Source organism: Aquarana catesbeiana, linkage group LG08, assembly GCF_042186555.1.
Source record: "Aquarana catesbeiana isolate 2022-GZ linkage group LG08, ASM4218655v1, whole genome shotgun sequence".
Lineage (NCBI taxonomy): Eukaryota > Metazoa > Chordata > Amphibia > Anura > Ranidae > Aquarana > Aquarana catesbeiana.
In genome coordinates, this window is record NC_133331.1 from 99,787,195 (window position 1) to 100,075,552 (window position 288,358).

Consider the following 288,358-nt stretch of genomic DNA (forward strand, 5'->3'; position numbering starts at 1 on the left):
CACCGCTCCAGTGTGAAAGCCTTTGGCTTTCACACTGGAGTGTGAGGAGCGACTCTTTCAGGGCGCTTTGCAGGCGCTATTTTTAGCGCTGTAGCACCTGCAAAGCGCCCCAGTGTGAAAGGGGTCTTACTGTAAATATGGGCTAATTGGCTCTTTACATTTTTTAAATAAAGTGCAGCTGATAATGCATAATACTTTTGTTTTGTTTATACTGGTTGTACAGAAGATGACCTAGAGATCGACATCTGTCCAACCAGCTTGCCCATAGATGGATCAAAAATTCAGCAGGACTCTACTGAACCGACCAAATTTCGATCCATCTATGACTGACTTTAGGCAGAGTTGCTGTAATGGTTAATCCACTGTGCTTCTAGCGGCTAACAAACAGTTCTCCACATTTAACACATAATAAAGTATTCTGAGTCTGAATAAATATGGGAGAATAAGAATGTCAACATTCAAAGTTTACAGTCACGCATTGCAAGGTACATTTTGCAATAACAACTTAAAATATATCTTCCCTTCCCCTCTCCACCATAAGATTGATCGATCTTACCATGATGTCTTATTTCATTAACACATGGCTTTGTAGGTGACAACTTCAACCCCTCTATGCTGCACATGAAAGCCTAAAATCATTTCAATGGGTTTTCTTATTACACTTAATATTAGATTGATCCGACTTTCAGTGCGATTCTGTGATGCTACATGGATATGGTTTGCATATTCTACGGGGCCAGAATCATGCTGGAATCACACCAAAATAGCACAGGACCCTTTTCCAAAATTGCGCCACGTTGATGTGAACAGGCACTATTGAAAACAATGTGATTTCCATTGTCGTGCGATCCTGTCCTACTCAAGTCACTTCTGAAATCGCAGCAGTGTGAACCAGGCCTTAGGCCCAGTTCACATCTCGCCTATTGTGGACTTGTGTTCCTGCCCGCCAGTTTTGTAGAGTAATGCACGTTTCCGCGTGTCACATATAGGGCAGCCCGTTCACTTGAATGGACAGCCTTGTGCGCATTTGTCGTAGCGAAGCAGCTCAGGGACAAAATGGTGGCCCTGAGCCAGGAAAGTTCTTACATGTGTGGTGAAATCGCACTGTGCTTGAGGTGCTATTAAGAATGAATAGCACCTAAAAAACCCATTGTTTGTTGTGATTTGGAATGTGGGCAGAATTGTGCCAATTCTGTCCGTGATTCCAAATCATTAAGTGTGAATGGGGCCTATATTTCAGGTAGGGTTGCCACCTGTCCGGGATACACCCGGACATTCCGGGTTTTGAATCCTGTGTCCGCGTTTCAGGCAGACTGGAACCCAGACACATTATTCTGACCGGCCTGTAGCTCCCCAAGTAACCAAGATAGTCATATACAAATCTGTTGCTGTCTGGGTTCAGGTTCGGTGTCACGGTGGGGGCTGGGCGATTATGTCAGCAAGAACAATTTGGCCACAGCCACTGTTGGCTGCATCACATTACTACACTGCTTCGGGTACCCAAGGGTCCCAGGCCACTAAAGTGTTCGGGTTTGGTTTGAAAAAAGGTGGCAACCCTATTTCCAGGCTATACTTTGTTTCAGTGCAAACAATTTGGTGATTTGGATGGAGTTCTTCACCTTGCAGGTGCATCAAGAACTATATGTAGTACCAGCGGGAGCCGCAGTGCTGCGTGGTGGCAGTAGAGAGCTCTCTGTCATATGATATGAAGACTTCGATCCCGATGGGCGGCTTGTTTACGGCACAGCTTCACTTATAGAAGCAAGCCGCTGCAAGTATGTATTCCATAATGGAGTACAAGGGACTGAGAAATGAGGCGAGGTGCGGCTACTGCCGCTCCCTCCATGGCAAAGCATCTCACGGTAGGTTTCTGCATTGCTGTCTATAAACAGGCCAGCTATAGGAGTCAGTACGAGCGAGGTCTCACTAAGAGCACAGCTTTGCCCTCACTCAACATGGCGCCTGCAAACTTGTGTTCCTGGTTAGGAGGAGCAATGATGGCGGGCCAGACTTCAGCAAGGAGCAATAGGGCGCATGCGTGTAGCCGGCTCGGCTGACGGACGGGGCAGGGAGCAAGATGGCGTCCGCCGGCGGTGGAGCCTTGAGTATCCTGGAGTACTTTGGTGGAGAGTCTGGGAACCGGTGCGGCTATTGTAAGAGTGAAGCCGGGAACGTGTCCCACGGTGAGGAAGCCTACGTCACTCCGCTCCCAGCATGCCTTGCAAGCCCTGGAGCTAGGGGGGCATCCTGGGACTTGTAGTTCACTGAAGGTGAAATGTTGCAGCCAGTGGCTTATGTGCCTGTGTGTTCTCCCTGATTGGGGTGTGACCTCTAATAATACCTTCATTATAATGGATCATACTAACCAAACTACTGTCTACTAACATCTCTTCCTTCTTTATATCAGAATCAGGAGAAGGCAAAGCTAGTCTTCTTTTCATTTTGGATAGAGTAAGGGAGGGATTTTACCCCCTCAGTGTGTGTGATTTTTTTTTTTTTTTTCATTTGTGCCCCATTGGGGAGATTGCCCTTCACTTCCTGTTCCATAACCAAAACAGGAAGTGAGGAAACCTTGGTTGTCCCCATTGTAAGCATTCTCCTCAATTGTTCTAATGGCAATCCAAAATTTGAGCTTTTCTTTCCCTTTGATGATAACGATAAACAGGATACATGTAGAACTCTCTTAACTCTCCCCTACTCCATCCAAAATATTTTATTTATTTTTTTATAAAGGAGAAGTGCACTGATCATTTTCACCCTAACCTAAACCACCCTCCCTCCCTCACTCTTCTACAGATGTATACATTATATTACCAAAAGTATTGGGACGTCTGCCTTTACACAGACAGGAACTTTAATGACATCCCAGTCTTAGTCCGTAGGGTTCAATATTGAGTTGGCCCACCCTTTGCAGCTTTAACAGCTTCAGCTCTTTTGGGAAGACTGTCCACAAAGTTTAGGAGTGTGTCTATGGGAATGTTTGATCATTCTTCCAGAAGAGTTGAAGCTGTTATAGCTGCAAAGGGTGGGCCAACTCCATATTGAACCCTACGGACTAAGACTGGGATGCCATTAAAGTTCCTGTCTGTGTAAAGGCAGATGTCCCAATACTTTTGGTAATATAGTGTACTTCCCAAGATCCACCGCCTGCAGCTTCTGGTGACTGTTTACATCCAGTGCTACTTTTTCTCCTTGATTTCCGTGTGTTAGGTGGCTGATTCCTGGGACCAAAACGGGAGCCATTTATTCTTTAAATTTGGTATTTTAATGTGATATCCAGTTTGAAACATTCAGAAAGTACGTTTTTATTCCTCTCCCCTAGAGGGTGCATTGTCAGACACTTGTGGTGCCTAAATTGGAGGGATTGTATTCTTTCCTCTGCAATGTAATATCTTGTGTGTCTTATTCATTTTTCACCACAAGATGGCATTCTGTGCAATATTCTTTGTCGGTTACCATTCTGTGTTTTTCATTGGCTTCTGGGGTTTCTCCCCGCCCTCAACAATCGTGGAGTATATAAGACGTAATGACTTATGGCCATTCTGTGCCCCAAATGTCGGTTCTGACGAAACGTGTGGGGACATCACCACACATTCATGGGGCCGCTGACAGAATTCTAGGAATTGTTTATTTGGCATTGATTACTGCTTATCCTTATAAAACCACAAATAAAGTGAAGCACTGTAAGTAAATAAAAATATCATATATATATATATATATATATATATATATATATATATATATATATATATATATATATATATATATGATATTTTTATTTACTTACAGTATATTTACTTATATATATATATACACTAGTGATACAAATGAATAGTGTAAAAATATATATGCCTTGTGATCTCATAACCTGTATAAAATCAAATGGGTAAACAAAGAAATACAATAAGTCCAAGTGTCATTATTAGTGCAGCAATAGTAAAAAAAAAAGTGTCCACCCTTTAAGCCAAATCCCATATGCTGCTAAAAATAAGCAATCCAAATCTTCCTTGTTTTTAACACACTTCTCCGTCAGTGCCCCCCCTCACCGGAACCCCCTGTGGGTGTCCTCTCACCTTATTGTACGGACTCTAATGATAACATAAGGGTCAGAAGTAGTTTGCACAAAAATAGATGCCAGCAAGGTTCCCGAGTCTTTAGACTGATCTCCTCCGCTCCTCCAGCGGGTATAATCCTGTAGGGGGAAAAAGAACAAATAGTGTCGACCGCTAAAATCATATTTACAGGTATTTATAAAAGAGATTCACTCACATATGAATCGGTAGAAATCGCATAAAATGATATTGGGTATTCCATGCACCAAACTCCATCAAAATGGCATCCTTGTCCCGCCCAGCATGATGACCTCACCACCTAACTGACACGTTGCACCAATCCTGGCTTTTTCAAAGGCTTCTTGGGGATTTTACGCTATTGGAGCTCTTTTTTATTTCTTCCCTTGAGACTGGTCTGCTGAGTACAACAGGATTGGAGGAGTGGCAGATTCTCTATCCTTGTAGTTCCCGCAGAGCAGTGTTTACATCTAGCTGACTTTTCATACTTGGGGGGGGGGGGGGGGGGGTCACAATATTTTGGGTAAGCCTTTTGTGTGTACCAAGGAGGAGTGGACACGTGGAGATTTATCTCTAAGTACTGACAGCCGCAATTTGCTTGATTTGCTTTCACATGTGCACTTATACTTTTTGTATGTCTTTTAACCCCTTCCCGCCGATTGTACGCACATCTGCGTACTCGGCTTTCGGGAGTTATACCGCGATGATGCCCGCTGCTGCAGGCATCATCCCGGTACCGTTGTTTCGAGCAGGCGATCGGCTATCCTTATATAACAACCGATGCGGCTAAAAGCCGCTCGGCTGTTATACCGGAGGAGCGGGAGGGGACGCCCCCCCTCCCGCCGCTCTTACCGGGCCTCCCGTGCGATCGGGAGGCCCGGTGTCCAATCGGCTGCCTCCGGCGGCTGTGGGCGGGCTGGAATGAAGCTGTGGGCGGCCTTGTTCCAGCCTTCTCAACGTAAACGCGGAAGCGTCGTCATGACGTCACTTTCCATTTACTCGGCTGCCAATGGCGTCGAATTTTAAAAAATACACAATATTCAGAATCGCCGTTTTCGGCGATCTGAATACTTTGAAGTGCAGAGGAGGGATCGGGGGTCTTTTAGACCCCCAATCCCTCCATAAAGAGTACCTGTCACCACCTATTACTGTCACAAGGGATGTTTACATTCCTTGTGACAGCAATAAAACTAAAAAAAAAACATTTTTTTTAAAACACAATTTATAAGTTATAAAAATTAAATAAAATAAATAATAAAAAAAAAAAATTTAAAGCGCCCCCGTCCCCGCGAGCTCACACAGCGAAGAAAACGCATACGGAAGTCGCGCCCGCATATGTAAACGGTGTTCAAATCACACATGTGAGGTATCACCGCGATCGTCAGAGCAAGTGCAATAATTCTAGCCCTAGACCTCCTCTGTAACTCTAACCTGGTAACCGTAAAAAAAATTTAAAGCGTCGCCTATGGAAATTCATAGCTACCATAGTTTGTCGCCATTCCACGAGTGCGTGCAATTATAAAGCATGACATGTTTGGTATCTATTTACTCGGCGTAACATCATCTTTCACATTATACAAAAAAATTGGGGTAACTTTACTGTTTGGATTTTTTAAAATTTGTGGAAGTGTCCCTTTTCCAAAAATTTGCATTTAAAACACCGCTGCACAAATACCGTGTGATGTAAAATATTGCAACAATCTCCATTTTATTCTCTAGATTCTCTGCTAAAAAATACATATATATAATGTTTGGGGGTTCTAAGTAGTTTTCTAGCAAAAAATATGGATTTTAACTTGTAAACACCAATTTTCAAAAATAGGCTTAGTCATGAAAGGGTTAAATGTCACAGTTTTGGCACATTTCAAATTTATTCTCTGTTTATTTTTGGACTTATTGTTATTGATTATGTTAGCATTTTCTTGCACATTGATGTGATCAGAGTAATTCTCAAGGCATGTTTTCATCCAGTGCTGTGCCTGCATATTGCAGCCCTATAGACTTCTATGAGACCAGAGTAATGCACAGGCACAGCGCTGGATGTAAACAATCATCAGAGACTGCAGGCATCAGTACTCAGTAAGTATATATATCTGGGGGAGGATGGTTTAGGATCAGTGCACTTCTCCTTAAATTATAAATTACCTACAAGTGACACTAAATTCTGTTTTTTTTTTTTTTTTTTTTTTTTTTTTTTTTTTTTTAAAACCAGTACAATTGAATATTATATTGTGTTTATGGGCACTCAAATTCATTAAAGTGTATTTTTTTCCCAAAAGTATTGCGTTTGAAAAACTGTTGCCCAAATAAAGTGATAATTTTGGTGGTTATTTGTCTTGGCCAAAATTTACTTTAGGTCTTGCTCCACCCCAACCCCTCCCCAGAACATCAGAGGAAGTCTTGCTCTCTGTGGAAGCAGTGGTCTCTCTCTGCAGAGGTTAGACATACCCCATTTGAGTCAAAGCTAGAACTCTCCAATCAGCAGGGAGCATGAACTGACTGCTAAGGTATAGGAATGACAGGGTAGGGGGGAGTGTTGGGCGCCTTCTATATAGAATGCTGGCAGGGGACACTTGTGCTTCCACAGTAAAAACAAACTTTAAGACTTTCCACACCTTTTTGTTTAGATGCTCCTGGAATGTATTTGGCGATTTAAGGGCTCATTAACACTATCAAGCTGCGCTAAATGCATAGCCGTTGGTGTGAGCTGGAAGGAACAGTGCCAATTAATCGATCCTGAGGCACTCCACACTTTACTTTTCTTCTTCTTTTTTTTTTTTTTGTTTAGAATTTTATTGAAATGTCACAAGTGACATTTTATTTAATTCCGTTCTTTGCAGCGGTAGTTTGTGCACAACATGCTGTGCTAAAAAATAGTGCATGCCTGTAATTTTTTCAGTGCACATTACCGCATTGCAGTGGTTTGAACTGACTTCATAGAAAACAAATGACCTTGTCTTTGCACTGGGACAACCCAACACAAATGGTGTGGAAAGGCACATAAACTTTAATAGGAGCTGTTACGTTCTTACTTTCTACCCAGAGCGATCTCTCCTTGGGTCCAGCTGAGCTGCTCATTTCCTGCTATTTTTTGGATTCTATATGAGGCCTTGCGGAGATCTCAACTTTGCCTGGCCCATATCCTAAAATAGAAGGAATCAATAGGCCAGTTTAACCCTATGGATAACAGTATGTAGCATCTCGTATAACATATACCTGTTAGGAAAATGTGGCAGATTTTAAGTTTAGTTCCACTCTGAGAACTTCTGTTAAGTTTGTTGTATTTTATAATTTGGGTGCATACAGTGCCTTGAATAAGTATTCATATCCCTTGAAATTTTCCACATTTTGCAATGTTACAACCAAAAATGTAAATGTATTTTATGTGATAGACCAACACAAAGTGGCACATAATTGTGAAGTGGAAGGAAAATGATAAATGGTTTTCAACATTTTTTTACAAATAAAATCTAAAAAGTGTGGCGTGCATTTGTATTCAACCCCCGTGAGTCAATACTTTGTAGAACTACCTTTCCCTGTAATTACAGCTGCAAGTCTTTTTCTGGGGATGTCTCTATCAGCTTTGCACATCTAGAGAGTGACCTTTTCTCTCATTCTTCTTTGCAAAATAGCTCAAGCTCTGTCAGATTGGATGGAGAGCGTCTGCGAACAGCAATTTTCAAGTCTTGCCACAGATTCTCAATTGGATTCGGGTCTGCACTTTGACTGGGCCATTCTAACTCATTATTATGCTTTGATCTAAACTATTTGATTGTAGCTCTGGCTGTATGTTTAGGGTAGTTGTCCTGTTGGAAGGTGAACCTCCGCCCCAGTCTCAAGTCTTTTGCAGACTCTTTAACAGGTTTTCTTCTAAGATTGTCCTGTATTTGGCTCCATCCATCTTCCCATCAACTCTTACCAGCTTCCCTGTCCCTGCTGAAGAAAAACATCACCACATGATGCTACCACCACCATGGTTCAGGGTGATGTGCAGTGTTAAAGTTTTTTCTTTTTTTTGGTCTCATCTGACCAGAGCACCTCCCTCCACATGTTTGCTGTGTCCCCCACATGGCTTCTCACAAACTGCAAATGGGACTTCTTATGGCTTTCTTTCAACAATGACTTTCTTCTTTCCACTGTTCTATAAAGGCCAGATTTGTGGAGTGCACGACTAATAGTTGTCCTGTGGACAGATTCTCCCACCTGAGCTGTGGATCTCTGCAGCCTCTCCAGAGTTACCATGGGCCTCTTGTCTGCTTCTCTGATTAATGCTCTCCTTGACCGGCCTGTCCGTTTAGGTGGATGACCATGTCTTGGTAGGTTTGCAGTTGTGCCATACTCTTTACATTTTCAGATGATGGATTGAACAGTGCTCCATGAGATGTTCAAAGCTTGGGATATTTTTTTATAACCTGACCCTGCTTTAAACTTCTCAACAACTTTATCCCTGACCTGTCTGGTGTGTTCCTTGGCCTTCATGATTCTGTTTGTTCACTAAGGTTCTCTAACAAACCTCCTGAGGTCTTCACAGAACAGCTGTATATATACTAAGCCCCGCTTCACACGGGCGACTTGTCAGGCAACTTAGCCGCCTGACAAGTCGTGTCCCGTTCTGTACTACGGAACCATCCTAATAGGTGTGACGCAAGTCGCTCTGACTTAGAAAAAGGTTCCTGTACTATTTTTGGGGTGACTTGCATTGACTTCTATACAGAAGTCGTTTTGCAAGTCGCCGCTGAAGTTGTGTGCAGGTCGCCTCTGTGAGTCAGCCTGCAAGTCGTGTTGCCCCTGTGTGAACCGGCAGTGAGAGCAATTGCACACAGGTGGACTATTTACTAATTAGGTGACTTCTGAAGGCAATTGGTTCCACTAGACTTTAGTTAGGGGTATCGGAGTAAAGGGGGCTGAATACAAATGCACACCACACTTTTCACATATTTGTTTGTAAAAATTTTTAAAAACCGTTTATCATTTTCCTTCCACTTCACAAACTATATGACACTTTGTGTTGGTCTATCACATAAAATCCCAATAAAATACATTTACGTTTTTGGTTGTAACATGACAAAATGTGGAAAACTTCAGTGCCTTGAAAAGGTATTCATACCCTTTGAAGTATAAGGCCTCATACACACGGACCTTTAGCTGCTCCTGCGTAAAAAAAATCTGCTTGGGGAACCGCGCACATGTGCCGCGTACAGCCGCCAGTACAAGCGAATGGCGGTACACAGCTGTTCTGGTAAACGCAGATTGCTCCTGCATCATTTACCAGCATGTCACTTTCTCATTTGTGGGCAAACGCTTATATAGAAGCAATTGGCATTTACCTGAGCAAGGCCACATGTAGCTAATTACTTGAATTGACAGCTGTATGCAGTGCATGCGGCTGCTCAGGGTCATGAAAGAGAGTATTTTACACTTCAGGACACAGGAGCTGGTAAATGTCCGTGTGAATGAAGGTTGATATCATTTATTTTTGGTGCTGGTTTCTCGGATTTTTAGCACTGTGCATTGCTTCAATGCTTTTTTTATCTATTTTACTGGAAGTATTGCAATGTTTTCCTTTATTTTGAAAGCTGCATCACTGATTGTCTTTTTATATAAAAATATTTATGTCTTGTCTGGACAAAAAAAAGAGAAGAATCTGAAACAAAGCCTCCCACAGAGCTCCGCAGGAGGATTTTGCCAGAAGGGGGCAAACTCTGCATAGTTAGGAATTCGCTCTCTATTATGGAAATCCATGTTTCTTGTGAATCAAGAGAACGAAGAACTGTCTGGGAAAAAAAGTTTCCCCGTCTTTAAACTGATATTTGCTTTCCAAGAAAATTCATTTGGCATATTGATTTAAATTTGTGTCAATAGACATAAGAAAGTAGTCTGAGGCTCGGTTCACACTGCTGTGACTTGGATCCGACTTCTGCACTACTTTGATCTGACTTTGACATGACTTCAATGCCACAGAGTGGAAAAGTCCTATCAAAGTCTGACTCCAAAGTTGTACTAAAAATTGCACGACTTTGGAGTCTGCTTAGTGTGAACCGAGCCTTAATCATGATTGGGTTGCTGGAAATTTTCTTTATAAATATACACAGTCATGGCCGAAATTGTTGGCACCCCAGAAATTTTTCCAGAAAATCAAGTATCTCTCTCAGAAAAGTATTGCAGTAACACATGTTTATTCCCTTTTGTGTGTATTGGAACAAAACAAAAAAAGGAGGAAAAAAAGCAAATTGGACATAATGTCACACAAAATTCCAAAAATGGGGTGGTCAAAATTCTTGGCACCCTTTCAAAACTGTGACTAAATAAGATTGTTTCAAGCATGTGATACTCCTTTAACCGGTTCAATACAGGGCATATTCACCCCCTTCCTTCCCTGGCCAATTTTTAGTTTTCAGCGCTTTCGCACTTTAAACGACAATTGTGCGGTCGTGCAACGTTGTACCCAAAAAAAAATTGACGTCCTTTTTTCCCCACAAATAGAGCTTTCTTTTGGTGGTATTTGATCGCCTCTGCGGTTTTTATTTTTTGCGCTATAAACAAAAGAAGAGCGACAATTTTGAAAAAAACACAATATTTTTTACTTTTTGCTATAATAAATATCCCAATTTTTTTTTTTTTTTTTTAATTTTTTTCCTCAGTTTCGGCCGATACGTATTCCTCTACATATTTTTGGTAAAAAAAAATTGCAATAAGCATATATTGATTGGTTTGCGCAAAAGTTATAGCGTCTACAAAATACGGGATAGATTTATGGCATTTTTTTAAAAAAAAAATTATTTATTTTTTTAGCGGCGATCGCGATTTTTTTTCTCGTGACTGCGACATTATGGCGGACACTTTTGACACATTTTTGGGACCATTCACATTTATACAGCGATCAATGCTATAAAATTGCATTGATTACTGTGTAAATGTGACAGGCAGTGAAGGGGTTAACCACTAGGGGGCGGGGAGGGGTTAATATGTTTCCTAGGGAATGCTTCTAACTGTAGGGGGAGGGGACGTACAAGGGGAGGAGACCGATCAGTGTTCCTCTGTTCTGGGAACACAGATCGCTCTCCTCTCACCTGACAGGCTGTGGATCTGTGTGTTTACACACACAGATCCACGGTCCGGCCCGGTTAACGGGCAATCGCGTGTGCCCGGCGGACATCGCGGCCGCCGGGCACACGCACCGGGTCCCGAGCAACGCGGCGGGCGCGCGCGCGCCCCCTAGACGGCCGGGAATCCAAGGACGTCATATGACGTCCACCCAGGATGGGAGATCCCATCCCAGGACGTCGTATGAATATATGTGGGTAGGGAAGTGGTTAAACTCACTTGGGACAAGTAACAGGTGTGGGCAATATGACAATCACAACTGAAAGCAGATAAAAAGGAGAGAAGTTCACTTACCCCCGGTTCACACAGGGGCAACTTGTCAGGCGACCTAGTCGCCTGACAAGTAGCGTCCCGTTCTGTGCAATGGAACCGTTCTAATCGGAGCAACGCAAGTCGCTCCGACTTAGAAAAAGGTTCCTATACAACTTTGGGGGCGACTTGCATTGACTTCTATACAGAAGTCGTTTTGCAAGTCGCCACTGATTTGTGTCCTGGGTCGCCTGAGGCAGTCGCGCTGTAAGTCGTGCTGCCTCAGTGTGAACCGACCTTTAGTCTTTGCATTGTGTGTGCCACATTAAGCATGGACAACAGAAAGAGGAGAAGAGAACTATCTGAGGACTTGAGAACCAAAATTGTGGAAAAATATCAACAATCTCAAGATTACAAGTCCATCTCCAGAGATCTAGATTTGCCTTTGTCCACAGTGCACAACATTATCAGGAAGTTTGCAACCCATGGCACTGTAGCTAATCTCTCTGGGCGTGGATGGAAGAGAAAAATTGATGAAAGGTTGCAACGCAGGATAGTCCCGATGGTGGATTAGCAGCCCCAAACAAGTTCCAAAGAAATTCAAGCTGTCCTGCAGGCTCAAGGAGCATCAGTGTCAGTGCGAACTATCCATCAACATTTAAATTAAATGAAACGCTATGGCAGGAGACCCAGGAGGACCCCACTGCTGACACAGAGACATAAAAAAAGCAAGAGTACAGTTTGCCAAAATCCTTCTGGGAAAACGTCTTTTGGATAGATGAGACCAAGATACAGCTTTTTGGTAAAGCACATCATTCTACTGTTTACCGAAAACGGAATCAGGCCTACAAAGAAAAGAACACAGTACCTACAGTGAAATGTGGTGGAGGTTCAATGATGTTTTGGGGTTGTTTTGCTGCCTCTGGGTGCCTTGAATGTGTGCAAGGCATCATGAAATCTGAGGATTACCAAAGGATTTTGGGTCGCACTGTAGAGTCCAGTGTCAGAAAGCTGGGTTTGCATCTGAGATCTTAGGTCTTCCAGCAGGACAATGACCCCAAACATACGTCAAAATGCACTCAGAAATGGATGGCAACAAAGCGCTGGAGAGTTCTAAAGTGGCCATCAATGAGTCCAGATCTAAATCCCATTGAACACCTGTGGAGAGATCTTAAAATTGCTGTTGGGAAAAGGCGCCCTTCCAGTAAGAGAGACCTGGAGCAGTTTGCAATGAAAGAGTGGTCCAAAATTCCGGGTGAGAGGTGTAAGAAGCTTATTGATGGCTATAGGAAGCGACTGATTTCAGTTATTTTTTCCAAAGAGTGTGCAACCAAATATTAAGTTAAGGGTGCCAAGAATTTTGACCAGCCCATTTTTGGAGTTTTGTGTGACATTATGTCCAATTTGCTTTTTTTCCTCCATTTTTTTGTTTCGTTCCAATACACACAAAGGGAATAAACATGTGTATAGCAAAACATGTGTTACTGCAATACTTTTCTGTGAGAAATACTTGATTTTCTGGGAAAATTTCTGGGGTGTCAACAATTTCGGCCATGACTGTATATGTATGTATGTTATATATATGTATGATATATATATATATATATATATATATATATATATATATATATATATATATATATATATATATATATATATATTTTTTTACTTAAACGCATGTTTGGATTGTCTGTGTATGCATGTTTTATGATTGCGGAAGTGATGGGAAGAGCAGCTGAGCAACTCTCTCTGGCCGTCTAAGGCTGGTTATAGACAGAATCTTGGCTGGTTCAGCAGGTATACAATGGCTCGGTGGGAGTGATTCCCCCGTCAACGCTGTATATCAGGCCTTAGGTTCGTTACATACCTATGCATTTTTTTTGTGCTTTTTGAAATCACTGCAGTTCATTTATATGGTTTCCTATGGGACACGTTCACATCTATGCTTTTTTTCAGCCGCTGTGTTTTTGGAAAGGGTCAGGGACTTTTTAAAATGGAAAATGGTGCTTTTTTGCTATTTTGGTTCCATAGACTCCAATGTTTTTATCTCTGTTTTACAGAGTTTTTTACATTTTTAATCTGCCCAACAACAAATTGGCCAAAAAACATAAGTGCAAATCGCGGTACTATCACGCATGCAAAAACGCACAGCAAAAATAACTGCAGAAACGATCAAAAGCAAACTGCATAGGTGTAAACCGAGCCCAAGACCTGGTTCACACCTATGCACTTTGCTTTTGATTTGTTTTGATTTGATTTGTTTGATTTGTTTTTGCACGTGTTTTTCATGCATTTTTTTTTTTATTTTTTTTTTTTTGGCCAATTTGTTGGGCACATTAAAAAATGCTAAATTGTGGCAAAAACGCACTACATGCTTTTCTGTAGCTTCTCCATCAAAGTCTATTGAACCAAAAAATGCACCTTTCCAAAAATGCAGTGGCTGAAAAAAGCATAGTCCAATAGGAAACCTTATTTAACTGTAGTGGGTTTCTGTTTCTGCTTCACTAAAAAAACGCATAGGTGTGAACCAGGCCTAAAAGCTAGTAGTGTCTGTATATCAAGCGCCACATCCTCAGTAGATAGATTAAAGAAAAGAAAAAAGCACTGTGGACTTTAGGGCCTCATGCACACTGGACGTTTTTGGATGTTTTTTTACAGCAGCTGTTTTTGGCTTCAGACATTTTTTTTTTCTACAGTCGATAAACTCTCCATCATTTTATCCTATGTGTCCATGCACACATAGGCTGTTTTCAGCAGTTTTTGGCTGGGGTGTTTTTGTGGCTTTAAAAAACCCCCAAAACTAGTGGGTTCTGAGAGGAGTTTTTCAGCTGTTTTCAAAATGCTGATAAACGCTCAAACATGGCTTGCTATCGTTTTTTGACGTTTTTGATCCATTGAAAAAAAAAAAAAACGCTAAAAACCGCTATTACAAAAACGTTAAAAGACGTTGAAAAACTCACTGCAAAGCTACTGATGTTTTTATAACGTTATTTTAACATCCAGTGTGCATGAGGCCTTAGCCTCGGTTCACACCAGAGGCGGCACGACTTGCAGGTCGCCTCACCGTGGCGACCTGCACACGACTGCCCGGGCGACTTGCAAAACGACTTCTGTATAGAAGTCTATGCAAGTCGCCCCCAAAGTCGTACAGGAACCTTTTTATAAGTCGGAGCGACTTGCGTCGCTCCCCTTAGAATGGTTCCATAGCACAGAACGGGAGGCGACTTGTCAGGCGACTAGGTCGCCTGACAAGTTGTCCCTGTGTGAACCGAGCCTTAAGGTGAAAAACTTTATTTCACAAACTTTATTAACATACTATGTACCTCATACTCTTTCACGTTTGGGAGGTGGGACTGGGATCTGGACCCACGTCATCTGAATTTACATTAGTGTTAACCAGGCCTAAATGTCTTCTTTTCAGGAAACATGTTAACTTTTTTTTTAATAAAGGGGGAGGGGGTGGGGCCACCTGCAGTTTAGAGATACAATTGCTATTTCCATGTAAATTCAGCTACCTAAACCCCTGACTCTACTGAGCACTGTACATGTGGTTTTCACTAAAGGTGATTTCTACCAGTAGCGGCTGGTGCTCAAAAATTTTTTTTGGGGGTGCAAACAAACTGAAAAATTCTGAAAAAAACCCATCAATTGCAGCCTCACTGTGCCCCATCAAACGCCGCCACTGTGCCCCATCAAACGCCGCCACTGTGCCCCATCAAACGCCGCCACTGTGCCCCATCAAACGCCGCCACTGTGCCCCCCGCTGTCTGCCCGGCACTTGCCCTGTCTCGGTGGGGCAGCGGGTGGAGGCGGTGGCCGGCGAGCTATGTCCTCAATGTCTTCTTCTCCCGTCCTTCTATGATTGGACGCCTGAGAAGCATCCAATCACAGCACCTGTCATTTCAGCCAATCAGGTGATGGGTAACAGACCCGAGCACCTGATTGGCGGAGAGGTGGTTCAGTGTTAGGAAAGCGAATATTCATTAGCTTTTCTAACACTGCTGGGTGAACTCTGCTGTTTACCTTTTTTTACACCTATTAGAGCCTATGGCCTATGGCTCTAATCAGGTGCTTCAAAAACACCCCCCGCCGCTGTAATTCAGGCACCCAGTGCCCAAAAGGGGGCCGAGTGCCTAAATAGGGGGTGACAGCGGCAGCCATGGATAGATTCATGCAATGCCCGCCCAAGACCAATGTGAAAAAGGTACCTGCACTATTTTGGCGATTTCATGTGTGACTTGCATTGACATCTGTGCATGAAATTGCACAGATGACAACAAGATGCAGATGAAATTGCACAGATGACAAGCTGCAGATGAAATTGCACTGTTCTGCAGTATTGAAATCGTGCTGAAGTAGCACGTTTTTAAAGCCGCATTCAGCGTGAACAGGGGCTAAAAGACAACTTTAAAACACTGGTGCGAACACACCCCATTTGACAAAAGCCAATTTATAAAGTAGCTCACCGTTTTAATGCCACACACACACACACACACACACACACACATATTAAAGCATCTGGTATGAACGAGGTCTTGGATGCAGAATATGTTACACCTCTTTCTCCTTCATTGTATGGGGGCTGTTTAAAAGTATTCATTTGTCAGTCTCAGATTCTGAGATAGCTTCTGTGGATGGATTTATGACTTCAGTACAAATAATGAATTTTCTTTCTCCTCCTTGTGCTTGCAGGCATGTGGGCTCACTCCCTCACTGTTCAAGATTACCAGGATCTTATAGACCGAGGATGGAGAAGGTACATTGAATGAATGATGTCTTCTTCATCAATCTTTGCTCGATTCCTTTAAAGTTGTATTCAATATTCTTCCTGCATAATTACATCTTCCGGTGTTCTGCTTTTTATGTAGGTATCTGTACATCAGGGTCTGCACTTCCTACCCATCCCACTTCCTGTCTGAGCATACTCCCTAATCTTGTGTTTATGACAAGATATACTTGGCAGCTTCTCTGTGGTGATACATGACCGCCTGATGGCTCCCCGTATCTCAGGGGATAATTAAAGCAGGCCTGCGTTCTTCATTTTCTGGCCATGTGTTGAACATGTTACACAAACATTGACGGGTTTCTTTTTCGCATTGAGGTCAGGGAGGATGTGTGCGCTTATTTCTACAACGTGACCATGAAACAAGCAGAAGAGTAAGAACTACTCCAATGTCAATTTCAGAAAGGGTTTTTCACAATAAATCGCTTTGCACAGTATCAGTGACAATGGGTCAAAGCTTCCAGGGAGATGAGTCCTAAATGGCCTGATAGTTTAAGCTTCCAATTAGAGAACTATTTTGAAAAGTGGGTATCACATTAGAATTTAGTTTTGGCAAGGAAAAAAAATGGAAATGAGACTGTTGGGTGCAATTTTGTTTTTTTTTTCAAATCCCTAATACTTTGGATGTGGTACCCTTTCCTTACTGACAGCCCCTAGCCTTTTGGTATACGATGTACATTTTGTAAACACAAATCTTACATGTGTATGGACAATGTTTTTATGCAGGAACTTGCTGGCAGCAAGGTCCTGTGTAATTGCGATGCCCATTTGAATGCTCTTTCAGTTTTTGTTCTTTAGAAAGCAGCCACAGCCTGAGTAGATAAGCCTGTCCCCTACCAGAATGCTGCAGAGTGGGACATTTGCGTTGGTTTCTCTGTAGAGGTCCAACCCCCTTCCCCTCTTGAGTCAGAGCTTTCTAATCGGCATGGAGCAAGAGCTTTTTAAATAGCAGAGATCTAGCTCAGACTCACAATGATTGAGTCAGAAATACCACTCATTCTATACAGCGCAAGGGTCCTTCTCTAAAGCTTTCCTAAGGTTTTCCCAGGGATCTGCTTTAACAGGGTGACAATCCTGTTAATTGTGCAGTGAAGTTGTATAACAGCCTTGTCACTCTGCGCACAGAGTAGTTTTACATGGACAGCTTGTTTTAAATGGACTTTATAACTAAAGGCAAAACCTTTTTTTTATTTTCGGATAGAGTGGAGAGGGATGGGGACATCTGCCCCTGTTAGTAAGGTTCACCCTCTCAACATGTTATCTTTACTGTTATTAAAAGTCAAAATCACAAATTTTGGGTTCTCCCCAGAACAGGAATACAGGGGTGTAATGAAATCTCCCACACTCCGCTTGAGTGCTTTCGTCATATACCGCTTCTTCCAGTCTGAATATTGAAAAACGAGGACAACCAATAACTAGGCAGTACTCGCTTTGGTTGCTCAACATGAACTGTTTATTGAAACACAGGTACACAGAGATATTGAAACTTCTCATTAGTAGACTGTCCAATCAGCAGGGAGAACTGTTAGAGGAATTCTCCCCTCTCACAGCTAATCTAAATACACATCCCATAACACTCAAGGCAGACAGACACAATAGAACAGTGAAATACAGCCACACCCCAAACAACCTAGCAAGGATTTCCCAAAAATGAGACAAAAAAAAAAAACTATATATAAAAAATGTGTGTCAAACGCAGCCACTGTGCCCACTATGCAGCCACTTGTGGCAATCAAATGTAGCCATCACTTCACTGCCAGTTCCCTGGCAATCCTGTTTGCACCTTCCAGCACACTAGGAGTCAACACAGTGGAATGTGCAAAGGGGGAAGCCAGGGAACTGTCAGCACGGAGTGTGTACTAGGTGTAAGTAGCGTACAAACACATTTGTACTGTTACTGTTGGTAAAATTACTGTGTTTTAATAAAGCCCATGTTACAATCAATGAAGTGCCACGCTGTATGGGCTTTTTAAAAAAAATATGAAACTTCATACCGAATTTCACAGTACAATACATCCTGCTCATGTGCCTGCCCTGCCCGGCCCGACCTGCCTCTCTCCTCTCTCCTCTCATGTCTCTTGTCTCTCCTGACGTCAGCGGGGAATTCTCAGCCCTGCTTGCCCCTACAGTCAGCGGGTGGGGCTGAGAATTCCCTGCTGACATCAGGAGAGACAAGAGACATGGGAGGAGAGAGGCGGGCTGGACAGGGCAGTCACATGAGCGGGATGTATTGTACTGTGAATTTCGGTATGAAGTTCCATATTTATTTTAAAAAGCACATACAGCGGGGCACTTCATTGATTGTAACACGGGATTTATTAAAACACAGTAATTTTACTAATACGCTTGGAGCAGAAGGGGCGGGGCAAGTCGGGATGACGTCACCCGACAATCGATTTTCTGGTCGTATGTGTCGATGCCACATCGGGGACACCCGAATCGCGATGCAGTGGTTAATTTCAGCACCCCTAGTGGGGATATGAATGAAAGTTAAGCATTGTAAGCACCCGTGGCAGTTTTTTTTTTACCTAACCCCTGTAATTGTCACGTTTGCTGGCCAGCTTGGTCTGCATGCAAATTTGGAGAACGATAAATGCAAATGTGTATAAATGAGGAATTCGTATATATCGAATACTGTCATTTCAGATATGTAAGTGTTACTAAACCCACAACAGTAAAATCAGTCTTTATATGCATAATAGCATGCTTGTTATACTCGCTGTGGAACCTAAGGGGTTAATCCTGTACATTGTGTAAAAAGGCTGTTTGATCCTGTCTTCTCTGATCCTCCCTTGGAGTGTTTTTTTTCTTGGGTGGGTGCATGTGATCACAGGGCCAGTCAGCACTGTCTAGACCTAGGGTCAGGGTCCTGCAGCCTCATAGTACAGTCAGAGTAGAAAGAAAACTCCTCCTACAAGCTTTAACCTGGACACTAATAGAAGACACAAGACTATATACTGCTGATGAGAAAAGGTATTTAGCAGTTTATATTTACTAAAATAATTGCATTTCCATGTTGTGTACTGTGGGAGACCAGATATAGTACATGCAGGGTCCTGGGTTTAGTAACATTTTAACACCTTAAGGACGAATTCACACTATACAGCCCACAAATTGCAGAGCAGCTAGAGTAATTCACTGCTCCGGCAGGGGGCAGTGTGATGTGCAATTTTGCCTGGTGCACTGTGGTAAAATGCAGCATGTCTAAGCTTCATTGCAGTGTGAATGCGACACAGAGGAAACAATTGTTTCCTGTCTCCCTGCGGTAACAGATTTTTTATAATGCATGAGACATCTGTCACCACATATATTATGAATTGGCCCTTACAGTTACCAGAATACAACACTTTTCTTTATAACGGTCCTTTAAAATGGAGAGCAGGCCTGTTACAGTTGGAAAATGTTGTACCTGTGTCCATTACCCAAAAAAGGGGGGTGAATCGTCATTCTCCTTTAAGAGGTGATCCTATGATTGAACCACAATGCAAAAAAATACTTGCCGGATAGACCGCAAAAGACAGTCACTACTAAGGATCACAGAGCATACCATAATATAAAAATAGAAACTTTATTCAAAAATAAAATGCATCAAAGTCATAAATATACAAAAATGTATCATCATAATGAAAACTAGAACCATCACCTTTTCCCTTGTATTAAAATACAAATGATGTTGAGGTTCCTATCGTGGACGTCCAAAGGGGGAGGGCAGCAGTGCAGTGGATTTCCCACAGCATATTTCCGTTTTCCAAGGGGCACTCAGTGATGATAGAATGTCCACGTCATGGTTTCCAAATAAGTATTGTATTCCCGTCACTAAATATAGTTGTTTGTCAGCCTTATCTTCTGCCCACATTTACTTTATTGTTTACTTTGGTTGTTTATGGAATGTTTTTGTTAACAAATAAAGGAAATGGATTTGTTTAGCAGCATTCTTTTGTATCTGGTCACAGAGCTTTGTATAACTTTTATTTTAGGAGTGGAAAGTATGTGTACAAGCCTTTGATGAATGAGACCTGCTGTCCTCAGTACACCATCAGGTATTTTTTTTTAACCAATTCCCTTCCATTTGAATGTCATTACAGCCATTATACGTAGAATATTTGTAGATTTTAGGATTTACGCAGAGAATTTGAGCAAGGCATGCACACAAGCTATTGTTGGGTCACCTTAAATATATATTTCCTGTGTTCTGGCTCAACTTAGTGAGAAACTCCCAAAGGGAGCCAAACTAGAGAGCGTGTATAACCCCAATTCCAAAAAAGTCGGGATGCTGTGTAAAATCTACATAAAAACAGAAATGATTTGCAAATCTTAGAAACCCACATTTTATTAAGAAGAGAAAATATATCAAATGATTAAACTGAGAAAATGTACCATTTAAAAAAAAAAAAAAAGTAATTTTGAAATTGATGTCAGCAACACGTTTCAAAATCGTTTGGGCAGGGCAACAAACAGCTGGCAAAGTAAGTGATCGTAACAAGGAAGAGCTGGAAGAATATTTTACAACTAATTAGGTCCATCAGCGACATGAGTGGGTATAAAAGACCATTTTGGAGAGTCTCGGAAGTAAGGGTGGGCAGAGGTTCTGTAAAAAGCTGCGTCTAAAAATTGTTGAATGATTTTCAGAATAATGTTTATATCCTTGTCTACAGTACAAAATATTGTGAAAATATTCTGAGAATCTGGAGAAATCTCTCTGTGTAAGGGATAAGGCCAAAATGCATTATTGGATGCCTGTAATCTTCAGGTCCTCAGACAGCACTGCATTAAAAACGGGCATGGCTGTGATGGACCTCAGTGCCTGGGCTCAGGAATGCTTCCAAAAATTACTGTCTGTGAACACAGTTTGCCTTGCCATCTAAAAATGCAAGTTAAACCTCTATCATGCAAAGGCTAAGCCATATGTGAACATGATCCAGAAATGCCGCCATCTTCTCTGAGCCAAAAATCATTAAAAATGGTCTGTTGCAAAGTGGAAAACTTTTTTGTGGTCAGACAAATCATAAGTTGACATTCTTTTTGGCATCCATGGGTGCGGAGTCTTCCGGACTAAAGAGAAGGGGAACCTTCCGGTTTGTTATCAGTACTCAGTTCAAAAGCCTGCATCTCTGATGATATTGGGATGCATTAGTGCATATGGAATGATTAGCTTTCATATCTGGAAAGACCCCATCAATGCTGAAAGATGTATCCAGGTTTTAGAGCACCATATGCTTCCGTCCAGACAACGTCTTTTTCAGGGATGGCCTTGCATACTTGAGCAGGACAATGCTAAACCGCACACTGCATCTATGACCACAGCATGGCTTCATAGTAGAAGTCTGGGTTCTTAACTAGCCTGTCTGCAGTCCAGACCTTTCACAAACTGAACATATTTGGTGCATCTTTAAATGAGAAATACGACAAGGACTATTGCGCAATTAGAATCCTATATCAGCCAAAAATGGGACAACATTCCTCTCTCAAAACTCCAGCAACTGGTCTCCTCAGTTCCCAGATGTTTACAGGGTGCTGTTAAAAGAAGAGGGGATGCTACACCGTGGTGAACATGACTCTGTGCCAACTTTTTTGAGATGTGTTGCTGCCATTAATTTCAAAATTACCTTATTTTTTTCATAAAATGGTATGGTAATTTTCTCAGTTGAAATATTTCATATGTTTTCTATTGTAAATAAAATATGGATTTATGAGATTTTCAGATCATTTAATCCTGTTTTTATGTAGATTTTACGGTGTCCCAACTTATTTGGAATTGGGGTTGTATACAAATATCTATACAATCTTAGCTGGATTGTACAAAAGCTTTAAAAAAAAAATGTGTTTTTTTTTTTTTTTTTTTGACATGTAGCATCATAGACTTTAGGTATGTTTTGTGGAGTGTATCCTATTACTTGCAGGTGCCTTTTTCTGCTCAAAGTCCCCCAGTGTTGTCCCCTTCACAGCTGGTGGACACGGCCCTTATACAATCTTCTTGTACAATTTTTCTTTAGCTTTACCAAAACCATATAATATGGGGTTAAACTTAAACACTTTTAATTTGAATGCAATTAGGCAGATCCTTGCACTACATAGTTGAAGGTAAATCTAAAGGAGAAAGAAAGTTGTATATTGTATGGCCAGCTTAACAGCAGCTGCTCTTAATCAGGAAATTGACATTATTTGCCCACCACCTCCTGTTACCTCCATCATCATTCATAGAACTCTTCTTCAAACACTCCCTTGGTGCATTGAAGTCTGTAAATTAAGGAGGAGATGGGAGATGAATGATATTATCTTCTCCGCCCATTCAGAGATCACATTGTTTACATCACTCCTGATGTCTTTTACATGTATTATAATATTTAGGAAGTTATACATTCGCTTTAACCACTTTACAAGACTTATCTTTTATGAGTAGTGGATGAACAAGCTAGAGGAGAAAAGTGTTACAAATATGAAATCTGTAGAAGATGTAGCAAAAACAAAGGTAGTAAATGCATTTTTGTTGTGCTAAGAAGAGTTGACAACGACTTTTATAATAGGCGATTCATTATTATTTCTGAATATTAGAGGAGGTGACGTACAAGTAACAAAGTATAACCACTTGCCGACCAGCTCACGCAGATATACTGCAGCAGGTTGGCTCTCCTGCACGAACTGACGTACTCCTCCCTGCACTCGGTTTGTGCAAGGAGGATAGCGGGCGCATGCGCCCACCGTGTGCCGTGGGAGCATGCCCACGGGTCCCGCGGACTTGATGTCCACCGATGACCCGCGATCGCTGTGTACAGAGGCAGAACGGGGAACTGCCTATGTCATGTCAATGACATGCCTAATGACATGTCAGTGATCTTCTGTTCCCAGTGATCGGGAACAGTGATCTCTGTCATGTCCCAGGGAACACACCCAGGGAACACACTTAACCGCTTGATCGCCCCCTAGTGTTAACCCCTTTCCTGTCAGTGTCATTTTTCCATTGATCAGTGCATTTTTATAGCACTGATCAATGTAATAATGTCACTGGACACCAAAAAGTGTCATTTGGGGTCAGATTTGTCCGCCGCAATGTTGCAGTCCTGCTAAAAATCGCAGATCACTGCCATTACCAGTAAAAACAATAGAAAAAAAAAGTCCCTAAAACTATCCGGTAGTGTGTAGATTTGATAATCTTTGTGCAAACCAATCAATATACGCCTATTGCGATTTTTATTTTATTGTTACCAAACATGTAGGAAAATATATATCGGCCTAAACTGATGAATCCATTTTTGTGTGTGTGTACATGTATGTGTGTGTGTGTGTATGTATGTGTGTGTGTGTGTGTGTGTGTGTATATATATATGTATGTATATATATATATATATATATATATATGTATTATAGAAGAAAGGGTGTGTGTGTGTGTTTTTTTAAATTTTTTTTATTTATTTATTTTTTTTTATAGCGCAAACAATAAAAACCACAGAGTTGATCAAATACCACCAAAAGAAAGCCCTATTTGTGGGTAAAAAAGGATGTCAATTTTGTTTGGGCACAGCGTCGCATGACTGCGCTATTGTGAGTTAAAATGACGCAGTGCCGTATCGCAAAAAATGGCCTGGTCATTAAGGAGGCAAATCCTTCCGGGGCTCAAGTGGTTAAAGGACAAGTACAGCCAAGGCTTGTTTGGCTGCCCTTCTGTGGATCACAGGAGTGCAGTTTGTTCTGTACTCCTGTGACCCATGGGCTGAAGCCTGCTGTCAGCTGATGTCACATAGCTGGACCAGGCTGGGGAAAGATTGTGACCATATGATCGGGATTCATCCAGAAGCCTAGAGGCAGCTGCTCTTGTCCCCTTCACAGCTCAGCGCTCCAGTGAGCGTGGGTCAGGGGCAGAACAGAGAGCCGGTGATTGACGGTCACCAGCTCTCTGCTCACAGAGCACTGAGAACCGAGCAATCAGCGGTGTTTGATCGCTCAGTTCTCCATCTTAGAAGCGGCAGGGGACAGATTCAGTGGACTGATGCTGCATCCACCAAGGCCAGTATGATTGCTAAAAAAAAAAAAAAAGCCAAACTTCTCCTCTTTTAATATATGTAAAGTAGGTGATCCAGATGGTTTTCTGTCACTGTGTGCTAAATAAAGAGGTCAGTTAAATTTTGGTCCCAGAATTATCCCCATTAGGAGTATAAAAGTTAGCATAATCAAGCCAAGTGGTTCTGGTGAGTGAGAACAGTAGAAGGTCTGTGACCCCTTAGTATGTGATAATTTTCTGTACTGTCAATAACTGACCCAGAACAAGTATATAGATCAGAAATGTTAGTCTTTATCTGCATACTTGTTCCAGGTCAGTGAATTATAATATTGGAATAACAGGGTCAGTGAGAAAGCCAGAAAGCTAGGATGTTAAGGAGAGGTCAGCAACAGCAGACTCTGTATGGCTCATGACAGGTTTACTTTCAAGTGTATATACAGTGCCTTGGAAAAGTATTTCTACCCCTTGAAATTTTCCACATTTTGTCATGTTGCAACCAAAAACTTAAATGTATTTTATTGGGATTTTATGAGATAGACCCAAAAGACACAAAGTGGCACATAATTGTGAATTGGAATGATAAATGGTTTTCCAATTTTTTTTTTTCCAAATAAATATCTGAAAAAAAGTGTGGCGTGCATTTGTATTCAGCTCCCTTTACTCTGGGATGATATAAAAAAAATGTAGCGCTAAAACAAAGTGTGACCAAAAAACATGTAAAAAACCAATGTAGTTCAGTGACTTGTGGATAATAACCCAATATAATATGGATATAAACAATATATGAATGTAATAAAGTCCCACAGTGCAATAAGTGTGAAATCCAATAAAAGTGAGAAAGTCTTCCGACGTGTAATTCATCAACTGAAGAATCTTGGAGTGAAAAGAGGTTAAATACTCTTACCGGAGCTGATGGTTTCGGATGCCGGTGACACCGAATCAAACAAGCTTAGAAATCCAGATAGGTGGCTCTCCCAGGTGAAGGTGGGGGTCCCGGATCTCAGAAGACATCTCCTCTTGGCTGGAACAGCTTCAATGGTGTCCACCAAACGGAGGAAACGATACATCCAATAGGGACATCCAAATCTCGTATCCAATCAAAGAAATTAAGGGAAGAAAAGAATGGAGTGCTCCAATGGTGCAGATCAAAAGGGTAGGTTTATTGGAACCAACCAATATACAATAATAAAAACGTGATCACATAAAGTAAAAGCAATGTAGGGAACAATGAGCCTTGCCCGGCTCGTTTCGTCCTAATTGGACTTCTACAGGGGCATCAAACTGTTTTCCCACACTGCATAAATATATATAAATGATCTAAAAATTACACAACCAATCAAAATCAGTCAATGGAGCCTGGGAGTGACATAACTGGTAATTGGACGAGGAGTGGTCAGAAGTCTCAGTTTGGGCATCCAATGAGAAAGTAGCATGTAAACTTTAGCCAGTGGCCCAGTTTCTCATTGAATCTATGTTGTAATGAGCCACCTTGCGTGCGGTACAAACCACATTAGAAAAGCCAGTGAAAATGGAATACATCCTCTTGTGGCTGTCCACTCCCCGCCAATCAGGAGTCTGAGTCATGTACGTGCATGGCGCAATGACGCACCATGCACAAACCAAAACAAAGGGCACATGACCACGCCTTAGGCTCCGATCATGTGACCTAAAGAACACCAGTGACGTGGCCCAGCAGGATGACGCAGCACGTACAACGCGCCATGAATGTCTGCCCAGAGGGTACGTGACTGCGCTAGAGGCTCAGATTAGGTGACACGGAAGATATCAACTAATCGTCACATCTTGATGCCAGCACACAGGTATCACCCAAGCAAAGCCTATCCATACAACTGCACATCACCCGCAGGGAGAGCACAGCACAACGTCCACAGTGGGACAAGGTCCAAAATGACCTAATGTGCTACGCGATTCGAGCGAAGAATCCACAGTGGGTCCCTTTTACTCTGATGCCCCTAACTAAAATTTGGTGGAACCAATTGCCTTCAGAAGTCACCTAATTAGTAAATAGAGTCCACCTGTGTGTGATTTAATCTCTATAAATACAGCTGTTTTGTGAAGCCCTCAGAGGTTTGTTAGAGAACCTTAGTGAACAAACAGCATCATGAAGACCAAGGAACACACCAGACAGGTCAGAGATAAAGTTGTGGAGAAGTTTAAAGCAAGGTTAGGTTATATAAAAATATCCCAAGCTTTGAACATCTCACGGAGCACTGTGTTCAATCCATCATCTGAAAATGGAAAGAGTATGGCACAACTGCAAACCTACCAAGACATGGCTGTCCACCTAAACTGACAGGCCAGGCAAGAATTTGTCCACAGGACAAATTAGTCGTGCACTCCACAAATCTGGCCTTTATGGAAGAGTGGTAAGAATAAAGTCATTGTTGAAAAAATGGCATAAGAAGTCCCGTTTGGAGTTTGTGAGAAGCCATGTGGGGGACACAGCAAACATGTGGAAGAAGGTGCTCTGGTCAGATGAGACCAAAATTCTACTGTTTGGCTAAAAGCAAAACGCTATGTGTGGCAGAAAACTAACACTGCACATCACCCTGAACAGACCATCCCCACCGTGAAACATGTTGGTGGCAGCATCATGTTGTGGGGATGCTTTTCTTTAGCAGGGACAGGGAAGCTGGTCAGAGTTGATGGGAAGATGGATGGAGCCAAATACAGGGCAATCTTCGAAGAAAACCTGTTAGAGTAGGCAAAAGACTCGAGACTGGGGTGGAGATTCACCTTCCAGCAGGACAATGACCCTAAACCAGGGGTCTTAAACAGGCGCCCCTCCAGCTGTTTTAAAACTACAAGTCCCATGAGGCCTTGCAAGGCTGACAGTTACAAGCATGACTCCCACAGGCAGAGGCATGATGGGACTTGTAGTTTTGCAGCAGCTGGAGGGCCGCCAGTTTGAGACCTCTGCTCTAAACATACAGCCAGAACTTCAATGGAATGGTTTAGAGCAAAGCATATTCATATGTTAGAATGGCCCAGTCAAAGTCCAGACCTAAATTCAATTGAGAATCTGTGGCAAGAGTTGCTGTTCAGACGCTCTCCATCCACTCTGACAGAGTTTGAGCTATTTTGCAAAGAAGAATGGGCAGAAATGTCACTCTCTAGATGTGCAAAGTTGGTAGAGACATCCCCAAAAAGACTTGCAGCTGTAATTTCAGTGAAAGGTGGTTCTATAAAGTATTGACTCAGGGGGGCTGAATACTAATGCACGTCACACTTTTTTCAGATATTTATTTGTAAAAAATGTTGAAAACCATTTATCATTTTCCTTCCACTTCAGAATTATGTACCACTTTGTATTGGTCTATCACATAAAATCCCAATAAAATACATTTATGCTTTTGGTTGTAACATGACAAAATGTGGAAAATTTCAAGGTGTGTGAATACTTTTTCAAGGCACTGTAACCCAAAATATATATATATTTTTGATAAGGGTTGGACTAGAACATAGTCTGTTTTTTATTGCTCTCTGTGCCCCTGCTGTGGAAATGTACCCACTCTTTGGTTGTTTGTATTCTTGGTGCCAATTTAAAAGTCCCAGGCCACAAGTTCACCTTGAATTTACCCACTCTATTTAGCATGGTGACCATTGTCAACAAGACAGAAAGTGATGGAAAATCCCAAATTTTGAGTTGTCGCCAGAACATTGAGGGGGAAGATTTCCACTAAGGGCGCTTGTTTCAGTGGTACTCAGAGCGGCTTCACCTTAGTTTCAAAACTTTTATTCTCTTTTCCTGTTGTGTTTATGGGACAGAAAGTAAAGCTGGATCTCCTCAGTGGGACAAAGATGGACAAAAAAGACCTTTACAGGGGTTTATTCATTTCCTAGTCTACAAAACAAACAAAAAAATTGGCTTTACATTTACTTTAGGATACAGTACAATCTATTAGCAGGAACCTAGAGGGCATGTCAGATAATACCCTTTTTTTTATTTTTTTCTTCGAGAAATTAAAAATTTATCTTTAGCGCTTTCTTTCTAGATTATGTGCTACAGATTTCCATCCCAATAAATCGCACAAGAAAGTCCTCAAAAAAATGCAGAAGTTTCTTCAGACTGGGGAAGTATCTCGCTCCACAAATGATGGTGAGAACATAAGAGTGTCGCTGCATTTATTGGAAGCTTTAAATTAAATTGATGTAAAGTTTAAGTATTTCAAAATAGCAGTGCAGAACAAAAGTTCACACCATACGTGCATGAAAACTGATGGGGAAAACCGCACAGAGTTTACAACAGTTTTCATGCGCATATAAGTGAGTTTTTATGCACGTTGACATCAGTTTTCATGTGCATCAGTTATATGCCCTGTTTACACCAATGTTGAGTTCATGTCATTTTTTTTTTTCCGTGCAGAAAACTGCATACATGTTACAGATTCCTGTGCAGAGAAAAATCACCACATTGCATTGTGGTGTGAACAGGGTACATGGAGAACCATTGTTTTCTTTAAAGCCTGGTTTACACCTATGCATTTTTTAGTATGTTTTCAGTTTTGCAGAAACGGACTACAGTCCATTTCACATGGTTTCCTATGAATGTAGTTCACATCTGTTGATTTTATGGAAAGGCCAAGGTTTTTTTCTGTTTTTTTGCTCCATAGACTTCAATGGTTTAAAGATGTGTACAGAAAAACTGACGTCTCTGCACCATGGTGTGAACGAGGCCTTAGATGTACTAAACTATCTATTCATTGTTTAGGTACTGGTTTAAACACGTTAATTCAATTGGGTATCAAACTGTATTCTGATGAGAAGGTATTCAGGAGTAGCTGCAAACAAAGGCTCTTAGGCCCCATTCACGCCATGTGCAGAGACTTCAGTTTCTGCATGCGTTCTGCAAGGGTACGTTCTGCCCTGTTCCCACCACAACACTGGTATCCCGTGCAGATTTCTTTCTGTGCAGGAATCTGCAACGTGTAATGTGAACAGGGCACATAAAAGATGCACATGAAGATTGATGTCAATGTGCATAAAAACTGATGTAAACTTGTGTCTCTGCAAGTGAAATCTACACAGTTTTTATGCACATGTGGTGTGAACAAGGTCTTGAGATTTTTTTTTTGTAGTGGCATGCCGCATGACTAGTTCAGTGGGCTACTAGAACTGTGTTAAACTGAAAAATCCATAACATTAACCCCCCACCAGAAAAGTGCCCTTTACTGTGCAGGGTAAAGTTAATTGGTCACTTAATTCTTTGCCTGCACAGTAGTACTTTTCCTGCTTCTGCACTGCTTTGTTTGGCTACCAGGACCAGGGAAAGGGAGCCCTGTGCAAGTGCATCAGAGCTCATTGTCATTTCTGAACAGAAGACTAGAAGACATAGGAGTGTAAAGCCAGCGTATAGTTAGTTATCAGGAGGTGTCTGGTAGATACTTTAGAGCAGTGGTTCTCAACCTTTCTAGTGCTGTGACCCCTTGAAAAATTTCCCAAGTTATGGGGACCCCTAACAGTAAAATTATTTTCGTAGCGTGGGTTGTCAGCACCCAAGGCAAGACAAGTAATTTGCGCCCCTAATGGACATTTAGCGCTCTCTGAGTCCCTTCCACTCGTACAGTATTGAAACCCCTTAAGGTACATTTTAGGATGTACCACTCTTTTTCTTTGTTCTCCTTTCTTTCTCTATGCTAATTTATTTTTCCCCACCCCTCTCTCTAGCCGTCTTTCTTGTTCTTTCTCTTATTCTGTCTCTCCCTTTTGTTCCTCCCCCTCCTTTTCCTCTCCCTTTCATGTATTCTCTATTTTTATTCCTTCTCTTACTCCTTGGTGGGGGGAATGGGATAAGTGGCAGTACTGGCGGGGAGTTGGGATGTTTGGCAATGCAAGGGGGAGTTCTGATCAGCCAACTTAGGTGCTCTTGATTAAGGTCATCTGCTGATCTGAGAACTGTAGTGGGGACTTTTAATGGCAACTATAATCACAGGTAGTGTTAACTCACTGTGTCTCCGACTTTGTGGTGTCTGGTAACAGTGACACCTATGCCGAAATCAGGAGATAGGGTCTCCTCCAGCCCCTCCCACTTCACATTCCTCACCAGTCAGCTGACCTCCAGTCTCTGTCCCCCAGCCATGCCGTGAACTGAATGGACGGTTGTGAAGAGGCTGAGTGGGCGGCTGTGGGCTCCAGGAACAACCCTGCTGAGCGGCCACAGGATCCAGGGACAGCCCTGCTGGGCGGCCGCAAAAAGACCGGGAAAGTGATGCAAGCTTCAGGAACAGCCCAGGATTCAGTGACCCCTGGCAAATCATCATTCGATCCACGAGGGGGTCCCGACCCCCAGGTTGAGAACCACTGCTTTAGAGCCTAACTTCATATTCTTGTGAACGTTAAATGGTTTGTTTGGGTCAAGTTGGTCCAAACAAATTATTTCCTTCATTAACAACATGCGGCGGCTGTCAGCACTGTATGAACTGTATGTATCTTCAGCTACACACATAGACTTGTGTTTTGGCAGTGGGACTGGGACTTTCCTCCCAGAACAAATGTGTCAGGCTGAGTGCTGCTCAGCCATTCCCAAAAAGCTTTGTCATTTCTGAATGAATACAAAGCTTCCTCTGGCTGAAGTAAAGATTGTGACATCATCCTTCCACCTCAGCCAATCAGGGGAAGCCTTGTATTCATTCAGAAATGAAAAATTGTGAATGGCTGAGCAGCACTCAGCCTGACTTGATTTTGTTCCAGGGAGCAGGATGGGAAGTCCCTGCTGGCAGAACACAGCACTGTATACTGTATGTAGTTGAATGCTGGCAGCTGTGTGCTTAGTCCAAGCAAACTATTTAAAGTTCACCAAAACATGGAGTTATGTGTTATTATTTCAAGGGGAAGGCACAGATTCATTTTAAATCTGAAGTTTAATCTGCTTCTTTTTTGCCCTCCTTGGATCCGCCCATTCCTGTTCCTATTAGAATGCTAGTGAAATGGTTGATCCAGACCTTTCTGTTTTTATTACATATCTTATTTTAGACCCAGTGACCTCAGCACTGGGTCTCTTTTTGTTTCTTTATGCAATGCGGGCAGATCTTGGCTGATGGGAGGGACCAGCAAGGTGTACATTACTTCCTGAAAACAGGAGGCTGTGGTAATGCCCACATCTGATGCTGAGCTTCCACGATTAAAAAACTGAAATTTCTAACAGGGACTGGCCAGGCAGCCTGATTGTACCCAACTCAATCCATCAATCAACTTGGGTACAACCAGCCTGTCAGATTTTTAACATGCGATTATTGCCAGCGGCTAGAGCTGCTAGCAGCAATCATTGTACTCTAGGGCGAAGTGTGAAGTGAAATTAGAATAAGAAATTTCAGTACAGTAGGGGAGACTGGACAGCTGTTCAAGATGTAAGTTAAGGCTGCAGTATCTAAGGATTTTGCCTTTCCTCTCCCAGCTGATTTTTTTTTTTCTTTTTTTTTTTTTTTTTTTTAACTAGAAACTTCTGGCGAGCCAATGGATTCACAGACTGGCAGTCCTATTTCCTTCAAAGTCTGTATCCAGGACACGGCTGATGTTGCTGCAGAAGACTTGAAACCGTTAAGTACAGAGCTAGAGGAGACCGAAGAAGAAAATGACAAGGAATTGCACTTGAGCACTGATGTGAACCTTAATGAAAAACCAGTGGGATCAGAACAAGCTGCTGAACCTAAGACCGCTTTTCATCCAACTCCGAAGCCTGGTACGGTTTTTCTTTTTGTTTGTTTTTTTGCAGTCAGTAAGCTGTTATCAAGGGTGACTGTTTGTTTTAGACGAACATACACAAAGTAATTACAGTAATTGTCATTTATACAATAGGATTAAAGCAGAACTCCAGGATTTTCAAAAAAAAAAAAAAAAAAAAAAACACTAAACAGTTATTACATTTGTGAAATTTCTTACCGTTTAAGAGGTATGACTGATTGAATTTTCTGGAAGTCAGTTTTGTGTTTCAAAAAATGCATCATCTTTTCTGGCAGGGAGGATCTCTTAGAACAATGATTGCATCATATCCTCTTCTCTCTCTCTAACTGTAATCGGACTACATTTCCCATGAATCCTTGGGATTGGAGTGAATGTGGGAGGTACACTAGGCTTGTACATGTAAATGTGAACTCGCCCACTTCAACATAAATCACACCTCTTATTCTGTAGCCAGCAAGTCATATATAGCACACGGTATGATAGGTTACAGCCTTATAAATACAAAGCATTTTCATTTAAATGCATATTAATATAATATTAATGCATTTAATAAATACATTTAAATTAAATTAATTTAATATAAATGCAAACCAGTGCCGCTTGTCGGGGACCACCATGTCGGGGACCACCAGTGCCGCTTGTCAGGGATCACCATGTCGGGGACCACCAGTGCCAAATGTCAGGGACCACCATGTCGGACCATCCTGGAGTGGAGAGGTGGATTGCTGGCAGGAGCAGAGGAGGAGGAGGAGGAGAGAGGAGGACACCTCCTCCATGGGCGGCACAGACCGGGGGCTGTGAGACCCCTTCCACCCACAACATGTCTGCTTCCTCCCTGCTCGTTTTCAGAGGACTACAACGGGGCGTGTCAGACCGCTGGCTGAGCTTAGGAGAGGGATAGAAGCCAGAGGTCTTACAAACAGGAAGTCAGCAGGCAATAATGGTTTTTCAGCAAATTCAGCAGCCTATAACAAAGGAACTACAGAGCTCAGAAGAACATGGATGGCAAAGTTGGTGAATGTAGATCAGCAACAAGGACATGGAAAAAAGTTTTTGGCCGGAGTTCTGCTTTAACTTACAAAGTGAAAACAATAATATAAGAATCTTTATTTTCAGAAATTTTAGCTAAGTCTAATGGAATTTGAAAATTAGTCACGTGGTTTAAATACAAATCCTTGTCCTGGGGTAAAGCTTTGTAAATTTAACCATTTCACTGCCACTAATATATATCATGCATCGGCAGCAGTGGGAAGTGTTGGATAAAGTGGTGAGACTTTAGGACCCCTGTTGGATTTTCACTGTGTTCTCCTTTCACCATTTTTATTTTTTTAACCTCAAGTAGTTTTTGGAAACCTTAGGATTGTTTTTCTGTAGGAGAGATACTATACAGTGCAAGTGTATGATTATGTGTGACTCACACATGCTGTGTTTAGCTATAGATTTATTGACCTAAAAGCAAATGGTATAACAAGCAAAGACGCTTTTCCTGTTGTCTCTTGAAAATTCTTGCAGCTTGCTTGAGTCCCACGCACATATGGCTTCTTTTTATTTTGCTGTTTGTACAAGAAGTACCGATGGGTGGGAGGGTTGTGTGGTGTGCACTAGATTTAGAGCAATGTGTGTGGTTCTGGGGTTGTTATATCCTCTCATGCACCTATACTGCTGTGATGGATGTGCTCAGCAATTGAAATGTTATATAAATGCTATGAAAATTAGTTAGAAAGTGGATATTTCACCCTAAAATTTAATTTGTTTGCAGTCTAATTAGGGCTCTCTGGCAAATGTGATTTATGTAGCAATAGTGATCAATCTTGTAAATGTCGCTACCTAAAATAGAGCACAAGCCTTTCTTTCACTTTTTTTTTTTTTTTTTGGACAGTGTGGAAAGGTTCCATTACTATTCTATATTATTGATCTATCAAGAGGCCCCTATATAATACCCTCATAAACATCAACTGCTCAAAATATTATAAATATATTATCACAATATTATATTAATAAAATATTATTAATATATTAATTTAAAATGTGGACTGAGGTTGAATGTTTGGTCTCTGACACGGCATTGTCACCCTCAGACGTTTATTAGGAGGAAGCAATGTACTCTGCTACAATTACAAGAGAAGAATGAACTACCACGCAGTTTCTTTTATAGGTTTCTGCAACTGCTACATGGCTTGGAGACACAATTCAAAGTGTATCTATGGTCAAAATGTAAAAGCATATATTCATTTCCACATTGCATTTCAATTATTTCTAGCGTACTCCTATTATTCTGAACAATATTGAAGTTTGTAAACTTACAAAATGTGAAGCATCCCCACACATTTGCTTCCTTGAATTCTGTGATATTTAGTATGCCTTGTGCGTAGTGTCACTCATTTCACACAACCTGCATTCTGAATAACAGCGGTAAACCCTGCTGTCAGCTGATGTCATAGAGCCACTCTAGGTTCTGGAAGGATCTCAACTATATTGTGATCCACCCAGATCACTGATTTACAGCTCTCTTTGGCTCTCAGCGTGCATCTGACAACCAAAGCGAGCTGCGCCTGCCTCCTTTCTAGACTGAAGCTCCAGTGAGTGTTGAGGGAGCAGAACAGAGAGTGGTGACTGACAGTTACTGCTCTCAGCTTTGAGAAGACAGAGCTGAGCGATCGGCGTACATGTGATTGCTAAAGTCTTGGGCTTAGAGCCGGCGGGGACTGAGCTTTGCTGGGAACAGTCTATTTTTACTAGCTTTTTTATTTCCTTGTGTCTTCAAGATTTCACACTACATCACTGCTAGAGCTGGTCTCTACAGTGAAGCTAGGCGGATTTCCTCATTCTTTTATTAAACTGCTCGGGCAGAGCACCAGGAGCTACCATGTTGTTTGCTCTGCTGGGCACCTTTTTGAGTTTCCTGCTTTATGCCACTTTTATTGCAAAAGGGGTCAATGCTGAGAGACTGAGCACTGACATTTGTTGGGTAGAGTGCTGAGCGCCATTCAGCACAAGCTTCTCCTGGGTTGGAAAGTGTCATATTGAACTCCGATCTCTGGCCTGTTTCTTCTGCCTGTCTGCAATGACTTTGGTCACATCAAGCCATCCAATCTATATTTTGTGAGTTCCTGAGGCATTGCCTCGTACCCTGAGCCTAGCTGCATCACCACCACCCAGTTGCGATATGTTTTTATCTAGACACAGGGAGGACTGTCCTCCTGTGAGTAATGTAAATACCTTAATGGGTCCTGGATCAAACATCACCCCTCCTCCCTATCTTCGCTGAGAGCTTCCTGGTTCTATTCCCATTTGGAAAGGAATTTCAGTGGTCTATGCCCACTGAAGATCTGCCAGTGATCCACTTTAACAAGGAAACCACTAGGCCAGTAAAGGGTGTTCATACCTTTTTAAAGGATTTCTCTTTTAAAGCTTAGTTTTTGCTGGCTGAGCCTGTGTTTTGCTACATTCTGGTTGTGATCTTAATCTATAAAACTGTGGTGAAAAAGGTTCATTGCCATAACGGGAATCTCTGCACTGTAGCAGTGGAACCTTTTCCTGATGGAGCATGTAAAACAGCTTCAGCTGTAATGACCTGCTGGAAGCATCTAAGCTCTCGTGTGGGTCTGTCCATATAAATGTGCTGAGCATTTTAAGGTGCTGGCTCTTGTTTGGTCTTTTGAGAGATGACATCTCTTTGGTCCTACCCTTGACATTATCATTAAGGATGTTGCTGGAGATCAGAACATTTGTCTGCCTCAGTCTAAGGAGCCTAAGTAAAAGTCAGTCCCATCCCTCTCCTTTACCTACTCCTGGAGCAGGTATGACCAGATCCTCTAAACCTGGTTCTCCAGTCATCTGCAAGGTTGGAAACTAGGAACTTGCTAAACCTTCAGAGAGACTTCATCTGAAACCTACACCCCCACTTTTTAATGTGGAGGGGCAGTTGTTAACACGTTTGGGCCCTCGAGTAGTTGCCCATCAGGCATTCAGGTTTAGAGACTACCCACGTTGGTTTTGCAAACTAATCTGTCACCTCTAACCTACCTCTGCTCCTTTGAGGGTCTCCTGAACCCAGAAATTTCTGATTGGCCACAGGAACCTTGTCCCATCCTGGCAACTGTCCTCTTCTTCAGAGCAATCTTTTTGTTTCCCTTGGTGCGCCTGAGGGCCATCTGTTGGGCCTGGTAGCTTTTGGCTCCAATACCCCTTTCTCTCCTCAGAGGTACCTCCTGACCTATATGGCCAGATGGGTCATGCACAGTGTTAATTTTGTCAGAAAATTTTGATTTAGTCTTAGGACTAAAATGGCATTTTAGTTTTAGCCCCATTTTAGTTTTCTGCAATTGTTTGTCGTATTTAGTCGACTAAATCTCCAGTACATTTTAGTCGACTAAAATGTCCTACGTTTTAGTTGACTAAAATCTCCAGTACATTTCAGTCGACTAAAACTCATTTTAGTCGTCTAAAATCCAATGTGTGTAATTAAATTGTAATGCATTAGTTAACATTTCTCTACAATTTCCAAACTCTTTATATACTGCTGGAGTGAAAAATCTAATATGTCATTTATTATGGTATTGAACATGACTACAGATCAGTGCTAATTTTGAAGTCAAATTTTAATTTAGTTTTAGTCTTTTGACTAAACTGCCATTTTAGTTTTAGTCGTATTTTAGTCATCTTAGTTGTTTTAGTTGTATTTTAGTCGACTAAAATGTTTTCATTGTTTTAGTCGACTAAATTAACACTGGTCGTGCACTTGCAGATCACTGTCCCCTGCACACCTAGTGTTCCTCATGTTGGCTTCAGTGTCTTCTCATGGCATCCATTTTATCTGGTTCTTTAGTTAAGTAGTCTACAGCATGGTTTCCCTTATGTTAATCCCCTCATTTGGTCAAGGAGTTACCCTTTTTTTCAACCTTTTTCAGGAGAGTCAGGTGAGGGGGGGCTTCCTCTTTGAGGCACCTCATATTTCTTATTTGAACAACCTAAGCTCTCTCATCTCGCCACATTGGGAAGATCTTGTCATTGGAGAGTTCTTATCTCCTAGACAGGTTGTTTTAGGTGGGAAAGTAGCCCCCCCTGCTCGATCAGATCTGTTCCCCTCACTATTTGTTGAGATCTACATGCTATCTCCTGCTTACTCTTTGTGTAGTTCCATTATACCTTCTAATTGATCATGCTGCCTTCAGGTGATTAAATATGGTCTACGTTCACACTTTAAAGTTACTTCTAAATTAGTCATTCTTAGCCATAATTTCTGGATGGTGCTCTCTCTGGCGAGGTGGATATCTGTCCTGGCAGTTTCTCCAAACATGTACTGAATTTCTGTTGTGGACCTTGTGAACAGTTTAACTAAGGCTTTGAGCCTTCTCTAGCCTGTAGAGATTCTGATCTTTCCTTACCAGGACATCCTTCTGTTCATTGGTTTGATCCCAGTCCTTGGAGTGGTGTTTCTTCTCCGTGTTACTCACGCTTAGTCTGTGAGTCCTTTCCTTTTGAGAAATTTTTGTTTTGTTCCACCTCTTGGTTGGATCAGATTGACCAGTTCCATGTTTTCAATTTTAAGAGGTTACCCCCATTATGTATCTTCCTTACTAGTGTGCAAGTACCCTTGTCGTCTGGCATTGGGCTTGGTTCCCATGCTGTTACCACCTGGTCTTGTCCTCATCCAGTGACCGTTTCAGGTGTTTAATCTCGGACAGCTCTTGAGATGCATGTATTCCCCTGTTTTGTTCACATTTGGACTGTTAATAGTCTTGCCCATCCCTCAGTTGGACTGCTTTTGGACTTCTCAGAAGTATATGACTTCCTGTATCCTTAGATCGATGAAAGAGAAAATATGATTTTTGTACTCTCCTTATTAGAACGGCAAGTTGAATATCATCCTGGCTTCTTAAATCTTGGAGTATACCTAGTTCATAAAACTACTGCAACAATTACAAAGCTAAATAATGTTTAATGCTAACCTAATAGAATTTCCACAGTGTAGTACTGAATTGCAAGCAAGCTCTACCTAGAGAAATGCTATTAATTCAGTGTTGCCCATATATAAGTTGACCTACGAGAGTAGAAACTGTCCCCCAAAAATTCAACAAATTCTGGTTGGTTTAGATAGATGCTGAGGGACAAGACGCACCTGGAGGAGTCTGATTAGACTCCCCCTCCAACCCTTTCTTTCCCCTCTGACCTGTTATACTGCCAATATCTGACTTTGCAACCTGAGGTTTTCTCAATGCTCGGAATGGTTGCCTTGATTTGGGTTATGTTATCTTTTCTCTCCTGGGTACACACAGTGACTACTGCTGTTTTAATGAATGTGTCCTACTGCACAATTATACCATGCCTTACTTATTTCATACTTCCACTGAGTGATATCACTGTTCCTTTATGATATAATGTATTACAATATACTAACTACATTGCTATTGACTGCTGCATTGTTGGATGTTACTTGGAAATCCTAATCAACTTCATTTCTGTTAAAAAATAAAAAAATTGCAAGTGAGTACTTTTAGTTAGGGCTTTGAGATGGAGAAGGTGAAAACACTGGCCACTGCAGGAAAATCTCTCAATTAGAGTCTATAGCAAACATGTGCGTAGATGATATTAGTGTGTCCCAGAACCCAAGAACTCTGTTGTACAAATGCTGCCCAGGTCCTGTGGTTGATTACTGTCCCATACCTTACTTTGGGGCTGAAACTGTGAATGACAGTAGTCGTTAACCAGTAGTGAGATTCTGGAGGGAATGGGCTGCAGTTCTGAACTATGGAGGCCCACTGCACGGCAGCCATGCTAATTTAATAGGTTCACTGCTCACTGAATCACTGTCGTGCAATGAATATGCAGCTAATGAAAATAATCAAATGTATTTAGCTTAGGGGCAGTAATTGGCAAAGTACTAAGCCATTTGATCAATATGTAAATCAGGCAACTAGCCTTTTCAGAATTAGAGATCAACCATGGCAGCCTTCAGGAGATTTTTTTGCGTTGTTTGTATGTACCGCATCTTAGTGGGCTTTATTTTGACACATAACAGGTATAGGTGCCGATGCCAGTAAGCCACCTTGCAGGAAAGCCAAAGACATTCGTAAGGACCGTCGCTTGAAAAAACTTCAGCTTCAAAATTCTGATCATGCCACGTCCTCGGGCGAAACTGTCACCATTCCAAATGCATCAAAGCCAAATACAAATGGTAGCAAGTCACTGGAGGAATTTCTTATTGTGGCGGATCCAGAGAAAGCATCACATCGGCTTGAGGTACGGTGTTCTGTGCAATGATTTTGTAAATAGTTGCTATATTGTGTGAACATGTAGTGCTGTAGCCCTCATAAAGCTTATTTCATTGACCAGGGCAATGTTCAATAAAGCACTGCAGAAATTAAATTTTATTACAGTGCATTCGGGTAGTATTTGAGAAATTGTGATCACTTGGTGTGGTTTACTGCACATTGCCGTTTATGTTATCAAAGAATTCTCTTAATGCAAAGAAAACGTGGATTTTTTTTTTTTTTTTTTTCAATTCTGTCCAAGATAAGGCATCGAAAAGCTATACAATTGTCAAGAGTCCAAAATGGCTTGGCTATAGGTGCCCACCCAGCTCTGAGTGTGATCGTTAACTTCCTTAGACAAGTTGAAATGTTTTTGTTCGGTTTCGTTTTGACCCCAGCCACACGGGGCGGACTCTATTGGAGACTGCCTGCTTAGTGGGGATCAGGCGGATGGCTGATCTGTGTCCACTCCACTTATGCAGAGCAGACACAGACACAGGCCGCTCTCCTCTATTAGTGGTCGGATGTGAACAGGGACCACCAGTCTGTTTACACCTGACTGCCATGCGATCTGCCAGACTGATGGGGAAAGGGGGCATGCAAAAAATGTATATTGTGCTTTACTTGCTCTGGGTCAGTGATTCTAAATGTATTAGATTAGCATGATGGCCAGGATACTATCAATTTTAGGAGGGGAGGTCAGTAAAGACAGTCCTCAAGTGCAACTTTCTAATGCTTTGTGATGTATTCCCTGTGTTTGCCACCAGGGGGCAATATAGGATCACATTAGACTACTAGAGCATCTAACAGTGTCAACTAACTTTTCTACATTTGTTCAATTTTTTTTCTGGATTATAGTCAATACTTTAACTGTTTGATTTGATAATTTTACTACCCTTGTTTTGCATGCTTCTTGATTGTAAAATTATATCCCAAATGTTTCAAAATATACAGTGTGTTATAATATTGTGTGGGAAGAACTACTATACAGTAAAACCTTGGATTGCGAGCGTAATTCGTTCCGGAAACATGCTTGTAATCCAAAGCGCTTGTATATCAATGCGAATTTCCCCATAAGAAATTAATGGAAACACAAATGATTCGTTCCACAACAATTTATTCATAAATCCTTCAGTTTATAGTCCATTTAAAAAGATTATAGCAGTGTGATAGGTTGTGTAACCATAAAATGTTCATTCACAAATGGAAGCCTCCACAAGAGGATTGGAAGCAAAAACCAGCAGGGGCTACAGAGTATAAAAGAGAAGAGAGGCACCTCTAAGTGTAGCAATATGGTTACATTTAATGAAGGTACACCTCACATGGTTGATGATAAAAGGGGCACATTTAAGTATGCAGGCATCGGGGGTAAAGCTGTCTGCAATCGGAAAGACCACCCTGCAGTAGACCGATCTAAAAGCGAGGCTTGAACCAATCGTGGAGTGCAGCCTGGAAGGGACGACATCAATGGTGGTGAGAAGGATGGTCTATGTGGAAATCTTTACCCCACATGCCTGCATACTTAGATGTGCTTGTTTTAATCATCAACCATGTGAGTTTCTAAATGTTGTACATTCATTAAATGTAACTGTATTGCTACACTTAGAAGCGCCTCTCTTCTCTTTTTTACTCAGTTGTGACATAATGCTACTTGTATATCTTGCATATCAAGTCAAAATGTATTTAAAAATTTTGCTTGTCTTGCAAAATGCTCTCAAACCAAGGTATTACTGTACTTCTTCAGTAAGGAAGAGCGTAAGGTGTAGTTACTCATCATCACACACACACAAAAACTGGCTGCTCTTAGGCCCCTTTCACACTGGGGCGGTAGGGGGCGTCGGCGGTAAAACAGCGCTATTTTTAGCGCTGTTTTACCGCGGTATTCGGCTGCTAGCTGTGCGGTTTTAACCCCCCGCTGGCGGCCGAAAAAGGTTTAAAACCACTCGTACAGCGCGGCTATAGCCACGGTATTGCCGCGGTATAGCCGCGCTGTCCCATTGATTTCAATGGGTAGGAACGATGAATACACCACTCCTTCACCGCTCCAAAGATGCGGCTGACAGGAGATTTTTTTCTTCTCCTGCCAGCGCACCGCTTCAGTGTGAAAGCCCTTGGGCTTTCACACTGAACAAACAGCGGAGGCTGTTTTGGGGCGGTTTGCAGGCGGTATTTTTAGCGCAATAACGCCTGCAAACCGCCCCAGTGTGAAAGGGGCCTTAGTTAATGTAGATTGCATTAGAGAGACCCTGTTACCAGGTTTTTGATAAATTGCAGGGAAAAGCATTAATGCTTATCTGCAGTGTTCCTTTCCATAAACATTTATTCACTTGCACTGTGCATCTGAACTTGCTAGAAAATTTGTCTACGTGAAGAGTCAATGCCCTAGCACAGCCCCCCCTCCCCCCTTCTTGCATGTCATAGCCCTCTTCTCTTCTGGGAGTGTCTAATTACTGTCTGTGCTGGCCCCCACTCCTCCACCCCTTACTTTCCTACATAATCCAGAAGGTGATACTTAAGGCTTTGTTTGGTTAAAATAAAAAATTGGTTATGCTTTTTTTGCTCTGTAATATTCTTGCACAGAAAGATCCCTTGCCTCCTCCTCTGGCAGTGCCCCACTGGCCTTATCCACTCTTCCAGGTTCTTTAGCAAGCAGGGTGATAAGGAGATACCCATGCGTATGCTCCGGAGTCAGGCTGTGTACGTTCATAGACGCACACGGAGCTGGTAAACTACGCCCCTGCTCCCTCTTCACAGGAGATTGACTGACAGCAACAGGAGCCTATGGCTTCGCTGCCCTCAGTGTCTCCTGTAAAAATCAGGAAGAGCACGGCTGGAGCTGAGACAGCTGGAGCATTGACGGGAGTCGGGTAAATGTTTATGGACAGGGGTGATTAGGACAAGTTTGGGCACAACATCGCACGACCGCGCAATTGTCAGTTAAAGCGATGCAGTGCCGTATCGCAAAAAATAGCCTGGTCAGGAAGGGGACAAATCCTTCCGGGGCTGAAGTGGTTAAAGACCCATTTCAGGATCCATACTTTCTTGTTTCCCACCCTTCCTCTGTCTGTCTGTGTACAATGTTCTGTGCACTCTAATTCTCCTCTACCCTGCTCCAAAACAGAATATTCCTTAACTTGTATGGTCCGTGACATCATCAGTTGAAATGCTCCATGTTAAGGCCGTCTGGAGGAGGATTCTGGACTGTTCCCTTTGTCGCACACTTTCAGAATGTAATGTTAAAAGGAAGTGCAATGGTCACCTTTGCACTTATAAGAGACATTCCCTCCATGTTCCCTGATGTATCTGGCTGTTTGTGTACCTCCCAGGTGCTTATGTTGCATACAAAGGCTGCCCCAACCTTTCTTTATATGTTCATGCTCCTTGCTTTGTGAAGATTACAAAATCAGAAAGCTGAAGATCTGTAAAGTAAGGCTCAATTCACACTGGCACGACTATGCCAGGCGACTTTGACGCAACTTTGTCACAACTTTAAAGCAACTTCAGGGAATGCCTGTGTAATCCTCTTGTAATGTCAGATCCAAATCACATCAATTAAGATGAGGATCTGACTTGGATGCGACTTCTATTCAATTCTGTGGGCTGAAATCGGACAGAAGTCGGTCCAAGGTAGTGCAGGTACCTTTTCTAAAGTCGGACCAGTTAAGACGGCTCTCATAAGGAAACATTTATTTTTACATGTTATGCGACATGAGCTCTCAAAGTCAGAGCACACGTCGCACCAGTGTGAACTGGGCCTAAGAACACAGATTGAAAGGTAAAAGATAAAAAAAAACAATAACAATGTTTACTTGGAGTGGGGCTTTAATGTAGCAGCTTGGAGGTAAGGTTGATGAGGGAATACTATGGACTGTCACTTGGAGTCTGTTGGGGCTGCTGACATCACATCCAAGATGGTGGTGCCCAGAAGCAGTCTCTGGGCTTTTGAATGTTTACAGGTAAATTTTACAGGTAAATAACATTGTTAAAATACGTAAATGCTTATTTAATTTTATAAGAAGATATTTGTTGACATTTTATTGTCTAGTCTCTTTAAAGTTGACATTTTCTGCATTCCCTTTTTTACTATATTTTGTATATTTATGCTTTGTTCACCTGAGGAAGACAGACAATATAGATATTAGCAGGAATGTTTGTATCATACAGAGATATGAAGCTAATTATAATCTTTGCACTTGTATTACTGTTGATGTGAATCTGCTAAACTCTTCAGGTAGTCATTAGTAAATGCATGCTGGCTAGTAATTGCATCTGTACCATGCTCCACTGTTATATTACGTGGCCACAAATCTTCCTATTTAGCTGTGCATGGCCATTTTTTAGCACTTTCCAGCAGCTTATTAATATTCTGCATACAGTGAATTGTTAATATATTTTATTACTAATAGGAATCTGGTAATCCAAACTTTTCTTTCTTATGGTAGTGACTCTTGGCTTCAGTAAATTGAATAAATATGAAACAAGTTATAGCACCTTGAAATACTTGTGAATACTAAAAATCGCAATATTAAAGTGACACTAAACAATATTCTTATTCTTCAAATCCTTTGTTGTTGTGTTTTTTGTCCTTGTAAGGTCCTCTGTGAGCTCCCAAATCTTTTTTTCCCCCTCACCTCTGTTTGGAGCGAGCAGTGCACGTTAGCTGCGGTCATGAGCACTGCTCTCTGCACATCCCATAGTCTATCTTGGGAGCGAGCAAGAGCCAATGGCTATGTTCCTACATACAGTGGGACCATAGAAAATGAATGTAGCCATTCTCTAATGGAACCTTGGATCACAGTAAAAAAACAAAACAAAAACCTAGGTTTAGATGAGACAGAGTAATAGAAGGTACTTTTTTTTTTTTTGCGTTAGGAATGCATACTTTGATATAATTTTTAATTTTCTTAAACCAGAGTTTAGTGTCACTTTAATGTTTGATAAACACCTGCAAGATATATTTCTCCTAGCTAAATGTTTTAGGTAGTTGTCCCTGCATAGAGTAGCTAGAGTGTCATTGCATATCATCTATTATTGCCCGTATTTCATCTGTTATGTGATTCCCAGTCATACCTGTCCAGGTCTACATAGCCAAAGAGAGAGTCAACTATTTCACTCAAAGGTGTTGCTGCCATTGAGATGTCATACTTTAATTTCCAATGAGTTCAGGTGTTACAGGTGTTTCAATAGAATCATCTTTCTACAATATTTAACTAATATTTTGTATTTATCGATTTAGCAAAGCTAAAATAAGATTATAGGCAAAGCTTAACAAATCGGGACAGAAGAGCCTTCTAAGTAGGTGTCCTAAGTCTATCTGACAGTTTATTCAAGCTCAGCATTTTTAATGCTTAGGGTCCTAACCAGCTGCCTGTAGGGTTCGTTGAACCCCATTTACTGTTTACATAGGGTCTTTAGAGCAGAGGCTGACAACAGGAAATTGGACTTAAATTGAATTTTAGTTTGTCTTTCCCTGATTTAAAGACTAAGGATAGGTGTTTTTTTGAATATAAAATATTTGTTCACAACTTTGGCTATGATTGTACTGGTGCTATAATCCCATTGTCTTCTCTTTTTTTTCCACTCCTTTTGAAGGTAAGACTTGTAAGGTCTTCTCCTCCTAGCCCCCAGTTCAAAGCTTCGTTTCAGGAGTCTTACCAGGTGTATAAACGCTATCAGATGACTATTCACAAGGACCCACCTGACAAGCCCTGCATAAGCCAGGTCAGACAGCAAAAGGATTTTCCAGATCTTGCAGAAAGAAGCACTCACAACACTATAACTCATACTTGGGCTTTTAGCAACCTAACATTTTCATGTTTTAGTTAAAGTGTAGCAAAAGTACAGCATAGTAGAACCTTGCTTTTGTACATTTAACTTGTTATCAAAAATTGGTTACCATTTATACAGCACCGCCAGCACTTAAATCCATTCACAAAACCTTGCTAGAGAAGCCAGTGTCTTAACTGGCTCCAGAGACTTGGGTACATCATGTGATTTGCCTGCAGCCACTCGGGCCACTGTATCATGTATCTCAACTGTACACATACTTGCTTTTGCTGGATCTTGTACTTAGCCATGTGTTAGCAGGAATCTGCAATGTTCAGGCTGAAAGGCCAAGAAATCTAAACAGGATCTTGGTGTTCAGCTCAAATAGACCTTGCCATTCTATGTTTCTTTACACTGGGCATTGACCCAGCCGTATTAATAGCTGCTTACCTGCAACAAGAGAATGTGTGCTTGATTCCACTGGCTTTTTTTATTGACAATGTGCTGATGCTGAGTTTTTGTGTGAGTCTAAGATGGCACTTCAGGGTTCACGAAAGTGCATAATAGACTAGAGAAAGTTCCTGGTGCAATTTTGATCAAGTTTAGTTTTATTGTGTTGTGTTGGAAGAGGTGGAATTTTAATTTGAGTAGATTTTATTAGATAAAGGTTGAGCAGATGTATTAAAAGCACACAAAATGTTTTGGACTTATTAGCGAAACCGAGAAAAAACAAGAGCCGTTGCTTATAATAAGCAATCTTTTTGTGTATTGTTATTGTGGACAAGTTAGAAATTGGAAGGTAAAATTCAGGTACTTTGGATATCATTCTTATCTGATCCATTTTTCCTAATTCATCCTCTTTTTTTGTTTTATTCATCTCTATATCACGAATTTGCTTTCGTTTTGTGTGATGTTCACTAGAACTCAAGCAGCTTGAATCTGGTTGCTGTGGAAAATGGTTGAAATTGTGTTCCTACTTTTCAGCTTTCTTTTAGAATGAACTAGACTATGGTTTCTCAGCCAGAGTTCTGTGGAACCCTAGGGTTTCTCCAGATTTTGCTAGGGGTTCCATGAGCAATTTCTGACTCTCAGATAAGTTCCCACTGATTTATGTATTTTTAGCAGGGGTTCTGTGAAACAGGAAAGGTTCCTCTGTGTTGGAAAGGTTGAGAGAGGCTGAATGAGCCTTTTAGGTGTTATATTGGCCATATACATAGACACTTTTCTATCAATTTTGCCAGCTTTTTAACACCCAAACAATTGAATGGGTTAAGGCAACTTTCCAACATTTCTGCAATGTAAATACAGTACATTTTGTACAGTACAATGTACAGTTTACATTTTTTATTAACTTTTATCAAGAAAGGAACATGAGCCATCAAAACTCCAAAGTGGGCCCGGAACAGAACCTGTGGCACTGAGATCTTGATGCAAAACTCCTAGAAATATAAGAAGCCAGTGAATGATTTGGTATGCCAGATTCCAACAATAACATATTTCTTTTGGTTGATCTGATCCCTTAAAGCAGGGGTCTCCAAACTTTCTAAACAAAGGGCCAGTTTATGGTCTTTCAGACTTTAGGGGCCTGAAATAGGGCCAGTGGGAGTAGAAAAGTGTGGGTTTACAATGCCCTATTTTTTGTGTCAGTGGAAGGAATTGCCACCTTGCTGGTGTCAGTTGGAGGACTAGTGTCCCATCGTTGGTATCAATTAAAGAAATTCTGCCCCATTGTTGGTGACAGTGGGAGGAATTGTGCCCTTTTTTGTGTCAGTGGGAGGATTAGTGCCCCATTGTTGGTGTCAGTGGAAGGAGTAGTGCCCCATTGGTGTCAGTGGGAGGAATAATGCCCCATTGTTGGTGTCTGTAGATTGAATAGTACCCCAAGGGCCAGATAAAAGCAAGCAAAGGGCCACATCTGGCCCCTGGGCCGCAGTTGGGAGACCACTGCCTTAAAGCAGCTTTTTCCTTATAAGCTGTTTGGCTTATAACCATCTCACTGAGCGGTGAGCAAAAATTGCTTTACTCTACATCACCCCCAGTTATTCCTCCATTGGGTGCAACCATCTTGTGTCTCACAAAGCACAGACAGGGTTAAGCATAGCTGTGTCAATCATAGCCTGCCATAGCAAGAACACCTATGCCCTTCCTATGACCGTAACATGTCACTGCTCAGGGCATACAACAGCAGCAGGGGGTGGGGGCTCAGTGGATATGTACGACGATAAGGGATTAGCTGTTGTAGTTTGCTTAGGTTGTGTGTTGTGGGGAAAGAAGACTATGTTTGGAACAACTGATGAAGTGGCTTTTGAAGTTATCACTATGTTTAAATGCTTTGCGAATGCAAATATTCACTTTAAATAAGGCAGACTACAAAGGGTATATGTCTGTTTTCAACTTGATGATCAAATGTATAACTAACGGACAGTGTGATACCTATACTTTGTGTATGGATTTCGTATTCCTAAATTTTTGCTTCTAACCTCATTTTGAGGTAAACAATTGTAGGAAAAACAACTTTTGGCGCTCTTCTTCCTTGAACTCATCTAGGAAATAAACTTAAAGTGGTTCTAAAGCTAAAGCATTTTTTATCTTAATGCATTCTCTGTATTAAGGTAAAAAAGTTTTTAGGACTTGTGGTGCCCCTCCCCCTTTTAAACACTTGCCTCACTCCTGGATCAGTCCTGTGTCTCTCTCTCTCTCTCTCTCTCTCTCTCTCTCTCTCTCTCTCTCTCTCTCTCTCTCTCTCTCTCTCTCTCTCTCTCTCTCTCTCTCTCTCTCTCTCTCTCTCTCTCTCTCTCTCTCTCTCTCTCTCTCTCTCTCTCTCTCTCTCTCTCTCTCCAGGTAGCGGCCGGAGCCATTGTCTCCTGTTACCCTCAGTCAAATTCAGTGAGGAGTGGGCGGGCTGAGCCACATTGTGTGTGTCAGTAGACACACACGGCCCGGGATCGAGCCCATACATCTGCCCCCATAGCAAACGACTTGTTTTGGGAGCAGACAGCGCCGGTGAGGCAACCCAGAGGGAGAGGCTCCTGAATGCTCTGTGCAATACAATTGCACAGAGCAGGTAATTAAGAACATTTGGTGTTTTTGGTTAAAAAAAAAGAAAGTTCAGAACCACTAATTGTAGATATTGGAGGGAAAAACCTACAACATTGAGTTGCTCCAACAGATACCCCAGAAGTGGCGTACCAAGCTAGAAGATATAAAGGTGTCTATTTTAGTCATGAACCATGTGACAGCATTCATTTGGAAATATTCATATACAGTGGGGAAAATTATTATTTCATCCCCTGCAGATTTTGTAAGATTTTTTTTATCATAGGTGTATTTTAAAAGATAGAGACAGAATATCAAACAAAACTCCAGTAAAAAATACAAATACTGTAGCTGCTGACTTTTAATATAAGGACACTTACCTGTCGAGGGAGCCCACGATGTTTGTACCCCTAGTCCATCGGCTCTGGGTGCAGGCATCACATCCTTACTAAGGGAAACAGGAAGTGAAGTCTTGTGGCTTCACAGCCTGTTTCCTACTGTGCATGCCGGAGTCGCGCTGTGCTCTCTGAATGGTCCCACTGTCTTCTGGGACCTGTGTGTCTTCCAGAAGGCAATGGGGGGAGAAGGAGGAGGGGCCAGACATTTGCGTAGATCACCGCAAAGGATTACGACGATCTTATGAGGAAGTGGATACCTGGTTTTGACGGGTATCCACTCCCCCCTAAAGGTGCTAAATGTGGCAGCAGAGGGGGGAGGAAGCAAACAAGCTAAGCTTCCCCTTTTGGGTGGAGCTCTGCTTTAAGGTTTCTTGTCTATCGCTTGCCAACTCGAAGTTTCAGCTCCCTCCATAAATTTTCTATAGGATTGTAAAGGTGTTCCAAATTCACATTTAGCCTCTGAAAAAGTTCATAACCAGTTCAAGCATGAGCACTGGTTAAAACAATTGGGCATTGTTGAGAACTGGAGACTTAGCAAAAAATATGTTGGGAAAATTGGTGCCACTGATTGGTGATTCTGTCCTGTTTTTCCACATAAATGATTTGTATATTGCAAATGTTGCAGCTTTCTGACTTTGCCCATGTCATGGAGATTTTGTGGTGCTCAGAACATTTTAGCTGCCTGTGCTGTTTTCATACACCTACCTCCTCTCTGCATAGCTCTTATGTGAGTGCTTTGCTTATGAAAGGTAAGCTGAGATACATACATACTGGACGGGGGTCAGATTGAGCCTGCATGTTTTGAACACGCTGACTGTGGCTGGCCTAGATGGTTAAAGCAACATAACAGCATAACCTTGTCTCTATCGTTGTTTCACAGTCAGTAGCAATTTAAAAAAAATTACTGTAAAGTGCAAACCAGAAATTCAGCAGACCTGTGCAGCCAAGCTTTTAGTGAACTAAAAAAAGATTTTTTATTGCAATATTTAATTACTGCATGAGTAAGATTAGTTTATGCATTTGACTGCCTACATAAGAAAGGTTTGTAAAGTTCCAGAAAAGCACCGCTTCTAACCACCACTGCCTCCTCCTCAGTCTATGGGTGTTCTAGGTTCTGGCCTAGGAAACCTGTCTATGCTCCATGCTCTGTTTCTAAGTCGAACAGACAATTGCATGTCACTCGTCATGAAAAACTTACTTGGCACACACCATCATGCTCAGAGTCCCCATATAGGATCGGCTCCTTCTGACAGGCTTCACCCTCATGGGCTTAGTCATGGAGATTACAACTAAGACTGTGAGGGTTATTTGTGTCAGCAGGGGCAGATCTTAAGCTGGAACTTGTGTGATGTTGATGTGTGCCGAGTAAAGTTTTTTCATGGGAAGTGACATCACAGCATGAACTGTCTGTTTAACTCAGTGATGATACATAGGAAAAGGTTGTACTTCTTACAGCTTAAAATTCTAAAAGTTGCTTATAATATTTTAACTGTGTAGTGTAGGGCTGGACAATTTCCAGGGACCAGACATTCAGGGTGTCCTAAGTGCTCATTCAGATAGCAGATTAGTACCATCCTCCATGCAGACCTGCTGGCAGATGTATGTGCATCCACCTGGGAGCTGCATGCAAGTAGGCCATAGTAGGGAGCCCTAAAACATTTACTAGAACTAGATGGATTTGTGTCTTTATTCAACATGGCTAACTCTGTAACTATGTAAGATGGCTCCTAACCTTTTTGTCTTTACAATCCCTGGTGTCTTGAATTTGTCCGCTGGCCTCTAGAATAAACTGATTAGCTCCACTATTCCCCACCCCTAGTAGAGTGTTTTCATCCTTTTTTTTTTTTTTTTTTTTTTTTTTGGGCTTCTGACAAAACACTAATTTGGAACATGTGACATTGCGATGCATGTTGGGATTATTGATGTTTTTTTTTTTCCTCCTTCCATAGCAGATGACAATACTGTATACAACAAACCTGCAGTACCCATTACTGCACATCCTCTTCATGTTCATGCATTATATTAGTCCTGTAGCTTATCCCTTGTCTGCTTGACTTTCCCTTGCCCCTAAAGGTCAAGTTAGTTCCAGCCTCCATGGAGGACCCAGAATTCGTGTCAACCTTCGAATCTTCTGCAGCTCTCTATGCCAAGTACCAGATGAGCGTGCACAAGGATCTCCCTTACGAATGTGGCCCAGATGAGGTACTGCCTGTCTGCTCCTCCTCTTAAGTGTTGTACTGTGTCCTATTCTATAATATTTCCTTCTTCAGTCTTTCCATGCCTTGTCACAAAACTTTATAGTGACATGATTGAACTTTCCCTCACACATCGCAGCAGTCGTCACTTCACCACCAGAGTAAAATAGCTGATGAGTCACTTTTTTTTTTTTCCCTGTAAGGTGTGTTTTACAAGACTCTGTGGCCTTGCCTTTCCAGTGGATTTTATGGTCAGGTTTTTTTATTTTATTTTTCTGCTGAAAATGTCCAGACCAAATTTTACACACTGCTGGTTATGACTCATACTTACTTGTTTTAAAAAAAAAAAAAAAAAGTCCCATAATTTCACGGCGCTGAGTATAAGATAGTCACCCCTTATACCAGCTGCTGTGCAAGGTTATAAAGAATGCTTTAGGGAAAACCTTTAATGTATCAGGAAATGGGTGACACGGTCTCCTCAAGCTTGATGTTTTAGCTTATGTCCAAGTAAAGAGAACATTAGTGCCTAAGATGAAACAAACTCTAATCGTAGTTTGGTCTGTAAGTTCATTACAGTGTAGCTGTAAATGGGGGGGGGGAAAGAAGGTGGTTTTGTGTCATTTGTTGGCAGGTGGCAAAAGGCTTGCCTGTAGATTTGAAGTCTGCGAGGCAACAGTTCTTGTATGCAGAGCTATTGACTCTAGCTGGGTGGACAGTAAAGGCAGCAGATATCTCCCCTTACATTGCAGTTACCTAAGGGCTAGTTCCAAATACAACATACTGGTACTTAAATTTGGAAAACAATTTAACCACACAAGAAGGAGCCAATAAGGTTTTTCAAAAATTATATTTCCACATAGTTTTTTTTTTTACTGGAAGCACTGTATTGTGTAGGCAAGCAGAAATGCTTTCCTGGTCAAAAAACTTTGTTTTTTTTACATTTGCAGTTAGCGTAACTCAATCAACTCCTTATCCATGGTCTTGTACACACCCATGAAAATGCTGTTCATACAAATGCTCCTTTATACATGTAGCCATTTTCCTACATGAGTGTTAAGTCTGTTGCACAAATGTATTTGGGTCTGCCCCACAAGTCTTGTTGCACTGAATGGTCTGTATATGTGGGATATTGGTAGTAATGCTAAATTAAACGTTTTTCTGCTGTGTATTTGGTGTCATTCGTTTTGAGAGGCACCACATCAAACTTGGGGTTTAGAGCACAACACACCATACAGATCTGACCATCTGTGCATTGCAGCACTCAGGAAAATAAAAAAAATAGTTCATGTACATCTCATGTACACATACACATTTAAAATAACTCAACGTGCATACAGTAAAGCAATCCAGACAATGGGAATCCAGCCTTTTAAAGTAGAAGTTCAGCCTAAAACTAACCATCTCTAACTCTAATTCTACTGGGAGCCACGTTCTAATCTAATCTATCTAACCCTGTAAAGCAAAAATTTTATATTTATACCTTTTCTGCAGCTGATCTGGTCCGGCCTCTGGTCTGTGTGGAAGAGACAGCCGACAATGGCTGGGAAGTGACGTCACCCATAGACTTACTATGGGGCTTCCATTGTCGGCTGCCTCTCCTGCTGCACAAGCCTACACATAGAAACTCCACTGACAGCTCAGCGTGGGACCGGACCAGCTGCAGAAAAGGTATGTATAGGAATTTTTCATTTACAGGGTTAGATAGATTAGGCTTAGAATGTGGCTTCTAGTAGATTTAGAGTTAGTTTTAGGCCAAACTTCTAATTTGACAACTTGTCCTTTAAATTAAAGTGATACTAAAGTCTCTGTTATTTTTAACAAAAAAAAAAAAAAAAAAAAAACACGTTATACTTACCTGCTTTGTGTAGTGGTTTTGCACAAAGCAGCCCAGATCCTCCTCTTCTCGGGTCCCTCTTGGGCACTCCTGGCCCCTCCCTCCTGTTGAGTGCCCCCACAGCAAGAAGCTTGCTATAGTGGCACCCGAGCCGGGTCACAGCTCCCTGTGTCCATTCAGACACGGAGACGTGGCCCGGCCCCACCCCCTCTCTCTTCTTGTTGGCTCACGGACTTTGACAGCAGTGGGAGCCAATGGCGCTTCACTGCTGTCTCAGCAAATGAGGAGGGAGAGTCCCGGACAGCCGAGTCTCTTGTGCAACATCGCTGGATAGAGATTGGGCTCAGGTAAGTATTGGGGGGGCTGCTGCACACAGAAGGCTTTTTATCTTAAAGCATAGAATGCATTAAGATAAAAAAACCTTCTGCCTTTACAACCACTTTAAAGGTGGACTTCTGTTTGAGCCCTCTCTGCATTCTTTCAGGCTGGGTTCACACTAGTGGGAATTGGAATGCGGATTTCCTCGCATCCAATTCGCATGTCAGAGATTGTGACCGGCTCTCTATGGAGCCGGTTTACACAGCTCCGGAGTGGCTCCGGTACCAATTTGCACAGGGCATCCTGTGCGTCTTTTGTTCCAAAATTTGGGCTGAGATCAGACCCCTGCTGTTAACCCCTCCAGCGTGCAGTATGAACCCAGCCTTAGTCTCTTTAAAAACCAAAGCTGCAATATCAGTTTAAATACAGCTGTTTAGGTTAAAAAAAAAAAAGTTTTGAAAAATGTGCTTCAACCTTCATGTGAATATGACCAGTGCCAAGATGAGATTTATGGGCTGGATTTACACTGTTTTGTGTGCATGGAGTGCAAATGGTAATGCACATGTGTAAGTGTGAATGGGCCCATAGTTTTCCTTCATCTTTCACATTAAACTGCAGTGCATAGATATGAACCAGCCACAAAGGAAAGGATGGGAGTTCTACAAAATGCAAGAGTTTTACTGCTTTAAAACAAACAAATGTGAATAGGCTCTTAATGTTAGGGGGTGGAAACCCCTTTGCAATCACGGATGTGAAGTAGACTACTTACAGTACACATATACCCAATATTTTTTTCTGATAATATTATTACAAGTGATATATGATGCACATTTCTTAGCTTGCTAGTTGTATGACATTTTAAATAACTCACAGGAAGCACTTCAGAATTATCACACTACCTTCCCAGTACAGAAATACAGACATACCTTATCCCTACACCAAGCAATCATCAGACAGTACCTGGAGGCTTCATCCTGTCTGATCTCTGTAACCACATAAGTACAGAGCCTGGCTGTGCAGTCCCTGCAAGAAAACACTTTGACTGCACTAAAGTACTTGTGGCTGGGGAACTAAGTGCCAACAGCTGCTTACTCACACAGAGCACTTCTTGTTGGCATCTGAATATCCTAATCCCAGCGGTGTCTAAAAATGTACTGCAGGTAACATTTGATTACACTTTCTATATGTATATTCCAAAACACATCCTACTTTCCTCTTTTTAACTTTCCTGTGACTTCTGCATTCAATGATTGCTGTGTTTTGCAATTCTTTTGAATTTTCTGTTTCTATTTTTTATAATTGCATTTGTTTTTGTAATCTTCTGATTTTGGGTATAAGGAGGTAGATTTAAAAAAAAAAAAAAAAAGCATTAACTGGTTTCTCTGCATTATTTTAAATCTATGTCTACTTCCAGGTAAGTTGACTCTTGAAACATGAGCAAGTTTTTCCTCAGCATCAATTTCTTATGTTTCCTCCAAAGAATTCTGCATGTTTTCTGCATTTTATTTGTGTATTCGCTGCCTGTCACTAAGCAGCGGGAGTAGACTGTTGCACCGTGGAAATGTTAAGGGATCACATAGGCTTATGTTTCATTCAAAAGTATAGCTACCGTGTTTCCCCAAAAATAAGCCAGGTCTTATATTAATTTTGTCAGCTAAAAACACACTAGGGCTTATTTTTGGGGTAGGGCTTGCCATGCAATGTGCTATCTTCCCAGTGGTTGCAAAATGACAGAATCTCCTCTATCACAGGATCATATAATGCAAAAGGTGTAGATTTCTGCCATGCAACAGTGCAAATATCTTCTTCCATAGCCTGCCCGCTCCGATCACTGCTGAGGGAGGGGGGGCGAGATCCCCCACTGACACCGGCTTCAACGGCTACGATTGGTACAGAGGGAGGGGGGCCGAGATCACCCGCTGACACCCAAGAGAAGAGGAGATCAGCTGAGCCCTGCTCGGAGCTTCCATGGTCCACCCTGAGCTGTCTTCCCCGCTCTGAGCAATGCAGGGGGGGGGCAGATTCCCCGCTGAGAGAAGAGGAAATCAGTGCTAAGTGGCGTTGCACAGAACTAGGGCTAATTTTCGGGGTAGGGCTTATATTGCAGCCCTCCTGGAAAATAGCACTAGGTCTTATCATCGGGGTAGGTCTTATTTTTGGGGAAACACGGTAGGAGCAATAGAAGCCAGGGGACCTTTTACAACTAGTCTGGAGGATCTTTATTACTGCCCGTGGCCTCATTGGAAAGAAATTTCTTGTTCTGTAGACCCCATGAAAAAAAGTGAATGCAAATATTCACAAGACAAACATACAAGGACCATATATACAGTGTTCATATACAGTACATATTTACAACATTTAGGAGGGTGGACAGCACCAGCAGGCAAAAACTGTTATCTTTGCACGTAACCAGGTGTCGTCCCAAACCCCCCCCCCCCCCAAAAAAAAAAAAACCCAATCCAAAATAGACAAAATACAAGGGGGTTAGAGGAGCACAGTGAACATAAACGTATTACTCCATCAAAGAATAATCCAGCAACTCCGAGCATCCATGCCCTTTTTTAATTACTAACCTGCACTATGCAGTGAGAAAGAAAATGTGTGTTCAGGTCCTAAATAGCTTCCATATATACAACCTGGGATACTAAGATACAATGTATATACACACACTTTATATACATGTGGCTTTAAGACCCAGGACTGTAAATAAAGCTTGACAAGTGAATCCAATCTTTCAAATAATTTAAGGTGTAAAAAATGTTGCGTTGGTCAATAAAGGTAATGCCTCAGAACTATAGGCAAATCTAAAAGACACAATCTAATTCAACACTGTAATCATTAATACATCATAAAATGTAAGCGGTGTAAGTACCCAAATTTGACATAACATCAGCCTGCTAATACTGTAGTCCTTGTAAAGCAGACCTGGAGTGTGAGAGAACCTGCAGTACAAGTAGCTTATTGGGCTGGCTGTCAGACTGAGGACATATAGTCAATATAACCAAGAGCAGAGTCGCACATAGCATTTAACAGTACGCGGACGACGTGCTGACATGCTGTGCTGACAGGGGCGGGCGACGTGCTGGCGTCATCACGACATACGAGGTCCCGGAAGTGCGGGCGTTTTGATTTTAGTACCAGCCGGTATATTATTCTTTTAATGGAGATGTTCTTCTCCTTTTTAAATAAGTGTATTACTTTGAAATAAAAAAGCGTTGAATCTTATGCTATGTGAAGCATCCTCCTTTTTTTCTGAGCATGACATCCGTGAATACCCGCAAGTGAGGACAAGAGAGAGAGTGATTACTGGATCCTGGTGTCCCGAGCAGAATTGCAGCCTAAAGGCCCTGGCAGGGTAATCAGCCACAGGCGTTTTGACCTTTTCACAGGTCGAATCTATCCGATAAGCAGGCATTTTTCTCTGGTGACATGCGGTGTGGATAACATATTGAATATCTGGAATGGATCTATGAACTGTGATTGGGAATTCAGGAGTGTGACGCCTTTATCTTTTCACGACCTGAAGCTCTGCACCTGCTTTTTTTCTATCACATAAGACTGTGTGACATTGGGTGTATTTTTCTATTCTTTTATTTTATTGTTTTTCCTGGAATAAGGACTTTTTACTGTATCAATATTTTTGACATTCTTATGATTAGCATGTCCTAGTAAATGCTATGCACGACTCTGCTCTTGGTTATATAGATTTTTTTTGTGATATTGCACATAAGAGTTGCTGTTTCTTTCTGAATTTTCAATTATAGTGTTTTTACTAATAAGTGCGTTTTTTTTCCCCCCTGACATAAGAGGACATATAGTGGCGGAAAAAGTACAGCAGGGACAAAATCTGGATTAATGATGAATATCGCAGCAAAAGCTGATTTTATTATTTTATCTTTCAAATGGGATATTCATCTGGTTATATTTGTCGAGAGTTCTGCTTTAAACCCAAGTTTTTCATGAAAGGAAATCGGAAGACAACTTGTCTGTTTCTGTGCAAAATTCAAAGTGCTTCCACTGTCCTTTTTTTTTTGTTTTTTTCCCCCCTCTTGCAGACGCTTTAATCAGAATCACAGCCATCAATTATTTTGTATTTAGGCAGGGAATACCGTAGAATAAAATGGTTGTGTCTAGAAGCGTTGCTGCTTTTCCTAAACAAAATAGTCTTCTAGTTTTGTTAATGTAAATCTTGCCTTAATTAATGTGTTTGTGTATTTAAGAGCTTTCTAGCCCTAATGTGATGTCCCAGTTATTAGGCCTGCAGTTTTGTATCTTCACTTAGTCCTGATGGCTGTATAATTAGAGCAGTGCTGAAGTCTGAACACAATGTTTTGTCATGAGAAACAGCTTATCACTTCACTCCAATCAGTGTCAGGACTAGCTTCCTCTTTGCATTGGGAGAAAGTGATTAGAGGAGAGTGGTGAGCTAATCCTTAAAGGAAAACATTAGTGTGTTTTCAAGAAGTATTTTAAATGTTAACTGAAAGTAATTTTTAAAGCGGTAGTAAACTGCATAAATAAATAAATCAGGCCCCTGGCAGTTTGTCATTATGTGCTAGTATGCATCATATACTAGCAAATTATGACAGACTTACCTGAAAACGAAGCACTCCAGCGGCGCGGTCAGCGCTGAAGGTGCTTCCTTCTTCACACGGTCTTCTTTCCTGGTTTGCGAGCATCGGCTATCTGATTGGATGTGCCAGCGACGACGTCGCTCTCTCGCGCATGCGCACGGGAGTTGCTGTTTATGGCACGACTCTAAAGGAACGGCACAGGTATGCCATTCCTTCAGAGCGCATGCACTGGTGACTTCACCGGCTGCATCTAAAGTAAATATCTCCTAAAACATTGTACTTTTAAGAGATATTTACTGTACCTATAAGTAAGCCTTATGCAGCGTACACACGGTTGGACTTTTCGACCGGACTGGTCCGATGGACCGAGTCCGGCGGACAATCCGATCGTGTGTGGGCTTCATCGAACCTGCAGCGGACTTTTCCAGTCGAAAATCTGACGGACTTTACGCCGGACCCAGAAATCCGCTCGTCTGTATGCTGGTCCGACGGACAAAAACCGAAACTAGGGCAGCTATTGGCTACTGGCTATAAACTTCCTTATTTTAGTCCGGTCGTACGTCATCACGTACGAATCCATCGGACTTTGGTGTGATCGTGTGTAGGCAAGTCCGGTCATTAGAAAGTCCGTCGAAAGTCTGTTGGACAGGCCGTCAGACTTTTGTTTGTCTGAAAAGTCTGAGCGTGTGTACACGGCATTATTATAGGCTTACCTATAGGAAAAAATCATACATGGGAGTTTACTCCCACTTTAATTGATGTTCATGCTTGCTAGTTCTTTTCTTTCTTTCCTTAAGATGGCCATATGCATGGCCATTTTCACTCCATTTCATCCATCAGGAATCGCATATGCAATTGCAAGTATTCGTCAGAAACTAAGCAGTTGACCACCAGAATTTGGTCATGAGCAATGCATTGACCGGTTTAAGGTACCTTTTTATTGGAAGATTAAATCAAGTGGGGAAAAAAACTACAGCAATTTAATCGACAGTGGTCTTTGCAACACAAATTTAAATTGTAATTTTGATATTTCTAACAAATTGCTATATGTAAGGCCAGCTTAAAGTCTAGACGAAAAAAAAACAAACAAACTGACAGATCGATATACTAGCACAAGTAATGTTAGTACAGCGATTTCTTCCGCTGTTCTATTGTGTTCTGATAGGGGGGGACACACTGATCAGCGCTGGCAGCCATTGGCTGCCAGCGCTGATCAGATGCTGGTTTTCCAGCATGCCCCCTTGACAGAAGCCAGTTGTGAGACCATCTTCTGTCGAACGGAGAGCTGTACACATGGGCCGAAGGTCGGCATGTTCTTGCTGAACTAATTGTTTCCGGTCAATTTTCAGCCTGTGTGTACCCAACATTAGGTGAGTTTTTTAGTTTTGTAGATTTTAAGTGCAGTTATCCTTGTTGAATGGCTACTGATATTGCCTACAGGTTGCTTCATTTAAAGTAGTTTGATAGCCATCTACTGAAAGAGAGGAGCAGTAATGGAAGCAAACCAATCTGCTTTTAAATTTTCATTTTCAAGCTGTGTGGAATATTAAATGATAGAAGCTCATTAGTTATTATGGGCACTAGTTGAGAGAACTTTTTAGACCCTTTTTATGATCCCCCCCCCCCCCCCCCAATTGTGTCATATTTCTATGGGTTACCTTACTGGGTTTATAAAAAACATATATTTTTACAGTATTGGGCCTCTTGCACACTGATGTAAATACAGCCCAATGTTTTAGTGTGCCAACATGAGCTGCTTATAGATCAGTAATAAAAAATAAATACAAAAATCCATGTTGCTGGACAGCATTTTACGTGCAAATATGCATGGTATAGCACATCCAAAGAAAAAACTTATGAATATGTATGTGCATTTACTCTACTGGCCAATCCTCACATTTTTATGCAGGAATTTCTTTACCAGAAATCTGATGTTCATACATCAGTACCGTGTACTTAAACTGTAGTTTTAGCAGCTTGGATACAATGCTCAGCATATTGTTCTGCATTTTACAAGTTATGGGGATACAAAACACGTGTATTGTAACATTTTTTTCTATTCCCATTTTTTAAAATCTCTCTTTGCTCATCTGCTTTCCTTTTAATTTTATAGAAGATCTGTCAAAGGTTGAATGGTCTGAAGTCAGTAGAGCTTGGTCAAGGGTACATTACAAGACAGGGATTTTTTTTTTTTTTTAAAGCTGTGCATCTTCTGGCCATGCATACAGCACAGATTTGAGAGGGGGAAATCCTTTAATTTCCTTTTTCATTTTTACTGTGTCTGCTCTTAGACATAATTGCCCCACAATAGTATTTTTGATAGAACTATATAGGTAAGCTTTCTTTCTAACTCCTTACTGTAAGCAGTGTACTGCACATTCAGGCTGCCTCCCTTAAACCTCATTTTGCAATAAATTTGTATCTAGTTATTTTTACCTCCGTTACTGACAAAACAAGCATTATTTTTCATATGCCTAGCCCAAGCCATTCCGGGACACACTTAAATCCTGCTCTTGTCTTCCATAGTAGATCTGTGGACAGGAGAGGCCAGTAAATATAGACTGGTTCCTCTACTTTGATTTAGAGCAATATGCAGCTTGCTGGGGAGAAGGTGAACAAGCACTCCTCTGTTCTGCACTACATTAGCTCAGCCCTCCCTTCTTCCTCCAGAACAAGTAGAGGAGGGGGGTACTCTCTGCGTGCCTTCTAAACCGCAGCCACCCGCCAGTGAAACGGAAATGCAGGAGGCAAACACACCGGGCCCAGCTAGTTCCAGCTCCAAGGGACAATCACAGCTTTGACATTGTGCAGTAACAGCATGTGCAAGGAAGCAGGCCAGCATATTGATGGAATGCCTTCTTTCCATCCTTCCCCCGCCTTCATATACACACACATTTAACCCTTCACTGACCACACTGCGCGCCTAAAGCAAACCATTCTTTTGCTCTTGTCCTTATAAGCACAAATAAATACTACATACATATTTCTCACCAATATAGGTATTTTTCTTTGTTCTTTTTCATCTCATCAATCTATAATACATTTCCACGTATTCACATTTTTGGCTGTAAAAGAAAGCATCCTCATTTTCAGTTTTCCTTGAGTTGTGTTTTTTTTTTTGTATATAAAAAACAGTTTTCACCAGTGTTCCTGTGGTCATTCCATCATGGTCATGCTTCAGTGACCACCTATTCTGATATGGCAAGATTTTTCTTATGCCCAGTAGGCCTTTAAATTAAAGCATTTCCTTGATCAACTGCAAGGCTGCATGCCTTGCAGTTGATCAAGGAAATGCTTTAATTTAAAGGCCTACTCCAGTAGGAACAGAAAATTAAGTCTCAATATGCTTTCTTTTAAAAACATTTGCATATTTTTTCAGATTAACTGACCCAAGGCTTTGTTTTTTCCTTTTGTTTTTTTTTTTTTCTAACGTAACCAGGGTGATAGACTGGTGTCATAATTGCTTTCATGACTATATTCTGGCATCCTTAAAACATTTGGTTACTAAAATTGGAGCAGACCGACTCAGGAGCAGCTGTGGATAGTAACTAATTAGCTTCTAACTTCAACTTTTTCAGTTAAAGTAGGTGAGATGAAGTCACAATGTTCATTCAACCAATCGGGAGAGGTCTTGTATTTATTTATTACAGTTATATAGTGCCGTCGGTTTACGCACCACTTTACATATACTGATAAAAATGCAAGGTTTCTCCTAAACAGCAGCCAGACTCTGTGTTGTTTACTGTATGTAACTAATGTCACTACAATCCATTACAGCACACACACAGCGGCTGCATCTTTCTATAATGGAAATAGTTTGCTTGGCCCAATCTGAATCGGTGCCATAGGCAGGCCAGTTCTTTGAGTATTTTTCATCATGATGTCATCTATGATGAGGGATGCCAAAAACATGGACAACAGGTTTATTATTGTTTTTAATACTTTTTTTTTTTTCTTATTGCAACCCATTTTAGGGACCTTTTTCATAACCAAAAAATCTAGTTCCAAACATTCCAAGGGCTTAGATCTGGTTATAATTCAAAGGAGAACTGATTGTAAGAACTAAAAGCATTGATTAGCAAATGCAGCCACCACATCTAAGAACTGGTAAGCAGCAAAATTTTGGATTTTTTATCATGGATTTATATACCCATGTGCATCATCAGAAAATAGCTGAAAATGTCGCACCAGTCTGAGTTTAACTTGTACTGTAAAGTTCAGAAGACCTTGTCCGTCCAAAGTTTTGTCTGGATGTGGAGATTCATTGGATGATATTGAGTGGGTTGCTAGCAAAAAACATATTACTTGGGTCTTTTAGGCCTCATGAACACTGGATGTTTTTACAGCTGCTGTTTTTGGCTTCAGACGTTTTTTTCTAGAGCCAATAAACTCTCCAGCAGGTTATCCTATGTGTCCATGCATACATAGGCTGTTATCAACTGTTTTTGGCTGTAAAAACCCAAAACTAGTGGGTTCTGAGATGATTTTTTCAGCTGTAAAAACGCTCTAAAGTTACTGCCGTTTTTATAACGTTATTATAACATCCAGTGTGCATGAGGCCGTATACTTCTATTATAGGTATTTGATTGAAAGCTCAGATCTGATTAGTATATCGGGGTTATCAGTTTAATTTCATAACTTTGTGTATGTTTATTCAGCACAGTGAATTTCTATAAAACTTTGTCCTGTAACTTTACGGCACAGGGCTTATATTCCTACTGTCATACTGCCGGTAGTTACTGAACATGAACGTTACAAGAACGGAGATTTTAGTGAAAAGCCCTGAACTTTTAACTTTCAATTTTTTTTTTTTTATTTATCGGAACATAAAATAACAAATAAAGACATTAAGAAAAGTATAACAGGATTCACACTATTACAGTTACATAGTATAACGAATGCATTTTTGATAAATACATTAAGTCAGTATAATAATTGTGAATAATCCTTCAAATTCATATCTTTAATTCAGTTTCTAGATAGTAAACCTCCAAGAATAAACCTATTCACCCCTAGGGGAGCAAACTGTGAACAGGTCTATTCTAACTTGAATAAACAAAAGAGAGAACAGGATGTCATCTAGTAAATCAATGTATTCTAGCGAGTCAAACCAATCAGGAAATGAAAGCAGCATAAGTCTCTACAAGGAATAAGTGATACCAACAGGCTACCTAGTGGTAGTTAAGACTGAGCGTGCAAGTCTTTTAGTACTGTAGATACTTTAGGATGTATGATCCATACATACCAGTGCTTCTTAAAGTGAATTACTTTATAATTTTTAAGTGCTAACAGTAATTCATAGTACGCCTGGGTGTTGACTCTAAGAATGACATCACACAGGTTAGGGGCCTCAATTGATTTCCACATTTTCGTTATGGTAAGTCTAGCCCATATAAGAATATTCCCCACTAATATTCTGTATTAAAATGGGAAAGTGTCAAGGTTGATACCTAAAAGGGCCATAGCAGGTGATAGTTTTATCAAGTTGCCTGTGAGAGAGGCAATAAAGGTGGATATCTAGTTCCAGAAACTGGTCAGATTTTTACAACTCCATAAAATGTGGAATAAGGAACCAACTTGTTCCGTACAACGCCAGCATAGTGGTGATGTAGATGGGTATATTTTAGCTAATTTGTAAGTGGTTAGGTACCATCTATTCAATATTTTCTGAGAGTTGTCCCAATGCTCTAAGCAGGATGTTGCAGTTTGGTTTATTCTCATAGCATTGTACCAACATTCAGCCCTGAACTACTTCTGACTGCTCCAGGTTGTAACCCTCTTTCACAGATGTCTTTTAAACAGCAAAGGATCCGTCACTCTGTTTCCATTTTGTGAAGGACTAAATTCCACAACTGTAAGAGTGTAGTATTAGAATTCAGCAACAGATGGTGTTAAGGCTCATTTAAACCACAATCCCTGTGTTCAGTATGTACTTCCTTATGTGCATATACATGCATTTTTAATGTATTTGCAGTGCGTTTTTTTTTTTTTTTTGCGCTTTGTCTATTTTTTGATGGAGTTGTTTGTTCATGCTTTGTGTGTACGTGAATTACAGTATAATACTGTGTACATTATTTTATCACGGTCACGTGATAGTATACCTTTTTGGGATTGTATTCGAGATGTGCGAAGAGAGATCACACAAACACTTGTAGGTATAACATTTAATTGGGTAATGACAGTTACAGATAACAAATGGTAATAATGTTAGAAACTATAACAAGAATACCTAAAAAATAAAGATGCTGTTTCTGCCACGAGTCCCTCTATTTTATATGGTGTGGCACAGATGACCAGATCAGATGCATGCCTGATGGCAGCTCTTATTCCAAGTTTAAGCTGTAGTATTTAAGACTTGTGTGTAAGGAATGGCCAACCCCAGCCAACTCCCCTGGAGCAACATGACCTTTTAAGGACTTGGTCAGTTTGTAATGACATTCCTTTGGTATGAAGTCAGCTAAGGTAACCAGGATAGTAGAGGCTTTCTTAGATATTGTGAGACCACTTTAATAAGGAAATATGAACTATGCAATTTCCCCATCAGTGCATACAATTCATATTTCTTTACAGAATTTACATGCAAAAATTGCAGCATGCTCTACTTTTTAAAAATGCATGTGAAAGCAACAGTGTAAACTGCCTTCTTTGAAATATGTGTAATTTTTCTTAACCACTAGCCGACCAGCCGCCGCAGTTATACTGCGCCAGGTTGGCTCGGCTGGGCAAATCGCCGTAGCTGTACGTTGCTCCTTGAAGACGACACAGCAGGCGCCCGCCGCGTGTCCCCGGAGTCGATGAGCGTGCCCGTTGGGCGCAATGACTTTCAGGCTTCGATCGCTCGTGACAGAGCGAAAACCGGGATCTGTGTGTGTAAACACACAAATCCAGATTCTGTCAGGGGAGAGGAGACAGGTTGTGTGTTCATATACACACCAATCTCTCTCTCCTCCCCTAGTCAGACCCATCCCCACTACAGTTAGAACACACCTAGGGAACATAGTTAACCCCTTGATCGCCCCCTAGTGTTAACCCCTTCCCTGCCAGTGTCATTTATAGTGTAATCAATGGATATTTTTAGCATTGATCGCTGTATAAATAAATATAATGTTGTACTTCAAAGGATATATATTAGGCCTAATGGCCTTGTGCTTTATTGCATTACAGTGAATGTGATTAGTAAATGTAGCAAGGAGCTTCAGATTCATTCCTTTCCCTAGATTTCCTCAGTAGACATTTTACAGGAAGCGTTCCTTGATTGTATGAGGTGAAGATTGTGATGTCGCTGCCCCATCTCTCCGCCTCCTCCAATCAGAGAATGCTTTGCATTCATTGAGAAAATGCAGAGTGTTTTCTGAATGGCGCCTGTCCCAAGAAAGCGATTCCCTGTGCCCACTATGAAGCAGGGGACCCAAAAGATGAGAGCGAACACTGAGTAGGGTGCCTACTATAGTGATTTCCAGCTTCCACAGGGATTGGCCAGGTATGGCAAATGTATACTTAGATTGGTCTGAGCTGGACCAATGTAACTTTGCAAAAAAAAAAAAAAAAAAAGCGTTACCTAAACTTCAGCTTCAGCTTTACTAAACGGCATTGCATACAGCTTACATGGCTTTCATAGTATGATTTCTGTAACTTTTTAATCACTGTTTAAGCATACAGTTTTAGAAGATTATCACAAAGAAATTTGAAGCTGTGGAACATACAGGTATGCAGATCAGGTGCTCTGACTTGACTTTCTTCATGCTTGTTTTGGGTCAGTGACTGAAAGTGTTGAAGCTGTAAAGAGCCAAGCAACTAGCATTTCCAGAAACAGGTCAGCAAAGACAGTCTCTGTGTTGCTTCTGGTGCAGGTTGCCTTTAAGCACGTGGTTATTGGAGGCACAGCAAAATATGCAATTTGTTAGTGAGAAAATCTCTTCTTGCACTTAAGGGGATAATTTTCTTAAAGAGGAACTGCAGTCTGCTCACATAATTTGTATTAAAAACGTCTTTGCCATTCTGAAGCTTCCCTCCAACCACTTTGCATATTTCATATATACTGTGATTCCGTTCTTTCCAAATATGCTGCAGAAATCTCCCTACACTGAGTCTGACTGTAACCATTTTAACTGTGGGCCACTAAAGCTGCTTGCTGTTCACTTCCTGGATTTACAGACACACAGAGGCACACCTCCAGCTCTGCAGCTCTTATTGGCCCTTTTAAGACTCATCCCCCCCTCCCTTCCTGGCAAACTCTCATGAGAGAGAGCTGTGCATGATGTCATAAGCCTAGGCTATTTATCAGACAAGAAACAGGAAGTGGACTGTATAAGGTATTTACTGGCAGAAAAAAATGTTTTACTATCCAAAGTTAAAACAACAAGGGCAGAAGATTTACCAGATGGAGAGATGAAAAAATGACTGAAGTTCCACTTTAAGAACATTGTTTTGCCTCCAGTACAGAACCCTTAGAAACTTCCATCTGTGTGTCTATGCATTAACGCTTCTGAACTTGTAACCTCTGCACAGCAGCTGCCTCTGGTTGGCATCTGCTAGACACTGTTCTCATTACCATCCACTCATTTCACTAGCCCGCCACACCTATAATAAAGATGTACATATCTTTTCTGCTGCAGAGTATTGGAGAATATTTTCTGGCATCATCAAACGCCATTTGTCTATAATGCATAAACCATACTGATTGATAGCATGGGTATTTGTTTCCATAGTCCATTCCTCTGGCAATCCCACTAATTGCCATCTCTTGTCTCTAGGACCCCCGTCATTTTATATATATGGCCCTTCCCTGTATTTTTTTTTTTTGCACGTGTTGTAAATATTTATTGTGCTTTCCAGTTTTGACTGCACATCATTCTGCATATAGCTCACTTTTATAAACAATTACCCACAATTTCCTACTGAGCCACTTTTATTGTCTCATTCCTGCAGCGCAGAACTGCAGGTTCTGTAATAGTCGTTGCGCTCCATTTCGAGCAAAGCCCGCTTTGTTTCATAAGGTAACAAGTTTATTAAGTTTTAAAACCATAAAAATGGCAGAGTAGGTGTGAGTGAGTTTTCTGACTTTATTGCAGTTCCAGCTTGTACTGCCAAGTGGCACTGGTCTTTATAAGAAGAAAAAGTATGCATTTGTTAAATGGAAAACACGTCTAGATTTTTGGTGTCTCGATGTTTCATTCCATCTCAAAGCTTATTGAGGGGTTAGGAACTTTTTATAAAATTGAAAAAAAAATGCTACAAAATTCAGTTGCAGTATGGCTAGTGCTGCCCTTAGATATTTAGAATTAAGTTAGCAAAAGACAGTAGGAAGTAACAGCCGCAATATAATTGTGTAAACATTTTTTCCATTAACATTGCAATCTGTTTTAGGGGGTGGAGATGAGGTTAGTGGGTATTAGCAAAAGACTAGGCTGATACCCTGATCTGGCTAAAATTTTTAAGCTTAGTTAAGCTTTGGAATTTCTTGTTCAATAGTTTTTATTGAGATTTCAGAAAGCCTACATAGTAACAGCAGAGGTGCACAGTGGTGTAAAGTAGTGTAAAACGTAAGCATGAACATGGAAAGAAAATCTAGTAAGATACATACGTGGTGGGGAACGCACAGGTTTGTGAAATAGAAGGTTCAGCCATAGAAGCTAATATTAAAGTGGAGTGGTACAAAAACATAGGCATCTTAAATGTGTGCAATATATGCAGTTTGAGCAATCAATTGAGAAAGAAAGAGATCGTTAGGGAATTTAAGAAGATAAAAGAAACAAGAGAAAAAGGGAAAAAAAAGACAGGAATACTAAGCTTTGGACTTTTTTTTTTTTTTTTTTTTTAATAGGGAAAGGTGTGTGTATGTATATATGTATGTGTGTGTGTGTGTATATATATATATATATATATATATATATATATATATATATATATATATATATATATATAATATATTAAAATACATTTTTTTTATCACTGTGTCCTTGTTGGAATGGAAGCTCTCCCTACTTGTTTGTGTTCTTTAGAGTGTACTTATGAGAATGGGTTCTGTAGGCTTCACAGGGACGTGAATAATGCTGTGATAAATATAGTTTAAATAGGATGTTTTTCTGTGGGCTAAAGTCTAGTATTAGTCAAGATGCTGCTATTGCTGATAAGACCATCAGTGATGATGTTTGTATTGATAATTGGACCAGAGGTGAAGCCACTGGTATGACTGAAAGTGTTACTAAACCCAGGACCCTGCAGTCACTTTATCTGTTCTCCCACAGTACACAGAACTTGAAAATGCAATTATTTTAGTAAATATAAACGGCTAAATACCTTTTCTCATCAGCAGTATATAGCAGTCTTGTGAATTCTATCAGCATCTGGTTAAAGCTTGTAGGGGGAGTTTTCTGACTGTCCTATGAGACTGCAAGACCCCTGATCCTCTGTCTGGACAGTGCTGATTGGCCCTGTGTTGATCACATGCATCCTCTAAAGAAAAGAAAAACCTCTCTAGCAATACAGACCAAACAGCATGTGCAGTCTGACTCCATGGACTCCGTGTTATCAGGAAATTATTAGGGGACAGTGAAAGAAGCTTTAGAGAAGACAGGATCAAACATCCTTTTTTACACAGTGCGAAGGATTAACCCCTTAGGTTCCACATATACATATACAGACTGATTTTACGGTTGTGGGTTTAGTAACACTTGAAGAGATTGAGAGTAAAGACAGCGGTATTGGTGAAGGGAGCAGCAGTGAAGACACTGGTAATGGTGGTCAGATTGGCAGTGAAGAAACTGGTATTGGTGTTGAGACCAGCATAAAAGACACTAGTATTAGTATTGATAAGACACTATTAGTACCCTCTGATGAAGTCCCCTCCCAGGAACATAAGTGCAGAGCCTATCGTCTGACGTCATCATGCTTGTGAGTACATGGAAGTCTTTTTATTTATGAGTGCATTTAGAAGCTTCTTTCTCTTTTAATAAATATGTTAAAATGGAGAGCACTATATGTGTGTTTTATTGTTCTGAGGGAGCTGTGAATATGGATTAGTACCCTTGGATGTTAGCGATTTAAGACCTATATAGTTACATAGTTAGTCAGGTTGAAAAAAGACACACGTTCAACCAAAAAAAAAAATACTCATGTACACAAACCTACACCCACACTTGATCCAGAGGAAGGCAAAAACACTCAGCAGAGCATGCTCCAATTTGCTACTGCAGGGGAAAAAAATTCCTTCCTGATCCCCCGAGAGGCAATCGGATTTTCCCTGGATCAACTTTACCTGTAGATGTTAGTACCCAGTTATATTGTGTACATTTAGGTAAGAATCCAGGCCTTTTTTTAAAGCAATCGACTGTGCTTGCCAGAACCACCTCTGGAGGGAGTCTATTCCACATTTTCACAGCTCTTACTGTAAAGAAACCTTTCCGTATTTGGAGATGAAATCTTTTTTTTTCCTCTAAACGTAAAGAGTGTCCTCTGTGATGACCTTAAAGTGAATAATTACACCAAGTTCACAATATGGACCACTTATGTATTTGTACATGTTGATCATATCCCCCGTTAATCTCCTCTTCTCAAGAGGGAATAGATTCAGTTCCTCCTAAGCTTTCCTCATAGCTGAGCTCCTCCATGCCTCTTATCAGTTTGGTTGCCCTTCTCTGCACTTTGTCCAGTTCCCCGATATCCTTTTTAAGAACTGGTGCCCAAAACTGAACTGCATATTCCAGATGAGGTCTTACTAATGAGACCTTACCTTTTGGAGTTGCTGTTTGAAGCTGGAATCGATCACCACCATCATTATACTTACTTTGTGCCTATTTAGCCCTTTTATAATCTGGGGGTAAATAGTAAGGTAAGCTGATTCATATACACACTTGGTGTGAAGGTGTTGTCACTATTTTACTAGCAGAAGTGTTGCAGTATAATATTATTACACATGTGTTTGTTCACAGAACTTTTTTTATTTTATGAAGACACATATGAACTTTTTTCACCATTTATCAGTTTATGTAGCAATTTATTATGTATATGTTTGCACTTTATCATTTTTTTTTTGTCTTCCATCTTACATATATTTTACAGTGTGAAGCTGTTTATATATGAGTACTAATATTTATGAATAATCAATGGGGTTTACAGATGAAATTCATGATTGATTTATAGCACCTTGCACTTTATTTATTTTTTATTTTTTGGGGGGGGGGTTCTTGAGTGAGTGCTGCACAAATTTTAATGTTTATGATACTAGTATTGGTGAAGGGACAAGCAATAAAGATGCTGCTATTAGTAGAGACTGTGAAGACACTGCTGTTGGTGCAGAAGCCACCAGTGAAGACCCATGTATTTGATGAATAGCTGTGAAAACACTAGTATTGGTGGTGAGCCTCGCTGTGAAGGCACTGGTATTGGAAATCAGTACGGCGGTGAAGACATTCATATTAGTGATGAGCCCAGCCGAGAAAACACTGGGATTGGTGGTTAGATGACAATAAAGATATTGTTGGTAAGGCCTGCAGTGATGACCAAGCTTTTGGTGAAGGAACCAGCAGTGAAGACACTGGTATCAGTGGTGAGATGAGCAATGAAGACACTAGTATTGGTGATGAGACCAGCAGTGAAGATGCTAGTATTGGTGGTTAGACAACACTAGATACTGGTATAGTTGAAGAGACCAGCAGTGAAGACACTGCTATTAATGAAGGGACTGGCAAGGAGGATACTGGTATTAATGAAAAGACTATATGTAAAAATACTGGTATTGGTGTAAAGACTGGCAGTAAAGACACTGATCTCTTTGAAGGGGCCATCCAGTTGAGAATGCCTCCAGGACTGCAGTTTGAAGAAACATCTTTTGCATTTTTGTTAGAATGGCTGGCTACAGCCAGATTGAAATGGAAAGGTAGCAATTTAACAACATTTAAAGAAAAGCTTGTGTAGCAATTATACTTTTATATTAAAATGATTTCCTTTTACCACCTTTTAGAGTTTATAAGCGCAAATTATTTTCCTGAAGTAGACTTCCAAATTCTGCTAAAACCTAAATGCATGTTTTGGTTGACTTCAGTTACCATCTGGACAAAATTGAAGTTTGTATAAATTATTACTTTGAATTCCTATGGAGTATTTCTATACACTGCCACCTCTTTAGATGAACTAACCGTGAACACAAATTTCTGTAATGTAAGAATGCTCCATTTTCTTTGGCTGCTGTAAATAGACCACAAAGCACAGGTTAGGGGAACGTTTTCTTTGGCTCTCACACAAGTTGTAAAGTCTTTATGGCATTATTGGTTATTGGGCAAGGTGGACATTGCAGATGAAGGAAGTGAGGGGGCGCAGAATGTACAATGCCCTTTTCTACACATAAGTTTGTGCCTCATATATGAAAGGTGTCTTAAATATAAAATAAGCGTTTTATTTTTTTTTCCTTCATAGTGAGATTCTTCCTTTTTATTCTGAGACCTGCCTTGAAAAAAATGATAGCTGCTGTTATTGGGCAGCACAGGAACACAGATGTTAGACATTTTATATTAAAAAAAGTTCTGTCTCCATCTTCCAAAAGACAGATAAAGATGTCTAGTAAATTGGACCCATCATTTAGGTCTATAGTGGTCAAAATGGCAAATACAGAAAGCCTCACGTGTGGCCTGTGACATATTCATAGTGGTGCACAATAAAATTCACACCAAAGTGCTTGTGGTAATGTTTGCATACTACATACACCCTGGTGTGCACTGTGATAGTGTTAAAAGAGAAGTAAAGGTTTTTTTGTTTTCTGCCCATCATACTTGCCTAGGTGGATGCAGCATTGATGCTGTATCTGTCCGCTGCCGTCTCTGCACTGAGAACCAAGCTGTGGAGGGGCGGGCCATCTCAGGCTCTCAGCGGCTCACTGACAGGCTGCAGTCCAGGCACGTGGCGGATCCAGACTTTATTATCGTGATGACGCGGTGCCTGACATGGACTGGAGAGCAGACTTCAGATCGCTCTCTGCTGAAAAAGGGTCACAAGAGTGCATAACGAATTGCACTCCTGTGACCCAGGAGAAGCCCAGCCAAACAAGCTCAGGCTGGACTTCTCCTTTAATACTCATTGTAGTAGTTGTTTTTTTATTTATTTATTTTTACAACTTATATGTCATTATGTGCTGCAGCGCATTGCGAAGGGTTACTGCGAAGTGGAACATGCTGTGCAAAAATCTCCTACTTTTTTCAACTCACACCAAAACATAACGTCGGTGTGATCTGAAGCCATAGGACACACAGCAGCTTACCTTGTTTTTGCAATTCAATGCAGCTGCTGTGAACAAGCCCTGTAGGTGATTTTAATGCAATTTTTTCCTTTACAGCTATTCATATGACAATTATTTTACATAAACTCACCTCTACAATTTTCATGTTTTCCAGCAGTTGGGGGGAGGGGGGTTGACAGCCTCTGCCTCCTGCCCATGTTACCAGGGCTGTTCAGTAGGCCAACTCCATCTACAGCTAGGAGCAGGGACCCACTTAAAAAGCAAACCCTGTATTTAGCTGCAATATCTATTAATATAGCCAAAGCCAGCCAGGGAATCCAAACTGCAAATCTCTGAAGTGCTAAAATAGCTGATTAAATCTCTTGGTCATTTCACATGTAGCTTTAGGCAGTCTCATTCATTTAGCAAAGAAAGCTTTCTGCTTTTCATCATGAAGCAAAATCACTGTAAACCTGCAAAAATGAACTGCATACTTATATCACATGGGTGTTTATAGCCACTAAAATTAGCATGATGCTTACATGAAGCATTCTTCATCTAGGTTTGCTTCGCCTTATTCAATATCCTTTTCAGTTTTTATAGGCCAGGAGTTAGGATAGCATTTTAGGACAGCCATGTGGGTTGACTTACTAAAGGTAAATCCACTGTGCACTAAAATTGCACTTGGAAGTATAGTCATTGTAGATCTGAGGGGGACATGCAAGGAAAATGAAAAACTGCATTTTTGCTTGCACATGATTGGTTGATAGAAATCAGCAGAGCTTCCCCTCAGATCTAGAGCAACTGCACTTCCCAATACGCTTTATAGTGCACAGTATGTTTGCCTTTAGTAAATCAACCTCATTGGCAGTCAAGATTATGATCCTCTCTTATGCTGCCACAGAAACTATCCATTTGATCTCAGAGCTTCAGGGAAAGTGTAATCTATTTTCAGCAAAACAAATCATCTAAGTTATTAATGAATTTTATGTTAGTAATTTTTGAGGTGATCTTTAAATTTTCTTCCATATTTTTGTTGTGTTAACCGTTTGCTGACCAGCCCCTGCAGTTATACTGTGGCAGGTTGGCTCGGATGCGCGCATCGCCGTAGCTGTACGTCAGCTCGTACATGGTGATCTGTGGGCACACGCGCACCGATTAGCCAGCGGGGGGAGCCATTCAGCGTGTCTGACAGACTCTATGTCCACCAGCCGCTCACAAACTTTCCCCGCAGAGACAGAAACGTAGTAAACAAGGCAGCTCTCCGTTCTGACGGGATCACACAGAGATCCAGTCTTTCTGCTATGCAGGAAGACAGATCTGTGTGTTGTCCCAGGCAGCCCATCCCCCTACACAGTTAGAAACACACGGAGGGAACACAGTTAACCTCCTTGATCGCCCCTGATGTTATCCCCTTCCATGCCTGTGCCATTAGTACAATGTCAGTGCATATTTTTAGCACTGATCACTGTAATAATGTCACTGGTTGCCAAAAAAGTGTAAAAAAACGTCAGGTGTCCAATCTGTCCGCCACAATGTCGCAGTCTCGCTAAAAATCACTGATCACCGCCATTACTAGTAAGAAAATAAATATGCCATAAATCTATCCCCTATTTTGTAGACGCTATAACTTTTGCGCAAACTAAACGCTTTTTGGGAAGTTTTTTTACCAAAAATATGTAGCAGAATACAAATTGGCCTAAATTGATGAAGAAATTCAATTTTTTTTTTTTTATTTATTTATTTTTTATTTTTTTTTTCAAATTGAATGGGCTGTGTTTTATAGCAGAAAGTAAAATATATTTATATTTTTTTCAAAATTGTTGGTCTTTTTTTGTTTATAGCGCAAAAAATAAAAACCGCAGAGGTGATCAAATACCACCAAAAGAAAGCTCTATTTGTGGGAAAAAAAAGGACGTAAATTTTATTTGGGTACAGCGTCACATGACCGCACAATTGTCAGTTAAAGTAACGCAGTGCCGTATCGCAAAAAAAAAATAGCCTGGTCACTAAGGGGGCAAATCCTTCCGGGGCTGAAGTGGTTAAATATAGAAATTTGAGGATTGGCCTCTAGAGGGAGCTCTGTAGTTTGCTCCAGAAGACCTGTCTGTGCTATTATAAAAAGGGGTCCCAGACAGACTGGTAACTACTCCTTTAATTCTGTCATCCAAAATCACTTTACAACTACATTTCCTTTTTCATATGGAGCATTATTATTTGGACAGTTTTACCAGACTAGTTTATATTAGACAGCTGTCTTCCTTGTACTGGTAAATTAAACAAAAGATAGCGCAAGAACATTTTCTCCATGATGAAAGCGAGATTAAGGTTTTTAATGTTTCTCTGTAGTAATGTGTGTCCAACTTTACCTTTAGTTGAACTGGTATATTGGTTTTTAAAAAGTTGTCGCACATGCAGTTTATAAACCACATCAAAACCTTTTGTGATGAAGTTAGTGATTTGGCAGTGACAGCAGAGGATAGAAGCAGGGAGCTGTGAAATGCTGTGTCAGCCTCATGCTGAGCCCCTTGCTCTGTAATTTGCCAAAAACCTGTTACTGGACTCGCTCTTTCTCTGCTACATCCCTTTGATGTTTAGTGCTACAGTGATTATCGACGAGAACTGTGCTTTTTATATTGGGTAATGGTTTTTGGGTTATTAGTTTATGTAAGCTAATTTTAGTAATCTGGAAAACATTTCACTTTTGCTTTTTACAAAAGCATCTCTCAAGCTCAGTTGAAAACATTATATTGGCATTACTGCTGACGCAGCTTAATTTCACAGTATGTTAGGAAGGGCTTGTAAACGTTTTTTTCTTTAGTACATTTATGGAAGTATGTTAAATTAAAGATAACGTTGTGCTGTGAGGAGGAAGAAAACATCTGTGCAACACTCCAGACTAGAGCCTTCTATTAAGCATAGCTCCCAACTGTCCCTGATTTCGAGGGACTGTCCCTGATTTGGAGCACTGTCCCTCTTTCCTCCTCATTTGTCCCTCATTTTGGTCTAATCTAGATAGTTTTATATAAAATGCACTTTTTATCTTTCAAAAAGTGTTTCCCAGTGTTAAAACTTTCATCTAATTTCTAAATTGCTGCATTTGTAAATTTTAAAAGCCAATATAAAGGACTATTAGTGCTAAGAAAAACAGCCCTTGTGGGTTTGTTTAACCTTTTTTTTTTGGTTAATTCTCCTTTAGCCACTTCCATACAGGGCATTTTCACCCCCTTCCTGCCCAAGCCAATTTTCAGCTTTCAGCGCTGTCGCACTTTGAATAACAATTGCGCGGTCATACAACACTGTACCCAAATGAAATTTTTATCATTTTTTCCCCAATAGAGCTTTCTTTTGGTGATATTTGATCACCTCTGCGGTTTTTATTTCTTGTGCTATAAACAAAACAAGAGTGACAAGTTTGAAAAAAACACAATATTTTTTACTTTTTGCTATAATAAATATCCAAATTTTTTTTTTTTTATACAAATTTTTTCCTCAATTTAGGCCGATACGTATTCTTCTACATATTTTTGGTAAAAAATATCGCAATAAGCATATATTTATTGGTTTGCGCAAAAGTTATAGCGTCTACAAAATAAGGGGATAGATTTATAGCATTTTTATTATTATTTTTTTTTTACTAGTAATGGCGGCGATCTGCGATTTTTATCGTGACTGCAATATTGTGGCGGACACATTGGACAATTTTGACACATTTTTGGGACCATTCACATTTATACAGCGATCCGTGCTATAAAAATGCATTGATTACTGTATAAATGTGACTGGCAATGAAGAGGTTAACCAGGAGGGGGCGCTATAGGGTTAATCGTGTTGCTAGGGAGTGACTCTAACTGTGGGGGGAGGGGACTCACAAGGGGAGGAGACCGATCGGTGTTCCTCTGTACAAGGAGCACACCATCGGTCTCCTCCCATCTGACAGGACGTGGATCCCAGTGCGTGGCCGCCGGGCACACGCGCCGGGCACACGCACCGGGCCCGGAGCGATGCGGCGCACATGCGCGCGCCCCCTGGGCTGCCTGGAAGGCTGCACCGTCATATGACGGCGGCCCAGAACAACAGCTGCACCGTCCCGCCGTCATATGACGGTGGGCGGGCAGCAAGTGGTTAAGGGGGTGTGGCAGGGGGGCGTGTCCTTTGCCTACATACATTTGTTAGGTGTCCCTCATTCCCATCTCAAAATGTTGGGAGGTACGTATTAACCCCTTCCCACTGCCGTCCCCCAGCTCTTTAGGGGAATCTAAATGCAGAGAGGCGGGCATTTCAATCATGTAATTGCTGTGATTGGCTGTGACGGCGGTCACATGATCTGAAGCTCCCGATCGCAAGTATGCATCAGGAGCTTCCGGTGACAATTTAGTTACTGTATTGGGAGCACACAGTGAGCTGGGCTCTCAGCACAGTAAACCGTTCTCTATGGATGCATATGTGTACAGCTGGCAGTAATGAGTTGGGTTCTTTTTTTAGGCATTTTCTGTTATATGGGGTGACCACTATCTCCCAGTTTCCCAGTGCTCCTGCATCATCGTTCTTTCACATGTGCTCCAGATGGAGACCACAAGTGGCCAGCCAATGCACATTGCACATGCATGTTCGGTGACTGTCAGCCATCACTGGAGCAGTTACATATAAGGAGAAAGTGGCTGCAAAGTGTTTAGAGCAGATCAGCATTGCCCTTTTAAAAAAAAAAATTAAAAGGTTAAAACTGTGTGCACCAAAAGCACAACTAGTTGTTTTATAATTGGAGGACACACCTATCTATCCACTTACTTGGTATCCAATCGGGCAGGCCTTTGCACTACATAGTTGAGGCTAGACCTAAAGGAGATTGTACAATCGGATTGTATATGTATAGTTTATGGTGAGCTTTACAGACGTCTAGGGACACACTGCTCCTGTTTTCAGTACTAGAGCTTTGGTCCACATAGGCTGTTATGTGATTGCTTTACTCCTGCACACACTGCCAAATGAACAATCCATGCAAGAAAGTACAAAATCGATCATTAGAGGAAGGCACTTGCTGTTTATTCAGGGAGAACAGTGCTCACTGGCATTGATTGCATGCGAGTACAGAGGTGGGCAGGAGCAATCTCCTGGATGGGGGGAGGGCAGGTGAATGTTCATGAAGTCAGCTGCTGAACTGCTTCCTTAGTTTACAGTAACCGTTTTCCCGTCCCAAATACCAAGACGCATACCAGAAAGTAATGGAGTTCTTTTCTATAGAATGACCTGGAGGCTCAAGTAAGGCCTTTCCTACAGTATAAAGAGTTTTTGTTTTGTTTTTTTTTTTGTGTTTTTTTTCTTTTCAGCAACAGAGGTACATTAATGGTATATTGGTACATAGAGAAGCTGGAATTTAGAAAAAAAAAAAAAAGTGAACTTAGCCTTTAAGTGATAAACCTAAGGTTTAAAGTGATTTGCATGTATAGTGGTATGGAATATTGGCTAAAGGGTTAAAATTCTTAGGAGGAGCTGGAACGTGTGACGCGATCACCTGCTGGGATGCAGCGGCCATCTTTTGGGTTGGAAATGCCGGTTGTTTCTACAGGCTCTTTTTAAACCATGGAAATGTGAGTTTTATTTTTTCAATCTGCAATAAACTTTTTACTGGGATGTCTGCACTATAAGGAGCATTTTTTTATATTCATTTGAGAGTTCTGTTGCTGTGGTGGGCACACCAGAGGATATCCTTGAGGTGGACCGCTTCTTAACCCCTTGATTGACATCCATTGCCTACTGATTTCTGGTTATTAAGTTTTGTTGTGGTGGAGGCGCTAGGTGACACCCCTAAAGGGGTTTTCTGCTGAGATTGCCAGTGAATGACATTCATTGCTTAATAATCCTTGCCTGAGGGTAAGAGTCAGTGTGTTCAGGTGTTCTAGTTAATCCACTTTCCTCTCAAAATCTTAAAGCTTGTTTTGCAACAGTTCAAGTGTGGGCTTTCAGATTGTTAGATGGCCACTGGAAACTGGTTTACTTTAAGACTAAACCTTGTAATCAGCCTCTGCCTCCCAGAAACTGTGTTAATTTCAATGGGAGAAAACCTTCAATTCACATTCTACTACAAGACAAATGTAGAGATGGAGGCATGTGGTTGGCACAGGAAGCTGAAAATGTAAATCATAACCTCAACTCCGAACCAAGACTATTTAATACGATTTATGTTTTTGTGCTTTTGGCATTGTCTATTGTCATTGATGCCTACTGCGAGTCCATTATTATTTTTTTCTTTGATCTAAAGAAATTAAACTAGCCTGCAGTAGATTGCAGTGAACGTTGATGCCTTTCTACTTGTTATTTAAAACCTTAAAGTGTTTTGTGGGTTTTTTTTTTTTCTTTAGTGAAGATCTCATCCTTCCCTACTCTGTCAAGTTGTAATTGCTGTCTCTGCCTCCGTAGGGGGTGTTTCTTTGATTCGTGTAGCATGACTGTATTGTCACTGGTGAGGGGAAATATCCAATGAGGGGACCAGACAGCACTGAGAATCAGATGGAGGTTTCAACATCCACTGTGCCCACACCAACATGGAAAAAAAAAGTTTTGGCTGGAGTTTCCCATAGACCTTTAACAATCATATCACGTTTATTATGCCATCTTAACACTTAATGGGTTCAGTATGAGCTCAGAGATGGGGTCCCCATTAACGTGCTGTGTTTATGCATCTAATACTGTGGAGATTATCTGAGCTGGAGAAGGATTAGCAGCCTAGTGGGAATGACTGGAGGCTGTGTTGAACGGCATATAGAGGGGTTAACAAGAGTATCCAGTTGCATGTGATTTCCTAATTATAATCACCAGATTTCACAGCCACTTAAAGAGAATGGCTACTCGAATAACCTCCAATTCTTTCTGTGTTTAAAATTGTCAGCGCTGTAACTCTGTAGTTACACTGACTATTATGTAAAGGAAGAAGAGCATTGTTGAGTAACTTACTTGACATAATGGGTGAAATGAGATCAGGGTGTTTTTGGTATTGAGTTCTATTTTCTTTGCTGTCTGCTCATTAGAATAACGTGTGATTCTTTCAACTACAACTAAGATGGGAAATCTGTAACAGGAACTAGAGAGAAATTATCCTTTTCAAATTTGGTCCATGGAGTTTACAATCTAATGTCATACTATTGTCTTATAGTCCTGTAAATGTTAAGGCCATTTTGGGTGAACATCAATAATTTCACTAGTATGTTTATAGTTTGTGGGAGGAAACAAGATCACCCAGAGGCAACATGCAGACACACAGGAAAAAATATATTTTTTATTGTCTTTATGTTAACGAGCTAATGTTCATGACCACCTTACATATCAACCGACAGTCTGGAAGCCCTATAATATAAGCCCTATAATAAGTGTTTTGGGGATGTATGAGAACACTACATGCACAAAACTCCTTACAGATAAGGACCTGGTTGGGTTTAACGTATATGTTAGGATAAATTCAGTATACCTCTGCAACACATTTCCCCATGTTTTATCCCTTTTAAAAATGATGCAAGTACAGAAAAGTATCTGTTGATCTACCAGGAATCTAGCTCCTCAGTTTCTGTTTGGGTTGATAACACAGTGCCTTTACTCCAATGAAATCATAACTGGCATTGTCCGCCCTGCCTGCTCGACTACAGAACTCCAGCCTGTTCCCCACCCCTCTCTGGCCAACTCCCCTTGTAGTCCAGCAGGCTTAGCCTTGCCTGTTGCACTACACAACTCCAGTCTATCACACGCCCCTCCCTGTCCCGCTCCACCACTGTATACATTGATTTTTCTCATTAAAGCATAAGTTCATCTTTGGGAACATGTTTTACGCGTTTTTAGGGAGGAACGCAGCCTTTCTCAAACTTGACATGAAGAAACCCTTGAAATAACTTTCTGATCTCAGGGAACTCCCGAAAAATGACTATATCTAAAACTCATGAGACATTAGTGTGATGGTCAGTGGGAAGAATGGTCCTTATACTTTTGGGATATAATTCCCCTTACAGATGGCTTAAAAGATCAATGGTGACAGTGGGAACTTATCTGAGCAGCAGAAATTGTTCATTGCTAGAGGAAATCCTAGCAAACTCTGGAGGAACTTTAGAGTTCCATGGAACTCTGGTTGAGAAACCCTGATGTAACATGTTTCCACTGCAGCAGCCTCTCCCAGACCAGCCACCTCTAGTGACAATGAGCCAGAGATCTTCTCCCCAAACTCGCTTTCATAAAAAAAAAGTCACCATGCGAGACTTTGTCCACCTGGCCACATCAGTCACACAAAGGGGAAAACTAAATGTACCGACCACTGCTTGTAGTTCACAATGAGCTACCAGGGTGTTGTTCAGGGCACTGCCTGCTCATACAAGATTTAAGCAGACAGCTTTCACTGACAGTCTGCAGGAGTCCTGCATTGCACCAATGATATGCTGATCACAGGTGCAATGCTTTGCAGGCTCCTAGTAAAAAAAAAAAAAAATGCAAAAAAATGTGCATTTGTTATTATTATTTTGTTTCCTTTAAAACAATCCTTCTGCCTTGACTCCTAATAGTTTGCCCACACAACTGTGTGTGGAAAAAGGGCTCTTGGAAGATGTTGTTCTGGGGAGAGAATGTGCCTAAGGCCAATAGAAACTCACCACCTAAAAGCTACTCTTTCAAGAACTGTACAGGTCTGGTGATGTCACAGGGAGGAACAAGCTAAAAGGAAAAATAATGCTTGGGCATGCTGGAAAAGGGGGAAGCTTTGGGGGCAGGTATGGGTCTTATCTGGAAACGAACTTTAAATTCATTGTTTGTTCTGTGAGACAGCATTGTTAACCACTGTGCTGCTTCTCCTGCCTTAAATCATTTAGAAACATTATTGGGTTTTCTCTGTGATAGTCTCATGCAGCATCTTCTGTCCTGTTAGTTGTTTACTGAAGCTGATGTGCTCTGTATGGGAATAAGTAATCAGGTGGTTGCGATGAACAGCAGTGTACTGCTTAATTAGCGTAAATACAATACAAGCGTTTGGTCTGAGTTTGTGGATTGGGCACTCCTGCTTACACTAAATTGCACTGTTTTATTCCAAACAGAACATGTTTCTCTTTGTTCAGTCGTACATTTGGTAATGATCATAGTAAAGATGTTTGTATTCTGTGGGTAGTGGTAAGGTTATCCAGATCTCTTGGGGATGCACTGCTATGAACATTTTGCCCTGTGCTGAAAGGTTTACCGACATCAAAGTTCAGTCTTCTCTGCACTGGTGTGAATCAGGCTGTGCCCTTTGCTTTTTTTCGACAGACCTGGAAAATGTAGGGCAGCAGGATATGCCTGATTTAAGCAGGTCCATCCCTTATGCTTTAGGGGGCTGCTCATGCAGCTGCAGATTTAAAGATGTCTTTCCTGGAACTGTAAAGGAGCAAGCTGTATCTGTGCAGTGCCAGGATTGGAAGAGCACAAAGTGCCAGGCTTGGAAGAGCCCGCACACTTGTCACAAAACCGTCTGTGTGACTGTTTAGTCAGGAGTCTGTTTTCGGTGAATGAATGGCAAAAGTCCAGTAATATGTGTTTTTCCATGATTCCTCTGAAAGTTCACATATAGGGCAGGTGATTTATGTTACCCTTAATGCATGTTGGACCCTGGTATTTTTCTTTCCAGAGGCACAGCTTCTTTTTTGGAAAATATTAACTAGATTTTACCATAATTTTAAGTATCTGAATAACGTCTTGGCACGGGGATCTGTATGTTGCTTTATGACACTGAGGTACTTGAATCCGATCCCACCTTATTCTGTGATGGCCCACCTGATGAATATTATATTTACTTTATGCTTATTTTTAAGGCTCCAAGAAACATGCAGATAAGTTAGTGATACTAAAAAGCGATAAATTTTTTGGGTTTGAAAAAAAAAAAAGGTAATACCTGCTTTGTACAATGATATTGCACAGATAGGTACCTTATCTCCTCTTCTGGCAGTCCCCTGCAGGCGCTGCCAGCTTTTCTCCCCACTTCAGGTGCCTCCTTAGCACCCGGCTTGCTAAGAAGGCACCCAAAGCGTGTGCCCCCGAGCTGTGTGTGTCCATAGACCACAGTCCAGCGCCAATAAGACACTCCCTCCCTCTCCACAGGGGTTTGGCAGCAACTGGGGCCTATAGCTACACTGAAAATGCATTAACCACTTCCCACTGCCATCTCCCAGCCCTTTAAGTGAATCAGAATGTCGGAAAGAGGACATTCTGATCATGCGACCTCTGTGACTGGCTGTCACATCGGTGACATGATCGAAAAGCTCCCGATTGCAAGTATTCATCAGGAGCTTTCCGTGACACTTCAGTTACTGTGCTGGAAGTGCACCCTCAGCACAGTAAACGGTATACATATAGCCACATATATGTGACTGCTCGGCTTTGAAACCCACCCACCAAGAGGCCACATATATGCGTGTGGCTGCCCGCCGGAGGCTGAGGCTACAAATGTTTTTTGACTTTAGAACCACTTTTAGAGTTCTCCCAAAGCTCCACATTGGCACATGCAATCTCTAATGCACTATGTGTAATATATTAGTTCTATATAAATGCCGAAAAAAAAAAAAAAGGAAGTAGTTTCCAGTCTGAATTAAACTTTGATCTCTGCTCAAATCCATTCAAAAACCACCCCTCCTCCACCCTGAGAAAAGCAGCAGTGGTGTTCAAATCCCAACTAGATCCCATTTATCCCAGGTGAAGGTTATACAACAACGCCTCCTGACTGCTGACAAAAGCCTAGATTAAAGCACCATCATGAGTCTTTTCTACTTCTAGCAAATGGTAGATTTTGGCAATCTAAAATACTACATTTATTTTCATTATCTCTCATTTATAAATTGGCCTCTTATTAAAAAATATGTGTTTTTAAATATGTGAAAAAAATGTGCTTCACATAAAGGTCTTGTGTATTAGAGAATTTATGGCTGGTGCTGTATAAATCAAAAACCATTCAAGTGATCTTTTGAACTTATCAAAAGGTCGTTGATCAGATGTGATGAAAGTGATGGGGGGACACATGGAGTTAATTATCTTGCTGGTACACAGTGGAATGTAAAGCAGTAACACTCTGAACTGTTCTATGGAAAAAAAAAGATGCCATTTTCACAGAGCTTCCAAGTTGAACTTAGTTTATACATGTCCATTCAGCACACTGGTGGAGTGGAGGTGTTGTTCATAGCAGCCAATCCTATACTTTTGAAAATGTGATTGTTTGCTACAAATACCTCCACTTCTTTCATTCACATTTATAGAATAACACTCTTGGGGTTCTATTGATAAAACATTTGTTGGACGAATGTCACACACATGGAGGCTGCACAAATTTTGACAATAACTTCTTTAAATCGTTTAACCCCCAGGGGCAGGGCGTGGTTTCTGATCATGTGACCACCATGATTGGCTATCACAGTGGTCACATTGGTCGAAAAGCTCCCGATCGCAAGTAGACATCAGGAGCTTTCCATTCCGTTTTCTGAAACAGGCCACATATTTGCATACAGCCACCGCAAAGAGGTTAATTTTATATGATTGTCAGCTCCATCTAGTGGCCAAAATGCAGTATCGTTTTCTGAAATACCTTAATGAGAAATTATTCTGCATTTAAGCCACTAGATGGAGCTCACAATCTTCAGCGTTAATCTATTACAGAAATTTTGGCTGAAATTCGTGCAGCCTGCACAAATGTGTGCGACATACCTCCAACAAATGCTTATAAACATTTAACATTTATGAGTGTGATTCCCACTTAGTGATTCTCACTTATCAGCCTTTATTGACACTGGAGTAATGATGAATTATATTTACAGTTACCCTTGGTGACCCCATGGCAAGCATTGAAAATAGCAGCACACTGGTGTGTTAGGAAACACTTCCTTTCTGTCAGTGCACTTGCTCCTAATAAACCCGTAAGGCACAAAAGTAAGTTAGGATTTGTTAGTTTGACCACATGTATGTACACATCCTAAGGCTCCATGCACAAAAGTGTTTTTTTAAGCTCCTAGAAGCTATTCTGAGCATTTTTTTTTTTTCTTCTCCTAGAAGCTAATAGTGTTATCCCGTGTGTCCATGCTCACTATTTTATGCTAGAAGCATTTTTCAAGCTTTAGCTTTTAGGAACAGAAAAAAAAATTGTTTTTGTAGTGTTATTGGGAGCGTTTTCCTGGCAGAAAAAAACACTAGATGCCGCTAACAGCTTTTTTTGATATTGTACTGTAAAAACTCTAATACAGTGGAACCTCGGATTACGAGCATAATCCGTTCCAGGAGTATGCTTGTAATCCAAAGTACTCGCATATCAAAGCAAGTTTTCCCATTGAAGTCAATGGAAACTAAAATAATTAGTTCTGCATTGACTTCAATGGGATGCAATACCGCATGCGGCCAGAGGTGGGGGGGGGGGGCACTGGAGAGCCTCGGAAATGGCCAAAAAGGCCCAAGGACACTTCGGCTGACCTCGGCAAACCTCGGAAAGACGAAAGGCCTTTCTGTGTATTTCCGAAGTGACGTTCAGCTCTGCTCGGCTCCAGTGCCCCCCCACCTCAGGCCAAAAGTGGTACTGCACACCACTTTGGCCTGAATCGTGCTCGTTTTGCGAGACAACACTCGCAAACCGAGTTACGATTTTTAAAAATACAGTGCTCGTATTGTGAAACGCTTGTTAACCACGTTACTCGCAATCCGAGGTTGCACTGTAAAAGCTTTTTTCTTCATGTACTGAAAAAACCTTGAATAAAACGCTAATGCTCCTAAAACGCTACGACAAGCTGGCACAAAAATGCTATTATCAGGATTTTTCATCCAGTATTGTTTCCTAGCATTTTTTTTTAGCTTATAAAAGGATAGTTTGCATGTTGCCTAATTATGAATTATGCTGCAGGAGACTAAGGACTACACTGTATGTGTGATAATGCAAGTAAAAATATGGGATTGCCTGTGGCAATGCTCAGAAATGATCACATGCCGTAGAACTGTTGAGCAATATCCGGTAGAATACATTAGATTTGCTCAGTTTCTCTTACCTGCCATATATCTGGTATAATTGCCACAAATGAGCATAAATACAAATTGTAAAAAAACAAATATGTTAGTCTTTCACATTCAGTTGTTCTTTAGTATGTGATCATTCTGAGATAAGTCTAGAAGATTTTCCTATACAAACCTAGAAACTGCTTGTTCCATTTGAACTTAGCCCCTGTTGCCTGAGTTCAGATTTTTAGATGACAACTAATACTTCAGTCTTTTATGTCTTCATCATACTTTAACCAAATTTCCAAAGGCTAATATTTTATAGTGTAGAAGCTACACATTCCGCTCCCATAGTGGGTAAATTTACATCTGAGCTGTCTAGAAATAAACATACACGGACACAAAACAGAAGCCGACTGTGAAACTTGGTATAAACCATACACTTACCATATATAGGCTGTGAGTGTGAACGCTCTGTATCAGAACGTGACTAATCTTTTTCTTACTGGAGTTCTTGAAACTTTGCGCTAGATTCCTGCACATAATCAGCCACCCAGGTCATTCTCAAGTGAGTGAGAAAAGTTTATAGCATTAATTGCAAATTAGATAAACCACAGACAGGATCATTTGAAGGTTTCTGAGGGGGGGGGGACAAGAATATTGTACATTTCCTGATTAAACTCATAAACGCTGAGAGATGAACAATGGAAGAGAGTTGTATGGCAATTCCTGATTTGTCTATCGTAGAACATTTTAAAAGTAGATGTTGCTGCATTCACAAGTTATAACAATGTCTCTGGTAATGTCTTTTTTTTGGAGTGTAGTTAGCCTGAAAGACATCATAGACATTCAAGAGCGTTTATGTTGGCAGGCTGGCCCCTAAACATAAACGGTTCTACTGTTCAGTGGGAGACTCGCACTCACCCGTTTTATATATTTCCATATTTACACATGTCAGATACCCTTTCATGTTAAATTTGAATATACATAGACATACATACATGAATGTACATTCTGAGCAGGCCATATTTTCAGCCTATATTTCCAGATGCAGAACTGCAGTGTAGGCAGACGAGCACTAGTCTTACATACTGATAACTATTGTACATGTTACTTTGAACTGAGATTTCTAACATTTAATTTCTTTTTGTTTCCTTTGCTTAATGTCACCCTTTTCTGGGTCTTACAGTTCACCAGATTCCTCTGCGATTCTCCTCTAGAGGTAAGTTTCTCATTAGCCATATAAAAACTATTTGGATTGCAACATAAAGTGTAATGCTAGAAGCCATACTGAATCAAATTGTTGCTTGATCTTAGATGTCTTTCATTTTAATCTTATTTTATTAAGGTTTTTTTATCTAAAAAAAACAGGGCTTACATTTAGAAAAAACAAACAAATTCCATTGTAACAAACAAATACATACATTTATAGTACAATGTAAATCTATTTAGTACCAACAGTGTACCTTCCCAAGAGAAAAAGGAAAAAAAGAGAAATTTTGCCTCAATGTTTAATAAGATAAGGTAATATCATCAAAAATTGGATAATCATATATTCCGCAATTGCGTTAGGGGACACAACTATGTACACGTTATTCACATTATATTTACTTACTGGAACGTTAGAAAAAGGGGGAAAAAAAAACACAAATAAATTACAAACATGTCTTAAGTATTTTTAATTTTTTTCTTTAATGTTGCCAATATGTTTAGGGATAATTGTACTGGTCGCAGACAGTCATTTTAATACTTTAGTAAAAAGACAAAGGTCAGTTATTGTTCTGTTGAAATTAAATCTGTAAATAAAGTGTAAAGGCAGCAGTTTTTTTTCATCTTAATGCATTCTATGCATTAAGATAAAAAGCCTTCTGTGTGCAGCAGCCCCCATAATACCTACCTGAGCCTCATCTGTCCAGCAATATCCACGAGTGCCTCAGCCCTATGATACTCTCCCTCCTGATTGGCTGAGACACAGCTGCAGCACCATTGGCTCCCGCTGCTGTTAATCAAAATCAGTTAGCCAATCAGGAGAGAGAGGGAGCGGGGCCGGGCTGTGCCACAGCTCCGTGTCTCAATGGACACGGGGAGCTGTGACTCTGCTCGGGTGCCCCCATAGCAAGCTGCTTGCTGTGGGGGCACTGAATGGGAGGGAGGGGCCAGGAGCACGTAAGAGGGACTCGAGAAAAAGGAGGATCTGGGCTGCTTTGTGCAAGTACACTGCTCAGAGCAGGTAAGTATAACATGCTTGTTATTTTTATAGAAGAAAAAACAAGACTTTGCAATCAGTTTAAGTAAATTTCCCATGAATTTCAAACTGGTACCCTAGGGCTTATGTTAATGCAATATATATGTTGTGCTGTGGCAAATTGTGTGTGGAACACTCTCACCCCATGTGGATATTGAACATTTTTGTGGTTCTTGTGTTAAGCAGAAGGGTTATCCCCTTGTATGACAAACTTTAAACTAGCAGTACACATTGTAACATGATTTTTTGTTTGTTTTGGCTAGAGTATGGAAGGGTAATAGCAGCCCTAGTATTTGTCCTTGTGACCATTGTCATCAGGACTAAAAATAATAGGAAATCCAACATTTTTGAAGTGCTTCTAAAGGCAGAAGGTTTTTTTTATCTTGTGCATTCTATGCATTAAGATAAAAAAACCTTCTGGGTGCATCAGCCCCCTCTAATTCTCTCATGAGCCCCATCTCTATCCAGCGATATTGCAGGAGAGACTCAGCTGTGTGGCACTCTTCCTCCTGATTGGCTGTCAATCAAAGTCAGTGAGCCAATGAGGAGTGAGGGGGCAGGGCCAAGCTGCGGCTCCGTGTCTGAATGGACACACACAGCATCTGCTCGGGTGCCTCTATAGCAAGCTGCTTGCTGTGGGGGCACTCAGGGGGGACCCAAAAAGAGGAGGCTCTGGGCTGCTCTGTGCAAAACCACTGCACAAAGCATGCAAGTATGACATGACATGTTTATTTTTCAACAAAAATAAAAAAAACAAGACTTTAGTATCGCTTTAAGGGGTACTTGTTCTAGTGACAACTGTCTTAAGAGGTAATTTCCCTCACTTTATTGATTTTTTTTCTAGCCTGGGCTAGATTTACACTCCTGCAATCTGATTTTGATCCAACTTTAAGTTCAATTACATAGTGCAACTTGGATTTAAGTTGGATGCTACTTTGAAGTGGTTTGTATATTCTTTGGGGCCAAAATCGGGCTGGAATCGCACCTAAGTAGTACAGGAACCTTTTTCCATTAACACGCTGTTAGGAGTTGCAAACAGTGAACAGACACCATTAAAAACAATGTGATTTCCATTGTCATGTGATTCTGTGTGACTCGAGCCACATCTAAAAACTGCACTAAGGTGAACGGAGGCTTACTGTGGTGTCTGAGGGGGAAGGCAGTTAAGTGGACATACAGTAGGTTCTTAAAAGAACTTGAAAGGTACATAACTATTGCTCCTTCCAAAATTAAAACAAAAAAAAATTTGCTTATATATAAATTTTTAATCTACAGGAGTTTGTACAATAAGATTGTAATGTGTCTGGCTACCTTAGAATAAGCTGTAAATGGCCTACAAGATTTTTAGCATCACACTAATACAATGTGCATGTTGACAGACAAAATGCAACCACAAAATGCCAAAGATGCTATCATTATTTGCATTGGTAATATTTGGGTCATGCAGTGGTCAACTGAAGTTCGTAAACTATCATATAGCAACAGTTCCAATGTGATTCAATTTGCAATTCATCTGTAGATCACAATACAATGGATCCCTGACACACTTTATAGCACTTTTTGGCAAAAAAATTTAACTGTTTTGGTTAATGTTAAAAACATTTGCAAGTTTGGAGTCCACCCTACCACATCAAGTGTGTTCCTAACTTTAAACTACCTGAATTTCAAGCTTTATGACATTTATAGAAATGCACAAACAGAGAGCAGGCTCACTTGGAGCCAACCCTTTCCTTCTTAAAATTACAGCAACTCACCAGACATCACCTTTGCAAGATAGCTGAAGACCTCCAGTAAGTCTGAACGTAGAATTGCTGCAGGTCCTAGTGGTGTGTCCTGCACATTCTCATTGATATTTGTCTATGTATGACCAGCCTCTGATTGCTCTTGACTAACCAGATCTACTAGTAGCCCCAGTCACTGCCCCAGTGTTTGGCTTCTGCTTTTTTTCTTTACACCCAGGTTTTTTTCCTCTGTATATAAATTCAAAAATTATATTCTAAATTGATAAATATTTAGTGTATACCTATAGATTGCATACATTGCATACTTTTATACAGATACATTTTATAGGTTTTCCACTTTACTTTGTTTTAAGATATACAGCACTTAAAATTAATATTGAAAATTCTCATACATTTAAAAGAAGAGTTTTGCTGTGTATATTTTGTATGTCCAGGGCTAAAATCCAGAGCTAAAATTCTATATTTTTTATTCTTATTATCCAGGTGAATATGAAATAATATATCTAGATATATATATAGATATATATAGATAGATATAGATCTATCTATATATATATATATATATATATATATATATATATATATATATATATATATATATATATATATCTCAATATTTTATATTTACCAACTACAGCACAGGGCACCCATTTTCCAGACTGTAATGTCTATAAACCTGCTGTTTATGCTAAATTACACAGCTGAATGTCCAAGAGGCGTGACAAGTGCAGGGAACCCAGTATGCTCTGCAAGTTTAATGCATACACCATATACTAAATGTTAACCAAAAAAAAAAAGTCAATGAAAATATATAAAACTCCAGCCCATAAACTTGAAAACGTAATCATTTCAAAATCATTCTAGTCTCCCCTAAAAAGCCTTGATGTTTTAATTGGCTTCCTTTTGCTAAGGAATCAGTCCATGTTAAACAGTGAACCTATATGTTGAAGTCATGTTGTCCTGACTAATTTGTATAAGAGATTTTTAGGGTGGTAGAAAAATGTAATCATGCTTGGGTTAGCTACGTTGCCTAGTAAAGCAGATTGTATATACTCAAGTCCAGCCCAGCCAGACAAAATACATTTTTAACAGAGATGTGCTCTGTGGACACAGATCATTTCACATGAAGCAATGCAATAAATTGATCTCAAACTGAGTGCAAGATTGCAGACAAGAGCATGGCACTGAGGATTTGTGTTTTATTTATACAGAAACTTAGTTAAGCAGAACCCCAGAGGAGTTGGATATGGTTCATGGAAACACTTCTGTATATAGCAGCCAGGAGTAGTCCAGCCCACAGTCATTTATTACGGAGAGCGCAACATCCTGAAGGAAAATGGGAAGAATGTGCAACATGCAAGACATTGTGAATGACTACTGGACCCTTAAATAGATCTCTTTAGTCTGGTTTAAAGTGCAGCCATGTGCAATAAGTCATAGCAGGTCAGTAGAAAATATTTGCACATGTTTTATCAGGAAGACCATGCTATATAGGAGACAGGGTTGTATTTAGAAACCGTTTCCTTAAAAATCCTTAAATGTGAACACTCCAGTGCAAATAAGGAGGACAACCTCCACAGCTTCCTCAGCATTTTAGTTTTTCACATGCTGGTAATACTAGTGAGGCATTTCCAGTCATACCCACTCCAGTCATATGTTGTGTGCCACTTTACCCATTCAGGGCAAAGTGACCATGTCAGTGAAAAAATCCACCCTCCACCACTTTGTACTTCCTCCCCAGCCAATCCTTCCCTTATTGGAGGGACCAACCTGATGTTGGGGCTCAGAGTGAGCGCTGATGTTGCTCCCTCCGTCATGTGACAGTGCTTTGCTCAGCAATTGGCACTGCATCATGAGAAGAGGGCTCCGAATCACTGGGTATTTTGCAGTGATAGCCATAGAATGAGCGCTGCAAAGTTAAGTATAAAGTGGTCAGTGGAAGGGCTATGGACAATAATAGGCAAAGTGATGGTGTATCTTTAAGATAAAACTCTGTTGAGAGGATGCAGACTGCCATTAATGGTCACCAAAATGGTCACCTTCTGAAGGTACTAGTTATCTGGCTGTCTCTGGCTTCATGCAGCAGGGGAAGCTAAAACATCTGATCTGTATTGTTGCCCCATGTCTTTAAGAAAGGATTAGCATAGTAGCCAGGAAACTAGTATTTTTTTTTTAGAAAGAAAGGTCAACAGTTGCAGCTCATCAATCCCTTGCAGCACAAGCTTCCTTTGAACAATTCCTATGAAAATTTAGGTGTACTTCTTTGAAACGTCCAGCTTCTGAGTTTTCTATTTCAAGCTCATGGTACGACCATGCATGTTCATATCAGGAAAACATTCAAACATATGTCTGTGGGGAAGAGAAACACCTTGTAGACATACCTAGGGGAGGCATTTTAGAGACAGATCTAGTTCTAGCCCTCCCCCCTTGACAGCAGATGTTTAACGCATGCCACTAGGACCTACAAACCTATTAAAGTTCCCTGACCTTAACAAGCAGAGAGATGCATGCAGTGCAACATCACAACATTTCACTCTAAATCTCATGAAACTAATAGTCCTGGGCAACAGTGCTTTAGATCTCTTACTGCATATATATCGCTATGAGACTATATGATTAAAGTCTAGGCACACTCAAATACCAGGAAGTGCACCTCCTATTTTTCAGGAGGAAACGGTAGATTTTTCAGGGCACTGCTTAAGAAAAAATAAAATTTCTTGGTGTTAACTAAAACATAGTGAATTTTTGCTTTCTGAGTTCATCCGAGCATTTTATTGAACATAGTGCTTTTTTTGTAGGCCATACTTGACCAGTATTATTGGTGTTTCTTATTGGAGCTGAAAAATGTATTCCTCATGCCCTCTGCTCTCTTGCTTTCTACGGCTACAGAAAGCCATTTAATATATGTTTGAAATGGCAAATTCTCTGCTAATCCTCTCCACGTGCACATCTTTCATTTCCCTGTATAGTGCATTTCGTGCTGTTTCACATTCTGTGCCTGTAAATCACATCACCATGTGTAGCTGCAAATTTCTGCTCGGGCTTCCCTCCTGCTGTCTTTGCTAGGCTCCTTCTCCTCAACAGTTTATTATGGTGTCGGCTTTCCCCCTCTGCCCTGCCATATCCATGTGAGGTGAAGGTTGCTAAACCTTTTTTGACCAGAGTAAAGTTTATAGCTGAGTTGAGCACAAAAAAAATTTATTTGCCGTGAAATGGGAACAGTCCAGAGTAAAGCTGGCTATAGGTGGGCAGATTTTATATTATTTCTTCAGTCAGCAGGCTGGATGGTCAAAAAACAAGGTGTATGGAGGAATCTCCCCTGCTGGGACATTGTATTCTGAGAGCGGGATCCAGCACTCAAGAATACACTAACGGCTAATCAACAAGCTTAGAGTGGCACTGCAAGTTTCATTCGGATCCCAAATCATTATATTTGTATTCTTTTTGGACAATTCCACCAAAATTGCTTGTGTGGTTATTTCACAGCTATCTTAAAGATGAACTCCAAGGAAACAGCTGAATACACAGATGAAATACACATATGGGAACTGTTTTACCCACCAAAGGGAACTGTATTTGTGTTCATCCAGTCCTAAGAATTACACAGCTCTGTCACACAGCAGTCCCAGCCGGTGACTGTATTGTGATAGGGGAAGCAGCTGACTGCTGAGCTCATCTTTCTCACTCTTTTCTCACTCATCTTATCAGCATGCATCTTGCACTGAAGTACAACTGCTTAGCTCCTTAAACTACCTCTCCATCCCCCAGTCAGTGTTCTGCTGTTTACAAACTGCAGGCAGTACCGCATTACCGAATAAGCAGAGTAGGTACTGGCTTATGGGCTCCATGCCGTTTAAAGGCCCAGCAACAATGGATCAAAATAATATTTGACCTTGAAAGAAAATTACAGTGACATTTTCTTAAATTGTTTACTAAAGATAGAAAAAAATAATCAACTCAAAGAAATTTTACATTAATGCAGTATTTTCTCTATAGAGTCTTTAATGTAATGTACCCAATTACAACTTAAAGTACATAAACCATAGACATTAGGTTCACATTAAAGTTTGTCTCTTAAAAGCTCATCTTCTGTCAGCTTTCAGTTTGTAAAACATTTTGGTGTAACCTACGTTTGTGCTATGTACAGTGGTGATGGTCATCTCTATCTAGCAGCCAGCATGCACACTACTTAGTTTAACCACTTGCCTACAGGGCACTTACACCCCCTTCCTGCCCAGGCCATTTTTCAGCTTTCAGCGCTCAGATCGTTGCCCCACAATAGTATTGCAGCAAAAGACCATTTCAACTGGCGACACAGGTCGCACTAGCTGCTCCACTATTTCTCTTATGGGGGGGGCGTGGCTGATGATGGACGGCCGAAGACATGTACCCCTGAGCTCTGTGCTCTCCCGGCGACTGCAGGCTGTGTTCCCAGCTAATCACAACCGACCTGCTGATGGCGGCTTTCAGCTCTAACCCTGCTGACTTTGCTGATCTACCGCAAGGCACTATCCAGTGCTACCTGCTACGTACAGCCTCACAGGACTCCCGGACGGGGCAGACAAACTGGCAGCCATCCGAACTCGAGGTTAACCCAAGCCGCCTCCCCCGAATGCTTCCTCTACAAGCGGGGATAACTCAGGTGAACGCGGACACTGTTCCAGCAGAGCTGCTTCCCCCAACCTCAGGTGGGGCTCCGGGCTCCACAACCACCCCCCTTCTCTCTGCCTTCCGGGCTGACTTTGAGTCCTTGGCGTCCACAATGGAAACTTCTCTCCACAGTGAACTGAATGCCCTCAGCATCAGGTTTCAGCATCGGAGACCGCATTGTCTGCCCTAGCTACCACCCAAGTAGACCGTACAGCCCGTATAGTAGTGCTTGAAACTGCATCCACGGCTCATCTGTACCGTTTATGGCAACACCATCTCCGAATAGAGTATAGTGAAAACCAGAGCCGCAGAAACAACATCAGGCTGCAAGGTGCTGATCTCAAACCCACTATCATCTCTATCCTCAATTAGGTCCTGGGCAGTGAAGCTACATGACATATTGAACTGAACAGAGTGCATAGAGTGGGGGGCAAGGGGGGTGACCGAAGAGACCACCCTCGCAATGTTCTTTGCCGGGTACACTACTATACCCTGAAGGAAGAGATCTTGGGCAAGGCCTGGCGCTTGAGCCCACTGAACTTTGACGGATCCTCAATGCACCTATATCCAGATCTTTCCCGCAACTTGCTGTGCATGTGGCGAGTGGTCCGTCCACTGCTGGATTTGATTTGGCAAGTAGGTGCAACCTACACTTGGGGCCACCCCCTTCAGTATCAAAGTAACCCGGGATGATAACCGCAAATTTGTCCTGTCAGATCTGGACCAACTTCCTGCCGCCTTCCTCTTCCTGGACCAAGACCCTATCACCGCCCCGAACTGGTTGGACCCTCCAGATGACCGCCAGAGCCTGCTGGACCTGGGCCCTCCCCCGCAACGCTGTAGACACCCAAGGTCTAGATTGGTATCCTCCGGTCCTAGAGTACAGCGACCCATGTCACCGGAAGACTGACCCAAACTCTTTCAAATATGACCTGAACTGATTCCTTTTTCCATGTCTTCTGCTCTACAAGGAGGTTATAGTTCTTGTCCTGGACTTCGGCCAGGTTTGCCTTAACTATGTTTTTTTTTTTACCCATGTTTCCCTCGACAGTCGACCTACATGTGTGGAAATTTTTTTATGAATGTATGTTGTCAGATGTCCCCCAGTGTCAGTTTTTCATTAACGCTCCTAGCAAACAGATCTGCGTACATGGGAACCATAGCATAACCATAAAAAAAAATTATGGCCCACTGAGCCATGATGGAGTACGGCTTCCGTCATTGGTAGTGGTGGGAATGTGCACACGATCATGTTCAGAGCCCTGTAAGTTGTGTTCACATTGTGAGACACTTTGTGTCTCAACAGGAAGCTAGCTGCATGGCTCTGCACACGTCACTACTGGAATTCTGTTTGAATATATACATGTGTGTGATTTCTTTTGAAGAAATACAAGTATCTGGCTGATTCTGACCTTCCTTCGGTTATTCATGCTTACAGTATGGATTAAAAGAGCAGGTGCTGCTAGGGAGGATTTGGCTAAGCGCAACGGGATACCAGCCTCTGTCTGTGTTACTTGGAGATATACAAGCGCGCTTTCCAGGCATTATACAAGAAAGTTATGACTGTGCTTATTAGCGCACAGAATTATTTGCTTATAAACAGAAGCTTATAAAATTTCCATTACACTACAAAGACTCTCGACCAATTTCTCTTTCAAAACCGGTTCCACTTCCATCAGGTACCTTGGAATTCAAATACTGGCTGATGCATCGCAGCCCTTTTCCCAGAACTTCACTCCCTTACTCCTTAGAACCCAAGCGGATTTATCTACATATGCGTCCAAACGGCTCTCATGGCTGGGTAGAGTAAACGCCCTGAAAATGGATGTTCTCCCTCGGTTCCTGTATTTGTTCCAAACCATTCCTATACACATATCTAATTCGTACTTCCGGAAACTACGCCAGCTGTTCTCCAAATTCATTTGGAATGCTGCCCATCCCAGAATATGATATGAAACATTATCTCTTCCAAAGGTTCGGGGGGGGGGGGGGGGGGGGCAGGAGCCTCGGACGCCTCCTTGTACCATAAAGCAGCAGTGCTCACTCGCATATTAGATTGGTTTCACCACTCTTTGACTGAGCTTTGGGTTCATTTGGAAAGCCATATGAACCCAATTGAACTCTCGGCTCTCCCATGGACCTTGCCCATGATCCAGGGGGGCTCGGGCCCCCTCAATGACTTTACCCGTCAAACAATTCAGATCTGGGATTGCATGCTGTCCAGAAGGGGCCTATCAAATCACATGGGGCCTATAACTCCCTTCTTTGGGACCCCGGCCTTCCCGCCAGCTATGTATGTAACGGGATTCGGACCATGGCGAAAAGAAGATCATAGGAGACTTGCCTGGGTCCTTCGAGCAGACCCCACTTTAAGGACAGATACCCCTCCTGTTTGGCTTTCCCAACACCCCATGCAGTGGCTTCAGAGACAACAGACTACTTCTTACATCCGGACTTTCCCGTCCATTTCAGATGTCCTAGCTGATCCAACAGGATGTGGGCAGAACCTCCAACACATGTGGTATCTCAACTTTACTCCCTCTTGCTCAGTATTTCTTATCCTGACCTTCCATCGTTGATGGTGAATGTTACTTTAACCTGTAGTGTTTTCAGGGGTTGCTAACACAGATGGTCTCCTGATGTGCAAAAAATGTTTTCACTCCATTTTTATGTAACCTGGATATGCATTTGTTCCGACGTATGTGATACTTATTGTGGGTGTACCTTACCAATGTTTGTAATGTTTATATATTCTTCTATTTATCTTGATCTCTATATAAATAAAATAAGATTGAATTAAATATAATTTCAGAGACTTTTATTCCCTCCTACACAAATGGAAAAACCACACTATCTGCTTTTTTGGATGCATTTTCCCGATTTAAAATGTTCATTTTTGCCTAAGTTCATATACCTTTTTGAGACTCTGCTAGGGTCTGTCCCAACCAAAAGACCTTAAACTCCAAGCAGCTACAGTAAATTTCGTATGGAGATACAAACTTTGCAGGCTCTTCTTCCTTGAAGACTTGGGGTGGCTTAGGAGCAACTGATATCTAAATACTTCTACTCAGCCCACCTGAGACGTTTAGCATTGTGGGCCACACAACCATCCTATAGAGGTTGGACAGAATTTTAGAAACTATGGATAGCCCCAACACATCCAAACTCCTTGCTGTGGAGCTCGTCCTATACAACCCAGATGTTGGTTTGTCAGCCCTGATGCAATTTATTAAAACCATATAACACACATCTCAAGCTAAATATCACCTGACCACTTCACAATACATGATGGCATCATTCTTTTTCACAGTCCAGATCCTGGACAACTTCACCTGATAGATGGTTCAACCCTGGCAAAAGCATGTCAAATTTAGATTTGGACATCTGGTCAGTCACCCACTAAAAGCTACTCCCTTTCTCCAACATGCAGGAAAAATGTTAATTCCCTCATACAGCACTAAATAGCTACTTGTAAATTTGGCCTTTCATCCATTCTTTCCCCAATAGCTAACGTTTCCAGATCTTCCTCCCTTTGAACGAGCCTGTGTTAATGGCCCTTCTCGGAATAATCTAATTTCAGACAAATATTCTGAGCCACCACTCAGAAAACCCATTCCCAAAACACCTTTACTTGAAATGGTGGGAAACGATACTGGAAAGAGAACTTCTGCTAGAGATGTGAAAGAGATCCTCAAAAGCTCATTTTGCACAGTGTACAGTGAAAATATCTGTAAAACAATGTATTGGTACACACCAGAAACACTTCATGAGATTCGCCCTAGTGCTAGCACTAGCTCTCTTCTGCAAATGCAATTCTCAAGTGGCTTCTTTATCTATTCTTGTGGACCTGTACGGACATCATCTCATTCTGGTGAGAAGTTAACCTCCCCCCTAAGTTTTCAGACCATTCAATATAACAGCACCCGCTAAACCCATCAATTAGGTCTATTGATTGCAGAACTATCTAAACAATTAAAAAAAACTTACTACACGCATCCTTACAGCAGCCCACTTTTTACTTCTAAATGGAAACACCTACACCCCCTGACCCCTGGTGATTTACTCAAATGAATTAAGCAAATAAATCTTATGGAACAGCTTACAGATGGAATACACAATAACCTAGAAACATTTTCAGGAAGTATAAATTCAATAGGATCTATACATTTCCCAAGTAAGTTTTTTTTAGATAATTGAAACCTGCACGCTGAGGCACACCCGGGCTCACTCCTGAATGGCACTCCCAGTTTGTTAAACCCATAGGACTAATTGCAACACCCACTTCCTCTCCTACCTAATACTGTACCTTCCCGCTTTCTTCCAATCTCTAGTTAAATACTATTATAAGTTATAGAGGATATTTTCTTCCTGTTCCTTGGTTGTTGATATTGTGCCTATGCCACAGAAGCTGAATACCACCAAAATCGCTACCGATAAACAACCTCTTGTTAACAGGATCATGGACTTCTTATTTCTTTCTTTATTCTCTCATGTATGCAGAAGGCAACCCCCCCCTAAGATTTAGTCTTAGAGACATTTTTCCCAGACATTGTGGAGACTTGGTTTGGGCCCCTGTGTTACATCATGTATGCATTTTATTGTCTTTTTAATAAGTATACATTAAAAATACTTTTTGTCATGTATTAATGAAATCTGAAAAAGTGCATGAATCTGTGTATTTTATATATACTCAGGGTTTTTTTTTTTCTCAAAGAATAGTTGCAGATACCCCCCCTCCCCCCTGAGCCACCCCTTTTTTCCACCCCCTACAAACACTGTCCCTTGGTTCTACCCTTATCCACGTCCCAGTACTGCTCATTTTAGGAAATATAGAACCAAGTATCATTTTGTGGTGCTAAGTAATTTGTATGGAATGAGTCAATGATAACAAGAAAAGCAGTAAAATAGATCCTCTGCAGCCAGCAACAGTAGACTCCCACAGCAGCAATATATCCCCCCAGCAACATTACACCCCCACTAGCAACCGTAGATCTCCCAGTAGCCAGCAACAGTAGGCACCTTCCAGCAATAATTGATCCCCAAATGCATAAGTCCACCCAGAAACAATAGATCCTCCACCAGCAACAACAGACCCCCCCCCCCCCCCCCAGTGACAATAGATCCTTCAATAGCCAGCATCAATAGACCCTACAGCATGTCCCTGCACCCCTTGCCATTACATACATTCAGTGCTGGAGGTGCCGTAACTGCATTCCCCTTTGTTCTCCCTGAAAAAAAGCCCTGTATATACCCGTCGCTTAACTAGAAGAGTGGCATTTGGAACGCATCTTGTCAGTGACTTTATGGTGGAATGTAGAATTTTCCATCATGCAAGTAGACTTTTGTGACTGATGAAAATGATAACAAGCAAATGCATGTGTGTTATCCCATTTATCACCCAATTTCCATAGAAGCGAATAGGCAAACGCTGTATGCTAAATGGGAATAAATACATGTTCAGCCGCTACGGAATACAGTGGTTCTTGGGAGGTGGATACAGTAAGTCTTAAAACTATAACTAAAGTTTGGTGTGCCCTTTAGCACTGGTCTTTATGTGAGGGGATTGCCTTGATAACAATCTCTCCCTGCCCTAACAGTGTGTAGTTTATTGGGTATAGAATGCTCTCCTGAAAGTTTACATTCTTTCGAATGGTATGTGGCATTAAAAGGAATGCATTGTAATGGTATGTATCCTGTAATAATGGTCTCAGGAAGCAGTAAGCCATTGTGTGCTGTACTGTTTTCTGATATTTACATCCAATGCATTAACTAGTGGAAGGGAAAAGAATGGTGGGTGCTAAAGGATCTGCTGTCATCCTTTAAGTAGTACACTGGGAAAAATCTCTGGATTAGCTTACAGAGCCATGTAGCATTGTTGGGAGTTCTAGTTTATCTAGTATGTACTTATCTTCTATGTGCCTAGCTTTAAATATCACTTGCACCTCAGCCTATATATGGCCAACTTTTACCATTGTTGTATAAGGGATGTCAGTTATGTCAGATATTATTAGATAGTTAATCGTATCATTTAAGTGCACCTGTCCCTAGACTATGGACAATAAATGATTTACGTATTTTGTGAAAGCAGTAAAAGTTCTAAAACAAGCCACCCCTGACTTCTCTAGCTGCATTGTACTGTGAAGTAATTCATCCTCAAAGATTACAACAAAGACGGGTGCGTTTCTAACATCTGAAACGTCTCCGGTTTGTTTACAATAGAAGGCTGGAAGGCTTCCAAAATTCTGTTGAAATAGAAAGTGCCCCTATTGTAGTCTTTGAGGACAAACTTCTCCACAATACCTATAGCTAGAGAGATAATTGAGGGCTTATTTAAGGCCTCAAGCACACAGATGTTTATTAGCTCCGAAATCTTCTGGTGGTATGTTCAGCCTGCCATACAAGTGAATAGCTGTACACGCCTCTATTCTTGTGAACACTGCTGCCCCTGTGCATCAGCGTTTACCCACACATATGCATACAGTGGGTTTTGCCCAAATGGGAGGCTGACACGGTCAGGAAATGAGCTATATGCTCATGCGCTGGTAAACAGTGATGCACAGGAGCATCTGCGTTCACAAAAGTACGGGCTTGTACAGCCATTCACCTATGCAGCAGGCTGTACATGCCACCTCTGGCTGCCCGGGCACAGGAAAGCGGTGTGGATTTTACACTTGAGGACTTTATTCATTTAATTTTTTTTTTTACTTTTATGTTTTTTACCTGGTGAACTTTTTTTTTTTTTTTTTTTTTTTGTAATTTGTCATAAAATGTTCAAACTGCCACATCCCACTTTAGTTTATAGGAAAACGTAGTTCTGTGTTGCATAGCAAGTACCACCTAACTCCATTTAGTAATGTACTTTGTCATTTCAAACTACTACTTGATATAAATTTAAAAACATGCATCTTTGTCATTTTCTGGCATAATTAAGGCAGACCATGGCAAATTATTTAGAGAGTTTGTAAATGAAATAAAAAAACAAAACAAACATGTCATACTTACCTGCTCTGTGCAGTGGTTTTGCACAGAGCAGCCCTGATCCTCCAATTTTTGGGTCCCCCGCCAGCGCTCTGCCCCCCCTTGCTGAGTGTCCCCATAACAAGCCTTTTGCTATGGGGCACTGGTGTGTGCTCGTTCCTGAGCTGCTCTGTGTTCAGAAGACACATAGCGCTGGTCAGCCCTGCCCCCTCCCCAGGGTCCCTTCTCACCGGCAGTAATTATCAGCCAATGGCTCCCAATGCTGCATCTCAACCAATTAGGAGGGAGAGACCCGGGAAAGCTGCTGCTCTTGTGCACATCACTGGATTGAGATCAGACTTAGATGAGTAATGGGAGGAGCTGCACACTAAAGGTTTTTTACCTTCATTTGTATAGAATACGTGAAGGTAAAAAAAACCTTCAGCCTTTAGAACCACTACCGGACCGCCGCACACTGATATATGTCCTAATTTTGAAGAGGGATATCTTTGTTATGGCAGCAGGTAGTTGCTATAACCCTGGTATTCTCTTCTTCGGAGGGCGGTCTGGTTTCCAATAATAGTGGTCTCTGCGGCAGATTCGCCACAACATCACTTTTATCGGCGGCGGGAGAGGGGGCCCTCCGACACTTACCAGAATGGTCGGGAGCAGTGGAGGCGATCGGGTGCGTGTCCTTCCTGGGTATGGAGATGAGTGAGGGGAAGATGGCCCCCACCCGTCTCCATACCATTGTATTGCATTTTTATTGCATTTTCGTGTAAAAATGAGATCTCATATTTAAGAGGTCCTGTCATGCTTTTTTCTATTACAAGGGATGTTTACATTCCTTGTAATGGGAATAAAAGTGACACTTTTTTTTTTTTTTTAAAGAACAGTGTAATAATAAAAAAAAAAGGTAAAATAAAAATCAATAAGGAAAAAAAAAATTTTTTTTAAATGCGCACCGTCGAGCTTGCGTGCAGAAGCGAACGCATACGTGAGTAGCGCCCTCATATGAAAACGGTGTTCAAACCACACATGTGAGGTATCACTGCAATTGGTAGAGCAAGTGCAATAATTCTAGCCCTAGACCCCCTCTGTAACTCAAAACATGCAATCTGTAGAATTTTTTAAACGTCGCCTATGGAGATTTTTAAGGGTAAAAGTTTGTCGCCATTCCACGAGCGAGTGCAATTTTGAAGCGTGACATGTTGGGTATCAATTTACTTGGCATAACATTATCTTTCACAATTTAAAATAAAATGGTGCTAACTTTACTGTTGTCTTATTTAATTAAAAAATAAATTTATTTAAAAAAAAAAAAAAGTGCGCTTGTAAGACCACTGCACAAATACAGTGTGACGGAAAGTATTGCAACGACCGCCATTTTATCCTCTAGGGTGTTCGAAAAAAACTGTATAATGTTTGGGGGTTCTAAGTAATTTTCTAGCCAAAAAAAAAACTGATTTTAACTTGTAAACAACAAATCTCAGAAAGAGGCTTGGTCCTTAAGGCCTCTTTCACACGGGGCAGATCAGTCATGATCCGCCCCGTGAACACACGCTGGCTCAGCGGGGATCGCTCCACCGATCCCCGCTGAGCAGGAAGATGACAGGTGCATCGCTGCACGCTGTGCAGCGACGGACCTGTCAGAGCGCCGCTCTCCCCTATGGGGGGATCGGATGATGACGGTCCGTAGTGTCCGTCGTCATCCGATCCGATCCGAAAACGGAGGGAAAAGTAGGTTTTTCCTCCGTTACACTTTTCGGATCGGAGCGGGGTCGGATGTCAGCGGACATGTCACCGCTGACATCCGACGCTCCATAGGGATGACTGTATGTCCGTTTTTCATCCGAAAACGGATGGATGAAAAACGGACATACGGATCATCCGTGTGAAAGAGGCCTAAGTTATTAAATAGTTTTAAAAAGCAAAGGCAACATAATAATGGAGATGTCTAAATAAGACTGTGGCTGGACACAATTTTATGGTTCAAATGATTATTCTTCTAAAACGGGGATCTCCAAAGTTTACTGGCCTTGAGACTTGAGGAGGCCAGACTGTGGTCAGTGGGAGACAAACATACCCCGGTGTCAGTGGGAGTAAAAAGATTGCATATTGCCTGTGGTATGTAGGAGGAGGATTAGCACCCTATCATTGGCACCAGTGGGAGGAATAGTACCCCATCATTGGTGTATGTGGGAGGAATAGTGCTCCATTGCTGGTGTCTGTGGGAGGAATACATGTATATAGAAATGCAGAGAAGTGTGACTTTGCATATATTATCTAAGTGATAATTCACTTACAGTATGTGTATTGTTACAGCACTTTCATATTGAGAGCCGAGGTCCTGATGAAGCGGGGGTTTCCCGCTAAACGCGTCAACCTTCACAAGTTGATCTCAAGGCCATGTGAATCTCGGATGGCTAACTTGTACACATGCAATATGCTAAATAAAGTGCTTTGTTTATATTTCTGTTGTCGGTTTATATCATACCTTTGGAGGTATACACAAAGTCCCACTTTTCTGCATTTCTATATATGTATATTACGCAAAGGATGATGCCTCCTAAGGTTGAAATAATCCTAACATCCCGCCCCCACACATAATATATTTTCTGTCGGAGGAATAGTGCCCAATCATTGGTTTCAGTAGGAGGAATAGTGCCTCATCATTGGTATCAGTAGGAGGAATAGTGCCTCTTCGTTGATGTCAGTTAGAGAAATCATGCCCCATCATTGGTTTCAATGTGAGGTATTGTGCCCCATCATTGGTTTCAATGGGAGGAATCCCATTGGCGTAAGTGGAAAAAATAATGCCCTGTTGGCATCAGTGGAAAGAATAGTGCCCTATCATTGGTATCCGTGGGAAGATATAAGGCCCTGTCCTTAGCGCAATTGAAGAAATGGTGCCCCATCGTTGGTGTCAGTGGGAAGGATAGTGCATCATATCAGTGGAAGGAAAAGTGCCCCAGGGGCTGCATAAAGGAAAGAAAAAAAGCCTCATTTGGTCCACGAGACACCATTTGGAGACCACTGTTCTAAAAGATAGGGGTATATAAATATATGCTTGTGAGCTACAATGGGGTTAATTGTGCAGACAAACATTTTCAGAGATTAAGTCCTGTGTTCTGTCAGTTACTATACTCATACCCTCAACAGCATGTACATTCTGTCCTCAATGTCCTTTTTTGGTGTCTTAATGTGACCACATAGTAAAAAAGTCTGACATAGATGGAACATGTTTTTGTTATGTGCATATTTAGTACTGAACGGATATCCTTGTGTAGCAAGTTAATGAATAATGTATATTATAACTTCGTAAAGTATCAGTCTTGATTCTTGTCCTTAATTTATATAAAGTTGTTTGTTTGTTACTATATAAACCATTTAAAAAGTAACCATTTTCAAATTATTATAGGTTTATATGTACATTTTTTCTTCTTCTCTCAATAGTCAGAAACCCGGCCAGATGGTCTTGCTTGTGGTTATGGCTCCTTTCACCAGCAGTACTTATTGGATGGGAAGATAATTGCAGTGGGTGTCATTGACATCCTTCCTTTTTGTGTATCTTCAGTGTACCTCTACTATGACCCTGATTACTCATTCCTTTCCCTTGGGGTTTACTCTGCTCTAAGGTAAGAAAGAAGGGAATATCTTTCTGATTGGGAATTTCAGTTACCCAATGCAAGGTCATATATTGGCTCCTGTCTAAAATGGCCTTAGTATGTGTATCTATAAACATGAAGTTAAGGACCTTAGATTGTAAGCTCCTTGAGGACAGGGACTGATAGGATTGTACAATATATGTAAAGTGTTGCGTAAATTGACGGTGCTATATAAGGACACAGTGTTGTAAAGGTGTTTTAACCAATTGCCGACCACAATACGTAGTAAATATACTTTGCGGTTTGCAAGTGGTTTACCGGGAATATGGCTGAAGATATCAGCCATAACCCCAGTATTGTTCTTTTCAGCAGGGGCTGGCTCTCTTAAAAGTGTTCCAAGTGGCTCATGAGGCGCTGGAATTTCAGAAGCCACTTGCCAGTGTCTCTCGGGCTTATAGTCTTCGCCGGCTCGACTGAGAAACAATCCGACGGTGCTGCCGGCTGATCACACAGGTGATCAAAGAGTAGATCCGCTTGGCCTTGGAGGACCGGAACGATGTCATGACGTCGCTTCCGGTCCAGCGTGGAAGTAAGCAATTTTTTTTTAATCTTTTGCTTTTAAATGTAAAGAAGAAATTTGGGTTCTTTTTGACCCCCAGATCGCTTCATAAAGAGGACCTGTCATCCTTATTTCTATTACAAGGGATGTTTACATTTCTTGTAATTGGAATAAAAGCGATCGAAAAACAAATTAAAGGGACAGTGTAAAAATAAAATAAGAAAAGTGAACGCATACGTAAGTCGCGCACGCATATGTAAACGGTGTTCCACCACACGTGAGGTATCGCCGTGAACGTTAGAGTTCACTAGACCTGTTCTGTAACTAAACCGGTAACCTGTAAAAGGTGTTTAAAACCTTGCCTATGGAGCTTTTTAAGTACTGTAGTTTGTCGCCATTCCATGAGCATTGGTCAATTTTAAAGTGTGACATGTTGGGTATCTATTTATTCTTCATAATAGCCTCCTTCATATTATACAAAAAAAGTGGTATATGTGTGTGGGTTTTTTTCCCTTATCGTCTTTCAGGACAGCACTTGAGAGAGTGACTCCTCCCCTTGCAAACAGGAAACACCTCTTCCACCAAACTTTAAAAGGAGGCTCCTCGGTGCTTAAGCTCATTCAGAATCTCACGGATATCTCCCTTCAGGATAATCCAGCTGCAGTTCTTCTTAACCTTACTCCCCTGTCAAAGAAAGTTACCACAAATCCCTCCTCAAGCATCTCCTTAACGCGGCCCGGGCTAGCATTCCACCTCTTTGGAAGCAACAGTCTGTGCCAACGGTGGCCCAATGGTTTGCGAGGGTGAAGGACATTGAGCAGATGGAGGATCTGACCTCTGCGTTGCGGGACAGGTCAGAGGAACATAAGTCCAGATGGTTTCATTGGAACCTTTTTCGCTTCTCCGACGAGTTCCACCAATACCTGTCAGGGTCCATTGTCTAGGATTCCCATGGACAGTTCAGCATTACCGAATTTGGCTCCCCGGGGGCAAACGTCTCTTCCCTCCCAACCCCCCCACCCCCCCCCCCCTCCCAGGAGTGTGTTTAATTTTTAATTATTTATCTTTTATCTCTCTTTCTTCTTCTCTTTCCTCAGTCTTCTCTCTCTAACTTTACTATTTCTCTCTCTATAAAAAAAAGATATAAAAAGTGATGGGCACAGATGTTTAAGTTTACATTATATTAGACTTCGGCGAGTGGTATCTTAGTCTAACTGAATAATGACCCTCACTCACATTTAACTGTTAAGTTTCTGACTGTTATACTTGACGAGTTCATTACAGTTTAAATGCAATGCGAACCTACCGTTATATTTGTATCTGTGTCATATCTTTAAATAAAAAATTAAAAAAAAAAAAAGGAGGCTCCTTTCCACACATTGTCGGTTTTTGTGTTTCCTCCGGAGGGAAAACTTCGTGGGGAAGTCAGGGCACTCAGGTGCTGTCCTGGCAGCTCAGGTTTCCTGTGTTTTCACCAAATGCTTTTTACCTCATGAGAGCTGTCCCTCCCATTCCACAGCTGATGTTAGTGCTGCTGGCTGGGCTCCCTCTCCCTCTTCATCTGGGCTCAGGGTGAGTCTGACTGTCGTGGGCATCGCTCCTAGGCGGCGGCAAGACAGGCGGTGGCCGTTTACTGTGTTTTTTTTCTCAGGTCCACCGCCTGTTGCTTATTGCACCGCCGCCATCTTGGGGATGGCAGCGGGGCTCCATCCGCCGGAAGTGAGGCATCCGGAAAGGGGGCGGTGCCCACGGAACAGGCGTACGGCTAAATAAGCACCAGCCCCATTCCTCCCCTTTCCCTCTGCGGAAACCGCAGAGGGAAAGGGGAGGAATGGGGCTGGTGCTTATTTAGCAGTTCCGGTCCGGTGCACTGGCGCTATTGGAGTCCGGAAACCGGCGTTTTAGCCACACAACACAGCAAGCGCTCCTCGATGGAATCGATGGTGGCAGCGAGTGGGACAGGCACCAGCAAGGCCCAGGTAAGGGGCAGTTGTATACTGTCCTCCTTGTACTCTGGGGTCTCTCTCTCTATCTCTCCCCCCCCCCCCCGGTGGCAGGGGCCTGTCTGGGCACATAAGGCAGTTTAGTTCTTACTGTGCAACTGTGGTGAGCATCCTTGGGAAAAGGAAAGGTTGTCTCACTGGGATGGTTTCGTCTTTTTGTCTCATGGCAGGCCAAGAGCTCTGATCCAGTGGCAAAACGGAAATGCCCTTCATGTAAGTCCAAGCTACCTGAAGGATGGAAGAAGACGTTATGTCAAGCCTGTATTGATTTGCTAGTTAAAGAAGAAGCTTCTTCTGCTTGCAGCGACTTGATTGCATCAGTTAAAAAAGAACTTGATGCGACTATCCAATCATTTCGCTCTTCGCTAGCAAACCCATCCCTGAGTCAGCCTACTACCTCACAGTCCTCTCAAGGCTCACTTATAGTCCTGGTGGTGGAGACTGAGACATCTCTTACTCCAGAGGGACATTTCCCCTCTGTCTGAGGATTCTGATGAGGGGGAGGAAGGAGAAAATTTACCTTCAAAATTTTAATTGTCTTTAGAACAGGTAAATGGCCTGTTAAAAGCAATCTATACCACACTGGGTCTGGAGAAGGAAAGATAAAAATGTATGCAGGGCTTAGCGAACACAAAAATCGCAATTTCCCAGTACACTCTGTTATTTCTGAAGCTATTAAGAAAGAGTGGACAGAGCCAGAGAAAGCCTTTCTTTCCCAAAGCCTTAAAAAGGCGTTTTTCTTTTGATGAAGATCCAGCGGCGGTTTGGAACAAAAGCCCCAAACTAAATGCCGCGTTTTCCCAAGTCTCGAGGTCAACAGATTTGGCATTCGAGGACATGGGGGTGTTGAGAGATCCCATGGATAAAAGGATGGAACAGCTACTAAAAAGGGCTTGGCAATCCATCATGGGAAATCTTAAACCTGCTATGGCAACTACGGTGGTATCCAGGAATATGGAGTTCTGGTTAGATCAACTTAAGGCCAATATCTCAGCAGACTCACCAAAACAAGAAATTTTGGATTCATTCTCGACTCTGTCTGCCGCTGTCGCATTTATATCTGATGCATCAGCGGAATCAATTAAAATGACAGCTAGATCTGCTGCCTTAGCCAACTCGGCCAGAAGGGCTCTGTGGTTGAAAACTTGGCCGGGGAACGCGGCATCTAAAAACAAGCCGTGTGGGATACCGTTCCTGGGTGACTTGCTTTTTGGACCTGACTTAGATGCGGTTCTAGATAGAACAGCTGATAAAAAGAAGTCTTTTCCCATCAAAAAGAAAAAACAGCCAGTTAAACGTTTTTTTTTCGTTCTCAAAGGTCTCAAGAACAAACCAAACCCCAGGAGAAAAGAAAAAATTGGGCATCGCAGAAGGGTAAAGGAAAAGGAAATGTCCTTTTCCATCCTCCTGCAGCCTCCGGTAAAACGCAATGACTTGTGCGTACCTGTCAGAGTCCTGGATGTGAGGCCGAATTGCAGAGGGGGCGCCCCTTGCGGCTAAGTGCAGCGTAACCCTGGGAGTGAGACAGGGAGTACGGTGCCCAAAGGTGCACGGGTTGCCAGATCGCTGTTGCTGAGTAGCAGATAGCAGGGAGCTGCTGGGGTGCGCTGGTAAGGTTGAAGGGCAACCGTGCAAGGAGGGATTCCAGGTATGGAGCCGTGGAGCAACCAGGAGCGGAGTCAGAGCCAGGCCAATGGTCATTCAGCACAGGAATCAGTCCAAGGTGAGGTACAGCAGGATAATCAGGAACAGAGAAGGTAGCCGAGCCGGGGGTCAAACACAGGAGGACGATCAAGGTACAAATGCGGAGCCGAAGAATAGTCAGGTACAAGCCGGGGTCAATGCAGGCGGAATACTGGAGCAGTCAGGCAAGCCGAGTAGTAACAGGAAGCAGATATCACAACAGGAACCAGGAACACAGGAACAAGGAAAACAGGAAGCTGATGATAATCCAGCAACCAGCATGAACCAACAGCAGGCTTATATAGGCAGAAGGGCGCCACCATGAGGAATACTGGCAGAATTACCCGTCCTACGGTTATCACCCTGACAGTGCCCCCCCCCTAGGGGCAGCCTCCGGATGCCCAATCTGGCCCATTTTTCAGGGTATCGGGCCTGAAACCTCTGCAACAGTCTAGGGGCATGAACGTTATCTGCTGGTTCCCAAGAATTATTTTCTACAGAGTAACCTTTCCATTTAACAAGAAATTGAACAGTCCTACCTCTCCGACGGCAGTCCAGAATGGCTTCTACTTCGTATTCTGTTTCATTGTCCACCAAGATTGGAGGGGGCGGAGCTTCTTCTCTCCCTGGAAAAGGACTGGAGACAACAGATTTTAATAAAGAAACATGGAATACTGGGTGGATTTTATAGGAACTTGGTAAAGACAATTCAAATGCCACTGGGTTAATTTCCTTCTTAATTGTGAATGGACCGATAAACCTTGGTCCTAACTTCCGGGAGGGGCAAGGAAGCTTAAGATTTGTTGAGGAAAGCCACACTCTATCTCCAACCTTAAAGACGGGATCTCTCCTCCCCTTGTCATAGTGTTTCTTATAATTCTCTTGGGCTTTCTGCATAGTTGCCTGGAGAGTTAGGTAATTAGCCTGAATGGCGTTTATCCTGTCCTGGACTGCGGGGACTGAGGTCTCTGGTATAACATTAGGCAAGAATGAGGGATGGAAACCGTAGTTGGCCCAGAAAGGTGACTGATTGGTGGAAGCATGGATTGAGTTGTTGTATGCAAACTCCGCACACGGGAGTAGCAAGGACCAGTCGTCCTGGGAGAAGGAGCAGAAGCAACGTAAGTACTGTTCTAAAGTTTGATTAGTTCTTTCGGTTTGGCCGTTGCTCTGAGGATGGTAAGCTGAAGATAGGCACACTCTGATGGAAAGCGTTTTGCAGAGCTCCTTCCAGAACTTAGAGGTGAATTGCACCCCTCTGTCGGACACAATGTTGCTCGGTAGGCCGTGAAGTCTGACTATCTCCTTTATGAAGATCTTCGCCGTGTCAGCAGCAGATGGTGTACCCATCATGGGCAAGAAATGCGCCATCTTGGACAGGCGGTCAACGACTACCAAGATGGTTGTAAATTTCTCCGAGGGTGGTAATTCTACTATGAAATCCATAGATATTTCTTTCCATGGTTGCTCCGGCACAGGCAATGGGCGTAGTAGACCCCAAGATCTGACGTTAGACCCCTTGTTACGTTGACAAATGGTGCAGGAACTGACATATTCCCTGCAGTCAGGCTTTAGAGTGGGCCACCAAAAAGATCGTTGAACAAGCTCCAAAGTCTTTCGTACCCCGAAGTGACCAGCAAGTTGGTGGTCATGTAAAGTCTTTAGGACCTGGGCTCTGGCTTGCTGCGGAACAAAAATTTTGTTCTGATACCAAAGAAAACCTTCCTGATTTCTTAGAGACAGTGCTTCTGGTTCAGAGCATTGGGAGGAAGCTTGTTTCAGTGAGGAACTCAGGTCGGTCTGAATCATGAGAAAATTCTGTGGAGACAATATAGTGCTAGGAGTAATTTCTTCGGGAGTGTCAGGAAACATCCGGGACAAGGCATCGGCCTTCCCGTTCTTAGACCCCGGGCGGAAGGATATATGAAAATTGAATCTGGCAAAAAACAAGGCCCATCGAGCTTGTCGGGGTCTTAATCGTTTAGCCGTGCGAAGATACTCCAGGTTTCTGTGATCCGTGAATATCATGATGGGATGCTGAGCACCTTCAAGGAGGTACCGCCATTCCTCCAGGGCAGTTTTAATAGCCAAGAGCTCTCGATCTCCCACATCATAATTCCTTTCAGACGGACTCATCTTCCGCGAGGAGAAGGCCACAGGATGGAGTAACGACTTAGAACCCTGACGTTGGGATAAGACTGCTCCTGTGGCAACTTCAGAGGCGTCAACCTCTAAGATGTAAGGGAGGGCCGGATCGGGATGTTGCAGGATAGGTGCGGAAGTAAAGAGGGATTTGAGCTTATCAAAAGCTGATTGGGCTTCTGAAGACCACAGGAACCGAGTATGTAAACGGGTAACTTGGGTGATGGGTGAGATGATGGAGGAAAAGTTCTTTATAAACCTCCTATAAAAGTTTGCAAACCCCACAAATCTTTGTACTCCCTTTTTATCCGATGGAGTTGGCCAGTCCAAGATTGCCTGTACCTTTTGCGGGTCCATGGCAACACCACCAGTTGAGATAATTAGCCCCAGGAATTGTATTGACTCTTTTTCGAAATCACACTTCTCTGCTTTTACATAGAGTTTGTGCTTACGTAGAGTGTGCAGAACTGTCCTTACATGTGTACGATGGAGCTCCAGGGTGGTTGAAAATATCAGGATATCATCCAGGTAGATGATGACGAAGTAATCCAGAAATTCTCGAAAGATATCGTTTACAAAATGTTGGAATGTGGCCGGGGCGTTGCACAATCCAAATGGCATCACTAAGTACTCGAAATGTCCAAAGCGAGTTCTAAATGCTGTCTTCCATTCGTCACCCTCTCGGATGCGAACGAGATTGTAGGCTCCTCGAAGGTCAAGCTTAGTAAATATTCGGGCAGTACGGAGTCTCTGGAAAAGTTCCGGAACTAGAGGAAGAGGGTAACGGTTTTTTATAGTGATTTTATTGAGCTCCCTGTAATCCACACATGGTCTTAGGGATTTGTCCCTTTTTTCGACAAAAAAGATTCCGGCTCCAGCAGGAGAAGAGGAGGAACGGATGAAGCCTTTCTCCAGGTTTTCATCAATGTATTGTCGCAATGTTCCTAGTTCCACCTCCGAGAGTGGGAATATGCGACCGAATGGGATTTCGGCTCCTGGGAGTAACTCAATTGGACAATCGTATGACCGGTGTGGTGGCAGGACATCAGCCTTTTTCTTGTCAAAGACATCTGCAAACTCCTGGTAGGCCGGTGGAATACTCTGGTTGTTGACAGGTACAGGTTGAACTGACAGGCAACTGGCTACATTACTGGTTTCAGGGGCAAGACAGTGCTGTAGGCAATAAGGTGAAGTGAATGAAATTTCTTTCCTGATCCAATTGATCTGGGGGTTGTGGGCTTGGAGCCATGGGGTACCCAAGATGACGGGGAACATAGGTGAGCTTAGAATGTCGAAACGTATGAATTCCTGATGGCCATCAGGAGTAGTAACCAAAAGAGGAGTGGTCTCTTGTGTCACAGGACCGGAACTAGGCAGGGTGCCATCAGCCAGGAGAACTTCCAATCTACGGTTCTTGGGAAGTAGGGCCAGACCGAGCTTTAGTGCTAAGTCCAAGTCCAAGAAACAACTGCATGCCCCAGAGTCGACTATGGCCTGAAGCTGAACCCCCTTGTCGGCCAACTGTAGCGTGATGGAAAGGATAAGGTGAGAAGTGGAAGTTCCGGACATCTGGAAGTACACTGGAGAGTTCTTGGGTACCTTGCTGGGCCTTATGGGGCAGTTGCTCAGGAAATGTCCGTTTCGGCCACAATAGAGACAGAGATTGGCTTGACGCCGACGCTGCTTTTCCTCAGGAGTCAGTGTGGATCGCACCAAACCAACAGGCATAGCGCCGATCTCTGATACCTGCACCTTGGGAGTCAGAACGTTCAGCCTGGCGCTCCCGAAGGCGTCTATCCAACTGGATGGATAGTTGAATGAGCTCCTCGAGGGTAGCAGGGATGCCGACCCTGGCCAACTCGTCCTTAAGGGATTCAGAAATCCCCAGGCGAAACTGGTATTTCAACGCAGCCTCATTCCAGTCTGTATCGGCAGACCACCGGCGGAAGTCCACAGCATAGTCTTCCACCGGGCGCCATTTCTGTTGAAGAGAATGCAGAGCGGCCTCAGCGGTGGCTGTACGCTGGGGGTCATCATACAATTGTGACAGGGCCGTAAAGAACGTTTCCACTGAACTAGTAGCTGGGTCCTCCTGTTCCCATAACCTGTGGGCCCATGCCTGGGGTTCATTGGTCAGCAGGGAGATAAGAAAGCCGACTTTGACAGTCTCAGTGGAAAAGGTACGGGGTTGCAGAGCCAGATATAACAGGCAGGCATTCTTGAAGGATCTGAATTTCTGCCGGTCTCCAGAGAAACGTTCAGGGGTAGGTACCCGCGGTTCTGGGGGCAAAGTCAGTACCGAAGAGGCCGTAGCAGGGAGATTGGTGGAGGAGGAACCAGGATCCAAAAAGGCAGATGGTAGCATAAAATGTTGGAGTTTTCCTTCTAATTGAAGGTATCTTTCCTGAAGAACTTGGACCTCTCGTGTAAGGGTAGCAGCCTGTTGGCATAAAGTCTCTATTGGGGACGCACCTCTGCCGGCCTCAGTCATGGCTGGATTATACTGTCAGAGTCCTGGATGTGAGGCCGAATTGCAGAGGGGGCGCCCCTTGCGGCTAAGTGCAGCGTAACCCTGGGAGTGAGACAGGGAGTACGGTGCCCAAAGGTGCACGGGTTGCCAGATCGCTGTTGCTGAGTAGCAGATAGCAGGGAGCTGCTGGGGTGCGCTGGTAAGGTTGAAGGGCAACCGTGCAAGGAGGGATTCCAGGTATGGAGCCGTGGAGCAACCAGGAGCGGAGTCAGAGCCAGGCCAATGGTCATTCAGCACAGGAATCAGTCCAAGGTGAGGTACAGCAGGATAATCAGGAACAGAGAAGGTAGCCGAGCCGGGGGTCAAACACAGGAGGACGATCAAGGTACAAATGCGGAGCCGAAGAATAGTCAGGTACAAGCCGGGGTCAATGCAGGCGGAATACTGGAGCAGTCAGGCAAGCCGAGTAGTAACAGGAAGCAGATATCACAACAGGAACCAGGAACACAGGAACAAGGAAAACAGGAAGCTGATGATAATCCAGCAACCAGCATGAACCAACAGCAGGCTTATATAGGCAGAAGGGCGCCACCATGAGGAATACTGGCAGAATTACCCGTCCTACGGTTATCACCCTGACAGTACCATTGGGGGGAAGGCTTCAAAGTTTCCTCCCCCTTTGGGCCAGCATGACAAAAAGTCTATATATTTTTGACATGCTGTCCCAAGGTTACAGGATAGAGTTTTCGGATCGCCCGCCAGAAAGATTCTTTGTAACAAACCTACCAGGGGATCTAACAAAGGCTCTGGCCATGAAGAACCTTTTACAGGATCTGAGGCACCAGAGGGTAGTGATACCAGTATCCCCAGAAGAACAGGGTCAGGGTTTCTATTCACACATCTTTCTGATAAGAAAACCATCCGGAAACTTCCGTCTTATCCTCAACCTAAAACCCCTGAACAAGTCAGTCCTATACAAAAAATTTTGTATGGACTCAATTTTCACAGTCGGGAACATTCTGACAAAAGATTGTTTTATGGCATCAATCAATCTGAGAGATGCTTATCTTCATATTCCTGTAGCACCTCAGTCCCAGAAGTTCCTGAGGTTTGCGGTGAATATGGGCAAAGAGCTTATACATCTTCAGTTCAGGGCCCTTCCCTTCGGCCTGTCGTCAGCTCCTCGTATTTTTACGAAGATAATGGCGGAAGCTCTCGCCCCTCTTCGACTCCAGGGGATTGCGGTAATTCCATATCTGGACGACCTCTTTTTTGCCCCATCCAGGGAAAAGTTGCAGGAGGATTTGAACAAAACCCACAGTCATTTGGAGTCACTAGGGTGGATAGTGAATGTTCAAAAATCAAATTTCATCCCAGCTCAGCAAGTACTGTTTCTGGGTTACTTGATAGATTCGGTGGAGCAAAAGATTTTTCTCCCAGAAGAGAAAAAGATCAAGGTTCAAAGGGTAATAACGACACTACAAACAAATCAACTGATTTCAGTCCGAAAGGTTATGTCGGCTCTGGGGACATTAACCTCTTCCATGCCAGCCATCCAATGGGCAAGGCTGCATTTCAGGGCTCTCCAGAGGTTCCTTCTAAGGACATGGAACCACAGGACAGAGAGTTTGGATACAAAAATAAAGATCCCCACCAGAGTCAAACGTTCACGTTGGTGGTGGAAAAGTCAGATGGTGCTGCAAAGAGGTCTTCTTTGGTCTTTTCCGACCGGAAAAGTGGTCACAACAGACGCCAGTTTGCAGGGATGGGGGGCCCACATGTGTCATGTCCTTAGCGCAGGGAACATGGTCCCAGTTAGAGGCCCAAAAATCCTCAAATTGAAGAGAGCTGAAAGCGGTTGCCCTGCATTAGCTTTCTTCTTTCAAAACCTCATAGGTTCCCATGTCCAGATTTTGTCGGACAATGCCACTACCATAGCCTACCTGAACAAACAGGGAGGCACAAGAAGCAGGGCTCTTCACTTACTGTCAGTAGAGATTCTGGAGTGGGCGGAGAACCACTTACTATCTCTATCCGCAGTCCATCTAAAAGGCACATTAAACAAAGTAGTGGATTATCTGAGCCGACAGTTCAGGAATCAGAGTGGAGTCTGAACAGGAAGGTGTTTGCATTAATCACCAGTGCTTGGGGCCTTCCACAGGTAGACCTGTTTGCTTCAAAACAAAACACGCAGCTCCCGAATTTTTTCTCCCTTCAGAGAGACGATTGCTCTCAGGGGATAGATGCTCTGGCACATCCGTGGGATTTTCACCTAGGGTATGCTTTTCCTCCATTCAGGTTAATCCCTCTAGTGTTGAGAAAAATTCTGAGAGAAAAAGTATCAATAATTTTGATTACTCCATATTGGCCAAAGAGAGCTTGGTTTTCCACGATTCTTCAGTTGGCAATCAAAACGTGTTGGCATCTTCCGCTCAGTCAGGATCTGTTGATTCAGGGGCCAGTACATCATCCAGATGTAGGCAGGTTAAAGCTCACTGCCTGGTATCTGAGGAGCAGTTAATGAGAAGCAAAAGCTTTTCAGAACGTTTAACTGCTACGTTGCTTTCCAGTAGGAAAAAGGTGACCAGGGATATTTACGCCAAAGTACGGAAAGTCTATGTTTCTTTCTGTCATTCTGAACATAGGGAGGTTAAAGACCTAGTTTCAGTGCTGGAGTTTTTGCAAAAAGGTGCAGATAAGAATCTGGCGGTCAGCACTCTTAAGGTGCAGGTGGCCGCCTTGGGAGTTTATCTGGAGAGATCCTTATCTTCAGAAACTCTGATCATGAGATTTTTCAAAGCACTTTCCAGGTCTAGACTGGTCCCGGTGAGGCATTTCCCAAATTGGGATCTCTTGGTGGTTCTGCAAGCTCTGGCAAAAGAACAATTTGAGCCTTTACAGGCCATATCCATAAAGAATTTAACTTTGAAGACTATTTTTCTGGTCGCAATTACTTCAGCAAGAAGGATTAGTGAACTGCACGCCCTATCAGTAAAAGAGCCTTTTTTTGTCAGTTTTTCCTGATAGAGTTGTCCTTAAAGTAGATCCAGGTTTTTTGCCAAAAGTGGCAAGCTTTAGTAACAGGTCTCAGGAGATTACTCTACCAACCTTTTGTGCTAACCCTTAGGGTGCAAAGAAAGAGCAGTTTCACAGCTTGGACGTTAGACGTATCCTATTATATTATTTGAAAGTAACAGGAAGATTTAGAACTTCAGATTCATTATTTATTCTTTTTTCTGCAAACAAAAAAGGCCAACAAGCATCGAAAGGATCATTGGCTAGATGGCTTAAGACAGCTATTTCTGTAGCCTATTCTCAAATGGGTTTATCTTCCCCGCTGGGAATTACGGCTCATTCAACGAGCGCCCAGGCCACTACATGGGCAGAAAGAGCTGGTGCCACCCCAGATCAGATTTGTAAGTCGGCTACGTGGTCAAGCTACTTAACGTTTGTCCGTCATTACAAACTGGATCTCCTGTCAGCAGGGGATCAGGCTTTTGGCATAAAGGTTCTGCAGGCTGTGGTCCCTCCCTAGAGGGGTAAGTCTCTATTATCCTCTCAAGTGCTGTCCTGAAAGACGATAAGGGAAAATTCAAGTTAGACTTACCGGAAACTTGTTTTCCATGAGTCTTTCAGGACAGCAGCATCCCGCCCTATTGTTTTATATATATATATATATATATATATATATATATATATATATATATATATATATATATATATGTATGTATGTATGTATGTATGTATGTATGTATGTATGTATGTATGTATGTATGTATGTATGTGTGTGTGTGTGTGTATGTATGTATGTATGTGTGTGTGTGTGTGTGTGTGTGTGTGTGTATGTATATATATATACTGTGACTAATCATATCTTGATTATGTGTTCCAGTTTGGGGCCGGAGGTTCTCTACTACTACTGACAATGTGTGGAAAGGAGCCTCCTTTTAAAGTTTGGTGGAATAGGTGTTTCCTGTTTGCAAGGGGAGGAGTCACTCTCTCAAGTGCTGTCCTGAAAGACACATGGAAAACAAGTTACCGGTAAGTCTAACTTGAATTTTTTTTTTTTTTAATTCATAAAAATTTATTTTTTCCCAAAAAATTGCTCTTGAAAAACCACTGCACAAATACCATGTAACACAAAAAATTGTAATAATCACCATTTTATTACCTAGTGTCTGTGCTAAAAAAAAAAATATATATATATGTGTGTGTAAATATACTTAAAGTAAATTTCTAGCAAAAAATACTGATTTATACTTATGAACAAAGTGCCATAAAAAGCTTCACATTATTAAACAATGTAGAAATTCTTTATTTTTTATATTACAATTATAGGCTAGTGGACAATTAGTTTTTTTTTTTTCTAAAGTAGCGAAGTAGCTCCTGTAGTCTATCACAACTTTTTGAAGCTGCATAGGAATGCTTATTTTCAAAGCTAAATTGTGCATTTAGTTTATATCAAGAGTGTATGTCACGCCAAAAACATTGGTCCTCATTTTTAACAGCGGGGAAGGATTGGAATTCTTGTTGGGTTTTTCATCTAGCTTGACCTCCTGTCCTCCTTTCAAAAGGGGTTTGAATACTTTTTCAAGGCACTGTATTTCTTGGGAGATCAGTCACAGACTATTGTGCAAAAGTATAGAGATGCTGAAACAACATTGCTGCTTTTTCTGCCTTCTTTCCCAGAACACCCTGCAAACAAGGAGCTGGCACTACTATATGAATTGTTCAAGGCTTGTTGCTTCACAGGCCACAAACATCCAGGCCTTAAAGGAGTTGTAAAAGCAGAAGGTTTTTTTTATCTTAATGCATAATATACATTAAGATAAAAAGCCTTCTGTGTGCAGCAACCTCCCCAGCACCTCCTAATACTAACCGGAGCCCCATCTCTGTCCAGCAATGTCCATGAGTCCCTCGGCCGTCCCTGACTCTCCCGCCTGATTGGCTGAGACACAGCAGCGGCACCATTGGCTCCTGCGGCTGTCAAAGTCAGCCAATCGGGAGAGAGAGGGGGCGGGGCCGAGCGGCAGCTCCGTGTCTGAATGGACACACAAAGCTGCAGCTCGGGTGCCCCCATAGTAAGCTGCTTGCTGTGGGGGCACTCGATAGAAGGGAGGAGGGGTCAGGAGCAGTGAACAAGGACCCGAGAAGAGGAGAATCCAGACTGCCCTGTGCAAAACCACTGCAACAGAGCAGGTACGTATAACATGTTTCTCGTTTTTTTTCTTAAAAAATACTTTACAATCACTTTAAAGGAGAACTATAGGCACAACTTTTATTTTCATTTTGGATAGAGTAAGGGAGGCTTATAACCCCTGTCAGTTTTTTGCCATCTGTCCCATTGGGGAGATTTACCTTTGTTTCCTGTCCCATGGCCAAAAAAGGAAGTGAGAGGAAATTCCTGCAAATTTAAGGGAATCCCTCGGTTCTTATGAATGTTTGTTGTTCTGTTCAGGGCTGGTGCAAGGATTTTTGACACCCTAGGCAAAACCTAGTTTTGCCGACCCCTTTTGGCTCCACCCCTGACTCCACCCCCTTTGCCCTGCCCATGTATACCCCACCTTTTTAATGAAGCACCCATTAAATGCAGCCTACCATCGCCCCCCAAATGCAGCCTACCAGCGCCCATCAATTTAGCCTTCCAGTGCCCAACAAATGCAGCCCACCAGCGCCCATCAAATGCAGCCTCATCCAATGTCCATCAATGCATCCTACCAGTGCCCATCAATGAATGTTTGCTTGCTTCCATTCATTCGGGAGTCATGACCCAGACACAGTCCTCCGCCGCCGCTGCACCTCTGACACTGTGCGAACGGAGCGGTGGCTGCCTGCTGATACTGAGACTTAGTTGTTTGCTGCAGAGAGTAGGAACACTAGTGGCTGGGTGCCCTAGGCAGCAGTGCACCCTAGGCAGCTGCCTAGTTTGCCTAGTGGTAGCACCGGCTCTGGTTCTGTTGGGTTAAAGTGACTAGTCAACTTTAGCTATTGGGAAAGTATCTAGGTTATTTGCAGCAATGTGCTGTGAAATGGGAGTTTATTGCAGGCCCTAGGAAATATGAAAGAATCTACAATTTTCATAGATATTTTAGGCTGTGTTTTACTCCAATGTGCAACTGTATTGAATTGGCTGTCCTATATGGTTTTTATTCTGCCAACAGAGAAATATCATTCACCCGGGAATTACATGGGAAAGCTGCTGATCTGTGCTACTACTACCTGGGTTTCTTTATCTACTCTTGTCCTAAAATGAGGTACAAGGTAAGCAGATTGCATGTAACGTGGTTTACTGAATATATAATTCAAACAATAAATGCCATAATGTAAGGGATATAATCAACCATGTTGCAACTAATGAACAGGATAATTAGCCTAGAACAGTTATAATTCAAATTGTAACATAAACTATAAATCTTTTTTTATTTATACGGCCCATCTTGGTAGGAAGCACCATTTTACCCATAAGTGCCATTGTGAATGTTGGTTTTTATGTTTTCCATAGCAAAAATAAATAAAAAATAAAAAAATTTATATATATATATATATATATATATATATATATATATATAATGTACTGTCCCTTTTACTAATCTGGTCTATACTGTCCCAGGTGTTTCTGATCAGTTTATATTTAGCCCACCACCATAATTCATGGCAAGTTTGCTGTATCCACATTCAAGGCCTGTTTACCTTTTTAGGACCACATCTCACTGGAACGCAGTGTGGGAAACCTGCGTTCTGTGCGTGTTTCCCACACTGCGTTCAATTGTTCTGCAGTTGCCATCTGCAGTGAGTGTCAATGTTAACCCAATGGCACCCCAAACGCTTGTCCCAAAAGCAGTGCATTTGCCTGCGCCGCATCGTATGTGCAGTAGTACCATGCAGTCCGGTTCTTGTGTTTGATAAAGTAAGGCATGCACTACTTTTGTTGTGGTCTGGTGCGATGTCAGCCCTTTTAAATAAATAGGCTGAAATCGCACTGTGCCAGGAACGCATCTGGAATGCCCAGCTCATTCCTGTGCGATTCGTAGTGTGATTTGGCCCTAAAACCATTACAATGAAGGGAGAGTGTCCTTTACTGTACATGAGAAAATATAGTTGTGCTCAAAAGTTTGCATACCCTGACAGAAATTGTGACGACTTTGCATTGATATTGAAAATATTACTAATTATGCCAAAAAAACTTTTATTTAAGGATAGTCATTATATGAAGCCATTTATTATCACATGGTTGTTTGGTTCCGTTTTAAATTATAATAACGCAAATTTTAAATTATAATCACCCAAATAGGCCCTGATCAAAAGTTTACATACCCTGGAATGTTTGGCCTTGCTAGAAAAATCAGAAAAGAACAGAAAAGAAAGAGGGCGCACCAACCTAGTGCATTACCACTGATAAACTTTAATGCAGCATAAAAACAGCAAAAATTATACTCACAAACGAGCTAATAAAACCAGCTTTCAAAAGGGCGCAAAAGCGCTGTTCTGTGGATCGACACACCAGGACCTGTTGCCGAGAAGGTTAGACCGGTGCAAATGGCCAATGGCTAACGCGTTTCGGGGGAGCACCCCCTTTCTTCAGAGCCTAAGCCAACCATTGCCCGCTTAGGCTCTGAAGAAAGGGGTGCTCCCCCGAAACGCGTTAGCCATTGGCCATTTGCACTGGTCTAACCTTCTCGGCAACAGGTCCTGGTGTGTCGATCCACAGAACAGCGCTTTTGCGCCCTTTTGAAAGCTGGTTTTATTAGCTCGTTTGTGAGTATAATTTTTGCTGTTTTTATGCTGCATTAAAGTTTATCAGTGGTAATGCACTAGGTTGGTGCGCCCTCTTTCTTTTCTGATTTTTTTCTAGCTTGAATACCCATTGTTCAAACGAGGGCTGCAAGACGCTAGGTATTACTTCTCTAGGTGGCTGCACCACACGTCTAGTTCATGGACACCTAAACGCAGGAGAGATTTTCATTGTGTATGTTTGGCCTTGCTACAGACACACAAGGTGATACACACGTGTTAAAATGGCAATTAAAGCTTAATTTCCCACATCTGTTGCTTTTTTAAATTGCAGTTGGTGTCTGTGTATAAATAGTCAATGAGTTTGTTAGCTCGCCCATGGATGCACTGAGCAGGCTAGATACTGAGCAGAAAAGAACAGTCAAAAGACCTGTGTAACAAGGTAATGGATCTTTATAAAGATGGTAAAGGATATAATAAGATATCCAAAGCCTTGCATATGCCAGTCAGTACTGTTCAATCACTAAGCCTCGGTTCACACCAGAGGCGGCACGACTTGCAGGTCGCCTCACCGAGGCGACCTGCACACGACTGCCCGGGCGACTTGCAAAACGACTTCTGTATAGAAGTCTATGCAAGTCGCCCCCAAAGTCGTACAGGAACCTTTTTCTAAGTCGGAGCGACTTGCATTGCTCCCCTTAGAACGGTTCCATTGTACTGAACGGGACGCTACTTGTCAGGCGACCTAGGTCGCCTGACAAGTCGTCCCAGTGTGAACCGAGGCTTAGTAAAGTGGAACTTTAGTCAGAAAATGAAGTCCTGGTAGATCACTTCAGGCTGGCCCCTTTTGCATGTATAGCTATGTATAACATTAAAAATAAGTGCCTATATTTAAAATCCAGTAATACACTCTCACCCTGCTCTGTACATGCTCAGTTGCTCTCCATTTTTAGGCACTGCTGAGTTTGTAGAGGCTGATCTGCTGACAGCCCTAATATGGCATCAAACCCTCCAATTTTTACAGCCAAGGAAGCTGCTTCTGTTTGATCTGCAACTGCCATGGTGCTGCACAAGTGATCAACTATGACACCAGCCATTTGAGTGTTTGACAGTTTGAGGACACAAGCAAATGCGATAGTTAGCAATCCCAGCATTCCAGAAATGTAACTGTTTTTTTAAACCAACAAATCGATGAGTTTAGCTCCACTTTAGGATTTACTGCTGTTCAGGGGCTTCAGCAAAATGGCAGCTTCCACCAAGAACAAACAAGGGCAATGCTGGAGGTAATTTTCATCACACACTAATTTTGATAGCATAATTAATAATGTGAAATGTATGTTCCTTGCTAAAGAAAATAATTTTTTATCAAGTTGTTATGGGTAAAGTTCCGCTTTTAAGAAGTGGAAAATTCAGGGATCTCCTGATACCAAGCTTAGGTCAGGTAGACCGAGAGAGATTGCAGCCACAACTGCCAGAAGAATTGTTAGGGATATAAAGAAAAACCCTCAGGAGACAAACAGGCTCCTCTCGAAGAAGATGGTGTGGTTGTTTCAGGGAGCACAATACGACAATACTTGAACAAAAATGATCTGCATGATCGAGTTGCCAGAAAGAAGCCTCTACTGCACCAATGCCACAAAAAAGCCTGGTTACACACCTCACTGCTTCTGGCACACTGTAACCTGAATTGATGGCACCAAAATAGAGTTCTATGAGCACAAACCATAAACGCTATGTAAGGAGAGGGGTCAAGAAGGCCTATAGGCACCAGAATAACATCCCCACTGTGAAGCATGGTGGCGGCTCACTGATGTTTTGGAGGGAAGGGATGAGCTCTAAAGGCATGGGGAATCTTGTGAAAATTGATGGCAAGATGAATGCAGCATGTTATCAGAAAATACTGGCAGGCAATTTGCATTATTCTGCATGAAAGCTACGCGTGGGGTGCTCTTGGACTTTCCAGCATGGCAGTGAGCCTAAGCACAAAGCCAAGTTGACCCTTCAGTGGTTACAGCAGAAAAAGGTAAGGGTTCTAGAGTCGCCATCAGTCTCCTGATCTTAATATCATTAAGCCACTGGCTAGGGGGCAGTGTGGTGCGCAATCCAACGCACTGCACGGCTCCCTTTTTTTTTGTTATGTACCAACTTTATTTGAAGTGCACAAAACATACACTTCATTAGCTGCAATGTTGGGCAGTGCTAGGCTGCATTGCAGTGTGAATGGGACACATAGCAAACAATTGTGGTAAAACGTCTGTCACCACATATAGTGGGAATTGGCCCAAAATGAAATGTATTTTGTCTTCTAACTCATCTTTTCTGTATGCAGCAGACTGGGTTAGATGAGTCCTCTATTTTGTAGTGCAATTTTACCTTTCTGAAAATATTAGCTGCCTGGCTGTATTGTGAATCAGTGGTAATTTAGTGGTACTTTAATTTGCATACTTATTTTGCATACTGGTCAACTCTGATATAGAGAATGTAAAATGTCTAGACCTAGTAATGGCGAGTACGGTACGTTATATTAAGATTACCTCCAAGAAGAAAAACAAGGATGGGTGGGGAGATAAAATGATGTGTTTATCGCTTGTGTTGGGACCATTAATATAAGTCCAAATGGGGGAAGTGAGTGAGGTTCACCACCTACTCTTGGGTAGAGAATCTAGATGAGAAAAAAAGATGAGAAGGTAGAGCGGAGAAATGGGAACGAGACCTGAATTAGAAAAAGGAAGGGACACATAAGACATAATGGAGAAGACAGCTTTTTTTTTTTTTTTTTTTAAGGATGGAAGTATCTGTACTTCTCTTATTATAGGTTTCTTTTAATTGCAGTCAGAGATTTGCCACACTATAGCTTTGACATCCTGGTTATGGCAGAGGGCCTACACATGTACATGCACACTCTTCAGACTACAAATTAGCACTAAAATGCTTATAGATTTATTTATTTATTTTATTTATTTCAGGTACTTATATAGCGCCGTCAATTTACGCAGCGCTTTACATAGACATTGTACATTCACATCTGTCCCTACCCTCAAGGAGCTTACAATCTAAGGTCCCTAACTCACATTCATACATACTAGGGACAATTTAGACAGGATCCAATTAACCTACCAGCATGTATTTGGAGTGTGGGAGGAAACCGGAGTACCCGGAGGAAACCCACGCAGACACAGGGAGAACATGCAAACTCCAGGCAGCTAGTGTCATGGTTGGGATTCGAACCAACGACCCTTCTTACTGCTAGGCGAGAGTGCTACTCACTACGCCACTGATGACAAAGTATGCTGTACATGTACGTTTCATTAAGAACTACACAGCTGACAACTCATGATGATAGTTAATACCTAATTTGAACTTTTGGAAATTTCAGCAGCAAGAATTTTACCATTTTTTTTGCATGTGGAAAAGGGTGTGTGCAAAGAGATGTGGCTGCTCAGCCCATACAAAACAATGACAGGCTGATGTCAGCCACAGCTACCTGTGAGTGTTTGCAACTGTTTGTACAGCCAGCGATTTACCTGCGGCTAGAGAGAGATGATTCTGGCTGGCTGCAATCTGTTTGCATCCAGCCACAATCACTGCAGGTAATCTCTGCCTGTACAAACATCTGTGGACAGTCACAGATAACTGTGGCCTCAGCTCTGCGCATACACACCTGTTATTCCAGTCACAGGAATCCACAAATTCTTGCCACTGGAGTTTTCAAGGTATGCTAATTGTCATTGTGGCTGGAGCAAAAATCTGCTAACTACATTGCAGGTGTATAAAAACAAAAATTAGTTTGTTTTTTTAGAAAGCAGAAACAGCCTGAGATGAAAATCCTGTTCCCAACCAGCATGCTGAAGTGAAAGGATGCTTGCTCTCTGTTTGGAAGCAGTGGTCTGTCTGCAGATGCCCAACATGCCCCTGCTATGTCACAGCTAGAACTGTCCAATCAGTTTCATGCTCCCATGAGCTTTTCTGAATACAGAGCTATAACTGTGTAAGACCAATGCTAGAAAGTATCTGCTCTCTAGACTGTTTTAGGGAGCCTATAGTTCAGCACCCTTCTGCAGCTAGTGTTGTGAATGTGTACTTTACTAAAAGCTGGATGGTATACTTTATGGAATGTAACATGCTAAGACCCCCCAACTCTGCTGAGGAGGGGGCCTACAAATTGTATTTTTTTTTTTAATGCAGACATGAGTTCATTCAGGGACGATGATGTTACATAGTGGGTGTTTTTTGCTTTCAGCAGTATTGAAATGATTATCTGAAATGTGCAATCCAGCTCCAATACAGTCGTATTTACAAAAAGAGTAGGAGATATTTTTTTTAGCTCCTTTGTTTGCCTTGGGATCCTACACATCTCATATGTCTCTGCCTAATTGCATATTTCACTGAGCACAATATCTAGTCCACATGGGGTCATTCCTTCATTTGAAGTCATAATCCTGTGCCTACCCAAGTCACTTGCATTAATGGTTGGCATGCAGAACTTTAATTCCCCTTTAAAGTTGCCGTGTACTACATCTCATTTTCTAGATGCCTGTGTGTTTCGTGCTAGGTTTGTAGTCTTGAGCATGCAAGCCTGCTGGGATTTTGAGAATTCAAAGATTTGGTTTGTTTTTACAGAGGGTGAGGTATTGCTGCATACCAAGAATTCTGAACAAGAGCTGGGCTGGTGCACATTGCCCTGCAGGACCTTGGTTAGCCGCCAACCAGAGGTTCCCATTCCATGCCACACCCCATTTGTTATTCATGCCATTATTCAAATCGGTATAATTGTCCCAGAGGCCACTTTTATTGATTTCATTGGACCATTACGAATAAACAATTGTTTTCTGGGCTTTGTACCATGGATTTTAGTTACGATCAAGAGATCTATAGACTTTGCTACCCTTATTAACAGAAATTACCTGCTAAGTCTTTGCCCTTTGCAATAAATTAAAGCTGGAGCCACTTTGTATATGCCATGTCGCATAGAACTTGAGTAGAAAACCATACACGAAAATTGGTTTTCCTGACCGCCTGCGTGTTGGCCAAGTTTTAAAACCTCACACAGCTTCTGATGGCACCAGTACAGTATAAGTATGAAACTATTTGATGAAAACACAGCTTATGTGCCAGCCATAAAAAAAGTTATGTGGTGTTTTTATTTTTCAGATGAGAATTTGCTCAGATGAGAAAATAATCTCTTTTCCATCTTTTGACATAATAAGATTATTGAGCATGTTCATTGACAGAGTCTTAATGATGACACTCAAACTGGTGTAACTAATAGTAAATAAATCAGCATACTGCAGTCAGCTCAGTGTAAATGGCCAAATAACCCTTGATTAGTTGGTATGGGTTAGTGCATTTTGCTGTGATCACTATTATCCTAAAAGAAAAAAAAGGCTAAGCAGAGCGTACCTTGTTTGTCTGTAGCTCCAGGAGCATGCATGTTTAACTACTTAACCACTGAGCACTTAAACCCCCTTCCTAACCAGACCAATTTTCAGTGCTCTCACATTTTGAATGACAATTACTTAGTCATGCAACACTGTACCCATATGAAATTTTTGTCCTCTTTTTCACACAAATAGAGATTTCATTTGGTGGTATTCAATCACCACTGGGTTTTTTATCTTTTGCGCTATAAATGAAAAGACCAAAAATTCTGTAAAAAAAAAAAATACATTTTTCTTTGTTTCTTTTATAGAATTTTGCAAATTAGTCATTTTTCTTCATAAATTTTGGCCAAAATTTATACTGCTACATATCTTTGATAAAAATAACCCAAATCTGTGTATTTTATTTGGTCTTTGTGAAAGTTATAGAGTCTACAACCTATGGTGCCAATCATTGAACATTGATCACACTTGATGCACTGACGGCCTCATTTCTTGAGACACCAACAAGCCAGGAAAGTACAAATATCCCCCAAATGACCCCTTTTTGGAAAGTAGACATTCCAAAGTACTTAGTAAGAGGCGTAATGAGTTTTTTAAATAAAAGAAAAAAAAGGCGCCTCTAAGTGCAGAATTAAAACTTTTAATTTCCCCAAACAAGATTAAAAACACTTACAGAATCAAGGATAAGAAGAGGCATAACATGGATGTATGAAGCAGGTGATCCGGCATCAGGAGGTCCCAGTGTATCACAGCTCTCCAGGGATAACGATATGCAGCAGCAGAAGGTCCCAGGATAACCAGCAGGTGAACACCCCAGGCTCTGGGAACACTGGTGAAGCAATCGTGTCGTCTGAGTCAGCATGGAGCATGAATCCCGGAAATGACATCAGTGGGAGGGGACAACAACCAGCATGGACCGCAAACAGGAAATATGTCATCAAAATGGGACGCGTTTCGGAACTACTGATTGGTTCCTTCTTCAAGCCAATGACAACAGGTTTGTAGAAGCTGTGCTTCTTATAATTTGTGGGCGGAGCTGTGGGTGGGGCTATGGGCGGTTATAAGGGAAGAAAAACAATGCTGCAGCATCCCAGGAAGTAGTGTGATCCATGGGCATAGAACTGCACAGTAAACATAAAGACAGAGCGGGATGCAGACCGCACACGAAAAACGGCAAGACAAATACAGCAAGTATAAATAAGGAAAGGAACTTGAAATCAATGAAAAAATAATTATACAATGGAACAAAATGGTCAAACCATACACTGCTCCTCAGCAGATGCCACTAAAAATGAATAGTTTAAAAGATGATCACTGGATCAATATATGGGGATAACAAACAGAATAAAGTACATAGGTATACATGTGTATGCATGCATGCGTGCACAAGAAACAACCACAGACGCAAAAAAACACATAGATGAAAGAGAGAAAAAAAATGGATAGATACAAAAAACGCATAGATGCCAAAAAACGCATGGGTGCAAGAAAGAAGAAAAAATCATAGATGCAAAAACAAAAAACGCATAGATGAAAGAAGAAAAAAAAAATGCATAGATGCAAAAATAAAAAAACGCATAGATGCCAAAAAACGCATTGATGCAAGGAAAAAAAAAAAGTCCATTGGATGAATCATTATGTGCACATGCATACACATCCTATAGGATAAACAGAATACAATTGGCCAATAGAGGACATACCTAAGGGGAATATGGGCACTCTATAATGAGCATACATATCAAAATGAGGATGTAATGGTGAATGAAGTTCTAAAGTATGGCACTGATTTCAAAATCCTCATTTAACCCTCCAGGGGCCAAAACATTCAAAGAGAAAATCCAATACATCTCTCTGTGGCAAAGCTTTCGGAAACACTCAGCTGGGGGGGAGGTCTCTAGGCATCGCCTCAATAACCCAAACCATCAGTGGATTTGTTATGGTATTCGAGAGAGTGCCTAGGGACACTATGACTATAAGAAGCTCAGCTTCTACAAACCTGTTGTCGTTGGCTTGAAGAAGGAACCAATCAGTAGTTCAGAAATGCGTCCCATTTTGATTACATATTTCCTGTTTGCAGTCCATGCTGGTTGTTGTCTCCTCCCACTGACGTCATTTCCGGGATTCATGCTCCATGCTGACTCAGACGACACGATTGCTTCACCAGTGTTCCCAGAGCCTGGGGTGTTCACCTGCTGGTTATCCTGGGACCTTCTGCTGCTGCATATCGTTATCCCTGGAGAGCTGTGATACACTGGGACCTCCTGATGCCGGATCACCTGCTTCATACATCCATGTTATGCCTCTTCTTATCCTTGATTCTGTAAGTGTTTTTAATCTTGTTTGGGGATATTAAAAGTTTTAATTCTGCACTCAGAGGCGCCTTTTTTTCTTTTATTTGTTTTCTATTAGAGATTGCTTCTCTCTTTGAGTGCAGCCCTAAGTGTTTGAAGACCACTTCATCCATCCAACAAACACTAACTGCCTGGTCCTGACATTCTGAGCGCCCCTGACATACGTTTTATCTATAGTGAGTTTTTTGAAGTTGTAATTTTTTCCCACAATTCTTTGCAAAGTGAAGGGTTTTTTTCACAAATTTGTCATATTAACAGGTTATTTCCCACACACAGCATATGCATACCACAAATTACACCCCAAAACACATTCTACTAATCCTCCTGAGTATGGCGATATCACATGTGTGAGACTCTTACACAGCGTGGCCACATACAGAGGTCCAACATGCAGGGAGCACCGTCAGGTGTTCTAGGGACATAGATATCAAATATCATTTCTTGACTAAAGTGGGGGAAGATGGTAGTTGCGCTGTGATGAAGGGGGGGGGGGGAGGGAAGCTACAAAGATGACTAAAGTGGCAAAGTGAACTAAAAAAGCAGAAACGGGCCAATTGATGAATAGATCCTACATGCTAAAAGAACATGGTGGGGATGCAGTGCAGTGCAACGTAGCTGATCAACATGACATGTTGCGGGCAGACAAAGCCTAATATATAAAGGTAATCGTGAAACAGTGACTGCTTGAATATAGCAAAACAAAAATGCATATACCAACACAAATAGGGTGAATAATGACACAATGCAAAAAAAAAAATATATATATATATAATGCAAGAAAAATATATGTGGGCTAGTGCCCCATTAGCAAAAACGTGCCAGATCCTGGTGAACTACAAGTGACAAATCCCTAGGACAAACATGAATATTAGTTCTATCATCCAGTCCACAAAGCAAAAACACGTGATGAGAAACACAAAACAAGTCCAATCGTGAAGGGAGGGGGGATCTTCAGTGAGGACACCTCCGTGTTTGCAAGCCACTTACCTTACAGCTGTAAGGTGTACAGCCTGTGTTGCAAATGACCCGCAGGTGTAGACGTTCCGTGTATACAGGCAGTGACAATGATGAACATGCCAAGCGAAATATAAAAAATAAAAAGTATACAGCATGTAAAATAACTCTGCAACGACCACAGTGGAGGGGGGGCAAGACACACACAGGGGGAGGTTGCACTCACTTTCATGAAGTGAGTATGGGCATCAATCCACGAGCGCCGAGCTCGTATGCCTCCAGGGGTGTCACCAATCTGGAATCTGTCCCCGTGCCTGGAAACTGGAATATGTCCCCGTGCCTCTCTCCTCAGTGTTCGTCAGGTAGAGTAGTGATGTACAGTGTGAGGGGGAAAGAGACGCACATAGCGTGATCCCATATAAAAGGTATATTTATTTAATAAAACAAGTCCAATCAACTTACATTTAAAACAATGCTGCAGTGTGTAGTAACTACGAGCGCCGAGCTCGTCTCCTGTTGTTTGTCTATGGCAGCGTCCCGTGCTCCAATCCTAATGCATATCGTCACGTCACGTGACTTCTTCAGAGGAACCTCTTGCGCTTTTGAAGGCCCTGGAGCAGCAGGACAAAAAATTACCCCATTTTGGAAAACAAACATCCCAACGTATATTCTATGAGGCATAATGAGTCTTTTGAACGTGTTTTTTTTTTCTACAAGTTTTTGGAAAATGTGGAAAGAAAATGAAAACGCTTTTTTTTTTTTTTTTTTTTTTTTTTTTACACAAAGTTGTCCATTTATACAATATTTCAAACACATGTACATGCCAAAATTACACTTCAAAATTATGATACTCCTCCCGAGTATACCACATGTATGAGACTTTTCCATAGCCTGGCCACATACAGAGGCCCAACATGCAGGGAGCACCATCAGGTGTTCTAGGGGCATACATTTCAAATCTAATTTGACTACCTATTACACTTTTGTAAGGCACTGTAGTAGCACTGATGGGCACTGTAATGCCCCATACACACGGTCGGACTTTGTTCGGACATTCTGACAACAAAATCCTAGGATTTTTTCCGACGGATGTTGGCTCAAACTTGTCTTGCATACACACGGTCACACAAAGTTGTCGGAAAATCTGATCGTTCTAAACGCGGTGACGTAAAACACGTACGTCGGGACTATAAACGGGGCAGTGGCCAATAGCTTTCATCTCTTTATTTATTCTGAGCATGCGTGGCACTTTGTCCTTCGGATTTGTGTACACACGATCGGAATTTCCGACAACGGATTTTGCTGTCGGAAAATTTTATTTCCTGCTCTCCAACTTTGTGTGTCGGAAAATCCGATGTAAAATGTCCGATGGAGCCCACACACGGTCGGAATTTCCGACAACACGCTCCGATCGGACATTTTCCATCGGAAAATCCGACCGTGTGTACGGGGCATTATGGCATGGATGTGGCACAGATGAGAACACATTTGGCATGAATGAAGCATAAATGAGCCGTGGATGGGGCTGGATGAGCCATAGATGGGGATGGGTGGAGATGGCTAAGCATGGATGAGATGGCTGAGCAGGGATGGGGATGGCTGAGTATGGATGGCTGTGGGTATGGATGGGATGGCTGAGTAGGGATGGATGGATAAGGCTGGTTTGGGCACAGAGCAGTGCTGTGGGCACTACAGATCCTACCTGCCGAGTTCCTTCAAAAACTGTGTGCAAGTGTACCTAGAAGAATTGATGCAGTTTTGAAGGCAAAGGGTGGTCACACCAAATTTTGATTTAGATTTCTCTTCTGTTAATTTACTTTCCATCTTGTTGCTTGATAAAAATAAACTATTAATACTTCTTTTGGTGACGTGCAGTGTTGTTTTTGTGCCAAACATATCTTTTGGAATTATGGACAAAAAGTTCAACCTTGGTTTCATGAGACCATAACACATTATCCCACAGGTTTTTGGGAGGCTTCAGATGTGTTTTTGCAAAATTTAGCCGGGCTTGGATATTTTTCTTCATAAGAAAAGGTTCCTGATTTGCCACTCTACCCCATAGCCCAGACATATAAAGAATATGGCAGATTGTTGTCACATGTACCACACAGCCAGAACTTGGCAGATGTTTTTGCAGCTCCTTTAAAGAGGAAGTAAACCCTGATGGGTGTTACTTCCTCTTTGTTTCCCTGCAAAGGTAAAGCATAATGGGCTACTATGCATTGCATAGTAGCCCATTTTGTGACCCTTACCTGCAGGAGAAGCCCGCAATGTCCATTCTTCACCCCTCTTCCTTACGGGGCCACGAATTCCGGCTCTGTGACTGGCCGGAGCCACGTGACCCGCCTTTAATGGCATGACCCGAGCTAGAAACGGCACAGTGTGCCTTTTCTAACACCGGCGCATGCGCAGAAGAAATCGCGCTACGGCAATTTGCAAATATCTCCTAGACCGTGCAGGTCTGGGAGTTATTTCAACCACCTACAGGTAAGCCTTAATCTAGGCTTACGTGTAGGTTAAAGTGGTTGTTAGGGTTTACAACCACTTTAATGTTGCTGTAGGCCTCCCTGACCAGTTTTCTTCTCGTCTTTTCATCAATTTTGGAGGGATGTCCAGTTCTTGGTAATGTCACTGTTGTGCTATATTTTCTCCACTTGATGATGACTGTTTTCACTGTGTTCCATGGTATATCTAATGCCTTGAAAATTCTTTTGTACCCTTCTGACTGATACCTTTTAAAAACGAGACCCCTCTGATGCTTTGGAAGCTCTTTGTGGACCATGGCTTTTGCTGTAGGATGCAACTAAGAAAATGTCAGGAAAGACCTACTAAAACAGCTGAACTTTATTTGGGGTTAATCAGAGGCACTTTAAATGATGGCAGGTATGTACTGACTCCAATTTAACATGAGTTTGAATGTGATTGCCTAATTCTGAACACAGCTACATCCCCAGTTATAAGAGGATGTGCACACTTATGCAACCACATTATTTTAGTTCATTTTTAATCTCCCCCCCCCCCAATCTAAAAGATTTCAGTTTGTTTTTCATTTGAGTTGTACAGTTTATAGTTGTACAGTTTATTCCACATTAAAGGTGGAAAAAGTTGTGAAATTATTTATTTTTGTCAATTTTTTTTTACATCACAGAAACCTGACATTTTAACAGGGATGTTTAGACTTTTTATACCCACTCTATACCGTACCTGGCTAATGCTCTGGAAGCTGGAAATAACTTTAGTAGACACTGCCAGTCCAGTGATCTCCACTTGCTTCCGGGTCCTGTGCTGCATTCTGAACACTGGCGTTCTGCTGCTAGGCACGGGAGCCATTCAGAGAATTCCTTCCATTTTCTGAATGAATGAAAACCATTCTCTGGACGAGGTGGAGAGTGTGACATTACCGCCCCATCTCTCTACCTCGCTCACTCACAGAACTCTTTGCATTCAGATAATGCAAAGCATTTTCTAAACGGCACCTGTACCGTGCCGACCCGACCCAGAAGCAAATGGAGGTCACTGGAGTAGTGGTGTCTACTTAAGTGATTTTCAGCTTTTCGGAGCATTGGCATAGGTACATTGGTCAAAGTTGGGCCAATGTAAGGATGTATAAAATATCTGTATCTGGAATTCCTCTTTAAGCTTAACTTTAACCATAACAACTTGATAAAATGTTCTTTAGCAAGGAACTTGCGTTCCGCATTAATAATTATGCTACCTCAATTAATGTGTGCTGTAAATTGCCTCCAGCATTGTTGCTACTTCTTCTTGCCGGAGGCTGCCATTTGCTGAAGTCCAGAGCCCCTGATCAGCAGTAGCATATTGGCTAAAAATGGAGAGCAATTGAGCATGTGCAAAGCAGCATTAGATGGTGTATTACTGTTTTTTAAACCGTTTAGGCCAGGGGTCTCCAAACTTTCTAAACAGAGGGCCGGTTTATTGTTCTTCAGACTTTAGGAGGGTCAGACTGTGGGCAGTGTAAGTGGAAATTTTCCTGGCATCAGTGGGAGTAAACATCTCCGCATTTGGTATTAGGTGGCTTAATAATGCCCCATCGTTTGTACCATAGGAAGGAATAGTGCTCCATTATTGGTGTCAGTGGGAGAAATGATCCCTCATCGTTGGTGTCAGATGGCATAATATTGTCTTGTATCAGTGGAAGGAATAGTGCCCCAAAGGCCAGGAGACCACAGGTACTCTGCATTTATTTTTAATGTTTTACATAGCTATGTTTGCAAAAAGGGGCCAGCCTGAAATGATCTAGCAGGACTTAATTTTCTGACTTAAGGTCCACATTTTTGTTCAAGTGGGTGCAAAAGATCATTCCACAGCAGTATACTGAATTGCCACTAAAGCTGTAAAATAAATAGTTTAATCATGTGTTAGAGTTCTTCATACTCCTAGCAACCAAGCGGCTTCCAATCATTGTTTCTGCAGTGCAAGTATGCCAACTGACAAGAAGAATCTTTAGGTGACAAGTACATGTTTACTTTCGTATACAAGGTCTGTGATGTATGGCCAAGCTTAAAATATTCCTCTGGGATAATAAAGGAATTTGGTACACATTCCATACTTTGAATGGTTCATCAAATGAGATCAATTTTAAATAGTCTGTCTCTCTCATGACCTCAGACCTATTCCCTTCTGAGGTGTTTCTGTCTACTAATGGCATTTAAGGGTAAGGTTTGTTTATGCAGCATGGCTTCTCTTAAACGGCAAAGCTGCCTTAATACTCTTTTAATAAATCTCAACAGGAGTTATTTTGCAGCAACAGATTGCAGATGTGAATGCAAGAGCAGAGTGTGTGTTTAACCCCTGTACAAGGTTGTGCGGACTCCACTGTGTTAAATCTCCCCATTGTTACCAGCTGATCTCATTGCAGCCTTTTCCTAGATGGAATATGACAGAACAAACAACATTTTCAGACCCTACAACAAATCCCATCCAGTGTTCACTTTGAAATGTCTCCAGAAGGCAGGGTGGGGGAAGGGGTGGGGGTCAGCACTGCTGTCTGCTTCTGATGTTGTCGTGCCGGGGCTTGTTGTATATGTGCCAATATTTGGGCTACATGGCAATACTTAAAAAGGCTTTTCAGTTACCAAACTAAATTAGTTGACGGTGGTTTCCTGTGTCAACTTAGCCGCCCTGGCCTGGAACTCGAGTCCTCCTTTTGTATGAGATTATCCAGCAACATCATTTTAAACATCTGTAGTTGCAAATTGGCACCTCACAAAACAATGTCAGTCCCCTCTCATGGAGTTGCTATACATGACTTAACTTTTGCAAGCTGTGTATGAAAATCAACTTATACAAAGATCTACTCATCTCCAACAAGTGCTCGTTAAGAGAAAGAGACATTTTTTGGTGCTTCTAAATTATTACATATGATCTTATGAGAATGTCTTATTTAACTTAGGCAGTCTGTATTCCCATTATAACAACAGCCTTTTTTATATGAGCACTGAAAAGTGACAGTGAAGGAGTGAATCTGAGTCATGTAGGTAGACCAGTGTTTCTCAACTCCAGTCCTCAAGGCGCCCCAACAGGTCATGTTTTCAGGCTCTCCATTATTTTGCACAGGTGATTCGATCAATTTCCCTGCCTTAGTAATTACCATAGCCGTTTCATCTGAGGGAAATCCTGAAAACATGACCTGTTGGGGCGCCTTGAAGACTGGAGTTGAGAAACACTGAGGTAGACGGACTAATAGACTAATTATAGGCAGAGGTGAAACTTTTTTTTTTTTTATAGAATGGAGAATGGTTAGACCCTCTGGCAGGATTATATTGCTGTTTGCGTCCCCACTAAGATGTTTCACCCTTGTCACCTCTGGGAGATCCCCTGCTTTTAGGATTTATCCTCATTTCCTGATGCATCTTGATGACAGGAGGTGAAGGGGAATCTCTCAATGGACACAAACTCCAAATAATAGCAGGATATTGGCTTTGGCTCTTTCTCTACCCTGTTAAAAAAAATTGTGACTACACATACCCTTGTCTTTTGACCTGCATTACAAACACTATACACTACACTCTTGGAGGTTCCTGCGTTTGATTTAGGTGGCAAATGCAGCATGCAGGACTTCAGGGAAATTTGCCTGCCTAAGAAAAATAAATGACAATACATTTGGGGAGAACGCGCCCTAAGATATTTTCTTTAGGACTCTTTGATGAAGGTAGCCCTTCAGCTGGCAATACACTAATAGATTTTTGTAACAAAACTTCTTAGAAAGTACTTTAAACTTTTGTTTGCTTTTAAAATTTGATTTCAGAATAAATGGACTCTCTGGGATAAAAACCACATTCACTTTTAGATCATAAAAGATAAAATGTCCATCCTCCTCCTTTGAATTTTCTCATCTCTGCAGTCTAAAAATGAGTTGATGCCAGTAACAATTAGAAAATTGAACGATCGTTCTTAAAACTGAGCATCCTGCCTGCAATATGCATGTTCTCCCTGTGGCTGCGTGGGTTTCCTCTGGGCACTCTGGTTTCCTCCCACGCTCCAAAGACATGCTGGTAGGTTAATTGGCCTCTGTTTAAATTGGAAAACAGAATTGCGCTAAACATATGAAAAATGTGAAAAGTGCTCTCATGCACCAATCAAATGACAAAAACAGGTCCTATACCTGGATTTGTATGACCCTATAGTGAACAACAAAAATATACAAATCATAAAAAACACCTAAACAGTTTGTATATTAAAGGTGTAAAAATGTCCATAAATAACAAAGTAAATGGGCCAGATAAATTGGTGTCAAAATGGCCCTCGCAATGATTATGGATGGACATGATTAGTGTCCATCCATAAATAGTAAGTTCTTCACAGTTGAATGAAGGACTAGTGCAGAAATCCACCACCAGAATGTAAGGGGTTACTGCTTACCAGAAGCCTGTGATGCCCCCGTTACAGAGGATCAAGGGAAGCCTGTATATAATAAGCCCTCCAGAATGTATCAGGTGAACCCACTGTCCTCGATGTATTGGGGGTGATAAGAGGATCTCCAGAACCTCCCAATGACCCTCATAACAATCCAACACTCCTCATTTCATTCCAAACTCATGAGTGGATATATATGGCATGGAAAGATAAACAGTGCTCCATAGTGTAAAACCTTCGAGTTTATTAGGTATTAAAAACAGTATTGCACTTACATAAGCAAGCAGATAAAACGTCTTGGTGTCTTGTGCGCCGGCTGGTAGCACACAGACCAACCCGTCCTTCTGGAACCGGCAACACGAGGTGACATCAGTGTGTTGCTCTGCCCTACGCATTTCGTAATAGGTTACATCATCCAGGGACCACTCACCTATCCCACGGTCCAGCGATGCGGCCGCCTGAAGCCTCGGTTCTCTCCCCCTGCCCCTCCGCGACGCTTGCATTACTACCATGGGCACCCAGCTGTGACAGCTTGTCACAGCCAGGTGTGCACTGCGCATGTGCGAGTCGCACTGCATGTCCTGAATGTCCGGGCAAACTTCTGGGAGCTGTGACATGTCCCAGAAAATTTGCAGGGAGGGAGAGGCCACCTAGGCGGCCCAAGCAGAAGTAGGGGATGGGTACCTGTCAAAACTAGGAACCCGCTCCCCTCCCCCCCCCCCCAAATAAATGAATGCCAAATGTGTCTTAGAGCAGAAATTCCACTTTTGGGTGGAACACCGCTTTAAGGGCAGGGACTGTTGTGACTGTACAAATATATATGTAAAGCGCTGCATACATTTTCTGCGCTATAGAAGTGCCATAATAAATAAAATTCTACTAGTGTATGGCCAACTTGTGTCTTTTTGTTGGCTCATAACATGTCCGATTGACAGTTAAAGTAGAGGTCCAGTCAAATCCTATCTAAACTTAAACCTACTCACACTCCCATTCTAAGACCTATACTAACTACCCTGTAGAGCAGGGATATGCAATTAGCGGACCTCCAGCTATCCCATGAGGCATAGCAAGACTCTGACAGCCACAAGTATGACACCCAGAGGCAGAGGCATGATGGGACTTGTAGTTTTGCAACAGCTGGAGGTCTGCTAATTGCATATCCCTGCTGTAGAGGAAAGATTGTATGCTTACCTACTCTGAGGGCGGTCTGGTCACATGATCTCCCCAGCGACCGGCTTCAATGAGTAGGAGAGAGTCCCAGAAAAATAAACTGATGTGGAGCCCCTACAGTTTAGGTACATCTAAAATACATAGGCAGTATATATTTTGCCAGTACCTGCTCTGAACGTGGCTCTGTGATCAGTGCTCTGTTATAGCAGAAATTGCCCAGTAGAACTACAGTTGCATTTTTGGTTCTAGGTGACTATAAGAATAGAACATATCTGCAGACAAATATGTTTATGTTCTGTGATATTGAGAGTGTACACTAAACTAAAGTGGCCCATAGATGTAATTTTCTTTTCTTCCACTCGTGCTGGAAAATTGCTCAATTCCTCCATCAACACAGTAAGTGTGAATGGTGGAATCTCTCCCACAGCACTATTGTGTTCTGCAGGCGGGGGGAGCCTTCTCTTCAGGCAGAACACAATGGTCACAACAGGGGGTTATAGCTGCCCACAGTGATCACATGAAAAAAAAATTCAGCAGGCTTGTTGTACTAAAGTTGATGGCTGGGTCGGCCTTGGTGTGACCAGCCTTTCCATAGATTGGTCGAATCTCGTCCAGTCCCTGCTAAACCGGCCGAGATTTGATTCATCTATGGCCAGTGTTGTGATAAAATGACCAACCTGGCAGAACGTGCAACCCGTGTCACTTCCTGTGATATGGAATCAGCTGTAGCTCCAAACTGCGCGCAGACGCAACGCTTCATACATACCTTCAGTACATGGAGGAATTTGCCTGACAAAATGCTCGACTGACTACTGCACATGCGCACGGCGGAAATCACCACGTCACAGGATGTGACTCGGGGTTGTACATTCTGCTGTGTTGCTCATTTTGCCAGAACACTGGCATTGACTCATTAATGTGTCCTTGCAGTCGTTTACGTTCATCACCGGGATGTATCTGTTTTTTATTTAGAGCACATGTAAACATTATTAAGGAATTTCTCTTATCTATTTCTGTGTACTCCAAATCCCTTTTTAACTCCTTTTGATCATCAGTATAGTGTCCTTAAGGATGAGCTATTTTTGCAAGTGAGAAAGCAGATATCCAATGTGTGATAAGTCTCTATCGGAATTGTAATTAGTCTTTTCCGGCCATTAACTAGAAAAATCCTTAACTTCCATGTAAAGGGTTAGTAGGTGGCATGCAAATGTTATCTGTGTTTCTTACACAGATAAATATTGATAAGCAAGACAAAAAACAGCTACTTCCTGGGGGGGAAGAAAGTTAGATAACTTATAATTAGGAGCTGACACTCAGGTGAGTACACATAAGGGCATGGCACAGTGGATTGGGCTTTTCAACTGAAAACTAACATGTGCCAACTGGAAACAAGCTGTGTTTTTTTAGTTTTATTACGTTTTCCTTGACAGGGGAGCACATATCCCTCTCACCATCTTAAACAAACTGAGCTGAAAGTGGCAGCCAAGCTCAAATTCAAGCAAAACATCTCTTTATGTCTTTGCCTGTTCAGCATTGCTGGTTAAAGGACCAGTAAGCCTAGAATGCTTGTTAGGAAAAACATCCAATAATACATAGTTCAACGACTATAAGGTGCAATTAAAAGGTATCCCTGCAAAGAACATGGTAAATATTCCTGCCCCTGCCTGTGCTGCTGAAAACTGCTCAAATTTTCCCTCGTCTCTTCAGAAAACAGCACATCTGGCATTGTCGATTATCCTGTGTCCTGCACTGACATCAGTGGTTGCTGCCAGAAACTTCTATGTCACTACAGTGTGCCCTAGGTGACGCCAGAGTTGGTGAAAGGATCCACTGAATGCAGTGCCAGGGGGGAGAGGGCATGCTGCATCTTTGGTGCACTTTCAGAAAAGGTGGCAAATATGTGCAACCTAATACAAATTGAGGCCACGGCTAAAAATATGTGTAAACAGGTAAACCACGCATACAATTGCTCTGTGGCCAAAAACACATTATAGGGTCAAGGAAAACTCACTAAGAAATCATACTGTTTAAGAGATAAAGTTTTGCTCCGTCCTGTGTTAGACAGTGTACGGAAAGAAGGGGGCACGTATAGATGGAAGTATCCTTTTGGCAGTAGCAATAAGGAAGGGCCTGCTAACATTTACCTTACAAGTACATAGTGACCTTCCAAAATTGTTTGCTTTCTTAAATGTGGAACCGTTCGAGGTACCGAATTAGCGATTACCATTGCCGCAGACATAAAACTAATGCCATACTGATGCCATACAGGAAGACCGTGGGGAGAGACAATAGTATGTTTGTTTTTTCTGGCATTAGTATGAGAAGGTAGCAGCTTTAGGTACTCCAGGAACTCCAGAAGAAACTGCAGGAACCACCCACGTCTTTGTTTTCTTCCTTTTATCCCTAGACATGTATACACTTCCTTTTTTTTTTTTACTTTTCCCATATATTTGGGTTAGTGGGCTGATTGAATTAACAAATCAATTAGAGACTAAGCCAAGGCTACCCATGAAGAAAATGGGGAAGATATATAGACATGAAAATAATATAAAAATAATTAATAATACAGGGAATATAAGTAGTATGAAAGGTGAAAGAAGGTGATTGGAAGATTGGCTGAGGAATGAAAGAAATAAGTAGAATCATTGGGAATAATTAAAGGAAGGAAGTAGATAAATGGATGTAAGTGTATAGGGGTTGGTTTGGGAAAGGGAGATGGGGTAGGAGGGAGTAGATTAAATAAGAGGGGGGGTAGATAAAATAGGCGGATGGGAGTGGGAGGGAACAAGGAAGGAGATGTTGAAGTATGGAAGAGAGAGAGGGTAAAGAATGAATTGGTGAACAGATAGAACAGTTAATGGGGGGGAATTAGTGGAGTGGTGAGGGTGGGGGATTTAGGGAACATATCCCTTTTTTCCTTTTTTTTTTTTTTTTTTTTTTCTCCTAACACATAAGGGGTAAGGGATAATTGGCAAGGTGTGATTTGATTAAGCTGGTTTGGAATCTTTTATATCACTGTTTTATCACTGTTTTATCACGGTTTTATCACGGTTTTATCACTGTTCTATTACTTCTATATCACTGTTACGTCATTGTTTTTTTTTTTTTCTCACTGTATCCACTGTATGTACAAGTACATACAATAATTGTACTTAGGGGAATCAGAACAATAGAAAGGATAGGAGGTAGGTATAACAGGAAGAGGAGGAGATGGGATCAATGCACGAGAGGAATGAAACACAGGGGTAGACACCAATATGAAGGGAAGGGAGGGTAGGGAATGGAAGTAGAGACTGGGAGTATTGGGGGGGGGGTAAGGAGGGGGGGGTCACAATTAATTTAATATTTCGTTTGGGTAACTGCTGTTTTTTTTGGTTTTTTTTGTTAGTGGTACACAATGAATAGAATATATAAAAGAATACATAATAATACACAATTGTAGAGAGGGGGGGGGGGCGTACCTGTGCCCTACTCCAACCACCCCTATTTATTTAAGAGAATGGTGGGACTATTGTTAAATGGTCCTCCCATCTTCTTTTTATTGAGCACCTCACTGTAATGTAATTAGGTGAATGTTGAATATAAGAGAAGGAATGAACAGATAGAGTCCATGTGCCCATATAAGATAAGGGGGTAAAATAAGACGTGAGCTGATGTACAAGAAAGAGGGATGGAGGAATACAGAGGTTGGAAGGAATTGGTGAATTGTTACTTTTCCTCCGCTCCGGCCTCACCGCCCCCTTTTTTTTTTTTTTTTTGACTCACTAGGAAGTTATAGTGGAAATGGTACAGAGAATAAGCAAAGTGCGCTATTTTAATATTGGTGGAGTAGGCTCGGACTGGAGCAGCTGTGCTCAACCATAACCCCCTAATAGGCCAGCACTCAAATTGCCGTAGATCCGGAAATTGAGTGCTAAAAGCAGTAGTGCTTTAGGGATCTTCGGGGGTTCGAAGGTAAACGACCGCCTCAAGGCCCTTTAGTGGGAAGGAAATTATTTATTTATTTTTTTGTAAATTGGGTTTTTTCTTTCCCCTCTCCCCCCCCCCCTCCTCTCCCCTCCTCTCCCCTCCTCTCCCCTCCTCTCCCCTCCTCTCCCCTCCTCTCCCCTCCTCTCCCCTCCTCTCCCCTCCTCTCCCCTCCTCTCCTCTCCCCTCCTCTCCTCTCCCCTCCTCTCCTCTCCCCTCCTCCCTCCATCTCCCTTACTATCTCCTGCATCTTTGGAATGCAGGCCCTCATAAGAGATTAGTGAGGAAAGAACCTACTTCTTGGGTACAAGTATTGTGGAGTTGGTGGTGGAGTAGGAGAAAATGGAAAACCTTTCTGTAATGTCCTTTAACGTTAAGGGACTAAATATCCCGAAAAAAAGACGTACATTACTTCAGGACTTAAGGAGACTTCATATAGGTATTGCATTAATACAAGAAACACACTTTAGAGAAAATAACCTTCCTCTGTTAAGAAGTAGAGATTATTCTATGGTGTACCACGCTTGTAACGCTGAATCCAAAACCAAGGGAGCATCTATTATGATATCGAATACAGTGGCCTGGAGTTATAAAGATTCCATGATAGATGTAAAAGGAAGATATTTGTTCATAAAGGGAACCATTGGTAGGGAGGCAGTGACGCTGGCTTCATACTATGCCCCAAACTCCCAGCAACATATTTTTGTTAAAAATATATTAGAAAAACTCATTGGGTTCAAAGAAGGACAGTTGATCATGGGAGGAGATCTAAATGTACCCCTGAAACCCAAAGAAAATACTTCATCAGGAGTATCTTCAGTGACACCTAAAGTAAGGAAGGGGATTTCCCAAGCAATAGCAGAGGCAAGAATGGTAGATGTGTGGCGATTATTCCATCCAAGAGAAAAAGATTATACTTTCTTTTCCAACCCACATAGAGTATACTCACGTATTGATTTTTTTTTTTTATACCAAACAATTAATTACACTCAGTAAGTGAGGCCTCTATTGGTTTAATCACATGGTCAGATCATGCACCAATCTTTTTAAAATACAACTTGACAGACAGACACCATACATTCACAAGGCTATGGAAACTTAATGAAAGCCTTCTTCAGGATCCCATAGTAAGGAAGGACATCCAGAGGGAAATTGAATGGTTTTTCCAGATGAACGATAATTCAGATAGCCCCCCCGGGAGTAATTTGGGAAACACATAAAGCAGTAATACGTGGAGTACTGATAAAACACGGAGCAAGAATAAAGAAGGAGAGGGAAGCCAAATTAACTACGCTACTGTCCAAAATCCAAGGCTTAGAGGCACAACATAAACATGCTCAGACTGCAGGAGTGGAACAAGAATTATTAAATGCCCGTAGACAAGTAACTGACCTATTATAATATAGAGCCAAAATAGCATTACAAATAGGACGTAAATGTAGCTACGAGTTGGGCAATAAATATGGCAGGCAACTTGCAGGCGCATTACGTGAAATGCATGCAAGGACATTTATTCCCTCAATGAGGAAAAGAGATGGGGAGGAGGTTGGGATGCCTGGACAGATAGCGGAGGTGTTTGACAAGTCCTACTCTTCACTTTACAATTTGAATATAGACGCACCAGATCGAACAGTGATGGAGGAGAATCTAAAAGCAAGTGGAATGCCGTGCCTGACAACTAGTGTGCAGGAGGAGTTGGACTCGCCAGTTACTTTAGAAGAGGTACAGAGAGGAATAAGATTAGCAAAAATGGGGAAGGCACCAGGACCAGATGGGCTCTCGGCCCAGTACTATAAGTTATTCTCATCAATATTGGGACCCTATCTAGTTAAAATGTTTAATGAGCTGGGGGAGGGAGCCTCTCTTCATCTAGAGACATTAAGAGCTATGATAGCAGTGATTTCAAAAGAAGGAAAGGATCCAAAGCAATGTGGAAGTTATAGGCCAATATCCTTATTGAATGCGGATCTAAAAATATTCAGTAAGATTTATAGCCTTAAGACTACAACAGCAATTACCCTTCCTGATCCATCGGGATCAGGTAGGGTTTGTTCCAACAAGAGAAGCAAGGGATAATACCATCAAAACCCTGAATCTAATGCATATAGCAAACTCAACTAAGACTCCGTGTCTGTTCCTAGGAACAGACACGGAGAAGACATTTGATAAGGTGGGATGGGGGTTCATGTTTGCAGTCCTTCGTCACATAAAACTGGGAGGGAAAATGATTAGATGGATTGCAGGCATGTATAAAGAACCTAAAGCTCAAGTGAAGGTAAACAACTGAGTAGTTTCCCCCCCCCCCCCCATTTGCGATAAGGAATAGGACAAGGCAGGGATGCCCATTGTCCCCTTTATTGTTTGCACTGATACTGGAACTTCTGTTATGTAGAATTCGGCTTAATAAGGATATTTGGGGAATAACGGTAGGAGGAACTCAACATAGAGTTGCAGCATATGCAGATGATATGCTCTTCCCAATGACCAATCCCATAATCTCGCTCCCAAACTTATTTAGAGAAATTGAGACATACAGTACACTATCCTTTTTCAAGATAAATTTCTCTAAATCAGAGGCATTGGCTGTAGCTGTCCCGAAAGAAATGATTCTGTCATTAAAAGCAAATTATAAATTTAAATGGGCAGATCAATTCCTGTAGTATCTAGGGACTTGTATAGCAGTGGACCCTTCTAAAACATATGAGCTTAATTTCCCGCCAGCGTTAAAAAAGGTGCAAGGTTTATTGTAGAGATGGCATAAGGGATTACATTCCTGGTTTGGAAGAAGCAATATAATTAAGATGAATACTCTACCAAAGATTCTGTACCTCCTTCAGGCAGTCCCAATTGCAATCCCTAGGAAGTTCTTTAGAAAAATACAAATATTATTTATAAAATTCATCTGGGCACACAAACATCCTAGAATCACTGTTGTCCCTACCAAAACAAAACGGGGGGCTGGCCATCCCAGATATATATAAATATTACCAGGCAGTACATCTGGGCCACCTGTTGGATTGGTGCTGACATGGAGAACTTAAAATCTGGCCAAGATTGGAGCAAGCGCAGAGTGGGGAGTTACTGTATAGGGCCCCTTGGTGTTTCAAGGACTTGGCATCTAAAACTAAGACACACCCAACAATAGTACCTACCCTCTGTGTTTGTTATAACCTCTTATTTAAGGGTAAGTTATCAACACAGGAATCGCCCTTAGTACCTATATTGGGGAACCCGCAATTCATATTAGGAACACAAAAAGGACCTTTTGACGTCCTGATCAAAAGGGGACAGTATCAGGCATTGCATTTTTTGAGATCTGGTAGATGGCCAACAGTGCAGGAATTGGTAGACAGAAATGGCCCCTTCCAATTAGATTTTTGGTCGGCGGTACAACTACGACATTATCTATGTACTAGGGTACTGCCAAGTCCTCTGCATCGGAATCTGTTACCACTCGAGAAATATTGTATGGAGACTGAACCAATAAAGCATGCTGTCCCCAGAATGTATGCGTGGTTGATTAAACCATCGGAGAACTATCAGTTACCTTTCCTCCAGAAATAGGAAACAGATTTTGGGAGGACCTTTTCTGAGGAACAAAAACCTAATATGATACATTCAATATTTAAGACAGCAATATGTACCAAAATACAGGAAACTAATTATAAAACCATTTCACAATGGTACAGAACCCCAGATAAACTTCAAAAATGTTTCCTGAATGCATCAGATAGATGCTGGCGATGCCAGATAGAACAGGGGACTTTGTTACATGTTTTTTGGTCTTGTCCCAGAGTGAGGACATTTTGGAGGGAGGTGCGGGAGATAATTAAAAAATTTAGCGATGTGGAAATACAGGAAGACCCAGCTTTTTTCCTTTTGCATCTGTCAGAGATTATATAGGAACTCTATTTTGTATCATTTGGTGAATGCAGCTAAAGCATACATCCTGCTTAAGTGGAAACGGGCACAACCCCCTACAGTGAGTATGTGGCTTAGGAAAGTAGAGGAAGTAAACAGGATGGAAGATCTAGTCTGGACAACTAGAAAAAAAAGGGAAATTTATTTAAAAACGTGGTAGCCATGGAACTGTTTTTTATTTCTTCAGAGGAAGGAAAAAAACAAATTGATACAAATTAAAGAGGAGGGGCTGGTGGGGGGGGGGGAGGGGGTTATGAGGAGATAAATGTGTTTTTTTTTGGGGGGGGTTTTCTTGGGACGGGGGGTAAGGAAAGTATGGGGAAATGGAATATAAATAGGAACTGCAGTCGGAATTCTGAAAGGTAGTTGGAGTATTATGGCCGGGTCTGGGGGAAGCGCCCCCCTCCTGACGCGGCAAGGAGTAACAACATGGAGGGCGGAAATGAGAGAGGAAGATTACTCTTCTTATTTATTTGTCTTCTTTGCCTCTTTTGTGACTTCTTTATATTTATTTGGGTTCATTCTTTTATCCATTTTTATTGGATAATATATTAGAAACAGACAGGAGTAGATGGAATGGAATGTAACGAGTTTTCTCATAGTATAGGCGAGGTTGAAAAAAGACACAAGTCCATCAAGTCCAACCTATGTGTGATTATGTGTCAGTATTACATTGTATATCCCTGTATGTTGCGGTCATTCAGGTGCTTATCTAATAGTTTCTTGAAGCTATCGATGCTTCCCACTGAGATCACCGCCTGTGGAAAGGAATGCCACATCCTTGCTGCTCTTACAGTAAAGAACCTTCTACGTAGTTTAAGGTTAAACCTCTTTTCTTGTAATTTTAATGAGTGGCCACGAGTCTTGTTAAACTCTCTTCTGCAAAAAAGTTTTATTTCTATTGTAGGGTCACCAGTACGGTATTTGTATATTGAAATCATATCCCCTCTCAAGCGTCTCTTCTCCAGAGAGAATAAGTTCAGTGCTCGCAACCTTTCCTCATAACTAAGATCCTCCAGACCCTTTTTTAGCTTTGTTGCCCTTCTTTGTACTCGCTCCATTTCCAGTACATCCTTCCTGAGGACTGGTGCCCAGAACTGGGCAGCATACTTTAGGTGCAGCCGGACCAGAGTCTTGTAGAGTGGGAGAATTATCGTTTTATCTCTGGAGTTGATCCCCTTTTTAATGCATGCCAATATTCTGTTTGCTTTGTTAACAGCAGCTTGGCATTGCATGCCATTGCTGAGCCTATCATCTACTAGGACCACAGGTCCTTTTCCATCCTAGATTCCCCCAGAGGTTCTCCCCCCCAGTGTATAGATTGCATTCATATTTTTGCCACCCAAATGCATTATTTTACATTTTTCTACATTAAACCTCATCTGCCATGTAGTTGCCCACCCCATTAATTTGTTCAGATCTTTTTGCAAGGTTTCCACATCCTGCGGAGAAGTTATTGCCCTGCTTAACTTAGTGTCGTCTGCAAATACAGAGATTGAACTGTTTATCCCATCCTCCAGGTCGTTTATTAACAAATTAAATAGGATTGGTCCCAGCACAGAACCCTGGGGAACCCCACTACCTACCCCTGACCATTCTGAGTACTCCCCATTTATCACCACCCTCTGAACTCGCCCTTGTAGCCAGTTTTCAATCCATGTACTCACCCTATGGTCCATGCCAACGGACCTTATTTTGTACAGTAAACATTTATGGGGAACTGTGTCAAATGCTTTTGCAAAATCCAGATACACCACATCTACGGACCTTCCTTTATCTAGATGGCAACTCACCTCCTCATAGGTTAGTAGATTGGTTTGGCAAGAACGATTCTTCATGAATCCATGCTGATTACTGCTAATGATACCGTTCTCATTACTAAAATCTTGTATATAGTCCCTTATCATCCCCAAGAGTTTACATACTATTGATGTTAGGCTAACTGGTCTGTAATTCCCAGGGATGTATTTTGGGCCCTTTTTAAATATTGGTGCTACATTGGCTTTTTTCCAATCAGCTGGTACCATTCCAGTTGGTAGACTATCTGTAAAAATTAGGAACAACGGTCTGGCAATCACTTGACTGAGTTACCTAAGTACCCTCGGATGCAAGCCATCTGGTCCAGGTGATTTATTAATGTTAAGTTTCTCAAGTCTAATTTTAATTCTGTCCTCTGTTAACCATGGAGGTGCTTCCTGTGTTGTGTCATAAGGATAAACACTGCAGTTTTGGTTACTGAAGCCCCCCCAATTCACTTGTGAAGACTGAGGAGAAGAATAAATTCAATACCTTCGCCATCTCCCCATCCTTTGTAACCAGATGTCCTTCCTCATTCTTTATGGGGCCAATATGGTCTGTCCTACCTTTTTTACTGTTTACATACTAAAAGAATTTCTTGGGATTTTTTTTGCTCTTCTCCGCTATGTGTCTTTCATGTTCTATCTTAGCCGTCCTAATTGCACCCTTACATTTCTTGTTGCATTCTTTATAAAGTCTAAATGCTGAGGATGATCCCTCAACCTCGTATTTTTTGAAGGCCTTCTCCTTTGCTTTTATATGCATTTTTACATTGGAGTTAAGCCATCCAGGACTTTTGTTCGCTCTTTTAAATTTATTACCCAATGGGATACATTGGCTAATGCCCTTATTTAATATACTCTTAAAGCAAACCCATCTCTCCTCCGTATTCTTTGTTCCTAATATTTTATCCCAATCTATGCCTTTTAGCAAGGTTTGTAGTTTAGGGAAATTGGCTCTTTTGAAATTCAGTGTCTTTGTATTCCCTTTAGGTTTCCTATTTGTGTGATTTATACTGAAACTAATTGACCTGTGATCGCTGTTACCTAAATTGCCCTGTATTTCCACATCCGTGATCAGGTCTGTATTGTTGGTAATCAGTAGATCCAGTAATGTTTTATTTCTAGTTGGTGCGTCTACCATCTGACCCATAAAATTGTCCTGCAAGACATTAAGGAACTGGCGAGCCTTAAATGAATGCACGGTTCCCTCCGCCCAGTCTATGTTTGGATAATTAAAATCCCCCATTATGATAACACTTCCCATCCTTGCTGCTAATCCAAATTGTGATAGGAGATCTGTCTCCACTTCCTCCCTCAGGTTAGGGGGCCTATAGCATACTCCCAGTATTATTTTCTCCTTAGCTTCATCCCTTTGGAGCTCTACCCATAAGGATTCCACCTCCTCACTAGCTCCCTCAGTGATGTCATCTCTCACATTCACTTGTACATTATTCTTGATATTAAAGTCAAGTCTTGATATATATATTATGTTATTTCTTGTCTGGCTGTATGTGCACAAATGAAATGTAATATACAGAAGGATTGTTCATTTTTCTCTTGTTATATAAAAGAAAAATAAATAAATTATTAAAAAAAAAAAAACAGGTAAACCGCGCATACAATTGCTTTGTGGCCAAAAACACAGCGCACCAGTGTGAACCTGGCTAATTTGCACTTTCTTTTAATGTTGGCGTTGCCTAAAGTACATATCAATAACAGCACTTACCCCAATTCCCAAAAATTTGGGACGCTTTGTAAAATCGACATAAAAATAGAATGCAATGATTTACAAATCTCATGAACTCATATTTTATTCAAAATAGAAAACATATCAAATGTTTAAACTGAGAAAATGAATGGTTTTTAAGAAAAAAAGGTAATTTTGAAATTGATAGCAGCAACGCATCTCAAAAAAAGTTGGGGCAGGGCAACAAAAAGCTGGCAAAGTATGTGGGACTAACAAGGAAGAGCTGGAAGAACATTTTGCATTTAATTAGATTAGTTGGCAATAAGTCAGTAACATGATTGAGTATATAGTAGATACCCTTCCAGTTGAGAACACTTCTAGGCAGGCTATTTCTAGAGCTCTTTTTCAGGCTTGCAAATTAATTCTATGTATTTAAAGGTTCCATAGTAATGGTTTTGAAGTGTTGTTATTATTATCCATTGTTATTATTATCTACTATCATACAGGGTCATAGTAATATGACGCCAGCAGAAACATCTCCACCGTCCAGGTGGTTGTCATATGACGTCCGCCCGGTCTCGCCAGCGAGGTGATCGGGGATGAGCCGTGTCCCTCAGGACACAGCCCATCCCCAATGAGGGTAAAGAGTCAATAAAAATGGCTCTTTACCACGTGACCGGCTGTGCCCAATGACAGCTGGTCACCTGTTGTGCTCGTTCTCACTGCACGTGCGCTTCCCTGTGGGCACGCAGCACGATGATCGGGGATGAGGTGTGTCCCACAGACACAGCCCATCCCTGATCATGTTAAAAAGTGAATGAAAATGTACAATCGCAGCCGGTCACAAATGTCAACAAATGGCTGTAGTCCCGTTTCCAGGTTCTCCTCCTTAGTGTGTGAGGAAGAGACCTGGAAGAAAAATGTACAGTGATGTGCCCGATTGCCCCCAAATAAAGGGGACCTGTCTCCATCCCATCAGAGTACTCGAGTACCTATCTGCAGCCCATGCCTCAAAGAATATACGTTGGGGTGTTTGCTTTTCAAAATGGGGTCACTTTGTGGGTAATTCCACTGTCTAGGTGCTCCAGAACCTTCAAAAGTGTGATAGGTTGTCAGGAAATTAGATGTGTAATTTATGCTCCTAGAATGCCTGATGGTGCTCCCTGAATGTTTGGCCTCTGTATGTGGCCAGGCTTTGTAAAAGTCTCATGCATGTGGTATCGCCATACTCGGGACGAGTAGCAGAATGTATTTTGGGGTGTAATTTTTTGCTGTGTTACACAACTATATTACATTAAATTATATTACTATTACACAAAGTTGTCAATTTACAAGATTTTTCTAAGAAAAAATAAGTTTTCATTTTCTTTCCACATTTTCCAAAGACTTGTGTAAAAAAAATGACATGTTCAAAAGACTCATTATGCCGCATAGAATATACATTGGGGTGTTTGCTTTCCAAAATGGGGTCATTTTGTGGGTAATTCCACTGTCCTGGTAATCCAGGACCTTCAAAAGTGTGATAGGTAGGAAGGAAATTTGTAATTTATGCTCCTAGAACACCTGATTGCGCTCGCTGCATGTTGGGCCTCTATGTGGACAGGCTGTGAAAAAGTCTTACATATGTGGTATTGCCACATAACCTCTAGCAACCAATCGGTGAACAGTAATAATCTGCTATAATCTCTAGCAACCAGTCAGTGAGCAAAAATGATGTGCAGTAACCTCTAGCAACCAATCAGCAGTAATGATGTGCAGTAACCTATAGCAGTCAATCAGTGAGAGGTAACGGTGCGCAGTAACCTCTAGCAACCAATCAGTGAGCGGTAAGGATTTCCAGTAACCCCTAGCAACCAACCAGCAAGCAGAAATAATGTGTTTTAGCTTCTAGCAACCAGTGAGTGGCAATGATATCCTGCAAGCTCTGGCAACCAATCACAATTGCTGCCTGATCTGCTGCAGAAAACTGATTTTGCATCTAGCTGCTATTTAATGTATATCTCAGAATCGTGGGGCCCTAAGAAAATTTTGCCCAGGGTCCAATCAATATTAAAGAAGGCCCTGTGTATAGGTATAGTATAGCAATCTCCCCTCCTTTTCTTTTGTGTTCTGGCAGGGATACCCCCCCCCCCGCCAGAACACTCCGACCAGCGCACTCAGCTATTGGCTAAGCTTGCTGATCGGGAGCCAGTATAAGACGCTTCTCAGTCATGCCCCTTCGACAAAAGTCGGAAAACAGCCAGCCTCTGTTGGACCGGCTGCAGAACACACAGGCCGAATGTCGGCCAGTTTCTATTGAACTGGCCGATGCTGCATGACATTCGGCCCGTGTTTTGTGTTTTTGCGGCTTTACTTGTTAGAGCAGGCTGAAAATTTTGATACCGGGTTTATGGCTAGCCATAACCCTGGTATAACCACTTGCACTCAATCACCTACATGTATGTGATTTGGTGCCAAGTGGTTAAAATAGTAATTTTTTTAAACATTTGATATATTTTCTATTGTGAATAAAATATAAGGTTATGAGATGTACAAATAATTGCATTCTATTTTTATGTAGATTTTACACAGCGTCCCAACGTTTTTGGAATTAGGGTTGTAATTTTATTCACAGATATTTCCCTAAAAATTCTCCAAAATATTTGGCATTTGGTTTCTTATTGTGATCTAAGGGAATCCACAGTAATCCCTACTTGACACAATGCGATTGGCAAACTTGATCTAAAAAAATGAAACCTAAATGCTCAACTAATACAGCGTTGAGTATATAATGGACTGTGTACTATTCCATATTAATTAGTCTGTGTTTTGGAACATCAAAAGTAACCCAGGTTTGAAACCTTTTGAGCTTTCTTCTCATTACATTTTTTCCTTTCTAGGGTCAGTATAAGCCATCACAACTCCTTTGCCCAGAGAGCTTTTTGTGGGTGTCTATAGAGCAATGTATACCTCTACTGGAGCGCTCTAAATATTCCCGCTTCAACAACAACCACCCTGAAGAAAGTAAGTGCCTTTTTAAGGTGTTTGATTTTTTTTTGCTTTGTTTTTTTACAACCACTTGGCATTTATTTGATCCTTTTGAGGTATTTTTCATATATTGTAGGTGTTGTATGGGTTTTTTGTTTTGCTGTCAGTGTCACATGTAATACAAATGAGAAGACTCCATATTTTTTCTTTCTTATAGAGGCTTTCACTGTTGTACATGGGGTGGTTTCTGAAAGCCAGCTGTGCCCCAGATGTTTTGGTGAAAACATGTTTGATTGAAACAGATCAGAATCCAATTCTTCGCTGTCCATCAGAGACTTAACAGACTATCCTGTATTTTTGTCTCTGTTCCACCCAGATGTTCCAAAAAGCCACTTCTTAAAGTGATTGTAAAGTCACATTCTTTTTTCTTAAAAAAAAAAAAAAAAAAAAAAATGTTATACTTACCTACTCTGTTGCAGTGGATTTACACAGAGCAGCCCAGACCCTCCTCTTCACGGGTCCCTCTTCGGTGCTCCTGGCCCCTCCCTCCTGTTGAGTGCCCCCACAGCAAGCAGCTTGCTATGGGGGCACCCGAGCTGAGTCACAGCTCCCTGTGTCCATTCAGACACCAATCCCCGGCCCCACCCCCTCTCTCCCCGATTGACTAGCTGACTTTAACAGCAGCGGGAGCCAATGGCGGCGCTGCTGTGTCTCAGCCAATAAGGAAGGAGAATCCCGGACAGCTGAGACACTCGTGGACATCGCTAGACAGAGAGACCTCAGGTAAGTGTTAGAGGGGCTGCTGCACACTGAAGGCTTTTTATCCTAATGCATAGAATGCATTACAATAAACCTTCTGCCTTTTCAACCCCTTTAATAACTTTCTTGAGGCATCCAAATTGTTTTCATCTCATGAATCATATTCAAAGAGTGGTAGGATAGGCTAGCAGGCTTGTAGAGTTATGGGATTAAGCAGAAAGCAATGATTTGGGGGTAGCTTTCCCCTCGGCATAATTATTCCCAAAATAAACTGTTGCTATTCTTTTATTTCTTTATTTTAAAATATGACTTTTCTGCCTGGGGGTTTATTTCTGAACAATAACAAAGCTTTGTCCAGTTTTTTTAATTATTATTAGCAATGCAAAGGATGAAAGAGAATGTTATAGTATTTTTGCTCTAGTTAAAAATTTGGATCAGTCTTCAATGGATTTTAGTATATCCTTTAAGTGGAACTTCACTCTCCCAAGCAACATTGATTATTTGAATCCTCATGTTGATAGCATTTTTAAATATATAGGGAATTATATCATATTTGCTTGTTTTAAAGTTTTTTTTTTGTTTATTACATTTCTTCAGTTACTTACTGTTTTCTTGCCTTGGCAAATTATGTCATACATCCCAGGAGTCTTCAGGAGAGGAGGAGGGGTTTTCTCAGTTAACCACACTCTCCTGCATGCATGCTTGAGCTCAGGGCAGATGGATTCCAGGAAGTAAATGCTACATTATTTGCCCGTACTCTAGATGGCCATAGCCAGAAATGCTGGGGGTTGTTTTTCAAAGTGATTTCCCAACAAAATAAAGCATGGAGACATGGATGAATGGGAAGTTTGCTTTGAATATTAAAAATGAATTAAATGGTGTTTTTGGTTTGTGGTGCTCAGATGCAGCGAAGATCCGCTTTAAAGCAGTCTGAAAATAAATTAATAAAACCGCTAAAAATACTGTAGCTGGTTACTTATTTTTTTGGAAAAGGACACTTAACTGTCCAGGGATCCAGTGCCGTCCTCACCCCGGCCAATTCTTCACCAATCTTCTGGTCCCCGGTGCCAGCATCTTTAGTATGGGAAGCCAGTCTGTGACCCCTTGCAGCTTCACAGCCAGCTTCCTATTGCACATGCACTAGCTGTGCAGCACTTTTGTGACCTGTGACAAGTCCTAAGAGGCTGCGGGCAGGAGTGGAAAGGGGTGAACTTCTGCTTCTGCTCGAAAGTGGGAGCCGGTACCTGTAAAAACCCAGGTACCCACTCCTCAAAAAAAAATATTCTGTGCCAAAGGTAGAAGAGGTGGGAGGAGGAGATAGAATAGCTGAACCTCCCCTTTTGGGCGAAGTTCCGCTTTAAGCAAAGCAGAAGTATAAAAAGCTTTAACTCCTGGCAAACAGCATTGTTTACTGCAACCGGATGCTAGGAGGTGATTTTCAAATTGTTTGATATGGATTACTGCACTTTACTATTTACAATGCTTTTTAAATAAAAATCAACATTAAAAAAATATTGTTAGCTAGTATTAAGTACGAATTTGGAAACTTCAAGTTTTACTAAACTGATATGGGACTCCATTTGTTTGTTTTTTGAATTGTACAGCACAAGCATTTCACATTTGAGCACATCACAGATGGCCTATAACTGCATGTAACTCATGAGCCATTGGTTGGCAATCACCACTCTAAAACATTACCTTATTGCCTCTTTTCTGTTTCACAGGGGACAGAGACTGCTTGACAGACCTAGGCCGGGTTCGAGTCCTCCACAAACGTACAGTGATGCCTTATAGCATATACAAGAAGAAACGCAAGGGGCCAAATGATGAGACTACTGTTAAACAATATGCCAGCTTGGTAGGCCAGACCTGTGCTGAGCGCATGTTACTATACCGCAGCTGAGAGCCCATAGCATTTATGATCTTTAAGGACTGACCTTGTAGGAAGACTGCATGTTAATACTATTGGCAATCCAGGAATTCATTCACCAGTTTGGCAAGCGCGAGAAAGAGCTGGGTCCATCAGTTCTCCATAGCTCAGTCCTGTTCCACCTTAAATTGTAGTGTATAGGAGAACTATGCAATGGGTTTCGAAAATCATTCTACGCTCAGTTATGCTTCGCTTTTGTTTTATTTAAGAGCAACTCCAACAGGACAAAAATAACAATATTGTCCTGTTACGTGCACTGCTTCTTTTTTTAAATATGAGTTTTAGAAGTCCCTGTCCTTAAGGTTCCAACTCAGTTACCATTAGCTGAAAACAGTGCATTGTCGGTAATGGGAACGTGTATGGCTGATACCAGTGGATGGCTTCTGCAGTTGTTATAGGTCAAGACCTGGTTTGCATAGTTTTTGTTTTTTTGCTACCTCTGTACCTATAAACAGTAAGAAGATACAGGTAAATAGGTAATTATGCAGCTTTAATTTTTTTCTAAGGGGAATGCCAGGCAAATACCTTTTTAAGTCCAGGTATATAATCACCCAGATATCAATATTTCTGTATTATGTTGCATGACAGAATGGGCCATTCAAACTCTTATCGCATTAAACAGTGCTGCCACTGCTTCATGTTTTCAGGCTTTGGGGGAAATTGTATAGGCAGATTATTGAAGGAGAGTGCAAGGAGGGCCTTCCCAGTGTGATGATGTCCATCTAATGTCCTGCATGCAGAGAGATTAGCCCGAAAGCAGCAGTAAATATAGTGTTGTCATCCTGCTGGCTATCCACTCTGTCCAGTGTGTAAATCACAGGAGTGTTTGGATGGAATTAGAAATGTTTAGGCATTTGTATTTCAAATGTGCAATTAGCTGTTTGCCTGGAGGTTCACTTTATTGTTCTTTCTGGCGTTTAATGTCAGATATTGGGCCTATGCTTTTTCTTTGCTTGCAGTAAATTAGGCAAGACGTGCTAGTGTGCAAATTGTCTTCAGTTTAATTTATTTTTGTGTGAACTACTTAATTCCATTATCCTTAATGCTTTGCATCCCTTGTGTTTGGCAATAGTCCTGGCCAAAGAAGAGGCAGCAACCACCAAAAATGTTTTGTCTGCCCTCGGCTGCTTACCCAAAGGGGTTCCTTATGCCCCTGGGTACACAAACCAATGAGTATGGTTTTTAAAGGAGCTCTTTGCTTTCTTCACAAAATGGGGCAACACTGTAGAGTTGATTTACTAAAACTGGAGATTTTAAAATCTGGTGCAGCTCTGCATAATAACTAATCGGCTTCCAGGTTCTTTTGTCAAAGCTTAATTGAACAAGTTGAAGTTAGAAGCCAATTGCCTACAATGCACAGCTGCACCAGATTGTGCACTCTCCAGTTTTAATAAATCAGCCCTTATCTTTCCAGGAGTTGAGCAAAGCTTTGGCATGTTTTTGGGTTAGACAAAAAAAAAGAAAATAAGACACAGAGCACTTGCAGATGGAATCTATAAGTTGACAGTGACTACTTTACAAAACTCCAGGAATGACGTAGAAAGGTAAACAGACCCTTTATGGTTAAGACTCCATAGATCTTTAACTTGAGCCCAGGAAAATATTTTGTGGCTTTCCTTTTGAATATTGGTGAGGCCATCACTGACTGAACCAATATTTTCGTTGGTTAACAAAAAAAAGAAAATGCTTTTGTCAAGCGTTTTTTGTATACTTCCATTCACCTGTTCGGCTAAAAACCCACTAATTCCGAGGGAAAAGGTTACAGGACCTTTAAAGAAAAAAAACTGCTTATGAGTGCAGTGATGTGAACTACCTCCATTGAAAAGAATGCACTTTCCTTTCCCCATGTGCTCCAGTTTCAATGTGTGAAGAGTCGCAAAGTACCATTAAAATGGAAAAGATGAGAGTTGGACCCTAGTGATTAGATTTAGGCATTTGGTCTAAGGACTAGTCAACATGTCATTTTGAAATCTTGCCATAAATTTCCATCAAAATGCCATCATGACTTATAACTTGAACATGGAGTCTCTTGCCACCTTTCGTGCCTCTATAACATGTCTGTGCTATGTCAAACAATGCCAGTCCGTAACCTTATGATGTGTAAATGTTAGAGAATTATGTACTCACCACAAGTCTTTTTTTATTTGGCATTTCTTCATGAAAATTTGTCCTGTCGAGTACTGTTTACGGAACAAACTTTGTGGTTTGGTGACGTGTGTAACCAATCAAAGGGAGGCTAAACAGTCTGTTTTCTCATTCGGTTTACTTTTGTGTCTGATTCATTTATGTTACTGTATTCTTTATGTGATTAAAGAGACATTGCAAAGGTTTTCTTTTTTATCACAATAAAAAATTTAAAATTCTGTGTTTTTCTGCTTGGCATTTTTTCTGTTTCAATAGTTTTGTATTGAAAGTATTTTACAAAGGTAAAGAGGTAGACCTAAACATATAAAAATAAGGCCTACAGTCGGCCAGGCTTGAATCCTCCAAGAGTGAAAAAAGTTAAGAAACACAACGCAGGTGGCATACAGCCATAGCTTGGAAATTACTTCAATAGTAAACCGTAAAAATACATACTGACCATCATAGGATCACCAGTAGGAATTAGCATTAATGTTACAAATGTTAAAAAAAAAAAAAAAAAAAAAAAAAAAGGGGGAGTGGGGGAAGAGAACCCAAATTCCAAATGACAATAGGCTATACTGTACAGTGGAGGGGGGGGGGAAGAATCAAGCATCCCTCCTTCTCTGGTCCAGCCTGTAGGGGCAGGGAGAGATTATCGAATACCGATAAACACAAAACAGGGTCCTCTAACCATACAATAATTAAAAAGTACTTTGCTTAAAAAGAACAGGGAGATGGGGGCCCCCTAAGTTCAACCATCCTCGAGGAATAGATGGAAAGAGCAGGTAGAGCTGGAAAGAAAGGGGAAGAAAAGATGAAAAAGAAATAAAAGTAAAAGAAGAATAGAAAGAGAAAAAAACTAGATGAAATCAAAGAGAAGAAATCAAGATCTCCACTCCGTTTGCACCTCCGGGGCTAGGCATTTTTTGATTGCGGCCCATCAGTAAATAAAACAAGGTGTAGCACATATATAGATAAAGAACAGATTCCAAAAACATTTCCTTTGTCAGTTGCAAAATTTCCAAAAAAAAACAACCTGTCCGGTTAGGAGTATGGAAGCTACCATTGTTGCCTTATGTGTGAAAGTGAATGATCTGGGCATCAATGGTATTTCTTGATCCACTACCTAATTCATTTTCTCTTGAACCCAGATTTTCCCCTCCTTCTGAGAAAATTTCCATAGCCCCTTCATGACCAGACCAAATGTAAATGTATCCACATGCTTCTGTTAATTAGACAATAACCTTGTAACTAATTTGCTGAAATAATTTTTACATTTGTTTTTAAGGCTTCCATTTTATACACCAAAGTGCATGTAAACCCTGACATTTAAAGTGTAAGCCTAGGTTCACACTTATGCAGTGCAGGAAACGCGGTGATCCATGTGCATTTCCTGCACTGCTTGCAAATCTCACTGCTCTTGCGATCTGCTGTGGGTGTCAATACAAAGTTAAAGACGCCCCAAACAGGTCACGAATGTAGTGTATCACCCACAAATACTAAAATGATAATCTTCTGTGCATAAGTGTAATAGCCCAGCTGCAAAGAGTCTCTAGGTTGCCATACAGGATAATTGCCTTCCAGCCTTACTGCCCTCAGGACTGGGGTTGTCCTGAAAACCACTGCAAAGATATATAAACACAGAGGGCGCACTGGCCTTGTGCATTATCCAACACAATTTTTATTGACAATAATGCATAATAAATAACTACTCACAAACATGTAAGGAAACACGCTCATCAGGCCACTGGTTGTGGCTACAATCTCCCAGGCTAGCCAACGACTCGAGCTCAGGGGGATCACACCAGGGTCTCTACTGGCTGACGCGTTTTAGCGAAGGGATGTCCTTCCTCCTCAGAGTCAAGTAGCAAATGAACATATAGCCATATTTATACCCTCAATATCATTTCTATCACGCCCACAGCATGAAAGACAATACTCTTCCCATAGGGAGAGAAAGGGGGAGGAATGTGAAAGAAAGCTCTCTATTCAAATATAACATATAATGTATCTTTTCACAGTATAGAACCTGATTGGATTTAAAATTAATATAGTAGTAGATATAGATAGCAATTCCACCTACCATACAAAAAAGGCTTTTCTGGTGCTCCTAGTTTGAGTAAAATATATATGTGTGTGTATATAAACAATTCGCTCAAAGATTAGCTTATATAATCCCATTTGGGGGGCCATGCCACAGGGGATTCTTACAGAATACCCTGCACCCCAAATGGGATTGTTGATCCTGCCTATATCTTCCTGTATACTCTACATTTAATGCATTCAAAAACACTTCCCCCTATGGTATGGCGATGAGGAGAGGGGATAGTATTTTGTAGTCTGAAACTGTCCTTACTCCCTGAGCATGATGGGGTGATAATGCTGCACCCCTTCATAGATGCAATAGAGTGAGCGTGATCACCCCAGAATTGGAAGTGTTACTGGCAGGATCACCAGGTGAAAAAAAAGCTAAGTAAAAAGAAGAAAAAATGTAGAGGGCAGCAAAAGCACCTGCATGGGGATAAGTAATGTTTAAGAAAACTCTGTATATGCGGTAAGATACCGCACATCGTTATTCAAAACGTTTTTTGGCATTTACTACTGCATGAGTTATTTCATGAAGTCATGCAGTATTTTAGTAGTGATAGCCTATGGTAATTTAACAACGACGGTAGCTGGTGTCCTTAACACAGGCCGTAAATATCTGGTTGGTAAGGAACGAGCAGCCGTTGGCGTCCTTAACAACCTGTGAGTCAGCTGAATGTTAAAAAAAATAAAATATCGGCAATGAAAAATTAATAGAATTAAAAAACAGCGCCCCCCCAAATCTATACCAGACCCTTATCCGAATTAGCACCCCGGAAGGTGAGGATAATCACGATGCCCGCCGCCACTGCTGACCTGAAAGGGAAAAAAAAAACTATGCTCTGGACGAAGGTTCCCGCCGTCTGACAATTCTTAAATAACAAACCCTGGCCGGTGATGTCACAAGAGGGTGGTGACACCTGGTGACGTCACTGAGTGGCATCGCCCCTTTGTTATTTAAGTATTTAAGCAGCATGTGAAATCCTGCACATGTACCGCTTGGTCATTAGATTCACGCTTGTGCCCAGTGCAGATACTTACTAGTTCCATGCTTGTTCTAGGTCAGCAACTGCCTACCAAAGTAAAGCAATATAGTAATGGCAGCCCAGAGTTTACACCTTAAAAATAAATAAAAAATAGAAATGGCAGCTTTTATATTTCTATCCTGATAGTCCCTTTTAAAAAAAAAAAAAAAAAAAAAAGATTTTACTTTTTTTTTTAAATAGCGTTGAACACAGTCACATCAAGGTTTTAAAGGGGACACATGCTGTGGCATATAAGTATACCCCGATATCCCTTGGAGTTCTTTCTATCCTTAAATGAAATATTGGCATACTACAGCTGCAAAAAAAAAAAATCTTACTATTTAGCAGCTATTTTCTTGAATGCATTTAAAAAGGACATATAGGGATTTCTAAGGATCAGTAAATGGGTGTATTCTCTCAACAGAACCATAGCATACCCTAATTGATCTTGTATGGGGCATACTTAATTAAAAATAAATCTAAAAAAATGACTTTTGCATTATTGAGTGAAGTTGGGTCTCTCGGGTGAAATGCCTCATGGATAACAGTAAAATTAGGTATGGGGCAATGTTTACACAGCTAACAACTGAAGTGGTCCACCGTATTTCTCATGGCTGGGTCATGCAAAGTTCTGCATGCCTCTCATTTAATATTAGTGATTGGCTTGGAAGCTCAGTCTTCCTCCTGAACCACAAAGAAAAGGGTGAAATAACAAGAGCAAACGCCAGAGAGGATTAGAGCCTGCACGGAACACAAGGAGTAGAAAGGAGCCCAGAGGTTTCAGATGTAGGCTAAGCCCTTTAATTCTGGGCATATGGGTTTTATTAAGACTGAGATTAGAGAAATGAACTCAGGCAGGCTATTCGGAGAGGACACACTTCAGGTTCCTCGATCCTAAGTGCAGCATAAGACCACACATATACTTAAAATATAAAGAATGTATAGTGCCTCTGTTTGGAACCACATTAAAGCCCCCCAGGTAATTGGGTCCATACATTGTAAATTGAAATGTACATAGGATTGCTTTTTCCAGTGTAGCATACCTCTCCCAGACTACAAGCCAGTCTGCCCATTGATAGAGTAGCTGATACAAGACACCTCCCAACATCACAGTGCAAAGAACACCGAAAGAAGGTCCACTACTGTATTTGTGTATATTTGGCTTGAGTCAGTGTCATTTCTTTTCTGGTACAAGATACAAAGTATAAACATTCTGTTCTTGCTTAATTTGTTACTGGAAAAGGTGACTTCAAAAGGGATTATTTGTTTGCAAGCAATCTTACCATCCTACTAAATGTATTTTATTTGACACGTCCACTATCAAGCCTGGTATGTGACTAGTAATGCCAGAAAATATATGTCCATATTGCAATAGAGGAGAATGTTTTGTAGAAAATTAAAATCATAGTATATACATACAGTATATGGGATCTTTAGGCTTATTTATATTGCAGGAAAGTGGTAATGTGAAGTAATAAAACTAAACAATGTAAGCTGCAGAAGAACTCCGATTGGAAGCTACAAATTAGGGGTGCAGCTGTAAATCCTTGTTAATTATTGGCATCTTGGCTTGACAATTTCCAAGCAACATGCAGTAGGTGCCTAAAAACCAACCAATGTCAAATTTTCTGAGATTTTCTAATGTCCTCAATGCAGGACTGTGTTCTCTGCCTTTTGAGGTTACCTGTTGGCTCCCAGGCTAACAAAACTTGCTTCTGCATTCTATTGACAATGTTTGAACACAAAGTACATCTGATCCATGTGTTTATTCATATTTGCTTATTATGTTTTCAAACTGTTCTTATATAAAGCATAGAGCAGTTGTAATATCTCACCAATGTGCTTTAGACCCTGAGGGTTCATAGAGCATCGTTAGTGTCTTCAATTCTGGTTATAACAACCTGCAATTCAAACAAAACAATTTAGGCGACGATGCTCCTGCGTAGTCCTGAGTAGCCATTTGGCTTTTCTTTTTCAATAAATCCGATCTCAATGGTATTACACTATTGGAGCTTCTTTTCTTGTATAAATATCCTCTTCCCCTGGATGATTGGGGGTGACTACTGTGAAGAATTCATCCGCCATCCTCTATTGCCCTTGAAGGCTAGATTCTTGCTACCCCGCAGAGGTTATTCTGCTTGACCGTCCTAGTGATAGGTGGTTCCGACCATCTGGTAAGAGTCCCTGACTACTGTAGGTGGTGTGCCACTGAAAATCCTGCATTCAGTCACCTGGTGGTGGAATATACACTTATTCTTGGACTTTTTTCTTTTAACTCTAAGGACTCGTGTATTAATGATTTAATATCTGTTTTTTGCACATTGCGCTTTATGATGTTTCACTTGTTTAGTGTGTCATAGCATTATAAGGAGTGTTTACATTCACAGACTAGCACGATTTATTTTGTTTATGGACGTTACTTCTGCAACCTTTTTCTTCCAGCAGTCATTAAGCAAAGGTGTTGATATCAGAGATGACTATTATGTAAAAAAAAATGTATAGAAATGTTCAAATATTTAATGATGATTATGAAGGCATGCTTCAGATTGTTACAAGGATGTTATTAATGTGCCTGGGGAGAACACTGCATTTACTGCCTCAGTGTGCACATTTCCACATACAGGCTGGTGCATGTACTATAACAGGTTCAGGAAACTAACAAAGGATATACAGTTAGTACTCCTACAGCTCTTGCAACCGAGTCAAGGGAAATAGAAAAAAAATGCTGTTCCCAGCCTCCCCTTGGCACATACATCAGCCAGAATGCCATTTTTCCTTCTTTTCTTTGGCAACCTGGTACTTGAATGGGGCTAACTATGCAATTACCAGGCTGTCAAAGGAAACTTTGTGTTGTCATCCATCAAGCCGTATAAGTAAAATTGTCCTTTAATATGATGTTGTTTACGGATTAGTTTATGCAGAGTACATTGAGTTAAAGTGCATGCATCTGCAAGAAAGAGACTGCACCAATGTAACCTGCATGAGATGTGTGCTTGGAAAATACCCACATGCATTCTAAAAGGACATCAGTGCAAGACTACAATTTGCCAATGAACATACAGACTGATGAATAAAAGAGTTGTTTGACCCCAGTAACAGCAGGTATACTTGATGCAAATCAAAGACATTTCAGGAGACCTTCATGCTAACTGTAAAGCACTGTGGTGGAAATGGTATGGTTTGGGGCCACCTTGCTACTTCAGGGCCTGAGTAGTTTGAAGTCCTTGAGTAACTATGAATTCTGCATCATATCAAAGTTTGTTTGATGAGGATGTAAGGCCTTTTGTCCCAAGGTTGAAGTTGATGTGAAAAAGGATCTTTCAACATAATGATTCAAAGCACACAGTAAATTCGCCAAAGGATAGCTCAAAAAGTTGCTGAGTGGTATGGACTAGCCTAGTCAAAGCCCTAATTTGAATCCCATTAAAAATTTGTAGGGGGATTTGAAATAGGTGGTTAATGCAAGGAAACCCTCAAACATCTTGGAGTTGAGAATTTTATGTAGACTATTGGTCCAAATGTATTAGAGTTGATGTCGGATACTGGTGGGAAGTTATGCAAAAGACCCACAAAAGGAAATTTCTACTAAAGGGAGCGTACTTCCTTTTCATCAGTACACCATTACATCTATTGATCATTTTATGGAATACATCGTTGATAGGCAACTTTTCTTTGTATTTTTATTTACGTATATCACCCTTCTCTGTAGATACCATTGAATGAAAATGTAACGTTTGTCTGTTAAAATGTTTTGAAAAAACATTTCCATGGGTTGTACTTTTTATATAACTCTACTTGTTAGCCTGGGTTTACACTGAAAGTGTGAACTCGCACGATTTCAAACCCGCATTTCAGTCTGACTTTGGGAGCCATTTCAGAGACATATAAGCGGGTTCCTGCACATATATCTATTGAAAATGCCCCAAAGTCACCAAAAGTAGTGCAGGAACTACTTTTGGGAATGGGTGCTGCACCGCAAAGTCGGCGTCACACCGATTCAGACAGGCATGTGATCTGACATGTCAAATCGCCCCGATATGAACGGGGGCTTTGTGTTACACTTATACACTACTTGGCATGTATACACTTTCTAAAGTCAAAAGGTTTTTTACCTCAATGCATTACAGTAAAAAAACATTCACTAGCTGTTTGTCCCCCCACCCACCCAAAATACTTACCTGATTCCCACCTCAATCCAACACTGTGCCTGTCTGTAGCAGCACTGGTCTCTCTCCCTGCTTTCACAGGATAGATTGATAGTACTGGCAACAACTGGCTCCTGCTGCTGTTAATCAAATCCAGTGGGGAGGGAGAGGGGGGTGTGCTTGAGCCACGCTGTGTGTGGCTAAGGACCCACACAGCCCAGCTCAGGATAGTGCTCCCATAGCATACAGCTTGTTATGGGGCGCACACAGGAGAGGATGAATGGACAGCACCAGTGAGGGAACCCCAGAAGAGATGGTAAGGGGCTACTCTGTGCAATATCCTTGTACAGAGCAGGTAAAGCATAAACCTCTTTAAAAAAAAAAAAAAAAAAATAGCCTTTATTATCACTTTAACATGTAATCCTCTTGAGGTGTTAGGGGGTTCTTTATTGTTCGGTTTACCATGTTACTTTGTAACCGATGAGAATGAGTAGTTAGCCTTTACCAGCACTAAATGGAAGTCAAGCACAGCTTTTGTACAACAAACTGACTTTTGACTGAAAAAAGGAAACCATTCACCATCACAGAATATTTTAACTTGCACACTAAGACAAATCCAAACAAATAAGGGGTTCACATCTCATTTCTGGATGGCGTCACATGTTTTTTTTTTTTTGATTTTTTTTGGTCCTCAAATGTCATTTTTTTCTCCCATTTTATGAATGCCAAAAAAACGTTCACACTAAGAAGTAATTCACTTAGTTTTCTAGTCATGCTCTGTGATCGCGTAGAACATAGTTTTCTATTAATTCCAGCAAAATGCACAGTTGGGCCGTGTCCGACCTCACTCAATCAAACATGGATGACAAATTGCCTGGAGGGAGTGGTGGGGATGCAAAGTTTTCTTATTTTTATGGTATTTGTATAATCTTCAGCAACTGGACTCGTCCTCCCTCCCCATGGCAATGTCACTGTTAAAACATACAGGCTGATATACAAGACCTAAAAAATAACATTCTCCTGAACGGTTACAAAGAGTTTCCATTAATTCAGATTTCTTTTAGGAGCTTTTGCCAGACATGACACATACAGCCTTTCAGAGTCTTTCTTCTTTTTCTTTTGTTGTATTGGTTGCTTCCAGAATAAAATAATTGCCTTATTAATATATACTGAAAATTTACAGCATCTAAATGTGTGGTATGCTACTGATTTGCCATCAGTGTGTGCTGTCTCTGCCAGAGACTAAGCTACAGTCATAGTTTTGGTTATATCCACTTCTGTCTTCATTTCTCAGCTTACGATTTTCTTGCATTTTTCTTCCAGTACATATGGTATTTCTTTAGCATAGCTCCCAAGCCTCAATCTCAGATCCCAGAAGGGATGGATTTATCTGCCCAAATGTGGTAAAACTAGAAGTGGAATTTTGGTGAGTTGGGGAAGGACTAAAGCTGGCCATAAGATTTCTACCAGGTCCTCATGAACCAGGTGAAGTTTGCTCTAGGGGTGGCCCTGTTGGCACCATACCACCAGACATCCTTTGAAAAATCGAAGAAACCTAGTAGAATTGTCAGCCGAACAGCGTCATACATTCAGGAATCTCTTACTTTTTTCCATTACAGACTGAATAGAAAAAAAATCTCTGTGTATGGCCAGCTTTAGGGTAAGAAAAAGAAAACTTCCTATATTGGTAATATCAAAATAAACTCACATCATTTCATAAATCCCAGATCAATCCAGCAATCTAACATCAATAAATGTACCACAACAGCACTTCAAGTGGGAAGGTGTGCCTGCTGTCCCCTAAAAGAAACGTTTGCAAAAATCGTACTACATAGGCGTCCTCTCTATGGGTGCCATCTGACAAGCTATGCACACAGACTTCCACCGCTGTCCAGCCCATTTATACTCCTGGATCCCCCCTACCCCTCTCAAAGGGGAGCACACCAAACAGTCAGTAGCTGTGATCCACAAAAGGAGTGAGGGAGACACCCCTCATATTACAATAGCTCCCACATGGAATCCGATAGATGCCAATCTGCGCCCATTCCTGAGCACACCAGATGGTACATCATTAGAATTGGGCACTTCAAGGAGGAATGCAATGTGCCTACCCTACAGAACATGTGCCTCAAGTAGTGGCGCACTGATAGAACAGAAACAGAGGGGCCCAGCAAGTTATTCCAACCATGGAAACATCTGCTAAAGGGATGGATGTTGGTATCAGAGATCGCCATAGCCAGGGGAAGTGGCCAGAGGAACGAGTCCACCCCCCTGCCTCGGGACAAAAGATAGGCACAAACAATAGCAACCTAAGGGGATAAAAAAAAAAGTGGAATATAATCCTCCACTATGTGCTGTCCCTGAAGTGACGTCAAGACATACCGATTACAATCTAGTATTCCTAATACATATATCATATATAATTCAATGGCATAGCAGCAATGCAGAATAGCAATAAAAGACTCAAAAAGTTACATTTTCCACAGCATAGTACTATTCCAAAAATGGAACAAAACTAACCATGTTGTTAAGCATAGGTTTCATTAAAGCTTTCAGCATATGGATCTACCTGGTCTCTACCAGTAAAATATGTACGAGCAGATCAAGTACTGTGTGAGGCTTTTCACCCCTGCAGAGGTACATCTCTTTTGTGAGTGTGGACCTGAGGGGGGGAGCACGCGTGGAGAGTCACCAATATTTACTTATAGGATTCACTTAAGCACCAGCCACTTTTTTTTTAATATGATCACTTATGTGAATCTATGACCTGTGATTTTTTTGCTGAACTTTTTATTTTGCATTTGCTTGCTTATATATTGATTTTTTTTTCCAAGAAACTGACTTTATTTTGCTGTTTTGCACTATTGGCACTTTGAGCACTTTACTCATTTATAACTTCTGTCAGTGATTGATGTTATTAGGCAGGATTGTGCCTGCACACTTCATACACTTATCCACTAGTGTGTTTTCACTATTTAAAGAGACAGTACACAATTTATTTCATTCAATTTACTATTTTTTTTTTTATATATTACACAACAAGTAGAAGCAGAGCCACTTCACTCCCTCCTTTCCTATTACAAGTACTCTTGATCGTATTTCTTCAGAGAGCTCCTTTTTTGCAATGCATGGTTCATATCAGCTGAAGCTTCTTATGAACAGCAATCTTAAAATGTCTGAATGTCTTTTATCAATCAAAGTAGCTCTAAACCACACATCCAAACACATTTCACTAACTGGACTCCAAGTGTGCAAACTACTGACTCGTTAGCTTTTGTTGAAATAATTAGTCTATGGGCTCACTTACTTTTTCCTTCAGCACTATCAATGTCCCATTAAGACACAATAAATTAGAATTGTGTGTTATCGGCTTAAGCACATTGTGTTTATCTATTGTTGTGATTTACAGTAGATGAGGATCAGATTACATTTTTATATCAAATTACTGCAGAAAAGATCACCTCTGCAGTTTTTATTTTTTTCCACCATAAACAAAAAAAAAAAAACAGACAATTTTGAAAGAAAATATATTTTTTTACTTTCTGCTATAAAACATACCCAATAATTTAAAAACAAAATCTAATTTCTTCATGAATTTAGGCTAGTATGTATTCTGCTACATATTTTTGGTAAAAAAAAAAAATCCCAATAGGCATTTGGTCTGCCCAAAAGTTATAGCGTCTACAAACTATGGGGTATTTTTATTGATTCTTTTTTTTAATTAATTTTTTTATAGTAATGGTGGCAATCAGCGACTTATAGCAGGACTTCGATATTGCAGCGGAGAGTTGGACACTTTACTGACACTTTTGACACTTTTTGGGGACCAGTGAAATGAATACAGTGATCAGTGCTAAAAATACACACTGTCACTGTACAAATGACACTGGCTGGGAAGGCATTAAACAGGGGCAATCAAAGGGTTAACAGAGTGCCTAGCTAGTGTGTTTGTGTACTGTGGGAGGTGCTTTTACTAGAGGGAGACATGGATCCTTGTCACTGCTTTAGAGGAACACAGGATCCATGCCTTCCCTATTGACAGAACGGCAATCTGCCTTGTTTACATAGGCAGATCGTCGTTCTGCCTCTGTGCTGAATGATCGGTGGGTGCCAGCCAGATCAGCCCCTGTTGTGTATAATCACAGCGGGAGGGGGGTCGCAGGCAGCGCGTATGCGTGCCCCAGACCCGAGAAGTGTCGGATCACGTACTAGGTACATGATCCAGCACACCAGTGCCGCCTTACTGCCATATAAGTAAGTTATATTGGTGGCAAGTGGTTAAAGGTAACAATTTGGATTATGCTTTTTTTCACTTACATCCTCCTTTAAATGTAATGTTTGTTATTATTATGGTTGTTCTTTATTATTATAATCTTCTAGACCTGTACGTCTTAGAAAACTTGCAAGCTGTTTTTAATAATATATGTTTTTATTCAGCTTTGCCTTCTCTTTTACTATACCTATAATTTTTCACGATTTAAGATGTTTTCACAGTAATGATTTATGTTCTGAGTGTCACAGCATAAAGCCGTTGGTAGCTGCAAGACTAGAACAATGGGGCTCCTCTTTCCCCCTAGTGTATGTGAAATTTCCATCAGCATTTCTTTATTAGACCCTTGGAAGAGTCAACCCCTTGTTCCACACATGCCCTCCTAGTTAATGTGACATTTCTTTCGTGTTAGGAGACAGTTTATTTTTCCCACCAGGCTGTTTATTTTAGAGAAAATGTAAAGTAGCCAGCGGCAGACACTGAGCCTTTGAGTTGGGGCCTCTCTGAACTTTCTATGCCCTTGAGGAGATTTTGCTGGCTTTATTACATATCCCAATCACCATCTAAGTAATATATATAACCTCAAGCATGCCGATTTGAATTGTGGGATGTGTAGTTCAATGTAATGCATTTTCTCTACAGTCCTATTAACCTCTTTGCTGACATAGGCAAGACTGACAGGTATTGATGCTTTGTGAGCTCTGTAAACAGGTACATTGTGGATAGATCTAAAAGAAAATGATTTCATCTACAGTCCACAGGAAAAACACATATAAATAATACCTATCCAAAACCAAGCTCATAATTTTTCCTACCCCACATGCCCCTTTCCCTGATCTCTCTGTCAAGATAGATGGCACAACTATCAACCCATCCCTGCATGCCAAGGTTCTAGGTGTAATCCTGTACTCCGAACTATCGCCATCTCCAATCACTGTCCAAATCTTGCTGCCTCAACTTCCACAACATATCCAAAATACGTCCCTTTCTAACCAACGACACCACAAAGCTCCTAATTCACTCCCTGGTCATCTCTCACCTCGACTACTGCAACTCCCTTCTCATTGGCTTACCTCTACATAGGCTATCATCCCTTCAGTCCATTATGAATGCTGCTGCCAGGCTCATCTACCTTACCAACCGCTCAGTGTCTGTTACTCCTCTGTGTCAATCCCTCCATTGTCTCCCATTCATCCAACTAATTAAGTTCAAAATACTAACCACACCTTACAGAGCCATTCACAACTCTGCTCCCAGCTAAATCACTAATCTAGTCTTAAAATACCAACCTAATCGTTCTCTTCATTCCTCCCAAGACCTCCTGCTCTCTAGCTCCCTTGTCACCTCCTTCAATTCTCGCCTCCAGGACTTTTCCCGAGCCTCTCCCATCCTATGGAACCCCAATCTGTCCCATTCTACCCCAATCTGTCCGATTTATCTCCTACTCTGTTTCCTTTTAGATGATCCCTGAAAACCCATCTCTTCAGAGAAGTCTATTCTGCCCCTACCTAGCAACTGTACTTCTCCATCATCACATCCCCCACAGCTCATACCTTTTGTATCACTTGACCCTCCCTCCTAGATTATAAACTCTAATGAGCAGGGCCCTCTAATTCCTCTTGTATTGAATTGTATTGTAACGGTACTGTCTGCCCTCATGTTGTAAAGTGCTGGGCAAACAATTGGCACTGTATAAATCCTGTATGATAGAAATAATAACAGGAGGTCATAGCTTAACTGGGCAGAGTATATATAGCCAAGATTTGTTGTTAAATGTCTTGTTAAATTTAAGACTTTTTACCTTAAATCAGCCTTTCTCAACCTTTTCACCCCAAAGGAACCCTTGCAATAATTTTCAGGTCTAAGGGAACCCCTTTAGTACATTCGTGGTCATTGGAAAAATGCCCCATACATTGGTATTGGTTAGTGGGAAGAAGGCTCCCCTTACAGTGGTAGTCAAAATGCCACCTTTACAGTCATGCCTCTGGCCCTGCCTAGTGGTGTATGTGGGCACCATCACATAGCAGGAGAGTAAGTCACAGCTGAAGGTACCCTTAGCTACCTCCTGGAGGAACCCTGGTTGAGAATGGCTGAAAATGTTGAAACCCCTGTGTTTTATTGCTGTGTCCCAGCTGGGGAGGTTCACCCCTCTATTTAATCTTTGTGGCCATTGTCACTAGGCCAGAAATGAACTGAAAATCTAAAACTGTACAGTTAACGGAACTGGAATAGATAATTTCCTATTGAGGCACCTATTCCAGTAATAATTGTCTAACGCCGTGTACACAGACGGATTTTCGACCAGACTAGTCCGACGGAACTAATCCGTGTGTGGGCTTCATCGGACCTGCAGCGGACTTTTTCGGTCGAAAATCAGACGGACTTTAGATTTAAAACATCAGTTCGTCTGTATGCTAGTCCGATGGAAGAAAACCGACACTAGGACAGCTATTGGCTACTGGCTATGAACTTCCTTATTTTAGTCCGATCGTACGTCATCACGTACGAATCCGTCCGACTTTGGTGTGATCGAGTGTAGGCAAGTATGTTCATTCGAAAGTCCATCGGAAGTCCGTCAAAAGTCCGTCGGAAAGACCGTCGGACCTTTGATGCCGAAAGGTCCGCCCGTGTGTACACGGCATAAGAGGAGATTTCCCCTCACTTTGTAAAAACTTCTCAAATTTCCAACAAACAAAAAAAAAAAAAAGTTTTAAGGATTCCTGACACTATCCAAAACTGACACTTTTTGGCTTTATACTGTAAGTATGCCAAATGCCTTTAGGATGTTACAAGCTTAAAAACTTTAAGTTAAATTGTTTCATGCTGAATAGGAGGTATTCAAGTGTGTACTTTTGGGCACATATGAATACCATTTATAGTAAGTATCCTGTGGCCATTGGTGGGCATGTCCAAATTATAGGCCATGCAGTGCTCAAGACCATTAGTCTGCAAGCCCTATAGCCATTGTATTTATAAGCTGTTGCTGTACCACAGCATACCACACATATTAAGATCTGTGAATACTACACCAGTTAGCGTACATGGATTATGGAACTAATTATGCTCCAAATGTATGAAAGCCTTCAACTTTAAAAGAGAAACATCATCTTGCCTTTTTTAGTAAAAGCCTTGTTTCTATCAGATTGTTCTTTTACACAAACATAGTGGCAACCTTTTGTGATCTTCTTATTTCACTACTGATTGAAAGCAATGCACTTTCCACAGTAAAACTTGGCAGCCAGAGAGCCTGTGATCTAGGCTGGGAACTGCACAACAGTAGTATTTTTTCATTTATAGCAAGCAAGAGACTTTTTAATCAAAACCCTAAGGACAGACCTTGAATTATATCAAAGTTTGTATGTTTTGATTTTGGATAGAGTGGTGAGGCCTTAGAACCCCTGTACTGTCCTTATATCTAAACAATAAAATAGATCACTAGCACACTTTCAAGCTATCCAGCAAAAAAAATGACTTCAACAAAATAACAGTGGTTTTGGTTGCATACATTTGGAAATGCATGTAAAGTCATACTGTCGCATCAAGGCACCCCTGAAAAGTGTGTCCTAACTCTAAACTATCTGAATTTACAACTTCTAGGACATATACTGCATATATCACTGCTCGAGCTAACAGCCATTTCCTTCTTAAAGATAGAGCAACAAACAAGAAGCTAAAACATCACCCAAGGCAGCTGAAGCCTTCTAAGGCTAAGTTCAAACTGGCATTGAAAGCAACCATTTGAGGGGAGTTTTTAATGCACAATGGACAGCACACAGTGCTGTTCACATTATTAAAACATGAAGTGTTGCATTGCTTGGCTTCAAAATTGAAGCCTCATGTCGAGTCTGAAGGCGTTTGAAGCCTTTTAATGCCTCCCATTCAAGTCTATGGTAACGCCCTGCAAACAAACTGGCAGGCGTTTGCTGTGCGGTTGCGGTGTGTTAGAATTAGTTTTAAAATAGATCATGCAGGAGGAATATAATGTCCTACAATGCCCTGTAAGAATAGAGGAGAGCATAGAGTATCCTGCAGTCACTTCCTTCCATGCACTTCCTGTTTGTGCTTCTTGAAGGTGGCTGACAGCAATGTGTCTCTGCTGATCCAGGAGGTAGAATTATACGATCCCAGAACTCCAAGCTACTGTGATGCCTCACGCTTTCTGTATGCATGGATTGAAATATGTGACCTGTTCTGTGCAAACAGTTCGGTATCATTTTGGGAGAGGCAGAATAAATGAAGCATTCACCAAAAAGCCACAACTCAAATTATTTAATTCCTGTAATGTCACGTCTCTTTTTAAAAATAGGCATTTGTGGAGCAATTTTAACGTGCCTTAACGTGAATCAAACACGTAAAAAAATGCATGACTAGGGTAGCCAGATACCTTACTGCCCAACCAATACATGTAAAACTTATACTCTACCATTAATGACGCTGACACTTGAATGGATGTAAATGGCCTTTACGGCCTTTATTAACAAAACCAATAAAACTGTAACTTTTTATTTCAAATATTTAAAATTGAATTTACATATTCAAAATATTCAAAGAGATTTTAAACTTTTTGGTTTTCTGGTCCCTGACGACCCTCTTTTACTTTTTGAGCCTGTAGCCCCTTTTTGTTAGCATTTGCCCCCAGCCGCTAACTCGCCTCGAGGACACACTAACTGACCACAGACCCCCACTTATTACCGGTTGGTCCAAACTGACACTAGACCAACCGGACTACTCCATCCTGGGATGTGTCCCAATGTTTTCAAAACCTCCTTTTTCACATATATATATATACCATAGACATATATATACTCCTGTCGTCAAGGACCTAACGCCAACACACTCTGACAAGACCCATCATTGAACACATCCCTAAGGGCGGGAGGGAGGGAACGTTCTTCCTGGCTATCTCTCCTACGACTGACCTTCCCACTCCCCCCAGCTACTTTCCAAACTTCCACACTCCTCCCCTCTACACTGATCCTCCCAATCCTCACAGGGAACAAAATTCCCTAAACCACTCTTCATAATTAACCCTTTCCTAAGCTCCTTGCACCCTGTCATGGCTGTACTGCGCTTACACTTCATTACAGCTCCGTACATGTCTTGACTAGGGTAGCCAGATACCTTACTGCCCAACCAATACATGTAAAACTTATACTCTACCATTAATGACGCTGACACTTTAATGGATGTAAATGGCCTTTACGGCCTTTATTAACAAAACCAATAAAACTGTAACTTTTTATTTCAAATATTTAAAATTGAATTTACATATTCAAAATATTCAAAGAGATTTTAAACTTTTTGGTTTTCTGGTCCCCGACGACCCTCTTTTACTTTTTGAGCCTGTAGCCCCTTTTTGTTAGCATTTGCCCCCAGCCGCTAACTCGCCTCGAGGACACACTAACTGACCACAGACCCCCACTTATTACCGGTTGGTCCAAACTGACACTAGACCAACCGGACTACTCCATCCTGGGATGTGTCCCAACGTCACCGCAGCAGAAGTGTGACACCTCACACTTGTGCCTGCAGCCAAACTAACAATGCTCGCCTAATGCTATCCTCCAATCCCAAAGCCCACAGATCAATACCCACTGGATTGAGATGAACTCCATCCCCTCTAAGGTACATCCAAGTGTCAGCTTCCAACTCCCAATGACTTATGACTATGCAGTCGTTGCGGGAAACAAACCTGCCAACTTCTTTATTAACTTTTATTCGGCACTTGTTCAGTTTTTCCCATGAATGGGCCCCCCTCCATGACATGCGGGCTACTATATCCGACCATACAAGCAACATGTTCGGAAAAGGTGCCCTCAGCCTGAGGAAATCCCACTGTATGTCTTTTATTACCTGCCTTATTGGCCTACTGCCCAGGTCATTTCCACCCACATGCAAGACTAGTATATCCGGGGCCCTATCCAGTCTAGAAAAGCGGTGTACCTCCGGAACTACTTGCTGCCAACGCATACCGGGTATGCCGAGCCATCTAACGATGCCCTCCTCCCTCTTAATCCTCAGCTGCCTACCGTCAGGTCTGACGTCCGCCCTTCTTGCCCCCCAAAAAACATATGAATGCCCCAGTATCCAAATGAGACATCTTGGGGGATCTGCAAAGACATAAAAAAGAAAAAATACCAGCAACAATCGAAACCCCAGCAGTCCCTCCAATTTAACCTATACAAAAACAATTACATTAAGTGCGGGCGAACATACAATTGATACTTACTAGACTCCCATCTGCCTATCCTCTTTATTACTGTTTCAGGAAGTCCCCAGCGAGAAGCCTCCGTGGCCGCTCCTATGCGGAACGAATGCCCCGCGTATTCCCCCGGAGGGAGATCACCCTCAGCTAAACACTTCCGCATAACCGCCGTAAACTGAAATCTAGAGAGGCACTGTCCATCCTTGTGGATGAACAATGCCCCCCCCCCCCCTATTGGTCGAATATCCATGAACTGTCGTAGAGCCGTCACTGGACACAACTGAGGATCCAGTCCACGAAGCAATTCTACCCTGACCCCTTTTCCTTCTTGGTCGGTTTTTGAGCGCTGAATACAAATCAGCACCGACTGCTCCGAACACTGAACGTCTCCGAACCTCAAACCTCCCGCTACCTTTTTTGACGGTGAGACTAATTCTCCAATACGGAACGCCCCAAAAAACGCCAAAATGAAGGCCGCTCTAAACAGCACTTGCTCGAAGTGATCCGAACACACCTTCTGTAAACTTGAAATAATTGTGCTTAGACTGCAAACGACACAGGGCGTCTGGAGTCTCGCTTGTGTGAACCTCTTCTATAGCCCCTCAACGCCCTGCGAACCAAAAAGGATTTTGTGACATCCCTTAACCCTTTTAATTGAAACCAGAAGGCTAACGCTGCCATCTTCTTACCTATGGAAGGTCCTGAAACCCCATTTGAATAATTTTTACAAATAAAACATAACACCCATACCTGCATGTCCTCCGAATCCTCAGACCCTCCTACCTCTGCCATCAAAGCCAACCATTCCTGCCAAACTTTCCAATAGGCCTTCCAGGTTCCAGCGCTGAGAGACTGCTGTATCAAGCCCGCGGTGATTGCAGCGCAATTCTCCACAATTCCGACGGGCATGTTTCCCCTATCCGCTTCGCCTCCGGTGCCAGCCTGCGAAATTCTTCCCACTGGAAACGAGACAAAGCATCCGCTAGCTTATTGTCCACCCCAGGGATATGAACTGCATACACAAATGCATTGATGCGCAAACAACTGAGCACCAGGTATCTCAACAGTCTAACAACTGGCGGGGAAGAAGCCGAGATGTTAATAATCGCCTAAACCACCCCTAAGTTGTCGCAATTGAAACGAACCTTCTTGTTACGTAACTCTTCCCCCCACAGTTCAATGGACACAACAATGGGAAATAACTCCAGCAACACCAAATTGTGGAGGAAACCCGATTCCTTCCAACTGTCTGGCCAAGGCCCTGCACACCACCTACCTCGGCAATACGCACCGTACCCCGCCGATCCTGCTGCGTCCGTAAACAATTCCAGGTCAGCGTTGCTGACCTGACCTGTTTGCCACATGGAACGCCCATTGAAATCCTCCAAGAACGCGTCCCAGACTTTTAAATCCGCCTGCAATTCTCTAGTCAATCTTATGAAGTGATTGGGAACCTTCATCCCAGCCGTGGCCGCCGCCAACCGCCTACAGAATAGCCGACCCATGGGAATAATTCTGCATGCAAAATTAAGTTTTCCTAACAAAGATTGTAATTCCTTCAAACACAGCTTTCGCCTCTCAACCGCCCTACTCACCTCTTCTCGTAGGGACACTACCTTATCCTCAGGCAGCCTACATTCCATGGCCATGGAGTCAATAGTAATGCCCAAAAACACCAACTCGGACTTAGGGCCCTCCGTCTTGTCCGCCGCCAACGGGATCCCAAATTTCTCAGCTAAATGTTGCACCGTCCCAAGCAACACCCCGCAACAGCGGGAGTCAGGGGGGCCTATACACAAAAAATCATCCAAATAATGGATAATTGAATTAACCCCCGCCACTTCCCTAACCGCCCATTCAAAGAATGAGCTAAACGCCTCAAACAGTGCGCAGGAAATCGAACAACCCATAGGTAGGCATCGATCGACAAAATACGACCCTTGCCAACAACACCCTAACAGATGAACGTTTTGTGGGTGTACAGGCAAAAGTCTAAATGCCGATTCCACATCCGTTTTTGCCATGAGGGAGCCCTTACCATACCATACCTCCTAACCCATGTGACAGCCGCATCGAATGATGTATAAGTAACCGCACAAGCTTGCGGGTCGATACCATCATTCACAGAGCCGCCTTTTGGGTAAGATAGGTGATGTATCATCCTATATTGGCCCACCTCCTTTTTTGGAACCACTCCCAACGGGGAAACTATTAACCCTGGCAACGGCGGATCAGGAAATGGTCCAGCCATGCGCCCTAACGCAACTTCGGAGTGCCGACCTCAAGTTTTCGGCCACAGGCGGAATCTCCCGAACCGAACTAGGAATTTGAAAACCTTCCCTAAACCCTGTTTCCAATAATTGCGCCGCCGCCCTATCAGGATATCTATTATATCTTTTCTAACCTCACCGGCGTCATCCCTTTTTCCAGCGACGTCACCAGTGCGACCTTTTCCTTGTCTGAAACATCTCGCGAACGAATGTGTCCCGCTACATCCCGAGCATTCGTGTTTAAATCGACACGAGTTCCCGAACCGACAGGTACTTTCATTGAACTGCCAGCACACCCCTTTCTTTTTTGGGGCCGGCGATCCAACTGAGGCGGCGCCGCCGACCCCCCCTGGAAAAAACGGGCTCGTAGCCCTGGAAGAAGTCATCAACTTCATCCAGAGACTAATGTCCTTATGATCCCACCTAATTGAGGGGCGAATGGCCTTCCGCTGACAAAATTGTTCGTCATACCGAAGCCACGCCAAACCCCCATACACCCTATGGGCCTCGCTAATCGCCTCCAGGTAACAGAATAGTGCTGAGCAAGTCTCGGGGGCTTTCTCCCCGATCACGCTTGCCAAAATCGCAAACGCTTGCAACCAGTTAGCAATTGTGCGCGGAATGAGTCTGTACCTCCTCTTTTCTTCCTCTTCCTTCTTACTTTCATCTGGCTTTACCCTGTCTAAATTAAATTTTTCTAGCGGAAGCAGGGAAAAAATCTCCACATATTCGTTCTTCCAAATTTTTTCCCTGACCTCCTTTTTTAAATGCGCCCCTAGAGGTCCCTCGAAGCACACGTATACCTCACACCTCGCCGCATCAGCCAGTCTCACTCTATCCGCGTCCTTTTCCTGCGTCGCGGTCACCGTAGACTCTCCCACGTCGTCACTTCCCGTCTGCATCTCCGCCACCACCGTGTTCGCCGTCCTGCGCGGAGGATCCGTCACGGCAGGGGGTTCCCGTACACTTGTGGGTTGTGACATCCAGGGGGTAATTGGGGGCGAGGGCTGCTGAACCCCATTCTCCAGCCGTCGAAACAACTCTCTCACAGAATCCCATAATCCCTCTTTCCCCCTCCCCAGCGTACCCCGCATAGCACCACCACCCCTATTCCTATTCCCATCTACTAACCTAGGTGCATTTTTAATGACATTAGATAAGGTTTTCTTACCTGGCTGCCTTAGGCGAGAGGACCCACCAGCCGTCTGTCCAGACTCCACCGCTGCCTCCTGGGGATCGTCACTCAGCTCACCCTCCTTGCTGCTGCTGCTGTCGCTGTCCCGGTGTCTCTCTTGTTGCAGTACTTGCACCGACCTTCCATCCCTGCTGCTCCCAGATGACTGAGCGATCGGAGGGGGGGCGACTATCCTGTGAGGGCTCCATCCTCCTTGAGCACTGCGCTCGGCGGTGACGCCATCATCCGGCGCCACCGCCGACGATCCGGCATCCTCATGGCCAACCCTCCCAGGCCCAGAACTGAACCTGGAGGCAGGGCCTCCCGGCCTCCGGGGATTACATGGAGAACCTCCTCCAGGAGGTAAGATGGCGCTGCCACGTGTAGAGCCGCCGGCCGCCTCCAGGGAATGGCCGGCGCCTGAACGACCCCTCCTCCCACGCTGGGCAGCCACCCCGACCGGAGCCTCGCCGGAGGTGGCTGCCTGCTGGCTCTGTAAATGGGCTCTCCTGGAGGGGACCGGCCTATTAGCCTGTAAACTGCCCCCCCGCCTGCACTAAGCTGGGAACGGTGTCGACTCGCAGGCCCCCCCCGCACTGACCAGGCTGACTGCTTGGCCGGGGGGTCCTGAGGGGGTCCGTCCATGATTCCCCAGTCTCCGGTGAGGCCTGAGAGCGTTGTCGGGGCTAAGGCGCTCCGGAGGTCTGGACCTCCTAGCCCATGCAGCGGCAGGCCGCTCTCTAGATGGGCCCTGTCCTACTCTCTGCAGTGTGGAAGCGATCTGGCTCTGGACCCAGGCAGAGCCATGGGTCTCTGCTGCTTCCCTCAACTGTGCCCACAGATTTTCTAACTCACTCATCCTGCACTTACTGTATCACAGGGGACACTTGAACTTTCTTCCTGGCTATCTCTCCTACGACTGACCTTCCCACTCCCCCCAGCTACTTTCCAAACTTCCACACTCCTCCCCTCTACACTGATCCTCCCAATCCTCACAGGGAACAAAATTCCCTAAACCACTCCTCATAATTAACCCTTTCCTAAGCTCCTTGCACCCTGTCATGGCTGTACTGCGCTTACACTTCATTACAGCTCCGTACATGTCTTATAGGGGCATTTAGGGAGCGTTTTTAACTCGTCATTAACACTTGTAAAATGCCAGCCCAACACCCATAATAAAGCTCATTGATACCAGTCTAATGACCATACTAAAATTTAGTTAAGTGTGAATAAGTCCTAATAGTTATCTGCACCAAATTTAACCCCTTCCCGACCAGCCACCGCAGTTATACTGTGGCAGGATGGCTCCCCTGCGCGAGCCGTCGTAGCTGTACGTCAGCTCTTTAAGACGCTTTTGCAGGTGTGCACCCACGATCGCTTGTGACTGAACGAGAACGGGGATGTGTGTGTGTAAACACACAAATCCTGGTTTTATTAGGGGAGTAGAGACAGATTGTGTGCTCCTATTGAGTAGGAACACCGATCGGTCTCCTCCCCTAGTCAGTCCCATCCCCCCACAGTTAGAACACACCTAGGGAACACAGTTAACTCCTTGATCGCCCCCTAATGTTAACCTCTTCCCTGACAGTGACATTTATACAGTAATCAGTGGCTATTTTTAGCTCTGATTGCTGTATAAATGTCACTGGTCCCAAAAAAGGGTCAAAAGTGTCTGATCTGTCCGCCGCAATGTCGCAGTCACGATTCAAATCGCTGATCACCGCCATTATTAGTAAAAAAAAAAAAAAATAATAAAAATGCCATAAATCTATCCCCTATTTTGTAGACACTATAACTTTTTTGCAAACCAATCAATATACTCTTATTGCGATTTTTTTTACCTAAAATATGTAGAAGAATACATATTGGCCTAAACTGATGAAGAAATTCATTTTTTTTTAATTGGGATATTTATTATAGCAAAAAGTACAAAATGTTGTGTTTTTTTCAAAATTGTCGCTTATTTTTTTGTTTATAGCGCAAAAAATAAAAACCGCAGAGGTGATCAAATAAAAAAGAAAGCTCTTTTTTGGGGGGAAAAGGGACATCAATTTTGTTTGGGTACAACGTCACATGACCGCGCGATTGTCAGTTAAACAAGGCAGTGCCGTATCACAAAAAATGGTCTGGTCAGGAAGGGGGTAAATTCTTCCGGGGCTGAAGTGGTTAAACAAGAAACCATATCAGCTGCTCTGATCTAGCTCTAGTTTGAAACTAGAAAATGTATGCAACAAAAAACCCTGTTTTTACCCGAGTATTTGAAAACATCTCAAACTCTTCTAATGCTCCTGAGCAGGAAGGTTCTCACCAGCAGTAAATGCGGAGGAGAGGGTTTACTAATCAGCTCTTGTAGGGTGCCCGAGAGGGTTGTATGTTTTCTAGGGTCAATGGACTTTTTAAAAAGTATTTTAAAGCATTAAAGACAGCAGCAGTAACATACTATTCTAATTTGCTGTCACCAGCTAAGGACAGGAACTGTAAGTGACAGATGAGTGATGTGATAGCCCCGCTGTTCTGGTCTTGGAATCAGAAGTCCACTGGTAATGGCAAGGAAGAGGGGTGGGTGATCTTAATCATCAAAAGCATATGCAAGTTTGGTGTATGAGAAATCCAGTTAACCAACGAGCATTGGCGTGCATGCGCGGGCACACTAGCGCGTGCACAAGAATAAATATGCATTTGCGCATGGGTGAGCGTGTGCACACAAGTGCACGCACTGGCACCAAACAGCCTATTTAAACCAAGCAATGACATGAACACATTGCTGAGTGGTCTTTCAGCTTGTTCCTGTTTGCCTGTGCCCTGATCCACTTCCTGCCTACCTGTGTTTGACCCAGCTTGATCTCAACCCTCCTCTGGACTTCCGCCTGCCTACCTGTGACCTCGGCCCATGTTTGACTCTGCTCCTGTCTCATGCTCTTGTACCTTGCTGCCTGATTGTGAACCGAGTCCGGCTTGTATCCTGTTCCTGCTTTAGTGTCATGTTCCTGTACCTGCATTGCCTGGCTGTTGATGACCCCTTGGCTTATTTTCCAGCTACGCTCCTGCCTACTGATCCAGTGTCATGGAGTTACAGTTCCGGGTGCCTGTCTGGTGATCTACGGCCATTGGTTCCCTGTCAAGCCTCAGCTGGTGCCACCTGCTATTATGCACCTGCCTCGTGCCACTCTGTGTCCTACATTTCTTGTCATCAGGTATGTGACAGTTGGACACAGGAAGAGCGAGCAGGTTGACAACACCTCTAATTAGAGCATCCCCTACCTTCCACACCTGGCATCCCTTCTACCATGCTGTCCTGCCCTCTCTTTATCCTCCAATGCCCCTTATACTGCTCCTGCACCTTCCTTGAAGGTGTTGGAGGTGCCAAAAGATGTTTAGGAATCTTGGTGACACCTATGCCTAATATATCCTGCATCTTGTTGTAGCCATAGCCCTCATCTCTGCACTTTTCATACATAGATCCACCTGCAGCCATGCATATGATTACTTGATTTAGCCTTTCGTTGCAACTGAGACCGGCGTAAGCTTGTATGAAATGTTCTACCAACTAGTATAGCTTAGCACTGATCTGCATGGTGTGTTATACAAGGTGCAATAAAGTGTAACTCCACTTTTTTAGGGAAAAACAATCCTCTGTGGGGGGGTCTATGTGCACATATCAAGGATTTTTACAAACATTGTAGCAGATTCTTACCTTTTTTCTTTTTCAAAGAAAAAAGCTGTTTGTAACCTATCCTTGCAAGACTGATTTCTGAATGGGAGGATCTTTCGTCATTATAACCACCTGTTACAGCTTTTCTTATTAGAACTAAAAAGTGCAATGTCTGCATCCCAATAGACGTATTTAACCCTCAATGGGGGATTGTACCAAAATGAAATCTCTATTAAATTCCTGTTACAGAGGATGCCTAAAATTCTACTGTGCAGTTGTCTGAGAAAATCAGTGAGCCAATCACACAGGAAGAAAATAACATGTCTGAGAGCATTCTGTACACCAACGATGTACAGAACGCAGCGGCTTTGTTAACTTTAAAAATAACATTACATTTCAAATTGTCTTCTGTGCCAATTGTATATGCTATACTTGTTTTCTGGTACAATATTTTTTATTGGAATATAGAAAAATACAAAAGTAACATTCCCAAGCAGGGGATACCAAAAGTAGACTTGGTGAAGCAGCATGAATAAAAATACATATGCAATACGTTTTAAGGGAAAGTACTATCGATCAGTTGGGGGCCTCCAACCGAGGCCGGGGGTCAACATAGGGTGCCTGGGCCAAAGGTCTAAGGGGCTGAGGTGTGAAATTAACTAAAAGAATTGCGAGAAAAGCGAGTCTTGGGCTGGGTATTTTAAAAAGTTAAGGGGGGGGGGGGGATATGTCACGTTCCCATCCTGATACATAAGATAGTGGCGCTGGGGTACTGCTGGAGTTGAGGGAGGAATATATCGAGGAGATGGTGCCTAGGGCTCCTTGGGAATTCAGACAAATATGTTCAAAGGGTGATTTCTGGTATGGGAAAGTATCATGACGTCTGAGTGAAGATATCCAGTGTCGCAGTTAGAGGTAGCAATAGAAGTATATGCTATATTATTTTATTATTATTTTTTAAATAAAAATTGAATTTTCCTTTAAATATGTTGTTGAGGTTAATATATAGCAGACATATTTGCCGTTCTTCTGGAATTAGTACGTTGTGTAATAATTACCACTGTTTGTTGCCGAAAATTAGCAGGAAATTTACTAGTTGCTCCCTGCTCTGTAAAGCCAATCTCTGGAGCAAAAAGACACATATTGTGGAAGGTTCCACGTGTTGCAAATGTATGTGAGTTGCTTTTGAACTAGGATAGAGAGGGGGGCCATAAGTGAAAAACAGCCCAGGGGCCAAAGTACAAGTAATTAGATATACTTTTTGGGCCCTGGGCTGTTTTTCACTTTTCCACCACTGGAAATGAGTCTGGAATGAAGGATCCACTTAGGGCTTGTCTGTATGAAAAAAGAGTAAATCTTAACAGATTTTACTGTGCTTGGGTCACATGAACACATTCTGAGGAATTAACTAAGCATCCTGCACTAATATAAAACTGTCTCAGGAATCACATTACCTAAGCAGATAGACCTGTTTCAGATCTATCTATGCCAGTTTCTATTGCAGGTCTGCACTTAATTAACAGGGGCAATGCGACAGTTTTTTATATAGGAAACTGCCAGAGATTCCTGCCAGGTGTGATCTGTTGTATCTATGGCAGTGATGGCGAACCTTGGCACCCCAGATGTTTTGGAACTACATTTCCCATGATGTTCATCCACTCTGCAGTGTACTTGAGCATCATGGGAAATGTAGCTTCAAAACATCTGGGGTGCCAAGGTTTGCCATCACTGATCTATGGGTTGTGAGCTATGAACAGACATGCAATCATCACATTACATGAGCAGAGCCTGTAGGGTTGGCAAAAAGCCCACCGGTCAAGGCTCTGCAGAGAACCTGAAAATGTCGGGATGTGCCTAGATGCCTGACCGGCAGCTGGCTCAGCCTCTTAGCATGCTATTCAGAAAGCCTGAGGCACTTGCTCCTGCCCCCTCCACAGTCTGACGCTCCAATGAGTGCTGGAAGGGCCAAGCATAGAGCGGTGACTGACAGGGCTGGTTCTCCAGCACAGTGGGAGCGCTGACAACGACTGTGAATTCCCAGAGCCATAACATCCCAATAGGCTCCCATGGCCCAGGTGTTGTCGGCGCTCCCTCCTCTTCCTTGCAGCAGCAGCTCACTGACACAGAGGAGCCACAGCTTCTGGATCACTGGGCCAAATTAAAAATAGGCAAGTACACAGATCTTTTTATACAGGGTTTGCAGGATAGGTAGGAGGGAACATTTTTAGGAATACTTAAGAGTTAGCCTTTTCCGACACTTTAATACATGTCTAAATGTATTTTTTTAAATGTCAACAGTGTAAGTACCTATGTTGGACTTGATATCAGCCTCTTGCAGTCCATGTACAGGAGAGCGTATGCTGGTGGAAGGAAAAACTGCTCTAAGGGCTCGTTCACACCAGAACACGGTACAGGAGACCCACGTTCCGTGTGCCTTCCCCACACTTCGCTCAAAATGCACTGGGTGCGTGATTTGTTGTGGGTGTCAATAAATTTCTAATGATACCCCAAATGCAGATTGCAAATGCAGTGCATTTGCCTGCACCGTAATACATGATACCACAGTACCATGCAATCTGGTTGCAGTGCGTTTTTGAAAAGTCGTGCATGCGCTATTTCTTGGGGCGATGCAATGCAATATTAGCCCATTCAAATAAATACGCTGAAAATTGCACCACACTGAAGCAGCCGTGAATTGGCATAAGAGCCAATTAATTAAGTTGCCGTGTGAGAAGCATGCTGATAGATGGGGAGAGCAAATTGACCAAGAGACGTGCTCATTAGTCGGCTGCATCTTCTTTCACTGCTTATACACAGGCTGGGGGAAGGTGGGGAGAAGAACTGTAAGTGTTACTGAACTACAGCAGAGAAATATCAGGTCCCGTGTCCTGCTAGACAGAGCTGTACAAATCTCAGATGGACAGAAATATAACAACTTTGGAGGGTAAAAAAAATCTCACTTTTATGTATTTCATCAGTGTATTTTTTTAGCTGTTTGCCTGGAGTTCAGCTATAAAGGGCAAATTGCAGGTGAAAGATTATCTAACTGTAATCATTTTTTTTTTCTTTTATAACATTTGCCAGAATTGGAATATCATTTTATCTAGATTGTATTCCAGAAACACAATATAGCCCACTAAGCCCGTACTGTACATAACTAATTGTCAGCTCTGCTCATTAATTCTCCTGCAGTTCATTCTATTAGCAGTAGAGGACACTGCAGTCATTCAAGCTGTGCATGTGATTTGTTGATGTACATTATTTGTACCATTTACAGTTTAAAAGTCAACATTTGAATCCAGATTGGAAGACTCCCCTTCATTCAGGGACAAATATATTCCTGCTGTGCAGCCCGTCGGGATGAATGAGGGGTGATGTGGTCTACACAAACAAGATCAAAGCACTGTTACATCCTTTCTGATTACTGAAATCTGAACAATGCATCGATATGGATTGTGTTAGTAAATGGGATCAGAACGTTAACGAAAAATTTATTTGACTTTTTTTATGATTTTTTACTGCCGATATTTAACTTATACAACCAAAATCAAAGTGTGAGCCTACAGGTGCCTGCCTGAAACAAATTACCCAACTAAAGCTGGCCATAGATGGATTGAAATTCATCCGGTTCAACAGGGAAATTTTACCGGTGTGTGGCTGTCCCTGTTCAACAAAAATCAATCATTTGCCTCCTGACGTGCTGGAAAACGTTTATCAAATCAGCAGATCTAGCCGTTAATCAGTATATTCTGACAGTCCCATACCAGCCAGAATACAGTGTCCCAGTGGGAAGATTCCATCTTGTTTATGTAGATGGAGGAATCTGTTCTTTTTTGTTTGTTCAGCCCGGTGGCCATGAAAGCATTTATAAAAAGATTTTATAAAGTATATCTAAGACAAACTTTTTTTTTTTTTTTTTGTTTTGCATAGGGAATGGTTAAAAGGCTTGTCAGGTTTTTTGCCTTCTGTATTCCATTTGAGAGATTTTCCTTCAGTTCCTGTCCTGTAGACACAATGGAGGTGAGAAAAAATCCCTCCAAAGTGAGGGAAATTCTTTCTCAGTGGTGTGTCCCCATCAGAAGATTTCCCCATTATTCTGGTTTGGGTGACAACTCAAAATGTGAGATTTTCACTCACTTGACAATGGTCACTAGGACCAATAAAAAGGTTTAATCTTCCTAGCAAGGGATACAGATGGCAATAAGTATCTGGAAGAGGTTCTAAATTAAACCAAAAAGAAAAGTTTTGCCTTTTAGATACAATAAAAAATTGCAATCCTTCCTGTTTTGTTGTAAAAAGGGAAAGCCTTATGTGGTTCAGTCTGGGATCTTATTTTCATGGCCAATGTTGAGGCATTGATCACATTTTCTTTTCTGAATGATCCAATAAGGCAAGCCTTAAGCCGGCCATAGATGGTTCAAATCTCGGCCGGTTCAGCAGGAACCATCTGAGATTCAAACCATGTATGGGGAGGCTGATTGTACCCAAGTTGATCCATCGATCGACTTGGGTACAACCAGCATGTCGTTTTTTTTAGGATGCAATTATTGCCAGCAGCTATAGCCGCTGGCAATAATCACTGTGTTTTCCGACAGGGACAGCTCCCTGTGCCCCCCCGCCTTGAGAACACAATAGCTCCACACAAGGCATTCCCCCATCAAAACTGACTGTTTTGATGGGGAAGTCGAGTGAAAATCGTATCATCTATAGGTGGCTTTAGGCTTAATTCACACCAGGTGTGGTGCCGGGACCATACAAAAACACGCTGCCCTTTTGCAGACATGTGCGGTGCCATTAGTTGCTAATGGCACCGCACATGTCTGCAAAAGGGCAGCATTGATCACATTTTCTTTTCTGAATGATCCAATAAGGCAAGCCTTAAGCTGGCCATAGATGGTTTAAATCTCAGCCAGTTCAGCAGGAACCATCTGAGATTCCTAATGGCACCACCCCACGCATCTTACAAATGTGCATTTGCGCCTGCTACAATGCACAGTACCGCAGACGCGTGCATTTTGGTGTGGCACAATTTTAAAAATTGCCTGCACCCCTTTTCCTGTTTCTTGCCTATTAAAATAAATAGGTTGCCCTAAATCGCAATGCGGGCAAAAAAAGTGCTCACGCAGACACAACTTCTGATGTGAATGGGGCTTTACAGCAGATTTTTCCCCCTTTCACTAAAGTTCATATCAGCATGAATGTGTAATCATCTAACAATAATGTTTGCGTACCTTTAATGTAATTCCACTTCCTGGTTCTCCTTTGGTACTGGTGACACAGCCAGAGCCACACAAATGCCCCCTGGGAAGGTAACGTTGCCAGTGCCCGCAGTTGGGATCTCATTCCTAAACTGGGAGATCTTGCAGGAAAAATGGCTTTTTTAGTTTCTTCAAAAACCCATGCAGGTTTGCTCTTGTGCCGTGCTCTGTGTCCATTGACGCACACAGTGCGGCTCAGCCTCGCCCCACTCCCTCCTCATTGGCTGTGATTGACAGCTGCAGGAGCTGGTGTCACTAAACCAGTGAGGAGAGGGCAGCGATGTTGCTCTCATGCACAATGCTGGGGAGGGAGGCTGCATGCAGTGGGTTCTTTTAACCTTAATACAATGCCTTTTTAACCACTTTTAAAGGAAGTTTTTGCATTCATTGTAGCCTTTGTACACTTTTAAAGGAGTTTTTTGCTCAGCTCTAAACACTTAAAAAGAATGTAATGACAACTACAATATGTTGAGTGGACATGTCACAATGAGTAGTGTGGTACAGTAAGATCTGCCAAGACTGTACAGCGTAATACTTCGTTCTCCATACCTGTTTAGTATCAAACTTTCCTTAAAAATGACTCCAACTCGCTGGCAACTGTTATTAACAATAAAGTGGATGGGGTGACTGTCTGGCCAAGCTGTAGAACTCCGGCGAGGTAAAACTGTCCACGCGTCGTCCTCCCCACCTACAGCTGACTGAATACATAAATCTCATAAAAGTAAGTACACCCCTCAGATTTTTGGAAATATTTTTGTCTCACTTTTGTTGCCAGTGGTTTAGACATTAATGGCTGTGTGTTGAGTTATTTTGAGGGGACAGAAAATGTACACTATTATACAAGCTGTACACTCACTACTTTACATTGTAGCAAAGTGTCATTTCTTCAGTGCTTTCAGCGATTTTTCGCTGTTGCAAATATATGATCAACCACAATACACATGATTATATGGAGACATAATTGTGCTATACATGGAAAGTTATCTCCACTAGACTTAATATAATCAGTGTCTATTTGATCATTTTTATGTTTTATATCTAAACCTATGATCATACTTGAGTCAGTTTTGGCAACTAATGCCACATACACACGAGCGGATTTTCCGTCGGAAAAATCTTGGATGGTTTTTCCGATAGAACTCCGCTCAAGCTTGGCTTGCATACACACGGTCACACAAAAGTTTGCTGAATTTTCGACCGTCAAGAACGCGGTGATGTACAACACTACGACGAGCCGAGAAAATAAAGTTCAATGCTTCCGAGCATGCGTAGAAATTTTGCATGTGGGAATTGGTACAGACGATCGTAATTTCAGATCGGAACTTTTTCCGACCGAAAAATTGAGAACATGCTCTCAATCTTTTGCTGGCTGGACGGTCGCATTTTCGGACCAAAAGCTCTCATTGGACTTTTGCTGGCGGAATTTCCGCTCGTGTGTACGGGGCATAAGGGTAACCCTTTTGTCCTCCACATAATATCAGCAAACCAGTATTTTGCTATTTAATATTGTCAGTGTGCACTTTATATTCAAAACCGGAATTCTCAGAGGTCTTAATATTTAGATATTTATCTATATCACAGAATTTCCAGCATGTGGGTTGATAATATAGATTGTCTTTTTAACAATGTTTTTGTACATGTTATATGTTTTATGTTTTCTAAAGTATTAAGGTGCTCTATAGAGGAAATTTGTCATTTATACAATTTTAATAAATTAAACTGATTGAATCAAACTGCTGGGTTTATGGCGCCTTATTTTTCCTCTATTTTGCTCATTAATTAAGGCACAACCACACGATACAGGTGAGTCAGTGGATTCTTTACCCTTGTTTCACACGGTTCACCGTTTCTTTCTTTTTGCTAGGCTGTATGGGGCCCCGTGATTTCTAACAACAGCCATTCATCGAAGTGCCCATCAGAACCGTCTTACATCAGATTGCCCATTAGAACCCTCTTAAATCAGAGTCCCCATCAGATGGTCAGATAAAATCTTGCAGTGGGCCAGACTTGGTCTGCAGGCCGTAGTTTGGAGACCCCTGCACTAAGACATAGATGAGAAAAGTGAAACTCATAAAAAAAGGTAAAGAATTGAAAGCTTAATTGTTTTAACAACTGGTACACAAGGAGCTTGTTATGTGTAGTTGAATTATAAAATGTTAGCTCATAATGACAGGACCGATTTCACTTCTGGGAAAAACGACCTGGATTCTGTTGCAGTGCAGAAATGAATACACACTTGGCTCACACTGTACACTCTTGCACGCTTTCCAATATACACGCGCAGAATGTAACCTGAGCCTCTTCTTAGTGACTATAGAGTACAGGGCAGGATGCCAGCTGCAGGCACGGACCGGTCTAGTATCAGCAGAATTGTTATAGAATCCCTATTACTAACAACACACAGCCCTGGACACTGACCCCGCACACGCCAATCCATTGCCTCTACCCGGTGCTCCACCTTAAATGTAAATGTCAGCCTCGGGAGGTGACTGTCACACGTCTGGTGATGCTGGCATCATGACAGTTCCAGAAATGTCTTCGTTACGCCCACATGTCAGATTGCACTTTGTTTCTACCACAACTTGTAAGCTAAAAGAGAGAAACAAAAACCGTCCCTTGAGATCAGGACAAGTGGTTCCTTGTGTTACCTTCCATCTATTCCTGGCAATAAGGGGCCCAGACATGGCAATATCTCCTACTGAGAAATGTAAACTAAAGGGAAAACTTTTTTTTTAGTTTTGGATAGCGTGAGGATTGATTAATACCCGTCAGGTATTTATCGCTGTCCCTAATGGAGTGCTTCACCATGTTTGTCCAAAATACAGAGAACCCTGCATGAAAGACATCCTAACCCCCCCCACCCAAAAAAAAAACCCCTCCTAAATAAAGAATATGTTTTTTAACCACTTAAGCCCCGGACCATTTGGCTGGCCAAAGACCAGAGCACTTTTTGCGATTCGGCACTGCGTCGCTTTAACTGACAATTGCACGGTCGTGGCTCCCAAACAAAATTAATGTCCTTTTTTCGCCACAAATAGAGCTTTCTTTTGGTGGTATTTGATCACCTCTGCGGTTTTTATTTTTGTGATATAAACAAAAAAAATCGCCAATTTTGAAAAAAACGCATTATTTTTTACTTTTTGCTATAATAAATATACTCAAAAAATATAAAAAAAAACATTTTTTTTCCTCAGTTTAGGCTGATACGTATTCCTCCACATACGTGTGACATGACACTGATCACCGCTCCCGATCACGGGGAGCTGTGATCAGTGTCCTGTCACTAGGCAGAATGGTGAAATGCTTCCTTACATCAGCATTTCCTCGTTCTTCCTCTCCGTGAGATGATCACGGGTATCCCCACGGACATCGAGTCAACGGGACCCGCGATCACACTCACCGAGTGCACGGCGGGGGCTCGCGCACGTGATGGCACAGCGACAAATTTAAAGGGACGTACCTGTATGCCCATTTGCCTGTCCGTGCCATTGTGTCGACGTACATGCGGCGGTCGGCAATCGGTTAAGCACTTATAGAGTATGCAGCATTCTTATCCTTTAATCCTTGCCTATGTTCTAGTTTAAGTTGATGCCATGACCGCTGCCCCAGGTTTCCTTTTGTAGGGCAGCTCCCTAACCACTTAACCTCCGGAAATTTACCCCCCTTCATGACCAAGTAATTTTTTTTACTTTTTGGCACTGCATTACTTTAACTGGTAATTGCGCGGTCATGCAACACTGTACCCAAATGAAATATATATAATTTTTTCACACAAATAGAGCTTTCTTTTAGTGGCATTTGATCACCACTGGGTTTTTTTTTTGCGCTATAAATGAAAAAACAAAAGACGAAAAAAAAAAAATTATATTTTTCAATTTCTGCTATGAAACAAATCCAATAAAAAAAATCCAATAAAAAAAAATCCAATAAAAAAAAAAGACAACAAATGTCTTCATAGATTTAGACCAATATGTATGCTGCTATTTATTGCACTTGGAAGTGCAGTCGCTGTAGATCTGAAGGGAAGATCTGAAATGAGGGGAAGCTCTGCTGATTTTATTATCCAATTATGTACAAGCAAAAATGCTGTTTTTTATTTTCCTTGCATGTCCCCCTCAGATCTACAGCGACTGCACTTCCAAGTGCACTTGTAGTGCAAAGTGGATTTGCCTTTCGTAAATAAACCCCCCAGCCGCTTAGACTAGGATGGCAAGGCACTCCCCTGCACCTCCCTTCTCCAAGCTAACAGACTGAGTGGAGACTGCACTGTCCACTGGTAACTCTTTCCTATGAAGACCAGAAGTTCAGGGTAGCAGCGCTGCCCAGAGAGAGCAGGAGTCAACAGCACTGAAAGCTGTAATCTGCAAGTGCTGGGTAAGAATTTTAATAAATAGCTTAGTGGGGAATGTTTATTGCTAAATGGGGTTGATTTACTAAAATTGGAGAGTGCAAAATCTGGTGCAGCTGTGCATGGTAACCAATCAGTTTCTAACTTTCTATTTTTTTTCAATTGGGCTTTGACAAAAAAACTGGAAGCTGATTGGTTTCTATGTGGAGCTGCACCAGATTTTGTACTCTCCAGTTTTAGTAAATCAACCCCAGTGTGTTAAACTAAAAATACTGGGGTTTATTATTACTTTAGGCATTGAGATGTATGTTTACTATGACCACATCAACAATGCTTCTAGGCATGTCAGATTTAGACACTCACATAAGTCCAATTCTGAAAGACATGTCAGTTTGGGGTTTGTTCCAAATTTTTGTATTAGGAAGTAACATAGGTGTACAAATGCCTCACTCGTCTGAGACTTGAAAACTAGAAAAGCTTTAACTTGTACAGTTTATGCACTCTAAGTATTTTTCAAGTAAGGTAAATGAGCAAATTTGTATATGTTTATCAAAGGGCTGATTGGTAGCAGTGTTCATTTTGACATCAAATTTCGATTTAGTTTTAGTCATAGTCTTTTAACTAAAATGCCATTTTAGGTTTAGTCATATTTTAGTCTTTTGACTAAAAATGCTTTTTTAGTTTTAGTCGTATTTCAGTCATCTGAATTGTTTTAGTTTTAGTTGTATTTTAGACTACTAACATCTACAGTACATTTTAGTCGACTAAAATCGAATCGGTTTAGTTACATTTGAATGCATTATTTAAGCATTCCTTTAGAATTGCCAAACATTATATACTCCTGGAGTAGAAATCTAATAGCAAATTATTATTTATTGTATTAAGGTATGAACATGCACTGCAGACACAAATTGCTTTTTATTGCTTTTTGACCAGCAGAAGTACAACTTGAAAATATAAAAAAAAAAAAAAAAACCTGTATGAATGTGAGTTAGGGACCTTAGATTGTAAGCTCCTTGAGGGTAGGGACTGATGTGAATGTACATTATATATATATATGGAAAGCGCTGTGTAAATTGACGGCACTATACAAGTACCTGAAATAATAATAAACCTGTAAACTCTATTGACTGTAATGCCATTGCACATATTACCTGAATATATTACCAACATTGAATATCAAGAAAAAAATAAGAAAAGCCCTTTTCTTATTTTTGTTCTTTTAGCAGCTTAGTAGATGCCCCCTACATATTCTTATGTTGTAGGGCAGTGTTAATTTTGATGTCAAATGTCAATTTAGTTTTAGTCATAGTCTTTTGACTAAAATGCTATTTTAGTCGTATTTTAGTCTTTAGACTAAAATGCCAATTTAGTTTTAGTTGTATTTTAGTCATCTCAATTGTTTTAGCCATATTTTAGTAGACTAAAATAGTATTCATTTAGTCGACTAAAATATTTTTGTCATCAAAATTAACACTGATTGTTAGTCCATTTTTATGTGTCCACTTTTGCTATACAGGGGCAGATAATAACAGTTTTTTCAATAATGCAAACACTATTAGTAAGCAAACAGAGTTCATCTTTCACTGTCATTTCTGAAATGTGGCCCCCATCCATGGCATCACCCATAAATCTACAGACTTTATTCACAGGCATAATTTGAACATTTGCATTTTTATTTTCAGCTTAAGTGCAGTGCCTTCCCCTGATGGGACAATTTTCTGTGTTCATACAATAACAATTTTTTAAAAGTATATATACTGTACATCCAAAATGTTTTTTTATACTGATGACTGAGTAGGTCTCATTGGGGAGGTTTCCCTTCACTTCCTGTAATGCTGACACAACAGGAAGTGAGAAGAGTTTTCTCACAAGCGGGAGAACTGCCCTCTTACACAGTTGTCACCAAAGCAGGCTCTCCCGTTGAAAGATTTCCCTTCTGTTTATGTTATGGTGACAACTCAAATTTTTTGATTTTTCTTCACTTTCAATACTCAGTATTTACTAGGAAAAAAAAGAGAGTCAAAATCTCCTTAAGGCCCCTTTCACACTTGTACGACCTGAAAGTCATGCGACTTTGACGTGACTTTGTTTCACGATTTTGATGCAACTTGAAGCAATGCCTGTGTAATCTTAAGGTCTATGGACCTCAAGTCGCATCAAAGTCAAACCAAAGTAGTGCAGGGACTGACTTGAAGTCTCACAGATAAGAATGGTACTCATTGGAAATCATGGGGTACAACTTGTCATGCGACTTTGCAGTCTCAAGTCGCAGGACAAGTTGCACAAGTGTAAAAGGGGCCTAAGAAAAAAAAAATCAGTGGTGGTCAACTTTCTTGATATAAAGGGCCTCAAGTGCGGCCCCCCAATTCACCAAAGGACCATACATAATTTTCAATGACTGTAATGCTGCAGAATGCCCCCAGAGACTGCAGATCTGCAACAGAAGATGGTCAGGGAGTGCCTACTGTACATGCTATAGGAGTCGCATGCCAAATTGCATCAATGTGAACCTAGGCTAAAGGCAACACCTGTCAGTTTTTTTTATTACTGTCCGTGCCCCCACTAGAGAGATTCACCCTCTCTATTTGTCCTGTTTACCATTATCATCAAAAGTAAAAATAAAAGAAAATCACAAATTTTGGGTTGTCCCCAGAACAGTAATGGAGGGAAAATCTTCAAATGGCGACACTAGTTCTGGTGACCTGGGGGCCCCAATGGATTCCCTTTATTTTGCAGGGATTTCCTCTTACTTCCTGCTTTGGCTATGGGACAGGAAGTGAAAGTAAATCTCCCCAATGGGACACAGATGGCAAAAAAAAAAAACTGACAGGGGTTATAACCCTGCCTTACTCTATTCGAAATGGAAAAGGTGTTTTGCCTATAGTTGTACTTAAAGGGTTTGTAACGTCTCTATTTTTTTTTTGTTAAACATAACAAACATGTTATACTTACCTGCTCTCTGCAGTGGTTTTGCACAGAGCAGCCCAGATCCTCCTCTTCTCGCGTCCCTCTTCGGTGCTCCTGGCCTCTCCCTCCTGTTGAATGCCCCCATACCAAGCAGCTTGCTCTGGGGGCATCCAAGCTGAACCACAGCTCTCTGTGTCCATTCAGACATGGAGCCACGGCCTGGCCCTGCCCCCTCTCTCTCTCCTCATTGGCTCACTGACTTTGATTGACAGCAGCGGGAGCCAATGGCACCGTGCTGCTGACTTAGCCAATGAGCAGGGGAGTCCTGGACGGCCGAGTCCCTCGTGCAACATCGCTGGATCTAGATTGGGCTCAGGTGAGTATTAGGGGAGCTGAGAGGGGATGCTGCATGCAGAAGGCTTTTTATCTGAATGCATAGAATGCATTCAGATAAAAAAAACTTCTGCCTTTACAACCACTGTAAAGATTACCTGTGCCACTTTATGTTTCTCAGTAAGATCCCATAAAAAAGAGAGAGACAAGAGAATAGAAATGAACAGAATAGAACAAAATAAAACAAGCCATTTAACCCGTCTAAAGAATATTTTTATTTCATTGGCCTGAGGAAGAATCTAGGCAGGGAAAACAAACTGTCCGCAAGGGCTTTGAGGGCTGCACAAAAAGTGCCAAAGGGCTGCAGGTTGGACACCAGGGTTCTAACCCTTCACCACTCTATCCCAAAAAATAAGAAAAAAAAAAACACTTGGCTTTAGTAGACTTTAATTAATTCATATGACATTTACAGTTTCTAGTTCTCAGGGTTGGATGTTCCATGGGCTAATGATGTTTACTGAAAGATTAATGTAAGCTGCGGTAGACTTCATATTGTGAAGCCTGCTATGGTCAGTTGGCTTAGTAAAGCTAGCAGTTATGTAAAGTGTAGAGGTGTAAGTCATAACTTGCCTGTATAGTCTTTAGTGACATGTATGGAATGCTGTAGATGATGGGTATGTATTCACCATTCCAAGCAATGAGAATTATGGAAAGGAAACACTGAGACTGTTATTTTAGACAACCCCTTTTATAAATACCAGATTTCCGCGACTATTATGTTGACCCTCTGGCTTCAAAAATGCCTGGACCAGGGAGTGATCACCATCAAAAGCCAAGCAACTAGATTTTCCGAGGTCAGCCATAGTAACCTATATTTTTCTCTCAGCTTTATTTTGGAAGTGAGCTCCAGGCAGATTAAGGGTTTATGCACAATGGACTATTTTGCCCCATGTGTATTCTGTGCAGTGAGCAGCCCTATCAAAATCAATAACCGGCTGAAATATGCAGCGGCTGTACCCTGTCCCAGCTGGTAGTCGCATTCAGGGCCATAAGCAGTCAGGGACGTATGCCCTAAAGGTGGATTTTACCGTGTTCAAGGCATACATCCTTAAACGTACCGCTTGGAACAGTGTGCAGCCACTGCTTATTTCAGCCTGTCATTGATTTTGACATGGCTGCTGACAGTGGGCTGTATGCTGCACCTGTGTTTCTTGGTGCTGGAAACAGGCCTGGTTTTTACACTGTACACTACGCGCCTGTAGTATTTACGGCGCGTTTACAGCGTGTTTGACAAGCATTTAGCAAATATCAATGAGTGGGAAAAAACACTAGTTTTAGCGGTGCCTTACTGTCGTTTTAGCGGCGCTTTTCGGCCACTAGCGGTGCACTTTTAACCCCCGCTAGCGGTTGAAAAACTGTTAAAAGCGCCCGCAAATCGCCGTTTTGCAGGCGCTTCGGCAGACCTGCCCATTGTTTTCAATGGCAGGGGCGGTTTAGGAGCGGTGTATTCACCGCTCCCGCACCGCCCCAAAGATGCTGCTTGCAGAACTTTTTTTTCCTGTCCTGCAAGCGCACCGCCTCAGTGTGAAAGCACTCGGGCTTTCACACTGGGGCTGCAGAAGAAGCAGTTTACGGGCACTTTTCATTTTAATGCAAAAACGCCCGTAAAACGCCTCAGTGTGAAAGTAACCTAATACAAAAAAATCACTTGGGTGGCGACTGGATTTCATTTTTTAATGCGTGTTAAACGCATCAAGAACATATGTTAATGCTATAGGTGCGTTGGTTTGCTATAGGCCCATTGGTTTCCTATAGGTGCATTTGGCAGGTAAAACAAACCACATATATGTTTTTCCTCAATGTAGTTAGCTGTTTGCCTGGACTTTAGCTTTAAAACAGGCTTGTGGGATGACATACTAAATGTTGTACAGATTAAGGAAGAATTAAAAATAAGTATTTTTTCTAACCTGACTGGATGAAAACAATTTTGCTGTGTTGAGGCAAGTCTGAAACATTTGTGTAAATGTCCTTTATTATTTTTTATTATTTTTTTGTACATATAATCAGTAATATTTGCTTTTTATTTGTTTTTCCTAAAGGGCTTGTTCACACTAGCGGTTGAGGGTCACTAAAGTCCCGCCATTGAGCTGCATTTTTACCTCCCTCCAGCTACTCCCCCTTTAGCTGCAGAGGCAGTGTCCAGGGGTGTACACACGCCGCAGCAGGAATTATACCCAATCATTTTTGCCCATTCAAGCGAATTGAGGCCGTTCTGCAAGCGCACCGTGACCCTGTGCAATGCAGGTGGTTGCAGTGCGCTACTACAGATTTCAAGGGGTTAACGCAGGTGGTCTGGAAGCGATACAACAATAGACACGCTGCAAAAAATGTATAATTTTAGTATGCAGCTATTGTGAACAGGCCCCGGGGTAATTTTTCAAATGTGCATGTTCTATCATTGTCTTTGATGACATGCATCTGACGAACGGGGTAAAACAAGAAAGGACTTGGGCCTCATTCACACGGGCCTACCTATCCTGTATTAATGTCTTTGCCCTTATGGAATGCACAGATGTTCCACGCATTTCAGTGGAGGCAATCTTATTCATGTCTATTCAGCAACTGCACAGACACACACCCACATGGCTGTCAAATTGGAACCACTGACTGTGTCCGTGCAGCCGCTGCATCCCACTAGATATGAAGGGGACTGCCTGCACAGGGATGCATGGAACACCTTTGCATCCCATGCAGACGAATACAGGTGTATTGACAGGTACGTCCATGTAAACGTAAAAAATAAAAATATGTAACAATTAGTACGTGTGGCAACCAGTAAACGGAAACTGTTTTCATTGCAATCTCCCTAAGGAAGCTGCCCTCATGTTTCTATGGATCTCATTCATAAAAGATGGAGTACAGCTCGCTGGATCTGTGGCCCACAGCAACCAGATTCCAGTTGTCATTTTTCTAGTGCAGTTTATACAATAATTGAGTATGGGTTTTGTTTCTACAAATGCTATTTTAATAAACATCCCCAGTTCTGTCAGGAAGGAGCTCCTGCCTTGTTTGCAGTGTTTGAAAGCTGTTTTGAGAGGAAAAGTACACAGAACGTTCCTGAATGGCGGGTGTGTTCAGTCAGTGTAAAGGTTTGCAGATAGTGGGTGATAATTGAACTTTCCAACATATTGTGTGCCTCCAGAAATATCCTGTGCTTGTAGGGGCAGCTTTCCCCAGACAGACTGATAAAAAGTAGGTGTGACTAGGATATGTCTGTGCAGGAAGGGTCCCCCCTGTCAGCCTCCAGAGTGATGAGGTAATGTGTAGCAGAAGCACCTATCAGCCATAGCTAGAGTGGAGGATACAGAGGAGCTCTCATGAAGAGATTATTCTTAGGCCTAAGGACTTGTTTACACCAGTATGTTGTGGTAATGCACACGGCATTAAAGTGTGCAACATTAAGGCAGCATATTCATTTTGAATGGGCTGCAAATGCATCAAAAAATAAAGACACGCAGTGATTTTTACAATGCAGCACGTCACAACACAAAGATGGTTCACATTTGTGAGTTTCGGCGTGCTAAAATGTATATGATTTGTGGTGCAATACCTAGGTGCATTTGGGGGGCCTTCAAAATGAATGGCATTGCATTGCACTGCACATAGCTTTGTGCATTACTGCAAATTGTGGCAATATGCAGGAAAACTTGCATTTTAGGGGCCCTTTGACACCACTGAGGAATTGGAACTTGCTCTGGTTTCAAAGTACATTAAATGTACAAAAACACAAGAAAATAAAAGGCCTAACATACACCAAAAATTCATCCCTAGCCATATACTGCCATAGGCGGAAGTACCGTTGAGGGCATTGCCTAATCCTGCACAAACAAGGTAAGCCTGCTATAATGTGCAAGTATGCTATGCTCCTGGAGATCCACCAGCCACAGTCCCCTCCCTAAAACTTGGACTGGAGTGCAGTAGTACTATTAGCTCAATGTTTCCAGCCCATGTACAGTACCTTCTACCTGATGTCTCTGCTATTTACTGAATCTGACTAGTCACGATTAATAGTGGCCCATAGACTTCTACAACAGGGATTACTTCCATAAGAAAAAAAAAAAAACAGGGGTGGAAGGCAGAGAGCACAGTCCAAGTTTCAGGAGCCATAAGAGGAGTCATATCTTAGAAAGGACAGCAAGGATGTAAATGTAATTACAAATGACATCTTACACTCAAGGTGAAAGTGCCCAGTTCCCCCCTGCTCAGGCTGAAAAGGATGGAGCATACATGCACAGCGTGAGCCACTTCCATTGTAATCATCAAGCCCAGGCTGTCATTTTGACAGCCCAATCCTGCAGGGACCACCACAAAGGCTATCCTTGTTTAACTACTGGAGCTCTTCTTTAATCCCTATTCTGCCTGCACTAGGAACATCTATGCAGCGCTAGAATATAGATCTTACATTTAAACTACACAGGCACTCTTGCCAACATACTTTTTTCAATTAGGGATGAGCCGAACACCCCCCCGGTTTGGTCTGCACCAGAACATGCGAACAGACAAAAAATTTGTGCGAACATGCGAACACTGTTAAAGTCTAAGAAACATGAATGTGAAAAATCAAAAGTGTTCATTTTAAAGGCTTATATGCAAGTTATTGCCATAAAAAGTGTTTCGGGACTCGGGTACTGCCCCAGGGGACATGTAGCAATGCAAAAAAAAATTTTTTTCAGGAGCAGTGGTTTTAATAATGCTTAAAATGAAACAATAAAAATGAAATATTCCTTTAAATATCGTGCCTGGGGGGTCCCCTTAGTCTGCCTGTAAAGTAGCGTCTCTTTCCCATGTTTATAACAGTACCTGTCATTTAAAAATTGCTTGCGGCTGTAATGTATTGTCGGATCCCAGGAATATACATAAAAAATCATTGAAAAAAAATGGCGTGGGTCCCCCCCCTAGTCCATTGCCAGGCCCCAAAAGCCACACCAGGCTCTTCAGGTTTGGTATGGATATTAAGAGGAACTCTACACCAAAATTGAAATAAAAAAAAAATGACGTGGGGGTCTGGTATGGACCTGAAGGGCCTGGTATGGATTTTGGGGGGGACCCCACGCCATTTTTAAAAAAAATTTAGACATAGGGTTCCCCTTAAAATCCATACTAGACCTGAAGGGCCTGGAATGGACTTTGGGGGGACCCCCATGCCATTTTTTTTTAATTTTCCCTTTAAAGGTTCCCCTTAACCACTTCAATACACTGTGTTATATAAACTAAACTGCCTGCATTGACTGAATATAGAGTCTACACTGAATGCAGAGTATATATATATCAAATACACTGCCTGCACTGACTTGAATATAGAGTCTACGCTACATGCAGAGTATATATATATATATATATATATATATATATATATATATATCTCAAATACACTGCCACTAACTAAACTGCCTACCTAATCTAACTCAAACTATCTCCGTCCACACACTATACATGGCCGCTATGTAAGCAGCCTTATATAGTGTGGGTGTGGACTTAGTCCCCCTGAGCCATGATTGGCCAAAGGCACTCTGCCTTTGGCTGATTATGGCTCTCTCAGCAGAGCGCGCTGTAATTGGCCAAAGCATGCAGGTCAGGTGCATGCTTTGGCCAATCATCTTACGGCAATGCACAGCGATCTCGCAGTGCATTATGGGGCGTTCCACGGCGCTCAAATTTCCCCTGAACGCCCCATACGTTTGATTTGTTTTAGAACAAACGAACACCCGATGTAACGTTCGACTCGAACCGCGGGCTCATTCGCGTTTTTTACCCTAAAAAAAAAGGATCATGTTCCTTTAAAGCATGAATAACAGCACAGTGCTTGTGCTTTGTAATTTGGCCCCCCATATCACCTAAATTACCTGGCTGATTCTGCCTGGCTATGTCCTCCCCCCTGTAAACTGACTATGGTTAATCATGGCTGCTGAGCCCTGACACCATGGTCAGTTTACGTGCCTCCATCATCCATAGCTCTCCTCTCTGCTCTCCTATTTTCTCCTTCCCCCTCCCCTCCCTGCCTGTCAGCTCTGTGTGTGCGCCACCCCTCCCCTTCTAGTACTGTTCAGAGCAGTGCAAACATTACTGCTCACAATCACTGCCAGACCCTCTGCTACTATAACCTGTAGTATATACTGTGTGCCAACTTGTAAAATTCACCTTCTAAATCCTTTTTTTTTTTTTTTCAAAAAGTTTGTATTTAGCACATCAGAAATTAAACATACAAGACATTGGGCAGGTATTACATCAAGTATAGCCAGCAGTGAATTCACAGTGATCCAGACAATAATGTAACCATCAACATTCTATAACCATAATGTCCTGAATCTCCAACCCTATCCCGCACCCCAGAACAGTTGCTTTTTTTTTAAAAAACAATAGAAACCAATCAGTGCAACCAACCCCCCCATACCCTAACCTGTCCCTTAGGTGAAGGAAGTAACAAATCCTCCCTCTTCCGTGAAGGGCAGAACCCCAACCCCACCTTCCCCCAGGGATTTCAATGTTTATTTTAGATAGCCATGGGCAATGGGATACAGCTTCTCATAGCAGACTACACCCTTCTAAGTTCAATATTATTTCGTCCAATCACTATGCTCATATTCCCACCCTCTGGCTGGATTCTGCCATTGGGATTACTCTCTTAGGCACGCCCACAACTCTAGGTCCCCTCCAGTGTGTTTTTGGAGTCCACCCATCTAAACCATACCTTCCTAAATTTCTTGGGGGCACCCCTGGCCTCATACATCATCCTATATTAAAGATACATCTGCATTTACTACTTTTATCCACATCCCTACTGTCAGTTGATCTCTATAAATCCAGCGCCTAACTATCAGTTTTCTTACTCCAAAGTATAGTATGCTAAGGAACAGTTTAGTGTATGCATTCATCTCCTCCTGGTCAAAGACCCCTAGGAGGCAACGCAAGGGAGAACAGATATTAGGTAGTCCAAAGTTATCAGAAATAAATTCAGTGACTTGAGACCATAACGGTCTTATTCTAGGGCATTCCCACACCATATGGATGAAGGTCCCTTCGGCCCCCATACATTTTTGCCTGTGGAGTCCCTCCTACTCATTCAGTATAGTCTAGTTGGCGTGTAGTACATCTGGTGAAGAAATCGAAGTTGAATCATCTTATCTGTGGAAGAGATGACAGATACAAGATAAGTATCCAGAACTTCCTGCCATATCTCCTCAGACAACTCCGGCGCAACAGTCACCCACCGAGCCCTGGCCTTGGATAGCAACCCCGAGTTCACAGGACCCACTCCCCTATAGTATCTAGAAATTCGTTTAGTTGGATCAATTAGAACCATCTCCAGCTCCGTGTTCTGTACTTGGGGCCCACCGTTCCCAAACTGAGTCACCACTGCATGATGCAGCTGGGCATAGTGGAAATGCCACATCCTGGGTATTCCAAATTGTTCCCTCGGTTGTGTAAAAGTGGGCAATCCATTGTCCTGGCATATATGATGTACATATTTTATACCATACTTTGCCCATATTATTATTATTCAGGATTTATATAGCGCCAACAGTTTACGCAGCGCTTTACAATATAAAAGGGAGACAATACAGTTATAATACAATACAATAGGATTAAGAGGGCCCTACTCAGAAGAGCTTACAATCTAATAGGGTGGGGCAAAAGGTTGTAACTGTGGGAAATGAGCTGGTGGAAGTGGTAGGAGATTAGTTGGAGACGTGATAGGCTTTCCTGAAGAGATGGGTTTTCAGGAATTGCCTGAAGGTAGCAAGAGTAGGGGATAGCCGGATAGATGGAGGTAGCGAGTTCCAGAGGATGGGAGAGGCTCTGGAGAAATCCTGGAGATGAGCATGGGAGGAGGAGATGAGAGAGCTTGAAAGCAGGAGGTCTTGAGAAGAGCGGAGAGGTCGATTTGGGTGATATTTGGAGACAAGATTAGTGATGTAGCTCGGGGCAGAGTTGTGAATGGCTTTGTATGTTGTGGTTAGTATTTTGAATTTAATTCGCTGGGTGATTGAGAGCCAGTGTAAGGATTGAAGTAGAGGGTTGGCAGACACTGAGCGGTTGGTAAGGTGGATAAGTCTGGCAGCAGCATTCATGATAGACTGAAGAGAGGATAGCCTATGGAGAGGTAAGCCAATGAGAAGGGAGTTGCAATAGTCAAGGCGAGAGATAACAAGGGAGTGAATGAGGAGCTTGGTGGTTTCATTTGTTAAAAAAGGGCGAATTTTAGAGATGTTACGGAGGTGAATTCTACAAACTTTTGACGATTGGATTTGAGGCTGAAATGACAAGTCAGAGTCTAGGATTACACCTAGTACCCTGGCGTGAGGGGAGGGACTGATGGTTGCATTGTTGATTTTGATGGAAAAGTCATGGAGGGGGGCACGGGCGGGGGGGAATATTAATAGCTCAGTTTTAGAGAGATTTAGTTTAAGGAAGTGGTGCGACATCCATGCTGATATGTCAGTTAGTAAGTTAGTAATGCGAGAGGAGACTGAAGGAGTGAGGTGAGGAGCAGACAGATAGATTTGGGTGTCATCAGCGTATAAGTGGTATTGGAAGCCGTGGGCAGTTATTAAGTGACCAAGGGAGGAGGTGTAGATAGAGAAGAGAAGGGGTCCAAGAACCGAGCCTTAGGGGACCCCCACAGAAAGGGGCAATGGAGAGGAGGAGACAGAGTTGTAGGTGACACTGAAGGAGCGCTGTGATAAATAGTCAGAGAACCAGGATAGAGCAGAATCTCGGAGGCCAAGGGAATGTAGTTTATTGAGAAGGAGCGGGTGGTCAACAGTATCAAAGGCCGCAGAGAGGTCAAGTAGTAGGAGTATGGAGTACTGGCTGTTGGCTTTAGCAGTTAGTAAATCGTTAGTGAGTTTTAGTAAGGCAGTTTCCGTGGAGTGCTGCGAGCGAAAGCCAAACTGTAAGGGGTCAAGAAGGTTATTTTCATTGAGGTAGGAGCTAAGACGGTTGTAGACTAAGCGTTCTAGAAGTTTAGAGGTGAATGGGAGCAATGAGATGGGTCTTAAGTTGTTCAGGTCGGTAGGGTCCAGTGAGGGCTTTTTAAGAATGGGAGTGATCTGCGCATGTTTTAGAGGGGAGGGGAAAATGCCACTAGAGAGGGAGAGATTGAAGATGTGGGTGAGGGAGCATAGGATAGAAGAAGAGGGTGACCGTAGTAGTTGTGAGGGAACAGGATCCAAGGGACAATTGGTTAGGTGGCTTCCAATAGAGTAGTGGCATTGGGTGTCTGGGGAAAAAGTCGCCAGTGTAGAAAGGACAATTGTGATGCAAAAAAATAAGAGTGCAAGTCCGGAAGGACCAACCCCCCCATTGTAACTGGTAATTTTAGAACAGCTAGAGAGACTCCGGGGGCTCGTGATCCTCACAGGAATCCCACAATAATGGAGTCAATGGTTCTGAAAATCTGCAGTGTCACAAAGACTGGGGAGTTTGAGAGGATGTAGAGAAATTTGGGGAGAAAAATCATCTTAAATTTATTCCCATCCCATCAATGTGATCAGCAAATTCTACCATTTCTGTACCTCCTCTCTAAAGGGCCCAATAATTGGTGACAGATTAGTCTCCAGAAACCGTGAAATAGGGAGCTGTACCACAATCCCTAAATATTTAAAAGAAGTAGACAAAGGAATGGGACATTCAGATGGAGTAATCACTGCATCATCTATAGGAAAAAGGGACGACTTTGTCCAATTAATTTCGAAATCCGGAGTAATCTCCAAATTCCTGAATCAGCCTGAAGGCCCCCGAAAGCAAGGGTCCCGGATCCTGCAGATACAAAAACATGTCATCTGCATAGAGAGACACCCGTTCTTCAAACTCCCCAATTCGCAGGCCCGACAGAGTAGGAGTAGATCTCAGCTTTACTGCCGGGGGCTATATGGCCAGAGCAAACAGGAGGGGTGACAGCGGTCACCCCTCCCTGGTTGCCCTGGATATAGGGAAGGAGTCTGAGATAATATCATTAACCCTTATTCTGACCAGTGATCTGTGTACAGCAGCCGCACCCAGGAAATGAAGACAGGTCCAAAGCCATAGGATTCTAAAAGGCGAAACAAGTATGCCCACCCTACTGAGTCAGAAGCCTTTTTTGTATCTAAGGAGGCTACTACTCTTGCCCCGGAGGTTCACAAAGAGTCTCCTAATGTTCATCTGTGCACAGCTCCCCTGCATAAATCTGTCTGGTCCACCAATCCACCACCATCCACCAATTTTAGGATAACTGTTTGTAACCTCCCTGCAATAATTTTAGCCAGAATGTTGGTATCCACATTCATCATCGAGATCGGACGATAGGAGTCACACTCCCGAGGATCCTTCCCACCTTTTGGGATCGGAACGACAAACGCTTCCCTTATAGAGGGTGGCAATCTACCATCTGACCTAGCCGAAATAAACACTCGCAGCAGGCGAGGCGCTAGACCATATATAAAAGTGCGGTACCACTCCGAGGGGAGACCATCAAGACCTGGAGATTTCCGAGGTGCAAAGGAAGAGATCGCCCCCTCCACTTCCTCTACAGTGATATCTGCTTCTAAAGCAGCACTGTCTTCGTTTGTCAGCATAGGCAGGTCAATATCAGCCGGGTAAGTCTCTAATGCTTCTTCCCCCGCAGCAGGACAGGACACATAAAGTTCCTTATAGAGCAAAGATTCCTAGGATACCCCTACCTGTCATATACGCTTCTAATATACCCAGGGATGTATTCTGGCCTTTCCAGGTATGCCAGGAGCCTGCGATTCCTGTCCCCGAACTCAAAGATCCGCCTTCGCTGTGCGAGTCTAAGTTTTGTGGTTTGGTCAGTCAAAACAGTATTCCCTAATTCTTTCCTGTAGTGTCAGCAGTCTCTCTCTAGTGGGCTCCCGGACATATTCTGCTTCTGCTAGTGATACTTCTGTTTCCCTATCCTGCACTGTAGGGGCTAACTGTTTTTTGAACCCGCTCACCTCCGCCATAAACACCCCCCTCAGAGTGGCCTTAAAGGCTTCTCGTTGGATAAGAGGAGACCCAGTATTTCCATTTTCAGCCCAGAAGTGATTAATGGCCTCAGTACACTTGGTCGTCATGTATTCCTCTTGTAGCCAACTAGCCTCCATCCGCCAGTGATGGATCCCCGGCTTTGGCCCCAGATTGTGTTACAGCAACATGGGAGATTGGTCAGACAGGGCTGACCAGCTCCATACCCTCCCCCTCAGCCAGGATAGTGTCTATTCTGGAGAGCGTCTTGTGCGTTTCCGAATAACAGGAGTACTCCTTAGTATCAGGATAGTGAAAGCGCCAGACATCCCCAAACCCATGTGCCAGGTCATGGCTGAGTCCGCCACTGCATTAAAATCCCCCAAAATGAAAATCTTCCTGTTAGCTATCTCATATGTGGTCCGTAACATGTCATCCAAATGGGCATGTTAGGGGGGAGGCCCATATAAATTTACAAACGTCATGTACCTGTTCATCACCTGCACCACCACATATCTCTCCTTAACATCAGTCTTAACTGCATGTATGGGGATGGGCTTAGCTTTTGTGACCAGTGTAGAAATCCCCTCTAGCATATGGGCCCTTTTTAGTGAAAGAACCCTGGAACCCTGTAAATGAGTCTCCTGCAGAAGGATTAAATGCGGCTTATACTTTTTTTATATAGTTAAAAATCAATGAGCGTTTAAATTTGGAATTAATGCCTCTGACATTCCATGCCAAAACCCTAATGCCGTGTACACACGACCGGACTTTCCGGCAGAAAAGGTCTGACGGAATCATTTCATCGGATATTCCGATCATGTGTGGGCTTCAGGCGACTTTTTTTTCAAAAATTCTGACGGACCTACATATAGAACATGTTTTAAATCTTTCCGACGGAATCAATTCCTATCGGGAAAACCATTCATCTGTATGCTATTCCGATGGACCAAAAACGACGCAAGGGCAGCTATTCGCTACTGGCTATTGAACTTCCTTTTCTAGTCCCGTCGTACGTCATCGCATTCTAAACGAACGGACTTTGGTGTGATCGTGTGTAGGCAAGTCCGTTTCAGCGGAACTCCGTCCGAAATCCGTCGGAAAGACCGTCAGAGTTTATTCTGATGGAAAGTCCGGTCGTGTGTACGCTGCATTAGACTCACCTCCATGGCAAGGGAGCATTAAGCAGGTGATTTCCCTCCTGGCTCACAGGGAACCAAACAATCAGGGCCCCAGAGTTCCCCTTCCACACATACAGAGCATAGTAGCAACATAACTGTATAGGACTTGTTGCACCCACACTGAATATAGATAGTCCCAGCCAGACACAAATACATTTTCCCCAACAATGAAAACTTCCCTAATCCTCCCTGCTCGCACCCAGCCCCAACATGCCAGGCACTTTGCTTCCATAACCGTGTATCGAAAGAGGTAACGGATGTTTGACTTAATGTAGTCACATAGGACCCAGCACCATGAAATAACAGTCCTCAAGTTCAGTCCAGGAACCGTTTCTCAGTCAAAAAAATATAAAACAAGAAAACCTTTTGCAGTATAGAGAACAGTCTGCAGGCTTCCAACATGGGTTTATAGCATTTCAATCAGGTTTCTGAGAACAATGGTTGTGAATCCTAGGCAGAGTGTTACCCAAGGGAGAAAATGTAAAAAAAAAAAGGATAAAGAAGCCAAAAAGAACATATACTTATCCAGGGGAGAGAAAAAAAAACAAAAAAACAGCAGGCACTTTCAAAGTCCCTTTTCTCCGGGCTATCGCTTCCTTATAGGTGGTCAGGGGGATGAGAAGAAGAAGAAGAAGACCGCAGGCATCCAGCCATTCTGTAGCTTCTTCTTAGTGAAAAAGTAGGCTTTTCCATTTTCCACAAAGCGCAGTTTAGCAGGATATAACATACTTTAGATCAAGTTAAGATCCCTAAGACGCTTTTTTATTGGTTAAAATGAAGCCCTCTGTTTCTGAGTGGCAGCTGAGAAGTCAGGGTAAATGGATATTTGGTAGCCATTAAACTGCAGCTCAGGGCCAGTCCTAGCTCCCTTCAGAATATTCTCCCAGTCACAGAAATGTAATACCTTTGCTATCATAGATCTGGGAGGTGCTCCCTTTGGTGAAGCACGGCCCAGGACAAGGTGCACCTGTTCAATAGCAAACATTTTGGTGAAAGTATCAGGAGCCATGTGCTCACCAAGCCAGTACTCTAGAAATTCTTCCGGGTGTCTCCCCTCCACTCCCTCAGGGAACCCCACCGGCCGTATATTATTCCTTCTCATGCAATCTTTCATGTCAGCCATCTTTAAAGTGTGTTCAGAGAGGGTTTTCTTGGTCACCTGCACAGTAGTGTCCAGAGGCCTGACAGTATCTTCTATGGAGGCAATGTGATGGTCTGCAGCCTGAGCCTTTTCCCTGAGTTTCTGCATATCATGCTTCATGAATGAGAACTCCATCTTAAGTTCCACAAAATGATCAATTGTTCTGATATCCCTGTATGGCAGCCATTTCTCTTCCTCCTGGTCTCCAGCGCCATTTTGAGAGCCCAATGCAAAGCGGGCCAGTCATTCTCCCGGCGTTTTGGGCCAGGGGGACCCATATTTGACCATCCTCGGAGGTTCTCCAAAGGTCCTAGCACACATCCCCAGCAGCTCAGCTCTAAAAATCAGGTGCTGCTAACAAAGGATCAGGTAAGGATCACAAGCCTGCAGCTGGAGCTCTGTCCCTGCACTCCTCACATGCTGCGGACCGGCTCCGCCTCGATCACCTTCTAAATACCTTATTCCTTCTCTTCCATTAGAGGTCACATGACCACCTGTCACTGTTTTTCTTTGATGTATGCACTACAGAGGGAGGTCAAGTGACTGCCCGGCAAACGTCAGAGGGAGATCTTGGCCCCTCCCTCCCTAGTACATACATCGGAGGAAGAGAGCGACAGGCAGTTTGATTGGGGTGAAGGAATAAGGTATTTAGAAGATGAATTTTACAAAACCGCATACAGTATATAATACAGGTTATCCTAACAGAGGGGCTGGCAGTGATTGTGTGCACTGCCTTAACAACCCCTTTAACCGATTCAGCCACGGAAGATTTTACCCCCTTCCTGACCAGAGTACTTTTTGCGATTCGGCACTGCATCGCTTTAACTGAAAATTGCGCGGTTGTGCGATGTTGCACCCAAACAAAATTCATGTCCTTTTTTTCCAACAAATAGAGCTTTCTTTTGGTGGTATTTGATCACCTCTGCGATTTTTATTTTTTGCGCTATAAACAAAAAAAAACGACAATTTTGAAAAAAACGCATTTTTTTTTGCTACAATAAATATCCCCCAAAAATATATAAAAAAACAATTTTTTTCCCTCAGTTTAGGCTGATATGTATTCTTCTACATATTTTTGGTAAAAAAAGATCGCAATAAGCGTATATTGATTTGGTTTGCGCAAAAGTTATAGCGTCTACAAAATAGGGGATAGTTTTATGGCATTTTTATTATTAATTCTTTTTTATTAGTAATGGCGGCGATCTGCGATTTTTATCATGACTGCGACATTATGGAGGACACATTGGACACTTTTGACACTATTTTGGGACCATTGTCATTTATACAGCGATCAGTGCTATAAAAATGCACTGATTACTGTGTAAATGACACTGGCAGGGAAGGGGTTAACCATTAGGGGGCGATGAAGGGGTTAAGTGTGTCCTAGGGAGTGAGTCTAACCATGGGGGGGATGGGCTACAACTCACATGACAACAATCACTGCTCTCAATGACAGGGAGCAGTGATCTCTGTCATGTCACAAGGCAGAATGGGGAAATGCCTAGTTTACATAGGCATTTCCCAGTTCTGCAACTCCATGACACGATCGCCGGGAGACCGGCAGACCTCGAATCCGCGGGTCCCACGGGCACGGTCACGCTGTATGCGGCGGCCACGCGCGTGCCCGCTAGCCCCACCAATTAAAGGGGACATACAGGTACGCCCATTTGCCCACCGCTGCCATTGTGCCGATGTATATTGGCGTACAGCGGTCGGCAAGTGGTTAAGTAAATGTGTGGTGATCTTCACAAAGTAAGTTTACAAAATTCAAGATTGTTTAGATTAATAGAAGTTGGCTAGAAATAAATGAATATACGAATGAACGATTATATGATTTTTGCCTTCTAAGTTTTGAACCAAATTTAATTAAAAAGAAATAAACATTTCGGCAAATATGTCTCTGTATAATTATCAGGATGAGGTGGGTGTAGTCTGGGGTGTAGCAAAAAGATTGGAGGTCTTTAAGGCCCCAAGATTTGTGTGCCCATAGGCTCCTTTTATATAGATCTAGGCCAGGTCTGATGGGAAGCTCTACAGATTAAATTGCATTACCTACACAGCCAGCTATGCGTGTTATGTTGTTTTTAAGTCTGTGCCTTTGTGTTAATGATTATAATTGCAAATAAAATCTGAAGTAATCAGTGTGTGTGCAGTGCCAGCAAAATGTACAATCTGAACTTCATTGTAGCTATAAAAACTTTTCTCATTGTAGCTACATTACATTTTGTGTTATTAGATTTATGAAAACTGGAGCCACAATGGAAATGTCTGTAAAAGCTTAAAGAATAAAATGTGATTTTTTTTTTCTTTTAAAGAGAAAACCAGAACGTGTCACTGGATTTGTCTTTGCTGTTTAAAGGAGAACTCTAGAAAGTTACATAGCAACTTTTGGGGAGGTAAGTGCATTAAGTTACACTTTTATCTGTGGCGTCCTTTGCTGGCGTCCGTACATTACAAAATGTACGTTCTGTTGGCAATTCACTCACTGATTGTAAGCTTCTGGTCAAAGTTGTAATGTATGAACTGAATAGGTTTTTCCCATAGAAGTCTATGGAGCCAACCAATTCAATTCAAATAACGCAGAAGACCTGCAGCCAGTGGCTGGGATAACAGCAGTGTTTCCTAGAAAACAACATTGTGAAGGTAAGTGTATATTGCAGATCACAAATACCTCCCAAAACTCTGCTGAATAAAGCTTTCTGCTGTTTAAAGTGAATCTGTTTTTCATGGTAATCAGATTCCTTCTTTCATATTGGTTATTTTAAACAGCCAAACAGCCCCCTGATTTGCAGCCCTTTCTATTGTCAGAAATGGAAGGTTAGTCATAGGTCAACATGAAGCTGTTTCTTTTTTGGACACAACTACAACTCTAAGCATGCAAGTAGATGTAAACCGACATACTAAAATATCTTGCTTTAAATCTGCAGCTTTCATTACTATCAAAAATCTGGCCTAAAAATGCCATGCAGTTATCTTGGAAATACATGCATGTAGGCAGGAAGTGGCTGCAAATAAGCTGCAGGAGATCCAATGCACTGAGATGCTACCAAGCATAAAAAGGTTAGGTAAAAAATATATTTATGATACACAATACTTTAACAGTTCAGTTAGGGTTTACATATTTTATTTTTTTAAATAATTGTTTCTGCAGATTTTACATTTGTTCTATTTTGTACTGGAATAATTATTTTAGTTGGACCCCTTATATATGGGTGTTCTGTCAGTCCGTTTTTGACCTATTATTGGATTAAAGGCAATTTTCTAAATTAAAATAATGTTATACTCACCTGCTCTGTGCAATGGCATTGCACAGAGCGGCCCTGAACCCCCTCTTCTGGGGTCCCCCACTGGCAATCTTGGTTCCTCTTTTTTTCCATGTGCATACGTGCACGCTTGCTCCTGAGCTGTGCTCCATGGACACACACAGTGCGGCTTAGCCCCACCCCCGCTTCCTCCTCACAGCATTTGATTGACAGCAGCAAGAGCCAATGGCTCCTGCCTGAGTCCTTGTGTGAAAAGTAAGATAAGAAAGAAAAGATCCAGCCGTGCACAGCGCTGGATCGATTGAGGAATCAGCAATCCTCTGATGAAGCCATGTGATGAGTGGCACAATGCGTTAGAGCAGAGCTTGGTGATATAGGAGCTAAAACCGGAAGTAAGATGGGATTTTAGCTGTCATGAGCTGGAGGTTTTTCCTGAATGCCTTTACTGTTTTTGTGAAATGTGAGAGTCATCTATATTTATCAAAAAAATTTGCTGGTCATTTTAATTACCACACTATGGTGGTCCCTATGTGGTTTCGAGTACCCACAGTATCTAAGTCCACTCCTTTTCGAGTTTTAACCACTTAAAGACCAGACTTTTTCTGGCACTTTTTGTTTACATGAAACAATCAGTTTTTTTTTTTTACTAGAAAATTACTTAGAACCCCCAAACATTATATATATATATTTTTTTAAAGCAGAGGTCCTAGAAAATACATTGGTGGGTTTTGCAATTTTTTTATGTCACACTGTATTTGTGCAGCAGTTTTTTAAACACAATTTTTGGAAAAAAAAAAACTTTTTTTTTTTTTTTGCATTAAAATTCAAAAAACACAATACATAACCCAATTTTTCTTGTAAAATATAAACATGTCAGGCTTTAAAATTACGCATGCCCATGCAACAGGGACAAACGATGTACATTTTACTAACTATAGGGGATGCATTAAAAGCCTTTACAGGTTACCAATTTACAGTTACACAGGAGGTCTGGTGCTAGAATTACTTCCCATGATCTGACGTTCGCAGCGATACCATGTGTGGGACAATCGTTGTTTGCATGCTCGTGGGACCAACACGTGCGTTCTCCTTTGCGCACAAGCACGGGGGGGGGGGGGACTGGACAGGGGCCCTTTCATTTTTTTTTTTTTTTTTTTACACTGTTGCTTTAATTTTTATTTTAATTTTTTAAATCACTTTTATTGCTGTCACAGGCAGTGGCGTCGCTAGGGGGTGGCTTTTGGGGCTATAGCCCCGAATCTGGGGCCCATAGCCCCGAGTCTCTGCAGGGGTGCTCAAGGGGAGGGGAGGTTCTCTGGTGACACTGATGTAAGTGGGGGGCTCTCTGGGGACCCTAATTTTAAGGGGGAGGGTTTCTGTGAATCCTGATTTTAAGGGAGAGGCTCTCTGGGGACCCTAATGTAAGGGGGTTCTCTGGGAACCCTGATGTAAGTGGGGGGCTCTCTGGGGACCCTGATGCAAGGGGGAGGCTCTCTGGGGACTCTGATGTAAGGAAGAGGCTCTCTGGGGACCCTGATGTAAGGGGAGACTTTCTGGGGACCCTGATTTAAGGGGGGGGGGCTCTCTGGGGACCCTGATGTAAGGGGGGATCTCTGAGGACCCTGATTTAAGTGGGGGGCTCTCTGGGGATATATACAAACACACCCATATATTACTGTATATACATGTGTATGCCCACCCAATCATATGACTTTCTTTACTACACTGCTATGGGCTCTAGCCCCAGATCTTTTGTAGACCTAGCAACGCCCCTGGTCACAGGGAATGTAATCATCCTTTGTGACAGCAATAGGCACGTTACAAGTACTCTTTATGGAGGGATCTGGGGTCTAGAAGACCCCAAATCCCTTGTCTGCCCTTGAAAGCATTTAAAATGCCAAGATCAGTGTTTTTGAATACTTTTGATTCTTAAAAAATGGCACCATTGACATCCAGGTAAACTGTAAGTGGTGTCATGTTAAGGGTATATTTACTTTGGTCAGTACCAGTGTGCAAGGGTATATTTGCTTTGGAAGAATTTATCACCATTAATGATGGGTGTCCTGCAATGTGGATGTTGCTGCATTATGTAAAACCATTTGTTTATTCTTTTGCATTTTAGAATGGGGTGCCTTGAGATTGTGTATCATTTTAAAGGGTGCCTTGTCTGAAAATCCAATCGTGTGTATGGGGCATAACGGTTTCCTATTCTGTCAAAAACTAAAGGAAAACATATGGCTGTAGTTGATTTTTTTTTTCATATATGGAAAGGTATTGTCATGTATATACAGTACATATCTATTTATCATACAGTATGGTACATAAATGGCTTGTGACATCATAGATGGAGATGGGGAAAGTATAGGTATAGTCCAGCCTGTTTCCCCCTGATAATCAGGAATTGCTTCCTCTAATTGTAGGTGCCAGTGCTTACAATAAAATATAGTCATTGCTTGGTTAAATATTATATAGAGACAAAGATCTATTTTGTGACTCATTCCTGGGCACATGAGCATTACCTACAAACGCCCAAAGAATTACACACATCGCCTGAAGGCATAGTCCACCTTTTGCAGAAATGAGATTAACACATCCACATTATTTAAATTAAAATTGTGGGCGTGCTTGACAGTGAAAGGAAACAACAACTGTCAAACAATAAGTTAATAGTACCTCTCTTTCTATAGGATGTACTCCCTATATATTACTCCTATACTAACTGAAAAGTTATCCCAGATTTGTAACGAGTTAACGGTACCTATCTAACTAAGGGATTTATTCCTTTCCATATTATCCATACCAGTGGTTCTCAACCTCAGTCCTCAAGTACCCTCAAGTCCCCAATGGGCCATGTTTTCAGGCAGGGGCGCATAGCATGAATCTATCCACGGTGGCCGCGGCCACCCCCTATTCATGTGTCCAGCCCCTTTCAGGACAACGAACGCATGAATTACATTGGCGGGGGTGTTTTTTAAGCACCTGATTAGAGCCATAGGCTCTAATAGACTTCAAAATATGGTGGACTCGGAGCGCAGAGCATTGCGCTCGGAGCCCACCCAGGTGTGTTAGAAAAGCAAATTAATATTTGCTTTTCTAACAATGAATCACATCTCCGCCAATCAGGAAGAGTGGTTCTGATATCCGTCACCCGATTGGCTGAAAGGTCAGGTGATCCTATTGGACACCTAGGAGGATGGGAGGAGACACACGGCGGAGAAGAGGACACAGGAGATGCTGCCAGATGCACGCCGCAGCCTGATCCCCTGCCCAATGTGCGTGCCCGCCGATCCCCGCCGCTGTGTGCACGCCGATCCCCGCTGCTGTGTGCCCTCCGATCCCCGCTGCTGTGTGCCCTCCGATCCCCGCTGCTATGTGCCCTCCGATCCCCTCTGCTGTGTGCTCCCAATCCTCGCCACCAATGGGGTATGAGCTTGTGGACCAGCAGACAGCGAGGGGGGGGGGGGGGAGGGTTTGAGGTGCCAATGTTTTCAGATTTTCCTTAACTTTACACAGCTGCTTTAAATCAATATCAATGACATGGTATTGATAAGAGCTATTTTATCTAAGGGAAGTTCCCAAAACATGGCCCGTTGGGGGTACTTGAGGACTGAGAACCACTGATCTATACTAACCTTTGCCGGTACTTTGTTCCACACATTTAGACACACACACACAGCCCTGTGGGAGCCATGCAGGTCAGACACATAATGATGCACTACTCGTCTTTATTTCTGGGATCAGTATCTTAAATACAGTATATTAAAAGGATGTGACCGGGCAATGTTTAAGTCATTAAACCGATAGCAAAATGTCCACCCACAGCTTTTCACCATAGAAGGTCAGACCCACTTTCATGGGATTGTTATGGACATATATTTCTCAAACTTCTTAGCACATGTTAGTAATTAACATCTCTTAGAGTATATATCTGTAAATAATTTCACAATCTTAAAATTAGTTTGTTTCTATACATATTATCAGCATATTGTGGTTACATTCTCTCTGGAAGATTCCCCCCCCCCTTATGACCAGGCCATTTTTTGCGATGCAGCGCTGTGTTACTTTGACTGACAATTGCGTGGTTGTGCAATGCTGTACCCAAATAAAATTGATGTCTTCTTTTCCCCACAAATAGAGTTTTCTTTTGGTGGTATTTGATCACTTCTGCGATTTTTATTATTTGCGCTATAAACAAAAAAAAGACCGACAATTTTGAAAAAAAAAAACACCTTTTTTACTTTCTGCATTAAAACACACCCAATAAAAAAATGTAAAACATCAAATTTCTTCATCAGTTTAGGCCTATATTTATTCTGCTACCTGTTTTTGGTAAAAAAAAATCCCAATAAGCATATATTGATTGGTTTGCACAAAAGTTATAGCGTGTACAAACTATGGGATATTTTTATGGAATTTTTATTTATTTATTTATTTATTTTACTAGTAATGGTGGCGATCAGAGACTTATAGCAGGACTGCGACATTGCAGCAGACAAATCAGACACTAAATGACACTTTTTGGGGACCAGTGACACCAATACAGTGATCAGTGCTAAAAAATATGCACTGTCACTGTACTAATGACACTGGCAGGGAAGGGGTTAACATCCGGGGCAATGAAAGAGTTAAATGTGTCCCTAGGGAGTGCTTTCTAACTGTGTGGGGGTGCTTGTACTGTGGAAAGGCATAGATCTCCGTTCTCTTGTTTACATCGGCAGACCGCCGTTCTGCCTCTGTCGGCAATGATCAGCTGGTCGCCGGCGGCGCAGACCCATAAGTGCAGAATCACGTTCCTGTACGTGATTCTGCCTGTAGGAGCCGCCACCCCGCAGTACATGTATGTGGGGTGGTCGGCGAGCAGCTAAACATACATTCTGGGCGTCTTGCCGAACAGTTTATGGTTATATTTCTCACGTTCACATTCAGTATCTTAATGTAACAAATTTGTCTTTTTCTATAAAAGCTACAAATCATTTTCAATACCGGGGCTTTTCACCCCCTTCCTTCCCAGACCAAATTTTAGTTTTCAGCGCTGTTGCACTTTAAACGACAATTGCGCGGCTGTGCGACGTTGTACCCAAACAAAATTGACATCCTTTTTTCCCCACAAATAGAGCTTTCTTTTGGTGGTATTTGATCACCTCTGCGGTTTTTATTTTTTGCGCTATAAACAAAAGAAGAGCGACAATTTTGAAAAAAACACAATATTTTTTACTTTTTGCTATAATAAATATCCCAATTTAAAAAAAAAAAAAAATTTTTTTCCTCAGTTCCGGCCGATACGTATTCTTCTACATATTTTTGGTAAAAAAAATCGCAATAAGCATATATTGATTGGTTTGCGCAAAAGTTATAGCGTCTATAAAATACGGGATAGATTTATGGCATTTTTTTAAAAAAAATTATTTATTTATTTATTTTACTAATAATAGCGGCGATCGCGATTTTTTTTCGTGACTGTGACATTATGGCGGACACATCGGACACTTTTGACACATTTTTGGGACCATTCACATTTATACAGGGATCAATGCTATAAAATTGCATTGATTACTGTGTAAATGTGACAGTCAGTGAAGGGGTTAACCACTAGGGGGACACAAGGGGTTAAATGTGTTTCCTAGGGAATGCTTCTAACTGTAGGGGGCGGGGACATACAAGGGGAGGAGACCGTTCAGTGTTCCGCTGTACTGGGAACACAGATCGCTCTCCTCGGGGCTGACAGAACGTGGATCTGTGTGTTTACACACACAGATCCACGGTCCGGCCCGGTTAACGGGCAATCGCGGGTGCCCGGCGGACATCGCGGCCGCCGGGCACACGCACTGGGTCCCAAGCAACGTGGCGGGCGCGCGCGCCCCCTAGGCGGCCGGGAACCCGAGGCCGTCATATGACGTCCACCCAGGATGGGAGATCCCATCTGTGGACGTCATTTGACTATAGGCGGGTAGGGAAGTGGTTAAAGAAGCACTCTAAATTATTACAATAAAGCACAAAGTCAGGCCAATTTTAAGGGAGGGTCTTTACAGATGCTCCAGCAAGGTAGGTGCGATTGGGGGGGGGTTCAGTTTGAGAGTGGGGGATGGGGAATGTGAACATGTTTCATGCCCTGCCCTAAATATGATGTAACATGAAGCATAGTCAGAAAGGTGAACTAAGCTTCTAACAAGTGAAGGGATACCTATAAATCCATTGGCACCTTTTTGCACAATACTATCTTGAGAAAAAGCTACAATGTATTCTAATGTAAAATGTAAAAAATTTTTACCTAGGCTCCAATGTACAATTTGCCCCCCATTCTTTTCAATGGCACTGTTCAAATCAGTGTGACTTAAAGTCGCAGCGACTTTGAAAAGGTGCCTGCACTACTTTGATGCTACATTTGATGCAACTTTGATCCATAGAATGTAAAGTTGCATCAAAGTCACGCTCCAAAGCTGCACTGGTAATCGTGTGATTTTGGAGATGTGCTAATGCGAATGAAGCCTTACAGAAGCACACATTAAACTAACTATAATGTTCAGCGGAAAAGACCAAGAAGAAATGAAAATAGTCATATGGCTAAAAATAAAGATTGTTTTGGCACATATCACATGTATTGCAGATAATTAAATTGTGCCAATTGTTACTAAAATGAGTTTTCAGTTTCAAAGGTGTTTTTAGCAAAATCATTTTTAATGTATATGAAAATGCAGTCATTAAAAAAATCTCATATAGGCTTTAACATGTTAATCCATTATTTATTGTAAAAGAAGAACAGTAAAGTAAGAGTAAATGGAAAATAAAATGGCGTTTTAGTGCACTCATTTTCAGCCTGATATAGGGATTGCATGTTCAAAGTAATAATATAGAAAGTTCAATAGTTTAAGAGGGAGAGGTGATGAATAGTGGTGTTGCATTTTAAATAAAATGCGTACTTTGAAAGTAAAATAAATAAGAAATAAATTTGGATGTTGAACTTCTATATGATGGATGCTACACTGGAAAGGTTCTGTGTAATGGAAGCAGCAGATGAGTCTACAGTAACATTGCAGTTCTCGGCTTCCCTCTTCTGCTAAGCCTAAAAGTGTCCAACCGGGAACAACAAAAGTGTCTAATTTCCAACTGGGAAAATGCACAAACTGTGCAGCACCCCCAGAGGCCGGAGGACTGATTGCCAGAATATAGAGCAGATTAGTGCATAGCATCTTGAATGAATGAAGTGCATTCACTGGGAAATTCAGGAGACACCTGGCTTTAAGGGGCCTGTCCCAGGTCTCCTGGTGGTTGAAGCAAATTGTTTCAGTCTATGTTTGATGATCTGCATCTAAAACCTGCACTGGGGAGGAGGTGATGTAACCAAAAATGAGGAAGTAGTTGGAGTTAAATACCAGGTCGGCAGAGAGCTCAGAAACGCAAGACTCTGCCTCCCTTATGCTCCGCATGTCCCTGCAGAGGTGGCACATGGGAACAGTGATAGGGGTTAGACGTATGCAGTAGCAGAGTTGTTGGGCAGCGGTGGGCTACTGGCTGTCAGAAAGGTGCAGTATGTGGTGTGTTGGGGTGCTAGGAGGCAGGATTGCAGTGGTAGGGGTGCTAAATGACAGGTAGATGCAATGTCAGGGTCCAGGGTTTCTCCTAGGCCAGAATGCAAGAGCTGTCTACTTATAAGCGTGCAGGGAGGCTTCTCTGACTAAGTGCCACCTGATATGGACCACATTGCCTGCTGATTGAAACTACAAGCACAAGAGAGTTTAGTTAGAAGGGGGAGGGAAGTCCTTAAAGTTGTGTGAAGGTACATTTGGCCTTTAGGCCCCCTTTAGACCAATGCATGGTGGTAATGTGTGTTCCATCATTCAATACCTCAACGCAAAGTAACACAGCCCTCAACACAGGTATAGTAGGTGCCAGCAGACCCGCACTGCAGCACACCACAATGCAAGTGCCTCTTGATCCTCTTGTGCCTTACGTTTTCTTACTGTGCATTGACAGTCCATTCTTGGTGAACTAGCAACACGTGCAAAATACCACACATGAATATCTATACAGTAACACGCTGCAAATGAATGACAATGGAAAGGGGGCCTTGACAGTTTGATATGTACTACTGGCCACATGATGTGTGGAATATGGGGAGGGGGCTTCCCAATATGGCAGGCACTATGTGCTTTCCATATGTTTTAAGAAACTTCCAGCTCATGAAATCTGAGCTGCTTTATTATGTTTTAGATCTCAGCAGATATGTTTTAAAGCAGTTCAGAGTTTAAGAAGTTGGACACTTTTACTGTGAAAAGAATAGTCATGCTATATATGGAAAAACACATCTATAATTACCTTATGATTGATTTTAAAGGGTAAGGAAACTTTTAAACAGCATTTTCTGAACATTTTCTTACAAGCACCCTTAAATGCACTCGGCACTATTAAAGCTGAACTCAGGCCAGGAGAAACAGAATCTTATTTGCAAGTTACTAGCTTACCTTGTGCAGCAATACTGTTCCTTTTTTTGGATGGTTTTTCACTAGTATTTCTCTCCCAACCAGTTCTATATGCCACTTATTTATTGTATATTCCTGTTTGTGTGACTGGGTGCCGCTGTTTTCTCCCAAAGGAGAAATGGCTTTTAGGTGCGTTTCCTCCTCTGGATAGTTTCTGAAGTAGAGCAGTGACATGCTTATATCATCACTCCTTATGTGGGCAGGTACCATCCCCACAGCACCGGATCACTACCTGCTCACAGCCTTTAACTGGTAGCTGTGCTAATGACTGCTCACTAGGGATGGGCCGAACACCCCCCGCTTCAGGTTGGCACCAGGACATCTCGACTAGGCAAAAAGTTCTAGCGAACGTGCAAACTCTATTAAAGTCTATGGGACGTAAACATGAACTATAAACCGTGTTATTATACTTTATAGTAATAAAGAAAGTAAGGGTGCAGCAATTGTGCAGAATTTTTTTTCATTGCTGCTGAACAAAAAACTAAAATAAAATAAATGTAAAATAAATGAAGAAAGGCCAAAAAAACAAACAGTGGTGACGCAGAAGGAAGACCACTTGCGACTCAGAAGAAGGAACAGCAATTATGGAGACATTTTTTTGCTGCTGCTAAAAAAAAAAAAAAAGTACAAAAAAAAAAAAAAAAAAAAAAGAAAAGGGAACCACTGCTGATGCAGAAATAGGAACACCTGCGACGCAGAAGGGGGGACAGCAATTATTCTTAGTGCTGCTGCACCACCAAAAAAAAGAAAAAAAGAAAAGTATACCACTGCTGTGCTCACACAGAAGGAACAACACCTGCAACACAGAAGGGGGAGTACTAATAATGCAGCAACAAAACCTGGTACTGCAAAAAAAAAAAAAAAAAAAATGGGATCAGTGGTGACACAGAAGTGTTATACACACCGCACTACACTGTATTATATACACCGCAATACACTGTATTATACACACTGCACTACACTATATTATATACTCTACACTACACTGTATTATATATTCGACCGCACAATACACTAACCTGCCTAATCTCCATTCATATACACTATACACGACCGCCGTGTAAGCAGCCTTATAGAGTGTGGGGCGTGGACTAAGCCCCTGAGCCATGATTGGCCAAAGGCACCGTGCCTTTGGCCAACCATGGCTCTCACAGCACATCGCTCTGTAATTGGCCAAAGCATACAGGTCAGGTGCATGCTTTGGCCAATCAGCAGTCTTCAATGCACTGCGATCTCACAGTGCATTATGCGGTGCTTGTCAACGGGTGAACATTCCACGAGCGCCCCATTAGTTTGTTTGTTCTACGAACAAACGAACACCCGATATATCGAGCCCATCCCTACTGCTCACTAAGTTAGTACAATACTGTTCTTCATAGTCAGTGCATTCCCATAGACAGGATAAGTATTTCCTATTTGTCTTCAAGAAGCACATTGGATGTGATGTGTGCCACCTGCCTAAAACCTTCCCTCTTCCTAGAGCACAGGCACAAAAAACTTTATTGAAGGAGCAGATGACATCACATATGAGAAAAACCATTAGGAAATAAAAAAATAAAGCAGCCGATACATAAATAATCTTTTTTATTCAATTAGCGGGTTGAACAGAAAAAAATAAATGTTCGGATTCCCCCATCCACACATTTGATGTGCATAGGGAATCACTCCTGCTGTACTATTGTGTTCTGACTCCCCACCAGCACTGATTGTTCAGGAAAAACCCGACGGGCTGAATGACCTAAATAGGGTAAACTAGCAGCTAATAAAATACTTTTTTTACCTGTCAATTTACTATAACCAGGGCTTTTTTGCAGCAGGAAGGTGGGGGAACGCAGTTCCGGCACCTATAGCACTGAGTGTATGCAATAGTAAGGGGTGCTGGGGTGTGATGGAGGGGCTACTGATGCTGGTTGCTGGGGGATCTATTCTAGATGGAGGGGATCTATTTTTGCAGGGGGGTGGGGACCTATTGTTACTGGGGCTGGGTCTTATATTACTTGGGGGTCAGTTATTGCTGGGAGAGATCTACTGTTGAGGGATGGGTCTATTGTTGCTGGCTGCTGGAGAGTCTATTGATGCTGGCCATGGTGGGGAGATCTGTTGTTGCTGCTGGGGGACATTCTGTTTCAGTTCAGTTTCATTCTGTTGTTGGGGGGGGGGGGGCTATTGTTACTGGCTACAGTGGACCTATTTTACTGCTTTTTCTGTTATCATTAACACATTCCATACAAATTACTGATCAGCACAAAATACTTGGTTCTGTATTCTCTAAAAGGGCAGTATGGGAGGTGTGTAGGGGGTGGAACCAAGAAACGGTGCTCGGGGGTGGGTAGGGCAGAGAAAAGGAGGAGTTCCTGCACCTTTTCTCTGAGAACAAAAGCCCTGACTATAACTGACATAATTTGCAGATGGAAATTCATTCCTTTACACTGCAGATGAGAGAATATAAGTAAATACAAATTAGTGCTACTTTGTATATCTCCAATTTGAATAGCGTTGATAAATGCTGCGTCGGATGGTCCGGTTTTGGCAGCAGCAGCTTCTACCACATCTAATAAACTAACGGAGTTAAACTGCTTGGTTACCAGTGCCTACCTTTTTGACAGTGCACCTCTCACTGTCTTCCTCTTTCTTTTTTTTCTACCACATCTGTATTTACCCAAATTCCCCACTTTCATTTTGAGAGCCAGAAATTGTCGACAAGTGCAAACAAAGTGAAAGTGGGGTGGAAAGACAGGGCGTACAACACACACCCAGTGTGCCTCGATGAAGATTTTTGGGTGTGTGCAGCACACTTAGTGTTCACAAGTAGTCAAAGGGACACTGGGGGTTATTTACGAAAGGCAAATCCACTTTGCACTACTAGTGCAAACTACAAGTGCAAAGTGCATTTGTAACTGCACTGGAAGTGCACTTGGAAGTGCAGTCGCTGTAAATCTGAGGGGTACATCTGAAATGAGGGGAAGCTCTGCTGATTTTATCATCCAATCATGTGCAAGCTAAAATGCTGTTTTTTATTTTCCTTGCATGTCCCCCTCAGATGTACAGTGACTGCACTTCCAAGTGCACTTTCAGTGCAATTTCAAGTGCACTTTGCACTTGTAGTTTGTAATTGTAGTGCAAAGTGGATTTGCCTTTCCTAAATAATCCCCATTGTCACTTTGCCCATGCAGGTGACATAGGCAGAAGGTGTAGAGTACTACTTTTTAAAAGGGAAATATATTTGGGATTGAAATTGAAAAAGTATGTGCCCGCTGTGGGATAAAATCAAAGAGAAGCTGTAAATATGTAGGCCTACTGCTGACAAAATCTAGAAAACATAAACAGAAAGATAAGACAACGATCAGTATTCATACGAAGAAAGTTTTTTTTTTTTTTCGGGCCAGAAATTGCACTGTTGAGATTTACAGGTCAGATACTACAGAAAAACTCTTTCAAGCCCAACTACAGCCTAAACATTTGTTTTATTAAGCTTTGGATAGCGTAGGAAAGTGTTGCAGCCTCTGTCATATTTTTGTTGCCTAAAGTCGGCCATAGATGGATCGAAATTTGGACAGTTCAGTAAGGACAGGCCAAAATTCAATCCATCTGGTTGCACAGAAGGTGACCTCTCGATGATCAACTTCTGTACAACCAGCCTGTTTGAAAAATGTTGCTCGATCAGTGCCGCTGACGATAGCAGGCAGTGCTGCTGAGTGTATGCTGACCTGCTTTTTGAAAAAAAGAAAACAAATCATACCTGCCTTAAGTGTTCCTGTTGGGGAGGTTTCCCCTCGCTTCCTGTCCTGGAAAACACAGAGCATAGACAGCAATAAAAAAGCTGACAGAAGTTCCAACAGGGTGTGTTCATGAAGTTTTGTTGACAGAGATAGGTATCTTCAATAAAAATATATATATAATTAGTTATTTTAGTGAAATAATTGTTACCTCAAACATAGAAGTGTAACCACGCATCATGGGGCCCCATAGCAAAATTTATAGGAGGCCCTCCAGCTAACTTTCTCTGTGCCATCTGCAGTGTCAACTGGGACCATACCTGTCATTGATCTTAACATAAGGAATGCCTAAAGGATAGGCTGTTGGTGAGCTTTCAGCCAAGTCGGAATACTACTAGCGAACGGTACCTTTGGATAAAAGTTACAGTAGTAGTAACAATAAAAATAACCATTGTGATATTTTATATTATGGCAAAATGTTTAATGCTGATGCACACAATTTCCCTGTAACAGTGGGCTCCAAACTGCGGCCCAGGACCCTTTGGTTGCTTTTATCCGGCCCTTGGGGCATTATTTCTCCTACGGTCAGCAACAGTGGGGCATAGTTCCTGCCAATGCCACTGACAATGGGGCACTATTCCTCTTATTGACACCACTCATGGGGCACTATTCCTCCCATTGATACCAGTGAAGTTGTACTATTCCATCTCTTGACACCACTGATGAGGCACTATTTCTCCTATTGACACCAATGATGGGGCACTATTACTCCCCCTAATACCTAATAATTATATGATATTGTTTACTCTCATTGACGCCAGGACATTTTTTACTCTCACTGGCCACAGTGCATCCCCCTTTGGAAAACGTTGGAGGACAGTAAACTGGCCCTTTGTTTAGAAAGTTTGGAAACCCTTGCTCTATAACCCTACCTTCTTTAACCACCTCAGTACTGACAGGTTTCACCCCCTTCATTACCAGGCCATTACCAAGCCAATTTTCACTTTTCTGCACTGTGATACTTTACTGACAATTATTCAGTAATGCAACAGTGTACCCAATTTAATTTTATATCATTTTTTCAAACAGATGGAGCTTTTGTTTGGTCATATTTAATAACCAATTAGGTTTTTATTTTTTACTAGATAAAGAAAAAAAATGCCTTTGTTTTGAAATATTGCAAATAAAAATGCCAGGAAAGTATGAAAATCCATGAAATGACCACTTTTTGGTAAGTAGGCACCCTAAAGTGATCTAATTTTTTGCCACCATATTTTTGGAAATAAAGAACCATGCTGGTACTGAGGGGGTTAAACATGGAACTTAGTAATGGTGCACTAGATACATTATTGTACAGGTCATACACAGATGGGGGAGGAAGTGAAGGGGTTTATTGCACAGGCCACATACAGCGGGACAGCTAATGATATTGTCATGAATCTACAGTAATGTTTCATGCTCTGACTGTCTGTCAGGAAGGGCATGCCAGCAACCAAGATGGTAGACACAGAGGATGTCCTGAGCCTTCAATTCCTGCAAGGAGAATGCCGCGGGTGCGCCGGCGCGCACATGCGCACATGCGCTGGCACCTCGTGACAGTTCATGGCACCAAATAGGCTATTTAAACTGGGTCAGCACCCAGGTTCAATGCTGTGTGCTCTACAGCGTTCCCCATGTGTTCCTGCTATCTGTTGCCTGATACCTGTTCCAGTTGTTTGACCCAGCTTGTTCCTGAAGTTCCCTGCCTTCTGCCTGCATCCGGCCCCGGCTTGTCTCTGACTCTGCCCCTGCCTGCTCCTTCTGCTACTTCGCTGCCAGCCTGTTACCGATCTGGCCTGTACCCTGACTCTGCTCCAGCCTCTGCATCTGTTGCTGACTTGCCCGCCTGTGTATGACCCAGCCTGCCTGTACCTGCCTCTTTTCCAGCCCTGTGGGAGCATCCATCCCACCTGCAGCTGCATCTGCTTCTCAGCCTGTGGTGTTCCAGTATCAGTCTGTTCCAGCTTCCAGCTAACCGCTGTTCCTGGTCTTCCGCTGTGTCGGCGTTCCTCCACAATCCCGCTAGAAGTTCCAGTTCAGCTCTGATGTCAGCGATCCTGCCAGGCACTCGTGCGACTCTGCACTCCTACGCCTCCTGTCTGCTCTACCAGGGGCCTCGAGTCAGAGTTGTAAGAGAGGTCGTCCTCTGCATATCAGGCTCTACCACCAGGTACATGACACTGTCTGCTTATCTCTCTGGTCTGTGTATCAGCTTTAGGGGCTGTGCTCTCACACCTGTGTGTTTAAATAATCTTTTCTCAGCATGGCTCCACCCCAGCCTCTAACAGGAAACACTATTTAACCCCATGCACTGCAAGCCAGCCTTGCCCAAACAACAATTGTGAAGGCTTCCCTGGGTGATTCTTGCTGTGTGCGCTACGTTTAATTCCCATGTACCGACTTTGGCTGGTCCTTCTGACCATCCGGTCTGCTTGTTGCCCTGACCTTTGGCTTGTCCTCCTGACTATGTTGTCTGGACTGCTGCTTTCTCTCCATCCACCAGAGCCAGCCATGAGCGTGAGCTGGGAGATCCTGTGGGCCAGGACCTGGAGTCAGCTGCAGCCAAGTCCATCCTCACTATCAGAGGCCCTGGTGATAACCTGCTCGCTCTTAGACTCCGGGCCTTTTGGAATAGTCACTTGGTCCCGCAGGTGACCTGACAGTTTGCTCGGGCCATGGACCCGGCTGATGTGCCTCCACCCGCCGATGATCAGCTGCAGGGTATAGTCCACAGACTCGAGACCCAGGGATATAATCAGACCCAGGTGATGCGATTGCTTCAGGATTTGGCATCCCGCTTTGAACAGCTTCAGGCCTCCTTTGGACCCCCGGTTCAACAGCCTCAATCGCAATCTTCTACTCTACCTATTCCAGTCACAGTTGCAGCCTCAAATTCTTTGCATTCACCAGCTCCATCCCGTTACTCTGGGGACTCCAAGGCCCGCAAGGGGTTCCTTAGCCAGTGCACCATTCCTTTTTGAACTCCAGCCCCAAAACTTCCTGTCTGATCGGGCAAAGGTAGCCTATGTTATTTCCCTCCTGTCTGGTGAGGCTTTAGCCTGGGCTGCCCCTCTGTTTGAGAAGAATGATCCAGCAGTTTCTAGCCTGTCTAACTTCTTGAAACTCTTTCAGAATATCTTCGAGGAACCGGGCCATGTCTCTTCAGCGGCCAGCGCCCTTTTAAGTTTCCGCCAAGAGTCTACTTCAGTGGGACAGTATGCTCTTCATTTTTGTATACTACCTGCTGAGCTGAGCTGGAATAATGAGGCCTAAGTTGCAACTTTTTTACATGGCCTGGCTGACAGAGTGAATGATGAATTAGCAAGAAAAATCATCCCCGCTGATCTGTATGATGTCATTTCCTTGTGTAACCAGATCGATATGCGCCTTCAGGAGAGGACCCTAGAAAAAAGACACCCGTACTCATTGGTCTTTAGTCAGCCTCATCCCCTCCCAGCTGAGGAACCTATCCAGCTGGGCCAGACCAGGCTATCTCCCGAGCAATGTGCTATGCGCAGAACTCTGGGCCTGTGTCTCTATTGTTGGGGCAAACATCATTTTCATGACACTTGCTCACTTCGTCCGGGAAACGCTCGGGTCTAATACATTTGGAAGGTGGAGTATTGGACATTGGTCTTTAGTCAGCCTCATCCCCTCCCAGCTGAGGAACCTATGCAGCTGGGCCAGACCAGGCTATCTCCCGAGCAATATGCTATACGCAGAACTCTGGGCCTGTGTCTCTATTGTTGGGGCAAACATCATTTTCATGACACTTGCTCACTTCGTCCGGGAAACGCTCGGGTCTAATACATCTGGAAGGTGGAGTATTGGGCACAGAAATATCACCTTCACTGTCTCATCTCCTTCTTTCTGTGTTCCTCCATTGTGGAGCTTCCTCTTATTCGATCACTGAATATCTGGATTTCAGAGTCACCGGCAGCTTTATGGACTGGGGAACTGCATCTTCTATGAAACTTTGCCTTTTGCCCCTCACCACTCCGCTGGTGGTCTCTGCATTTGATGGCACTGTTCTTCCAGGGGGCCCTATCCACTTCCAGACCCTCCCTATTTAGATGTCAGTAGGGGTACTCCACAAGGTGTGGATATCCTTCCTTATCCTACCTAAGGCCTCAACTCCTATCATATTGGGCCTTCCTTGGTTACAGCTCCATTCTCCACATGTTGACTGGACTTCTGGGCAGATCCTGTCTTGGGGTTACTTTTGTTTCTTGTCCTGCCTACTCAAGATTGCCCCAAAGGTGAGATTTCCTGTTGTCAGCACATCAGTATCTTCTGCTCTTTCTGCTACATATAGCAATTTTTGGGATGTGTTCTACCAAAAATCAGCTGAGGTGCTTCCTCCTCACAGGTCCTTTGACTATGCTATTGACCTTGTTTCCACAGCAACTCTGCCCAGGGGCCGTCCCTACCCACTGTCCATCCCAGAGACCCAGGCCATGTCAGAATATGTTGCTGAAAATCTAGAAAAAGGATTCATCTGGAAATCCTCATCGCCTGCAGGAGCAGTGTTCTTTTTAGTTGCCAAGAAAGATGGTACTTTAAGACCCTGCATTGACTATCAAGGCATAAACGCGTTGACAATCAAAAATCGATACCCCTTACACTTAATATCTGAACTGTTCGACAGATTGAAAGGTGCCTCCATTTTTAATAAGCTGGATCTCAGGGGTGCATACAATCTGATCCGGACACGGGAAGGCGATGGACTGCATTTAACATCTATCTGGATGACATTCTCATCTTTTCTGAAAACCTGGTTGTTCACAGAAACCATGTGCGGAGTGTACTCCAGTGCCTTGGAGAGAATAATCTGTACGCCAAGTTGGAAAAGTGTTCTTTTGAATGTTCTGCGGTCCTGTTTTTAGGCTGTTTTGTCTCTAGTTTGGGTTTTCATATGGATCCTGGAAAGGTCTCCGCCATTACTAACTGGCCTCTCCCTGCCAGCCTCAAGGCGACACAACGCTTTCTGGGGTTCACAAATTATTACAGGCAGTTTATAAGGAATTGCTCTTCCATTGCTGCGCCTATTATCGCCTTGACCAAGAAGGTTGCGAATACCAAGGAATTGCCTTCAGGAGCTGTCTCTGCATTTCATGTGTTAAAACAGGCCTTTGTTTCTGGACCTCTCTTGAGGAGACCTAATCCTGGGGATCCATTTTTTATTGAAGTGGGCGATTCTTCAATTGGGGTGGGAGCTGTGCTTCTTCAATTCTTTGAGGAAAAATTTCAACCATGTGCGTTTTTCTCCAAAAGATTTTCTCGGCAGAGAAAAATTACGCTATTGACGATCGGGAACTTCTTGCAATTAAATTGGCGTTAGAAGAGTAGCATCATCTCTTGGAGGGTTCCTCTCACTCCATAACAATTTTCACTGATCATAAAAATCTGCAGTACTTACAGAATGCAAAATTACTGAATCCCAGACAGGCCAGATGGAGTCTTTTCTTTTCCCGGTTTCATTTCATACAAACCTGGTTCCTGCAACAGTCATGCTGATGCACTCTCTAGGTCATTTGACACCCTGGATGAGAAGCCCACCTCTGAAGCAGAGCCGATCACTCCCAGCTCATGTATTCTCACCCATTCTACCACCCTGGAGTCAAAAATACCTCCTGGCAAGACCTTGTCCCCACTGAGCTAAGAGCTGAGATCCTAAGGGCCAGTGCTTTTTTAAGTCTCCGCCAAGAGTCTGCTTCAGTGGGACAGTATGCTTTTCATTTTTGTATACTACCTGCTGAGCTGAGCTGGAATAATGAGGCCTTAGTTGCAACTTGGCGGAGGAAAGAGTCACACCAGAGCCACCGCTTCCCACTCCAGCAGAGGAGGTGAAGAGCCCTGCCAGCCACCACTCCAGCAGAGGAGGAGGAGAGCCCCGCCAGCCGCCACTATAGGAGAGGAGAGCCCCGCCAGCCACCACTCCAGGAGAGAAGGAGGAGAGCCCCACCACAGAGTGGTAGTTGCCGCCAGACCGGCCGCGGGGAGGGTGGTGTCGGTGCTGGGCTGTATACCCTAATCTGTGAGGCTGTACTTTATACCCTGAGCTGTATACCCTAATATGTGAGGATGTGCTGTACTCCCTGAGCTGTATACTCTAATCTGTGAGATTGAGCTGTATACCCTTAGCTGTATACCCTAATCTGTGAGGCTGAGCTGTATACCCTTAGCTGTATACCCTAATCTGTGAGGCTGAGCTGTATACCCTAATCTGTGAGGCTGAGCGGTATACCCTAATCTGTGAGGCATAGCTGTATACCCTGAGCTGTATACCCCAATCTGTGAGGCTGAGCTGTATACCCTGAGCTGTATATCCTAATCTGTGAGGCTGAGCTGTATACCTTGAGCTGTATACCCTAGTCTGTGAGGCTGAGTTGTATACCCTGAGCTGTATACCCTGAGCTGCGATGCTGAGCTGTATACCCTAAGCTGTGAGGCTGAGTTGTATACCCTGAGCTGTATAACCTGATCTGTGGGGCTAAGCTGTATACCCTGATCTGTGAGGCTGAGCTGTATACCCTGATCTGTGAGGCTGAGCTGTATACCCTGATCTGTGAGGCTGAGCTGTATACCCTGATCTGTGGGGATGAGCTATATACTCTGTCCTGTGATGCTGGGGCTGTATACTTTCCTGTGATGCTGGGGCTGTATACTCCTGACACTATGGGTGGAATACAGGGGACAGAGTGGATTCTATAGGGGTGGGGCTTATGAGACGTGGGAGGGGTCAAAAAGGAAGGTCTGTGTCTGGTGCCCCCCCATCCCAAAACTTTACCAGCCACCACTGATAAGTGCTAAGCACTTATATTATAAGTTATTGATATTGATAGATATTGATCTAATATGGCCATTGTAAAAAATAAAAGCCTCATGTGCCTTAAAAAAAGTATTAGGTAGGAAAATGAATCATAGAGTTAGGCTAAGGTCACAATTTTAAGATATTAGAAGACTGATACTGACGCAAATCAAATCACCTATAGTGTTATTGCACGTTCTGATGCGTTTTATGTGCATTTAAAGCACGTAAAAAAAAAATGCACCCCGGACGCCCTCCAAGTATTTTTCTACTGCGTCACTGGTAGATAAATGCTTGTGAAACACGCTGTAAAAGTGGCGTAAATAAAACTGTAAATGCTAGAGGTGTGTTTATGGCTCATTCCCATAGACCTGAATGGAGGGAGTTGACAAGCTTCAACCGCTTCCAGAAGTGCCATGTTGCTTCATCTTTGCCACACAGCGACACAGACATGTTTTTCAAATGTAAACAGCTCTGTCTGCTGTCCATGTTATGCATTGTAGGCTGTTTTGCTAGCCATTCGGGGAACTGCAAAAATGCGCCCGCAAATGTCTGTTTCTAATGCCACTGTGAACAGGGCCTTAATCTCAAGTTAACTAATAAGCAAGCTGATGTTGCTAAACTTGGTCCTGACACCTAGATATTAATGATGTCTGGTAAAGAAAGGATTAGGCCCCATTCACACCTTGTGCTCCCGCTCACGATTTTGTGTGGGTGATTTTCACGTGATTCTGCATGTTGCACATGGGGCAGCCTATTTACTTCAATGGGCAGCCATATGCGCATTTGTTGCCCAAAAAAGCTCCTGCTCCTTTTTGGGGCAACAAGCTTCACACGATTTTAAAACGTGTGTTTTGCTGTGATAGCCGCAACACAATCGTGGCAAAATAGCACCAGGTTTTGGAGGTTCCTTTTAGAATGAATGGCACCGAAACGCCCTTTGCATGGTTTGCAGCAATTGCCGTGCGTTTTGGAATAGTAGGAAGAATTGCTTGTGATTCCAAATCACCAAGTGTGAACTGGGCCTTAAGGTAACTTCTGAAATACTAACTCAAAATGTGTCCTCACCTGCCCTCACCTGGAAATGCACTCTACTTTCCCTTTAAGAGTGATTTCCTTATACAAAATCAGCCCAAAGGATTTTTCCTTTGCTTGTTTAGTAACTACCCTTGTATACATTTGTGAATGAATCAAGGTATTGGGCAAAGGGAAGCCACATTGAAACCCGTGTTCTAGTACTGGAAGTAAACAGACAGACAATAGGGAGTGTGTTAGGCCTCACATGTACTCTAAAGTACATCAATCTGACACTGAAAGGACAATAGAGCTAAAACAATACTTCTATAGTCCCTCCGCACTGGCAGAATGGAGACCCTGCACTGACTGCCACAAGCTGAACTAAAGACCTAGTGTTCAAAGATTCCTGGCGCTTCTTACAATAACTGTTACTTACCTTGCAGGCCAATTACCAGAACCTACAGTGATTCAACTCCTGCTGCAACTACACCAAAGCTCAGCCTGCTCCTGTTTTCTCAGAGCAGTCTCTTAAAGCTGAATTCCAGGTATGGATAGATTTTATTGCATTCTTACATTGGCCCAGCCTGGACCAAAGTAAACATGCATGTTTTATCCCTGTGGGATCCATGTAGAAGCTGGAAATCACTGTAGTAGCTGTCGTTGTCTTCTGGCTGCAGTGCTGGGTCTTGAGTGGCTGCCCTACTGCCTAGTAAACACAAGGGGGTCACTCGCTCAGCACAGGTGCCATTCACAGAACGCCTTCCATTTTTCTTAGTGGATGCAACGCATTATCTGATTGGAGATTGTAATATCACTGCCCTGCCCCTCCACCATCTAGTCAGAAAATCTCTTATGTTCATTGAAAAAAAAATGCTGTGCATTCTGTGAATGGTGCCTGTGCCAAGTGAGCAACAAACTGATGTTACTATGCAGCAAGGTAGCTGCTTGGCATGGAACCCCTTAAGACAGCGACAATTACTGTAGTAGCAGCGACATTCACTCTTTAAATACAGTACACTACTGAATGGTGTAATTGTGAAGTTCTAAGAGGTGTTTACTAAAGGAGAGTATTGAGGGTCAAATAACGATTCCTGATAAACAGTAGCTTGTAGCAGTAGGACCCGGTTCACACTGCCACGACTTCAAAGTCGCACTAAAACCCGACATCCCAGCGCGACATCGGTATGACTTGCATAGGACTTCTTTAACAGAAGTCAATGCAAGTTGTACTGAAGTTGGACCAAAAGTAGGCAGGAACCTTTTTCTAAGTCGGAGCGACTCAAGGCACTCCTATTAGAACGGTTCCATTACACTTAATGGGGTGCGACTTGTGTGATGCGATGTGCTCTCAATGTCGGAGCGCATTTTGCACCAGTGTGAACCAGGCCTTAAAGTGTTACTAAACCCATAACGTGCATTCACTATATCTGGTCTCTCACTGTACACACAACAGGGAAATGCAATTATTTTAGTAAATATAAACTGATAAATAACTTTTCTTATCAGCAGTATATGGCAGCCTTGTGACTTCTATCAGTTTCTAGTAAAGCTTGTAGGAGGAGTTTTAATTCTTACCTGATCCTGTCTGGACATGTCTGGACAGTGCTGATTGGCCCTGTGTCGATCACATGCACCCTCCCAAGAAAAAAAAAACTCTCTAGCAATACACACCAAACTGAGCATGTGCAACTCGTCCCCTGGCTCTGTAAATATCAGGTTATTTTTTGGAGACAGTGGAAAAAGAGGAGGATCAAACAGCCTTTATACACGATGCAAATGATTAACCCCTTAGGTTCCACAGTGAGTATAACAAGCATGTTTTACTGCATATACAGACTGATTTTACTGTTGTGGGTTTAGTAACACTTTAAGCTGGCCATACATGGCTCAAATTTTGACTGATTCCCGAGAGTGGCCCGATCAGCATTGTCCGGCCCCACAAACTCGACTGAAAAGTCCAAGCAGCCAGGTGGTAAATTGCTGGCAAACAGTGATTGCAGCCAATCAATTACAGGAAAGGAGGACTGGATGGAGGAATCTAACTGTGTATGTATGGCTAGCCTAAAACAGCAATTTGTGTGAAAAGAAATGACTGTTTTAGGCTTATCAGACAGGCAACTTTGCTGCTAGCGATCCTGCTGATGGCAACTTGTTGACATCGCCAGTGGCAGGAATGCTAAGAGGCTGCCTGTTTGTCCCTATGGAATTGTTTTCTCTGTAGCTGAGGCAACTAAATGTTGTTCCCATTGCAAGGGACCGAGATTCAGCAGTATTCGGGTCAGCGATAGAGTTACATATTGCTACAAAAGGAGTGCATAATTACTATGTAGCCAAACAGCTCTGGGCCCAATGGCATGGTTTGCTATGACTATAGGTACATTCATGTCCCTCAGTGTGAATTGAAGTGGCTGGAATTCGCAGAGCATTAGATAGGAGAATTTGTCAAAGGAATGAGACCAGACTTGAGAGCTTGTATTATGGTCATACATTATACAATCTTCTTGTAGAATTTTCCTTTAGATTTACTAAAACCATATAAGTTGAGGTCAAACCTAAACACTTTTGATTTGTATGCAATCACTAAAGCCCTTGCACTACATGGTTGAAGGTAAATGTAAAGGAAATTGAATAAGAAAATTGTATAATGTATGACAAACTTTTTTTTTGTTTTGATTATAGTGGACAGAGATGAGTACACCTGTCAGGTATTTATTGCTGTCCATGCCCCAATTAGGGAATTGACCCTATTTGTCCTGATTACCATAATCACCGAGAGTGAAAGTGAAAGAAAATCCCCAATTTTGGTTTGTCAGCAGAAAAGGTATAGATGGGAAATCTTCCAGTGGGGACATTGGTGAGAATCAGAGATTCCGTCGCTTTGCAGGGATTTCCTCTCACTTCCTGTTTTGTATATGGGACACTTAGGCTACATCCATACAATCCATACATGGATTGAAATTTGGCTGGTGCAGCAGGGACCTGATGAATTTCGATCCAAATATGGACACTCTGGTTGTACAGAAATTGCTCTACCAATCAACTTCTGTACAACCGTCCTGTCAGATTTTCCCCACTTGATCAGCACTGCTGGCAAAAGCCTGCAATGCTGATCTGTGTATTCTGATGGTGGGGAAATCTGGATGGGGGAATCATCCCTGCTGAACTATTGTATTCTGACAGAAGGGAGGATTCCCCCATCCACCTCTATCGTTTGGACGGGGGAGTCGAGTAAATTTTCGTTCAACCCGCTGGTTGAATGAAAAAAAAAAGATTAATCTATGGGCTACCTTAGTGAAAGGGAAAGCTTCTCAATTGGACAGAGAGGACAAAAAAAGCAACAGGGGTTATAACCCTCCCGTACTCTATCCAAAATGAAAAAAAAAAAGTTTAGTAGTTAGTTCTGCTTTGAATGACTGTCAATCCTGTCTAGGACAGTCCAGTAATGACTGTCTAGTATCTGTCATAAACTGACTAAACATTTGGCCCTTGTTTTGTCTCTATCCTCCTTTGCCATAAGCATTAATATTATTTATGTATTATTTATTTATTAGAGGTACTTACTATATATAGCACCACCAATTTACGCAGCGCTTTACATATAGGCCCCTTTCACACGGGCAGACCAATCAGGTCCGCCTGTCAGTTTTTTAGGTGGACCTGATAGGACCATCCATTGTCTTTTATGGAGCGGTGGGTGTTAACGGACAAGTATGCGCAAACAACTGCCGACATCTAATCTGATCCTGTCTGCTAAACACAGATGGATGGGCCATCAGTTTCCCCTCTGTCTGGTGGATCGGATCGGATGACCACCTGTCTGTTTACATCCGACTACCCATAGAGGAGAGTGGGCTGTGTCCTTGTCCGCTCTACATAAGGAGAGTGGACATGGACCTGTCATCCACCTGCTCAGCGGGGATCAGCAGAGAGATCCCTCACTGAACAGGCAGATCTGCTGGTGGAGAGTGCCAGTGTGAACGAGGCCTTAGTATATATTGTACATTCACATCAGTCACTGCCCTCATGGAGCTTACAGTCTAAAGTCTCTAACTCACATTCATACATACAAATACCAAGACCAATTTAGACAGGAGCCAATTAACCTACCAGCATGCTTTTGGAGTGTGTGAGGAAACCAGAGCACCCAGAGGAAACCCACGCAGGCACAAGGAGAACATGCAAACTACAGGCAGGTAATATTTTTATTAATATTACTACTACTAATAATAAAAATCTTTTGATGAAAGCAAACCTGCAGATGTTGTCTTGATTAGTTTGAATGTCATTTAAGGTGATGCTCCAGTTTTTGAACTTTGCTAATGTTTTCCATAAATGTTTTGTAACACATAGCACACAGCACAGACAAGATGTGTTAAGCTGTCAATGATGGATGTCATTAGCCATCTGTCATTGCAGTGGCATAAAATTTGTCACATTTGAACATTTAGGGACCTGGCATGTCAAAGATGTTCTGCTTCATAAACAGCTATTTTCCCTCTGCTTTGTTGTTTTAAAAAAAGATGCCAAAGTTAGCAATGCTCAGAGTGGGGACTGGGGGAGAAGGGTGGTGGTTGTCAGTCAGTGGGAGACTGAAGAGAACAATGCTGAGATATCTTCCCCACCCCTCACCCAGCGGCACAGTCCCCCACTTTGGAATCTCAAACTGCTCTGGAAATCTGACTTTTTATGGAAAAAATTGATAGACTGACATGTTTGAAATGTTTCTTATGTAAGCTCAGGGAACACTTGCCAGCCTGTACCAAAAGTGTCATTCTGTTCAGACCTTAACTGGGTAGTGCCCGTTACTGAATCTTCCAGCTCTAAATAAGGGGAAATTGTAATTGCAGACTTTGAATATTTGAACAATACAATGAAGCTAAGTTTCATCTGTAAATGAGATATAAAAAGCAGTGGTGACGTTGCAAAGTGCAGTTTGCTGAAGCTACATCTGTGAAATTGTTAGATAATAAAAAAGTTTAGTGCTCTACTTATAGTGATGAAATCCAAATGTGTATCTACAGTGGGGACGGAAAGTATTCAGACCCCCTTAAATTTTTCACTCTTTGTTATATTGCAGCCATTTGCTAAAATCATTTAAGTTCATTTTTTTCCTCATTAATGTACACACAGCACCCCGTATTGACAGAAAAACACAGAATTGTTGACATTTTTGCAGATTTACTTAAAAAGAAAAACTGAAATATCACATGGTCCTAAGTATTCAGACCCTTTGCTGTGACACTCATATATTTAACTCAGGTGCTGTCCATTTCTTCTGATCATCCTTGTGACGGTTCTACACCTTCATTTGAGTCCAGCTGTGTTTGATTAAACTAATTGGACTTGATTAGGAAAGCCACACACCTGTCTATATAAGACCTTACAGCTCACAGTGCATGTCAGAGCAAATGAGAATCATGAGGTCAAAGGAACTGCCTGAAGAGCTCAGAGACAGAATTGTGGCAAGGCACAGATCTGGCCAAGGTTACAGAAAAATTTCTGCTGCACTTAAGGTTCCTAAGAGCACAGTGGCCTCCATAATCCTTAAATGGAAGACGTTTGGGATGACCAGAACCTTTCCTAGAGCTGGCCGTCCGGCCAAACTGAGCTATCGGGGGAGAAGAGCCTTGGTGGGAGAGGTAAAGAAGAACCCAAAGATCACTGTGGCTGAGCTCCAGAGATGAAGTCAGAAGATGGGAGAAAGTTGTAGAAAGTCAACCATCACTGCAGCCCTCCACCAGTCGGGCTTTATGGCAGAGTGGCCAGACGGAAGCCTTTCCTCAGTGTAAGACACATGAAAGCCCGCATGGAGTTTGCTAAAAAAAAACACCTGAAGGACTCCAAGATGGTGAGAAATAAGATTCTCTGGTCTGATGAGACCAATATAGAACTTTTTGGCCTTAATTCTAAGCGGTATGTGTGGAGAAAACCAGGCACTGCTCATCACCTGTCCAATACAGTCCCAACAGTGAAGCATAGTGGTGGCAGCATCATGCTGTGGGGGTGTTTTTCAGCTGCAGGGACAGGACGACTGTTGCAATCGAGGGAAAGATCAATGCGGCCAAGTACAGGGATATCCTGGACGAAAACCTTCTCCAGAGTGCTTAGGACCTCAGACTGGGCCGAAGGTTTACCTTCCAACAAGACAATGACATTAAGTACACAACTAAAATAACAAAGGAGTGGCTTCACAACAACTCCGTGACTGTTCTTGAATGGCCCAGCAAGAACCCTGACTTAAACTCAATTGAGCATCTCTGGAGAGACCTAAAAATGGCTGTCCACCAACTTTTACCATCCAACCTGACAGAACTGGAGAGGATCTGCAAGGAGGAATGGCAGAGGATCCCCAAATCCAGGTGTGAAAAACTTGTTGCATCTTTCCCAAAAAGACTCATGGCTGTATTAGATCAAAAGGGTGCTTCTACTAAATACTGAGCAAAGGGTCTGAATACTTAGGACCATGTGATATTTCAGTTTTTCTTTTTTAATAAATCTGCAAAAATGTCAACAATTCCGTGTTTTTCTGTCAATATGGGGTGCTGTGTGTACATTAATGAGGAAAAAAATTAACTTAAATGATTTTAGCAAATGGCTGCAATATAACAAAGAGTGAAAAATTTAAGGGGGTCTGAATACTTTCCGTCCCCACTGTATATGCACAAAAAATATATATATATACTAATCTCTCAACTAAAAGCATTTAGTCAAATAAATCACTATAACATCTGTAGTGAAACAAAAAAACACTTTGGGCACTCAACCCAAAAGTATCACAAACTTATGTGCTCTGATAATATGTGATTATAAGCTCTTAAAGGTTCATCGAAGTGTCCAAAGAAATCAAAGCGTTCATAAAAATTCATCCAAAGTGCTTCATTCAGTGTTACCCTGTGATTACCACACGCAAAAATGCGCTCACCATCAGGATTTTACATATAGCAAAGTCTCTGGCCTTGTCCAGTCTAATGAGAACATTCCAAGCCAAAGATAGCTGACATCCTTCTGTATGTGGTGGGTTGTGAGGCATTATGGGTGCAAGGTGGACAAAGTTATTGGGCGCCAATAAACTTATTTGGATGTAAAGGAGATTTGTATTTCTCCTAACAGTCCTTTTTGTATTTTTGGGGGAAAGAGGGTTACGGCCAGGACATCCTTAGTTGCTAATTTAATTGGCAGACTCTGTGACTTCAATAGGAGGACAGCCGTGCAGGGAAAGGCCCCAGCAAGAAGCAAAAACTGTTGCAGCTGGGACAATATAAACATTTTTAGTTGAGAGATTTATTAGTGTTTTTTTTTTTTTTTGGTGCATCTATATTCACATTTGGAATTCATCAGTATAAGAAGTGGAGTGCTACACTTTTATATAAATTAGTCTTGAGGTAAATGTGATATACTTTTTGGTGTTAGCTAGCTCTAGAAATAGGTTATTGGTGGTGTTGGGTATCCCCACAGTGAAATATTTTACATATTACATCTGTGAAAAGTCTGCTTGGTTCCTATTGGCTACAGCATTTTGCTAGTTCTTCTTAACCTTAACAATGCCTGGTAATTGTAGTTTTCTTCAGAGTAATTTGCATATCATAACCTAACTGTGTAGAATTTGTTCATGCAGACAGGGTCCTGGTTGGTATTCATACCAAGGACCAAAGTGTTGCAAAACAGGAGAGCTAACCACGAGGTCACTGTGCACATTTTGTGTGACTTATTGGCATAATTGGAGTTAATTAACTGCCTAAAAAAGTTGCTGTTTTGAGAACAAGAGCCAACAAAAGAGAAGGTGATCCCTATAGCAAGCGGCTGGGTTCCCAGTCTCATTTTCACAGTGCATGTTTGAGAATCAAAGGCTAAATCTCATTGGCTGCCATAGGTCTTATTTTCTTTTGCTCCAATAGTAGGTTCAGCATTTAGGTATATTTAACATTGGCTTTATAACAGGCATTTTTTACAGGGATTGCCATATATAAATGCAGTAAGCAGAATGTGGGCATTAATTCTGATAGTTGACACTTTAATATTGAAGTAATAAGTTTAACAATGATTGCCTGGCACATAAGCAGTTCATAGCTGACAAGCATGCTTGTTTCTACAGAACAGTCTTCCCATTGTGAAAATGGTCCCACAATGCCATGTCCTGTTGAATGTACTGCCAGTTGGGAGAGTACATGAGTTGTTGTTGCAGATGGCATGCTAAATGTATTGCCATGTTTTCCTTTTATATGTAAGCGTCCTCATAATTTTTCCAGGAACACTGGCAACTATAGCAGTGACTCCTGCATGTTGGACGACATGTTGAGCACAATGATTTTGGAATTTGGACACTGTTGTATAGGTAAAGTGTTCTAAGAATCAGCTGTCACAGTTCCTTGCATGTGGGTGACAGTGGGCGTGGGAATTTGTTCATTGATTGAGCCATAGGTGTTAGCACAGGCAGCTTGAGCCCAATGATGTAAAACGTGGGATCATTTTCCAATGCATTATTCAGCTGCCCATAGTAATCAATGGCTGTATATGGGAATATACTGGTACTTTGATAAACACGCAGTGGGTTATATGTCTGTACACATGCGCACTGATCAATGTCATATGGCCCCAAGCATCCACATGCAGGTCTTTATCAAATAAGCCAAAGAAAAACTTGCAGCACCAACCAATGTTTATCAAAATACAGACATTTTTAGTTACTCCTAAATATATAAAATCCCTAACCCATGAAGTCATTTAAGTACAGTTACCCCAAATGCACAACTATTTGGAGAAATACAAAGACCATGAGTTCAAAAATGATATGAAATGTTTAGTATATATACCCTTCAAATATATTATCTTTATCATGTTACACGTGTATTGTTGTCTGTTTGCGTTTAAATACCGTATATACTCGAGTATAAGCTGACCCGAATATAAGCCGAGGTACCTAATTTTACCACAAACAACTGGGAAAACTTATTGACTCGAGTATAAGACGAGGGTGAGAAATGCACAGCTACTGTAAGTGGAAAAGAGGGTCAACAATGCTCATTTGTAGCCTCACTGTGCCCATTTGCATGCCTTACTGTGCCCATGTGCAGCCATAGGTCCCCTGAACTTCAAACTTGGTAGTTAAGGGTTCCTAGATGCCCCCTAGCTGCAGCCAAAATTTGGGGTCTCTGGACCCAAAGGGTCTCGAAATGACATTGCTGCAGATGGACACAGTTGACCAAATTTGGGGCCCCGTATCTCGAAGCCACTTGGTGCTAGGAACCCCAAATTTGGTGTGCAAACCCAGTGGAACTAGCACTACAATATAAAGCTGGGGTTCCTAGCACCAAGTGGCCCAGAGATACGGGGCCCCAAATTCGGTTCAGAAAATGTCAAGCACTTTTCTGCAGCAGAGAATGACATTTTCCGAACCGACTTTGGGGCCCCGTATCTCGGGGCCACTTGGTGCTAGGAACCCCAGCTTTATATTGTAGTGCCAGTTCCACTGGGTTTGCACACCAAATTTGGGGTTCCTAGCACCAAGTGGCTCCGAGATACGGGGGCCCAAATTCGGTCAACTGTGTCCATCTGCAGCAATGTCATTTTGGGGACCCTTTGGGGGGCCCAAATTCAGTTTGGAAAATGTCATTCTCTGCTGCAGAAAAGTGCTTGACTCGAGTATAAGCCGAGGGGGGCATTTTCAGCACAAAAAAAATGTGCTGAAAAACTCGGCTTGTACTCGAGTATATACGGTAACTCACTCCTTAGCTAGGGAATGCTCCAAGTAGTTGTACCGCCTTTCTTCCTCATGCTTTAGCCTCCATTCACCACATATACTGTATTCTGCTAGATCTAGAAACACTATGATTTTTTGACTTATCTGTTCGTCTGTTATGATCTGCACCTGTTTTGGATTTACCTTTCTATGATCTTCATTGAATTCTACTGAGACTGCAAGTTTGTATCCTTAGATGCAGACAAGCAAAGAAAATATTTCCACCGCTCAGGCTGACACTGACCCAGGTGTAAGTAGAAGTTTCAGAGCAGAAGAGCTCCAGGTGCTGGCTGAATGCTAGGCAAAGCAGGCTTGAATGGAGGAGAAGATTCGGATGCCGCACACCGGATGTAGTCAAAAAATTTTCACTTTATTGAAAAAATGGGATCATCAAAATAACAAGACTGTCATGCAGAAAGTACAGATAAGCTGACGCGTTTCGCACTCAGGACTGAGTGCTTACTCATAGCTATGAGTAAGCACTCAGTCCTGAGTGCGAAACGCGTCAGCTTATCTGTACTTTCTGCATGACAGTCTTGTTATTTTGATGATCCCATTTTTTCAATAAAGTGAAAATTTTTTGACTACATCCGGTGTGCGGCATCCGAATTTTCTCCTCCATTCAAGCCTGAGACTGCAAGTTACAGCTATCTTGCCACAACTGCATCATTTATAGAGATCAAACTTGCAGTGCTTAGTTTGGAGAGGCAGAACAACCTTGTTTGCAATTAATTATTGCCAAGCAAGGGCAGACAGGGTCTAAATAGTGTGATAAGTAGCAACTATAAATAGAGTTCTTTCAATTTCAGTCATGATTGTAAAATACAATATGCCATCACATAGACTATCCTACAACTCACATACAGTTGTGCTCATAAGTTTGCATACCCTGGCAGAATTTATGACTTCTTGGCCATGTTTTAGAGAATATGAATGATAACACAAAAACTTTTCTTTCACTCATTGACCTTTTATACACACACACACTAATTACAAGCAAACAGATCACAGGTGAGGATGGCTACCTTTAATAGTCATTCAAACCCCTTTGTGTCAACTTATGTGCATGTTATCAGACCAAAATCACCAGGGTATGTAAACTTTTGATCAGGGTCATTTGGGTAGTTTTTGTTGTCATTATGATTCAAAAATAGTAAACACAGTTGATTGATAATAAATGTCTTCAGCCAAACACTAACCATGAGTAAAAGGAATGGTTTTGTGTTATCATTCATATTCTCTGAAAAATGGCCAACAAATCATAAATTCTGCCAGGGTATGTAAACTTATGAGCACAACTGTATGAATTACAACACCTAAATACAAAATCTATCAATACAAAATAAAGGAAATGATAACAGCAGCCACATAATATGTACAAATAAAAAGATAGCGAGAACCCATGGTCAACCAGTCACAAGGGGGCTATACATGTATGGATTTGTGAGTGAGCTAGGTACGAGTGATCGCAAACAAGCTATTCTTCATCATTTAAAATACCAAATTATGCAACGCATGTGGTATTGGTTGAAAAAATGATGTATCAGAAACAATCTATTGAAAACGATCGTTTAATTGGTCTATATTACAATCAATTTGTCTGACACACACACAGATATTTGTTTGATCAGTCGGATACGAGCAATAAAATTCTACCACACTCCATCTACTTGCCAATATTGCAGTTGATCGAAATTTCACTAATTTGATCTAATGGAGGGTCTGTGGTTGTGACTTTAGTCCTATCACATGATCAGTTTAATGATCATATCAATACGTGTGTGGCCAAGGAAGAACAGCTGCTATTTTTTTTTTATTCACAGTGTATATCACTTTTAGTTGCAGTAGCAATAGTCACCAGAGTTAGCCTGGGTTCACACTGGAGAACGCAGCGGCTCACAGCAGGAGTCCGGTGCGTCTCCATTCACCATTTCAGGTCTGATTTCAGCGCAAATTTTTGGCTGTAATGGACCCAAAGACTCACAGGGCTCCTGTGCAATTCACACCAGAGCCATTGCGGGGATGTGTAAACAGGCACCATAGAGAGCCGGTCACAGTCTCCTGCTATGCAATTTTTCCCGCATCCAATTTGCAATAGTGTGAACCCAGCCTAAATGGAGGGTGAATTTTTCCCAGCAGGGGCACAGATAATAAAAACCTGACAGGGGTTCTAACACTTTCACACTCTATTCAAAATTAGAAAAAAACAGCTTTGGATTGGATTTTAGCATAATTTATATAATAATTGCTATTGTAAAGTTTCCCACAACCCCTTTTGCAAAACACCAATACTGCAACCATTTGAACATTTTTTGGCCCTTAAATGGACCAGAGTGTTGAATTCCTGATTTAGAGATTAGATGGTTATTTGATATTTTGTTGCAGTAGAAGAAGAAATGATTAGTTAAAGCCAAGTGTAATACAACATTCAGGTCTCACTTAATATGTTATGGTCGAGTAATTTTAGGATAGGGTATTGTTGTTTGTTATGTATTCTATTCCATTTGATTAATGCTTTCCTTTTGTCTTCTTGCTTTTTCTTTAGCTTGCACATATATACAAACAAGGACTGAAGCAATGTATGCCTCAGTGAATATAGGCTAAAGGGTTAGTTTCCATCTATTGTGCCTATTCTGAAAACTCTTGAATACCCAAACATGAAAACAAAAGACCAGTCCATTACAGTATACCAGAATCCCCAGTGCAATCTGAAATGCCTCTCACATATTAAAAACTACAAGTGTTCTTGGTTTGCAGATGACATGAAAGTGAATAAAATTCACTTTAAAAACATGAATACATGGAATAGATCAGCTCTTGCATGAAAACTTGGCATAAACCTTTGGAAATTATTTCATGTGCGGTCTGTTAATGGTACCATTTGGAATCATATAATCAGAAGGAAGAACAGAGTGTGAGGAAAGAACGTCCTTTCATTTATTTATTTGTTAATTGTCATATTATTATAAAGGTCAATAGCAGTTGCATTTCATTTACTGACATAAATTAAATTATTGAAATTCATTTAATGAGGTAAATGAAAACAGGACGAATGTCAATTGTAAAAGGCAGGACAGATCCAGAGGCAAAGTAATGTTCCTAAATGACAAAACCTTTCGCAGTATTTTTTGTTGTGTCAGAGGAAAATCATAGTCTCTTGCCAAGGAAACCATAGTCTTTATATATATATATATTTATTTTTTAGATAAATGTGTGACCAGTTTAACCATTCAAGGCCTGCCCTATAGCACTTTCACTGCTACAGAGCAGCACCTCTGCACCAGATCAGGTATATATATATACGTGATCTAGCTCTTCTGGGTAGGGGGCGCACATACAGTATGTGCCCGCCGTCAACTGACTTCCGCTGTGATCACACACAGCGGGAGCCCTACGGCAGGTATCGCTGACTCGATGTCCGCCGGCAGCCGCTGATCATCCAGCAGATGTAAACAAGGCAGATCGCCATTCTGACAGGAGGGAAGGCATAAATCCTGTGTCTCTGCAAAGCAGGGACTAGGATCCATGTCTTCTCTTAGTAAAAGCACCTCCCACAGTTTGGAAAAACACAGGCTAAGAACACAATTAACCCTTTGACAACCCCTGATGTTTAACCTCTTCCCAGTCACCATCATTAGCAGTGGCGGTGCATCCATAAGGGCACACAGGCGCTGCCCCTCTCTCCAGCCACCCCCTCTATTACTATAGATAAATTCATGCATTGCATGATTCTGTCCACGACCGCCACTGCCAGTGCTGTGTCTTGGCCTAGGCCAACAAGGCCCAGGCCTAGGGCGGCACTGTGCGGGGGGGCGGCAAAAAGCCGCCCCCCCCCCCCCCCGAAAATGGCAGCGGCGCCCTCTTCCCGACTCCCGCACAGCAGGGAGTACAGCTTAGCAGTGCAGTGCAGTGGCGTCCCGGGTGCCGTCAAGCCGCCCCTCCGTAAAGCTGTGATTCTGTCTCTGATTGGCCCTCTGCTGTGGCCAATCATGGGGAGGAAAACAGCGGTCAGGAAGCTGGGCGGCGGCACGGTAAAACCAATTAGAGCCGCTCTCTCTCTCTCTTCTCCCTTCGCCTGACAGAAAGGGGAGGGGGGCGAGCGAGGGAGTTCCCTGGTAAATGGAGCAGCAGATCTGTGACAGGGAGAGGAGAGATGCGGGTTGTCTGTGTATCTCCCCCCCCTCCCCTGACAACCCGCATCTCTCCTCTCCCTGTCACAGATCTGCTGCTCCATTTACCAGAGAACTCCCTCACTCGCCCCCCTCCCCTTTCTGTCAGCCTAAGGGGGAAGAGAGAGAGAGAGCGGCTCTAATTGGTTTCCCTGCGCCGTCGCCCAGCTTCCTGACCGCTGTTTTCCTCCCCATGATTGGCCACAGCAGAGGGCCAATCAGAAGACTCTGGGGGGCATCATGGGAAAAGTAGTCCCTGAAGAGTGGCGGCCCCTGTGTGTCCACAGACATGCTACAGCCCCCAGCATGCATGCACTCTGCTGAGGGGGGGTGTTAGAGGAGAAAAAGAGAGTACTGTGCTGGGGGAAGCCAAAGAGGGAGCCATGCTGTACCCGCACCACCAGAGAGCCACGCTGTACCCGCACCACCAGAGAGCCACGCTGTACCCGCACCACCAAAGAGCCACGCTGTACCCGCACCACCAGAGAGCCACGCTGTACCCGCACCAGCAGAGAGCCACGCTGTACCCGCACCAGCAGAGAGCCACGCTGTACCCGCACCACCAGAGAGCCACACTGTACCCGCACCACCAGAGAGCCACGCTGTACCCGCACCACCAGAGAGCCACTCTGTACCCGCACCAGCAGAGAGCCACGCTGTACCCACACCAGCAGAGAGCCACACTGTACCCGCACCACCAGAGAGCCACGCTGTACCCGCACCACCAGAGAGCCACGCTGTACCCGCACCACCAGAGAGCCACGCTGTACCCGCACCACCAAAGAGCCACGCTGTACCCGCACCACCAGAGAGCCACGCTGTACCCGCACCACCAGAGAGCCACGCTGTACCCGCACCACCAGAGAGCCACGCTGTACCCGCACCACCAGAGAGCCACGCTGTACCCGCACCACCAGAGAGCCACACTGTTCCTGCACCACCAGAGAGCCACACTGTTCCCGCACCACCAGAGAGCCACGCTGTACCCGCACCACCAGAGAGCCACGCTGTACCCGCACCACCAGAGAGCCACGCTGTACCTGCACCACCAGAGGGGGAGAAAGATGAAGCCACTGCCGGTGTACAGACATGCTACACTACTGACCAGAGTCAGCCTGGGCAACCCAGAGTGAGCGAACGTCCAGCCGGAGGGATCACTGTTGCGGTTTCACCGGGTCTGGTAAGAGAGCCTGTTGGCCATTATTCATTACTGTTCCCAGGGACTGAGCCATTAGGAAGTGCCTAACCTGATATCCTCTGGGCCTTGTTGACCACCACAATGAGCTCCAACGCTGGGCCTCCAGTCAAAAAATTAAGGGGGATGACACAATTTTTACAGCTCCAGGTGACACCAAACCTAGTGACGCCACTGTCCCGGAGCCCACAACAAGTTCCGGCACTGAGCTTCGGTAACTGGCAGCCAGAGTGCGCTAGCGTGGGCACCCAGGACATCTGCCACCCAGGGTCCCACAAGCGGCGATCGGCTTTCCGTAGCAGCCGCCACCTCTCTCTCCACTGTCAGCCACACACACTCCTCAGCTCCTCCTCCTTCTCAGCTCCAATGTTCTAGTGTACACAGCCAGGAGGAGAAGGAGCCACAGAGGAGGGACACGACTTCAGTGCAAGAGCCGCGCTTCTGCTCTGAGGTCTGTGTATAGTTTACAGTGGAGGGGGACACAGTAACCGGGAAGGGGGCAGATAACAAATGCACACATGGATGAGGGGAGGGGGGGTAAGGGGATATGTGCTGGGTGCTTTGGGAGGGGTCTGATCCTCCCCTCCCAAAGCAACCAGCACATATCCCCTTACCCACCAAATGAAAAGATGCTGCATGCCTCTCTGTCCTCTTCCTGCGGCGTCCCTCTGTCCTCCTCCAATGAAGATGACAGGGCGGATCTTTAAAAGAAAGGGGTGTGGCCTTGACAGGAAGGGGTGGGTCATATTTAAATTAGGGGGTGCGCAAGCTCAGTCAGGCCTAGGGCAGCACAAAACCTAAATACACCACTGGCCACTGCCACCCCCTATTCAGGCACCCGGCCCCTTTTAGGGCACCGGGCGCCTGAATTACAGCGGCGGGGGGAGTTTTTGAAGCACCTGATTAGAGCCATAGGCTCTAATAGGCGTCAAAAAAGGTTCACCCAGCTGTGTTAGAAAAGCAAATGAATATTCGCTTTCCTAACACTGAACCACTTCTCCGCCAATCAGATGCTCGGGTCTGTTACCCGTCACCTGATTGGCTGAAACGACAGGCGCTGTGATTGGACGCCTATCAGGCGTCCAATCATAGGAGAGGACAGGAGGAGAGGATGGGAGGAAAGGACGGGAGACGACATTGAGAGCATGGTGGAGCATGGAGGACATCGCCCACCGCCGTCACCCGCTGCCCCACCAAGACAGGGTAAGTGCCGAGGGAACGAGTGGGCGGGGGGGACAGAGTGGCAGAATTCGATAGGCACAGTGGCTGCATTTTATGGGCACAGTGGCAGCATTTAATGGCACAGTGGCAGCATTTGATGGCACAGTGGGAGCCTTTGATGGGCACAGTGGCAGCGTTTGATGGGTATAGTGGCAGCGTTTGATGGGCACAGTGGGAGCGTTTGATGGTCACAGTGGCAGCGTTTAATGGGCACAGTGGAAGCGTTTGATGGGCACAGTGGTAGCGTTTGATGGGCACAGTGGCTGCGTTTGATGGGCACAGTGGCTGCGTTTGATGGGCACAGTGGCAGCGTTTGATGGCACAGTGGGAGCATTTGATGGGCACGGTGGCTGCATTTGATGGGCACAGTGGCAGCATTTGATGGGCACAGTGGCAGCATTTGATGGGCACAGTGGCTGAGTTTGATGGGCACAGTGGGAGCATTTGATGGGCACAGTGGCAGCGTTTGATAGGCACAGTGGCAGCGTTTGATGGGCACAGTGGGAGCGTTTGATGGGCACAGTGGGAGCGTTTGATGGGCACAGTGACGGCGTTTGATGGTCACAGTGGCTGCATTTGATGGGCACAGTGGCTGCATTTGATGGTCACAGTGACTGCGTTTTATGGCACAGGGCTGCGTTTGATGGGCACAGTGAGGCTGCAATTGATTTTTTTTTTCAGAATTTTTCAGTTTGTTTGCGCCCCCAAAAAATTTTGAGCACCAGCCGCCACTGGTCATTAGCACAGTGACAGTGCATATTTTGAGCACTGATCACTGTATTAGTATCACTTGTCCCCAAAAAGTGTCAAAAATGTCAGTGTCAGTTAGTGTCAGAATGTCTTCTGCAATATCGCAGTCAGGCTATAAGTCTCTGATCACAACTATTACTAGTAGAAAAAAAAAAAATATTCCATAGTTTGAAGACGCTATAACTTTTGCGCAAATCAATCAAAATACATTTATTGGGATTTTTTTTACCAAAAATGTAGCAGAATACATATTGGCCTTAATTTATGAAGAAATTTGATTGTTTCAAATTTTTTTTGGATAGGTTTTATAGCAAAAATGAACTGCCTTTCTGTGTTTATAGCGCATAAAATAAAAAACGCAGTGGTGATCAAATACCAAAAAATGGTCTGGTCATGGGGGGGGGGGGGGGTTAAATCTTCCAGAGGCCAAGTGGTTAAAGGGACACTGCCTTGTCCATTCATGGTGAGGAGAAAGTGTCGTTGTGAATACCACCTTCTGATTACCATACCTATATCTCCAGCACTCCCCCTCTATTGCCTCCTCTATTGCAACCGCCACCAGCACTTTTACTAGGATTGTGAAAAACAGACTGCAGTGAAGAGTGGGTGTGGCTACACTGTGCTGAAATTGGGAAGGTTTTTAAGGGCATGGGTAAATAGAAACTGAGCTTACTCACTGTATACATGGAATACATATGCCACAGCCTTGTACCCTAAAAATATGCTTGCAAGTGAGAGTCTCACAGACACATATAAACCTCAGCACAATATTTTTTTAATAGAAACGCTTCAGTTACCTATGCTTTCCTGCACACTGAATATAGACAGAAAGCTAACACTGTATATAACAAGTATTGTGTACGTGCCAATGATTCTAAAAATCAATCCCAGCTGCTGTATATCCCTTGATATTAGAAATATATAAAATTTGCAGCTCTAAAAGTGTTCTAAAAACACTTATGTGACTAGCCTTTTACTCACATTTCTGTATACCTCACACGTCCATATCATTAACACTTCCATATCATTTGGTGCTATATAAAGAACAATCCTATGTAATCAACGCAAATTCAACAACATAATCCTTATAACCATGTGCAAAGATGCAAAAGATGTGCAAAGTTGCTAATTCAATAATCCAAAAAGTGACCCGTGCAAACTAAAACAGCAAATGACAATATGATAAAGTACAAAAATCACACACTGTGCAATTATGAGACAGTGCAAACAATCACTTTTTCTTAAGCCAGTTATTATCAAATGAACACCCTCCTTGATGACATCTGAATGATGAAAAGCACAGGGCGGGGCTAGGCATGTGATGTCATTTCGCACAGAGCATTCGCTCACATCCAGGAAGCGCTGATGGAGTCAGCGTTGTATGAAAGAAAAGAAAAAAGCACAAAGTAGGGTGCTGGAGTTAGTAGAACCACACAAATAAACTTAAAATAAAGAACACTTACATAGATGATGGATCACCATACAGTAGCCTGGAAGCATGTAGACATGGGGATCTGGCTGATTACAAAGCAGCAAAAGACAGCAGCATAAAGTGGTGTACCGCCAGTATGAATCAAAAGGTGGGCAGACCGGCGGCATCTACCGCCACAATCAGAGCAGTTAACTGTCAAAAACATGCACTGATGTTAGGGGTGGAGAGGGGCGAGCCTCTACGCATGGGGGCCCAGGCCCCCTTTATCAAGCTGGTCTATCTGGACCTGCTAGACCCTACTCATGTTTAGGCACGTTTACATACGTTTAAACGTGTGAGTGCAATAAAAACGCAAGGAACCAACTTTGCTCTGTGTTTTTTTTTGATCCAAATGCAGTGGCCACACATGCACAGATCGGAATGGCTATATTAGTTTGTATGGTGTTGCATACAGATGCGTGCAGTACACTGTATTTTTAATGGCATGTGAATGGACCCTTAACTGTAAATACCTTTTTTTTTAAATTCACCATGTCTATAGGCAGTATGCCTGTGCTCTGCATGCACAAGATCTCGTTCCAAGATGTTGGTGCAGGAACAGAATGGAGCAAGGGGAACTTCACCTGCAAGAAGACATCACTGGACTTCAAGGACTAATGAGTATGTATTTTTTTTTAAATTTGCATACAGGGACACATGTGGGGAATTTTAAATTTACACTACATTACCAAACCTTGTGGACAGCCTTCCCAGAAGAGTTGAAGCTGGTATAGCTACAAAGGGTGGGCCAACTCAATATTGAACCCTACAGACTAATGCCGCGTACACACGGTCGGATTTTCCGATGGAAAATGTGCAATCGGAGCATGTTGTCGGACATTCCGACCGTGTGTGGACTCCATCGGACATTTTCCATCGGATTTTCCGACACGCAAAGTTTGAGAGCAGGTTATAAAATTTTCCGACAACAAAATCCGATCGCGTCAATTCCGACCGTGTGTGGCCAGTTCCGACACACAAAGTGCCACGCATGCTCAGAAGAAATACTGAGACGGAACAGCTCGGTCTGGTAAAATTAGCGTTCGCAATGGATACAGCACTTTCGTAACGCTGCAATGTAAAAAATGGTTTAATACAGCGCACTCTCTTCTTTATAATGTGAGAAGAATGAAGTAGTTTTGCTGCTCATATTCACACAGACTTCTCACAAACTTCTTTCTTTATTATTTATCGGGATTCCCTCAATATATTTTGATTTGTCACATCTGACAAAATTTCTTTTTTGTTGTTTTAATTTTTTTTTTTTTTCAAAAAACAAACTGTCCTTTTTTAAGGAAAACACACATAGGCGTGTATAATTGAAACAAAAAATCCTTTATTACGGGCTCAGAACCAAACAAAGAGGGAGGCAACGCTGGAGAAACATCATAAATTGGCGAAGCCTTGGACCCCCAGGGCAGACATCAATTCTTTTACTGCAAAATTGGTGGCCTGAGGAGTCCATATCTAAGGGAGTGCAGTCTGGTCCAGAAGTTCCAGAGATCATGAAAGCAGCAGATGACATCTATGTCCCCAGGCTGTGGTACTACAAGAGACTGCATCTTTTGCCAGACCAGACTAGACCCAGGGTCACCACTCTCTGGTCTTCTTTCCACGCTTCCTTCTCGGCTGTGGCTCTGGTGTTGGAGATGTGGCAGGAGGAGAAGTAGGACCTGGAGGAGGAGGAGGAGGAGTAGTAGGATCTGGAGGAGGAGGAGGAGTAGTAGGACCTGGAGGAGGAGGAGGACTATGTGTGAGGTTACAAATGTGGGTAGCACATGTTATTTGGCCCCTCAACCCCTTATTGAGAGCTTCCAAAATTAAGGACTCACACAGGAGTTGTTGGGCCTCCTCCATCTGCAGCATTTTGCAGGCAGTTATGCCAGCAAAGTCCTCCTCCACACTGTGGGGGCTTCTCAGGGCCTCTGTAGCCTTCCAAAAGAGGCCTATGGCAGCCTCCTCCAGGTTACTCCTCTTCCTGCCACTTTGTCTTTGAAGGTGTAGGGGAGGGACCTGGATATCAGGCAGCCCGCTTGGCCCGGCCACCTCCTGGCTGAGACTTCTCTGTGTATGAAAAAGGGACATGGTTGTAGTTTTTGCATCATCAATCACAATCATAAATTAGTACTCCAAACTAACATCTAGTTAACATCATTGATTGGACAACCATGAAGATTTAGAGGAATGCTATACCTGGCTCAAGCTGGGCTCCTCCACATGTTGCTGCCTGGAAGGCCCAGGTTGGGCTTCAGAAGCCTCAGCTGGGGGGGGAGGAAGCGTGGAAGGAAGAGTGGAGAGTGCTGGCCTGGGTTCAGTCTGACCTGCCAGAAAATGCAGCCTGTCATAGTACCACAGCCTGGGGACATAAATGTCATCTGCAGCTCCTGATCTCTGGGAATCCTGGACCTTCTTGTGCTCCCTTAGATAAGTGCTCCTCAGGCCACCAATTAGGATCTTCAAATAGGTGATGTCTGCCGTGGGGATCACCGTCTTCACAAATTCCAACAAATTATCCAGTGCTGCCTTCCTCTTTGTTTGGTTCTTATATTCAGAGTGGTTTATCTGCCACAGACAGGGCAGCTCCCTGAACATATCAATGAAGATTGCCATAAAGTCCTTATCTTTCAAGATATCCATTTTCACTGCAAGACACAACACAAGACAAGCCCTAATGTCAGCCTAAAGTCTTCTAAACTTGTGCAAATACAGGCCTCAATTTAGAAGCAGTATAGGCCCAATGTTAAATCTTACCTTCGTTATCACGATCGGAGCCTCCGTTACTCCTTCCTCCGCTCACAGATCGTACGTACTACGCACGCTTGTTATGCTTTATAGACACTGCGCATGCGTGAAACTCCACCCGCCCCTGACTTTCTTTCTAGTCTATTCCCCGCCCCTTCTCATTCGGCGCAGTGGGGAAGAGCACATGGCGGAGTCAGAGCAGGTGTCTGATATTTACACCAACGAGGAGGAGGAAAGCCCGGAGGCAGAAATGTCCCGATCCAGAAGGAGACGATTTAAGGCATCAAATATGTCCTTTGGGGAGATGTTGGAGATGGTCGACATCCTGAAGAGGGCCGACTATGATGGAAAGTATGGACCTTACCCCAACCCCAATGTCCGAAAGGCCAAGATCATGGCAAAAGTGGTCAAAAGTCTGTAGTGGAATTTTGGGGTACGTTGATCGAAAGATCAGCTCAGGAAGCGGTGGTCGGACCTAAAATTAGGAGAGCACGAGCAGTACAGAAAGATCCAGAGAGTGCTGCAAAAAAGTAAGTAGTTGTGCTGTGTTCCTAGTCTTTTTGTGTTTATTACGTTCATGCTGCTCCATGTGCTTTTCTTAACTGTTATCCAGTTGAAAATGTCAACTTTCATGTTCATGGGCACATTATTCGTTCGTATCAAACATTTTTCTTTCGGCCTATAAAACACCATTGTTTTGGCCATATGCATTTGCCCACATTTTTTAGGGCCTATTTGTCTGAAAAGAATTTGGTTGTGTAGATGGGTTTGTTACTAGAATGAAATGCAAACTAGATTCTGTGTAAGCAGAGGACACTCAGCAGCTGTTTACACATCTGGACGCTGGAGCACTAGTGTGGGACACAAGAACAGCCTTTTTATTAGGGGGCCCACACAGGTGCTCCAGTGTATACTATAGGGGCGTCTCCATCTGTGAAGCTTGTACAAGACAGGTAAAGTATTGAAGCTTGACAAAGGACACTAAAAATTCTACATCTTGGAACTCTGCCAAAACAGACAATTGTACTCCACTTCCAAGCAATGTTTCATATTTATAGTTCTGCCATCAAATATCTGTGTGCTAAGTATACCTTTTTTTTTACATAGGGGAGAAAAAACTTGGAGGACACCCCTCATCCGAGGAGATCAGAGACCCCCCACCTCTGGAAGAAGGGGAAATACACCCAAGACAAACAGAGCAGGAGGAGAAAGATGTGGTGGAAATTGCCACCACAACAGGTGAGTGTCTGCGACCACAGGCTCAGGTAAGAGATGGATGCCGGCATATTTATAATACATGTTTTTTTTTGTTTCTATTTTTTTAGATGATCGTGATGTTGTGGATCCAGATCCTTTCACTTCGGAAAGTGCACAGATCCTGATTGGGGAGATCCTGGGGTGTAATAGGGACTTGGAAAACATCAAGAAAAAAATCAATGATGTTCTTCAAAAAAATAAGAACATCATTGATGTTTTGGGGAGAGTTTAAAACCCCTCCAAATCCCTTTGATTTTTGGTGTGCTACAATTTTTTAACATTTTTTGTCAAATTGGAGAAAAGGCAAATTTTGAAGATGCACACAATGTGTCAACATGTGCTATCTGCAATCACGGGAGATCAATGGACGCGTTTTGGGGGTGCAACCCCTTCCTCAATAATAAAGTAGCTGAGAGGAAGGGGTTGCACCCCCAATACCTGTCCCTTGATCCCCCATGATGGCAGCTAGCACATGTTGACATTCGGCTATTTGTGTGCATCTTCAAAATTTGGCTTTTCCGGGGGTGACTTCACCCCATCTGAACGTAATATCAAACACAGTTTGTAAATACTCATGTCTGATATTGCCTTCAAGTTCTACCAAATGTGAACTTTGTAAGTTCAAGATTTGTGTCTTTCTTGTTGGTTTTAAACATGCCTGTTTTATCTTAAATGGACATTTCTACTTTTTCTAATGTGACCCCAAAAATTGTTATACAACAAACATGTTAGTTTGTTTTAAAAACCTTTTCTAAATGCACATGTGATTGTGCAGGTATTAAAAAGATTGTTAATCAAGAATGTGTGGATTATTGTCTCAACGCTACAACACTTTTGTGGTGCTCTAATTGCTGCTTTCTGTGACAATGGGTTTTATTTCCTAAGGGCAAATCCACTTTGCACTACAAGTGCAGTTTCAAGTGCACTTGTAGTGCAAAGTGTCTTTGCCTTTAGTAAATAACACCCAACAGTGCTTTGTAAATTTACACAATCACGCCATTTTCAGGACTCGCCACATTTCTGTCAGGGTCAGCTAAAACAAACACAAGCAGTAAATGTCACCAAAGATTTGCTTATTTTTTTTTATTTGAAAAAGGTTTTACACATTGTCTGGCATATTGATAGCCCTCCTACCCGCAAAGAATTCAAAGTATCTTAGCCGGACATCACAGGCACTCAGGGGGGGCAATCCAGGACGGCCACTTTCAAGCGCCGTCAGGGTTGGTTCATTTAGAATTCCGGCCTCAGGCCCAACTGAGCCAGCATAGTTGGCAGAATGTTGCCGTAAAAAGTTGTGTAGAACACAGCACGCCAGGATAATGTGATTCAGTTTGTACTCCGCCATATGTATGGGTGTAAGAAATAGGCGGAACCGGCTGGCCATGATTCCAAACATGTTCTCCACCACTCTTCTGGCTCTGGCCAGCTGATAATTAAAAACCCTCTGGTCCGGGGTAAGGGTCCTCATCGGGAATGGCCGCATAAGATGGTCCCCCAGCGCAAATGCTTCATCCGCTACGAAGACGAATGGGTGTCCTTCCACATTGTCTTCTGGAGGTGGCAAGTCCAAGCTGCCATTCTGGAGACGCCTGTAGAACTCCGTCTGGGCGATGACTCTACCTTCGGACATCCAGCCATTCTTCCCCATGTCCACATACAGAAATTCATAAGTAGCCGACACCACCACCAACATCAGAATACTATTGAACCCCTTATAATTATAATAGTACGACCCCGAGTTGGGTGGTGGGATGATGTGGACGTGTTTCCCATCAATTGCCCCTCCGCAGTTAGGAAAGTCCCACCACTGGGCAAAGTGGGAGGCCACAGTCTGCCATTCCTGTGGCGTGGAAGGAAACTGTGGAGTAAAACAAAAAAAATTAGTGTTTTTGCACATAAACATGGAAAGCAGATTAGACACAAACATTCTTGGCCAACATCAAGATAACATTTATTTATGGGAATTTTTAAAGACCAAAGTATAAGGTACACCTATTATAGGGGGGGGAGCTCTTGGACAGGTAACCCTCTCCACTTCATTGAGAGATGAATGCCTAAATAATGTGTATTACTTTGAACAGCCCCTCCTTAGTTACACTATTGACAGCCCACTGGACAGGTAAGAAGTGTCATAATACAAAGATAAAAATACACGTTGTACACATTTTAGCACATTTGGACATTCTGCTATTACCTATCAAGATAATAATAGGATACCAAAACTTTAAACAGTACCATTTGAAAGTATACAGGCAGGCCCTTGTACTACATGCTTTGGGGAATTCATCCATAAATCTGAGCACAGAAGAGATGGCTATAGTGTGTATGGGTTTGGCAAAGTCAGCAGATGATTGAGGATAGATAGAGAATTGGTATCAGCTGACTTAGCAGTTGGGGGGAGGGTTAAAAATTATTTGGGGACCCCCCAAAAAAAGCCTCTGGCACTCTGCCTGAATTTGAAGCACCAATCACGTTTCAAAACATTTTAGGGGTGTTTGGGGTAAAGCACTACTATGGAGCTGAGAAAATACATTGTTTAGTGACTACATGAGGTGAATATAGGCCCAGGAGACCATGCTGGGGAGGTAAGTGAAGGCAAATATGTATGAAGGACAACAAAAATAAGTACATAAAAATCCAGCATGCATAAGGACAAAGGGGACACAGCATATTACAATCATGGTAATTAGGGAATGAGGAAAATAAATACAATATATTAGCAAACATTATATACAATAAAATGTGATATTAAAGGATAAAAATCTTACCTTAATATACTCCTTCTGCAGGACCTGGATGATGGCAGAACAGGTCTCCGGGATAATGATCCCCAGAGCCTGGGGGGAGATGCCTGTTGAGAACTTCAAGTCCTGCAGGCTTCTCACCATCGCCAAGTACCACAGGGTGGTGACTAGCCTCTGTTCCGGAGTGATGGCTTGCCTCATGCAGGTATCCTGCCTGCTAATATAGGGGTCAGCAAAGCCAACAAACGGTGAAATACGGGGTCCGTCATCCGGAGAAAGTTCCTGAAATCATCAGGATTATTCTCACGGATCTCACGGAGCAAAGGCATGTGACAGAACTGGTCATGCTGAAGCAACCAATTCTTGGTCCATGAACTCCTCCCCATCCTGTTCATGGACTGGACTTGTGTCAAGGTCAGGACCCCAACACCAAGCCCCCGCACAGCACGAACTCTACGAGGAGTACGTATACGCGACATGGCTAGAAAATGGTCGGCTGCTCAGAACGAAGTAACAGAACGCACTGAAGAACAGCAAGGCCTGTGAAGAGCGACCTGAAAAACAGTAAGGAACGAACAAGAACACAATGACAAAGTCACATGTAGCTTGCTTGCACGCACTGAAGAGCAGATACAAACCCACAAGCACAAACTGAACAGCAGAAAATGAACTGAAAACCACGAGTCTGAAAAAGCGCGAATCGTCTCTCACCAACCTTTTACTAACACGAGATTAGAAAAAGGAGCCCAAAGGGTGCTGCGCTTGGTTCTGAACTGGCCTTTTCTAGTCTCCTCGTACGTGGTGTATGTCACCGCATTCTTAGCGATCGGAAATTCCGACAACTATGTGTGACCGTGTGTACGCAAAACAAGTTTGAGCCAACATCCGTCTGAAAAAATCCGAGGATTTTGTTGTCGGAATGTCCGATCAATGTCCGACCGTGTGTACGGGGCATAAGACTAGGATGCCATTAAAGTTCATGTGCGTACAAAGGCAGGCGTATCAATACTTTTGGTAATATAGTGTCATTTAGGATAGGGTGAAATTCTTCTTTAACTTCCTCCCTTGCCTGATGTTATGTTTGGTTGCTAGGAGCAATGACAAATATCCAGAACTTCAGCGTATGGGGAATTATTTTTCCTCCCACGTGACAGGGCTGGAGCTTGGTGATTGGCCCAATGCTGTCACATGAGGGTAGGGCAATAGTCTTCAGCTCTGAGTAAACTCCAATTCGAAACTTGAAGCCCAAACAGACTTCCTTTCTTCTCTCCCCTTGGCTGAATGGAATGACGTTGGAGCAAAGAAAAGAACAGTATGTACTTCTGGAGATGAGGGAAATTAAGTAAACCGGTTGTTTTGCCCTGCACAGGAAAAACACTGGTTCACGTTAAACAAGGGATGCTACAGATGCCTAAAGAGATCATTTACACCATTTACAAATGTACACATGAAATCTAATAATCAACCTATGGAACAGCTAACACATAAAAATGTGGCGGTCACATAAAAAATTTGACATGTCAACTACTTCAAATCTCTAACTTCAGCATTATGTGCTGGCAACTAAGGAGACAACTGAAGTTTCATCTGTTGTGCAGATATAAAAAATATATATAAAGAAGTAAGAATTACAGAAAATTAGGCAATCATTATTTTAGCCTCTGTTTTTTAGCATCTGAAATCAATACATCTTTATTGCTTATTGCAAATTCTAGCTGCATTATTCTAGAGCAGGACAGAAGACCCAGTCAGTTGTTATTGGCAGCACAAACTTTACGTTTTATGCACTTATGCTGGCAGACCCTACTTTGTAATGCTTGTATAATTCAATGCCTGATCAAAATTATCCAAAACACATGGGTTTAATGGAACCGGCTGCAAAATGAACTTGCTGCATGTCTGATAGATGTGTGAGGTATTCGGCTACTGGGAAGTGATAGGAAACATCAATTTGCTCTGATGTCTTATTGGTTGTAATATCAAGCTTCCGAGCTAGATGCTTACAGATGGAACAAGACTGGAATAAACTGTTGTCCAGAGAAGTCTGCCATGCATGAGCAGATTGGGTGTTTTTTCCTGTTTGTGGGTGCCATGGTTTGTACCAGATTTAGTCATCTATGATGAATCCCCAAATCAACTAGGGGAAATAGAAGTGGTAATGTATGATGAGAAGTGTTTACTTAAACCAATATGGCCCCCATACAACCTTTTTTTAAATTCTGCCTATTCAATAGCCAAGTGGAAATTTCCCATCCTGGAAAGTTAAAGTGTAACACCACTTTCGTGGGGGAAAAAAATAGCAAATAGAGAAAAAATAATATCGCGTATACAATTGAATCATAGTAAAGTCATATTGTAATTAAGCGTTATTAAAAATTACCTTTCCTTTTCAATCTGCAGCTCTGTAATTTTCTGAAAATGCAATGCAATATGGCTATCTGGAGTTGTTCTGTAGACAGAATGTCTACAGAATGTCCACCAGAAACATAATTTCATGCTTGTGTGATTGGCTCATCGATTTTTCCAGAAGTCTACACTTATGCCACGTACACACTAGCGGAATGTCCGACGGGAGCTTTTCATTGTATATTCCGATCGTGTGTATGCCTCATCGGACTTTTTCTGTCGAAAATTCTGACGGACCTAGAAAGAGAACATGTTCTAAATATTTCTGACGGAACCAATTCCTATTGGGAAAACCGCTCGTCTGTATGCTGTTCCGACGTACCAAAAACAACGCATGCTCTGAAGTAAGTACGAAATGGAAGCGCTCGATGTGGTAAAACCAGCGTTCGTAATGGAGCTAGCACATTCTTCACGCAGCAAATTCTGTGATCTTTTAATGCAGCGCATTCTTTTGTTCTTTATAATGCTCGAAGAATGAAGTTGTTTTGCTGCTGATATTCACACCGAGTTCTCACAAACTTATTTCTTGATTATTTCTCCTGATCTCATGAATAATATTGTATTTTTTAAAAGCCCGATCTCTATATTAATATTTACAATTATTTTTTATAGTCATCTTTTTATTTTTTTAATTTCATCAAGATCTCCTTTTTGTGGATTATTGAAAAATTATTTTCTAGTGATCTCCATATATATAATTTTATTTTGTAGGTGTCAAGTTACCACAATAACATTATTATCTTGTATTTTTTATTAACCTCAAGGTGGTTGGTGTCCCTTGTTAATTTGACATTGTCTTTTAGAAATGTACCTGCTTACTCACAAACAAACTGTCCTATTTGAATAAAAATACATAGGCAAGTATTTTCAGAAAATAAAATCTCCATCATCTCTTCGCTGCAGCCTTCCCTCCACGCTTCCCTGCAGCCTTCCCTGCAACCTTCCTTGGAGGCTGTGGCTTTGGTGGTGGACTTGTGGCAGGAGGAGGAGGATGGGCGAGCTCACATATGTGGCTGTTCTCAGTCAGCTGGCCACTCAACCCCTTTTTTAGGGCCTCACCAATAATTCCCTCACAGAGGAGGCATTGACCCTCCTCCAATTTAAGCAATCTTGTGGCTAGATAGCAGCCATAGGCCTCTTCAGCGTCGGGGTAGCTCCTGAGGACATTGCTTGCTTCCCTAATGAGGCCCAGTGCTGCCTCCTCCATCATCGTCAGAGGGGAGAGGGGAGGCACCTGGGATTGGGTGAGGCTCCTACTGGGCCCGCTCACCTCCTGGCTGACACTGGGCCCGCCCACCTCCTGGCTGCCACTGGGCTCTCCCTCCTCCTGGCTGTTACTGGGCACGGCCTCCTCCTGGCTGCCACTGGGCATGTCCTCCTCCTGGCTGCCACTTTCCAGACCCTGCTCCTGGCTTTGCTCATCCTGTGTATAAAAAAGGGACATAGTTTTTCGTTTTTGCTTCATCAATCACACACAATTTTCACCTCATGACTTGCAAATTGAATGTTAATAAAAAGAAAAGACTATCATTCTGACCCCGGCATTTTTTATTCTTGTCCCAAACATTTTTGGCCACTACTGTCAATTGATATACATCACTTTTTTTTAAATCATTAATTTGTTATTAATTATAACATCTAGTTAACATCATTAATATTAGGACAATAAATATGTCTAAAAATAATATACCTGGCTCCAGCTGGGCGCAACCACTTCTTCCAGGATAGAAGGTCCAGATTGTTCCTCGTCAGCCTCTGCTGGGGTTGAGGGGAAGGGTGGAGGGAAGGCTGCAGGGAAGGGTAGAAAGTGATTCCCTGGCTTTAGTCTGGTCGTCCAGAAACCGCAGTTTGTTGAAGTACCACAGCCTGGGGACATACACTTGCGCTGCTGATGCTCCTGATCTGAGTGATTTCTGGATCTTATTATGCTCCTTCTTATACATGTTCCTCAAGATCCCAATTTTCTTTTCCAAGAACACGATGGTTGCATCAGGGACCCGAGTCTTCACAAATTCCATTAGTTTCTCCAGTGTTGACCTCCTAGCTTGTTTATTATAATATAAGCTGTGTTTCACCTCCCACAAATTCCGCATCTCCCTGTACTTGTCAATGAAACTGGCTATAAATTCTGGGTCCTTAAAGTGATTAATATTTTCTGTAATGCCCCGTACACATGGTCGGACTTTGTTCGGACATTCCGACAACAAAATCCTAGAATTTTTTCCGACGGATGTTGGCTCAAACTTGTCTTACATACACACGGTCACACAAAGTTCTAAACGCGGTGACGTAAAACACGTACGTCGGGACTATAAACGGGGTAGTGGCCAATAGCTTTCATCTCTTTATTTATTCTGAGCATGCGTGGCACTTTGTCCGTCGGATTTGTGTACACACGATCGGAATTTCCGACAACGGATTTTGTTGTTGGAAAATTTTATATTCTGCTCTCAAACTTTGTGTGTCGGAAAATCCGATGGAAAATGTGTGATGGAGCCTACACACGGTCGGAATTTCCGACAACAAGGTCCTATCACACATTTTCCGTCGGAAAATCTGACCGTGTGTACGGGGCATTAGACAATACACAAGACAAAAACACTAATGTCAGCCTAAACTCTCATAATCTTATCCCAATATAAGCCTCAATCTTGAAGCAGTATAGGCCACTGATGTACCAAAGTTAAGATTTTACCTTCGTTAGAACATTCGTCCTCCTTCCTCAGCACATCGAACGTACATACAACACACGCGTGTTACTTTATATACACTGAGCATTCGTCGCCCGCGTCGCCTGCCCCTGACGTTCTTTCTAGTGTATTCCCCACCCCTTCTCTTCGGCGCGCAGTAGGAACAACATGGCGGAGACAGAGCAGGTGTCTGTTATTACTATTTCCAGTAACGAGGAAAGCCCGGAGGCAGAAACGTCCCGATCGAGATGGTGGACATGATGGACATCTTGAGAACGACCGACTATGATGGGAAGAATGGACCGTACCTAAACCTAAATGTGAGAAAGGCCAAAATTATGACGAAAGTTGTGAAGAGTCTGTGAAAGTTGTGAAGGAGCAAATAAGGAAACGCTGGTCAGACCTGAAACTGAGGGAGCTGGATCAGTACAGAAGGATCAAGAAAGTGCTTAGAAAAAGTAAGTAGTTGTCGTGTGTTTTTCCTATTATTATTAGTTGCATGCTGCGTCATGTGATTTTATTTATTTAGGACATTTTAAAATGTCAAGTTTCAGGTTAGTGGGCACAGTAATCTGTCGTAGTAAACATTGCTCGCTCATAAAATACAATGTTTTGGGCAGATACAGGTTAAATACATTTGGTCATGCCTAAATATCTGTGTGCTAAAGTATACCTTTTGTTTCATTCCCATAGGGGACCAAAGACTTGGAGGACACCACTCAACAGAGGACACCATGAACCCCCCACCTGACAAAGAAGGGGAACTCTGAAAAACACCACACTCCGAGGATCTGGAGGAAGGAGAAGTGGAGGAAGTGGGCGAACTTGTCACCACAACAGGTGAGTGTCTGACACCCCAGCTTCAGGTAAGTTCAAAAAATTTTTAGGTGATTTGGTGGTTGTGGAAGAGCAAGCTGAACATTTCACAAGTGCAAGTGCACAACTCCTAATCCAGGACATCATGACATGGAATTGTGAAATCGACATCATAAGAAATAAACTAAATTTTCTTGAACAACAAATGAAGAACATGATTGATGTGTTGGGGAGAATTTAAAAGATCTTCGAAATGCAACCATTTTAAGAATTTTTGCTGTTATTAAAACACGATTTTTTTGCAATTAGTAAAAGCCAAATTTTGAAGATGCACACAGTGTGTCAACATGTACTATCTGCCATCACGGGAGATCAATGTACGCGTTCTGTGGGTGCAACCCCTTCCTCCCAAATGAAGTAGGTGAGAGGAAGGTGTTGCACCCCCAAAAAACGTCCATTGATCCCCCATGATGGCAGATAGCATATGTTGACATTAAGCATGGGATCAGGAGGGAAATACTCATTTTTGACTCCCAAAGTGTGTGCATCTTCAAAGTTTGGCTTTTTTTCTGCCGAACTTCACGGGCGCTTTAGGGGACCAAGCCAGCACGGCCAGTATCCAGGCCTGTCAGGGGATTAACAGGAAGTCCGATCTCAGGCCCAACTGAGGCAATATAATTTTGGGCATTTTTCCTTAAAAAATTGTGCAATATGCAGCAGGATAGGATGATGTGGTTGATTTTGTAGTCCGCCATATGGATTGCTGTCAGAAACAGGCGGAACTGGCTGGCCATTATCCCAAAAGTATTCTCAGCAACTCTTCTCGCTCTGGCCAGCTGGTAGTTAAAAACCCTCCTCTCTGGGGTGAGGGTCCTTTGGGGGAATGGCTTCATCAGGTGCTCACCCAGACCGAACGCTTCATCAGCAATAAAGACGAACGGAAGTCCTTCCACGTTGTCCGCATCAGGTGGCAATGCCAGGCCACCAGTCTGGAGACATTGGTAAAACTCCGTCTGGGCGAAGACTCCTCCATCCGACATCTGGCCATTCTTCCCCACGTCCACATAGAGGAACTCATATTGTGCCGACACCACCACCATTAACACTATACTAGTAAACCCCTTATAGTTATAATAGTAAGACCCCGAATGGGTTGGTGGCACGATGTGGACGTGCTTCCCATCTATAGCCCCTCCACAGTTGGGAAAGTCCCAATGGTCGGCAAAATGGGATGCCACAGTCTGCCATTCCTGTGGCATTGAAGGAAACTGTGGAGTCAAAACAGAAAAAAAAATATAAAAAAGTAAAAAAGTGAAAAAAGTACTTTTGCACATAACATTGCAAGCAGATTAAACAAAAACATTCTTGGCCGACATCAGTATAACATTTTTTTAAAGGAGTATTTCAAGACAAAAATCTAAGGCACACTTATCAGATTCCTCACTCCCTCTGATGGCCCATTGTAAAAATTTTAGGGGGGTAGGAGGGTTTGAGGTGACTTTGGGAGCCAAAAAAAAAAAGCCTCAGGCACTGCCTGAATTTAAGGACACACATAACATTTGTACACATTTTAGGGGGTGTTTTGAGTAAAGCACTACAATGGACCTGACAAAATACATTGTTAAGTAACTAGGCTATAGTGTATATAGGCCCAGGATAGCATGCTGTGGGAAGGTTAGTGAAGGCAAATATGCATGTAGGCCAAAAAAGAGCTTTAAAAGATTCAAGCATGCATGAGGATAAATGGGACATTCACAGCATATTACAATTTCAGGGAAATTATGGAATGATGAAATAAATACAATACATTAGCAAACATTAAATACATAGAATGTGATGTTAAAGGATAAAACTTACCCGAATATAGTCCTTATGCAGGATCTGAATGATGGCAGAACAGGTCTCTGGAATAATTATCCCCAGAGCCTGTGGGGAGAGGCCTGTAGAGAACTTGAGGTCCTGTAGACTTCTCCCAGTTGCCAAGTACCGCAACGTGGCGACGAGCCTCTGCTCTGGAGTGATGGCTTGTCGCATGCAGGTGTCCTGCTTCATAATATAAGGGGTGAGCAAAGCCAACAGACGGTGAAAAACGGGGTCCATCATCCTGAGAAAGTTCCTGAAATTATCAGGATTATTCTCCTGGATCTCATGCAGCAGAGGCATATGAGAGAATTGGTCACGCTGGAGAAACCAGTTCTTGGTCCATGAACTCCTCCTCGCCCTGTTCATGGACTGGGCTTGGGTCAAAGTATAAACCGCGACACCAAGCCCCCACACAGCACGAACTCTACGACGAGTACGTACCCACAACATGGTTTCAAAACGGTCGGCTGGTCAGAACGAACTTAACAGAACGTACTGAAGAACAGCAAGGCCTGTGAAGAGCGAGCTGAAAATCAGCAACGAGCGGACAAGAACTCACTGAAAAACAGATACAAACTGACTGCACGCACTGAAAAACAGATACAAACCCACAAGCACTACTACTGAACAGCAGTAAAACGATCTGAAAAAGCAGGAGTCGGAAAAGCGCGAATCGTCTCTCACTAAACTTCTACTAACATGAGATTAGCAGAAGGAGCCCAAAGGGTGGCGCAGTGGGTATTGAACTTTCTTTTTCTAGTCCCACCTTACGTGTTGTACGTCACCTCCTTCTTGACGGTCAGACTTTGGTGTGATCGTGTGTACGCAAGACAGTTTCAGCGGAATTCCGTCTGAACTCCGTCGGAAAAACCTTCAGAGTTTATTCCGACAGGAAAACCAGTCATGTGTACAGGGCATTAGACCCCTTTCACACTGGGGCTGCCTGTGCGTCAGCAGTAAAGCGCCGCTTTAAGCAGTGCTTTTCGGCCACTAACAGGACGCTTTTAGCTAGCGCCCGAAGAAGAGGTTAAAAATGCCTGTGTTGCGGCGCTTCTGATGCGCTTTGGAAGCGCTGCACATTCATTGCAATAGGCAGGGGCGTTTTAGGAACGCTGTATACAGAACTCCCAAACCGCCCCAAAGATGCTGCTTGCAGGACTTTTTCTAACGCTCCGCAAGCACACCGCCCCAGTGTGAAAGCCCTTGGGCTTTTACATTCGGTCGGTATGGGAGGCAGTTTTCAGGCGCTTTACAGGCGCTATTTCTATCACTAAAATGATTGAAAACTGCCTCAGTGTGAAAGGGGTCTAAGATACAAGTCATATTTCAGGCATTTCCTGGAACAAAAATGTAATTTTTGATAAGATGCTCCCAATAGCAAATCACATCTAAAGGGATGCAAGCCCATTAGATTTCCTCATTAAGTGTCCTGCAGATGAAACAGCTGATTTATAATTATGAAACCACTCCCATTAGACTCACTTTCCCACATCGAAACAGAGAAACATGGAGGGATTTCTTCAGAACAACAAAAGGTAAGAATCTGCAACAAAGTTTGTTATAATCCTTGCCATGTACATACTGTAGATCATTGAGAGGGGAATGTTTTTTTCTCAACAAAAGTGGAGTTACACTTTAAAGAGAGTCCATACATTGGAATAAGGTCTAAAACATCTGTTCCTCACCAATAATTGTAAGGTCAATGAGCATATTAAATACAATGTACTGGAGAAACTTAAAGCGGCGCTCCACCCAAGGAGGGGGGAGCGGTTATCTGTTTTTGACAGGTACCTTCTCCCACTACCGGCTTAGATCGCTACGGCAAACTGAGCCGAAAATTTGCCCCCCCTCCTTACCCCGCAGTCTTCTTGGACACATCAGAGGTCCCAAAAGATTATTGGTAATCTAGGTAACATCCCATGACCCCCTGAAATACATTATAAAATATAAATATGTGGCACTACCTCACCTACAATATAATAGCTGATGATCTAAAAAATCAATAATAATAAATATAAAAAGAATACACAGTGCAACCCTATCCCGCACACAATAGATGTCCTCAGATGTCCTCAGATAAGTGATAGGAAGAGAAAAGATGGCTCCATAGTGTAGTATATTTAAAAGTTTATTTAAAAAATATTAATAACAACTTACATAAAAAAGTATTGCGTTCCACAGTAAAAGCAAAGGCTTCCGGGTTCGGCCGTACCCGGAAGCAGCGACACCTGGCTCCTCCTGACGCGTTGCGTCACACCACACGTGACTTTATCAAAGGGTCCAAGAATTTTCGGGCTGCTATCAGGAGTCGCACTGTATGGAGTTTTTTTCTGATATGCATATTTATATTTGAATATTTATTTTTATGGTAATAATACTAGTATATGTGATACTAGTTCACCAATATTATATTTTTTCACATTTAGATTTAGACCCAGTATTGCATTTGCACTTTTATATTACTTGTTTAAGAATTTTTGGGCTGCTATCAGGAGTCGCACTGTATGGAGTTTTTTTCGGATATGCATATTTAAATTTGAATATTTATTTGTATGGTAATAATATTAGGAGTCCACATATTTTGTATATTTATCGTATATTATTGTTTGGATTTATATGCACATTGCACTTTTATTAATGAGTTCACTATATTACTTTTTTGCACGTTATCAACGCCATTAGTGTTTACCTGATTATTGCACTTTATATTGAGTATTCTTTTTATATTTATTATTATTGATTTTTTTAGATAATCAGCTATTGTATTGTAGGTGAGGTAGCGCCACATATTTATATTTTATATTGTTCTCGAGTTATGTGAGTAGACCTCTTTATGTTGGCGGCTCCCTGTGCTATTCTACGAGTGTTTTTTGCGCACTAGTTGTATCCTTTGTTGCCCCTGACATACATAGTATCGCCATCTTAGAAAGTGGGGAAAATCTTGTCACAGGGACACACAATCCTGAGGTTCTGACCCTTGATCTGTACTTCTGTTTGTGTCTTCAGTGGGAAGATTTTTCCACACTTTTCCACACTTTCCTTCACACTGATATGGATAGAAAATCAGGGGAAATGATCCCAACAGGGAAACAAACAGCAATGAAACCGAGACAGATGTTTTAGACCTAAATAGAAATATTGCCAAACTCTTCATGGCCCCATGCGTGCACAGCATCCATTATTCAATCTATGTTTGGTCATATCGTTACTGCATTGGTTTCAGTGCAATGAGGCACTAGCTTATTTTAATCAATTTCTATCTTACTGGCAGAAACGTATTAAAATGCTTAAAACCAGGTAACATTTTTCATCACTAATTATTAAAGTGCATACATTACCTATGCCCCATGAGCAGGAGAGGACTGGGTGTGGAGTGGTTATTGCCTCCTAGGCAAGTACTATTTATTAATATTTATTTATTACAGGTACTTGTATAACGCTGATAATTTACACAGCGCTTTACATATATATTGTTTATTCACATCAGTCCAAGGCCCTCAAGAAGCTTACAATCTAAGGCCACTAACTCACATTCATACATATACATACTAGGGCCAATTTTGATGGAAGCCAATTAACCTTCCAGCATGACTTTGGAGTGTGGGAGGAAACCGGAGTAGCTGGAATAAACCCACACAGGCACAGGGAGAACATGAAAACTCCAGGCAGGTAGTGTCATAGTTGGGATTTTAACTGAGGACCCTAGTGCTGCCAGGCAGTACGAATAAAATAACTTAACCTTTACTGCAGGGGTGGAGCTGTACTAAGGGGAATCTGTACTAGTGGAAGGCGTGGTAGAACTGTACTGGAGGGGATAATGGCTTGGTGAGGAGTACATTTTTTGTTGTAATCTGTTTACTGCCGTGTTAATCAATCCTGACCTCACACTCTGGTCATTACTTAACCATGAACACTGAACTCTGCATTAATATACCCTGACCTGTGCACTTATGTGTTATGCACTACTGACCTCTACACTTTGTGTGTTATGGTCCCGTGACCCCTTCTCTCTGTGCATTACATACTCTTGACCCCTGCATTCTGTGCATTATGCACTTCAGACCCCTGAACGCTTTGCATTACGCTCTCCTGACCCCTGTCATCTATGTGTTATGCACTCTTGATCCCTGCACTCTTGAGTGTTACACATCACTAAGTCCTGGATAATAGGCATTATGCTGTGGGATTTATACTCCTGACCACTGAACCTGGTACACTGTGCTGTATATGACACTGCACATATTGTAAAATTGTTGTTGTTTGTCAAGTAGTTCCTGATTTTGTTGGTGAAGTTCTACTTCAAGGTGGTCTGTGTGCATAAAAGCAAATGCAATGGAAGAGTCCTATTTTTTTTTTACAAATGTGTGTGCTGAGGTTTGTATGTCTCTTGTAGACTCTTGTTTGTGGCACAGTAATTGTTTGGGGTACAAGGATTGTGACATGTGTTACCATGCACACAGCGAGTAGGTTCAAGTTTTAAGCCCTTCCCACTGTTCCCAGCACAATTTCGTCAAACTCACAATTCTCATTTCATGCGGGACACTGCCTAATTATTTGCCACTGGGTGTGCAAAGCTGAACCCCACTCAAGGAAAAAAAAATATGCCCTGCCTGGAACTAGGTGTAGGTCAGGAGTCCTGACTTCAGTTTGATTTTTTAAAGGAGATGTACAACCAAAGCTCATTTGGCTGTACTTTTCCTGTGAATCACAGGACTGCAGTTTGATCTCCACTCCTGTGACCTGTTTTCAGCTGACAGCGGGCTGAAGCCTGCTGTTGTCTGACGTCACAAAGCTGGTCCAGGCTCGGGCAAGATAACTCGACAATGAAGTCGGGATCCGCCCATATAGCTGGACTGGCACCCGGCTCAGCCTCTCAGCGAGTCACTGAGAGGCTGAGCCGGCCGCTCCCGCCGCCTTCACAGCCTAGCTCTCCAGTGAGCGTGGGGGGCAGGGTAGAAAGCAGTGACTGACAGCCACCAGCTCTCTGCTCATGGAGCTCTGAGAACCAAGCGATCGTCAGTGTTTGGTTGCTTGGTTCTCAGTGTTAGGCTTGATTCACATGTAGCACTGACACCCGCAGGAGCTGCTGTATTTTAATAGGGCCTGTACTCTGCTTCGTTACCCCTTTGATTTCTCTCAGTCCACCTGACACAGCTGTGGTGTAATAGTGTGCAGTAAAGACTCTAAAGACAATTTCACAATATACAATGTAATATACCTTTTTATCTTTACCTTTGGTCTCCACTTGGTCGGTAATGCAAAGGAAAACAACACTCATACAATTGTACTTAAACAAGAACTTTTTTTACTGTAATTGCTTTAAAGTTAAGACACTACAATAGCTGTACTGTCAGACCAACGTAGTCTGACAGTCAACTGATTTCAGCTTATAAAGATATTATACAGATGTAAAGTGTTTGAAATAACTTGCTAGTAATGTGCTAAGGAAAATAGGATAAATGGCAGAGTGACTTGATTTCACTATAAGCACTGTCCTATCCTGTGCACGCTTTGTAACTATAAGGAAATCAAATGCTGATTTAATAAAGTATAGTACAATATTTAGGGAGCTCCCATTATCTGATATCACAGTAACACTTAATATGGCAATGAAACACAAAGCCTTGTGTTTTATTAGACAGTCCTTCTTTTCTTCTTTCTTCTGCTAGCTATGAATAAAGTGAATTTGTAATTTAATGGTTAATGACTCCCGATGAAAGCAAGCTGGATATTAAATCAAAATTATGATAAAGCAGTACTGCAGCTATCTCTGATGCCAATGACAAAGTACAAATTCCTCAATGAGACACCGGTTCCGGGGCCTAGTTTTAGCTCAGTCTAATCCTCTTGACTTTGCTTGTGGGACTATGGATCCCAGAAACTCTGTATTGTACAGATGAATGTGTAAAAGTGCATCAAGGAAACTTTTTGGGCAACAGCCCTCTCACTCAACCAGTACAGTGTTGTCAGAAAGTTCCGCTCTGGTATACAGGGTCCTGTCTCCGGCCGGCTGGCACCTCTGCGCTGCTCCGCTCCACACAACAATACGCTCCGACACTCTCAGATGGCTCCAACGGGCTCCTCTGACTCCTTCCCACTCTTGCCCCGCCGTCAGCCCAGCTCTCTGGTGTGTCACAGTATCGCTGCTCGGATCACTTCTTCCGTGGAGGTAGGCCGCACTGCACTGGAGACCTCACACAGATCCTCCCAGGCTGGCCATGCGTTTCCAAGAGACCTAAAATGGCCACGCCGAGCCCTTTTATAATCTTCCCACAATGCAGTTCTGTTCTCCTGAGGTTCATGGGAGTTAATGGACATTATGGGTAGGTCAAGTTAATGTCCAATGTAAACAAACACTTCCATGTTAACTTCTTGAACGATGAAAACTAAAGATGCAGTCCTTTCATATTGTGGCTGCTAGATGGCGCCAGATGCTAAGCTATAACATACATTAGGTTATATATCAAAAAATGTGACCGCTACACACACCTATGCATTTTTAGTGCTTTTTGCATTTTGCAGATTTGCACTACAGCTCATTCAACATGGTTTCTTATGAAACACATTCTATAGTGCAAATCTGCAAAATGCACTAAAATTGCATAGGTGTGAATCAAGCCTTAGAGCTGGTGGGGGACCAATGCTGCATCCACCTAGGTAAGTATGATTTGAGGAAAAAAAAAGTCCATACTTCTCGTTTTAAACTACATGCATGTTCCAGGTCAGTGAATCAAAGAGCCAGGTAAGTAGTATTTTAAAAAGAAGGTCAGCGATGACAGCCCTATATTTCTTCCAGTACAGATTTTCTTTAAAATGGAAATTACCCCTAGGAAAGTTGGTCTGCAGTGCAGTACTGGGATATTCACTTGCTCTCAATAAGCAACCAAAATGTAGACTGAAGTAAATGGAAACAGTGACTCACTATGAAAAATCCAAAGGGTTAAGCAGTGTTTATTTGAATTGGGCACCTCTCTCTCTACCGCACACACAGAAGAAAAAAAAAAAAGACCTATTAAAATATTATGACATTTCAGCAGGAAAGCTTTCCCTGAAGTAAGGAATTATGGGTAGGTTATTAACCTGTATCATTCGTAAAAGAAGTTCTTAAGAGCTAATAAAGAACTACAAGCCTCAGCATGCCTAGTCAGCCGCTGGCAGTAATTCTAAATCCCTAACAATGCAAATGAACTCATTCTCTGCGGCTGTGTTACCTGAGCTGGTAATTATCCCACCATAGTGACAGATGCATCAGACTGTGAAAAATATGATGTCAGGGGCTAAGATATAACATGCTTGTTATTTTAAGTCTCTCTTCAGAATAACTTCAGAAGCTGCTTTATGTTAAATGGCAAATGCTCCTGTCATTAAACAAGGGGAAAACATTATTTATTGAGTGAGAAAAGCATAATTATATTCATGTGCAATATATATATGTTTTTGGAGGTGGATCATCAAGTTGTTAAACTTGTTTACTTGAGAAGGGTTCATGCTGAGAACAGATTATTATCTTTTTTATTTTTCAATAAAAGTTAATGCACTCTTCTATTTGGAGTCAATTATTTGTTTTTCAAACTTGTTAAAGCTGATTTTTAATCTGCTTATATTTTGCCTCCCCTAATTTCACCTTTAGGGAAAACCTTTCTATTTTCAAGACATACCTTATTTTAGACCCAGTGATGTCATTATTGGGTCTCTGTGCTTCTCTATAAATTTTTAGCAGATCATGGCTCGTGGGAGGGGCCAGCAGGTGCCCTACATGACTTCCAGAAAACATCACAGCACCCTACCTCAGTAAGGCCTGGTTCACATCTATGCAGGTTGCAGTTGATGCATATTCCAGATGCATTTTGGGTTTCTCAATACATGTTTTTGATCCAGTGAAGTCTATGGAACCAAAAACACAACCTGCTGGTCCCTGGCCCTTTCGATAAAATACACAGATGTGAACGTGACCCATAGGAAACCATGTTAAATGGACTGTCATGTGTTTCTGCAAATCGGAAAACACACTCAAAAATACATAGGTGTGAACCAGGCCTAAGTACCCCTCTCAAGAGTCCTCAGCCCTGATTCAAACAGTGGGCTGGCTTTTGGGAGCCTGTTTTGCAAGTATCAAAATGCCTTGATGGGTGGATGCAACAAAAGCCCCAAAAAAGGCTCCATCTCTTCCCCTTTGAATTATATGTTGGCCCTTCAAACAAAGAAGATACCCACCTATACTGACCAGTAGCATCCCTTTTTATTGGTGTTGGTGCTCAATTGTAAAATAGCAACGGTCCTGTGAGAGACAACTGGCATGTAGGTACTCTAGCTATATTGCAAATTAATTTAATCTTTATTGTTGCATACAATACAGACACTTTTCTGTAAATGCTAGATGCCAAAAAAGAGATATAGATTGCAAAGATTGGCATTAGACCCAGGAACGAATCGTGGTGGTGCACCCTAAAGGGTACTTTTTTAGATGTTCCCTTTATGAAAACATTAAACTCCACTTCTTCCCAGAATAGTTATTTAAGAAATGTAGAAATGTCAAGAAAAAAGGTGAAAACCCCCCTAAGGGCTTGTTTTCGCTATTTAAAGTGTCATTTTAAACCCACATCATTAAAAACTATCAATAGATGGTGTATTACATGCTGTTCATACTCACTATTAGATTCATTTTCTGTATTCTGCAAAAAAAAAAAAATCTGGTTGATCCTGCTGTTCTCTGTCTTCCCCTCCTGTCCATGTTCCCACTAGAGTTGAGGATTTTGCAGAGCAGTGTTGGCAGCTAGTGCACATGCTTAGTTTTCAGTGTGTTTTTGGGTTAAGCATTTCCTCCCTATCACATCTGAGCAGCCCATGTGACTATAGAATGACACATGTGGGTGTATACACAGTGGTAAATGACAGCTCACTCCCTTACTCCTCCTCCATGCCCACTAACCAGCTAAACACAATAGGGGCAGGATATTACATGTAGATTGATGAAAGCCTCACCTTCCTGTTATTCTAAGATACAGGCTGGAGGGGTATGACTGGCAGAAATCCACCCACACCATCTTATTGTCAAAAAATAATAATGATTTGTTTTCAAATATACAGTATATTTGTATGACAATTTAAAATAGTTTATTATTATTAAATATTTATTTTTACTCTGTATTCCAAAGGCAATTTTTTTAGTCTGGGTTCACATCTCTGTGCGGAGCAGCTCACAGCAGGGGTCCAGTGCGCCCCCGTTCACCATTACAGGTCAGATTTCGGTCCGAATTTTTGACTGAATTTGGACCTGAAATGGACCATAAGACTCCTGTGCAATTCGCTCCGCAACCGCCCCGGAGCTGTGTGAACAATAGAAATCAATAGAGAGCCGGTCACAGGGAAACCTGCATCCAATTTGCAATAGTGTGAACCCAGCCTTGAATTTTGAACATGTGACCAGCAGCAGAAGACTAGAAGCTCCTCCTGCTTATGTATCCCTGCAGACAGGCTGGAAAAGATCTGGGTCATGTGACAACTGTATATCAATTAGGAAAAAAGGTACTTCAATTTTTATTTTTTATTATAATAATTACAGAGCCATTATCCATATACAGAAATAGAAGGGACAGTGTAAATTAAACAGTGTGTATTTAGTATCACTTTAAAGTGGAAGTAAACTCCCATGCATAATTTGAAGTCTCGGAGTCTGCCAATTGAATTTGCAGCTAGTAGGGTATCCTGGCCCTAACTGTCTTTCCCCCAAAAGTTTGTTAAGAGAAATAAACTCTCTTTTGCATTCAGGAAGTGTCTGGCGCCCAATAACTTTAACTACCTTGCACCCACCATGCCTCACAACCCACCATAGACAGAAGGATGTCAGCTGTCTCTGGCCCTGGAAGTTCTCATTAGACCGGAGGATGCCTGGGACCTTGTTACACACCCAGAAATGGAACTTCCGCTTTAAGTACTGGTGACCCCCTAACATGTCACATTTGGCATGTCTTTTTTTGGGGGGGGGGCGGGTACCCAGTTTTGACAGGCACCCAGCTCCCACTTCCTTTCCTGGCACCGCTCACCTCTCCCCCTCCCTCCCTGCAATCTTCTGGGGCATGTCACAGGTCCCAGAAGATTGCCCGGCCATTCACAACGCGCAGCGTGGCTCGCCCGGCTGTGAAGCCACAGCCGGGCGCCCACAGTTAGAATGCCAGCGCTGCGGAGAGGAGGGGGAGAGGAGCGAGGCTTTGGGCGCCCGGATCACTTTTTGTAGCTGCTGACTTTTAAGCTGGTTGCCTGACTCCCCCCCCCCCCCCCCAATCCATAAAGAGTAACTCCACTTTTGTTGAGAAAAAAACATTTCCCTCTGTGTGATGTATGTACATTGCAGGGATTTTTAACAAACCCTGTTATCGATTTCTACCTTTTGTTATTCTGAAGGAATAGCTGTTTGTTTGTGTGTGTCAACGTGTTGAGTAAATCTGCATGGGGGTGATTTTATAATTATCGATCAGCTGCTGCACCCACAGGGCTCTAATGAGGAAATTGTCAGGGTCTTCGGAGTATGTCACCAAAAATGACATTTTTGTTGCAGGGGATGCTCAAAATCTGATTTATATCTTAGTGCAGACTTCTGGGAAAATCAGTGAGCTAATCACACAAGCAGGAAATGACATTTCTGGGGAATGTTCTGTGTACAGAACACCTCCAGGTAGCCATATTGCATTGCATTTTACAGAAAATTACAGTGCTGCAGATTGAAAAGGAAAGATATTTTGTAATAACATTCAATTACACTATGGCTTGTGTTGCAATTGTATATGATATATATATATATATATATTTTTTTTTTTTAATTTGCCCTTTAATTACATACCTTTTTCCTAAAGCAGGGTACCACAGTTTTTTTTTTTTTTTTAACCATGGCCAAAGAATAGTTCTGTGTGAGGTAGAAACTCTGTCTACTACTTGGGAAGAAGCAGGCACTCAGGCCTCGGTTTTACTGATCTGGTTGTTTGCTGTGGGTGACAGAAGTGGTAGAAAGGCATTGGATGCCAGGACTCTAGGGCACCCCTTGTCAGGAGAGAGGTTTACATTTTAGCAGGACATGTGACCACAAAAGGGAACGGCTGATCTAAAGTGCTTGTCAATAGAGACAAAGGTCTCAAAAATAATTGCACAATATACTGTATGTTCCTATAGTTCATTTATGAGCACTGCAATATTGCAAAGATAACAAATCTTCATTGAATCTTGAATCTGCCTATACTGTATATGGCCCATCTTAAGCAGCATACAAGCGATTTTTGGACGAATTATCATCCGTTTTTGTTTTTTTGCATGCTAATCTCCATATCAAAAATAAAGAGGCTACTAAAGTTATGAAAATTCTTGTATGATAGTATAAAAATTCTGAAGCGATGTAATGTGTTGTACTCTACTTTTGGATGAACACTGTACCGATTAAATGAAAATGATACAATCTGGTATCATACGAGATACATTTTCGTGTTCGTCTCTTCGGACAATTTTCGGATGGAAGCTGTGTACTAACAATCAGATTATCGTACGATCACTTTGAAAGCTGTATTTTTCGTATGATTTTCTAATCATGTGTACTAGGCTTTACACAACTAGATTGAATCAGAAGAAGCAACCCCTCATGATGCACAAATGCCCAGACTCTGGCTGTCCCTTCCTGGCAAGAACGCCATCTTTCATGTCACATCTTTGCAGTTCCCAGGGAGAGAAGGAGAGGATTAATTGTGTATTGTCTCACTTCTGATGGCGTAATCTTCTGTGTGTGTGTACAGAGGAGGGAGGATAGGCTTGGAACAAAAGAATGGTTGGGACGGTTTCGGAGTCTCTCAGTGCTGCCTGGGAGATGCTTTGCGTTAAAGCTTCTATCAAGACAAACACTTTGGCACATGAAATATCAGTGCTGTGAGGCTGGAGCCAGAGCCACAAAGACCCTGAGAACATCCGTTCGAACACAATATAACCAACCAATTCAGAAAGAAAAGCTGTTTTCCTCTGAATTGCCTTCACCCCTCCACTGCCAGAGGGTTTAGCAGTGCCATTCAATTCAGTGGCTTGTCAAACCCCTTTGGCAAGGGAAAAAAATTGGGCTCATCCACCACTTAGCACTTCTTGGTATGCACTATGCATTTTCAAAGATGTCTATAAAATTTACTAATGTTGTCATTACAGTAAGAATAAAGGGGGAATTAAAATACAAGCAAATGTTATTTTTCGCGTATTATGATTTTCATTATAAATGCTTGTTATACCGCTCTGCTGCATACATTGTAGGGTTATATGTGACAAACCTAGGCCAGGTTCACACCTTTCATGCATTTTTGTTCTATGAACTCTTTCACATGTTACTGAAATGCATAGTATATGTACATTGTCATTCATTCTGAATGGCACTCCAAAGCACATATACAGTAGAACCAATCCTACCTGCACTATAGAGCATCACAAAGCATAATTGTGAATACCCTCTGCATTCTTTACCGAACTAGTGCAGGTACAGTTTTTTTATGTGATTTATTTATTATTTGTTTATTTAAAGTACTTATATAGCGCCGTCAATTTACGCAGCGCTTTACATATACATTGTACATTCACATCAGCCCCTACCCTCAAGGAGCTTACAATCTAAGGTCCCTAACTCACATTCATACATACTAGGGACAATTTAGACAGGATCCAATTAACCTACCAGCATGTCTTTGGAGTGTGGGAGGAAACCGGAGTACCCGGAGGAAACCCACGCAGGCACAGGGAGAACATGCAAACTCCAGGCAGGTAGTGTCGTGGTGATGAGGAGTATTGAGAGCCTATTTAAACTGGTGCAGGGGCCCTGCCTTAAAGTGTCCCTTTACTATATGTAGTGTTGTAATTGGGCTGTAGTTGGCCTTCGCTCTGATTGTGTACCTTTTCTATGCTTTGTAGGTCTTTTCAAGGCCCTGGACATTGATAACGTCTGCCTGTGGTGGTTGAATTTTCTCCAGTAGGTAAGGTTGGAAGATAAAAATTAAAGGGAGGGTTAGGAATTTTTTTTCTGCCTTTGCCAATCAATGAGCGGTTTATTCCAGTGATGCACGCTGGGGAAGAAGGTACATAGTTTGGATGATCCTCTAAAAGGGTCTTTGTCTCCTGGACTTTTGATTGGTGACGATGCCACAGTGAAAGGATTGTCTTTTTTAGGCCTTGATTCAGACAGGGGCTTGTGTTAAGGTGTTTTTTTTACCTCTGATATGAAAAATGAACAAAGCATATCTTCTATAGTGTGTACCTCCTGGTTACTCTGTTTTCTGCATGAGTCATTTCTGACAGGGTGTGTTGACTCCAGGTGATTGAGGGGAATGGGTAGGTCAGCTCCAGCACAGTGCCTATGATTGGCAGCCTCAGCTTACATATTTCCCATGAGATTGTGTAGAGGGGTGTGTGTGTGTCACTTCCCTCCACTCAGGTCTCAGATTACACTCAGCTCTACTCTCTGAGCTGTGCAGTGTGTGGCATCAGATCCTCATCCCCTGCCTGTGGAAGCTCAGAAAATCTGTACAACTTATATAGGAGGTTTAATTTCTGTGTATGACCTGAGCCTAGTCACTGGGTATATGTAAGGGTTTACAACCACTCTAAAGACTCAACCACTTGCTGTCTATCTTACATATATAAACATCCTGGACAGCGAGTGGTTATACCAGTATCATGGTGAACTGCAGCTATGATCCTGGTACTAATTGTTTAATTTTTTTTCTGGCGATCGCTGTCTAGTAAAAGTGATCTGGGTTTCTTTACAATCTCTCTCTGTTCACACTTGCCCACACTCTGTGGACTGGATGTGGGTGCAGGAATCACACCTGTTCCCGCACTGGCAACCACCCGCAGCCAAATCGTGCTGCTATTACCAGATGCGCGAGGCTGCTATTCATGTAGAATGGCACCCCCATGCATCTTAGCCGTAGTGTGTATGTAGGTGCGGGAACCGCAGGGAAATCACATGGTCAAAGAGATCATACAGTTTCCCTGTGGCTGCATTTATAAAAAGGCGCATGCACCTTTTTCCTGCAGGAAACGCAGGCACAGCAGCCCATTCAAATGCCTGCAATAGTGTGAACCTAGGGTTACAGAGCTTGGAAGGCCCCTGCCTCCCACTGCTGCCGGTGATGGTTCCCAGGCTTCCCTATTCCAAGGGGATCCCCAACACCTGTGTTATCCTCTGAGCACGTCTGCATAATTGTACCTGTGACTTTCTCTTGTACCTTTGAGCCTGGAGCTTGCTACAGTATTTCCCTGTGCACTACCAACCAGCTTCCTAATCTGTGTAAGTTTGTGCAGTCTACCTGCCTGGACTAAACACCCCACTGACCAGCGATCCCAGTACCTCTGCACGACAAGAGACTCTTCCTGCATGCTTAAACCTGTCCTAGATAGCTGCCTGTTTGGACGAGTCAGAGAGCTGCAACCTGGGAGCCTTCAGCAGCGAAACCCATCACCTCTTGCGGGGTGGTCTGAAGAAGACCCAACAGCTTCTTAGACTCTATGCCTTGGTCCTTTTAAGAAGTTCACCTCCACTGAGCAAACAGGCACGCTGAGTTGGGATAGACTCCCGTCCATGACATGCAGCAAGTCCTCTCTCTCTGGCTGCTCCTGTGCAGTAGAGCCCCCCAAAAATCTGCAAGTAAAAGCTTTCATCTGAGCTCCTCCTTGAAAAGCTATTTTTCTAGTTAGGCAAAAAAATATTGGCAGAAGTGGAGCTGTTAGGCCAAGGCAGCCAAACAGGATTATTTGTTGGAAAAATGAAAAAGGATTGTGCTTGCTAAGGCAATCAGCTTAACTTTTGTTACAGTTTTCTTTTTTAGATATTGATTTATCTACAAAGCTTTCTTCCTATGCATCAATGACAAACAAATGTACATTTCCTGAGAATCACTCTGTTAGGCAGAGAAAATCAATCTGGAAAACCTACAATCTGATCTGTGCATGATCAATGCAACACATGGCAGGACCAGTGAAACTAGGACTGACGTAATCCATCACAGTAGTCATCTGTGTTGCTTAGCCATTTATAATAATTAAATTTATAGACTACATTCTTACAAATATTGATTTAAGGTTTTATTAGTTTACTGTATAGTACTTAAACATAAAGGTGTTAATAATAACAATAATTTCTGAAGTCATAGTAATAAAAGATGAATACTGGTAGTTATAGGTTACTGCAATCTGCACATTGCTCTTTTCTTTAATAATAAATGCAGTTTTAGTATAAGGCACATTGGTAAAGTGATTTGGTGAAAAGGTAAATAAATAAAGCCTAGCTCAGTCCTGTTCCTTTGTTAAAATGAACGGAGGAGGGAGCTGGAAAAAGAACTAGCCCACTTTAACAGGCTACAGGATTGTACTTCTCCATGGACACTGGCTTTACTGGAACAGCATGTAATCACATTGTTGAAAAACAGTTACCTCCCACCTAGTCATTTGTGGCCCACAGATTTCCTAGACACCAATATGAACAGCGCTATATACTGTATATGTGTGTGTATATAAATATATATATATATATATATATATATATATATATATATATATATATATATATATATATATATGTGTGTGTGTATACAGTATCTTACAAAAGTGAGTACACCCCTCACATTTTTGTAAATATTTTATTATGTCTTTTTGTAACAACACTGAAGAAATGACACTTTGCTACAATGTAAAGTAGTGAGTGTACAGCTTGTATAACAGTGTAAATTTGCTGTCCCCTCAAAATAACTCAACACACAGCCATTAATGTCTAAACCGCTGGCAACAAAAGTGAGTGCACCCCAAGTGAAAATGTCCAAATTGTGCCCAAAAAGCCTCGGTTCACACCAGAGGCGGCACGACTTGCAGGTCGCCTCACCGAGGCGACCTGCACACGACTGCTGGGGCGACTTGCAAAACGACTTCTGTATAGAAGTCTATGCAAGTCGCCCCAAGTCGCCCCCAAAGTCGTACAGGAACCTTTTTCTAAGTCGGAGCGACGCAAGTTAGAACGGTTCCATTGTACTGAACGGGACGCTACTTGTCAGGCGACCTAGGCTGCATCAAATTGGTCTGCATGGCTGTTGTCCCAGAAGGAAGCCTCTTCTAAAGATGATGCACAAGAAAGCCCGCAAACATTTTTCCAAAGACAAGCAGACTAAGGGCATGGATTACTGGAACCATGTCCTGTGGTCTGATGAGACCAAGATAAACTTATTTGGTTCAGATGGTGTCAAGCGTGTGTGGTGGCAACCAGGTGAGCAATACAAAGACAAGTGTGTCTTGCCTACAGTCAAGCATGGTGGTGGGAGTGTCATGGTCTGGGGCTGCATGAGTGTTGCTAGCACTGGGGATCTACATTTCATTGTGGGAACCATGAATGCCAACATGTACTGTGACATACTGAAGCAGAGCATGATCCCCTCCATTCGAAGACTGGGCCACAGGGCAGTATTCCAACATGATAACGGCCCTAAACACACCTCCAAGATGACCAATGCCTTGCTAAAGAAGCTAAGGGTAAAGGTGATGGACCGGCCAAGCATGTCTCCAAACCTAAACCCTATTGAGCATCTGTGGGGCATCCTCAAATGGAAGGAGGAGGAGTGCAAGGTCTCTAACATCCACCAGCTCCGTGATGTGGAAGAGGACTCCAGTGGCAACCTGTAAAGCTTTGGTGAACTCCATGCCCAAGAGGGTTAAGGCAGTGCTGGAAAATAATGGTGGCCACACAAAATATTGACACTTTGGGCCCAATTTAGACATTTTCACTTAGGGATGTACTCACTTTTGTTGCCAGCAGTTTAGACATTATTGGCTGTGTGTTGAGTTATTCTGAGGGGACAGCAAATTCACACTGTTATACAAGCTGTACACTTACTACTTTACATTGTAGCAAAGTGTAATTTCTTCAGTGTTGCCACATGAAAAGATATAATAAAATATTTGCAAAAATGTGAGGGTGTACTCACTTTTATGAGACACTGTGTGTGTGTATATATATATATATATATATATATATATATATATATATATATATATATATTCATATATATATATATATATATTCATATATATAAAATGTTATACTGGCAAAAGTGTGTCTGGTCATTGAACAAATTTACATATTGTGTTCTTAAAAAATTCCTAGTGGTAACAATCTGGAGAATGTATTGTTTAACACAGAGTATGTTTGTGGTACATGGTTACATTTGTAGTCAGTGGAGAGGCGTGTGGGTGCACTAGCTGTTAGCAGAGCAGTGCAGTGGCCATCATAAGAAAAGGGCTTAAGTACAGTGGCAGTCATTGAAGAAGTGCATGGGTGCAGTGTTAGTCAGTGGAGAAGTGAGCGAGTGCTGTGGCAGGTGGTAGAGAAGTACGTGGGTGCAGTGGCGGTCAATGCAGAGGTATGTGGGTGCAGTGGCAGTCAATGGACATGTGCACGGCTGCAGTGGCAATCAGTGGAGAAGAGCACAGGTGCAATAGAAGTCAGTGGAGACATGTGCAGGGGCAGTTGTTGTCAGTGGAGAAGTGTGCATGTGCAATGGCAGTCAATGGAGAAGTGTGCCGGGGCAGTAGCGGTCAGTGGAGAAGTATATATGTGTGTGTGTGTGTGTACAATGGCAGTCAGTGGGGAAGTGTGTGTACAATGGCAGTCAGTGGGGAAATGTGTGTACAATGGCATTTAGTGGAGAAGTGTGTGTACAATGGCAGTCAGTGGAGAAGTGTGTGTACAATGGCAGTCAGTGGAGAAGTGTGTGGGTGCAATGGTGGTCAGTGGAGAAGTGTGTGTGTACAATGGCAGTCAGAGACGAAGTGTGTGTGTACAATGGCGGTCAGTGGAGAAGTGTGCGCATACAATGGCAGTCAGAGAAAAAGTGTGTGCGTACAATGACAGTCAGTGACAAAGTGTGTGTGTGTGTGTACAATGACAGTCAGTGGAGAAGTGTATGGGTATACAGTGGCATTCAGTGGAGAAGTGTGTGTGTGCAGTAGCGGTCAGTGAAGAAGTGTGTGTGTACAATGGCAGTCAGTGGAGATGTGTGTGTGTACAATGGTAGGCAGTGGAGAAGTGTGTGGATGCAGTGGCTGTCAGTGGAGAAGTGTGTGCGTACAATGGCAATCAGCGGAGAAGTGTGTGGGTGCAGTGGTGGTCAGTGAAGAAGTGTGTGTGTACAATGGCAGTCGGTGGAAAAGTGTGTGTGTACAATGGCAGGCAGTGGAGAAGTGAGTGCGTCCAATGGCAATAAGTGGAAAAGCATGTGTGTACAATGGCAGTCAGCGGAGAAGTGTGTGTGAGTGTACAATGGCGGTTAGTGGAAAAGTGTGTGGGTGCAGTGGCAGTTAGTGGAGAAGTGTGTGTGTACAATGGCAATCAGCGAAGTGTGTGCGTACAATAGCAGTCAGTGAAGAAGTGTGTGGGTGCAGTGGTGGTCAGTGAAGAAGTGTGTGTGTACAATGGCAGTCAGTGGAGAAGTGTGTGTGTACAATGGCAGTCAGTGGAGAAGTGTGTGTGTACAATGACAGGCAGTGGAGAAGTGTGTGTGTGTACAGTGGCTGTCAGTGGAGAAGTGTGCGTGTGCAGTGGTAGTCAGTGGAGAAATGTGTGTGTACAATGTCAGTCAGTGGAGAAGTGTGTGTGTACAATGGCAGCCAGTGGAAAAGTGTGTGGATGCAATGGTGATTAGTGGAGAAGTGTGTGTGTGTGTGTACCTTGGCAGTCAGTGAAGAAGTGTGTGGGCGCAGTGGGGGTCAGTGGAGAAGTGTGTGTGTGTGTACCATGGCAGTCAGTGGAGAAGTGTGTGGGCGCAGTGGGGGTCAGTGGAGAAGTGTGTCTATGTACAATGGCAGTCAGAGAAAAAGTGTGTGTGTACAATGACAGTCAGTGACAAAGTGTGTGTGTGTGTGTGTACAGTGACAGTCAGTGGAGAAGTGTATGGGTATACAGTGGCATTCAGTGGAGAAGTGTGTGTGTGCAGTAGCGGTCAGTGAAAAAGTGTGTGTGTACAATGGCAGTCAGTGGAGATGTGTGTGTGTACAATGGTAGGCAGTGGAGAAGTGTGTGGATGCAGTGGCTGTCAGTGGAGAAGTGTGTGCGTACAATGGCAATCAGCGGAGAAGTGTGTGGGTGCAGTGGTGGTCAGTGAAGAAGTGTGTGTGTACAATGGCAGTCAGTGGAAAAGTGTGTGTGTACAATGGCAGGCAGTGGAGAAGTGAGTGCGTCCAATGGCAATCAGTGGAAAAGCATGTGTGTACAATGGCAGTCAGCGTAGAAGTGTGTGTGAGTGTACAATGGCGGTTAGTGGAAAAGTGTGTGGGTGCAGTGGCAGTTAGTGGAGAAGTGTGTGTGTACAATGGCAATCAGCGAAGTGTGTGCGTACAATAGCAGTCAGTGAAGAAGTGTGTGGGTGCAGTGGTGGTCAGTGAAGAAGTGTGTGTGTACAATGGCAGTCAGTGGAGAAGTGTGTGTGTACAATGGCAGTCAGTGGAGAAGTGTGTGTGTACAATGACAGGCAGTGGAGAAGTGTGTGTGTGCAGTGGCTGTCAGTGGAGAAGTGTGCGTGTGCAGTGGTAGTCAGTGGAGAAATGTGTGTGTACAATGTCAGTCAGTGGAGAAGTGTGTGTGTACAATGGCAGCCAGTGGAAAAGTGTGTGGATGCAATGGTGATTAGTGGAGAAGTGTGTGTGTGTGTGTGTACCTTGGCAGTCAGTGAAGAAGTGTGTGGGCGCAGTGGGGGTCAGTGGAGAAATGTGTGTGTGTACCATGGCAGTCAGTGGAGAAGTGTGTGTGTACAATGGCAGCCAGTGGAAAAGTGTGTGGATGCAATGGTGATTAGTGGAGAAGTGTGTGTGTGTGTGTACCTTGGCAGTCAGTGAAGAAGTGTGTGGGCGCAGTGGGGGTCAGTGGAGAAGTGTGTGTGTGTGTGTACCATGGCAGTCAGTGGAGAAGTGTGTGGTCGCAGTGGGGGTCAGTGGAGAAGTGTGTCTATGTACAATGGCAGTCAGTGGAAAAGTGTGTGTGTACAATGGCAGGCAGTGGAGAAGTGTGTGCGTACAATGGCAATCAATGGAAAAGCATGTGTGTACAATGGCAGACAGTGGAGAATGTGAACCTGGCCTTAATAATTTATAATTTAGCAATCAACATTTGTCAAGTCAGGTGGTGCCAGCAGGGCCACCCACAGAGTGAATTTTTGCTGATTCAGCATGAATCTGCCAAAATTTGAGATGTCTATGGTAGCTTTAGGTCAAGGAAGTTGACCAATGTTAGGATAAAGATAGCATTGCAACTGTTGTTTTTACCAGATAACAAAACTGATATTGAGTTTAGGCCCCAGTTGGGTGAATTATGCACTATTTTGTTATAGCTTTTAGAGACTCCAACATCATGATTCCCCAGAGCAGTTTGTGTATCTGTTTTTCCTACATTGACAAAACTAAAATGTTACTCTCTCTAGATTTCACCTCTGTTTGTTCTGTAATAATCAGGCTTGTGTCGTGTAAAGACATACTTTGGCTTTAGGGGTTCCCAAGAGATATAAAGATCAAGAATTTGTTTGGGGTTTAACTGGTCTTGAAAAATACTAAATAATTATTGCTGGATACATGTTACAGATTAGAGAACAGAATACTGTACTGGTTGTGTGAATGTGCTGTAATTGCAGTGCCAGTAGGAACTGTGCTAGCTGCACAATGTACTCTCCCGTAATGATGCTTAGAAACCAGCCTTCTAATTAAACACTCTTACTATTACAGATAATTACAGCACTTTTACATTTGTTTCCAGTGCACCTTGGAGCTAAACCTGATTCTACCATTTGATCATAGGCAGCCAGACTAGGTGTTCTATTGAAATGCTAATAAACTGACATTAAAATGCTTCACACTGCTGGGGCATCTGGTCCACTTCCACCTCCGGGGTGTCTGCACAGGTTTGGAGTAGCTCATTGACATATGATCATTTTCAGTTCTGTAACTGTCGCCCTATTTTGGTAAAAGTCATCGAAGGCTAGCCATAGGTGACCTGATATTTATAAGCAAAGTTTTCTTTCCTGACACAAGCATGATAGCATATACGTATGGGTAGGCTCCGCCCCCCTGCCCTATTCCAGGACCAGTTATACCATATAAGTAAGTCGCCTCCCTTAGGAAGTATTCTCCTTTTTTTTCCTTACTGCTCAGCCGGTTATGCTGCCGCTAAGAGCAAAAAAAAAAAACATTTTCCTTACCTTGCCTGATTCGCCTGGGCAAGCCACACAGGTTCAAGCCTCTCCTGTGGTGACTATCCAGCTGTACAGGCTGTAACTCTCCTATATGGAGACCCCCCCATAATCCAGGGTTGGGGGTGGCAGGCACCTGGTTGGGAGAGCCATCTGGGTCAGGACACTGCAGAAACAGTATGGAACAGGGAAGCGGGAGGCCTGCCCACTCTCAAAAAGGTTGCGGCGCCACTTCCGGTGGCCGGAGCGGGTGTCAGAGGACTTCTGGGTAGAGCATGATGGCTGTTGGATGATTTCCGGTTGCGGAAGAACGCGGGATTGTCGGTTTTGGAGAGCCACGGTAGCCAACCAGATCAAGGGGAGGGATTTCACCAACCCCCAGCCATTATCTGTCAAGGGAAAGCAGAGCACAGCACGCGAATAGGAAGAGTGGAGACATGAGGTGCCAGGTAAGCTGCGGTTGGTATAACCTCTGAAGAAAGGCTGTGCAATGATGTGACACTAACCACTCTTCCCCTCTGCAGCATGAACCTGTCAAGCGCCACAAGAAGTCGGGAGACAGGTAGGAAGAACACAAGGTCAGACTGACAGTTGCAGTATAAATACACTGTACTGAAGTTTGTTATCTATAACTCCTAGATCCAAAGATGAGCTCTCCTAGAGACCAGCCACGTAAACTAAGGTGAGGGCAGGTAGGTATGTTGTCTACATGACTCCACAAAAAAGAGTGCACATCTGACAGGCTGTAATCCTTTCTCAGTCCTTATCAGCAACAATGTCCCTCCAAGAGCAAGGACATGCAGCAGCACCATGGCCCAAGCTCAAGCTCTGAGAGGTCGGCTGCAAACTCTAAAGCCCGCCAGGAGAGCCGGCACAGAACTGAAAACACACGACAGGAAGAGTCCCCTAAAGACGATCTATGTTTGGGCTGTTGGCAGCAGAAAAGGAAACAGAGAGGGCAGATATGGCCCGGCTAATCAGACAAACAGTCAAGGAGTCATTACAGGACTTATCGGCCACAACAAGTCAGCCAGGGGGGACCAGTGGAGGCCCAACCTTGGGCCAAGAAACACGCATAGGGGATCCACCCCCAAGGTTCAGTTCCAAGGAAGATTCCCTGGAAAACGACAACCTATTTATGGGGTTCAGCTTTTCCCTAATACAACCACTGGTAAAAACGGTAAGGGTGGCACTCGAGTGAGAGGAAGAAGTGGTACAACCCTCCAAAACGAGAAAATATTATCCTCAGTACTCTCGTTTCCCCTAATAGAGGAGGTGAGAGAGGTAATTCAAGATGAATGGGAAAAAATGGATAAAAGGGGTCACTGACCAACAGATTCAATAAGATGTACCCATTTAAGGCAGAGGAAATGTACTCACTGGAATCTCCCCCCTATTGGACGACGCATACCGTTTGACGGAACGGCATTGTTTGGGAACAAACTGGAGTAAGCAATCTTAAAGGTTACGTGAGGCAAATCAGGTGTGCTCCCACAAGATGTGAGGTCAAGACAAAGACGCTATCCAGATAGGAAGCAATATGCGAACAAGATCAGAGAATTCAGGCCCTATAGGCCACTTAAAAAATATAGGAGGAGTAGAAGAGTGCCCCAGACGATGGTGGCTCGCTTGCCAAAGGCGAAAACTGCTTCTGTGCAGCAGCAGAAGCCCTTTTGAGAGTTTCCTTGTCCGAGCAGGGGCAGTGGGTGCCAGGTTACGTGGATCTGCCCAAGTCTGGACGGAACAAATCAAAAACCCCTGGGTCATGAATGTGATTCGGTTGGGTCACCGTTGAAGATTTTGCTCTCCTCCCTCGATCCCCTGTCAAGGTACTACTGCTGTGAGCCCACAGGCGAGCAGGTGACATGGGATCCCCCAGGGTGTGGATTCTAAGGGCCAGCCGGTATTCTGTCAGGGCTCCCCTCACGAGGGTTTGGGCTTAGCTGCGTGCTGACCCCAGGTGACTCTGCTAGGGGAGTACCAGAAGACACTGTCAGACACGAATGGATGGATGGGTGAAGCAAAGGAGAGCCAGATAGCGAGCCAAGGTCAGGGCGGGCAGCAGACAACGTAATCAGGAGAACTAGCCGAGTCGGTACAAAAGAGATCAGTTCACGAGAGGTCAGGTTAAAGCAGGTTACACGAAGGGAGCTCAGAAACAAGTGTTGCTCAAACAAACAGAAACTGGTCTGAGTGGAATTTAAATAGAGAAGCACATGGGAGGCTGGACAGGAAGTAGCAGGAAGGAAGTATATAAAAGGTAACAGGTGAAGCCGGCGACACCCATAACTGCTGAGTGCAGCAAGAGCTGAACACAAGCTGTGGAACAACAGGAACCAGCCGACCTACAGCATTAACAGGTAAGACACAGATCAGCACCGCAACCGATCTGTGACATCCCCCATTTCACTCCCACGCGGTTACCACGCGACCAGCTAAGAGTTTGGTTGATATTCGACTACATCCAGACGCTGCTACAGAAGGGCGCGATAAAGCCCGTGCCAGCTCAAGAGGAATGTCAAGGTTTCTACTCACCCCTTTTCTTAATAAAGAAAAAGACAGGAGACCTAAGGCCCGTACTAGACCTGAACAAAACAAACTTGGTCCAAAGCTTCAGGATGGAGTCATTGCAATCAGTGGCACAAGTGCTTGCTTGGGGCGACTGCATGCTGTCCCTCAACTTGAAGAATGCATATTTACACGTTCCAGTACATCCTCACTTCCACAAATTCCTGCAATTTGAAGTGTTAGACCAACACTTTCAGTTCGTGTGCCTGCCGTTTGGCCTTTCCACCTCTCCCAGAACTTTCTCCAAAGTTCAGCTCTCAGTGATAGCTATTCTACGAAGACAAGGCTTACAAGCCTTTCACTATTTAGATGACATTTGGCACGGAGTCCGCAGACCTTATTGAACCATCGAGAGATCCTAATCCACACACAAGAATTCAGATGGCTTAGCAGTTGGCAGAAAAGCCAGCTAAACCCCACGCAGAGATTGCTGTTTCTAGGGGCGGTTCTCGACAACAACAGAAACACCATAGAGCTCCCGAAGGAGAAGATGGCAGCCTTCTTGGCCAAGGTGGAGGAGACGGCAAGAATGACTTACCTCTCAGCATCACGTTGCCTCAGTCTCCTGGGAACTCTTTCGGTCACAATCCCGATGGTCACATGGGCACATTGGAGGATAGGGCCCTTCCACAGGGATTTCCTCAGCCAATGGAAGAAACAGTCTATTCGACAGAAGAGATGGCTGACCTCAGAAATCAGACAATCCCTCGCATGGAGGAGGGAACCGTCAAATCTCCTGAACTGCCATCAGTTAGTCCCGTACCTACCATTTGTGGTCACAACAGATACCTCCGCATTCAAGTGGGGTGCACATTGCGAGGGTCTTCTAGCTCAGGGCCAGAGGCGCCGCAGACAGAACAAAGTCTCCAATGTGATCCAGTTGAGGGCAGCCCTCTGTGCGCTGAAGACATTTTGCACCTAGATTTGGGGGGTAGCCGTAGTCCTCTACATGGACAACAAAGCATCGGTCACTTATGTGCGGTGGCAGGGTGGAACTCGAAGCCGGTCACTCCTAGCCGAAAAACACCTATAATGAGCTGGGCTCAACGGAACCT

At 42.5% G+C, this 288,358-nt stretch overlaps 1 protein-coding gene across 4 annotated transcripts; it reads left to right on the top strand.

Moving 5' to 3' along the window:
• Positions 1 to 1,676: 1,676 nt before the first annotated feature.
• Positions 1,677 to 156,360, top strand: ATE1 (arginyltransferase 1). Of its 4 annotated transcripts, none has more exons than XM_073596226.1 (12): positions 1,677 to 1,862; positions 16,116 to 16,179; positions 20,184 to 20,246; positions 28,219 to 28,322; positions 31,659 to 31,901; positions 38,925 to 39,145; positions 44,749 to 44,877; positions 85,636 to 85,668; positions 103,497 to 103,678; positions 118,667 to 118,766; positions 151,221 to 151,344; positions 153,792 to 156,360. In XM_073596226.1, the coding sequence occupies exons 1-12, from the start codon at positions 1,778 to 1,780 to the stop codon at positions 153,968 to 153,970; spliced, it is 1,527 nt and encodes a 508-aa protein (XP_073452327.1). In that variant the 5' UTR covers positions 1,677 to 1,777; the 3' UTR covers positions 153,971 to 156,360. The 4 variants fall into 4 exon arrangements, with proteins under 4 accessions (XP_073452327.1, XP_073452326.1, XP_073452328.1 ...); XM_073596225.1 differs by lacking the exons at positions 1,677 to 1,862; positions 44,749 to 44,877 and adding exons at positions 1,990 to 2,183; positions 50,430 to 50,558; XM_073596224.1 differs by lacking the exon at positions 1,677 to 1,862 and adding an exon at positions 1,999 to 2,183.
• Positions 156,361 to 288,358: the final 131,998 nt, after the last annotated feature.

Excerpts from the sequence above, each read along its gene's own strand:
- ATE1 (XM_073596225.1), top strand. The coding sequence starts at position 2,078 with ATGGCGTCCGCCGGCGGTGGAGCCTTGAGTATCCTGGAGTACTTTGGT. Across the intron at positions 31,902-38,924 it reads TCATCCAACTCCGAAGCCTG|GTATAGGTGCCGATGCCAGT; the intron begins GTACGGTTTTTC and ends GACACATAACAG. Across the intron at positions 151,345-153,791 it reads CAACAACCACCCTGAAGAAA|GGGACAGAGACTGCTTGACA; the intron begins GTAAGTGCCTTT and ends TCTGTTTCACAG.